The following is a 266,752-nucleotide window of genomic DNA, read 5'->3' on the forward strand; positions in this document are numbered from 1 at the left end:
ATCCTGTACGGAGCTGACAGCAGTCAGGCTGGGTGGTTCAACTCCACAGGGGAGCTGTGTACCTCCGTTCCTGCTCTCCAAAATTTCTAGTGGGTTTAAGTAATTAAGGTCAAGCATATGTGCACAAATAGCTTTTTCTTTCAATTAATCATCAGATAAATGTGCAGCTTCTGAGCCTTGATTGGTTGGTGAATCACTGGAGTGTACATGATGTTAGGTGGGTCATCACATCCCAGGTGTGCAGTATTTGTTTTCAATAAGCATCTCAACAAGAATGGCATCACCAAGTGTCTATTCTGTGGACATGTGCTTTGTACGTGCAACACACTGCAGCTCCCTAACCAATTTGCTGAGCTGTCCAAGTTGTGCCACAAATGGGCACTCAATGTTCACACTTGAATCTGGTGGAGATTGGTATCCAGGGTACCACACAGCCCAATTTCAAGATCTCAATATTTTCACTCCAACAATCAAATGATCCCAGATTTATCGAGTCCAGAACAAGGAGCATTTTCTTTAAAACAGAGGTTCCTCGCACAAAGGCAAGGTGGACATGAGAAACTCCCTCAACCCAAACTGCTGCCAAGGCTGAGATCAAGTGAGAACTTCACAACTTTGGTCATCCAAACTGGGTTCAGCGGAAAGGCGCAGGGGTTCCTCGAAAGAAAGAACTAAATCTAATTTTTTTAAAATTTAAATTACTTTTTTACCTTTGTGTTTAAATTGCTGTGTTTCTGTGACAGCAGCTGTCCAGGTGCTAATAAAATAAAATGGCATCTTGAGGTCTGACAGCAGCGCAGACATCAGGCCTCAAAATGTCATTTTCAACCAATGAGACTCGGATTTTTTTTGGCGTGAAGCTGGCCACATCTTAAAATTTAAACTGAAAGTATTTCCACATGCGCAGTACTGTATTAAGAACCATGGATCGTTGGCTTAAAAAGGAACATAGGAGACAGGATAATTCATCTGAAGCAAGTACTGAGGTGCCCATAATGCCTTTATCTGCAAAATCAAGTGTAAAGAAATGAAGGTATGACAAAAATTATTTGTCACTCAGATTCACCTCAGCTGGGAATAAAGAGGCACCAGATGCACAATGTGTTTTATGTGGTAAAATTCTGCCGAACATTTCTTTGGCCCCAACAAAATTAAAAAGACATCTGGAAACAAATCATCCCCAGCACAAAGATAAGGATGTGTCTTTCTTTAAAAGAAAACTAGATTCACTTAGAACCAGTAAAAGATTTGTGATGGAAACCATAAAGAGAGCAAAGACAGAGAATGAGAATGCGACTGAAGCTTTTTATAGGATAAGTTGTCGAATTGCCCTTTCTGGAGAGGCCCACGCTCCAGGAGAATCTATTATTAAGCCTGTACAAAGGACATAGTGAAGTGTATGTTCAATGAGCAGTTCAACAGGAAAATTGATGCAGTACAAATATCAAATAATAGTCCTGCAAGATATATTAATGATCTAGCTGAGGACGTAGAAGATGAATTAATAGGTCGTCTGCTGTTAAATGGTGCTTTTTCATTATAACTGGATGAGTCAACAGTGCTGCTGCTCTTCATTAGGTATGTGTACGAGAAGGATATTGAGGAAGATGTGCTTCTTTGTGAAACTTTGCAAGGGCATGCAACTGAGGAAGAAATTTTTAATTGGATCAATAACTATATGATGAAGAATGCCATTCCGTGGAAAAAGTATTTGCACATGTGCACAGATGGAGCCAAAGCTCTCACAGGGAAAGTTGCTGGAACCGTTTCCAGAATTAAGAGGGTTGCACCAAATTGCAGCAGTACTCACTGTTCCCTTCATAGACTTGTAGTGAAAAAAGTGCCCATGCCCCCGACAAAAATGCTAGATGAAGCAGTAAAAATTGTTAATTATATCAAAAGTCGACCCCTGCAGTCCCTTTTGTTTAAAACTCTCTGTAAAGTAATGGGAAGCCAATACACACAGTCTTACTACAGTACACAGAAGTGAGATGGTTATCCCGAGGAAAAGTATTGATAAGGATATTCAAACTGCGCAAAGTGTATTTGAGCGACGAAAAGTCTTCATTCTCAGAGTGTCCTGTTACATTGCAGCTGGTTAATGCATCTTGTGCTTCTTGCTGATACATTCACAAAACTGCTTTGAATGTGCCGGACAAAATTTCATCACTTTCTAGAAAAATTGGATTTCAATGGTGGAAGGAAAACACTTCTATTGTTTTTCCACGCTGCAAGTCTTTGTGATGGAGCATGATGTGAGAGCTAAAGAAGATTTTCTGGATGAAATGGTACACTTGATGAGTATTTTCCTGATGTTTCTAGTAAGAACAACAGGTGGGTGCAAAATCTTTTTGTTGTCATGTCCCAACCTGCTGATTTATCCGTGCAAGAATATAAAAATCTAATCGATGTGACACAGGACTTTCATTTGCAGCAAAGATTCAAATATTTTCTGCTGACTAATTTCTGGATTAGCCTGAGTGAAGAATGTCCATCCTTTGCAAATTCTGCTGTGCATTGCCCTATTACTATTTTCCACGACTTATATGTGCAAGGCTGGATTTTCGTATTATGAAGCAACGAAAGCAAAATGCAGAAACCGGCTTGATGCCGCTCCTGACAAAGATACAGCTATCTAATATTCTGCCCCATCATTAAGAGGATCTGTGAGGACAAGAAACAATTCCATTCATCCCATTAAATGTGAATTAGAGGCAACAAATGATTTCAACGTGGAGAATGGTGAGTTTCTTTACTTTTTTACTATACTTGTGTATATACCAGGTGTTTTAAACTGTAATTGACGATTGGGGTTCCATGATTTTCAAGTGCTCCCCAAAAGAGTTCAGCAAGCTAAAAGGTTTGGGAAGCCCTGATCTAATTCATACTATTGTTGTTGGTGTACCTGCGGGACCTGTTTGGATGTAGCAAGAAAGGATTTGGATGCATCTCTACTAACTAATAAACTCTCATCATCATTTGAGTTGATTCAAAGTATTGCCAATAAAAATGGAGTTTTGCAATCAACATTTGACAGTTGAGGGGGCAGGGTGATGTAGCACCATTCCTTTATGTTTAAGATGAGGATCACAGTGAGCAAACAGTTTTACTGTGACAGAGTATTATAGATATGTTTTTGGGAGATAAATTGGGAAAGGTTTGTTAGAGTAGGTCAGATAAAAACACTTTAAAACAGATCTTATTTAAAATACTGGAGCTATGCCCCATGGTAGTCATATCAGCTCCAGGGCTTTCACAAGAGCTTTTGAAGAGTGCTCAAGAGACTTTGCTAATGGATTGTTGTTTGCAAAAGGCAACAGATGAAAGAGCATGTCGGAGCTGATGCTGTCTGGAAGAGAGCTTGCAGTTGTAAGAGGCTCGTGTGGTTTTGCAAGCAGAGAGAGTCAAACAGGCTTTCTCTCAGAGAGGGAGAGAGAGAGACAGAGAGAGAGAGACAGAGATCATTTGTACCATGTTACAGCCAGCAGACAGCAGCTGGGACTGGAATAGGACAAGCTGGCAATCTTATGGAAAGCCCAGTTGTAAGATGGCCTGGTCAAAGCCCTTGTGGTTCATGCAAGAGGAGAGGACTGGCTGTCTAATGTTTCACTTGGAATAAGTGAAACAGAAAGGAACTCCGTGGTGATCTGAAAGAAAGAGGTTATCATCTGGAGAACCCCGAAGGGGCAGGTTTTGTCAGCATGACACTGAAGTGGCTGATTAAAAAGGAACAACTAATTTCTCTCTGATACCTGACAAGAACCTTCCTGAGTGGTATCCATTTACCTTTCAAACACCAAAGCCTAGTGAACTTTATAAATGTTAAATTCTGTGCACAGTATAAGAATTTCCTGCAACCAGTGAACTTGGAGGAATGAGAAGTGAGATTGGACTATGAACCAAAGAACTTTTCTGAACTTACACACACATTACATACATGTACGCTTAAAATTAGAAGGGGGTTAAGTTAATTAAGTAAGTCAATAGGGATAAGTTAAAGTTTGATTCTATTGTCATGTTTAAAGATAATTAAAAGCAACTTTTGTTTAAGTAACCATTAGTCTTGGTGAATATCTATTGCTGCTGGGTTTATGGGTCCACTTGACTCGTAACCTTACACTGTTATTACACAACCCTGGGCCCACAATAGATTGATGCATCTGGTTGTACAACATGGATCGGGACCTGACCTTCTCAAATCCCAATCTTTGTTCCACATAATTGTCTGTATTCCCCTTACCCCAAGTTATAGCAAATAGGATTAACCTGCTCACAATTTTCACTGCATACAATTAGCATCCTTGTGAACTGCACTCCATCCCATGATCTGCACAATGCCCACCCCAACAATACTAAAGTAAAACCCCTGGTATCCAGGGGATTGTGTGGACGGTTGCTCTTTTGATCTCTTCATCCAGGTCCAGGGTAGTGCTCTTTTCTTCAGCAAACGTACCATAAGGAATGAAGGACTTGGACACTTTAGTTTCCCGGGTAAAACATGAAAATCCGCAGACACCATGGTTAAAATAAAAACACAATGCTGGAGAAACTCAGCAGGTCAAATAGTGATCTTTATATAGCAAAGAGCCCTTCATCAAAATGTTGGTAATGTATTTTTAATCTTTGCTATATAAAGGACACTGCTTGATCTACTGAGTTTCTCCAGCATTGTGTTTTCACTTCGTTTCCTGGGTTCTCCTTGATTGCACACTAGCTTGGTAACCAGTCTGTCATCCTAGTTGAGGATCAAGGAGCTCCTCGGATATACAACTACAATAGTTTGTATACCCTGCCCCAATCTGACTTGACAATTCCAAGAAACAGTCTTCTCCCATGTGGCAAGCATTACCCTATCAGCATTAAGATACACACTATTCATCTGCAAATTGCATGGTTATGTGAACCTATCTCATAACCAGTTTCACCTTTCCTCAGGCATTGTTCTTACACATCACCTGAATGGGGAACCTCCAGGCTGGTGGTAATTTACCAGCTGGGCAGGGACTGCCCAGCAACACAGTTATGCCCCCCACTCCACCCCCCAACCCCCAATCTCTGAATATTTATAACCCTTGGCATTCTTTTGCAAAGTTGCAGGGCAGACTTTTACTTAATAATGCAGACCCTTACTTCAAAAGGCTGAACCTTACTTCCAGGATTGGTAGATGCTGGATAAGTGGATTTTCCAGTTGCTTGAGACTTACTCTTACAATGCCTAACTAATTAAGTGTTTTTTTTAATTCGGGTCCTGGTTCCAGAGGCATAAGTCTACAATCCCCAATGAAGCATTGAAGAGAGACTGCACCAATGGGTTAATACTGGGGAGTGCTGAACAATCTGAAGGGCAGCATTGAGGGGGTGGATGAGTTGTTGAAGAATAAACACTGATGGAGGATTGAGTGTTGAATGAGTGCTTCACTAATGGACAGTCCATGTGTTGGGGCAACACTGTTAAAGAGTGGAGTGCTGAAGATTTGTTGGATTGTTGGAAGGGCAGAACTGAATGAGAATTGCATCAATTTGGTGTTGAACTAAGTCCCACTTTCTGATACAGAAGATCGCGCGATATGACTTTATTCCCTTGTCAAACTAAGCAAATCACTCGACCATTTTGAGACTGTTTTGGGATCTAGTGTGCCATATTTCCTCCATTGCAACATAATCCAAATTTCAAAGACACTTCTTTGGCTGTAAAGCTCCTTGAAATGTCACAAGGATGCTACATAAGGTTTGAAATTGCAAGGTGTTTTCTTTCCTCAAGCGGTGCCTTCACAATTTGAAGCTCCCTGACCCAAGCACTGAACCTCGTGGCAGCAATTAATTCACCAGCTCAGCAGAAACCAGAGAAATCAACTCATCTTCCACCAGGAAGACAGTGTTGTCATGAATCAATTCCATTCCTGGTAAAACTCTTTGTTTTCACTTTGACTTCCACCTTAATCATCACAGATGTCCCTTTGTTACAAAATTAGTTAATGTGCGTAATTTAATATAATTTTCTCCACCAATGATATTTAATTCCCAAACAGTTAAAGGGATATGGTTTTAGTAATTCTATGGATTTTACTAAAATCCAGTGTGGAGATCGGATAGTGCGTAATTGTGTAAAAGTTAAGCCTTTATGGGAAAAGATTATAAATTTTTTGTGAGATTTACTCTAAACAGATTTATATGTGGATCCATATTGTGTCTACTAGATTATATGAATCCATTAACAGCACGTTTGGATAAACCTCAGATTGCATTTATTCGATTGAGTTTGGCAATGGCTTGGAAATGTATAGCAGTAACCTGGAAAAATTATGTGGAGTTAAATATACAAAGATGGCACAATGAAATTCAATCATGTTTACATTAAGAAAAAAGTCACATATAATTTGCAAAATAACGATTCTTTTTTTGAGAAAAATGTGGACTCCGTATTTGGAATATATGAATTTAGATGTTAAGTAATTTTTTATTTTTATTTTGATTGGTGAATTGATATCTTGCAACCTCATCTACTTTGTTTGTTTATAAATACTTTTTATGTGTAAGTTAAGCTTCAAAGGGGGGAGGGATAGTAAGGGGTGGGATAGTGGGGTGGAGGGTGGGGGGTGGGGGTATAGGGGGTAGACTTAGATGGGTTTGTTTCTCTTTGTATTTTGTATTTTACATTTGTATTTTGTAAAATTTTAAATAAACTTTTCAAAAAAATCCAGATGGCCCTTTGAATCCATTTCACGAATCAATGAGAAAATTCTGATTAAGTATCTTGTCTCCATCATACATTATCCTTTAAAACTCCTTGAGAACTCTTACGCTACTCATCCCCAGCCTCAAAACTAATTGCAAGAATTTGCTCCAGATTTTTACCACAGTGCGTGAAAGAAATACCTTCCTAACAAGTTGGTTTTAATTTTAAAAGATATTTACAAAATTCTCTTCATCCATCCTCTGCTCCTTTCATCATCTTCTGCCTCACAATTAGATCACCTCCTAATCTGTGAAACAAACCAAACTGTTACTGGTTGATTGAACCAGTGCTAGGCTGTCATGGAAAGTACAGCTGATTGAAACATCTTGTACTGCTGGGGACTCCAATTTGCAGTACATTATGCTTCTTTGCTGTATCATCACCTTTAACAGCTCCCATTAACCCATGTGACCCTTGTAACTCATCTCCATGCTAACCCTAGATTTATCTTTTATAGATATTCCCTTTGTCTTTTCGATCCCTCATTCCACCTTCTTTCCAATTTGCCTACTTTAAAAAAAATCTTTCTAATTTGTACCAAAAAGGATTTTTGTTGTCATGAAAGCCTCAAAGCCCTTTGTTTCTTCTTCAACAACAGGACCTCAAAGCCTTCGTTTCATCATCGATACCAGTCCCAGCCAGTCCTCCTCCACCACCATCCTCCTCCACTTGTCAGAGCTTGTCCTTGCCTCAACAACTTCTCCTTTGACTCATTCTGCTTTCTCCAGGTCAAAAGAGGTAGCCATGGGTACCTGCATGAACCTCAGCTATGCCTGCCTTTTTGTTAGCTATGTGGAGCAACCATGTTGCAAGTAAATACTTTATTGTCGTTGTGTAAGAAAAAAAAGATAATAAAAAGCACAACCGCAGTACTCACAATACAATATACAAGAGCATATAAAACAGTAAAAACAAGAAAGAAAAAAAGCAACATTAAAACAATACAAAATATAAATACATGAACTGGCAGAGTTCATTTCTCGAATCCTTAAGTCTGTTTATCCATGATTTACACAGGAAAGGCTCCTCAACTCTTCCTCTCCTACATTGATGACTACATTGGTGTTGCCCATCCACCTATGCTGAGCTTGTCAACTTCATCCACTTTTCTGCCAACTTTCACCCAACTTTAAATTCATTTGGTCCAACTCTAGCAACACTTCTCTATCTCTCTATCTCCATCTCAGTAGATAATAGGTGCAGTACCACCATTCACTGTGATCATGGGTGATCATCCACAATCAGTACCACATTCCTGCCTTCTCCCCAAATCCCTTAACTCTTTCTTGAAAGCATCCAGAGAATTGGCCTCCACTGCCTTCTCAGGCAGAGCATTGCACAGATCCACAACTCTCTGGGTGAAAAGGTTTTTCCTCAACTCCATTCTAAATGACCTACCCCTTATTTTTAAACTGTAGCCTCTGGTCTGGACTCCCCCAACATTGGGAACATGTTTCCTGCCTCTAGCGTGTCCAATCTCTTAATAATCAATAGATCCCCTCTCATCCTTCTAAGTTCCAGGGTATACAAGGCCAGTCATTCCAATCTTTCAGCATATGGCAGATTATGAGAGGGTCTCAGGATTTGTGAAATTATGCCTTTGGCTAAAAGGGATTACAAACCATATCAACAAGGAAGCCAATTTAAGTGCAAAAAGAAGGCATCAAATATTTAGGGTTAAGAGTAGAAAAAGATTTAAGCAATACACAAGTTTAATTACCTCCCTTTGTTCCAGAAGATAGAGGAGGACTTGACTAGATGGAGAGCTCTGCTCATATGATTACTGGCAGAGTAAATTGTTTCAAAATGAAGGTGATGCCAAGACTGCAATATCTTTTTCAAACACTGCCCATTCCATTGCCCCAATGCTTCTTCAAGATGCTCAATGAACATGTCAGAAACTTTTTGTGAAGTGGGAAGATGGCTAGAAGTCTAAAAGTGCCAGATTTCAAAAAATATTATTGGGTTTCCTAGCCGAGATTTATGGCCTCACTGTTTGAGGGAGGCGAGCCCCTTCCTGGGCACAAATTGGACAATACTTGATAGACGAAAAGACGGCAGGAGAATTTATATATAATTGGAACACCAAATTAATTTCCAAAAAGGCAAATAACCCCATATTAAAACATATATACCAAATATGGCAAAAAAAATGCATCAATGCTTTGGATTGAAGGTGGGGTTGTCTCCTAATATACCCTTGACCCAGAACAATTTAATACCCATGACGCTGGACAACAGGATCCTGGACACCTGGTGCCAGAAATGGATCCGGTGTATCAAGGACTGTTATGATCAAAGGCAACTAATGTCATTCAAGTAATTGAGGATTAAATTTTGATTATCTAATAGTACATTCTTCTGCTTCCTACAACTGAGATCTTTCCTAAGAGACAAATTAGGACCAACAATGACTCTGCCAGAGTGTAGCACCATGGTAATTCTAATTCGACAGGGGAATGTATTTAAATTTATTTCTAGAATGTATTTTGTAGTCCAAAGTGAGGGCCCAAAACCGGAATTACAGCAGTTGAGGGAGATGTGAGTCGGACTTGGGTACAACGATTAATGAAAATTGGTGGGAAGACATGTCTAACAGCATGACAGGGATTGTCAGTGCTAGATACATGCTGGTGCAGTATAATTACCTGCATCAGTTGTACTTCACACCACAAAAATTGCATAAATAAAAGTCAGAAATTTCGGATGTGTTTCAGAGGCGATGTTGACGTTGGAAACATTATCCACTCCACCTGGCTATGTACAAAGGTGAGATCCTTCTGAGTAGACCTGGGGGACATCTTAAATTATAAAAGTGGAGTTTCCACAAGACCCAGATTAGTTCTTTCTGGGAGATATTAGTGAAGTACAGTTTATTTTATCCAAAAACCAAATTCAATTTGTGAAGATCGCTTTGTCGGTAGCCAGGAAGTATATAGCAGTTGCATGGAAGTCCAACTCTCAACTTAGTATTACTCAATAGAATATGGAAATGCAAAGTTGTGTCCCCTGGAGAAGATCACTTATAACTTGAGAAGGAAGTAAGACACATTCATTGAAGCGTGGCAGCCGATCCCGAGGCACATAGGTGCACAGATACTTCTCCTCCCCACTTCAGGAGGAGTGAATCCAAGGAAAGCATCCAGTCTGGATGGAATAACCCAGTCGAATATTAAAACTCTGTGGTGGGCTATTTACAAATGTATTCACGGACATCTTCAACATCTCACTCGGGCAGTGCATGGTATCCATCTGTTTCAAACAGGTGTCAATCATGCCAGAGCCCAAGAGTGTAGTACCTACCTAAATGACTATCGACCAGTAACACTCACATCAACTGTGATGCAGTGTTTTGAAAGATTGATGTTGAAGCATAACAGCTCATGTCTGAGTGGTGACATGGATACTTTCAAATTCACCAATTGGAGCAACAGGTCTATGGTAGATGCCATCTCACTGGTTCTACACAAAGCCCTGGAACTTGAGGACAGAAAGGATGCATACATTAGGATGCTGTTTATTAACTATAGTTCAGCATTTAACACCATCATCCCCTTAAAACTGACCAGCAAACTCCAAGTCCTAGGACTCAACACTATGTAATTGTGTAACCCTGGATTTCCTCACCTACAGATGACAATCAGTGAGGACTGGTAAGAATATCTCCTCCATAATCTCCATTAGTACTGGAGCACCACAGGGCTGTGTTCTTAGCCCCCCCCCCACCCCCACCCCACCCCCCGCTCTATTCACTTTACACCTATGACTGTGTGGCTCAGTAATGAGAATAACACCATCTACTAATTCGTTAATGATTCCATGGTAGTGAGTGATGAGTCGGCATACAGGCGGAAGATTGAAAACTTGGCTGAATGATGTACCAACACTAAACTCACACTCAATGTCACCTAAATCAAGGAGCTGATTGTTGACTTCAGGAAGGGAAAACCAGAGGTATACAATCCACTGATCATTGGGGGATCAGATGTGGAGAGGGTGAGCAAATTTAAATTCTTGGGAGTCACTATCTCAGAGGATCTTTCTGGAGCCCACACACTAATGGCATCATGAAGAAAGCACGTCAGCATCTCTACTTCTGCAAGAGTTTGCAGAAGTTTGGTATGATATCAGAAACCCAAGCAAATTTCTACAGAGGTGTGGTGGAAAGTATGCTGACTGGCTGCATACAAGTCTGGTATGTGGACACCTATATCCTGAGCATAAAGCCCTGTCAAAGGGAGTGGACACAGTCCAGGTCATCTTAGGCAAACCCCTTCCCACCATCAAGAACATCTGCAGGGAATGCTACCATCAGAGGGCAGCAACAATTATCAAAGATCCACACCATCCAGAACACGCACTTTTCTCACTGCTACCATCAGGAAAGAGGTATAGGTGCCACAAGACAGACACCACCAGGTTCAGGAACAAGTACTACCCCACCTCCATCAGAATAATCAAAAACAAACTCAATCAGGAACTCATTTAAGGACACTTTTACACTTTATTGTCTGTTTCTTTTCCTCTCTGTATTGCAGTCAGTTGTTTACATTTGTTTACATGTGTACATTGTGTACAGTTCTTTTTGCACTACCAATAAGTGGTAATTTTGCCTTGCCTGCACAAGAAAGAATCTCGGGGTTGTATCTAATGTCATATATGTACTGACACTAAATCTGAAATCTGAAGGATATTGATTCACTTCGGGTGCTCGTCACGGTTCATCCCCAGCAGTAGACTGACAGAGAACTCTCTGATTTACTGGCTGTTTGGGGACACACACACAGACTGACATCCAGAACTGCTGGAAGATCACTTTGATCAACCTGCAACCTGTTGGTCTTTCAATGCACGGAGATGTTGGTGCAAAAATGCTGCTGACTGGCACATTCCAGGCTGCAGAAGGATGTGCTGAGGCTGGGTGTGGCCAATGCCAGTCTAGAGACATTCTATTACCTGCCATTGAGAGGCTGAAACCAAGGGGAAGTCCCTTAAATAACAGAAGGGGAGTAATGACAAGATGCCACAGTTTTCGCAATACTGCTAAATAGAAATTAATGTAACAGCCATGGAAATGTATGGATACAAAACTAAAGGTGGGAATAGACTTTGAACAGTTTTCCTTTTGTAATTAATTTATTGGGAATAAAGTCTATTCTTGGTCAAATAAAACATTGTTTGTATATCTTTGCCTCCTTGGGACGCTGTGGGACCTGATGAGTTTCTGCAGCACCTTTACTGCAATCATACCATCTGGAGACTTTCTTGTTTCACTCTGTTCTAAATGAAACATGTTTCTCTTTCCATAGATGCTGAATGACCTGCTGAGTTACGCATTTTCTGCTTTTATTTCTGTTAGCTTTTAAGTGTATTCTGCAATGACCCTTGTTGGTCCCACCACTTTTTCAATTTCAATTTTTTTTAATTCAAAATTCCAAGGTGCAAAGCGAATTGGGAGTGCAAGATATCCTACAGGTTGACCTCGAGGATGAGTTGGTGGTGAAGAGGCAAATGCAATGTGGATATTCATTTCTAGAGGAATAGCAGACAAGTGCAGGAATGTAATGCTGAGACTCTATAAAGCACTGGTGAGACCTCACTTAGAATACTGTGTACAGTTTGGGTGCCTTATTTGAGAAGAGATGTGCTGGCATTGAAGAGGGTTCAGAGAAGATTTATGAGACTGATACCAGGAATAAAAGGGTTAACATATGAGGAATGTTTGTTGGTCTTGGACTGTACTTGGAGTACGGAGGATGAGTAGGGACTTCATAGACATATTTTGAATGCTGAAAGGTATGGACAGAGTAGATGTGGCAAGGATGTTTCCCATGGTAGTGGATTCCAGGACAAGAGAGTGTAATTCAGGATAAAAGGTCATCAATTTAAAACAGAGATGTAGAAATAAAAAATTGACTGAAGATCATGAGTCTGTGGAACTTATTGCCACAGGCAGCAGTGGAAGCGAGGTTGTTGGGTGTGTTTATGGCAGAGATTGACAGATACGGGGAGAAAGCCAAGGGCTGAGTGCAGGATGGATCAGTTCATGATTCAAATGGCGGAGCAGACTTGATGGATCAATGAGGCTACTTCTACTCCTAATCCTTATGATCTTGAGATCTTGTGACCACATCTCTGCTCAATTTTCAGCCCTCACTATCCACAGACCTTGCTGTTAGGTTTGGGTGCACGACTGAAAGCAATACAATTAAAAAATGTTTCAACTCCATATCTAAAATGCTTATTATGCAAGTTGGCTGTTGAATTTCAACAACATGTGGATCTCCAGCTGGGGACTATGATGGTCTTCAAGCACTTGGAAGGGACTAGGGTCAGATGTCTTCACTTTCATTTCCATAATTGATTCAAGATGACAAAACATGAATACAGAATTATTTAAATGCCTTTGTACCCCATCATTATCGAGGAAGCAAATATATTATTTTTATTGTTATTTAACGTACTTTAGGATTTGAAGAGTTCAGGAAAGTAGTGGCTCTGGCCATTTATCTGTATTTGTCAGCCTGTGACTGGGTCAGCGCTTGTTTAGATGCTCACACAGAATGAAGCAGCATGAGGTCAGCTCACAGCTCGGAACCATGGTAGCTGAAAGCCATTCAACCCCCTCCCCAGTGAAGAGGCTAACCTTAGTCCTTTAGACTCTGTCCACTACCAGATCACAGAACAGACCAACAGTGAGTCTGCTAATACAGGGTTTCATTTGTCCCAAGGGACAAATGGAATGCAATGGGTAAGTCTATACCCCAAAACTACAAGATGGACCACAGAATTTCAGTTGAGCTCTGGACAAAATAGCAGAAAAATGATTCATTGTTGCAATTCGCAAAAATCAGTCTGTCTGACTTCTTGTAAACAGGAACAATTTAAATTGCACGTACTTAAAAAAAAAATTCAGTCAGCACATTGGCACACCTAGTAAAGCCTCTCTTTCCCAGTGCCAGGGATTTGGGTTCAATCCTGATCTCTAGTGCTGTCTGCGTGAAGCTTGCACATTTTCCCCGTGATCACGTGTCTTTCCTCCCACCTTCAAAAGATGTGGATTGTCACTCTTTATTTTGGGGGGGGGGAGGGTTGGACTAATTTTAAGTTAGATTACTAATATTGTGTTACAATTAACGGGGGGGGGTTATTTTGTGTAGTTTTCTGATGTAATATTGTAATCATACCATTTTAATTTTTTTTTATTTTTCTTTAAATGTAATTCTCTATTGTATTCATGTTATAAAATTTTAAATAAAGTCTTCAAAAAAAAAAGATGTAGATTGCAGGTTACTAGACCGTGGCGAATTAGCCCCACTTTGTGAGTCAGATCTGATGTGAGTGTGGGGAGGACAAAATTGGGATTCGTTTAGGATTCATGTGAATGAGTGGAAATGGCAAGGATAGACTCAACAATTCGGTGGTGAATTGCCCAATGATCCAAGGCCATCAAATGATGAGAGTTTTAGCTGGTCAACCACCAAGGATAAACAAAGGCATCACTTGCTTCATTGGAGTGATGTGTTCAGCTTGGTCTGCAGTAAGGAGAAGTGAATCTAGGGTGTAAGATTAGATGGGCATGCTACAAACCCTAATACATGTGGAGAAGGTGGTCAGGGACCTCGGAAGCCAAAATGGGCTAGACGACCTGGACCATTATAGCAGGGGCACGAAATGTTTCAGTACTACTGCAATTGAAGTAGAGCCTTACCATGATGTTCCAAAAAGGTTAACCATAGGACGGCACGGTTAGTCTCGTGGTTAGCACAATACCATTAAGTGCCTGCGGCCAGGATTTGAATCTGCCTCTGTCTGTAACAAGTTTGCACGTTCTCCCCATGACTGCATGGGTTTCCTCTGGGTGCTCCAGTTTCCTCCCACATTCCAAAGACCTACAGGACTAGTAGATTAATTGGTCATATAGGTGTATTTGGGTGCCGTCATGGACTAGAAGAGCCTCAAGTCCCAGAAATGACCAGTTCGCTTGAGGAATTATTTTCGTATAAATTAAATTTTAAATTAAATTTAGACCTACTGCATGGTAACAGACCATTTTGGCCCACGTGTCCGTGCTGCCCAAATTATGCCCAAGTAACTCCGCCCCAGTATGTTTCAAAAGGTGGGAGGAAACCAGAGTCCCCGGAGAAAATCCACGCAGCCACAAGCAGAGTCTACAAACTCCTTACAGACAGCACGGGATTCGAACCCCGGTCCCGATTGCTGGCACTGTAAATGCATTGCACTAACTGCTCCACCAACCATGCTGCCCATTAGAGGATATCAAGTTAGTTACTCCTTAGAAACCAATCCCACAGTACACCTACTATGCTCTAGGACATTATTCACAGCATGTCAATCCCATTACATACTTCGACCTATGGTGCATCCATCAATTTTACATTCAGCATCCTCACCAACTGCATGATTCGACATTCTTCAAATACTATGCTCTGGGTCAGAGTGCTGCGTAGGTCTGAGGGAGTTTCACAAGGTTAGAGATGCCATCCTTCAGGCAGTCTGCTAAATCCAGGCCTAATAGTATACCCAATCCCATTGTACAACCATTGTGCCATTTGTATCTGCTACACACACCGCCATTGAACATGCCCCATTATCTACCCACATGACGTACATTCTTTTTAATAAGGATTTTCTTTGGTAACTTGTTTATAACATTTCACATAGTTATACAACATGTCACGTTTAACAAAAATAATGCCAAGTATTTGTCCTGACTCTCAATACATGAATTAATATTGTAGCATCTGCAATACATTACCAGAAAGCTATGTCCAAGCATTTAGCCAGTAACTAATCTCAATACCTGTGGCATCATTTAGGAACATTACCAAGTGCTCTTTCTTTTCAGTCATTTATTTGGGGCTCCAGACTATTTTGAATTGATCAAGTTCCCACAATGATGAAGAGCTGAATGACGGGCAAATCTTTCCAAGGAAGACAATAATTTAAGATCAATAGCCTGAACTCGAAAAGAAAACTTGGCCATTTAATCAAATGGTTACAGGGAAAGGTTAAATAGGCCTGCATTTTTATTCCCTGGAGCATAGAAGAATGGGGGGAGATTTGATAGAGGTATCTAAAATTATAAGGGGATAGACAGAGTAAATGTAGATAGTTTTTTTTCCACTGAGGGTAGGTGAGATACAAACCAGAGAACTTGGGTTAAGAGTGAAAGGGGAAAAGTTTAGGGAGAACTTTTCACTCAGAGTGTGGTGGGAGGTTGGAATGAGCTGCCATCTGAGGTGGAGAATGTGAGCTTAATGTTAACATTGCGGAGGAATTTGGACAGGTACATGTATGGGAGAGGTTTGGAGGGCTATAGTCAGGGTGCAAGTCAGTGGGACAAGAGAGAATAATAGTCCAGAATGGACTAGAAAGACTGAAGGGCCTGCTTCTGTGCTGTAATGTTCTTTGGTTCCAAGAAGAAAAACCTGACCCTTTATTCCAAAATAGATACAGCTATATGGGATTCATTCTGGTTTTTGAGTCAAAGATAACCAGCAAGATCCTGAGCTGAACTGAAAGCAGTTATGATGCAATTCTCACCATTCAGAAACATTAAATTTGTGGCGGCACGCGACTAGGCAGGCGAACCGGCCCTGCTTGTAATCTACGTGGCGGGGCAGCCAGTCAAAATGGTGCTGTCAGGGGTTTCTCCTTCTTCTCAGCACCAGGCTCAGAAGCCCGCGCAGGGGTCCACGTGATGCCTGAGTGATGTCGGTGCCCCCCCCCCCCCCCAGCGCAGTTCTCAGCCAGGTCAGGGTTGGGAGTATAAGTCCAGCCTGGCAGCCAGCAATAAACCAGTTTTTCTGCTCACTGAGCTCAACCCGTCTGGTTGTGTGTTCTTTCAGTTGCAGTGTAGCTACTGCTACAAATTCATGTTAACTTCTAACCCAGTGTGAAATGCAGGCTCAGTTTTAACATTTAAGAAGAATTTGGACAGGTAGATGGATGGGAGAGGTATGGAGGGCTATGGACTGGGTGCAGATCAGTGGGACCAGGCACAAACATGGTTCGGCACAGACTTGAAGGACTGAAGGGGCCTGTTTCTGTGCTCTAGTGTTCTATGGTACCTATGGGTTTTCAATTCAGATCACCTGAAGGATGGCATCCCTGAGCATGAACACGCCTTCAATGCCACACATTATGAGCCAGAGTTATTGATCATTGTTGCATCCACTCATGTGATGCAGTTTGATGGCAGGTACCTTGAGAGTTTTATTTTAGACACACAGCACGATAATGGGCCCTTTTGGCCCACAAGCCGATGCCGTCCAATTACATCCAATTAACCTATATCCTTCGGTTCAATTTGAATGGTGGGAGGAAACTGAAGACCCTGGGGAAAATACACACAGATATGGGGAGAACGTACAAACTCCTTATAGACAGCAGTAAAGCAAGAAAGTCTGCAGACAACGTGGTTAAAGGAAAAACACAATGCTGGGGACAGTTATGTTATCTTTGCTGTAAAAAGGACACTGTTTGACCTGCTGAGTTTCCCCAGAATTGTGCTTTTACTTTTTCCTTATAGGTAGCACAGGATTCGAACTCCGATCCAATCGATGGTGCTGAAACAGTCTTGTGCTAACTACTACACTAATTGTGCCACCCCGCAAGATGGTTCACATGCAGGAACTCTCTGTACCCGATCTAAATGCTGCTGGTCGGATGCTCAACCCCCAGGTTCTCACTGGTCTCTCCCTCTTCCTCAGGACCACCAGTGGCCTCTGACCTTTTGAATCCACGACACCAAGCCAAATTCTGCACAGTGAGTAGTGGGTTAACCTCGGAATTGGCCCAGTGGAGTCTGTTCCATCTCTCTTTGCATTCACTCCATGCCAGCATCAACCCCCTGATGTGAGTCCATTTATAAAAATTAAAAACACATCTCCCTTGCTTATTGTTGAGAAGATGTTTTGAGTTGAGAGCTGCAGAGTGTGGAGAATGTAAAACATGGCCACGGCATAAATTCTAAGGAAATCATTGTTGAGACAGATGGAAGTAATTGGAATCTCTCTGATGTTCGTTTGGAAACTGAATGTACAAACGATATCAGCATTAACTCCATGCTTTTGCATGGGGAGAGACAGGCATTCAAAAGGGTGGGGGGGGGAGGAAAAAGCTGTGAAGTTAATTTTCAGAAAGGAGAGAAGCTTCCATTGAGGTCAGGATTATGAACACTAGCTGCTGAAATGTATCAATGAGTTGGGTACACTTGCAGAATTTCAAGATTTGCAGATGAAACAAGACTCAGGAACGTGATTAACTACAAGGCTAAAATTAACATTGGCAGGAGACATTGATGAATTAAATGAGCAGATTTGTTATAGTTCTAATCGATGCAGTGAAATAAAACACTGGAAATGTGCAGCTGTGAAAAGAGAAACAGTTCTAACACTCCTGGTTCCATAACTTTCAGTTCATGAGTTGACTTCAGCTCCATTTTGTTCTCCATGGCCTCCATAGTATTTACAGCAGGTTCTGTTTTGCTGCAGATTTTTTGGCATCTGCTGTATTTTGATTTGATATCAAGTGGTGCCTTTAAGTAGGAAGATGAACCAGAGACTAACAAGCTGTCAAGTTGAGAGCGCTTTTGGAAACACATGAAGTCCTTGGCTTTAAAATTACTTAAATGGAGAACATAAACAGAAACCTATAGTAAAACTTCATAGTACAAACTCGCAAGGGAGCATTGAGTTCATTTCTGGACACCACATTTTGGGAAGATGGAAAAGATGCTTCCCATGGCAATACCAGATACAAGAATTCACATAAGAGGAAATGGCTCCCTGCTCCTTAGAGTAATGAAGATTAAGAGGAGATATGAGAGAGGTGCTCAAGGTCACAATGAACAAATCAAAAGGAAAGGCTCATGAGGTCAGGGGAGATGGTGCATCAGGCTGTGTCAACCTGTAGACACAGAGTTACCTTGACTCACAAACAAGCCAGCAGGAGAAAAGGAACCATTGTAGGTAGCATACCATAGAGACCCGGAACATCTCAAACAAGGGGACAAGGACTCAGTCGTTTAAAACTGGGTACATTGAGTAGTGAATCTCTAGCATTCTGTGCCCCAGATGGTAGAGGAGGCTGCAAGTATTTACTGTAGAGGTAGATACATTTTTAAAAGATCAGGGGATTGAAGGCTGTGGGATTCTGGTGTCGATGATACATTGCGTCCACGGACACATGGGATAGCAGAGAGGTACTCTTGCTCTCATCTTCTTGTGTACTTGTGCAATGCACTGCCTGAAAGGGCAGGGAAGTGAGCTTCAGATATTTTTAAGGGTCTAAATATTTGGAGGAGTAAGACATGCAGGATTGTTGGGAAAATGTGGGTGCAAAAGACTGTCGAGACAGGTCTTTCAAAGAGCAGTCAAAACATGGAAATGCTGAAGGAACTCAGCGGGTCTCGTAGCATCCATAGGAGGTTCAGATATATTATCGACACTTCAGGCCTGAAGTGGCAGACAAAGTGGGCCATATAGCCACTTTCTAGGCTGCAAGATTTCATTACTATCTGTCCAAAACCCTCCGTAACCTTCAGTGCCAAAAACAAACTAATCCCTTGCACTGAAGATTGAATTCCATACTTCATCGTCACCCTCAATGTCCAGAGTTGAGAGAAGCAAAATTCACCCTCACCTGTGATGAGGGGTCAGGACTGGACTGGACTGAGTTATGATCACACCACTGTGGAGTAGCAGGTCTCACAGTACCAGAGTGCAGATCGTTTCAGGCCCTTAGGAATAAATACCTCCAATGACTTGACCTGGGGCAAGCTCATCACAACGATAATCAAGAAAGGTCAAGGAAATCAACCACATCTCCTTCGTCCCTCAATAACTTCTACAGTTGCACCATCATAAGCCGGCTTACTGGATGCATCACAGTGTAGTATGGGAACTGCCCTGTTCAAGATCGGAAGAAACAACAGAAAGTGATGAACGCAACTCAGAAGATAATAAAGTTGTCTCTTTCCTCCATGGATGCCATTCTACATCCTCGCTGCCTAGGGTTACGTTGCAAATTAGCAGCAATAGAAATTCACCAAGTAAGGTTATACTTGTCTTTTAAAGCGATTTTTATCAATAACTGCTAATAATATAAACGCATTAGTCAAATCGTGTTTCTGTGAATCTGTGTGTGTCTCTGCACGTGCATGTGTCTGCATCTGTATGTTACCCAAACCATACAGCTTAGATACAATTCTGGAAAGTCATTCCATAGTTCAATCTTACAAATCCCTTGTCGAAATGATTTAAACTGATGATCAGAAGTAATCACGAAGGAGATGGGAGAGGCTGGGAGACCAGACTGCTAAAAACTCACGAATCCTTGTCAAGTTTCTTTCAGGAAAAGATCCTTTTGTGCAAACAATTGTTGCAGCTCCCATTGCAGGAAACTAAATGAGTGACTTCCATGATGTGTCCAAAACCCAGGTACAGGTCAATGAAAGTGACCTTTCCTTTGGTCATAGTGGGGTTCAATAATTCCCCAGACAGGGAGAATCAGCCAAATTGTCCATTTCACACAGTCACTCCACCTCAGTGTTCCATGAGATGGCTGGTGGTCAATAATGTCCTGTTTCTTCAGTGTTTCACCCACATGATTCTCTCACCACCTGTGTCCTTGGAAAAAACAACAAATGTTCCTTCTCCTCTCCAAAGTAGTAAAATTGGGTCCATTCTGTGGCCACCAAGTCTCTCCGTAGCTGTGAAAGGTTGCAACTGATACTAGCCCTTAAAGGGATTCTCACACTAAATGAAATGGGAGCCCATAATGCTAAAAAAGGCAGCCAACATTCTAAAAGACCCATCACACCCTCGACCCACTTTATTTTTGCCTCCTCCCATTGGGGAGCCCCATCTGTGGGACTAGCACTTATTGTCCAACCCCAGAAATCCTGAGTAAGTGATGGGAGACATATTTTATCGCATTCAGCAGGTTTCCCAGGTGCAATGAGTGGCCCTTGAAGGATTATCCCTTTCACCCTGAACACAATTTGCAAAATCAGAAAGGTTTTATTGGTTTGGGCACTAGGAGCTTTGCCTAAAGAGATTACTGCCTGCTTGAAGTATGCCAAATAATGAAAGATTTAAGATCTTTGTTAGTTTCAATTCTGATAATGAGAGGTCTTGGGGAATGGCAGGTAAATGGAGTTTTTAAAATGTTCTGGATTTATTCAGCACCTTTCACCAATTCAATTAAGTCACAAAGCATTTGATTTAGCTGATGAGAGAATCAGTTGAGCATCAGGCCTAGTAATCCTGAAAGAACATTCTTTCACTCTGCCCAGATCACACCAGGCAGTCTCTTGGAGCCAGTTTCACAATGTGAGGCTGAAGTTCACATGACCCACTGTGGCAAGATGGTTGTTTCCCTGGCAACCCTCCAGCTCTCACAACACTCATCTGGACTCTGGAATAATTGGGTCTGATTCAAATCGATCAATGGCCAGATTTTGACATTTACTGCATGGTCCATGGGACTGTAAATTCATTAATTCCTTGTCTATTGTTGAACAGTTTCTCAGCCAATGTGCATGTCACTCAACATGCTTTGTACCAACAATGCAGAGTGAGGTGTGCCAGCTCATATCCACACATGTCCTCAATCCAACATTCCCGAGAGCTAGAAGCCTCAAAGATTATCGCTCTTTGATCCCCGAGAGGAAAAGAGGGGCCCTGAGGTGATCTCTCTCTGATCTCTGAGAGGAGAGAGATCTTGGGCTGGAGCCTCTCTTATTCCCATGAGGAGGAGCCACTGTGGTGATCCCTCTCTGATCCCCTAGAGGAGGAGAGAGGCCCTGAGATGATCCCTCTCTGATCTCAGAGAGAGAGGGACACTGATGTGATTACTCTGGTCTCTGAGAGGACCAAGTCCCTGAAATGATCCAGTCCCCGAGAGAGACCCTGAGTTGATCTTCCTCTGATCTCCAAAAGGGGGGTGAAGGAGAGGGAAAGAAACACCAATGGCATCGTGAAGACAGCATATCAGTCCCTCTACTTCCTCAGGATTTTGAGCAGATATGGTCTGACACCAGAAACCCTGGCAAATTCCCATAGAGGTGTGGTGGAAAGTGTGCTGACTGGCTGCTTCACAGTCTGGTTTGGGAACACCAATGCCTCTGAGCTTAAAGCCCTCCAAAAGGTAGTGGACACAGCCCAGGACATAACAGGCAAAAGCCTCCCCACAATGAGTACATCTACAGGAAAGCTTAAGTTGGAGAGCAGCAGCATCATCAAACACCCTCACCACCCAGCACACACTCTGTTCTCGCTGCTGCCGTCAGGAAAGGTGCCACAAGACTTGCACCACCAGATTCAGGAACAGCTGCTTCCTTACCACATCAGGCTCCTCAACGATAAACTCAATCAGAAGGCACTTTTATCGTGAGAAAATGAGCAAGTGTAAAGGCAGATATTCTCCACCGTTACATCGCTTAACTTACCTTCACAAAAGCTCAGAGTGCGGATTCAGCATGCGAATTCCAATCCATCCTGAGGAGTGCAGCTGCTCCACCTTCATCAAGCCAATGCCACTGCAAGCGGCTGTAAAGGGGCTGGATGATGACATCACGATGACGCCGTCAGCCCATGACCATCCATGGAGATTGGTGCTGGGGATGGCTGCAGCCTGGAGTGCTGCTGATTATGAAGGGGGCCAAGGGCCATCATGTGTGTGTCCCACTGTAGAGCTCAGCCTTAGTCCAATGTTAAAATGCCTAAGAGCACATTTAATATTACAAACAGCAGAAAATCAGATCAGTTACAAAAGTAAAATTACCTCAAATAACTCAAGCTGCCAGCTGGAAATGCCAGGCAGAAAAGTTGGAAGAAGGAACCTCAGGTTTTATAACGGGAACCTTTTTTTTTTGTTTTAATGTGGGATCAATGGTCATCTTCGTTAACCATAATCCCCAACACAGCTGAAGCTGCTCTGTGTTTCCCTGGTGCTCGCACTGACATAGTGGTCCCAGCTGCATGGTAGATTATGGGGCAACAAAGATGGCCATTGTTTGGTGCGTATGTTTGACATCATGGCTATGGATGGCATTACTGCACCACTTGTCCCACCTTCCTCAGTTCCAGAGGACAGCTCCCAACGCCGCTCTCCATAAAAGGTAAGCCCACCTTTATTTTTCCTCATTGAGCCAGCTTCAATGCAGCGTCGTTCCATAAAAAAGGCTTATAGACTCATTTAAGGACTCTTACTTATGCAGTTCATTGATTTTCTTTTAATCTCCCTGCATTGTAGTCAGTTTGTTTACATTCATTATCTGTTTACAGTTCTTTTATTTTTTACATGTTAGTAGTGCTGTGTAGTATATTTTTTGCACTACCAATTAGTGGTAATTCTGCAATGCCCGCAGAAAAAAAGGAATCTCAGGGTTGTATGTGATGTCATGTATGAACTCTGACAATAAATCTGAAAAAGGTGTTCCCTCTCTGATCTCAGAGCAGAAAGAGGGAGACCTTGAGATGATTGCTCTCCGATCTCTGAGAGTAAGAGAGATCCAACATATCTCACATGGACTGTAACCTTGAATCTGTATTCTGCCATATCACAGGAAGTTTCATTCTTGCAAAAGTATCAGTTGAGATCATGCCTGCACGCCTGGTATGAGACAGGAATAATCCGGCTGAATCATTCGCAAGACTGTGTCTTTCAATAAGATTGTTTTTTTGGCAATATCTTTATCTTGCAGTTTCCTCAGTTCCATGAGTAGAGTAATGCAGCATAAGCATAGATTGTACCTGTGCTCTGTTGTTGAAAAGAACAAGATCATTAATCATGTCTTCACTCACAGGTTCTTTGCACATTGGAAGCAGTCCTATTTCCAGGATTGAAGAACTGATGGAGTGCCACACTGTCAGATCGTCAGTACTGAGGGAGTTGTTGCCGTGACTATCTCTCATAGTTGAGGATGCTGGCCTTAGTTCTGTTGATCCATGTGTTTAATGTTATTTAACATGTACTTGCTGTTGCACTCCAAAAAGCTCCATGATACTTCATGAATCAACCAACCAATTCCAAAGGCATGAAAACTATGACAATTGGAGCTGATGGATTTGTTACAGCCTTCATCCGCCTTCACAGCCATTGAGTTCAGAGTAACTTCTTCCTCCTGTTCCACTGTTGAGGACTTGATTGGATTGATCTTTGTCAGGGACCTTACCCTCGACCTTACTGCCATGGCTGACCATACCAGGAGCATAGCTCCAGACGACATCACTCTTGGATCACAAGTCCACACAAGCTTCTCCACCATGACAAGATGACAATCCATAGAGAAGACTGTTGCATTGTCACAGTACTGAGAGTGTGGAGAGGACTGTGTGATATCTATCATCAATTATGAATTTATGGCTTTCAAAATTGATAAGTGCAAGTGCAGAGGTCACTGAAAAGTTTAGGAGTACATTCTCATTCTGGTGGTGGTTGTTTCTGGAGGAGGAAGGAAGATTTTACACTGCAAGGTCTTTGACTGTGCTCGAGTGCTGTGGGAACAGCAGTGGTTGGCAGATTACCAAAGCTGTTTCTGGACTTCAGTGGGAGTTGGGTCTGTGATAGTACAGATTTTATCACCAATGTGTATATGTACAGATTGTAGTGTAGGATGTCTGTGATTGGCTGAGAGTGTAGACACACCTACCGGCAGATCTTAAAGGATTGCTCCTAGCCAGACCAGGTCATTCTGGACTGGTCGACCTACTTGTGATATGTTCCAGTCTTTTAGTTAATAAAAGCCTTAGTTTGGATCAACAAGTCTTTGGTTCTTTCGACGCACTCTACAGGGTCATTATCATCGGAGAGCCCACTCCCAACTGTGGACTCACTCAGGACAACTGAGGAACAAAGATTATCGACAGGTCCTGGGACTTCTGAGGCCGGAGAAGAATCGGGCTGACCTGGAGGCAAACATTCTCCCTGTGCTTGGAAGAACAGTGTTGCAGATATCAGTGCACAGACATACCTGTGGAAACTCCTACCACACTCCCTTCCCTGCACTGCTCTTTGGGGAACTGCTTAATTGTGTGCTTTGCTGGTAAGGGGACGGTGTTCATATCAGCAGGTATGTGGGATTGCTGACTGCATGGGGCTTTCTTCATCATCTTTGAAAGCTCTACGATGGCGGTCCCTCGAACCTACGCAGCAGCTGCAGCTCCTGGAGGTGGGGCTCATGCAGAGGTGTCAGCCTTCAGATTGATGACTTTGGACAATGCCATAGAGTGCAGTATACCTCTGTCCATCGGACTGGAAAGCAGTTTGAAAAATCTGCCTCAGACCCTGGGTGGGAAGGAGGATATTACGGCAGTCGATAAAATTCATGGCAAGACTATGTTTTTCTTACGATCCACTAAAGAGGCATGCCTGGCCCTTAATAAGGGGCAGACAGTGGGAGGGGTCTTCATTCCGGTGGAGCCAGTGACGGCCCCCGTGCAGAAGGTGGTCCTGTCTGCCATGTATCCCCTTATTCCTGATGCAGCCCTTCTCCCTCACCTGCGATCTCTGGGGGAGGTTAAATCGGATATCACCCTGATGCTGTATAACCCTGCTGTACCTGGCTATAAATCATTGTATGCCTTTAAAAGACTTGTTGGCGTGAGGTGGGGATGCTGAGGGGCGTTTCCAGGTGAACGTAGAGGGGGATACTCATCCCATGTACTGCACCATGCGGCGTCCGAGGTGCCGAGAATGTAAGGGGTGTAGGCAGGATTGCCCTAACGGGCAGGCTGCTGACTCCACCTTGTCAAGGGTGTTGGGAGCCAAAGCTGGCCCTTCTTCTCTGGGAGGAAAAACTGGCCCTTATTCTACTGTCCCCCCCTCCAGCTGTTTCTTCCTGCAGGGTAGATGCCCCTGCTGAGGCGGGAGCGAAGGGTGCTGGGGGAGAGCATGGGACGGACGGTGGGGAAGGGTGGATTCCTGTTAAGGAGAGGAAAGCATGGAAAAAGACAAAACACCTCCAGATCCCTCCTATGGAGGAGCTGCACCCAACAGTTTCCTCCAGGCCTGATTCAGAGGACCTGATATTCCCTGGGGGTCTCTGGGGGCCTGAGGGAGTTGGGGAGAGTGATGGAGCACCAGATGGTGAGGATTTGGAAGTCTCTCTGCCTCAGAAAATAAGTGGGACAAAGTGCAGGAGGCACGTGTTCACGGAAGGGGGAAAGGGGGTACCTGAGGAAGAGGATTTACCTCCGGAAAAGGCCGCATGCATGGAGAGTGTCTTTCTGGAGCTAGAGAGTGGCGCTTTTGCCACAGGACCACGTGATCTGCCCTCCATCGGAACTGTACTTCTGGAGGAAACATATCCGGGGTTGGTGGGGGATTCATCTGAGTGGGAGGGAGGGGACCTCCCCTGGTGTGGCTATGCACTCAGAGTGTGAGCTGCCCAATGAGGTGGATAGCCCCAGAAGGCAGGCATTACCTGAGGGAGGAGGGTCACCTGGTGAGGTGGTTTCCCAGGTAGTGGCCTCTGTTGAGGCAAGGAGTCCTGTCAAGGGACAGATGGCCCCTGGATCACCAGCCCATTCTGTAATGGGTGACCAGGGTGTTGAGGAGGGCAGAACTCAGATGATGCGTGTCCTCCGTTCGGATTCCAGAAGGGTCTGTGAGTCACCTGTACTAGAAGTGGTGGTGTCGGGGGTGCAAACCCTGCCACACCTGAGGGCTTGGATCAAGGAGAATCAGGGTCTCCCTTGGTCCCTGCCAAGCAGACTGGGTTGGGCACATCAGCCAGAAGGGGGTGCCTTCCCAGAGGGAGATGGGGATATGGTGAGGAGGACTTCTTTGACACAGAGCTGACAGACCTTGTTGTTCCCAGTTCTGGGTCCACAGTTGTCATAGTGGCAAAAGTGAGGGAGTTCCTGAAGGACATTTGGGGGAGAATGAATAGGGCCCTATTGGCTGCTGCCCGTTGGACGGATCGCCCTGAGATTTGTCAGTCCCTCTATAACATCCTTAAAAGGTCAAGGAAGGAGTCAGTATTGACTAAGAGTGAGCGGCGCAATTTCAAGTCGTTCCTGCAGATACTGCTGCTGGCAGACCTGGTGAGTGGAGGCTCAGCAAGGAGCCCTCCTCCCTCCTCCCAGGGCTTTGGCTTCAGTGTCTCCAGTGACTTGGCATGAAGGTTACCATCGCCAGCCTGAACATCAGTGGCGGTAGGGGGCCTCTCTGCAGGTTTCACCATCTCTCAGACCTTAGGAATGGGAGATATGCGATGAGCTTCCTGCAGGAGACCTGCACCATTCCAGGAGACGAGTCCACCTGGCCCTTGGAGTTGCACGGGGGGTGGGTATACATGTGTCACGTAAGCTCCATTTCAAGCAGGGTGGCCCCGACTTTCCAACCCGAGATCCTAAAGGTTCAGGAGTTGGTTCCCGGCCATCTACTCCATCTGGCCATGCGCCAGGATGGTGAACCATTGCACCTTGTCAATGTTTACACCCCTGAGCCTGGCCTGATGCAGGCATGCCTGTTTCGGGCTGTACCTGCTACTGGCTTCTATTAGCCAGAGAAAATGTGTTAGCCTTGGGGGTGATTTACACTGCACCCTCGAGGACAGGGATCGTGCTGGGCTTCAGATTTTCCAAGCCTCAGTGAGGCTGCTGAGGGAGCAAGTGGGTTCATTTGACTTGGTCGATGTTTGCCGGAACCTTCACTGTGCTCCACTGGACTCCTGTGCTTACTCAAGGATGGTTGGAGAAGGGGGAGGCTCGTGGATCGACTGACTCTATAACTCCAGGACATGTCTCCTGGGTGTCGGCTGCCTCCATGCGGCCGGTGGCATTCTCGGACCACCATCTTGTCTGAGCAGTGTTCATTCCATCCTGCCCACAGGTGAGATCCGCATATTGACACTTTAACAACCAGCTGCTGGAAGATGACTGATTCCAGGATTCATACAGGGAGTTCTGGGCTACCTGGAGGGGGCAGCAGGAGGAATTCTGCTCCCTGCAGTTGTGATGGAATGTGGGCAAGTCCCACATTCGTCTGTTCTGTCAGGAGTATGCCAAGGGCTCGACCAAGGGTCAGAAGTTCGAGATCAGGCGGCTTGAGAGAAGTGCTTGATTTGAGTCTTGTTTCAGTCTGACCCCTGGGGACCCACTCGTGTGGCATGAGCACCAGAGGAAGAAGGACGCATTGAGGGACCTGCAGCTCAAGCAGTCCCAAGGTGCGTACATGAGGTCCCGGATCCAATTACTCCATGATTTGGACCACACCTCCCTTTTGTTCTTCTCATTGGAGAAGAGCTGGGGAATATGGAAGCAGATAGTGGAGTTGCTATCTGACAGCGGCTTCTCCCTCACAAATCTGGCAGAAATCCTCCTGGATGTTTGCTCTTTTTACAGAGACTTGTTCTTGCCGGACCAGTCAGATGAGAACACGTGCAAGATTCTGTGGGAGGGTCTGCCAAAGGTTAAACCGGAGGAAGTTGAACTGTTGGATGCTCCCCTGACACTGGGTGAGCTGTCCCTGGCCCTGTGCCAACTTAAGAGAGATGAGTCCTCTGGCTTGGATGGCCTGACTGCAGAGTTCCTCCAGGGTTTTTGGGATGTCCTGGGTGAGGACTATGCATGTGTCCTTGGTGAGACCCTGGCCACTGGAGAAATGCCCATTGAGGTGGAGAGTTGTCATGATCCTGCTGCCAAAGAGCAGTGGCTTCCATCTATTGAAGATCTGGTGGCCGATCTCTCTCCTTTGCTCAGACTACAAGGTTTTCGCCCAGATATTGGCAAACTGGATGCTGTGCTGGGGATGGTTGTCCACCCTGACCAGTCGTACACCATCCTGAATCAGTCCATTGAGGACAATATCCATCTGGTCCAGGACCTGATCCATCTATCCCTGGAGACTGGATCAGGAGAAAGCATTTGACAGGGTGGACCACAGCTACTTAGTGGGTACTCTACAGGCTTTTAGCTTTCAGCCAGACTTGGTAGGCCAGATTCAGCTCTTGTGCTCTGCTACAGAGTGCTGTATCAAAGTGAATGGGTCTTTGACATCCCCCATTCCCTTTGACAGGGAGTACGACAGGTATGCCCCATGTCCAGCCAGTTGTACACCATCTGCTTGGAGCCATTCCTGAGACTTTCAGAAGAGGAGGTTGAACGGGATGGTTCTATGAGCTGGACATGAAGGACATCCTCTCGGCCTACGCTGATGACGTGCACCTCACGGTGACGGACACCATAGACCTGCGGAGGACACGGGAATGCCAGCAGGTCTTCTCTATGACGTTCTCTGCCAGGTTCAATTGGACTAAAAGTATTGGTTTTTTGGTGAGTCAGTGGCAGGTTGACTCCCTGGTGGAGGAAATGAAACCCTACACATGGAGCACCATGGATCTCCTCTACTTGGAAGTCCACCTGAGTCCCACCACGGAGACCGGACTGGTGCACTGGGCGGATATGGAGGTGAAAATCATTGTCTGGCCAGGGTGCTGGTCTGGCCTCCTTGGGGCAGGGTGGTGGTCATCAATCAGCTGGTGGCCTCCATGTTATGGTAACGGTTGGCCACCTTGGTCCCACCTGCTGCCTTTGCCATGAGAATTCAGAGGAAATTGGTGGACTTCTTCTGGGGCAATAGGAAACACTGGGTCTCTGAGGCAATTCTGACTCTACCATTTGAAGAGGGCAGACAATCACTGGTGTGTGTGGGTACACAGTTGGTGGCCCTCCGCCTTAGGACACTGCAGAGATTCCTGTATGCTGAGGAGCCTCCAGGTGGCATGTGCTGGCCTCGTACTTTCTCTAACTTCATGAGGGCACATGGCTACTGCCGGTGGGAGTCAGCCGTGTTGCCCTGCAGAGGTTACCCAGTTATTTCTAGGACTTACTGAAAGACTGGAACATGGTTGCCTCTGGCCAAGACCACCCCCCACCAGCTGGGAGTGGTGACCCAGCTGTGACTTGTTCGTTGGACCCAGGCCCCGGCATCTCACCCGGGAAACTGCCCTGAACAATCTGAACTGTCTCTTGTCAACACCCACTGTGCCATTTTGAGCAGTGGGGAGGAAGTTCTTTTACAGGTACCTTCTACTTCTTTTCCCCAGTCCACCGCCCAGACATGCCCTGACGCTCGTTGTTGCCACCTGCCCATCAGGGGTGTCCCCTGTGGCAGTCGCTCTATGCAGGAATCCACCCTTTGTACATCGAGGACCTGGTGTGGAGACTATTACATAAGGCAGTGCCTTATTTGAGTTGGTACACAGATCTCCCAGCTGTTGCTACTTTTGCGGGCTGGAGGAGACTGTGTACCACATGTACATTGGGTGTGCAAGGTTGCAGCCCCTCCTTGCCTTTCTGAAGAGGCTGCTCCTCATATTCTGGTTGCACTTTAGTCCCACCCTCTTTATCTTTGGCCACCCAGTGAGGAAGGGGGTGGGAAGGGAGGGGGAAGTCCTGGTCACCTTACTCGTGGCCCTAGCCAAACTGTCCATCTGTGGCTCATGGAAGTGAGCAGCTCAGGCCTCCCCTAGCATTGAATCACTGGACATCTTCCGGGGGTACTTTCACGCCCAAGTATCATTGGAAAGGGAACACGCGCTGTCCACGGAAGCCATGGAGGGGTTTTGGGAGCGCTGGGCACAGTGAGATGTGTACGTCATCCTTACCAGGGATGGCAATATTTTAATATAACTGTATAGCTGTCTTGCGTTTCATGTCTTGTTTGATTATTTGTGAGATAATGATTTTGTGAAATAAAGTTTATGTAAAAAAAAAGGAGCAGTACTGAGGATGTCGTGCTGCTCACTCCAGGGCGGAGAACTGATTGCATCCTATACCCTCTGATGGGCAGAACTGAGGGAAGGGTGTATTGCCCAAAATGAGGAGCGATTGAGTGATGCAAAAAGTGGTTGTGCCCGCTGAAGAAGGAGGTAAAGGTGGAAGTAGTGAAAAGGTTTGTCTGAGTGTGGTGCAGATGGTGTAAGAATGTCGTACAGCTCTGAACAGGGTAGCAAATGCTGGGATGAAGCTTGCTCATAGTGATGGTTCACGTTGGTGAGTCTTCCACTCCCTCGCATTGATCCTCTTCATATGGTGAGGAAAGAAGTTCCAAAGAAATATGCTTCAAAAACTGAAGCCAGTGTTTGAAGAGAAAAATGACAATTTGAGAGTATGATTGTGTCTCTTTGCAGCTGAAGTGTGCACGATGGCTCCACTAATGCACACATTTTATGCCTGTATCTTTGCTTATGTGTGTGCATGTCAATCTGACGTGTGAATGTATGCTTTAACAAGGCAGGAAAGCTAGTCGGAAAGAGAGAGTAAGGCTAATTTGATATATGTGTAATCTCAGTGATGAGTCAGTGCAACATGACTTCGTGATGTGTCATTACTTGTAGTTCAAGTTTTGGAATGGAAAAAATCAGCCCATGTTCCTGCCTGTTCAGGTCAAAGTTCCTGTTCAAAGTGCTGCTTGCAGGCTAGACTGTAGCTGGCTGCAGAGCCAAGCAGCTCTGGGGGACATAAAGGAAAGTCTAGAACAGGGTTGGGAAAACGTTTTTTTAAACTTACATACCACTTTAAGTATTCCCTATGCCATAAGTGCTCTGGGATTAGTAAGGAATATGTGAGAGGAAAGAAAAAGGTTTGTAAACCACTGTTTTAATTGTACCTAATTGACTCGTGATGTGCACAGTTTCATAACTCCAAAGGAAATGGGCCAATTTTTATCAAGCAAAATATTTCAGCAACAATGGGTCGAGAGCAACGATTCTCAACCTTCCCTTCCCACTCACAGAGCACTTATGGCATAGAGATTACTTAAGGTGGAATGTGATTTTTTTTTAAAAGATTGCCCAACCTTTGGTCTAGAAGATGGTCTCTCTCCAATCTGATTCAGACAGCTGATCTTGCACAAAAACCCTCCTCTGTGCCCCAAACTTGACTCCTCGTGCTGGATTTGTATCTTGGGCCTGGACCAACCTTAACTAGAAAGCAGGAAAGTTCCACACATGTATGTGCAAGCTCTTTTACCTCAGTTTGTATTCATTGTTCCATTCAATCCTTAAAAGGTAAATATTCACACTTTCCATATATTTACCTTCATAGACTACAGCTCTGGATCACCTGGAATGCAGCAACACCTACATCAGGCTGCTCTTCATCGACTACAGTTCAGCTATCAATGCCATGATACACTCAGTGCTGGTCAACAAGCTCCAAACCCTCAGCCTCTGCACCCACCTCTACAACTGGATCTATGACTTTCTCATAGAAAGATGAAAGTCAATACAAATAGGAAGTGTTTCCTTCTCACTAACGATTAACACAGGCACACCTCAAAGATGCATGCTTAGCCCACTGCTCTACTCACTTCACGTCATGACTGCATGACCAGGCGCAACTCAAATGCTGTCTACAAATTTGCTGATGACACCACAGTCATCAGCAGAATCACAGACAACAATACAGGAGGGAGATAGATCAGCTCGTTGAGTGGTGCCACAACAACCTTACACTCAACATTAGCAAAACCAAAGAGCTGATTGTGGACTTCAGGAAGGGAAACCAGTCATCTTTGAGTGATCAGCAGTGGAAAAGTTTAAGAGTTTCAAGTTCCTGGGTGTTAACATCTCTGAGGATCTGTCTATATAACCATGTCTATATAACCATCTAACCGTTTACGGCGCGGAAACAGGCCATGTCGGCCCTTCGAGTCCGCACCAGTTCACTTGAACAACTCCACTAGCTCAACCCTCCCTCTCTCCACCCATAACCCTCCAACCCCTTCACCTCCATGTACACATCCAACCTTCTCTTAAATGACAGACGGAACCCTGGTGCAACTATCTCTTTTGGAAGATCATTCCATTCTGCCACCACTCATTGAGTGAAAAAGCATCCTCTAATATTTCTCCTAAAGTTTTGCTCCCTTACCCTTAACTCATGCCCTCTTGTTCCAACCTCCCCTTCCCTCAGGGGAAAGAGTCTGTTTATGTCTCATCTATCTATTCCTTTCAGAATTTTAAATACCTCTATCAAGTCCCCTCTCAGTTGTCTACATTCCAATGGATAAAGTCCCAGTCTCCTTAATCTTTCAATGTAATCCAGATGCTGTAAGCCAGGCAACATCCTTGTAAACCTTCTCTGCACCCTCTCCACTTTATCTATATCCTTTCTATAATTAGGAGACCATAACTGAGCACAGTACTCCAAACCTGGCCCCACCAATGCCTTAAACAGCTGCAGCATCACTTCCCAGCTCCTATACTCTATACTATGATTTATGAAGGCCAGCATACCATATGCCTTCTTAACCACCCTTTCTACATGGGAATCCACCTTCAGTGAACTCTATACCATAATCCCCAGGTCTCTCTACTCCTCTGTGTGCCTCAATGCTCTCCCCTTAATTGCATATGTCCTATCCTGGTTATTTTTACCAAAATGCAGCACCTCACACTTGTCTACATTGAATTCCATCTGCCATCTTTCAGCCCACTCTTCCAAACAAACCAAATCCTTCTGTAATCCAAGAAAACCTATCTCACTATCCATCACTCCCCCTACTTTCATATCATCTGCATTTTTACTTACCAAGTTGACCACACCCTCCTCTAAATCATTAATATAAATGATAACAACAAGAGACCCAGCACTGATCCCTGAGGCATCCCCCCTTGTCACAGGCTTCCAACCTGACATACAGTTGTCCACCATAACTCTCTGCTGTCTATCTCCCAGCCACCTCTGAACCCATGTCACAATCTCTCCACTAATTCCTAGTGACTGAACCTTCCTTATTAACCTTTCACGCGGAACCTTATCAAAAGCCTTACTAAAATCCAAATAGATCACATCCACTGCTCTACCTACATCCATTTTTTTTGTCACTTCCTCAAAAAACTCAACAAGGTTCATCAAACATAACTTTCATTATACAAACCCATGCTGGGTGCCCCTAATCAATCCCTGCTTATCCAGATATGCGTATATACTATCTCGAAGAATACCCTCCATAACCTTCCCCACCACCGAAGTCAAACTCACTGGCCGATAATTACTTGGGGTACATATCTGAAAAAACCCTTAGGATTCACCTTCACCTTATTAGCTATGGACACCTCATACCTTCTTTTTGCCTTTCTAATTTCCCTCTTAAGATTCTTCCTGCAATCTAAGTAACAATCATACATCTCCTCAATCCCCAATTTTTTTATGTTTAGTTTAGCCCTCCCTCTTGTCTTGAACCAACTTCTTAATTTTCCCAGAAAACCATGGCTCCCTTGAACCTTTGGTCTTCCCTTTCGGCCTGACTGGAACATAAAGATCCTGTACTCTCAAAATTTCACCCCTAAATGCCATCCAAATTTCCTCTACATCCTTTCTGGCAAAAAGATCAGCCCACACAACTCTCTGCAAATCCCTTCTCATTTCTCCAAATCTGGCCTTCCACCACTCGAAGACTTTCAACCTTGGACCCGACCTATCCCTTTCCATCATTAAGCTAATCATGAAGAAGGATGCTAATGGCTATACTTCATGAAGAGTTTGAGGAGATTTGATATGTCACCAAGTACTCTTGCAAATTTCTAAAGGTGTACCATGGAGGCCATACTGATCGTTGCATCACTGCCTGTATGAAGGTGTCAATGCACAGGACAGGATTAAACTCCAGAGTTGTGAACTTGGCCTGCACCAACACAGACACCAGTCTTCACTCCATCAAAGACATCTGGAACAGGCAGTGTCTCAAGAAAGTAGCCACGATCCTCAAGGACCATTCCCTCTTCACACTGCTACCATCAGAAAGGAGATAGAAGAGCTTGAATACATACACACAGTGGTAAAAAAACAACTTCTTCCCCTCTGCCATCAAGTTTCTGAATGGACAATAAACCACAGACACTACCTCAATTCCTCTTATTTTTGCACTATTTTTTTATGTAATTTTATAGCAATATTTGCACCTGTAGTGCACCCGCAAAACGATGAATTTCATGACATGTTCATGAGAATAAATTCTGATTCTGGGATAAGGGATAATGATTATAGGATAGGGAGGCAAACAGCTTTTGGGCAGAGGAGTGGATTGTTTCTGAAGAAGTTAATACTGTAGCAAATAGAGTGATACATGTGGGGAAGATGCTCATTGATGGCTTGTGTGTGTGCCAGAACTGTGTTTATCTCCACCAAAACAATTGGATAAACAAAGGGAGATAACATGGTAAAGATGCAGGAATTTTGAGCCCTGGACAAACTGCTTTCATAAACAGACATTCCTGACAGAATACCTCACTGAAACCAAGAGCCTGCAGACAGCCAACCCTTCAATTAACTAGGGACCGTCTAGCACAAATCGAACAAGCAGTGAAAAGGAATGTGCAGGGAGCAAGATTCCCAGAGGAAGTGGGAACGGATTTGTCATAAACAGAGTGGGCAAATTTGCATCATCTGCCCTTCAACAACCATAAGGCTTCCAGATGAAACATAGGACCCAGACCCCATCAAAGCCTCCCTCCCCCCAGCTACTCCCAAATGGAAATCCCGCACATATTTCAGGTGCAAGCTCTCATGGTAAGTGTCCAACTTAAATGATCTTTTGTAAGGCAATAGCTCTCCATTCATCCAAGAGAAATGATATAAATGCAGGCAAAACGCAGAGCAATGAAGAGTGCAGTGCAGGAGCAAGCCCTTTTCCCACATGTTGCCAATTTAAGCTGCACATCAGCTTGAGCGTAGTTGTGTTCCTCCACTCCTCCCTGTCGGTGCCCCTGCTGAAATACAGTAAAACCCTGGTTATCTGAATCCTAGCAGCCTTAAGCAACCAGCAAAAAAAAAATCACTGAAAATAAATAGATAAAAAATTGCCACCCTCTAGCAGTTAGTTCACCAATTATGCAACACGCATTTTCAAGCAACCAGAAAATTCACTTACCTGGCATCTACTGATCCCCATAGGTGCCGGAGAGCAGGAGTTTTTTACTGTACACCTTAAACATTACCATCATATCTGCTTCCACCACTTTTCCTGTCAGTGTGCTGGGAGTTCCAACTACTCTCTCTGTGAAATACTTGGTCCGCTATCTCCTTTACATCCCCTCTCATATTTGACAACTCCACCTTGGGAAAAAGATGGCATTGACCCAATCAATTTTATGCACTTCTGTCAGTGACCAACTCGCCAGAGAAAACAATGCAAGTTTGTCCCACATCAGTAAAATGTAGACAGCACCCTGGTGAACCTCTTCTGCACCCACCAAAACCTCTACATGCTTTCTGCAATGTGGCAACTAGAAAATGCACACAGTACTTCAAACTTGGCCCAATTAAAGTGTTGCACAGTTGCAACATGACTTCCCAACTTTTAGACTCAGTCCCTTGACCTCTGAAGCCATTTGGGCCACTTTACAACCTGATCTACTTATTTTGCCCCTTTCAGGGAGGTGTGAACTTGTAACCCAAGATCCCCTTGATATCTCTGCTCCCCCGACCATCCTGATATTTACTATATACTTGTATTTGACTTCCCAAAGTGAAACACTTTACACTTATCCATAAAAAACTCCATCTGCCTTTCTCTCCCTATATTTTCAAAATGCTCAATGCCTTGCTGCATCTTTTGACAACCTTCCTTGCTATCTGCAATCCTATCAATGTTTGCAAGAGACATTATATAAAATATGTAAATACATGTATATGTATAAACCCGTTTCCAGATATCCAAGCAGGACAACACCCTGCCACCAATGACCACTGTGCTGTTCTATCCACTCCACTCTGCTTTTGCCGTTTAGCATCCATGTACTTTGTGTTGCAGCCTTGTTAGGATGGAACTGTTTTCCTGCCCTCCTCAATGAACCAGGGTTGGTCCCATTTGACTGTAGTGCTGGGGATAAGCCAGGCCACAAGACTGTGGTGGATGTTAGGCCTGCTGCTATGGATGTTTAGGGTTGAACTTGCAGCTCTGTTATTATATTATGCCACTTAGCATGGTAGACGATGACCTCACCCAGAAAATGAAACTTTGCCTTCACAAAAACTATGCAGTGGTCGCCCTTACCTAGATACTGGTGAGGAGGTCAGATAGGTTTGTTTCCTGTGTGGGCTCATCTCCCACCTTTCCTCCAGGTCTCGGCCTGTGCTGATGGGTGTTGAGGTCAGCACCAATATCTTGATAACTTCCAATGCTTTATCCAAGTGCTGGGTAACATGGAGGAGCACCTCATTATTCAGATGCCTGTCTGCTTTTTGCTTATACCTTGAAAAGGGCTCAGGCCTGAAACATCGGTAATATATCTCTACCTTCTATGGACACTGCAAGACTGGCTGAGTTCCTCCAGCATTTACTGTGTGATTTTACCACAATCACAGCATCTGCAGACTTCTGTGTTTCACTCCAGAAGGGCTGATACACCAGTTGAGAGGAGGAAGAAAAGGAATCATTGGAAGGTTTTCTTGCCCCTGTATTAGCATCAAGTTAAACAAGGGATCGAGGACTTGAGATTTTCAGAGCTACTACTTCCTGCCTACACATCACTGTGTTACCATCTTCAACAACAGCTTGAAGAACAATCGAGTACCACCCTTTCCAATTGTAGCAGGCTGGTGCATTGTCATTGGGGGCGATGATGGGTAATGTGTGTCATTGATAGCACCACCACACATTGGTTACCCTCATTCTGATAATCCATCCATTGTCCCCTGAAGACGTGCACCACTCAACAGGTCAACAAAATGTTTAAAAAGGGCCCTCTTCAATGTTCCAGTAAGTTGGCGTACCAACGCACACATAGTGGCGATACCAACACCAAAAATACAACTGATGGATTGATATTCACATGGGTAGGACACCACCACAAAGCAACAGTGAATCTAAGCTGAGGTTTCCAGAGGTTGTTGCCAGTTTGTTGTCTTGTGACTCAGGTGTGGCTCAACAAGTTCCAATGCCAAGTCAAAAGTGTTTTGACACATACAAAAATGAATCCGCTACTCAGCTTCATCAATGTTGTTGAGGACATTAGACCAGAACACAGATCCCTGTGGTCTCTTTCTTTCTCCTCCACATTCTTCTATCCGAGACCAGCGAAAATTGACTCAGAAGAATGAAAAGTCTCTGACTATGACATTTAAGGTCCTCACAACTTTCTGCCTCAAACAGCTCCCTTCTTTGCTTCAGTTTCTCCTCCAATGTATTTCTGAACGCATAAACATGTTGCTTGCATGAGTCCATCATTGTACACATCAAAAAGTTGAATACGATGTGTAGCAAATTTGGTTGAGTTTGAAGACTGGCATAAATGTGCATGGCTAGCATGACCACATCAAGTTCAACCATCATTATTGTGTAGAAAGCAATGTCTGATGTGTATGTTATATGTCACTCTAGATGCCAACGCTATTGTGCTACACATCCAGCCTCTTCTTCTATCCCGGAATGCGGCTTGCTGTGTAAAATGACACACTGGCCCAGCATTATGATGCCGTTGTTTGGTTCAGTATAAATGAGCAAAGCCAGCTGAATGACAGGACTTCTTTATGGCAGTATTGATGGATTTCTGTATATAAAGGGCTATAGCATAGATTCTCAAGGTGGGGCAGTCAGACATGGGAATATTTTGGCATATAATTAAAAAGTTGGTTTGAAAAAAATAAACTCGTTATGTTGATGTGAAAGATATGACTTGGCAACACTGTCAGTTCAACACAATTGTGGTAACTTCCAAGTAAAATCACTTTGTTCTTTTTATTTTCATAACGTGTTTTTGCTCTTTCGATGTTTCTCTGTTGTTTCTCTTATTTTAACTGTTGTTAACCTTGGTTAACATCATAATTATATTTTTACTGACCTGTCTTATTATCATCCATTCCAAATTATCTTATTGGCAATGAGAATTTCAAAATATCACAACAATCATGTCTCCATCCATACCCCTTTACTTTTTACAATTCCGTAGTGAGTGAGACCTGTATCTGGATGTACCTTTGTGCACGTATTGATGGGGGGGGGGTCGCCCAGGGACCAGCCTGAGGAGGACATCAAAATTGGAAAAAAAATAGGGACCCCAGAGAGTAAATCACGAGGCTAGCGCAGTTTTGATATGCTCTCTGTGAGAAAAAAAAATGACCAAAACTGCGCTAGTATTTTTTTCTTATTTTTTTTTAGGGTCAAGTATTTTCCTTTGATTCAATCATTATTTTTATTACATTTCTAATTTCTAAGATATAATAAAATATTGATTAATCTGTTTCAGGGAGCTCGTACTGTTGTATATTCAAAATGAGCAGACCAAGTAAGCAAAAGGCTTGTCAATATTCAGTGGAGTTCTTGAAGTTTGGGTTTATATCTGATGTACACGAAGAACGTGCACTTTTTTTCCTATTATGCCAACATACTTGGACAAATGAATCAATGAAAGCAGGCTGTCTTGAAGCTCATTTGAGGGTAAAACATCCTAACCATGTCAATTTGAAAATGGAGTATTTTAAATCATTGAAAAAAGTTTGAAAATAAATCAAAAATTACTTCATTATTCGTTGTGCAATCTACAGCCCTGAATCGTATCCTTGAAGATAGCTGTGAAATTTCTCTGCTGATAGCAAACATGGGAAGAATCATACGATTGGGGAGAAACTGATTAATCCTGCAATATTATTGTTTCTCAAATAGTTCTGCAAAAGGATGACAAAGATGCCCACTGAGTAATAGTACTGTCTGCAACAGAATAGGTGACTTGGGTCAAGATGTTGAAAAACAGCTTATTGAGAAGTTAAAATCATGAAAGTTCTCAATACAACTGGATGAATCTACCGTACGGGACAGTGAGGCTCTGTTATTGGCATACGTGAGATAAATTGATCAGGAAGTGTTTCAAGAAGAGATGTTGTTTTGTGAATCATTGCGTTATCCACTGAGAAAACTTAGTTGCCAATAAAGTTTCCCTGTTCTACACGAGATATTACATTCTGTCATCAAGTGTATCAATGCTATCAAAAGCTAATGCCAAATGTGAACATCTGTTTAAACAGTTTTATGTTGATAAAAATGTAGAACATGTAAGATTATTGCTTCATACTAAAGTAAGGAGGTTGTCAAAGGGAAACTACTTCAAAAGATTTATGGAACTGTTTGATCTCCTAGTGAGTTTTTGAAGGACAAACCTGAAATGAAGCTCTTGCTAACAACAGATGACAAAGCTTATGTGAGTTACTTGATGGATATTTTTGAGAAACTAAGTACATTGAATAAGCAACTCCAAGTAAAAAATATGATGCTCATTGATGCAAAAACAAAGATACTTGGATTCATGACACTTCTAGAATTATGTCAAAGGAATATTCCTGCAAGAAATTTCAGTATATTCTATTGGTTGAATAAGTGTGAGATATCTAATGCTGCTACAAATGTCATTGTTGACCATTTGAAAATGTTGGTTACTGACTTCAGTGATAGAGAATGTGATTTAAAGGCAATGGATTTTCCCTCTTGGTTAACTCGGCCATTGCTGGCGGGACTTATCTGGAGTTCCAGTGCAATACCAAGAGGAGCTATCTGAGTTGCAAAATGATGAATCTGTGAAAACTCTGCTCAAAGTGAAAGGAACCATGATGTGGCTGTCTAATGAGATCAAAAAGAAATATCCAAACTTGACTACTTTAGCAACAGAACTATTGATACATTTTACATCATCTTATTTAGCAGAATGTGGCTTCGGTGCTGTTAGTGATTTGCTACAAGTTAAGACAAACAGAATGGAAATTACAAAACATGGAGATTTAAGGTTGAAACTAACAAAATTAATCCCTCGAATCAAAAAAAATCTGCAGCCAGCGACAGGGGCAAGCTTCCCAATGAATTGACAACAATTGTTGAATGTGTGCTTGAGATGGTGACATATTGAAGTAGTAGTTGAATAGGAAATATGTGTTCCAGTGTATTTCCAACCTTAATTGCATTGATATACACTTGCAGTAAATTATTTAATTAAAACTTCTTTTGAATATATAACTTTTCTCTATTAATAGTGGGGCGTACATTTTTTTGAAAAATTAAAGTGGGGCCTAGGGCAAAAAAGTTTGAGAACTATTGGGCTACTGGATAATAGATAACTGAACAAGGATTTTCAACATTATGAAAAATTTGACTGTGTAGATTGAGCAAAAACATTAAGCCCCCTCTAGGAAATGGGTCTACAAGTAATTGTCATATTTAATACCATTAGGGAATGTTCTAGAGCGGAACAAGGAAGGTCATTCAAAGTTATTGAAATGTGGAATCCTTCATTTGAAAAATTGCAATAGCTGATTCATAAAACCACAAAATATTACAGCACAGAAAACAGGACCTTTGGCCCTTCCATACCAAATTATTATTTTGCCTAGTGTCACTGACCTGCACTCAGTCCATAGCCCTCCACACCTCTTCCATGTACCTGTCCACATTTTTTTTTAATGTGAAAATTAAGCCACATTCACCACCTCAGCTGGCAGCTCATTTCATATTCTCACCACTCTCTGTATGAAGAAGTTCCACTGAAACCTTTCCCCTTTCACCCTTAACCCATGTCATTTGGTTTGCATGTCACCTACCCTCAGTGGAAAAGCCTACTCTATTTTTACGAGCCCAGAGGACCCCAAAACCCAGCAGCAATAGAAATTCACCAAGACAAGTGGTTACTTAAACAAAAGTTGCTTTTACTTTTCTTTAAAGATAAAAACAGGATCAAACTTTAACTTATTACCATTAACTTAACCCCCTTCTAATTCTAAGCGCACATGTTATGTAATGTGTATATGTTCAGGAAAGTTCTTTGATTCACGGTCCAATCATTCAATTCTCACTCCTCCAAGCCTCCAATAGTGGCACTGCCTCAGATGATCTGGTCACCTGGTCAATCAGTGTGAGGAGGTAGCGTGCACCTCTGGACACAGGTAGGGACCCCACAATGTCATCGTGCAAGTGGCTGAACCGGTGACATGCGGGCTCAGATGTCTGTGGGGGGCCTTTGTGTGGGTCTGAATTTTGGACGACTGGCAATAAGTACAAGTCCTGGCCCATAGCGCAACCTCTTTGCGGAGGCTGTGTCAGATGTACCTGCTTACCACCATCTTAACAGTAGTCTTGATGGCGGGATGAGCCAAGTTATGGACTGAGTCGAAAACTCGCTTCCTCCATGTGGCTCGAACAACAGGGCGAGGTTTACACATCGATGTGTCGCAGAGCAGAGTGTGATTGCCAGGGGCAATCTGGACGTCCTCCAGGTGTAAGACAGTGAGCACTGTCCAGTACACTGGAATGTCATGGTCTGCTTGCTGCACCTCTGCCAGGGCCATATAGTTGATGCCAGGGTTAGGGTCGTGTACCGCCGAGATAGCTGGCTGGGATAGGGCATTGGCCACCACGCTGGATTTACCAGCTATATGCTCAATGTCTGTAGTGAATTCAGAGATGTAGGACAGGTGCCACTCTTGCCTGGCTGACCACGGGATGGACACCTTTCAGAAAGTGAATGCAAGGGGTTTGTAGTCTATGTAAACTTTGAACTTCCTGCCCTCCAGGAAGTATTGAAAGTGCCAAATTGCCAGGTATAAGGCTAACAGTCCTCTGTCAAAGGCACTGTACTTGAGCTCTGGTGGCCTAAGGTGTTTACTGAAAAAAGCCAACAGTTGCCAGTGTTCATCAATGAGCTGCTCAAGTACACCCTGACCACTGTGGTGGAGGTGTCTGTGGTGAGGGCTGTTGGAGCATCTGTCCTGGGGTGTGTGAGGAAGACGGCATTGCCTAAGGTATTCTTAGTGGCCTGGAAGGCCTCAGTGGACTCTTGTGTCCATTGTAAGTTTTTATTGGGCCCTGCCATGAAGTGAAAGAGTGGGCTCATGATACATGCTGCTGCAGGTATGAACCAGTGATAGAAGTTGGCCATACCTGAAAACTCCTGCAGCCCTTTCACCGTTGAAGGTGTGAGGAAAGAACAGATAGCCTCCAACTTCACTGGCAATGGTCTGGCCCCATGACAATCGATTTGATGGCCCAGGAAGTCTATAGTCTCTTGGCCAAATTGGCACTTGGCTGGGTTGATAGTGAGGCCAAAATTTCTCAGCCTGGAGAACAGTTTCTGTAAGTGGGTGGCATGCTCAGTGCGGGTGTGGCTGACAATTAGAATGTCATTGAGATGGATGAATGCAAAGGGCAGATCCCGCATCCACCAACCTCTGGAAAGTCTGAACCAAGTTTTTTTTTTAACCCAAAGGGCATGCAGAGGCATTCAAACAATCCAAAGGGGGTTATGATAGCCATCTTTGGGATGTCATCTGAGTAAACCGGGATCTGGTGATAGCCCCTGATGTGGTCCATCTTTGAAAATATCCATTCGCAGTAAAGTTTTGAACATGGGGCACAAGATACCTGACTGGAAAGGTGACCTCATTGAAGAGGTGGTAGTCATCACACGACATCCAGCCACCCACTGACTTGGGGACCATGTGGAGGGGTGAGACCCAGGGGCTATCAGAGCGCCACACAATGCCCAGTTCCTCCATTTATAAAAAATTCATCCCTGGCCAAGTTAAGTTTTTCAGGGTGGATCACTTGTTGGTGATGTGAAAGATTATGTTATATTTTATGTTGTGTGTCGCGATCATTTAAAGGAGATAAATTGTGGCAGGTCTTTTTTTAAAGAGTTGGTCACATATAAACGCTTCAAAACAGATCTAATTTAAAATGCCAGAGATCTGCTCAAGCCAGACAGTCCAGACTCTGGGAGCCTTTGCAAAAACTTTGAAGAATGCCTATAAGGACTTCACAAGTAAGTGTTAATTGGACATGCTGTGGAGTAATGGATTACTGTCATGGAAAACAACTGATGAATGGACTCAGAAGATTAATTCCGGAGCCGTAGTCTGACTAAGTGCAGTTGGCTGTTCTAAGAGGGTCATGTGGTTTTCTCTGAGTGTGAGAGAGAGAGAGAGAGAGAGAGACAGAGAGAGAGAGAGAGAGAGAGAGAGAGAGAGAGAGAGAGAGAGAGAGAAAGAGAGAGAGAGAGAATTCAGTTCTGCAGTTCTACAGTCAGCAGCAGCAGCTGAGACTGGAACAGGACAAGTTGAGAAGCTTGTGAAAAAACCCCATTTTGAAAACAGGTTGTGAGTGCTTAGTTCAGCCTGGTCAAAGCCCTGTGGTCCATACAAGATGAGAAGATTGGCTGCATAATGTTTCACTTGGAATAAGAGAAACAAAAAGGAACTCGGTAGTGATCTGAAAGAAAGAGGTTATCATCTGGAAAACCCTGATGGGCCAAGTTTCTTCGGAAAGACACTGACATGACTAATCTAAAGGGATCAGTTGTGGATGTTCAACAAGCAACAAATCTCTCTCTGAAAACTGACAAGAACCTTCCTGAGTAGTAACTATTTACCTTTCAAGCACCAAAGCCTGGTGAAATTCATAAATGTTAAATTCTGTGCACAGAATAAGAATTGCCTGATACCAGTGAACTTGGAGGAGTGAGAAGTGAGATTTGAACTGTGAACCTAAAAACTTTTCTGAACTTACAAACACATTACAGATACATGTTCTTAGAGTAGAAGGTTGCTTTTAATTATCTTTAAACATGAAAACAGGATCAAACTTTAACTTATTACTATTAACTGAATTAAACCCAACATAACCCTCTTCTAATTCTAAGCTCACGTGTATGTGATGTGTGTGTAAATGTAAGAAAAGTTATTTGGCTCACAGTTCAATCTCACTTCTCATTCTTCCAAGTTCACTGGTTGCAGGCAATTCTTATACTGTGCACAGAATTTAATATGTATAAAGTTCACCAGCCTTTGGTCCTCGAAAGGTAAATGTTTACCACTCAGGAAGGTTCTCGTAGGGTTTGCAGAGAGAGATTTGTTGTTCCAGGATTTCCACAACTGAGGTATCACCATTAGTCACCTCAATGTCTTGCTGATGAAACTTGCTCCATCAGGGTTCTCCAGATGATAACCTCTTTCTTTCAGGCTATCACAAAGTTCCTTTCTGTTCCACTTATTCCAAGTTTACTTTGGATAATCTTGCAAACAATTTGTCCAATTCCCTCAGATATTCTTCCTATGTGTCACATTTTGTGACCAAGTAATCAATATAAGCATTTGTGTGTGTCAAACCTTGGATTATTGAATTTATCATCCTTTGGGATGTTGCAGGAGAATTTTTCATGCCAAAAGGTAGCACATTATATTCATATAAACCAGATGGTGCCACAAATGAAGAAATAATCCTTCTTCTATCTGTTAGTGGCACACACCAGTAACCCTTCAACAAATCCACCTTAGTAAGAAATGTAGCTTTCCCAATTTTATCAATACAATAATCAGTTCTAGAAATAGAATAAACATCTGTTTTAGTTACTGAATTAACCTTCCTGTAATCTGTACAGAACTTAAAAGTTCCATCTGTTTTAGGTACCAGAACAATTTGAGTTTGAAGGTCTAATAATATCATTTTTCAACATATATTCCACCTCCTGATCCATGATTTTACTCTTGTGAATGTTTATTCTATATGGGTGTTGTTTGATGGGATTTGCTTCTCTGACATCCACATCATGGTAAATCACTAACGTCCTTTTTGGCACATCAGGAAAAACAATTGCATATTTCAAAAGCAACTGCTTCAATTCTTGTGATTTAAGATGGCCTAATTTTTCCTTCAGATTTTCCAAAATTGTTGAGTTAGACAGGCACATAGGAATCATGGTTTCTTTAAGGTTTCTCTCACAAGATTCTGTTTCCAAAATTTTATAATTCATAAATTCTTCAATCCTGTCAACAACTAACACCTCTGATACAAACTGGTCTCCACTACCTTTTTCCTCATAATAAGCTTTCAACATATTTATACGACAAACCTGAGTTTTATTCCTATGATCTGGAGTGCTTATAGCATAGTTAACATAATTCAATTTTGATTGCATTTTGTATGGTCCAGAAAATTTCACTCAGAGGATTGTCATGTGTTGGGAACAAAATTAACACTTTATTTCCTGCTTAAAATTATTAACTTGAGCTTTCCTGTCAAATAAACGCTTCATTTCTAAATTCTCTTAAGCCAAAGTCCACACTTTTTTAACCAATCTTTAAATTTAAAAACATCATCCAGCAAGTCCTTACTAACCCATTGTTCTTTTAACAACATTAAAGGTCCTCTAACCTGATGTCCAAACACAATTTCAAAAGGGCTGAAATCTAATGACTCCTGCATAGCCTCTCTTGCTGCAAATAAAGTAAATTAATACCTTCATCCTAATCTTTCCTATTCTCCAGACAATAAATCCTCATCATATCTTTAAGAGTAGAATGAAATCTTTCCAAAGCTCCTTGAGTTTCAGGATGGTACGCAGATGAAGTGATCTGTTTAATTCCCAACTCATAAATCAACTGTTGGAAACAACCCAGACAAAGTTAGATCCTTGATCACTCTGGATCTCTTTAGGTCATCCAAACACTTTTTTTTTTGCTTTAATATTCCTTAATGATATAGCTTCTGGAAATCTGGATGCTATACATATAATTGTAAATAAGTAATGATTCCCAGCTTTTGTTTTAGGCAGGGGACCCACACAATCCACAATAACCCTAGTGAAAGGTTCCCCAACAACAGGAATAAATTGCAAGTGAGCTACTGGAAGACCCTGGTTAGGTTTCCCAACAACCTGACAAAGGTGACATGTCCGGCACCAATTTACAACATCCTTCCTCAAACCAGACCAGAAAAATTGTTTCAAAATTTTATTCATGGTTTTCTTTACACCAAGATGACCACCCAAAGATATACTATGAACTATGAACCAAATTTAAAAATGTAATTCTAGTAAATTCTAGGAATAACCACCTGATGAAAAGGCTTCCTATACTGAAATTTGTTTTTGTGAATCAGGGCATATTCATCTGCTAACCTCATCATTTGTTGCCACATTCCCATGTCTCTCTTATCCAGGTATAATTTAATCTAATTTGGAACACACCTTTAATATCAATTCTCTTAATCTGTCAAATCATTATTTATTCCTTTTGAGGTGCACCATCAGTCAAAACATTCAGATTTTCCTAGAGCAAAATCCATAGGATTGGTTCCATGTTTTCACCAAACTCCTAAATTTTTGTCTATATTCTTCTGGAAGCAACTCATAAGCTTTCAATACTACTTGTTTGACAGTATCATAATTTGCCACTTGCTCTGTAGTCAAACTAGCGTATGCAATTTGTGTTTTTCCCTTCAATACACTGTAGCATAAGAGGCCATTTTTCTTTTGGCCATCTTGAGCTCTCAGAAAACTTTTCAAAAAGCTGAAAATACGTATCCATATCTCCCTCATCAAAAGGAGAAACTAGATTTACCTCTCTACTAGCCAAAGACCTCTTCCAAAGAGTTACAGCCTCAATTCTCTTACCCCTCCATCTCAATTTTTAAATAGTTTAAATAGTTTCAATTTTCTCTAATTGAAACTATTTATCTCTTTCAATTTGTTCCAAGTCAATTTTTTTTGTCTTTCATCATCCTCCTTCCATTATTCAGCTATTTCTAGCTCGTATTCCTTACTTTTCGTTGGATAATCATGTTGAGGAACTTTTGGGGACAACTGCACGAAAACCAACAAGGTCGGGTCAGATACAGCAATGAGCTCTCTGAACCCTTCTCCATTAACAATGGCGTGAAGCAAGGCTGTGTTCTCGCACCAACCCTCTTTTCAATCTTCTTCAGCATGATGCTGAACCAAGCCATGAAAGACCCCAACAATGAAGACGCTGTTTACATCCGGTACCGCACGGATGGCAGTCTCTTCAATCTGAGGCGCCTGCAAGCTCACACCAAGACACAAGAGAAACTTGTCCGTGAACTACTCTTTGCAGATGATGCCGCTTTAGTTGCCCATTCAGAGCCAGCTCTTCAGCGCTTGACGTCCTGCTTTGCGGAAACTGCCAAAATGTTTGGCCTGGAAGTCAGCCTGAAGAAAACTGAGGTCCTCCATCAGCCAGCTCCCCACCATGACTACCAGCCCCCCCACATCTCCATCGGGCACACAAAACTCAAAACGGTCAACCAGTTTACCTATCTCGGCTGCACCATTTCATCAGATGCAAGGATCGACAATGAGATAGACAACAGACTCGCCAAGGCAAATAGCGCCTTTGGAAGACTACACAAAAGAGTCTGGAAAAACAACCAACTGAAAAACCTCACAAAGATAAGCGTATACAGAGCCGTTGTCATACCCACACTCCTGTTCGGCTCCGAATCATGGGTCCTCTACCGGCACCACCTACGGCTCCTAGAACGCTTCCACCAGCATTGTCTCCGCTCCATCCTCAACATCCGTTGGAGCGCTTACACCCCTAACGTCGAAGTACTCGAGATGGCAGAGGTCGACAGCATCGAGTCCACGCTGCTGAAGATCCAGCTGCGCTGGATGGGTCACGTCTCCAGAATGGAGGACCATCGCCTTCCCAAGATCGTGTTATATGGCGAGCTCTCCACTGGCCACCGTGACAGAGGTGCACCAAAGAAAAGGTACAAGGACTGCCTAAAGAAATCTCTTGGTGCCTGCCACATTGACCACCGCCAGTGGGCTGATAACGCCTCAAACCGTGCATCTTGGCGCCTCACAGTTTGGCGGGCAGCAACCTCCTTTGAAGAAGACCGCAGAGCCCACCTCACTGACAAAAGGCAAAGGAGGAAAAACCCAACACCCAACCCCAACCAACCAATTTTCCCTTGCAACCGCTGCAATCGTGTCTGCCTGTCCCGCATCGGACTTGTCAGCCACAAACGAGCCTGCAGCTGACGTGGACTTTTTACCCCCTCCATAAATCTTCGTCCGCGAAGCCAAGCCAAAGAAAAAAATTCCTTACTTTTCAGCTTCCCCTGTCTCATACATCCTGATTTTCATCCTCCCTCCATTTTTCAGAATTCTCTGCCTCATATTTTTGTTTCTGTGATTCAAACTCCTGCTTCTTTCTTTCTTCTTCCACCCTCAATTTCTCCTATTCCAATTGCAATTCAAAAGATCTATTGTCCAGATAATTTTCTTTTTCTCAACAAATCTTCCCTCACCTATATAATATTTCACTATAATCCTCTGTATTTGTATTCAGTCAGTTTTAATGTCTTAGAAATAATCATCAGTCCCTCTTTTCTCTTCCTCTGCAGCTCTGCAGGTGATGGTTGTGACAAAAATGTACTAACATTCATTGCTGCTGTTTTCCACACACACAAGCTTTAAATTAACTTGGGGAAAAAAAACAATTAACAAATAAATCACAAAAACTCCAAAAGTTGAAGATCCCAAAACTCCAAATTTTTCAATCTGAAAAGGATGATCCCCCACTTCGTTACGTGCCTAGAGGACACCAAAACCCACCAGCAATAAAAATTCACCAAGACAAGTGGTTACTAAAACAAAAGTTGCTTTTAATTTTCTTTAAACATAAAAACAGGATCAAACTTATTACTATTACCTTAACCTAACTTAACTCCCTTCTAATTCTAAGTGAAAACTTTCAGGAAAGTTATTTGATTCACAGTCCAATCTCACTTCTCACTCCTCCAAATTCACTGGTATCAGGCAATTCTTATACTGTGCACAGAATTTAACATTTATGTATCTCCACCAGGCTCTGGTGCTGAAAGGTAAATGGTTACCACTCAGAAAGGTTCTTGTTGGTTTCAGAAAAATAATTGTTGCTTGTTGGACACAAACTGATTCCCTCCGATCAGTCACTTCAGTGTCTTGCCAAAGAAATTGCCCCATTGTGGGTTTTTCAAATGATAATCTCTTCTTCCAGGTTACCTCAGAGTTCCTCTTGTTTACCTTATTTCAGGAGAAACAGTCTAGCCAGTCATTTCCTCTTATAAGGACTACAAGGGTTTTGAACAGGCTGAATTCAGAACTCACACTCCATCTTCAAAATGGGATTTTCAACAAGCCTGTCAGCGTGTCATGTTGCAACCTCAAAAAGCTACTGCAGAAAACAGATTCTCTCTCTCTCTCTACTTGTTAAAACCAGAACCCCGCCCAAGGTTCCAAATCCAATCCTTGAAAGATCTTTATCAGCACTTGAGCCCATAATTTGTTCCATTTGCACCTACTTCTGAAGTTCCTTCCAAAGCAGTTCCATTGTCTTTTGCAAAGTTACGGAGCCTGAATGTCTGACTTCAGCAAAGCTCTTGCATTTTAAATGAGATGCTAAGTGTAAGTATCTGTGAAGTGACCTACACTAAACCCCCCACAATCTATCTCTTTTAAATACATATTTATATTTAAAATATAATATAACTGAAGTCCTAGCAACATCTAGTAAATCTTTCAATTTTACTGATATCTTTCCTGTAGTTAGGTGATCAAAATTGCACACAATACTCCAAATTTGGCCTCACCAATGTCTTATACCTCTTTACCATAACATCCATACTTTGATTTATGAAGGCCAATATGCCAATAGCTCTCTTTACAACCCTATCTCCCTGTGACATGATTTTCGTGGAATTATGAATCCGTATTCCCTGTTGCATTAAATTCCATCTGCTATTTTTTCAGCTCATTTTTACAGCTGGTCCAGATCCCCCTGCCAGTTTTGAAAGACTTTTTTGCTGTTCAAGACACCTCCAATCTTTGTGTCATTTGCAAACTTGCAGAAACAATTTACTACATTATCATCCAGATCATTAATATAAATGATAATGGACTCTGCATCGATCCCACCACTAGTCACAGGCCTCCTGTCTGATAAGCAGTCATCCACAACCACTCTCTGGCTTTTCCCATCCAGCGTCATTGAATCCAGATTGCTACCTCATCATATCGAGCTTCTGAACCTTCCTGAACCTCCCATGTGGAACCTTGTCAAAAGCCTTATTAAAGTCCATGTAGACAACATCCACAGACTTTCCTTCATAGATGTTCCTATTAACCTCCTCTTTCTTCCCTCCTCTCCTCCCCCATCTTTTTATTCAGACACCTGTATGTTTTTTTGCTCAGGCCTGAAATGTTGGTTACCCTTTACTTCCTACCAATGCCGTATGACCTGCTGAGTTTCTCCAGCACTCTTGTGCATTGCAATACAATCATGGCATCTTCAGACTTCCCTTTTGAATACAATATTCGGGAACTGGGCAGGATGTAGAGCATTGTGGACAGCAGGACACAAGACCAAGCATCTTTCAAAAAGCCAGCACAGACAGAATTGGGTGAATGGCCTCTTGAGTAAGGTATCTAAGGGAGAGGTCAGCCTCACTATGTTGGTTTTCAAATATTCAAAGCATCCTTGTTTGCCTTGTTCCAATTAATCAGAGGAATGCAAGAGAGCTCAAAATAAATAGTCGGTAGTTGCAATCCCTTTGTCTTCTGAAAATGTCTTTATGCCAGATCTGGGGGGATGCGAGGGGAGGAGAGAGGGAGGGGGTGTATTGATGGGGAGGTCAGATGGGACAGACCAGAGGGTGCTACAATTCTTGGAGTATTTCAATATTGAATTCATTCACAAACTCTAAAACAGGTTTAGGAAACACCGAAGGAATGTGGCCTGAGTTATGGTCAAACAAGAGTTTGCCAACCCTGCCTTGGTGTTGTGTAGGTAAAGTCACTGTTCAGGGTGCCTCAGCATTTGAACACTGCAAACCCTGCAGACAATAAAAGCTTCCAGAATTCTTGTTAATTGGGCTCCTGCTCCTGGACTTAAATCACCAACCTGATGAGTGTTGTAATTGAAGAGGATGACAAAGCCTTGGAGACGGTGCACAGATTTAGCAGAAAAGGACCAGTTTGTAGTTACATAATTAGAGGAAAATGGGACTGCTTCCAAAGAGCAAAAAAAGGTTGCAAAACCACTTCATAGAAATGATCATAATTGCAAATTGATCTAATAGGGCAAGCTAATCCCAGTGGGAGGAGAGTGAGTAACTGAAGGATACAGATGTAGAGATCCAGATGTGAGATCAGATTAAATGTTTGAGCAGTTTCAACCTAGAATGTCTGCAAGGATCATGAAATAGATTTGTGCACTTTCAAAATGTAACTGGATACAGGGTAGCTCGGTTAGTGCAACACTGTTACAGCGCCAGCGACAGGGACCGGGATTCGAATCTAGCACTGTCAGGAGTTTGTATGTTCTCCCTGTGTCTGTGTGGGTTTCCTCTGCATGCTCAGGATTCCTCCCACCATTCAAAAACAAATATATCAAGGGTTGTAGATTAATTGGGGGAAATTGGACAGCACAGATGCATGGGCCAGAAGGACATTTTACCATGCTATATGTCTACATTTTAAAAAATTTAATTTCAATAAAATTAAAATCCTGGTATTCAGCAGCTATGGGGATTGGTAAATACTGGATAAATGAATTTTCTGGTAGCTTGAGATTGTGTGATGTGTGGATTGACAAATTAACAAACAGTGAGGCCACTCATTTTAAACTTCTATGTTTTTTACCTGTTTATATTCCACAATTTTTTTTTTGCCTGTTTCTTGAATTCCAGATGATAGGGATTTTACTGCACATACATTTTTTTTGGACGTACACTACATTTTCAGGCCCTTCCGGCCGATGATCTTGTGCTGCCAAAATACCCTAATTAATCTACAACCCCCATAAGTTTTGAAAGGTGGGAGGAAACCAGAGCTCACAGAGGAAATCCACGCAGATATGGGGAGAATGGACAAACTCCTTATAGATAGCATTGGAATCAAACCCAGTTCACTGGTGCTGAAATAGCAAAACAAAATGCAGTGCAATAGGAAAAGAATGGACCGATTGGATAATTGGAAGATAACAACTCTTCCCCGGCCCAAGGCTCTTCACGACTACAATGAGCCTGACTGAAGTGGCCGTTCACAGTTCAGAGCAGCAAGGAATTGGAAGATCCCAAAAATGATCCCCAGTAAGGTTTGAATGAGATTCAAACATGGTCAAAAACAAGAAAGGAAGCTCCTTCCAAAATTAAGCAACTTTGAAATCACTATTACACCAGCCAGAACAGCACCTTGAGAGGATTACAGAGAGATCAAACCTGGATCCAGAGGCAACAGTGTTCCCAGAAGGAAGGGGTTTAGATTTTGTCAATCTCATGCCAGAGTTTAATCTCATGAAAATAACTGTCAACTGAAACTCAGTCAGATTAAAATTCAGAAGACCATAAGACTTGGAAGCAGAATTAGGGCATTGGGCCAATTGAGTCCACTCCACCATTCAAATCATGGCTGATGTATTCGCAAAACTTACTAAAATTACCTTCCCTCCATTTTTGCAAATTTCTACAGGTATACCATAGAGTTGCATCACTGTCTGGTATGGAGGTGCCAATGCACAGGACAGGAACATCATGGGCATCAGTTTCCACCCCAATAAAGAAATACCTCCTCCAAAGAAAGCAGCTTCCATCATCCAAGGACCCTCCACCACCCTCTTCTCACTGTTACCATCAGATGGAAGTACAAGAGCCTGAAGACACACAACAAAAGTTACAAATACACCTTCTTCCCCTCCACCATCAAATTTCTGAATTGACCATGAATCTATGCACTACTACCTCTCGCTCTTTGCACAGTTATTTAATTTTTCAAAATCATAAACTTAGAAAATTTTAAGTTGTTGTGATTTTGGCCTTGTACAAAAACTGCTGCCGCAAAACATGTTCATGACAGCAAATCTGATTCTGATAAAATTCCTGACACTATAATACAATCACACAATGGGGGAAGTGTGGAGGAGAAAAGGCATGATATTTTGCCACAGAGTATCTATTCCCACAATTACAGCATTTCTGCTGGATAAAGTCAAAAGAATAGTGAAAATACAGCCCACCCATTCTCTCCACACTGTACCCCATCAATGTGAAACAGTTCTCTCTACTTTAGAATACATCACTGTGACATAGACTGTTCCCTCAACACTGTATCTTGTAATAGTCACACGGTTCCTTCGACACTGTACTCCGTTACTATGACATTGACTGTTCCCTTGAGACTGTACACCATCACTATAACACTTCCCTCAACACTGTACCCTCTGTTGCGGGCCAAGAGACGCACAGTTAGAAGAGCTAAATCGCTGCCCCGGTCATCCGACACAAGATGGCGCAGGTCCCTCCTTCCTTTCTGGGGAGAAGCTCGCAGTCGGAGACACGCATTGCCCAGGGGACAGTGCCGCTTCATTGTTGCGTGACGCTGGATGGGGAGTGCCGCTGCAATGTGCTGATGTCACTTCCTAAGGCCAGCACGCCCTCACAGGAAGTGGATGGTCACCTCGAGCAGCGCGAGGAATTCAAAATAAAGCTCAGTTACTGGTTCACCTCGTGCTGTGTGGACGTCTCTCATTTCAGTAGCACTGCCGTTAGCAGATGCTACAGTGGTGACCCCAGCGGTTCCAACATCTTTGGAACCCACCTCGAATGTGACAAGATGCAGGATGCTACTACCTCTACAATCGCAACGACTGTGACTAATGCTGTGGGCGTGCATTTGCCGCCCTTTTGGGGATTCAGCCCAGGAATTGGAGTCACAGTTCCACATCAGAGGAACTGTCTCAGAAGACACCAAGTACTGGCACATCATCAACGCCCTGGACGCTGAAACCCGCAGCAAATGTAAGCTCCTTCGTAGGATAGATTACGAATGATTCCGGCGTTTCCTCCTCGATTTCCTGGAACTCAACCGGCAGGAGCGCACTGACCACATCATAAATATTCAAGGCCTGGGTGATAGGAACCCCTCCGAGCTCATACACAAAATGGTGGCCTTGGCAGATGGACACACAAACTGTTTCTTATTCGAGACCCTGTTCCTCTCCAAGCTACTGGTGCATGTTTCCTTGGCAAAATCTGACATGGATTTTTGAGCACCCCACATCTGGTGGCAAAGAAGCAGGCAGACTTTTCTGTCCCCCACAACAGAGCTCCATAAATGTGCAACCAATCTACACTGCCTCCCATCAGTAGCCATGGCCCAGCTGGAACATAGCAAGTGCTCAGACAAACAGAGCAATTACTGTTTCTACCACCGCAGATGGGCCATAACGCCCGGCTTTGCGCCCCTCCATGTTTGTACCCAACGTCAAGTCAAGCGCGGCAGCGGGAAATGGACAGGCTGGCCGTTGATAGTGGCCTCGACGGTTGTCAGGCATAAAGTCCTACTCTACCACAGGGACCAGCGAACAAAGAGGGATTTCCTAGTCCACACGGCACAGAGATAAGCCTCATTCTGCCGACGAATTTCGAACTCAAATATAATCCCAAGGGCCTTCCCCTACAGTCAGCCAACATCTCCTCCATTCCGAATTTCAGCACCTATCTAGTCACAATCCACGCCGCAGATACTGTTTTCAATTGGAAGTGTACAATTGTGTCCGTGGGGAAGCCCTACTCGGGGAAAATATCCTGGTGGACATGAACAGATGCCGTTTGATCAATGCTACCATGTTCCAGTCATACCCCTCATTCTACAGCAATGCTTTCTGTTGTTAGGAATCCACGCTCTGGACTGTAACGAATATGCCCACCTACTGGCCAGGTACCCGTCACTGTTGGTGTACAACTTCCACAACGCTCAACCAGCACATGGCATGGAGCACCAGAGATCACCAGGCCCCCAGTGTATACACAGGCACAGCGCTTCCTGCAGGTCAAACTCCTGCAAACCAAGACCGAGTTCACTGCTGTGGAGGAGTTTGGTATTGTCCACCGCTCAATCAGCCCCTGGGCATCCCCACTGCACATGTTCCAGAAGAACTCCAGCGGTTGGCATTCGTGTCACAACTATAGATGACTCAATGACACCACCATCCCAGATAGATATCCCAGCCCATACATCCAGGATTTTGCCACAAGGCTCCAGGGTTGCTGGATTTTTTCCAAGGTGGACCTTGTCAAAGGGTACCTTCAGATTCCGGTGAATCCCAACGATGTTCCAAAAACAGCCATTATTACACCTTTCGGCCTTTTCGGGTTCCTTTGGATGCCTTTTGGGTTAAAGAACGCAACTCAGACATTTCAGCATCTCATGGACGTGGTTGGCAGGGACCTTGATTTCATCTTTGTCTATCTGGATGACAATCTCATTGCCAGCCCTGACACCAGCACACATAGGACACACCTGACTCACCTTTTCAACAGGTTGCAGGAGTTCAGATTCATGGTGAACCTGGCTAAATGCCAGTTCAGCCTGGAACCAATCGATTTCCTGGGACACTGCATCACCTGAGAGGGGGCCACACTGTGGCCAGATAAGGTGGAAGCCATCCAACGCTTCCCCAGGCCGAGCACAATCAAAGGCCCAGAGAAATTCCTAGGGATGGTGAACTTTTATCATCTTTCCTCCTGGGAGCAGATACCCTCATGCAACCCTTATTTGACCTCATCAAACTAGATAAGGCACTCCAGTGGACACATGAAACCATGGAAGCACTGGCAGAGGCCACATCTTTGGCCCATCCCGACTCTTCCTCCCCCAGATCCTTACAACAGACACATCGGACAGAGCAGTTGGCACGATGCTGGAGCAGTGGGTTGATGAACAGTGGCGCCCCCTGGCTTTCTTCATCAAACATCTCCAGACACCAGAACTCGAATACAACGTGTTTGACCGAGAGCTGTTGGCCCTGTACCTGGCAATACAACATTTCCAGTACATGTTAGAAGGAAGGGTTTTTGTCACCTACACAGACCACAAACCATTCACCCATGCACTCAGTAAGTCTTGGATCCAATGGTTGGTGAGGCAACAACGATACCTCTCCTACATTTCTGAGTATACAACAGACATTTGCCACATCTCAGGAAAATCCAACATGGTGGCCAATGCACTGTCCAGACTGGCCATCTCCACTACCTCAGGAGGGTTCGATGTTACTCATCTGGCCAAAGGCCAAGCTGAGGAAGCAGATGTCCAAGCCTACCGGACTGCCATCAGAGAAGGTTGGTGTCCTTCACCAGGGAGCCCAACTTTATTGTGTGGCATGTCCACAGGCTTCCCCAGACCCATCCTACCAATAGTTTGGACTGCCAACACACCAAAATGCACAGACACACCAAGGCCCCGCTCCAGAGCTTCGACCCGGCTCAGTGCCATTTTGACTATGTGGACATCATCGTCCCACTCCCCATGAGCCAAGGTATGCAGTATTTATTTACATTAATCGACCATTTTACCTGTTGGTCGTAAGCGATACCCTCACCCACATGTGACACAGAGACTTGCACCAGAGTTTTCTTGTCCACTTGGGTCGCATGCTTTAGAGTTCTGACCCACATCACCTCAGACGAGTTCACGTCCTCACTCTGGTCCTACCTAGCCAAGTTCTGCAGCAGCCAGTTATATCACACCTCAGCCTATCATCCTCAGGCAAAAGGCCTTGTCGAACATTTCCACCACCACCTGAAAGCAGCCCTGAAAACTCAACTACAAGGCCCGAATTGGATGTACAAACTCCCATGGATGCAGTTAGGAATTTGCACAGCCCTAAATGAAGACCTACCAGACTCGTCCGCCGAGTTGGTGTACGGCTCCCCTCTTACCATCCCAGGACACATTCACTTCAACCCTCCCAGCCTACAATCCAGTGCTCTAGATGTCCTCCAGTGATTGAGGGAACAAATAGGTAGACAGAAACCTCCGCCACCTTCCCAACAGGACTCTCCACCCTGCCACGTCCCAGCAAACCTGCAGACCACCAAATTTGTTTTCTTGCAGAGAGGACAGCAAAGGACACCCCTACAATGGCCCATTCAAGGTGTTGCAGCGCCACGGTGTCATTTTCACTTTGGACATTTGCGGGTGACAGGACAGGTTTACCTTTGACCACCTCAAAGCAGCTCATCTGGATTCAGACCAGCCTGCCCTAGATTCCCAGGTCAGACACAGAGGCCGCCCGCCCATAGACAGTACGGTAACTTGCTTAAAGGGTGGCAGGGTTTTGGGGTCAGTGGGGGGGGGTTGGTGTCGTGGTCCGAGCGACTGTGTATTTTGACAGGCCGAATCGCTGCATCAGACGTCCAACACAAGATGGCACCGGGGGCCCCTTTCCCTACCGAGGAGAAGCCCGCAGTTGATGACACGCATTGCCCAGGGGACAGCACCCTCTGTTTCGCATGCTACTGGATGGGAGTGTCGCCGCAACACGCTGATGTCACTTCCTAAGGCCAGCGCAACCCTCACAGGAAAGGGGTGGTCCCCTCGAGCAGCATGAGGAATTCAAAAGAAAGTTCCGACACTGGTTCACCTCTTGCTGTGTGGACGCCTCTCATTTTGGTAGCACTGACACTTCCCTCGACACTGTGTCCCATCACTGTGACCCTGATTGTTCCCTCAACACTGTATCCTGTCACTGTGATGCTGACTGTTCTCTCGACATTGTATACCGTCACCGTGACCCTGAATGTTCCCTCAACACTCTATACCATCACCGTGACCCTGACTGTTCGCTCGACACTCTGTACCGTCACCCTGACTGTTCGCTCGATACTCGATAACATCACCCTGACTGTTCCCTCGACACTCCATGCCATCACCCTGTCTGTTCCCTCAACACTCTATACCATCACCCTGACTGTTCCCTCGACACTCTATACCATCACCCTGTCTGTTCCCTCAACACTCTATACCATCACCCTGAATGTTCCCTCAACACTCTATACCGTCACCCTGACTGTTCCCTCAACACTCTATACCGTCACCCTGACTGTTCCCTCGACACTCTATACCATCACCCTGTCTGTTCCCTCGACACTCCATGCCATCACCCTGTCTGTTCCATCAACACTCTATACTATCACCCTGACTGTTCCCTCAACACTCTATACCATCACCCTGTCTGTTCCCGCTCTATACCATCACCCTGAATGTTCCCTCAACACTCTATACCGTCACCCTGACTGTTCCCTCAACACTCTATACCGTCACCTTAACTGTTCCCTCAACCCTCTATACCATCACCCTGACTGTTCCCTCGACACTCTATTACATCACCCTGTCTGTTCCCTCAACACTCTAGACCATCACCCTGAATGTTCCCTCAACACTCTATACCGTCACCCTGACTGTTCCCTCGACACTCTATACCATGACCCTGTCTGTTCCCTCAACACTCTATACCATCACCCTGACTGTTCCCTCAACACTCTATACCGTCACCCTGACTGTTCCCTGAACACTCTATACCATCACCCTGACTGTTCCCTCGACACTCCATACCATCACCCTGTCTGTTCCCTCGACACTCTATTACATCACCCTGTCTGTTCCCTCAACACTCTAGACCATCACCCTGAATGTTCCCTCAACACTCTATACCGTCACCCTGACTGTTCCCTCAACACTCTATACCGTCACCCTGACTGTTCCCTCGACACTCTATACCATCACCCTGTCTGTTCCCTCAACACTCTATACCATCACCCTGACTGTTCCCTCAACACTCTATACCGTCACCCTGACTGTTCCCTGAACACTCTATACCATCACCCTGACTGTTCCCTCGACACTCCATGCCATCACCCTGTCTGTTCCCTCAACACTCTATACCATCACCCTGACTGTTCCCTCGACACTCTATACCATCACCCTGTCTGTTCCCTCAACACTCTATACCATCACCCTGAATGTTCCCTCAACACTCTATACCGTCACCCTGACTGTTCCCTGGACACTCTATACCGTCACCCTGACTGTTCCCTCAACACTCTATACCATCACCCTGACTGTTCCCTGGACACTGCACACCATCACTGTGATACTGTTCCCTCGACACTGTACCCCATCACTGTGATTCTATTCCCTCGAAACTGTACCCCATCACTGTGATACTGTACATTCGACACTGCACCCCATCACTGTGATACTGTTCCCTCCACACTGTACCCCATCACTGTGATTCTATTCCCTCGACACTGTACCCCATCACTGTGATACTGTTCCCTCGACACTGTACCCCATCACTGTGATTCTATTCCCTCGACACTGTACCCCATCACTGTGATACTGTTCCCTCGACACTGTACCCCATCACTGTGATACTGTTCCCTCCACACTGCACCCAATCACTGTGATACAGTTCCCTCGACACTGTACCCCATCACTGTAATACCCCATTGCTGTGATTCTGTTCCCTCCACACTGTACCCCATCGCTGTGATACTGTTCCCTCGACACTGTACCCCATTGTTGTGATACTGCTCCCTCCACATTGTACCCCATCACTGTGACACTGTTCCATCGACACTGTACCCCATCGCTCTGATTGTGTTCCCTGACACTGCACCCCATTACTGTGACACTGTTCCGTCGACACTGTACCCCATCACTGTAATACCACATTGCTGTAATTCTGTTCCCTCCACACTGTACCCCATCACTGTGATTCTGTTCCCTCCACACTGTGCCCCATCGCTGCGATACTGTTCCCTCAACACTGACCGCATCACTGTGATACTGTTCCCTCGACACTGTACCCAATCACTGTGATACTGTTCCCTCCACACGGTACCCCGTCACTGTGATACTGTTCCGTTGACACTGTACCCCATCACTGTAATATTGTTCCCTTGACACTGTACCCCATCACTGTGATACTGCTCCCTCCACATTGTACCCCATCACTGTGATACTGTTCCCTCGACACTGTACCCACTCGCTGCGATACTGTTCCCTCAACATTGTACCCCATCGCTGTCATACTGTTCGCTCGACACTGTACCCCATCGCTGTGATTCTGTTCCCTCGACACTGTACCCCATCACTGTGATACTGTTCCCTCGACACTGTACCCCATCACTGTGATACTGTTCCCTCGACACTGTACCCCATCACGGTGATACAGTTCTCTCGACACTGTACCCCATCACTGTGATTGTGTTCCCTCGACACTGTACCGCATCGCTGCGATACTGTTCCCTCAACACTGTACCCCATCGCTGTCATACTGTTCCCTTGACACTGTACCCCATCACTGTAATACTGTTCCCTCGACACTGTACCCCATCACTGTGATACTGTTCTCTCAACACTGTACCCCATCACTGTGATTCTGTTCCCTCGACACTATACCCCATCACTGTGATACTTTCTCTCAACACTGTACCCCATCACTGCAATACTGTTCCCTCGACACTGTACCCCATCACTGTGATACTGCTCCCTCCACATTGTACCCCATCACTGTGATACTGTTCCCTCGACACTGCACCCCATCACTGTGATACTGTTCCCTCGACAGTACCCCATTACTGTGATACTGTTCCCTCGACACTGTACCCCATCACCGTGATACTGCTCCCTCCACATTGTACCCCATCACTGTGATACTGTTCCGTCGACACTGTACCCCATCACTGTGACACTGTTCCATCGACACTGTACCCCATCACTGTAATACCCCATTGCTGTGATTCTGTTCCCTCCACACTGTACCCCATAACTGTGATACTGTTCTCTCGACACTGTACCCCATCACTGTTATTCTGTTCCCTCGACACTGTACCCCATCACTGAGATTCTGTTTTCTCGACACTGTACCCCATCGCTGCGATACTGTTCCCTCAACACTGTACCCCATCACTGTGATACTGTTCCCTCCACACTGTACCCATCACTGTGATACTGTTCCCTCGACACTGTACCCCATCGCTGTGATACTGTTCCCTCGACACTGTACCCCATCGCTGTGATACTGTTCCCTCCACACTGTACCCCATTGATGTGATACTGCTCCCTCCACATTGTAGCCCATCACTGTGACACTGTTCCGTAGACATTGTACCCCATCACTGTGACACTGTTCCCTCAACACTGTACCCCATCACTGTGATACTGTTCCCTCGACACTGTACCCCAACACTGTGATACTGTTCCCTCCACACAGTACCCCATCGCTGTGATACTGTTCCCTCGACACTATACCCCATTGTTGTGATACTGCTCCCTCCACATTGTATCCCATCACTGTGACACTGTTCCTTCGACACTGTACCCCATCGCTCTGATTGTGTTCCCTTGACTCTGCACCCCATCTCTGTGACACTGTTCAGTCAACACTGTACCCCTTCACTGTAATACCCCATTGCTGTGATTCTGATCCCTCCACACTGTACCCCATCACTGTGATACTGTTCTCTCGACACTGTACCCCATCACTGTGACACTGTTCCGTCAACACTGTACCCCTTCACTGAAATACCCCATTGCTGTGATTCTGTTCCCTCCACAATGTACCCCATCGCTGCGATACTGTTCCCTCGACACTGTACCCCATCACTGTGATACTGCTCCCTCCACATTGTACCCCATCACTGTGATACGGTTCCCTCAACACTGTACCCCATCGCTGCGATACTGTTCCCTCGACACTGTACCCCATTGTTGTGATACTGCTCCCTCCACATTGTACCCCATCACTGTGACACTGTTCCATCGACACTGTACCCCATCGCTCTGATTGTGTTCCCTGACACTGCACCCCATTACTGTGACACTGTTCCGTCGACACTGTACCCCATCACTGTAATACCACATTGCTGTAATTCTGTTCCCTCCACACTGTACCCCATCACTGTGATTCTGTTCCCTCCACACTGTGCCCCATCGCTGCGATACTGTTCCCTCAACACTGACCGCATCACTGTGATACTGTTCCCTCGACACTGTACCCAATCACTGTGATACTGTTCCCTCCACACGGTACCCCGTCACTGTGATACTGTTCCGTTGACACTGTACCCCATCACTGTAATATTGTTCCCTTGACACTGTACCCCATCACTGTGATACTGCTCCCTCCACATTGTACCCCATCACTGTGATACTGTTCCCTCGACACTGTACCCACTCGCTGCGATACTGTTCCCTCAACATTGTACCCCATCGCTGTCATACTGTTCCCTCGACACTGTACCCCATCGCTGTGATTCTGTTCCCTCGACACTGTACCCCATCACTGTGATACTGTTCCCTCGACACTGTACCCCATCACTGTGATACTGTTCCCTCGACACTGTACCCCATCACGGTGATACAGTTCTCTCGACACTGTACCCCATCACTGTGATTGTGTTCCCTCGACACTGTACCGCATCGCTGCGATACTGTTCCCTCAACACTGTACCCCATCGCTGTCATACTGTTCCCTTGACACTGTACCCCATCACTGTAATACTGTTCCCTCGACACTGTACCCCATCACTGTGATACTGTTCTCTCAACACTGTACCCCATCACTGTGATTCTGTTCCCTCGACACTATACCCCATCACTGTAATACTGTTCCCTCGACACTGTACCCCATCACTGTGATACTGTTCTCTCAACACTGTACCCCATCGCTGTGATACTGTTCCCTCGACACTGTACCCCATTGTTGTGATACTGCTCCCTCCACATTGTACCCCATCACTGTGACACTGTTCCATCGACACTGTACCCCATCGCTCTGATTGTGTTCCCTGACACTGCACCCCATTACTGTGACACTGTTCCGTCGACACTGTACCCCATCACTGTAATACCACATTGCTGTAATTCTGTTCCCTCCACACTGTACCCCATCACTGTGATTCTGTTCCCTCCACACTGTGCCCCATCGCTGCGATACTGTTCCCTCAACACTGACCGCATCACTGTGATACTGTTCCCTCGACACTGTACCCAATCACTGTGATACTGTTCCCTCCACACGGTACCCCGTCACTGTGATACTGTTCCGTTGACACTGTACCCCATCACTGTAATATTGTTCCCTTGACACTGTACCCCATCACTGTGATACTGCTCCCTCCACATTGTACCCCATCACTGTGATACTGTTCCCTCGACACTGTACCCACTCGCTGCGATACTGTTCCCTCAACATTGTACCCCATCGCTGTCATACTGTTCCCTCGACACTGTACCCCATCGCTGTGATTCTGTTCCCTCGACACTGTACCCCATCACTGTGATACTGTTCCCTCGACACTGTACCCCATCACTGTGATACTGTTCCCTCGACACTGTACCCCATCACGGTGATACAGTTCTCTCGACACTGTACCCCATCACTGTGATTGTGTTCCCTCGACACTGTACCGCATCGCTGCGATACTGTTCCCTCAACACTGTACCCCATCGCTGTCATTCTGTTCCCTTGACACTGTACCCCATCACTGTAATACTGTTCCCTCGACACTGTACCCCATCACTGTGATACTGTTCTCTCAACACTGTACCCCATCACTGTGATTCTGTTCCCTCGACACTATACCCCATCACTGTGATACTTTCTCTCAACACTGTACCCCATCACTGCAATACTGTTCCCTCGACACTGTACCCCATCACTGTGATACTGCTCCCTCCACATTGTACCCCATCACTGTGATACAGTTCCCTCGACACTGCACCCCATCACTGTGATACTGTTCCCTCGACAGTACCCCATTACTGTGATACTGTTCCCTCGACACTGTACCCCATCACCGTGATACTGCTCCCTCCACATTGTAACCCATCACTGTGATACTGTTCCCTCGGCACTGCACCCCATCACTGTGATACTGTTCCCTCGACACTGTACCCCATCGCTACGATACTATTCCCTCTACACTGTACCCCATCACAGTGATACTGTTCCCTCGACACTGTACCCATCACTGTGATACTGTTCCCTCGACACTGTACCCCATCACTGTGATACTGTTCCCTCGACACTGTACCCCATCACTGTGATACTGTTCCCTCGACACTGTACCCCATCACTGTGATACTGGTCCCTCGCCACTGTACCCCATCGCTGCGATACTGTTCCCTCTACACTGAACCCCATCACTGTGATACTGTTCCCTCGACACTGTACCCCATCACTGTGATACTGATCCCTCGACACTGCACCCCATCAATGTGATACTGTTCCCTCGACACTGTACCCCATCGATGCGATACTGTTCCCTCGACACTGTACCTCATCACTGTGATACTGTTCCCTCGACACTGTACCCCATCACTGTGATACTGTTCCCTCGACACTGTACCCCATCACTGTGATACTGTTCCCTTGACACTGTACCCCATCACTGTGATACTGTTCCCTCGACACTGTACCCCATCACTGTGATACTGTTCCCTCGACACTGTACCCCATCACAGTGATACTGTTCCCTCGACACTGTACCCCATCACTGTGATACTGTTCCCTCCACACTGTACCCCATCACTGTGATACTATTCCCTCGACACTGTACCCCATCACTGTGATACTGTTCCATCGACACTGTACCCCATCGCTGTGATACTGTTCCCTCCACACTGTACCCCATTGATGTGATACTGCTCCCTCCACATTGTACCCCATCACTGTGACACTGTTCCGTCGACATTGTACCCCATCACTGTGACACTGTTCCATCAACACTGTACCCCATCACTGTGATACTGTTCCCTCGACACTGTACCCCATCACTGTGATACTGTTCCCTCGACACTGTACCCCAACACTGTGACACTGTTCCGTCGACATTGTACCCCATCGCTGTGACACTGTTCCCTTAACACTGTACCCCATCACTGTGATACTGTTCCGTCGACACTGTACCCCATCACTGTGACACTGTTCCATCGACACTGTACCCCATCACTGTAATACCCCATTGCTGTGATTCTGTTCCCTCCACACTGTACCCCATAACTGTGATACTGTTCTCTCGACACTGTACCCCATCACTGTTATTCTGTTCCCTCGACACTGTACCCCATCACTGAGATTCTGTTTTCTCGACACTGTACCCCATCGCTGCGATACTGTTCCCTCAACACTGTACCCCATCACTGTGATACTGTTCCCTCCACACTGTACCCATCACTGTGATACTGTTCCCTCGACACTGTACCCCATCGCTGTGATACTGTTCCCTCGACACTGTACCCCATCGCTGTGATACTGTTCCCTCCACACTGTACCCCATTGATGTGATACTGCTCCCTCCACATTGTAGCCCATCACTGTGACACTGTTCCGTAGACATTGTACCCCATCACTGTGACACTGTTCCCTCAACACTGTACCCCATCACTGTGATACTGTTCCCTCGACACTGTACCCCAACACTGTGATACTGTTCCCTCCACACAGTACCCCATCGCTGTGATACTGTTCCCTCGACACTATACCCCATTGTTGTGATACTGCTCCCTCCACATTGTATCCCATCACTGTGACACTGTTCCTTCGACACTGTACCCCATCGCTCTGATTGTGTTCCCTTGACTCTGCACCCCATCTCTGTGACACTGTTCAGTCAACACTGTACCCCTTCACTGTAATACCCCATTGCTGTGATTCTGATCCCTCCACACTGTACCCCATCACTGTGATACTGTTCTCTCGACACTGTACCCCATCACTGTGACACTGTTCCGTCAACACTGTACCCCTTCACTGAAATACCCCATTGCTGTGATTCTGTTCCCTCCACAATGTACCCCATCGCTGCGATACTGTTCCCTCGACACTGTACCCCATCACTGTGATACTGCTCCCTCCACATTGTACCCCATCACTGTGATACGGTTCCCTCAACACTGTACCCCATCGCTGCGATACTGTTCCCTCAACACTGTACCCCATCGCTGTCATACTGTTCCTTTGACACTGTACCCCATCACTGTGATTCTGTTCCCTCGACACTGTACCCCATCACTGTGATACTGTTCCCTCGACACTGAACCCCATCACTCTGATTGTGTTCCCTTGACACTGCACCCCATCACTGTGACACTGTTCCCTCGACACTGTACCCCATCACTGTGATACTGCTCCCTCCACATTGTACCCCATCACTGTGATACTGTTCCCTCAACACTGTAACCCATCGCTGCGATACTGTTCCCTCAAAACTGTACCCCATCGCTGTCATACTGTTCCTTTGACACTGTACCGCATCACTGTGATTCTGTTCCCTCGACACTGTACCCCATCACTGTGATACTGTTCCCTCGACACTGTACCCCATCAGTCTGATTGTGTTCCCTTGACACTGCACCCCATCACTGTGACACTGTTCCGTCGACACTGTACCCCATCACTGTAAAATCCCATTGCTGTGATTCTGTTCCCTCCACACTGTACCCCATCGCTGTGATACTGTTCCCTCGACACTGTACCCCATTGTTGTGATACTGCTCCCTCCACATTGTACCCCATCACTGTGACACTGTTCCGTCAACACTGTACCCCATCACTGTAATACCACATTGCTGTGATTCTGTTCCCTCCACACTGTACCCCATCACTGTGATTCTGTTCCCTCTACACTGTACCCCATCGCTGCGATACTGTTCCCTCAACACTGTACCGCATCACTGTGATACTGTTCCCTCGACACTGTACCCCATCGCTGCGATACTGTTCCCTTGACACTGTACCCCATCGCTGTCATACTGATCCCTCCACATTGTACCCCATCACTGTGATACTGTTCCCACGTCACTGTACCCCATCGCTGTGATACTGTTCCCTCGACACTGTACCCCATTGTTGTGATACGGCTCCCTCCACATTGTACCCGATCACTGTGACACTGTTCCGTCAACACTGTACCACATCACTGTAATACCACATTGCTGTGATTCTGTTCCCTCCAAACTGTACCCCATCACTGTGATTCTGTTCCCTCAACACTGTACCCCATCGCTGCGATACTGTTCCCTCAACACTGTACCACATCACTGTGATACTGTTCCCTCGACACTGTACCCCATCGCTGCGATACTGTTCCCTCGACACTGTACCCCATCGCTGTGATACTGCTCCCTCCACATTGTACCCCATCACTGTGATACTGTTCCCTCGTCACTGTACCCCATCGCTGCGATACTGTTCCCTAACACTGTAACCCATCACTGTGATACAGTTCCCTCGACACTGTACCCCATCACTGTGATACTGTTCCCTCGACACTGTACCCCATCACTGTGATACTGTTCCCTCGACACTGTACCCCATCACTGTGATACTGTTCTCTCAACACTGTACCCCATCACTGTGATACTATTCCCTCGACACTGTACCCCATCACTGTGATACTGTTCCCTCGACACTGTACCCCATCACTGTGATACTGTTCCCTCAACACTGTACCCCATCGCTGTCATACTGTTCCCTTGACACTGTACCCCATCACTGTGATTCTGTTCCCTCGACACTGTACCCCATCACTGTGATACTGTTCCCTCGACAGTGTATCTCATCACTGTGATACTGTTCCCTCGACACTGTACCCCATCACTGTGATACTGTTCCCTCGACACTGTACCCCATCACTGTGATACTGTTCTCTCAACACTGTACCCTATCACTGTGATACTGTTCCCTCAACACTGTACCCCATCGCTGCGATACTGTTCCCTCAACACTCTACCCCATCGCTGTCATACAGTTCCCTTGACATTGTACCCCATCACTGTAATACTGTTCCCTCGACACTGTACCCCATCACTGTGATACTGTTCTCTCAACACTGTACCCCATCACTGTGATTCTGTTCCCTCGACACTGTACCCCATCACTGTGATACTGTTCTCTCAACACTGTACCCCATCACTGTGATTCTGTTCCCTCGACACTGTACCCCATCACTGCGATTCTGTTCCCTCGACACTGTACCCCATCGCTGCGATACTGTTCCCTCAACATTGTACACAATCACTATCATACTGTTCCCTCAACACTGTACCCCATCACTGTCATACTGTTCCGTCGACACTGTACCCCATCACTGTAATACCCCATTGCTGTGATTCTGTTCCCTCCACAATGTACCCCATCACTGTGATACTGTTCTCTCGACACTGTACCCCATCACTCTGATTCTGTTCCCTTGACACTGTACCCCATCGCTGCGATACTGTTCCCTCAACACAGTACCCCATCGCTGTCATACTGTTCCCATGACACTGTACCCCATCGCTGTAATACTGTTCCCTCGACACTGTACACCATCGCTGTAATACTGTTCCCTCGACACTGTACCCCATCACTGTAATACTGTTCCCTCGACACTGTACCCCATCACTGTGACACTGTTCCGTCGACACTGTACCCCATCACTGTAAAATCCCATTGCTGTGATTCTGTTCCCTCCACACTGTACCCCATCGCTGTGATACTGTTCCCTCGACACTGTACCCCATTGTTGTGATACTGCTCCCTCCACATTGTACCCCATCACTGTGAAACTGTTCCCTCGACACTGTACCCCATCACTGTGATACTGTTCCCTCGACACTGTACCCCATCACAGTGATACTGTTCCCTCGACACTGTACCCCATCACTGTGATACTGTTCCCTCCACACTGTACCCCATCACTGTGATACTATTCCCTCGACACTGTACCCCATCACTGTGATACTGTTCCATCGACACTGTACCCCATCGCTGTGATACTGTTCCCTCCACACTGTACCCCATTGATGTGATACTGCTCCCTCCACATTGTACCCCATCACTGTGACACTGTTCCGTCGACATTGTACCCCATCACTGTGACACTGTTCCATCAACACTGTACCCCATCACTGTGATACTGTTCCCTCGACACTGTACCCCATCACTGTGATACTGTTCCCTTGACACTGTACCCCAACACTGTGACACTGTTCCGTCGATATTGTACCCCATCGCTGTGACACTGTTCCCTCAACACTGTACCCCATCACTGTGATACTGTTCCGTCGACACTGTACCCCATCACTGTGACACTGTTCCATCGACACTGTACCCCATCACTGTAATACCCCATTGCTGTGATTCTGTTCCCTCCACACTGTACCCCATAACTGTGATACTGTTCTCTCGACACTGTACCCCATCACTGTTATTCTGTTCCCTCGACACTGTACCCCATCACTGAGATTCTGTTTTCTCGACACTGTACCCCATCGCTGCGATACTGTTCCCTCAACACTGTACCCCATCACTGTGATACTGTTCCCTCCACACTGTACCCATCACTGTGATACTGTTCCCTCGACACTGTACCCCATCGCTGTGATACTGTTCCCTCGACACTGTACCCCATCGCTGTGATACTGTTCCCTCCACACTGTACCCCATTGATGTGATACTGCTCCCTCCACATTGTAGCCCATCACTGTGACACTGTTCCGTAGACATTGTACCCCATCACTGTGACACTGTTCCCTCAACACTGTACCCCATCACTGTGATACTGTTCCCTCGACACTGTACCCCAACACTGTGATACTGTTCCCTCCACACAGTACCCCATCGCTGTGATACTGTTCCCTCGACACTATACCCCATTGTTGTGATACTGCTCCCTCCACATTGTATCCCATCACTGTGACACTGTTCCTTCGACACTGTATCCCATCGCTCTGATTGTGTTCCCTTGACTCTGCACCCCATCTCTGTGACACTGTTCAGTCAACACTGTACCCCTTCACTGTAATACCCCATTGCTGTGATTCTGTTCCCTCCACACTGTACCCCATCACTGTGATACTGTTCTCTCGACACTGTACCCCATCACTGTGACACTGTTCCGTCAACACTGTAGCCCTTCACTGAAATACCCCATTGCTGTGATTCTGTTCCCTCCACAATGTACCCCATCGCTGCGATACTGTTTCCTCGACACTGTTCCCCATCACTGTGATACTGCTCCCTCCACATTGTACCCCATCACTGTGATACGGTTCCCTCAACACTGTACCCCATCGCTGCTATACTGTTCCCTCAACACTGTACCCCATCGCTGTCATACTGTTCCTTTGACACTGTACCCCATCACTGTGATTCTGTTCCCTCGACACTGTACCCCATCACTGTGATACTGTTCCCTCGACACTGAACCCCATCACTCTGATTGTGTTCCCTTGACACTGCACCCCATCACTGTGACACTGTTCCCTCGACACTGTACCCCATCACTGTGATACTGCTCCCTCCACATTGTACCCCATCACTGTGATACTGTTCCCTCAACACTGTAACCCATCGCTGCGATACTGTTCCCTCAAAACTGTACCCCATCGCTGTCATACTGTTCCTTTGACACTGTACCGCATCACTGTGATTCTGTTCCCTCGACACTGTACCCCATCACTGTGATACTGTTCCCTCGACACTGTACCCCATCAGTCTGATTGTGTTCCCTTGACACTGCACCCCATCACTGAGACACTGTTCCGTCGACACTGTACCCCATCACTGTAAAATCCCATTGCTGTGATTCTGTTCCCTCCACACTGTACCCCATCGCTGTGATACTGTTCCCTCGACACTGTACCCCATTGTTGTGATACTGCTCCCTCCACATTGTACCCCATCACTGTGACACTGTTCCGTCAACACTGTACCCCATCACTGTAATACCACATTGCTGTGATTCTGTTCCCTCCACACTGTACCCCATCACTGTGATTCTGTTCCCTCTACACTGTACCCCATCGCTGCGATACTGTTCCCTCAACACTGTACCGCATCACTGTGATACTGTTCCCTCGACACTGTACCCCATCGCTGCGATACTGTTCCCTTGACACTGTACCCCATCGCTGTCATACTGATCCCTCCACATTGTACCCCATCACTGTGATACTGTTCCCACGTCACTGTACCCCATCGCTGTGATACTGTTCCCTCGACACTGTACCCCATTGTTGTGATACGGCTCCCTCCACATTGTACCCGATCACTGTGACACTGTTCCGTCAACACTGTACCACATCACTGTAATACCACATTGCTGTGATTCTGTTCCCTCCAAACTGTACCCCATCACTGTGATTCTGTTCCCTCAACACTGTACCCCATCGCTGCGATACTGTTCCCTCAACACTGTACCACATCACTGTGATACTGTTCCCTCGACACTGTACCCCATCGCTGCGATACTGTTCCCTCGACACTGTACCCCATCGCTGTGATACTGCTCCCTCCACATTGTACCCCATCACTGTGATACTGTTCCCTCGTCACTGTACCCCATCGCTGCGATACTGTTCCCTAACACTGTAACCCATCACTGTGATACAGTTCCCTCGACACTGTACCCCATCACTGTGATACTGTTCCCTCGACACTGTACCCCATCACTGTGATACTGTTCCCTCGACACTGTACCCCATCACTGTGATACTGTTCTCTCAACACTGTACCCCATCACTGTGATACTGTTCCCTCGACACTGTACCCCATCACTGTGATACTGTTCCCTCGACACTGTACCCCATCACTGTGATACTGTTCCCTCAACACTGTACCCCATCGCTGTCATACTGTTCCCTTGACACTGTACCCCATCACTGTGATTCTGTTCCCTCGACACTGTACCCCATCACTGTGATACTGTTCCCTCGACAGTGTATCTCATCACTGTGATACTGTTCCCTCGACACTGTACCCCATCACTGTGATACTGTTCCCTCGACACTGTACCCCATCACTGTGATACTGTTCTCTCAACACTGTACCCTATCACTGTGATACTGTTCCCTCAACACTGTACCCCATCGCTGCGATACTGTTCCCTCAACACTCTACCCCATCGCTGTCATACAGTTCCCTTGACATTGTACCCCATCACTGTAATACTGTTCCCTCGACACTGTACCCCATCACTGTGATACTGTTCTCTCAACACTGTACCCCATCACTGTGATTCTGTTCCCTCGACACTGTACCCCATCACTGTGATACTGTTCTCTCAACACTGTACCCCATCACTGTGATTCTGTTCCCTCGACACTGTACCCCATCACTGAGATTCTGTTTTCTCGACACTGTACCCCATCGCTGCGATACTGTTCCCTCAACACTGTACCCCATCACTGTGATACTGTTCCCTCCACACTGTACCCATCACTGTGATACTGTTCCCTCGACACTGTACCCCATCGCTGTGATACTGTTCCCTCGACACTGTACCCCATCGCTGTGATACTGTTCCCTCCACACTGTACCCCATTGATGTGATACTGCTCCCTCCACATTGTAGCCCATCACTGTGACACTGTTCCGTAGACATTGTACCCCATCACTGTGACACTGTTCCCTCAACACTGTACCCCATCACTGTGATACTGTTCCCTCGACACTGTACCCCAACACTGTGATACTGTTCCCTCCACACAGTACCCCATCGCTGTGATACTGTTCCCTCGACACTATACCCCATTGTTGTGATACTGCTCCCTCCACATTGTATCCCATCACTGTGACACTGTTCCTTCGACACTGTACCCCATCGCTCTGATTGTGTTCCCTTGACTCTGCACCCCATCTCTGTGACACTGTTCAGTCAACACTGTACCCCTTCACTGTAATACCCCATTGCTGTGATTCTGTTCCCTCCACACTGTACCCCATCACTGTGATACTGTTCTCTCGACACTGTACCCCATCACTGTGACACTGTTCCGTCAACACTGTACCCCTTCACTGAAATACCCCATTGCTGTGATTCTGTTCCCTCCACAATGTACCCCATCGCTGCGATACTGTTCCCTCGACACTGTACCCCATCACTGTGATACTGCTCCCTCCACATTGTACCCCATCACTGTGATACGGTTCCCTCAACACTGTACCCCATCGCTGCGATACTGTTCCCTCAACACTGTACCCCATCGCTGTCATACTGTTCCTTTGACACTGTACCCCATCACTGTGATTCTGTTCCCTCGAAACTGTACCCCATCACTGTGATACTGTTCCCTCGACACTGAACCCCATCACTCTGATTGTGTTCCCTTGACACTGCACCCCATCACTGTGACACTGTTCCCTCGACACTGTACCCCATCACTGTGATACTGCTCCCTCCACATTGTACCCCATCACTGTGATACTGTTCCCTCAACACTGTAACCCATCGCTGCGATACTGTTCCCTCAAAACTGTACCCCATCGCTGTCATACTGTTCCTTTGACACTGTACCGCATCACTGTGATTCTGTTCCCTCGACACTGTACCCCATCACTGTGATACTGTTCCCTCGACACTGTACCCCATCAGTCTGATTGTGTTCCCTTGACACTGCACCCCATCACTGAGACACTGTTCCGTCGACACTGTACCCCATCACTGTAAAATCCCATTGCTGTGATTCTGTTCCCTCCACACTGTACCCCATCGCTGTGATACTGTTCCCTCGACACTGTACCCCATTGTTGTGATACTGCTCCCTCCACATTGTACCCCATCACTGTGACACTGTTCCGTCAACACTGTACCCCATCACTGTAATACCACATTGCTGTGATTCTGTTCCCTCCACACTGTACCCCATCACTGTGATTCTGTTCCCTCTACACTGTACCCCATCGCTGCGATACTGTTCCCTCAACACTGTACCGCATCACTGTGATACTGTTCCCTCGACACTGTACCCCATCGCTGCGATACTGTTCCCTTGACACTGTACCCCATCGCTGTCATACTGATCCCTCCACATTGTACCCCATCACTGTGATACTGTTCCCACGTCACTGTACCCCATCGCTGTGATACTGTTCCCTCGACACTGTACCCCATTGTTGTGATACGGCTCCCTCCACATTGTACCCGATCACTGTGACACTGTTCCGTCAACACTGTACCACATCACTGTAATACCACATTGCTGTGATTCTGTTCCCTCCAAACTGTACCCCATCACTGTGATTCTGTTCCCTCAACACTGTACCCCATCGCTGCGATACTGTTCCCTCAACACTGTACCACATCACTGTGATACTGTTCCCTCGACACTGTACCCCATCGCTGCGATACTGTTCCCTCGACACTGTACCCCATCGCTGTGATACTGCTCCCTCCACATTGTACCCCATCACTGTGATACTGTTCCCTCGTCACTGTACCCCATCGCTGCGATACTGTTCCCTAACACTGTAACCCATCACTGTGATACAGTTCCCTCGACACTGTACCCCATCACTGTGATACTGTTCCCTCGACACTGTACCCCATCACTGTGATACTGTTCCCTCGACACTGTACCCCATCACTGTGATACTGTTCTCTCAACACTGTACCCCATCACTGTGATACTGTTCCCTCGACACTGTACCCCATCACTGTGATACTGTTCCCTCGACACTGTACCCCATCACTGTGATACTGTTCCCTCAACACTGTACCCCATCGCTGTCATACTGTTCCCTTGACACTGTACCCCATCACTGTGATTCTGTTCCCTCGACACTGTACCCCATCACTGTGATACTGTTCCCTCGACAGTGTATCTCATCACTGTGATACTGTTCCCTCGACACTGTACCCCATCACTGTGATACTGTTCCCTCGACACTGTACCCCATCACTGTGATACTGTTCTCTCAACACTGTACCCTATCACTGTGATACTGTTCCCTCAACACTGTACCCCATCGCTGCGATACTGTTCCCTCAACACTCTACCCCATCGCTGTCATACAGTTCCCTTGACATTGTACCCCATCACTGTAATACTGTTCCCTCGACACTGTACCCCATCACTGTGATACTGTTCTCTCAACACTGTACCCCATCACTGTGATTCTGTTCCCTCGACACTGTACCCCATCACTGTGATACTGTTCTCTCAACACTGTACCCCATCACTGTGATTCTGTTCCCTCGACACTGTACCCCATTACTGCGATTCTGTTCCCTCGACACTGTACCCCATCGCTGCGATACTGTTCCCTCAACATTGTACACAATCACTATCATACTGTTCCCTCAACACTGTACCCCATCACTGTCATACTGTTCCGTCGACACTGTACCCCATCACTGTAATACCCCATTGCTGTGATTCTGTTCCCTCCACAATGTACCCCATCACTGTGATACTGTTCTCTCGACACTGTACCCCATCACTCTGATTCTGTTCCCTTGACACTGTACCCCATCGCTGCGATACTGTTCCCTCAACACAGTACCCCATCGCTGTCATACTGTTCCCATGACACTGTACCCCATCGCTGTAATACTGTTCCCTCGACACTGTACACCATCGCTGTAATACTGTTCCCTCGATACTGTACCCCATCACTGTAATACTGTTCCCTCGACACTGTACCCCATCACTGTGACACTGTTCCGTCGACACTGTACCCCATCACTGTAAAATCCCATTGCTGTGATTCTGTTCCCTCCACACTGTACCCCATCGCTGTGATACTGTTCCCTCGACACTGTACCCCATTGTTGTGATACTGCTCCCTCCACATTGTACCCCATCACTGTGAAACTGTTCCCTCGACACTGTACCCCATCACTGTGATACTGTTCCCTCGACACTGTACCCCATCACAGTGATACTGTTCCCTCGACACTGTACCCCATCACTGTGATACTGTTCCCTCCACACTGTACCCCATCACTGTGATACTATTCCCTCGACACTGTACCCCATCACTGTGATACTGTTCCATCGACACTGTACCCCATCGCTGTGATACTGTTCCCTCCACACTGTACCCCATTGATGTGATACTGCTCCCTCCACATTGTACCCCATCACTGTGACACTGTTCCGTCGACATTGTACCCCATCACTGTGACACTGTTCCATCAACACTGTACCCCATCACTGTGATACTGTTCCCTCGACACTGTACCCCATCACTGTGATACTGTTCCCTCGACACTGTACCCCAACACTGTGACACTGTTCCGTCGACATTGTACCCCATCGCTGTGACACTGTTCCCTCAACACTGTACCCCATCACTGTGATACTGTTCCGTCGACACTGTACCCCATCACTGTGACACTGTTCCATCGACACTGTACCCCATCACTGTAATACCCCATTGCTGTGATTCTGTTCCCTCCACACTGTACCCCATAACTGTGATACTGTTCTCTCGACACTGTACCCCATCACTGTTATTCTGTTCCCTCGACACTGTACCCCATCACTGAGATTCTGTTTTCTCGACACTGTACCCCATCGCTGCGATACTGTTCCCTCAACACTGTACCCCATCACTGTGATACTGTTCCCTCCACACTGTACCCATCACTGTGATACTGTTCCCTCGACACTGTACCCCATCGCTGTGATACTGTTCCCTCGACACTGTACCCCATCGCTGTGATACTGTTCCCTCCACACTGTACCCCATTGATGTGATACTGCTCCCTCCACATTGTAGCCCATCACTGTGACACTGTTCCGTAGACATTGTACCCCATCACTGTGACACTGTTCCCTCAACACTGTACCCCATCACTGTGATACTGTTCCCTCGACACTGTACCCCAACACTGTGATACTGTTCCCTCCACACAGTACCCCATCGCTGTGATACTGTTCCCTCGACACTATACCCCATTGTTGTGATACTGCTCCCTCCACATTGTATCCCATCACTGTGACACTGTTCCTTCGACACTGTACCCCATCGCTCTGATTGTGTTCCCTTGACTCTGCACCCCATCTCTGTGACACTGTTCAGTCAACACTGTACCCCTTCACTGTAATACCCCATTGCTGTGATTCTGTTCCCTCCACACTGTACCCCATCACTGTGATACTGTTCTCTCGACACTGTACCCCATCACTGTGACACTGTTCCGTCAACACTGTACCCCTTCACTGAAATACCCCATTGCTGTGATTCTGTTCCCTCCACAATGTACCCCATCGCTGCGATACTGTTCCCTCGACACTGTACCCCATCACTGTGATACTGCTCCCTCCACATTGTACCCCATCACTGTGATACGGTTCCCTCAACACTGTACCGCATCGCTGCGATACTGTTCCCTCAACACTGTACCCCATCGCTGTCATACTGTTCCTTTGACACTGTACCCCATCACTGTGATTCTGTTCCCTCGACACTGTACCCCATCACTGTGATACTGTTCCCTCGACACTGAACCCCATCACTCTGATTGTGTTCCCTTGACACTGCACCCCATCACTGTGACACTGTTCCCTCGACACTGTACCCCATCACTGTGATACTGCTCCCTCCACATTGTACCCCATCACTGTGATACTGTTCCCTCAACACTGTAACCCATCGCTGCGATACTGTTCCCTCAAAACTGTACCCCATCGCTGTCATACTGTTCCTTTGACACTGTACCGCATCACTGTGATTCTGTTCCCTCGACACTGTACCCCATCACTGTGATACTGTTCCCTCGACACTGTACCCCATCAGTCTGATTGTGTTCCCTTGACACTGCACCCCATCACTGTGACACTGTTCCGTCGACACTGTACCCCATCACTGTAAAATCCCATTGCTGTGATTCTGTTCCCTCCACACTGTACCCCATCGCTGTGATACTGTTCCCTCGACACTGTACCCCATTGTTGTGATACTGCTCCCTCCACATTGTACCCCATCACTGTGACACTGTTCCGTCAACACTGTACCCCATCACTGTAATACCACATTGCTGTGATTCTGTTCCCTCCACACTGTACCCCATCACTGTGATTCTGTTCCCTCTACACTATACCCCATCGCTGCGATACTGTTCCCTCAACACTGTACCGCATCACTGTGATACTGTTCCCTCGACACTGTACCCCATCGCTGCGATTCTGTTCCCTTGACACTGTACCCCATCGCTGTCATACTGATCCCTCCACATTGTACCCCATCACTGTGATACTGTTCCCACGTCACTGTACCCCATCGCTGTGATACTGTTCCCTCGACACTGTACCCCATTGTTGTGATACGGCTCCCTCCACATTGTACCCGATCACTGTGACACTGTTCCGTCAACACTGTACCACATCACTGTAATACCACATTGCTGTGATTCTGTTCCCTCCAAACTGTACCCCATCACTGTGATTCTGTTCCCTCAACACTGTACCCCATCGCTGCGATACTGTTCCCTCAACACTGTACCACATCACTGTGATACTGTTCCCTCGACACTGTACCCCATCGCTGCGATACTGTTCCCTCGACACTGTACCCCATCGCTGTGATACTGCTCCCTCCACATTGTACCCCATCACTGTGATACTGTTCCCTCGTCACTGTACCCCATCGCTGCGATACTGTTCCCTAACACTGTAACCCATCACTGTGATACAGTTCCCTCGACACTGTACCCCATCACTGTGATACTGTTCCCTCGACACTGTACCCCATCACTGTGATACTGTTCCCTCGACACTGTACCCCATCACTGTGATACTGTTCTCTCAACACTGTACCCCATCACTGTGATACTGTTCCCTCGACACTGTACCCCATCACTGTGATACTGTTCCCTCGACACTGTACCTCATCACTGTGATACTGTTCCCTCAACACTGTACCCCATCACTGTGATACTGTTCCCTCGACAGTGTATCTCATCACTGTGATACTGTTCCCTCGACACTGTACCCCATCACTGTGATACTGTTCCCTCGACACTGTACCCCATCACTGTGATACTGTTCTCTCAACACTGTACCCTATCACTGTGATACTGTTCCTTCAACACTGTACCCCATCGCTGCGATACTGTTCCCTCAACACTCTACCCCATCGCTGTCATACAGTTCCCTTGACATTGTACCCCATCACTGTAATACTGTTCCCTCGACACTGTACCCCATCACTGTGATACTGTTCTCTCAACAATGTACCCCATCACTGTGATTCTGTTCCCTCGACACTGTACCCCATCACTGTGATACTGTTCTCTCAACACTGTACCCCATCACTGTGATTCTGTTCCCTCGACACTGTACCCCATCACTGCGATTCTGTTCCCTCGACACTGTACCCCATCGCTGCGATACTGTTCCCTCAACATTGTACACAATCACTATCATACTGTTCCCTCAACACTGTACCCCATCACTGTCATACTGTTCCGTCGACACTGTACCCCATCACTGTAATACCCCATTGCTGTGATTCTGTTCCCTCCACAATGTACCCCATCACTGTGATACTGTTCTCTCGACACTGTACCCCATCACTCTGATTCTGTTCCCTTGACACTGTACCCCATCGCTGCGATACTGTTCCCTCAACACAGTACCCCATCGCTGTCATACTGTTCCCATGACACTGTACCCCATCACTGTAATACTGTTCCCTCGACACTGTACACCATCGCTGTAATACTGTTCCCTCGACACTGTACCCCATCACTGTAATACTGTTCCCTCGACACTGTACCCCATCACTGTGACACTGTTCCGTCGACACTGTACCCCATCACTGTAAAATCCCATTGCTGTGATTCTGTTCCCTCCACACTGTACCCCATCGCTGTGATACTGTTCCCTCGACACTGTACCCCATTGTTGTGATACTGCTCCCTCCACATTGTACCCCATCACTGTGAAACTGTTCCGTCAACACTGTACCCCATCACTGTAATACCACATTGCTGTGATTCTGTTCCCTCCACACTGTACCCCATCACTGTGATTCTGTTCCCTCTACACTGTACCCCATCGCTGCGATACAGTTCCCTCAACACTGTACCGCATCACTGTGATACTGTTCCCTCGACACTGTACCCCTTCGCTGCGATACTGTTCCCTTGACACTGTACGCCATCGCTGTCATACTGCTCCCTCCACATTGTACCCCATCACTGTGATATTGTTCCCTCGTCACTGTACCCCATCGCTGCGATACTGTTCGCTCACACTGTACCCCATCGCTTTCATACTGTTCCCTTGACACTGTACCCCGTCACTGTGATTCTGTTCCCTCGACACTGTAACCCATCACTGTGATACTGTTCCCTCGACACTGTACCCCATCACTGTGATACTGTTCCCTCGACACTGTACCCCATCACTGTGATACTGTTCCCTCGACACTGTACCGCATCACTGTGATACTGTTCTCTCAACACTGTACCCCATCACTGTGATACTGTTCCCTCGACACTGTACCCCATCACTGTGATACTGTTCCCTCGACACTGTACCCCATCACTGTGATACTGTTCCCTCCACACTGTACCCCATCACTGTGATACTGTTCCCTCCACACTGTACCCCATCACTGTGATACTGTTCCCTCCACACTGTACCCCATCACTGTGATACTGTTCCCTCGACACTGTACCCCATCGCTGTGATACTGTTCCCTCCACACTGTACCCCATTGATGTGATACTGCTCCCTCCACATTGTACCCCATCACTGTGACACTGTTCCGTCGACACTGTACCCCATCGCTGCGATACTGTTCCGTTAACACTGTACCCCATCGCTGTCATACTGTTCCCTTGACACTGTACCCCATCACTGTAATACTGCTCCCTCCACATTGTACCCCATCACTGTGATACTGCTCCCTCCACATTATACCCCATCACTGTGATACTGTTCCCTCGACACGGTAGCCCATCGCTGCGATACTGTTCCCTCAACACTGTACCCCATCGCTGTCATACTGTTCCCTTGACACTGTACCCCATCACTGTGATTCTATTCCCTCGACACTGTACACCATCACTGTGATACTGTTCCCTCGACACTGTACCTCATCACTGTGATACTGTTCCCTCGACACTGTACCCCATCACTGTGATACTGTTCCCTCGACACTCTACCCCATCACTGTGATACTGTTCTCTCGACACTGTACCCTATCACTGTGATACTGTTCCCTCAACACTGTACCCCATCGCTGCGATACTGTTCCCTCAACACTCTACCCCATCGCTGTCATACAGTTCCCTTGACATTGTACCCCATCACTGTAATACTGTTCCCTCAACACTCTACCCCATCGCTGCGATACTGTTCCCTTGACACTGTACCCCATCGCTGTCATACTGCTCCCTCCACATTGTACCCCATCACTGTGATACTGTTCCCTCGTCACTGTACCCCATCGCTGTGATACTCTTCCCTCGACACTGTACCCCATTGTTGTGATACTGTTCTCTCAACACTGTACCCCATCACTGTGATTCTGTTCCCTCGACACTGTACCCCATCACCGTGATACTGCTCCCTCCACATAGTACCCCATCACTGTGATACTGTTCCCTCGGCACTGCACCCCATCACTGTGATACTGTTGCCTCGACCCTGTACCCCATCACTGTGATACTGTTCCCTCGACACTGTACCCCATCACGGTGATACTGTTCCCTCGACACTGTACCCCATCACTGTAATACTGTTCCCTCGACACTGTACCCCATCGCTGCGATACTGTTCCCTCTACACTGTACCCCATCGCTGTGATACTGTTCCCTCGACTCTGTACCCCATCACTGTGATACTGTTCCCTCGACACTGTACCCCATCACTTTGATACTGTTCGCACGGCACTGTACCCCATCGCTGCGATACTGTTCCCTCTACACTGTACCCCATCACTGTGATACTGTTCCCTCGACACTGTACCCCATCACTGTGATACTGTTCCCTCGACACTGTACCCCATCACTGTGATACTGTTCCCTCGACACTGTACCCCATCACTGTGATACTGTTCCCTCGACACTGTACCCCATCGCTGCGATACTGTTCCCTCTACACTGTACCCCATCACTGTGATACTGTTCCCTCGACACTGCACCCCATTACTGTAATACTGTTCCCTCGACACTGTACCCCATCAACATGATACTGCTCCCTCCACATTGTACCCCATCACTGTGATACTGTTCCCTCGGTACTGCACCCCATCACTGTGATACTGTTCCCTCGAACCTGTACCCCATCACTGTGATACTGTTCCCTCGACACTGTACCCCATCACTGTGATAATGTTCCCTTGACACTGTACCCCATCACTGTGATACTGTTCCCTCGACACTGTACCCCATCACTGTGATACTGTTCTCCCAACACTGTACCCCATCACTGTGATTCTGTTCCCTCGACACTGTACCCCATCGCTGCGATACTGTTCCCTCAACATTTTACCCAATCAATGTCATACTGTTCCCTCAACACTGTACCCCATCACTGTCATACTGTTCCGTCGACACTGTACCCCATCACTGTAATACCCCATTGCTGTGATTCTGTTCCCTCCACAATGTACCCCATCACTGTGATACTGTTCTCTCGACACTGTACCCCATCACTGTGATTCTGTTCCCTTGACACTGTACCCCATCGCTGCGACACTGTTCCCTCAACACAGTACCCCATCGCTGTCATACTGTTCCCTTGACACTGTACCCCATCGCTGTAATACTGTTCCCTCGACACTGTACACCATCGCTGTAATACTGTTCCCTCGACACTGTACCCCATCACTGTGATACTGTTCTCTCAACACTGTACCCCATCACTGTGATTCTGTTCCCTCGACACTGTACCCCATCACTGCGATTCTGTTCCCTCGACACTGTACCCCATCGCTGCGATACTGTTCCCTCAACATTGTACACAATCACTATCATACTGTTCCCTCAACACTGTACCCCATCACTGTCATACTGTTCCGTCGACACTGTACCCCATCACTGTAATACCCCATTGCTGTGATTCTGTTCCCTCCACAATGTACCCCATCACTGTGATACTGTTCTCTCGACACTGTACCCCATCACTCTGATTCTGTTCCCTTGACACTGTACCCCATCGCTGCGATACTGTTCCCTCAACACAGTACCCCATCGCTGTCATACTGTTCCCATGACACTGTACCCCATCGCTGTAATACTGTTCCCTCGACACTGTACACCATCGCTGTAATACTGTTCCCTCGACACTGTACCCCATCACTGTAATACTGTTCCCTCGACACTGTACCCCATCACTGTGACACTGTTCCGTCGACACTGTACCCCATCACTGTAAAATCCCATTGCTGTGATTCTGTTCCCTCCACACTGTACCCCATCACTGTGATACTGTTCCCTCGACACTGTACCCCATCGCTGTGATACTGTTCCCTCCACACTGTACCCCATTGATGTGATACTGCTCCCTCCACATTGTACCCCATCACTGTGACACTGTTCCGTCGACACTGTACCCCATCGCTGCGATACTGTTCCGTTAACACTGTACCCCATCGCTGTCATACTGTTCCCTTGACACTGTACCCCATCACTGTAATACTGCTCCCTCCACATTGTACCCCATCACTGTGATACTGCTCCCTCCACATTATACCCCATCACTGTGATACTGTTCCCTCGACACGGTAGCCCATCGCTGCGATACTGTTCCCTCAACACTGTACCCCATCGCTGTCATACTGTTCCCTTGACACTGTACCCCATCACTGTGATTCTATTCCCTCGACACTGTACCCCATCACTGTGATACTGTTCCCTCGACACTGTACCTCATCACTGTGATACTGTTCCCTCGACACTGTACCCCATCACTGTGATACTGTTCCCTCGACACTGTACCCCATCACTGTGATACTGTTCTCTCGACACTGTACCCTATCACTGTGATACTGTTCCCTCAACACTGTACCCCATCGCTGCGATACTGTTCCCTCAACACTCTACCCCATCGCTGTCATACAGTTCCCTTGACATTGTACCCCATCACTGTAATACTGTTCCCTCAACACTCTACCCCATCGCTGCGATACTGTTCCCTTGACACTGTACCCCATCGCTGTCATACTGCTCCCTCCACATTGTACCCCATCACTGTGATACTGTTCCCTCGTCACTGTACCCCATCGCTGTGATACTCTTCCCTCGACACTGTACCCCATTGTTGTGATACTGTTCTCTCAACACTGTACCCCATCACTGTGATTCTGTTCCCTCGACACTGTACCCCATCACCGTGATACTGCTCCCTCCACATAGTACCCCATCACTGTGATACTGTTCCCTCGGCACTGCACCCCATCACTGTGATACTGTTGCCTCGACCCTGTACCCCATCACTGTGATACTGTTCCCTCGACACTGTACCCCATCACGGTGATACTGTTCCCTCGACACTGTACCCCATCACTGTAATACTGTTCCCTCGACACTGTACCCCATCGCTGCGATACTGTTCCCTCTACACTGTACCCCATCGCTGTGATACTGTTCCCTCGACTCTGTACCCCATCACTGTGATACTGTTCCCTCGACACTGTACCCCATCACTTTGATACTGTTCGCACGGCACTGTACCCCATCGCTGCGATACTGTTCCCTCTACACTGTACCCCATCACTGTGATACTGTTCCCTCGACACTGTACCCCATCACTGTGATACTGTTCCCTCGACACTGTACCCCATCACTGTGATACTGTTCCCTCGACACTGTACCCCATCACTGTGATACTGTTCCCTCGACACTGTACCCCATCGCTGCGATACTGTTCCCTCTACACTGTACCCCATCACTGTGATACTGTTCCCTCGACACTGCACCCCATTACTGTAATACTGTTCCCTCGACACTGTACCCCATCAACGTGATACTGCTCCCTCCACATTGTACCCCATCACTGTGATACTGTTCCCTCGGTACTGCACCCCATCACTGTGATACTGTTCCCTCGAACCTGTACCCCATCACTGTGATACTGTTCCCTCGACACTGTACCCCATCACTGTGATAATGTTCCCTTGACACTGTACCCCATCACTGTGATACTGTTCCCTCGACACTGTACCCCATCACTGTGATACTGTTCTCCCAACACTGTACCCCATCACTGTGATTCTGTTCCCTCGACACTGTACCCCATCGCTGCGATACTGTTCCCTCAACATTTTACCCAATCAATGTCATACTGTTCCCTCAACACTGTACCCCATCACTGTCATACTGTTCCGTCGACACTGTACCCCATCACTGTAATACCCCATTGCTGTGATTCTGTTCCCTCCACAATGTACCCCATCACTGTGATACTGTTCTCTCGACACTGTACCCCATCACTGTGATTCTGTTCCCTTGACACTGTACCCCATCGCTGCGACACTGTTCCCTCAACACAGTACCCCATCGCTGTCATACTGTTCCCTTGACACTGTACCCCATCGCTGTAATACTGTTCCCTCGACACTGTACACCATCGCTGTAATACTGTTCCCTCGACACTGTACCCCATCACTGTAATACTGTTCCCTCGACACTGTACCCCATCACTGTGATACTGCTCCCTCCACATTGTACCCCATCACTGTGATACTGTTCCCTCGACACTGTACCCCATCGCTGCGATACTGTTCCCTCAACACTGTACCCCATCGCTGTCATACTGTTCCCTCGACACTGTACCCCATCACTGTGAATCTGTTCCCTCGACACTGTACCGCATCACTGAGATACTGTTCCCTCTACACTGTACCCCATCACTGTGATACTGTTCCCTCGACACTGTACCCCATCACAGTGATACAGTTCTCTCGACACTGTACCCCTTCACTGTGATTCTGTTCCCTCGACACTGTACCCCATCGCTGCGATACTGTTCCCTCGACACTGTACCCCATCGCTGCGATACTGTTCCCTCAACACTGTACCCCATCGCTGTCATACTGTTCCCTTGACACTGTACCCCATCACTGTAATACTGTTCCCTTGACACTGTACCCCATCGCTGTCATACTGCTCCCTCCACATTGTACCCCATCACTGTGATACTGTTCCCTCGTCACTGTACCCCATCGCTGTGATACTCTTCCCTCGACACTGTACCCCATTGTTGTGATACTGTTCTCTCAACACTGTACCCCATCACTGTGATTCTGTTCCCTCGACACTGTACCCCATCACCGTGATACTGCTCCCTCCACATAGTACCCCATCACTGTGATACTGTTCCCTCGGCACTGCACCCCATCACTGTGATACTGTTGCCTCGACCCTGTACCCCATCACTGTGATACTGTTCCCTCGACACTGTACCCCATCACGGTGATACTGTTCCCTCGACACTGTACCCCATCACTGTAATACTGTTCCCTCGACACTGTACCCCATCGCTGCGATACTGTTCCCTCTACACTGTACCCCATCGCTGTGATACTGTTCCCTCGACTCTGTACCCCATCACTGTGATACTGTTCCCTCGACACTGTACCCCATCACTTTGATACTGTTCGCACGGCACTGTACCCCATCGCTGCGATACTGTTCCCTCTACACTGTACCCCATCACTGTGATACTGTTCCCTCGACACTGTACCCCATCACTGTGATACTGTTCCCTCGACACTGTACCCCATCACTGTGATACTGTTCCCTCGACACTGTACCCCATCACTGTGATACTGTTCCCTCGACACTGTACCCCATCGCTGCGATACTGTTCCCTCTACACTGTACCCCATCACTGTGATACTGTTCCCTCGACACTGCACCCCATTACTGTAATACTGTTCCCTCGACACTGTACCCCATCAACGTGATACTGCTCCCTCCACATTGTACCCCATCACTGTGATACTGTTCCCTCGGTACTGCACCCCATCACTGTGATACTGTTCCCTCGAACCTGTACCCCATCACTGTGATACTGTTCCCTCGACACTGTACCCCATCACTGTGATAATGTTCCCTTGACACTGTACCCCATCACTGTGATACTGTTCCCTCGACACTGTACCCCATCACTGTGATACTGTTCTCCCAACACTGTACCCCATCACTGTGATTCTGTTCCCTCGACACTGTACCCCATCGCTGCGATACTGTTCCCTCAACATTTTACCCAATCAATGTCATACTGTTCCCTCAACACTGTACCCCATCACTGTCATACTGTTCCGTCGACACTGTACCCCATCACTGTAATACCCCATTGCTGTGATTCTGTTCCCTCCACAATGTACCCCATCACTGTGATACTGTTCTCTCGACACTGTACCCCATCACTGCGATTCTGTTCCCTTAACACTGTACCCCATCGCTGCGACACTGTTCCCTCAACACAGTACCCCATTGCTGTCATACTGTTCCCTTGACACTGTACCCCATCGCTGTAATACTGTTCCCTCGACACTGTACACCATCGCTGTAATACTGTTCCCTCGACACTGTACCCCATCACTGTAATACTGTTCCCTCGACACTGTACCCCATCACTGTGATACTGCTCCCTCCACATTGTACCCCATCACTGTGATACTGTTCCCTCGACACTGTACCCCATCGCTGCGATACTGTTCCCTCAACACTGTACCCCATCGCTGTCATACTGTTCCCTCGACACTGTACCCCATCACTGTGAATCTGTTCCCTCGACACTGTACCGCATCACTGAGATACTGTTCCCTCTACACTGTACCCCAACACTGTGATACTGTTCCCTCGACACTGTACCACATCACAGTGATACAGTTCTCTCGACACTGTACCCCTTCACTGTGATTCTGTTCCCTCGACACTGTACCCCATCGCTGCGATACTGTTCCCTCGACACTGTACCCCATCGCTGCGATACTGTTCCCTCAACACTGTACCCCATCGCTGTCATACTGTTCCCTTGACACTGTACCCCATCACTGTAATACTGTTCCCTCGACACTGTACCCCATCACTATGATACTGTTCTCTCAACACTGTACCCCATCACTGTGATTCTGTTCCCTCGACACTGTACCCCATCACTATGATACTGCTCCCTCCACATTGTACCCCATCACTGTGATACTGTTCCCTCCACACTGCACCCCATCACTGTGATACTGTTCCCTCGACACTGCACCCCATTACTGTAATACAGTTCCCTCGACACTGTACCCCATCACCGTGATACTTCTCCCTCCACATTGTACCCCATCACTGTGATACTGTTCCCTCGGCACTGCACCCCATCACTGTGATACTGTTCCCTCGACCCTGTACCCCATCACTGTGATACTGTTCCCTCGACACTGTACCCCATCACGGTGATACTGTTCCCTCGACACTGTACCCCATCACTGTAATACTGTTCCCTCGACACTGTACCCCATCGCTGCGATACTGTTCCCTCTACACTGTACCCCATCGCTGTGATACTGTTCCCTCGACACTGTACCCCATCGCTGCGATACTGTTCCCTCGACACTGTACCCCATCACTGTGATACTGTTCGCATGGCACTGTACCCCATCGCTGCGATTCTGTTCCCTCTACACTGTACCCCATCTCTGTGATACTGTTCCCTCGACACTGTACCCCATCACTGTGATACTGTTCCCTCGACACCGTACCCCATCACTGTGATACTGTTCCCTCGACACTGTACCCCATCTCTGCAATACTGTTCCCTCGACACTGTACCCCATCGCTGCGATACTGTTCCCTCTACACCGTACCCCATCGCTGTGATACTGTTCCCTCGACACTGTACCCCATCACTGTGATACTGTTCCCTCGACACTGTACCCCATCACTGTGATACTGTTCCCTCGACACTGTACCCCATCGCTGCGATACTGTTCCCTCTACACTGTACCCCATCACTGTGATACTGTTCCCTCGACACTGTACCCCATCACTGTGATACTGTTCCCTCGACACTGTCCCCCATCACTGTGATACTGTTCCCTCGACACTGTACCCCATCGCTGCGATACTGTTCCCTCGACACTATACCCCATTGTTGTGATACTGCTCCCTCCACACTGTATCCCATCACTGTGATACTGTTCCCTCGACACTGTACCCCATCACTGTGATACTGTTCCATCGACACTGTACCCCATCGCTGTGATACTGTTCCCTCCACACTGTACCCCATTGATGTGATACTGCTCCCTCCACATTGTATCCCATCACTGCGACACTGTTCCGTCGACATTGTACCCCATCACTGTGACACTGTTCCCTCAACACTGTACCCCATCACTGTGATACTGTTCCATCGACACTGTACCCCATCACTGTGATACTGTTCCCTCGACACTGTACCCCAACACTGTGACACTGTTCCGTCGACATTGTACCCAATCACTGTGACACTGTTCCCTCAACACTGTACCCCATCACTGTGATACTGTTCCCTCGACATTGTACCCCAACACTGTGATACTGCTCCCTCCACACTATACCCCATCGCTGTGATACTGTTCCCTCGACACTATACCCCATTGTTGTGATACTGCTCCCTCCACATTGTACCCCATCACTGTGACACTGTTCCTTCGACACTGTACCCCATCGCTCTGATTGTGTTCCCTTGACACTGCACCCCATCACTGTGACACTGTTCCGTCAACACTGTACCCCATCACTGTAATACCTCATTGCTGTGATTCTGTTCCCTCTACACTGTACCCCATCACTGTGATACTGTTCCCTCGACACTGCACCCCATTACTGTAATACTGTTCCCTCGACACTGTATGCCATCACCGTGATACTGCTCCCTCCACATTGTACCCCATCACTGTGATACTGTTCCCTCGGCACTGCACCCCATCACTGTGATACTGTTCCCTCGAACCTGTACCCCATCACTGTGATACTGTTCCCTCGACACTGTACCCCATCACTGTGATACTGTTCCCTCCACACTGTACCCCATCACTGTGATACTGTTCCCTCGACACTGTACCCCAACACTGTGATACTGCTCCCTCCACACTATACCCCATCGCTGTGATACTGTTCCCTCGACACTATACCCCATTGTTGTGATACTGCTCCCTCCACATTGTACCCCATCACTGTGACACTGCTCCTTCGACACTGTACCCCATCGCTCTGATTGTGTTCCCTTGACACTGCACCCCATCACTGTGACACTGTTCCGTCAGCACTGTACCCCATCACTGTAATACCTCATTGCTGTGATTCTGTTCCCTCCACATTGTACCCCATCACTGTGATACTGTTCTCTCGACACTGTACCCCATCACTGGGATTCTGTTCCCTCGACACTGTACCCCATTGCTGCGATACTGTTCCCTCAACACTGTGCCCCATCGATGTCATACTGTTCCCTTGACACTGTACCCCATCACTGTAATACTGTTCCCTCGACACTGTACCCCATCACTGTAATACTGTTCCCTCGACACTGTACCCCATCACTGTGATATTGCTCCCTCCACATTGTACCCCATCACTGTGATACTGTTCCCTCAACACTGTACCCCATCGCTGCGATACTGTTCCCTCAACACTGTACCCCATCGCTGCGATACTGTTCCCTCAACACTGTACCCCATCGCTGTCATACTGTTCCTTTGACACTGTACCGCATCACTGTGATTCTGTTCCCTCGACACTGTACCCCATCACTGTGATACTGTTCCCTCGACACTGTACCCCATCAGTCTGATTGTGTTCCCTTGACACTGCACCCCATCACTGTGACACTGTTCCGTCGACACTGTACCCCATCACTGTGAAACCCCATCGCTGTAATACTGTTCCCTCGACACTGTACCCCATCGCTGTAATACTGTTCCCTCGACACTGTACCCCATCACTGTAATACTGTTCCCTCGACACTGTACCCCATTGCTGCGATACTGTTCCCTCTACACTGTACCCCATCACTGTGATACTGTTCCCTCGACACTGTACCCCATCACTGTGATACAGTTTCTCAACACTGTATCCCATCAGTCTGACAATGATTGCTCGAAACTCTATCCTGTCACTGTGATACAGTTCCTTTAACTCTGTTCTGTGTCACTATGACACTGACTGTTCCTTCAACACTGTATCCTGTCACTATGACACTGTGCCGGTCTGCACACTTGCCATCATTCATCTGTAGAAATCTGCCAAGGTTTCTCGTATCATATCAAACCTCCACAAACTCCTGAGGAAATAGAGACACTGGCATGCTTTGTTTGACAATGCCATTGTGTGTTAGGTCCAGGAAAGATCCTCTGAGATTGTGACTCCTGAGAACCTAAATTTGCTTACCTTCTCCACATCTGATTCCCCAAAATGATCACTGGATTTCCTTTCCTGAACTCAACAATATGGGGCATGGATAGCATAGCGTTAGCACAATGCTGTTAAAGTGCCAGCGATCAGGAATAGGGTTCAAATCCCATGCTCTCTGTTAAGAGCTTGTATGTTCTCTCCGTGTCTGCATGTTTGCATGTGTTTCCTCTGGGAGGCCCTTCCTCCCACCATTCAAAATGTACCAGGAGCTGTAGGTTAATTGGGTATAATTTGGCAGCAGGGGGTCATTGGCCGAAATGTCCTGTTACTGTACTTAAGGTCTAAATATAAATTTTTTAAAATAAATTTTTCAAAAATCATCTCCTTAGTTTTGGTGACATTAAGTGCAAGGTTGTTGTTGGTGCACCATTCCGCCAAGTTTCCAATCTCCCTCCTGTATACGCTGACTCATCCCCTTCCTTTATACAACCCACGACTGTGGTATCGTCGGCAAATTTGTAGATGGTGTTATTGTCCTTCACAAACAGACATTCATATGGACATGCATCCACAAACTTACATCTGTACACATGGATGCTCTTTCACATTAAATAAAAACCAAGAATGTTGAAAACACTCAGCAGTTCAGGCAGCCTCTGTGGAAGAAACATTTCTTCCACACAAACCTAGATGGAGAACAGACATTTTGGACCTGAGCCCTTCTGGTTGATGGTAGAAGCAAAAGGAAGGCAGGCATCTGAATTAAAGACTGGGGAGATAAAGGGGGAGGAGTCCAGGCCAACCAACAAACGGTGTTAATTGGATATGACAAGAGGAAAGGTGAGAATTGATTATGGCTCTGTGAAAGGAGACAGAGGGAAAAGTGAAGGGAGTGAGAGAGACAGGACTGGAGGAAAGTGACAGGGAGAAAAGGGAGGTTTAACGGAAACTGAAGAGGTTAATGTTAATGCCATCTAGTTGGAGAGATCCCAGAATGAAGATAAGATATTGTTCCTCCTCTTTGCAGGTAGTCTCAGTCTGGCAGTGCATGAGACCATGGTGAAATCAGAATTAATATTAGCTTCCAAGGTCAAAATTAAAAACTCAGTGGAATAAATTGCATTCGTTCAGGGAATTGGAGAAGTAATTGGCTAACTGTCTCAAAGGACCAGCACAGACATGATGGACAGAATGGTTTAGGATTCTTTGATCTCCTTCAGTTATCTTCTGCTCTCCATTTTCGGTGGTTCTTCTGCATGTGCACTGATACCCTGGTGCACCGTACAATGGTGATAGGCTCAGGATATCACACTTCTTGGAACAAAGGTTCGCATTAGTCATTGAATCCCCAGCAGGTCATTGACACAGTCAGGTGGTGCGACAGCTCCCCCTGGTGATAGCCCATTTGGTGTCACTTCAAACAGAGCAGGATTCAGGAGCCAGAACCAGATGTGGAGTTGCTGCTGTTTGCTCCAGCTACTCTCAACAGATTTGTTATCTTCTTCTTGGGCAACCTGAAGATGATTTGCTTCCATCTCTTTTGTTTCTGGGAGGATGTCGAACACAGGGTCAATGGAGGGGAATTTGTTGATGAAGTGTATTTAGCCAAGAGGACAGATAAAAGGTTAGTGCTTGTGCCGAGAGCTCGTGTTGTTGGAGGAAGTGTGTCAGTGTGGATTGAAAACCAGTTGTCAGAGAAAACAGAGATTTGGATTTGGTGGGCCTTGTGCAGCCTGGGAGAATGTGGCTTGTGGAATACTCTAGAGATCAGTTCTTGGCCCTCAGTTATTCACTCTTTATGTCAATAAGTCCTTTCAGACAGGCATGTAAATTGGGTTAACTGGAAAATTTGCCTGGTTCGCGTCCCAGTTAGAAAGGGTCCGACTCGGACAACCTGTCGGAACCCAATCGGGTCCCTGACCTACTTCAGAGGTCACATCCACGGGAGATTTGAACAGGAAAATGGCCAACCTGCTTATTCTGGTGTCAGTGCTTGTGTGTGTGTGTCACCGGGTAGCCTGAACATCCAACAGTACTTCTGGTGTGTGCATGACATGTCATTGTGGGGGTGGGATCCCCCTTAAATTGCCGGGTTGGCGATAGGATGTTGAACGACTGGAAAAGTGGGTGAAAACTTGGCAAATAAAGTTGCATTTGGTAAAGTGTGGCATCATGCACTTTGGTAAAAGGAGTAAAAAGGCATGTTAACTAAATGGAGCAAGAGAGCAGACAAGTATGGATTGTCTTACATCTGAACCACGTGAGCCGGCAAGTGCAACAAGTTGTTACCAACGATAATGGCATATTGGTTTTATTGCAAAATTATTAGTGTTTAGAAATAGGTTTTTTTTGTTCTAGATTTACAGGGTGCTGGCAATGCCACGTCTGGAGCACTGCACATATTTTAATCCCTTTACTTAGGCAAACATTCCAAGAAGTTCAAAAGAGATTCACCTCTGTAATTCTCGGGTTGAGATGGCTGTCCTATCAAGAGAGCCGAAACAGATGGAATGTGTTCTCTGGAGTTCAGAAGGACATGGTGTGATCTGATTAAAACAAGGAAGCTTGTAAGGGACATTACATGGTAGATGTGGAGATGCTCATTAGAACTATCTCAGTTATTCACAGCAGAACCTGTTAGATTCTACAGAATACAAACCTGAAGTATGACCCTTTGAGATCACAGATGTACCCACACCACTTATTGCAGTACTGATATCACATTCATTTCTCCCAGTCTCACCTCAATATACCCATGGGTCTCAATTTAACATCTCTCACAGCTTCATTCTGATATACTCCACATGCCTCATTTGAAAACCCCTTGCTGTTAACTCCAACACACTGATACGCCCAGACCCATCACTCCAAAGTACCTGGTGCCAAGATGACAACCTCCATCTCAACATTAACAAGACGAAGGACATGATCACTGACTTCAGGAGAGGTGGCAGAGGCCACACCCCTCGCCACATCGGTGGAACTGAAGTGGGAATACCAGACAACTTCCAATTCTTAGAAACAAACATCTCCGATGACCTGGCCTGGTACAAGCAATGGTGAAAACCCAACAACACCTCGATTTTCTTCGAAGACTCAGGACGCTTGACAGGTCAACAACTTTTAAAGGTGGACCATTGAAGATCGACCTGCTAGGTGCATCACAGTGTGGTATGGAAGCTGCTCTGCACAAGATTGGAAGAAATTGCTGAAGGTTGTGAATGCAGTTCAGAGTATAATGAAAATATCCTTCCCCTCACTCTATCTATACCTGCCTAGAGTCAAAAAGCAAAGTCTGCAGATTCTGGGATTGCAATGCAATGCACAAATGTGGAAGAAAAGCTCAGCAGGTCACACAGTATCTATAGCAGTGGTTTTCAAGCTGCCCCCCTAAACTCACATCCCACCTCAAGCAATCCCTAGACTATAAGTGTTCTGTGATCAGTAAGGGATTGTGTAAGGTGGGACGTGAGTGGGAAGGGAAGGTTGAGAATCACTGGGGGCTGGAAAAGACACGAGACTGTGTATACAGTTAATAATGAGAATACGAGTTGTCATTGATGGCACTAACAATGTATATGCCTGTGCAAGCTTCTGTGAAAATATAAATAAAATATTTTTTAAAAGGTTGAGAATCACTGCTCTAGACCCAATTGTTTCTGAAACATTTTGCTTGAGAAAAATTGTCATTGGCCCATTTCTTACGGAGTTATGAAACCATCCACATACGAGTCAATTAGGTAAGATTAAAACAGTGTTTTTTTTCTTTCCACTCACATGCCACCTGTTCAACAGTTACTGTGGACACTTTCTCCTCAAAGACTTCTTGTCTTGTGTGTTGGAACACTTGGCACCCTGCTTATTGTTGAAGACTGCTCTCAGCTCGCATCAGTAGTTTTAAATTCAGCTCCAATCTGTGGATGGTCTGGGTGGGAGAGAGGTTGGAGGAACACCACTTTATTTTCCATTTAGTCAGCCTGATAGCATTAACAGTGACTTTTCTGCTTTCTTCTAAACCTGCTCACCTTTTCTACCCCCTCCCCTTTCCTGTCCTTCCAGTTCTCCACTCCCTTTCCCTTTACACACCCAGCCATCCCTCCTTCCCCTCATTGCTGCTGTCCTCTCCCTCCATTCTTCACCTATCATCTCCTGCCTTTGCCACACCTCCCCCTCACTCTTTTGTTCAGACGCCTGCCAGCATTTTCTCATACCTTGATGAAGGGCTCAAGCCCAAAACTTCGGATATGTATTTTTACCTTTGCTACATAAAGAACACTGATGGACCAGCTGACGGGACCAATGCCTGAAGAGGGCGCACAAAATCAGTGAACCGGTGCGGACTCGAAAGGCCAACATGGCCTGTTTCCGCTCCGTAAATGGTTATATGATTATATATGAGCTTCTCCAGCATTTTGTGTTTTTTTCTCAATGTACTGGGTATAATGTGACAAATAAACTTAAAGCACAAGAAGACCTACACCCATCACTCCAACCCATCGATATTCCTTGGGGTAGAAAGAGTTTGCATTGCCTAGTGCAAGATGGGATACTTGACTTTTACAAGCAAGCTGAATTTAAAACTACTGATGCGAGCTGAGAGCAGCTTTCAGTGATCAGCCGGGTGCCAAATGTTCCAATACACAAGACAAGAAGTCTTTGAGGAGGAAGCATCCACAGTAACTGTTAAATAGGTTAAACGACTGGTTGATCCTGGGTCCTGAGAAAACTGATTGGGTTCAGATTGTTAAAACACTTGGCATTTTTACACAGAAACTTTGGAATTATTCCAAAAAAATAATTAGCATACTTACCTCTGGTGTGTCCCAATGTGGTTGTTTACGCAGGGGCATTTTTACACAGACATCCTGTGTTGTGGAGTTTGTCAGAGGGGGAATGTCGTATTCATTAGGCCTGTTTCTTATGGAGTGGCTGCAGTCAGTTTACACTGCAGCTGTTCCGTAAAATTGTGTTGGGGTACAAGTGGGAAAATTACAGGATGGAATTTGCATTAAAAATTCCGTCCCGACATTTTCACACTGCCGCTGGAGCAGAAATATTCCAATGTTCAATAGCTGCGTAAAAATGCCTACGGTTAAGTATGTAAAAGACTGATATGGGCTACTGAAAAATTGATCAGACACCTCCTATTGAAAGATTTATTGGACATTTAACGAGAAATGTAAAAATTATAAGCCTGTCTGCTTTCTACTGAACAAATATAACTCTAAATTTCAGCAGTTATAAGTTTACGATGGTGGTTTAGGCTACTACACCTTCTCCATGATCTCCTGCTCATAAACTCTTGGAGCAAACCTTGAAAGTCTCAATCAGTGACTTAATTTCTGCGACATCCCTCTCACTTTAATATAGCCACATACCAACACTCTCCCTTCAACACAGAATATATCCCAAAGTCTTCACTTGAACACACCAAAAACCTCCCCCCCCCCCCCACCCCACCTAACACTGATGGTCCCCACACTTATCATGGTGCATGATCCCAGGCCTCACACTGGCATCCTGTTTGTGCTTCACATCCTCATTGTAAATCACCAAAACTCCTCGTTGTAATGTTTCAAACTACCCCAGGTATATATAAATAATGCTAAACCCATACTCTCAATAAAATGCTGCAATATCCCCTCCCTATGTTGTTTTAAATCCTCTAACAGAACCCAGTTGAACATGGAATGTTTGTGGTTCGTTGCTCCTGACTTAGATTACAAATTATGTATTCAACAATTGCCATTTGCTGGATTTTTCTTGAAAAATATTTTCTAATGGAAACCATCTGTGCTCGGCAAGGGAGGCCACCACACAGGGTAGAGACAGTTCCATTGGAGTACAAGGCCCTCTGGGGCCTGTAAGGAGTTACAAGCAGAATGTTTCAGTGCAGAACCTGGGATCAGGGAATGGCCACTTGCCCCGAAAGGTTCTCTCCCAACACAACCAGGGTTTAAAAGATTCACTGGTTTTCAGTAGACAGGACCCTTACTAAGACGTGGCCAAAATTCACATCCCACCAGCAAGAGCCAGGCATCAGGCCAAGAAATGGAGGATGAAGTCAGTGGAATTGGGAATTAGGTCTGTGTAAATCATAATTACAGAGTGGAGAAATGTGGCTCTCAAAGCATTTTTGAATTTTCCACAGTGGAGAGAATTGGTCAGGCATGAAGCGGATGGGAGATGGAGGATCGAGGATGGGGACAGGACACTGGAAGAAGAGGCAGTGTCAAACTCACCATTTCTTTGGATCAGGGGTCAAGATGCTGGCATTTTTACACTGCCGCTGGAGCAGTAGAAAGCAGACAGGCCGGCCTTATTATTTTTACATTTCTCAGAGTAGGAGTAGGACTGGCCAAGGCATGGACTCAGGGAAATAGACACCTCATTAGTGCCAAGCTGGTGATTGTCATCAATGGTTGCTGGATCTCGGCCTTTTGAAAAGAGATATTTGCCCTCTTCACCCAGTCTGGCCCCAATCTTTCTCCAATATGGTGGACTTTACTCCACTCTCTCGTTATATGGCAAACTCTGTGTGGTACTGGACATCAGGACGTCCACCACCACCATCCCAGGACAGTCAGGAAGAAGAAATATAGCCCATCCAAAATTCTGACCCAAAGAATGGGTTGAGAACCATACTTCTGCTCATTGTGAAGACAATCAGAAGAATCCTGGCAAGATGTTCAAAGCAACCCCAGGGTCACACTCCTCACTGTGCTCTCTCAATGACCTCCATTGGAATAGATGAGACCCCTCCTGGCAATATTCCTTCTTCTAAAAAGGCAATCTTTTGCCCAGTAATGTTCCACTTAACATGCACCCCGAGATGCTCAAAGCTTAGAAATCTGTAACCCCAAGGAAAAGCAACTTGTATTAATGATGAAGGGTTTGGCCTGAACTATTGACTACCTACTACTTTTCCATTGATGCAGTGTGACCTGCTGAGATCCCCTGGCACTTTTTGCCCACTGAAATTTGCATTACTAGCAATTAAAGGCTCAAAATCCTTCAGAGGCGGCTCAATTGGCACAATGATACAACAGCACCAGTAACTCGGGTTCGAATCTGACACTCTCTGTTAGGACTTTGTACACTCTCCCCATGTCCATGTGGGATCACTCCAGTTTCCTTCCACCCGCCAAAAACTTACGGGGGTTGTAGGTCAAATGGTGCATTTTTTAGAGCGCAGGTTCACGTGCCGGCCGGACCTGTTGCTGTGCTGCAGGTCTAAAATTTTTTTTTAATTTAAATGTAAAATTATAATGACATGGAAGGTTTGATTAAAAAGGTGGGAGCTTCCTGATGGAGGAATGAAAGGAGAGTGAAAATTAGGGAATGAACTCCAGATTCAACAACTGAAGGCTCACAATCGCAGAGAATGAAAACTGGGGATGTGCAAGTGGCCAGTATACAGGAACAATGCAGAGTCTCAGAGGATGCTGGAGCCAAGGGCGGTAACAGATATGATCAAATGGATACATTACGATGAAGTATTGGGAGACCAAGGACCTTTCTGAGACCAGACTTGCTGGGCTGTTAAAGCAATGGTGAACTGATGATTCACAGGAGAGATTCTTCGGAGGCCAATGGGAGATGGCCCAGCAATATACTGGAATTGGGTCTGAAATGGAAACAGGAAGAGTTAAATTTGGGTGGTTGAAACCTGCAAACTTCTGAGTCACTACAAGTTGGGAGATTCGTTATAATTTTCTTCAAAAATTTTGGTACCAAACTGTTCTCCAGCCTGGAGTGATCACAATTTTAATGACGAAAGTGAAGTTGGGACAAAGAAGTCATTAAAATTCAGAGAGTACTTCAGTAACCCTATTAATCTGTCACAGATTGGAGAGATTGACTCTTTGCTTGCAGCATAATCTTCATTCTCCCCCTGACCAAGTACAGATACTCCGAGGTGAAAGGCAGACCAACTGTCTTGGGGAAAAGCTGCCCAGCTCCAGATTGACCCAGAGGACTGACCATGTAGCATTCAAAGGGGCTTGCCAAAGGTATGGAGACCCTCAGGGAGGCAGCAAACCATGTGTGGACTTGGTCACACACTGATCTTCACTGGGATATGGGTCCCACACACACTGATCGTCACTGTGGTATAAGTTCCACACACACTGAACCTCACAGGGGTACATGTTCCACATACATTGACCCTCACTGAGTATTTGTCTGGGGGTTCGGTGCCAAATGTCAACACGGAACACCATGTGTATGGAACCCATACTACAGTGAGGGTCAGTGCATGTGGAACCTGTACCCCAATGAAGGTCAGTGTGTGTGTGGAACCTGAACCCCACTGAGGGTCAATGTGTGTGTGGAACCTGTACCCCAGTGAGGGTCAATGTGTGTGTGTGTGGAACCTGTACCCCAGCGAGGGTCAATGTGTGTGTGTGTGGAACCTGTACCCCAGCGAGGGTCAGAGTGTGTAGAACCTGTACCGCAGTGAGGGTCAATGTGTGTGTGTGGAACCTGTACCCCAGTGAGGGTCAATGTGTGTGTGTGGAACCTGTACCCCAGTGAGGGTCAGAGTGTGTGGAACCTGAACCCCAGTGAGGGTCAATGTGTGTGTGTGTGTGGAACTTGTACCCCAGTGAGGGTCAGTGTGTGTGTGGAACTTGAACCCCAGAGAGGGTCAATGTGTGTGTGTGGAATCTGTACCCCAGTGAGGGTCAGAGTGTGTGGAACCCGTACCCTAATGAGGATCAGTGCCTCAAGAAGATAAATTTATGATTGTTGTTTTGTTTTAAACATTTGAATTTCATGAGGCAGCTTTGTCTTCCTGCCAAATGGTTTCCCAGTCTATCCCTGTGTGGGATGGTGATTTCTGGGATTAGGTTCACTTGTCGATGAAACTGATGGCTGAGTATGTTGTTCCTGGGAGTCAGGATCATTGTCACATGGTCTCTAAGCAACTGGAAGAGCAGCCTGCCCTCTGAACCCTGCACCCGCTCATCTCCAAATGCATCTTTCTCTCAACAACCTTACTCTGCACTAACATTCTGTCATTTCAAGGCTCTTTGTCAGCCTAACATCAGGAAGGTCTGATCCTGAGATGAAGGTCACCTGTCTGATCTGTGGTTACAGGGGTTCAATGATATGATGGAGAATAGTGGAGTAAACTGGTCAGATATTTTGGGAGAGAATTCAGCAACTCAGAACTTTGGCATCCAAAGTCATAATGAAGCATGGAAATCATGAGACAAATAAGTGGTTGGAAATGGAGGAACATCGACATCACATAAACCGTGGAGTTTGGAGGAGCTTCCCACAACAGGGAAGGACGAGGCCATGGAGGGAACTTGGAATAAGACTTTTAAACCACTAGTCATTGATGGTCAGGAATGCAGATGTGATTGATGAATGGCAGTTGGCCAAGATATACAGAGTTGTAAGATAACTCTACGATCATGACTTGTGGGAGGCGTAATCCACCAGACACAAGTGTGTCTACAAAATCTACACAGTATACACGTTTTCAAACTTAAAATTTATATGAAGGAATGATTCAATGTGTTTTTTTTTAAATGTCTGATGTGTGACTTGGTGTTTGTAAAACTGTGGCTCCCTATTCACTCTGGCACAGCAACAAAATGTGGGATGCTTTGGAACAAAGCTTGGGAGTGGCTGGGCTCAACTTAATTACTTTTAAACTACTTTCAGAAAGTGAGAATTGGCTGAGTGCAACTCAGAGAAAGAAGGGTTGGATGTGTGTGGTTGGATTGGTTCCTGCATAATATGAGGGAGAAGGGAACAACAAAATGAAAGGGGGAGGGGAAGAGGGAGACAGATCGACTCAGAAGCTGATAAACAGAAAGGCGCACACACAAGCACGTACAGGCACACACACGCCACGCACTGCCACGTGCCAAGCACCGCCACGCACAGCTAGACAGAGAAAGGCGCACACGGACATACATAGCTAGCTGGAAGGAGAAAGGAAGATCAAGTCAGTGAGTGTGAATCACAGAAAGAAAGAGATAGACCTAAACAGATGGCAACAAATGAAAAGGCAGAAACCAAGAGAGGGACATGGGTGGCACAGTGAGCGTAGCAGTTAGCAGTACCAGCCACCCAGGTTCAAATCAGGCACTCTGTAAAGAGTTTGTACATGCTCCCCATGTCTGCGTGGGTTTCTTCTGGGTGCTCCACCTTCCTCCCACCATTCAAAACATAGCGGGAGTTTTACGTCAATTGGGGCATTTGGATGGCACCGGCTCGTAGACCAGAAGGGCCTGTCATTGTGCTTTATGTCTAATTTTTTTAAAAATTAAATTAAGACAATGAAAACAAATGACATAAAAGCTGAGGGGACCAGGTGTAAGAAATACACAAAAAGAAAATGTGGGGAAATGCAAGAGAGACAAGAGAGGAAAGGGTGGAGACTCCAAAGGGCAAAGTAACAGAAGTGAGTAAGAAGAGGTTAACAGTAACTGAAGGTTGATGGAGGAATAACCCTAAGTGAGGGATCAAAGTCAGAGAGAGAATGGGAGGGGAAGAAATCAGAAAAGTAGAGCTGGAAAACCTGAGAGAAACAATTGAAAGAGAACAGAGAGAAGGAGAGAAGGAGTAATATAGAATTGGAGAGATACAAAATGAAAGGAAGGAGCCAGGAGCAGGGGGTGAAAAGCAAGCAGCATGTAATTCAATCTTGTGGGAGAAGTGATATAGTCATGTCACCATAGCATGGAGCAAAGGCAGGGCAAAACCAAAATTGGAGCACAATGTCTCAGTGAGTAGCTCCTACTCCATGTAGAATCAGTAGAAAGCATGGCCTCACTCCATCTTGACATCGTTCAGACAGTTTTGGATCTGCACAGACCTGAGAGGCTTTCACCTCCATCACTTACAGAACTGAAATGAAACCACAGTATACTAGCTCCCAATGTCTTACTTGACCAAACCCTAGATCTCTTTCTGCCCAAAAACCTAGAACAATAAACAGGCCAATTCCTAACATTGGGATCAAGTTCCTGTGGGTGGGATCCAGTTTCCTCTCAATACAAATCCTCAGTAGTTGCTCAGTTTCCAGCCTCTGATCACCTCTTTGAGCATATGGAATAGAACCAGTCGACCTCTTGGTACCTTGTGCCTGACCCCTAACTCAATAGGAGGATCATGGCTGATCTTTTACTCAGCGTCACTTTCCTACACTGACCTCATATCCTTGATTTCCTTTATATCTAAAAATGTTTTAATTTCTGCCTTGAATGCCCTTTTGGTCAGAAACATTCCATACTGGTAAAGACATTTCTTCTTATCTTTGCACTGGCACCTTGAGTATTGACTCTATGATTCCTGGTTCTACACACACCCTAGGCAGGGATACTTCCTGCACCAACCCCATGAACTCCTTCAAAAATGTTGCCTGTTTCAGTCAGATACTCTCATTCTTCCAAACTAAAATGGATCAGCCCAGTCTGCTTGATTCCTCCTTGCACATAAACCTAAACATCTCAGGAATCATTCGGTGATTTATTTTTTTGGTTGCACTCTGTTTTGCAAATACACCTTCTCTTGGGTTAGGAGAACAGACCTGTGCACAATGAGGTTTCACCAGAACTCCATTTTGTTCAGAAAGTCTTGAGGCATGTGAACAATGGAATTTTGAATGTGTAGATTTACAATTGGTTTGCCTGTAGAAAGCAGAGAGTAGTAGTGGATAGAAAGAATTCTCTCTGGGGGTCAGTAACTAGTGGAGTTCTACAAGGATCGGTTTTGGGACCGCTGCTTTTGTGATCTTTATAAATGACCTGGATAAAGTAGCAAAGGATGGGTCAGTACGTTTTCAGATGTTATGACGATTGGAGAAGTTGTGGATAGTGTTGAAGGTTGTCGGTAACAACAGGATATAGAAAGAATGCAGAGTTGGGCAGAAAAGTGGCAAATGGAGTTCAATCCATAAGAGTGAGGAGATGCTTTTTGGAAGATCAAACCTGAAGGTGGAGTACAGGGTTAATGGTCAGATACTTAACAGTGTGGAAGAACAGAGGGACCTTAGGTTCAGAAAGCCATTCTTCTCTCAAGGAAGCCATGTAGGTTGTTAAGATCATTAAGAAAGTCTATGGGATGCTGGGCTTCATTAGTTGAGGGATTGAGTTCAAGAGTCAAGAGGTCATGTTGCAACTCTGCAAATCTCTGGTGAGACCATACTTGGAATATTGTGTTCAGTTCCGTTCATCGCATTTCAGGAAGAATGTGGAAGCTATGGAGAAGGTGCAGAGGAGATTTATCAGAATGTTGCCTGGATTGGAAAACAAGTCTTATGAGGCAAGGTTAGTAGAGCTGGGACTTTTCTCTTTGGAGCAAAGAAGGATAAGAGGTGACATAATAGAGGTCGACAAGATTTTGAGAGGCATAGATTAGGTAGACCGCCAGCACTATTTTTTCCCAGAGCAGGAGAAGCAAACACCAAAGGACATCTGAACAAAGTGAAGGGAAGACTGTTTAGGGGAGACATCAGGTCTAAGATTTTTTTGACATAGAGGGCTGTGGGTGTTTTTAATGCCTTGATAGAAGTGGTGGTGGAGGTTGGAACACTAGGGGCATTTCAGAGTCTTAGACAAGCACATGGGTGATAGAAATATATAGGGTTATGGGGTAGAAGGGCACAGCATTGAGGACTTAAGGGGTTGTATTGTGCTATTATATTGGTTTACGTTTCACATTCTAACACTACCAAGACTCTGCTTTCATTTCCAGATCCTCCTGGGGAATTGAAAATATTCCAATAACCTTCCTAATAGCCCTACCTATATGTAGATTTTCAGTTATTCATATAAAAGAACATTCAGATCACATCGAACACCAAACCTTTCAATCTCTCATGTCCCTTCTCCCTGAATCGCAACGCAGGTCAATCGGAGTCAGCCTTTTGTTAAAACTATCTACTGAGTCCCATTCGCCTGCTCTTTCCCCAGGGCCCTGCATCAATTTGGTTCTCTGGTATTTATCCCTCCCTTTTGAAAGTGACTCCTGAATCATAACTCAGATTATGACAAACTTCAATTTTAAAAAGATATTTAACGCACCTCCTTGATCCTTTAACGAATAGCATCAAACCTGCTATGCAAAGATTCTCAACTAACCTTTCTGGCCACTTAGCATCTGTTTACTCCTTCCTTTCACCTTCCACTACACATCAATAACTCTGTAGTAGAGAGCACGAAGTTCCTCAGGGACCTGCCATGGGCACAAAACATCTCCTCACTTGTCAGGAAGATGCAATAGCAACTACATTTCCTGAGAAGACTGAAGTTGGCAAGGCTACTGACAACCATCCTGTCAATTTTCTACCAGGAGCTCTAGCGAGAGTATCCCGGCCGACTGCATCACAGTGTGGTACAGTTGCTGTAGAGCATTGATTTGGAAGTCAATCCACAGGAGCAGAAGAGCAGCAGAGAGGATCACTGGGATCTCTTTCCCCCACCAATGATGTGATCGATGAGGATCGCTGTCTGAAGAGGGCTCACAAAATCATTAAGGACTTTTATCACCCTGCACACAGCATCTTCAAGGTACTCCCATCGGGAAAGGGATACAGAAGTATCAGAGCCAGAACCACCAGGCTGAGAAACAGTTTTTGTCCAATAAACTATTCACGTAAAGCCAAGAATTCCAAATGCCCTTAAACAGCCTTGGCTTCAAAGTTTTGAATCTCCTGGTTCAGGGACATGGTTTCAAAGCTTCCTGAGTTAGGATCACCTTTTTTTAAAAAATCCCAAGTCACAGGCTAAGGAATTTAGGAGATTCGAGGAAAAATTCTTTCAGTGGGGGGTGAACCTGGGGAATCCTACAGCAAAGGAAATAGTGGCCAAATTGGTCAATGTATTTAGGAAAGGAGACGGATTTCTAGATGCAAAAGGGCTTGGATCACAATGTTGAGATGGAGGATAAACCATGAGGGATTGAATGGTGGAAGAACTAAAGGACTAATTAGTCTTCTCCTGTTCCAGCAGGTGTGCATTTCTGGCAAGGCCAACATTAATTGTCAACCATGAACACCCTTCAGGAGGTCACAGCTAACTACTTCTTTGAGCCAGTGTCATCCATTTGGGCAAGATTTTCCCTTGATGCCACTTAGAACTTAGAAGATGAAAGAATGTCTGTGTATTTCAATTAGAGGGGTACTTGTAAACTCTCCCTGTCCTCCTTCGTGCCAGAAGCAGAAGATTTGGGAGGAACTATTGTGAATTGCACTCTCATTGGCTGTACACTAGCCTTGATGATGTCTGGTTTGTGGACTGTGGTTGGGTGTTGAATCCACCCAGAAGGAATTCTCTCATTTCTGGCTGGCAGCATGCCAGATGGAGCAAAGGCATTGGGAAATGAGGTGGTTGGCTGGTTTCTCCCAACTGAATATCTAGCTTCTGACCTGATAGAATTGGAATCTTCTTGTCTGGGATCTTGCTAGGCCAGTGTTTCTGTGCATCAGCAGAACTTTGCTTTGGCCTGCAGCTATGTAACGAGTAGGTCATCGCTACTGACAAATCACTCTCTGGCTGACTCTTTCCAAATTTTCCTACAATAATAGTGGCCATTGGACCCATCCAATCCTTGCTGCCTCATAAACCAGTCGCATTCTCTCACAAATCTTTCTGACCTACTCACCCTACAATCCCATCAGTTCCCCCTAGGTTCTACCCCTCAATTGTGCACAAGAGGCAATTTACCTCCTGTCATAAGGGGAGAGAGGAAAGCAGTGCACCTGGTGGGGGTGTGGGGAGGAGGAAACCTACAGTATGTGGTTACACAGAGGGTGAGTGAGGCAAAACTGAAGTTTGGGGTTGAACCAGGGTCACTGGAGCTGAGAGGTAATGACTCCACCAGAAGTGCCACTCAATCATCCAGGTTTTCCCCTCTGCTGAGCCCTGTTCTTCCTCCTCATATCTGCCTGGATTTGCCTTTCTCTCAATCGTGCATACTCTTCCCTTCTCCTTGAGCGAGTCAAGCAGCATCAATCAACAAGTGTTCAACAGCAGGAGGATTGTCACACACTTCTCCCTTACAGAGAGCAGTGGGGTGGAGGAGAGGGTGCTGTCTGACCCAGTAGAAACCTTTTCCCTAAATCTACCCTGTGCTGACTTCCCCTGGGACTACTGATGCAATTTTTAGTGGTGATTTCACAAGCTGGTATTCACATCTGAGTAGAGACAATGGCTCACAGTCACACAGACACAGTGCTAAACTCTCTGACACAGAAGAAACAATGCAATCCATCACGGTCCCATTACAACAAGTACAGACCCAACACAGGCACCAGAGACCTGGGACTGTGTGCAAATGGAACTGGGAAGGCAATGACTGACTGAAGACAAGCATTTGAAGAATGAGATCGGAATATGAGCAGTATGAGAATATGTCTGTTTAAAGGTTTTGGGGTCCCTGACTGCCATCTGGTGGCAAGGACCAGATAGACAAAGACACCTATAAATCTCAAACCCTTACTCACATGTTTGCAGAAACATCATCATGGACCCAATTTCTAGGGCTGAAACATGAAAGTCCGTAGACACTGTGATTGTAGTAAAAACACAGAAATGCTGGAGGAACAGCTGGTCTCGCAGCGTCCATAGGAGGTAGATATATTACCGACGTTTCAAGATGCAAGTAAAAACCAGGCTGGCATCTGAAATAGAGAATGGGGAGAGAAAGGGGGAAGAATGGGGCAGGAAGTGGGGGGGGGGAAGAGTCCAGACCAACAAAACAAAAGGTATTAATTGGGTTAATTGGATATGATAAAGAGGAAAGGTGAGAATTGATTTTTGGCTCTGTGAAAGGATACAGATGGAAAAGGGGAGAAAAGAGAATGAGAGAGAGATACATGCATACACACACATGCATGTATCTATCTACGGGAGTGGTTTTCAAACTTTCTTTCCAGTCACATATCACCTTAAGTAATCCCTTAAGTTGAGAACCACTGCTCTAGTCCCAATTGTTACTGAAATATTTTGCTTGAGAAAAATTCCCATTGGCCCATTTCCTTTAGAGTTATGAAACCGTGCACGAGTCAATTAGGTATGATTAAAACAGTGGTTTTCAAACTTTTTCTTTGCACTCACATACCACCTTAAGCAATCCTTCTGGCATAGGGAAGGATTGCATCTTCGTACCCATCTCCTTTCCTCTAGATCTCTCTCTCCCTTTTCTTTACCCTCTGTCTCCTTTCAGAGTCAAAATCAATCTCACCTTTCCTCATCATATCCAATTAACACCTTTTGTCTGTTGGTCTGGACTCTTCCTCGTCTGAGTCTTTAATTCAGATGACTTTCTGCTTTTTGATTATACCTTGTAGGAGGGCTCAGGCCTGAAATGTCAGTAAAATATCTTCATCTCCTATGGAGGCTGTGAGACTGTCTGAGTTCCTCCAGCATTTCTGTGTTTTTATTAACTTTAGAGCTTCTGCCCTCAACCCTACAAATCTCAACATATTCCCAAGAAGTTGAGGTGGTTCCAATTCTAGCCCTAGGTTAGCCTTGGACCCAGTCATTCATTCTTCACATTCCCAGAGTGCGGTATCATCTCCTGAACAGGGTACACAAGGATGAGGGTTCAAAGGGCAGAGAGACGATTACTGTGCCCAAGGGGTGGGAAGGAGGGGGTGAGGAGCTCACCTGGGTCCATAAAATTTTTTTAACCTGATAGTAAGACACAACCTAGAGCAACCCCACTACGACCAACTAAGTTCTAGCCCAAGCCAGTGACAACCAATAGAGGCCCAGTGCAGGCCCGTGGCCAACAACACAGGCCCAGCGTAGGCCCGTGGCCACCAGCACAGGCCCAGTGCAGCCTTGCGGCAACCAGCACAGACGCAGCACAGGCCTGTAAAATTCAGTTAAAAATCAGCACAGGTCCATCATCCCGTGCACAATCATTCAACCAAAGCCTAGCACATGCACAGTAATACCGAGAACAGACCCAGTATTGATCCATCACAACCAGACCATTGTAACCCAACCGGCTCTGGGACAACTTATCTGGTACTGATCCTCAATTGGCACCGCACGAGATTTCAGCAGCCACTTCATGTTACTGCCCTATGGCGCTGACTTCCACCATCATGAAATGTTTCAAGCATCTGGGAATTAAGCACATTAAAGCAAAGCTCCCAGAGATGCTGGGCCCATTTCAATTCACCTACAGAATAAACCATTCCACAGACAAATGCTACCGCCTTGCCCCTTCTCTCCGTCCTGACCCACCTGGAGAACAACACCTTATATGCTAGACTGCTGCTCACTGATTTCAGCCGAGCACATGATCAATCCCCAGAGGCTGTCCTCGCTAGGACTCAACACCCCTCTCTGCAACTGCATTCTGGACTTCCTAATGGAAAGACCAGTCTGTCTGGGTTGGTAGTAGGATGTTGAGCACCATCACACTGAGCAAGGGCACACCTCAGGTCATGCTCAGCCTGCTCTTGTTCATGTTACAACTGCATTGCCAGATCCAGCTCCAACAGAGTCATCAAGTTTGCAAATGACACAACCGGAATCAGCCTCATCAGCAACAACAATGAGTTGCACTACAGAAAAGAGGTGGAAAATCTCATGAAATGTTGCGAGACAACGGCCTGAGTCTAAACTTGGACAAGATAAAAGAGATGATTGTGGACTTCAGGAAGACCAGGAACAACCACCCCCTACTACACATCAACAACTCTGTAGTGGAGACAGCATAGAGTGCCAAACTCCTCGGAGTTCACTAAATTAGTGACCTATCATGGACACACATCTCTTCACTTGCCAGGAAGGCACAACAGTGAATGAGAAGTCTGAAGCAGGCAAGACTACCGGCCACCATTATGTCAACCTTCTACAAGAGCTCTATTGAGTGTCCTGCCCAGCTGCATCATAGTGTGGTACAGTTGTTGCAGAGAAGTGGATCAGAGGCCAATTCACAGGACCTAAAGAGTGGCAGAGAGGATCAATGGAGCCTCCCTCCCCCCCACCTTCCCCTTCTCCCATTCAAAGTGATCAATCGGAATCGTTGTCTGAAGAGGACGCACAAAATCAAGGACCCCTTCTACCCTTCACACAGCATCTTCCAGCAGCTCCCATCTGAAAGAGATACAGGAGTAACAGAGGATCATTGGGCTGAGGAATAGGTTTTTTCCCATGAACACTGAGAATGCTAAATGACCAAAGGAACTGTTCACGCTAACCATCTGAGAATCATTCATGAAACAATATTTATTTATTTAGATCAATTCTTATCCTGCATATGTATTGTTTGTCTGTGTATTATGTCTGGTTGTGTGTCAACATCATTTACTCTGAAAACTGGAGAATGGTGTTTCATCAGGTTGTATTTGTACAATCAGATGACAATAAACTTGACTTAAATTTCTTCCACTGTTCAATTGGATGTTGGTACAAGAATGATCAAGCACCAACTACTTAGTGGCAAAGAAGAATTACTTCCTGCATCTTATCTGAGCCTCTCTCCATCTTCAGCTCCCCCAAACTCTGTTCTCCAGAGGATCAGAACTCTCCCCAACCAGACTCCCAGCTATGTAATCTCTTCCAGCTCCACACCTCACAAGATGTAGACAAGAAGATTACACTTTTATCTCGTCAAGCTCTAAAGTCTGAAATTCTTTCCTTAAAGCTCCCACTCCTCAGCTCAGAAGCTGCTTAAAACTTCCATTTTTCTCCAAACTTGCCTGCCTTAACATTTTTGCTGGCTTCCTGACAAGGTTTATTAAACAATTGCATCTGTGAAGTGGCTTGGGACACTTTAAAGCATTAAAATTTCTATTTAATACAAAATATTTTTTCAGGGATAACATTAATATTAAAATTCTTTGGGACACTTTAAAACATTAAAATTTCTATTTAATACAAAATATTTTTTCAGGGATAACATTAATCTTAAATTCCTTGGGACACTTTAAAGCATTAAAATTTCTATTTAATACAAAATATTTTTTCAGGGATAACATTAATCTTAAAATTCCTTAGGACACTTTAAAGCATTAAAATTTCTATTTAATACAAAATATTTTTCCAGGGATAACATTAATCTTAAAATTCCTTGGGACACTTTAAAGCATTAAAATTTCTATTTAATACAAAATATTTTTTCAGGGATAACATTAATATTAAAATTCCTTAACTACTTTCTCTCCCATTTCAACTCCTGGTGCCAAAGCCATCACTGGGCTATAAATTCTTGGGAAGTGGCCATCTTTTGAAATTTCAGCAAAGAATAAAAGTTCAGCCACTCATGATTAGACTTGCCACACAAAACACGGAGCAAGGGTGCAAAAGTTTGTCGTCCCTTTACTGCCTAGGCTGAGATCCACTAACTCACCACAAACCAAGGGTGTTCTGGACTATGTGGCTCCGTGCCAACACATGTAAAACAGCCTATTAGAGGAGACAAAGGTGTTTTTAAACTTCTGCATCCATGGGGTCTGTGCCCAAGATGGCAGTGACTGTGCTTGGCAATGGCCACAGGGGTCAAAGATCCCAGGGAGCAGCAATCTGGAGCAGAGCACCAGAAACAGGGAGAAAAATCCCCACTGAGCAGGAGAAGCGGAGGAGATGACCCAACAGGACTGTGACCACAGTGGCAGACCAGGGGCTTAGCAGCTAAGGGACCAGCAAAGGCTGCTGCTCCAGGACATCGGATACTGAAGGATTCCTGATCGTGTTGGAGATTTGGACCTGGAGCTTGGGGTGTCAATGGCTGCAGAGGCTGTGGGATCACTGGAAGCAAATCCACAGGCACTTAGTGACTGATGGGACTCGCGTTTGCTTTTATTTTTTCCCTTATTTTAAGGGGCACCCGGCAACACTAATGGTAACTTTGCCTGCTTTATGGTAAGCAGAAGGCAATTTTGAGTAATATTACATATTCTGCATTATTACATAACAAAAAGGAATCTTGAATGTTATGTTAGACAGACCAAAACATCCATCCTTAAACATGTTACACAAACATCACAGAACAGTATGAACAGCAACTTGGCTTTCAATGCTTCAGATAAATTATAGGGAGCTTTATTTAAAACTTCAATCAATCATTTCCTTGTAATACAATCAATATTTGACATATAAAGTTCTGCATAACACAAGTGCTATTGTTCACCAGGTGGCAGTACTGTACTGTTACACTATACAAGATTTCGGGTCAGTTCAGCTTGCATTGGGAGCTTGTTTTTATTAATCATTCTTGGGATAGAGGGATTGTGAAAGTTGGCATTCGTTCTACATACTTAATTTACCTCCGAATCACAATATGGTTAGAGTACAGGAATCCATTTACCTCGGACTTAGTATGGCTCTGTACAAAAGTTTGCCCCAATCCTTGCTCATTCCATACATCCCTGACAAATCATTCCTTCCAAAATCTTGTCTCAGTCCATTTTGAATGCTACCATAAAATTTGCCACACCTCTCCTTGGCAGTGGATTCCAGACTTTAATGACTCACTGAAGGACAACAAAAAATTCACAATAATTTTGGTTATTTTGGCTCTATCACTCTGTGCTTCCTTGCCCTCTCTCAGCCCTTCGAGACACTGGAGTACTCTATCCAATTCTACATTTCATGATTTTAACTAAAGTGATCAGGTTTTGTCACAGCAAGGTAGAAGTTTCATCTTCTATCCTTGTAAATCCCTATAGCCCCCATTCCAAAGGTGCACCACCTACTCCAAATGTGGCCATTTATTTTTAATGAAGATTCATTAAGACTTCCGTGCTGTCTATTCTATGTCTCGATAAATGCACAATCCTACACATTTTTTAAAAAAACCTTTTTAACATCTTGTATATCTCCCAAATTATAGTTGGCCTTTTTAGAATTGCACTCTCAGCTTGTCTCGATTCTGCTCATTTTCCTAAACAAAACGTTTCATTTCCCGTCCCCCAGCTTTAGATTTCATTTGCCACATACCTGCCCATGCAGAAGCTTGCACCTCTGAAGTCCACAAGCACCCCCTGTACCATTCTGTGGCCTAATGCTTTCAATGACATCTGTAAATGTGGGAACTGTGTCCTGTATACCCAAGTGGAAGTTATTAACTGCATGAGATGAAGAAGTAGGGAACATCATTGTGGGGTCTGAAAACCTATCTTTCATCTTATTTTCTGCTAGTTGGACAGTTTGCTATCAATGCTGTTTCAGACTCATGAACTATGTGTCCTTCCACTCATCACATGATACCTCATCAAATGAGTTTGAAATTCTGCCGAACACAACAAGGCCCACAATTCCAAAGCACTGAATCGGCAGTAAACTACTTTGATACATCCTGAGGTCAATGAAATCAAAATAAATATGTTACACCCTTCACTCTGCTCTGGGGTCATCTCCTTGAATACAGTGCCCTCCATAAGGTTTGGGACAAAGACTTTTTTTTCCTTGCTTTGCTCTGGTGCTCCAGTTTTAAATTTGTAATCAAACAATTAATGTGATTGAAGTGTACATTTCAGATTGTATTCAAGGTTATCTGTAATCATGCAGAAATTACAGCACTTTTTAAACACAGTCCCATCATTTCAGGGTATCATTATATATGGGACACATAGCAATGGTATGTCTATTAAAGAAGTCATGTTTATTACTTTTACTGCATAATCCTTACCCAAACTTTAGGATGACCAAAATCAACTGTTTGGAACATCATCAAGAAGAAAGAGCATATGGGTGAGCTCAGTAATCACAAAGGGACTGGTAAGGAAGCCAAGGAATACGCCCACTGCTGACGACAGAATTTTCAACATAATGAAGAAAAATATCCAAACACTCTCTAACAGAGACAAGCCCCTGAAACAAACAGATGCTGAAGCCTGGCAGAGGATCACCAGAGAAGATACTCTGTACCTGGTGAAATCTATGCTTGAAGTCTTTAATTCAGTCATTAATTGCAATAGATATGCAACAAAGTACTAAACATGACTACTTTAATACCATTTCTATGTCCCAAATATTATGGTGCCCTGAAATGATGGGACTATGCACAAAAAGTGCTGTAATTTCTATATGGTCAAACCAAATTATATACAAATAACTTTTAATAAAATCTGGACACGCACTTTACTCACAAATTGTTTGATTGCAAATTTAAAACTATGGAGCAGTGGCAAATAAATGAAAAATATCCCAAACATTATCGAGGGCACTCTTCATTTCCTTCATCAATCCGGAGTACCTCCAGATTTTTATTTCAGATTTTTAGTAGCTAATTATTTTGCTTTTATCAACATATACTTCAAAATACTCTATTGTTTGTTATATTCAGTTTTCCTTTACAAACCTCCACAAGTTTACTCCAATCAATCCATATTGTCCGGATTTTGCCACACATAGCGAAAGATTTCTTCATTACTCAGAGATCCAAACACCACCAGCAAGCAAATATCAAGCAAACTGCATTCCAAATCTGATGGAGAATTCTTGATTCAGTTGTTGGTTGATTCAAGGACATGATCCCATGCCCTGGGGGACAAGTACAGCCATCCTCTGTGGCATGAACGCATCACTGGCCAGTTGAAGGCTTGTCCATGATGATCACCTGCAGCCCCTTGCTTCCATTGGACCCTCTGGAATTCAGAGCATCTGACTGGAGTCCCCTTGGAACCCAAATTGAGTGCCAGTCAGCTAGCAGTGGGTGACTGACACTTGATAACCTTACTCCACTGGCATCAGACTATTGAGTGGACCTACCTGTAGTGAAATTATGCTGCCTTGGTAGCTTTTAATCTACTTGGTTTCATCCGCACCACTATACTTTGCATCTTTGTTTTATTTCACCTTCTTGTTACTTGAGAATGGGTTGACTTGCCCAGATGGCATGCAAAATAAAGTTTTCCCCATTGTACCTCAGTGTACATGACATTAAACAATTCAACACCAACTCCTTTCCCCATGGACAGGATAGAACTTGCTGTGTCAATTCCAGACAAGCGAAAAGCTTTCCAAGAAAACAGGAGCAAGAAAAGGCAGGGGAGTACCTAAGTGAGGCAGTTCAAGGAATGAAGCCCAGGGGAGGAAGAAGTTGTTAACTGGCACTTTGTACTCAGTGAACACAGATTCATCTTCCAAAACCAAGGGAACAAGCTGAATTTCAATAAATTAGGCAGGCCTGAAGGAGAAAGAACTAGGCCAAGAACACAGGCATTTTTTGTGAGGGGACCACTGATGTTGACCAGTGGCCAATCACTTACCAAATCTATCATGTAAATCCACAGAATCACAGCAGCTGAGGAGACTGATCAACTTTGTTCCTCCTGGCTCTTGCATAAAGCTGCTGAAGTGATTCCTCATCTTTACTGCACAAGTTACCAATCTCCATTGAAAACCTACTGCTGAATCTGGTTTTGACAAGCCCCAAAGAGCAGAAGAAATAGCCCATCATCCTTTGATGACCTCCTACCTGATGGTTAGGTTCAAAAACAATTCCTTGTCCCCATTCCCTCCTCCCTCCATCTGTTAGAATCTGAAAGCCTCTCCATCTAAGCCGTGAACATGTTCAATGTTCAAGTAGCCCAATATAGAGTTCAAAATAAAATTGTCATAAAGACATTTGCCTTTGCTCTCTGCCACAAGAGAGATGAAGACCGTTCATTCTGGACTCCGCAGTTGAAGGGAACAGCCTCCTCCCAGAATCGTGTGTATGTGTCAATGAGAGCATTTCTCATTCTTTCAGACTTCAGTACATGCTGCCAGACCCAAACCAGAGGTTAAAATCATGACAAGGGCTGACACAATGCAAGGGTACAGGGAACATTTTATTACATTGAACACAAACAAATTCAAATTGAAATGGTTGTATCACAGGGTGCCCCACTCAGTGGAAGGGTCAGAGAGACCCTGCCCCATAAAATGCTGTCTCTCTGGGTCAGGGCAGGAGAAGACCTGCACCGTTTACCCGACACCTCCGGGCACCAATCTGAAAACCCCCCAGAGTTTCTCCTCTCAGCAAGAAAAGACCAGAGGCTCAGAGCAGAATCTCCTGGGAAATCAGACGTCAGTCAGTAACCAGAATTAATTCGATTGTGGTTGAATGCTCAGACCAGCATTCAGACAATATTGGAACACGATGGATATTAAGATGCCACTGATTGAAAATTAAAAGCTAATATCAAATTACACGGAACAATTCAGCTCAAAGTCCCGAATGGTCCCAGGAACACTTGCTTCCACCCTGCAGACTATTAAAGTATCAACATTTACAATATTCAGTGAAATTCAATCTAACAAAAGGGATAAAGATTCATTTATACAAAAATAGATTTCTGTAGACATTTTTCTTCTCTTTTTTTGTTTTTCAGCAAGTGTTTGTAGTGTCAACACAGATTGATCACCATCAGTCTCAAACCTGACTGACCACAAGAATGGCCATGCTCTTCTGCACTACTCCAGCCACCAGGTAGGGGAAGAGGGCTGAGAAAACAAATGGGATAGACAAGTATTATGAGGGCGAAAAAGAGATGAGTATAGACATGCACGGGTAGACAGAAAGGGGAAACAATAAATGAGACACATCAACAAGAGAAACAATGAGATACACACAAAGGGGCTGAGAAACAGAGGGAGTGAGAAATACAGTTAGAAGTCTAAAGGACGACAATGAGATAGAGGGAAGAACTGTGAAGATGAGTACAGCATTCAATATGATTAACAGAAAAGTGAGATTAAAGAATGTAACACACACCGAACATAGTGAGGTGGCTGAGGAGAATGTCTGTGTCCTGAGTGAATCTCCAGGAACAGTGATTTATTCTTTCCACTGTGCTCCTGCCCTGTGAGTTGTGTCAAGAGAGTGGTCTGGTGTGAGCTCCTCCATTTATTGAATAACTTTCTCTGCTTTCAACAGCTTAAAAATGCAATTTTTACTTACTTTTTATACAAAATTGCTGTACTTAAAATATTTATATTTCAGGTTAAAATTCAGATTTGAAATAAAATAAAGAACATAAAGACCAAGTTAGGACAGCGCTGGAGAGAAGCCGTGTACAACAATAAGGATCACAACCCAGCAGGAGGATGTGCAGCTGAAGATGGACAAGCATCTGATTTTGGAAACAAAGACCAGAGTTGTTCCAAGTCTGCAAGGATCTCTGATGGTTAGAACTCCACCAACCCAAGGGTCTAAGTTGAAGGGGGGGGCACTTTGCAGGAAAGTTGGGGGGGGGGAGGGAGCTTCAGAGGGCAGGGGTGAGGTGCGGCGGGAGTTTGGGGAGGCACAGGAAGTTGGGGAGGTGCAGGGTGGAGAGTTGAGGAGACAGAACAGAGGTAGTGGATTAGGGGGAAGAACAGCGGTGGGGAGGGAATAGCAGAGTAGGGGAATGGGGCAGAGAGTGGAGAACTCCAGAGTAAGCAGATGAGGAGGGAGGCAAGGTGAGGAAGAGTCGGGAAGACGGAGAAGATGGGTTAGAAGCATATGCTTGGGAAGAGGCACCAAAGATGTTGAGTGCAGATTGAACATACAAGCTGTAATTTTTAAAACCAAACACACGTCATCTGACCTTTACTCATTGAATATTTCCCTTAGCAGCAAAGAATCTTCAGGATACAAGCTCCAACCCTGCCCAGTATTCACAGACCGGGACAGATTGGAAAGGTCCTCAAGACACCCCAAATGTACCAAGCACAGAATTTTGTACTGGACCTCATCCCCCTGCCACAAGGCCGAGATATCAATGGAGCAAGGTTGTTTTGTTCTGACTGATCAAAAATTTGACTAACAACCATAAAGTGTTCCATGAAACATTCCATTGGCAGAGCAAATGTGATATTGATTACTGATCTGGGTTTGACATGGGTTGGGAAGATGTAAACATGCTTTATTAGCCGCATCTCTCCAGCCAGTTCAGTGGGGCATTTTTTAAAAAAAAGCACAGAACAGGGAAACAATCAGTGTCCAGCTTGTGAGAGCACAGCTGGGCGAATCTCCAACCAACAGAGTGAGAGGGTAGTCAGAGGAGTCTAAATTTCATCTTGTTTCACACCTCCACCAGGCAACTTCACCATGAGATTGGAGGCCACCCAGAGTTCCTTGCGAAGTCCTTTTTCCAGTGCTGACAAATCTGTCTAGATGTCGACAAGACCAACCTCTCAAGACTGCTCCGCAAGCCAACACAAAACAGGAACGTGATCCAAGATAAATAATGCTTCTCCTGCTCTTGGAAAAAGGTTGGGCTGCGTGCAGACACATGCACACACAGCTACTGTAGATCAGCTCAACAAGCAATTTGCCACAGACCCAGATATTGATGCAGAGTGTATATAAAAAGAAAATTATTCCTTTGTCATCTCATTAATGAGGAATTAGAGTTGAGGGTTGGATGCAGCGGGGGAGGTTCAGGGCTGTAAATGCAGAGGAGAGGCCAAGGATTTTTGCACCAAGCCTGTACAAAGAGGATGGCAAATCTGTTTTGGGGCTGCTATTCTCTCAATGCCTGCAGCCCACTTAGGGCATCTGATGAGGAGCTTCCAGCATCTCCATGAGGAAAGTGTCAATGGGCGTGTCACCAATCAGCTTGAAGAAGAAAAGGTGCTCCAGGCATTTCAGTCCAATAGAACGCAGAGCCGGTAATCGCAGAAGCAACTTGGCAAACCTGTCCAGCAACAAAGAATGATTTCAAAAATGTGTAAAAAGGCAGGACCAAGCGCAAGACACCCACTGCAGGACAGGTGCTGGCAGGGTCAGCTTAGCCTCAATTTCTCAGTAATGAAGTGTTCGAACTCAGAACTGTACAAGACTATTATCCTGAAATTCACCACCACCACCCCCCCTACCCCCCCACACCAGCCAAAGAATACTTACGGTCAGCTTCAATGTCTGTGGGCAGGAGCTTGGAAGGTTACAATTGTAAGCATGGAACCCGTACCACAGAGAGGGTCAGCATGTGTCGAACCCGTACCACAGAGGGTCAGCATGTGTCGAATCCGTACCCCAGTGAGGGTCAGCACATGTCAAAACTGTACCCCAGAGAGGGTCAGAACGTGTGGAACCTGTACCCCAGCTAGGGTGTCCCCGGCATTCTCCACCCATTGAACCTATCCCTAACCCCATCCTGGTCTTCACCATCCCCTCTGACCTTCGCCTCTAAGAGACTGAATGCTCTATCCTCAGTAGAGGCTTCACCTTTGTCTCCCTTCCCCCACACCTCAACAAGTTCCACACATACCATGATGCCAAACTTATTCTGATGGCTCCATCTCCTTGCTTACAACCACAATTTTCCACCCCCATAACAGATCCCTTCTCTCACTTTCAACCTTCCTCCTCCTCCTGGACACCTCATTCTGGTCTTAAAGCTGCTCTGGACCTTTATTTCCAACTGCCACTGTGACATCAACCATATCCACTTCACTGCTCCCCTTACTCAATCCAATCTCACCCCCTCAAAACCCTGGCCCTCCACTCTCTCCACATCAAACCTCACCATCAAGCCCACAGACAAGGGTAGCACTATTGTGGTCTGGCGCACTGACCTCTATCAGACCAAAGCCTGACAACAACTCTCAGACTCCTCCTCTTACTTACTCCTCCAACAGTACCCCAGCAAAATGCATCAAACCACTGTATCACACACCATCTCTGAACTCATCATTTCCTTTCACCTCCAATCTCACTGTTTACCCAACCCCACACCACCTGTTTCTACCTCCTACCCAAGATCCACAAACCCAATAGTCACAGCAGACCCATCATGCCTGTGTGTTCCTGCCTCACCAAATTGGTCTTGGTTTACCTCAACCCTGTTTTGTCGTGTCCCCCCACCCCCCCCACCCCGGTCCAATCCCTACCCACCTACATCTGAACATTTCAGACATTCTCTATCACTTCAACAATTTCCAGTTCCCTGAACTTGATCACCTCATGTTTCCTATATACCTCCATCCCCATATTGAAAGCCTCAAAGCCCTTTGTTTTCCATTCTGGACAACAGAACCAACCAGTGCCCCTCCTCCACCACCACCCTCCTCCGGCTGGCAGAACTTGTCCTCACTCTCAATTTTTCCTTTGACTCATCCCACTTTCTCCAGGTCAAAGGGGTAGCCATGGGTACCCACATGGGCTCCAGCTATGCCTACCTTTTTGTTGGTTATGTGGAACAATCCATGCAACAAGCCTAAACAGGGAAAGCCCCTCAATTCTTCCTCCACTACATCGATGACTACTTTATTGCTGCCTCATGTACCCACAGTGAGTTCATTGACTTCATCCACTTTGCTGCTAACTTCCACTCCGACTTCAAATTTACTTGGTCAATTTCTAGCAACACTCTCCCTTTCCTCGATCTTTCTGTATCCATCTCAGGAGGCAAACTCTCGACAGACATCTTATACAAGACCACCCATTCCCATACCTAACTCAACTATACTTCTTCCCACCCTGTCCCCTGTAAGGATTCCATTCCATTAACTCAATTCATCTGTCTCCATCGCATCTGCACCCAGGACAAGTACTTCCATGCCAGATCATCAGCGCTGTCCTCCTTCTTCAAACAACATGGCTTTCCCTCTACTGCTATTAACTTGGCACTCACCCACATATCCTCCATTACCCAGACATCTGCTCTGGCCCCTCTGTCCCCACACTCAACATTAAGCTCTTAAGCTCACCTACCACCGTGTGTGCATGTAACCTGCACTTCAGTGTGTGTGCTAGGGGAACGTGTGTACTGGGGGGTGGGGGGGGGGGGGAGAATGTGAGTGCTGGGGGGGGGGGGGGGTGGTTGCAAGAGAGAGAGAGGAAAGTGTGCGAGGGAGGCATCTGTAGTCCAGTGAGCGTGTCAGTGTGTAAGTGATTGAGTGTGAGTGTGTGAATATAAAATTAATACAGTGTACCGTCAAGACTTGACACAATTCATATCAGCGTGACTGAATGGACCACATCATATTTACCTGCCAGGCTGCTCTGGGTATTTCTGTTTGCAGTATCCTTCCAGGGATGCATACACCTTTTCACGTAGGGCCTCCACTTCTCCAGGATTGGACAGTCCTTTGGCATCTACAAAAAATGAGGCAACATTAATTACCCCCAAATACATTCCCATAGATTGCTAGAGGGAAATGAAATGATGAACATAAATGAGGTTTGTGTCATGGGGAGCGGGTGTGGGGGGGGGGGGGGGGGGTGGGGTGGGGGAGAAACAGCGGAGGGCAGAGGGAGCTTTTGGAGGTGGTAGGAAATTAGAACCATCTGCAGAAATCAGGTTGACACAGGCAGAATAGGGAAACACCACAGAGGCAGACAGCATCTTATTTTTATTTTAATGTTCTCTCCGCGTCACACTGAAGAGTTTCAATCTGGGTTTGGCTCAGTTTTGAGTTGGGCATAATTTAGTCTTCTGAATGAAGCAAGAGGCATGGTTGAATATTCTTGAAAGAGTGTAAGACAAAGGAATTCAAATTCACAATTGTCTGACAAAGTAAAATTAATTTAAATTTAGAATATCGTAAAGTGGAAATGTGTCACATAAAATGATGATAAGACTACAATTCAAGGCTGTTCAGGAGGTCCATTGCAGAGAGGAGGTTAAATCCAGAAAGAGAGCAGACTGAATAGATACCCCCAAAGTGCGTTATGGCAGTTGTTTAGTTTTGACTCCTACCTGGGTTAAAGAGCACAATGGCTCGCAGACAGCCCAGTTCCGTCTTGTCCATCTGCATGTCTCGCATTTTCGAAACAAGCTCTGTCAGAACCCTGAAAAAAGGCATGGGAGGCTAGATATAAAACACAGTGGGCTCTATCCAAAATCATTTCAACACTGTTCCAAGAAATCCAATTCCTTGAGATTCTCAAAAACAGAAAAAATAACTTTCAGATGGTACAATGGAATATTACAGACACATTCTGATAATCCATCTCCCACTCTTTCCCTAAATCCCTCCTCCTGCCAAATGCCCACTCTTCTGCCCTGTAAACTGCAGGTGATATTGAAAACCTTTCCCTGCACAGAGAGCCTATTCCGACCCTACAAGGCTGTGATAGCCAACACTATCCAAGCACAGGTGAATAAAGTGCTCACCTGTCAAAGATGGCTCCTACTCCTGCACTGTGTGCACTATTCCGATGGACATGGAGACCAGTCGCCAGCAGAATCCCATCTTTTACAGCTATGGAACGATGTGAGAAGGAAGCAATGAGCAGTTCATTCCAGCCTGTTGATATAATATCAGGAATCCATTAAATTTCAAGGCACAGTGCATACAGATTTTGTAAAAACTCAACTGGATAAGAAGGTAGAGTCCAGGTATCCTGAACTGAGCAACTCCCAAAGATTTTCCACCAGTTCCATGGCACAACCGTGCATGGCACAGCTAGCATAGCAGTTAGCACAATGCTGTGCTAGCAGTTAGCACAGAACCAGCGACTGGGGTTCGAATCTGCCAACCTCTGTAAGGACTTTGCATGTTCTCCCCATATCTGCGTGGGTTTCCTCTGGGTGCTTTGGTTTCCTCCCACCATTCAAAATGTACTGGTGTTGGATGTAATTGAATGGCATGGGATCATGGGTCAAAACAGCCTGTTACATGCTGAATATCCAATTAAAATTGAATTAAAGTCAAGAGCATAATGAAACAGTTATAACTTTTCTAGGTGAGTATTATTTCAAATATCTTTGGAATTCTTTTCCTTTTTCCATTGAAGTTAGGTGAAACACAAACCAGAGGACATGGGTTAATTTAGACATACTTTTTTTTTTTAAAAAGACATACAGCACGGTAACAGGCTATTTCGGCCCATCAGTCTGTGCCACCCAATTTACAACCCATTAACCTACAACCCCATTCATTTTGAAAGGTGGGAGGAAACAGAAGCACTAGGAGGAAACCTCACGCAGGCACATACAAACTCACTACAGATAGCATGGGATTCAAACCCCAGTCCCAATCACTGGGGCTGCAAAGTCATTGCGCTAACCACTACACCGACCGTGCAGCCTAAAGGGGAAAGATTTAAGGGAACATTAGAGGGAGTGAGAGAACAGTGGGAGCGTGGATCAAGCTGCCAGCTGCAGTGGTGAATGTGGGCTCAGTTTTAACATTCAAGAAAAATGGTACATGGGTGGGAAAGGGTATGGAGGGATATGGGCTGGATGCAGGTCAGTGGGAATAGGCAGAATAGCTGCTTGGCACAGAGTAGAAGGGACAAAGAAGGGACACTAGAAGCCTGTTTCTATGCTGTAGCATTCTATGGCAATTGAAGCATATTGCCTGAATTAAGGCAAAGGGAGAGAAATGTTTGATAAGTAGGTAGGGGGGGGGTGAAAGAATACTATAGGTCAAAGGAAAAAGAGATACGAGGTTACTGCCAGATTAGCCATTATTAAATGGCAGAACAGGCTTACTCATGCTCCTGATTCATACACTCATATACTTGTGACACTTGCAATCTTACTGGAAGGTATATATGAAGTATTAATCTTTGTATTTATTAGGGATACATGGCAAGTGTGTAGGGAAGATGGCACACTTGGATTGACTAGTGCAATCGGTGGGATAACATCATTGTCCAAAGAAAGAAATCCTCATTACCTGCCCTCAAAAGGATAACTTGATCATCCAAAGGGAGCTCCGAGAAATGAGGAATCCGCTTGGCCCACTCAACCAGCGTGAAAAGCTGCTTGTCTGCTGCTTGACAGATGTTGGTAACTGGGTCATTCGGCTGGCCAGGAAAGAGAGAAGATTATGATAACACACAAGCTTTGGTTAGAGTTTCAAAAAGTGCAGGAGCCAAGATGTCATTCAACAAAATAGTCTAAAGGAGAAAGTTGTATTTTGGTATTGCCTTTCACCTTCCAGATTGGAAATAAAGTCCTTCACCGTCTCCAACTTGTTCTGACTTTTAACCAATACATGACTAATCTATATTTTAACTCAAGTTTGTCCTAAAATCCTCAATAATTTGATTCAAAATCTGTCAAAGTCACGAAGTGAGCATTACAACCCCAAGAATCTTTAAGCTTCAGCAGGAAGAGTTCCAGGTTTTGACTTCCTTTTGCGCAAGAGCTTCCTGATTTCATCACTGAATAAAACAGGGCTTTTATTTTAGTATCCGCCCTTTTATTCTGGATCCTCTTCCTAGAAGAAATAGTTTCTCCTAATCAAACCTCATCTAACTCACTTATCATTTTGAACATATTATGAAGGAGAGGGTGTAGAAAGTTACATTTATCAATTTAGACAAGGAAAGACAGGAGAAGCTGAAGTTCAGTTCGAAGACCAAATTCATTGATATACATACAGTAACACCCCTGTTATCCAGAATTCAAGCTACTAGTAACCTCAAAAATAAATCAGTAAAAAAGATACGGAAGTTTAAAATTGGCGTGTGTCACCCTTGGTACACACAATCTCAAGCAACTGTAAAATTCACTTATCCATCATCTACCAAATCCCATTAGATGCTGGATGCCAGGGGTTTTACTGTATTATGTAAGCAATAGTGATTATCTATAGAAGAACAGCTGAGGTTGGCACAGTGCTTGGATGAGTGCAACTCAATGCCATCCAAGGTAATAAAAACAGAAAATGCTGCAAATATTCAAAAACACATCACATCTGTGGAAAGAGAAACGGAGTTAACAAGAGCTGAGAACTCTTGCTCTTGATCACCTATTGCAGGACGTTTATGGCACAAAACTGCTCGATGTCAGCATTCACGATACTGCATTTGATGGTGGGTTTTCCCCGTTTCTCTTTCCACTGATGCTGACCATTTTGGTGTAGATCAACATTTTCTGTTATTATTTCACATTTCCAGCAGATATAGATTTATGATTTTTATTTACTGTCCAGCACCTCTTGACTGGCACTTTATTCACCAACGTACACATTCATTCTCATCACAAATGGTGCTTTATGGCTAGAGGGCAATGAAAAATATGGAGAGGAAAGCCATCTGACCCATTTACAGTTAGATCAGCTCAGCTTTCTAATCAATGTATGAGAGAACCAGAGCCAATTTGTGTACAGGCAGGTTTTATGAATAGCATTGACCAGCAGTAATCTATTTTAGCTCTGTTGATTGAGGGACATAAGAACATTGCTGCTTCTCTCAGAACAATGCTTGGAATGTTTAATTTCCTCCCAAGAGGGCAGATGGAGCTCTAGTTTAATGGTTCATCTTGTACAACACCACAAATTCAGTGGCAGCATTGATAGAATGCTGGTCACTAGTATGTCAGGGGCTGAGGCACCAGGATTTATTTCCTTGCGGCTAAAGCATTGGAACTTGTCATGCTTTGTGTAAAGTAGGCACTGGAATTTATAGTGTTCAGCAGTGTAGAGGCTGGAACATGAACCAAAAAAGCTGATGAAACTCTGATGCTTCTTGTTGGTTATTTGTGGGGGATTGGGGGGGGGGGGGGGGGTAAATGGGAGGAACTGTCGACTTTTTACATCGATTCCCTGAATCATGACTCTTCATTGCTGCTGCTCCCAACGAGATCCTCCAGCAGTTTAACTTTTGTTCCACATTCTAACATCTGCAGACTCTCAAGAGGAACTCCAAGGACTAAAATTTATTGTTGTGACAATAGAATTTATTTCTTTTAGATGGAGGAACTAGAATTTATTAGCATACCATCCCTGCATTGGGATTACTATTGTGTGTAAACCCTAGGATTTACTCCACATCACAGGAGGAGACCACTGAGTCCATGCTATGCCCAGATTATGTAGCATTGGAACTGTTCTAATGCTTTGCCCAGAGAACCAGGGTGACGTGAGGTACAGTGTGATGCAAGCACTATGATTTATTGATGTCCTGTGCCATGCAGTGTATGTACTCACTGAGCTGCTGCCCATTCCAAGGTTGGAATCGATGTAAGTCTCAGTCTTGGGCTCAACAGCCAGCTCCGCCTCCACTATCTTCTCCACTGGCATGTCCTCATTGGCACTGCTTGTTGATTCCACCTCATTCTCATTTCTGTCCTTACCCCGCTGTCTCTCCTCTTGTACAGCTGCAGGCAAGAATGGGGATAACTGTTGAGGGCCAAAATCAACATCACTCAACAGAACTCCTGACTGAGAAAACAACTTGCATGTTGTAATGATGTTCCAGAAACACCTTCTTCATTCACCTGCCCTAGACCCCAAGTTATTGCTTGTTGCTTTTAAAGCAATTTTCCACTTATTTTGACCAAGTACAGCAGAGGCACACTGACAAAAACAAGTTAGCATTGAATGAAAGTTAGCAATATTCTGAGAGCCAACATAGGCTCAATAGGCCATGTGGCCTCCTTCTGTGCCATAAGGAAACGAGAGATATTTGATCAGATAATTGCTGATGAATGAACAACATTCACTTCCATTCAAACTTCTCAACAAATGAGGCAACCTGACACAACATTCAGGCACAGGCAAGGGGCAAGTTATATTTGCACCAGGCAAATGACTATCTCACATAACAGGGAGTCTAACTACCCATCTTTGACATTTAAAAGCATTACCATCGCCGTGTTCACCACTATCCATATCCCTGGAGGTCACCATCACCAGAAACTCAATTGCACCTGCCACATGAATATCACAGCTAGCAAGAGTAAGCCAGAGGCTGGTTAGTTCCATGGTAAGTAACTTATCTTTTGATATCCTATTGCCTTTTTACCATCTACATGCAAGGTACAAGCGAGGAACATGATGGCCTTGTCTGAATTTGTCCATGCCAACAATTCTGAAGCAACCAAGACAAAGTGCCCCCCCTTGCTTGGTATCATCTCCCACCAAAAACATTCATTCAACCAAATGTGCACAGTGGCAACCATGTGTGCCAACTACAAAAAGCACCAAGCAAAAGGCACACAAGTCCATCACATTGGCATTGCCCTTACCCATAACTTCTAATGTCAAGGAACCCAAGGGTTGTCACCTCAGGGAAAACGACCACCTGAAAGTTCAGTTCCATATTGCCTCAGAACCCAACTTGGAATTTTATGATTGATTCTTCTTCATTCCTGGGTCAATATCCTGGAACTTCCCAAACAAAAGTAGGAATAACTTCCAGGTTGGCAATTCCCACCATTGTGCGATGTTGGCCTTGCCAGCAAATCCCAGAACTCAAAAATGAAAACAATTTAAAAAATGTGGTGTTTCTCCCACTCATCCTGTTGAGGGCTTAAATTAGATGGACCTGACCCTCATCTGGGACTAGAAAAGGAAGAGCCATTGCAAATTCTGCTGATAGGAAATGTCATGTTAAAATGTACATTTCATCAATGGCGACCATCCCAGATATGTAATTTAATTTCAAAAAGGGGTGTGAAAACATGAAACCCTGGGAATCACAAAATCAAAATTCATAAGTTGAGAAAGCTGTTAAGAAAAGAAGGAATCTAGAAAGAGACAAGATACAAAAGCAAAATTGCTATGTCCAATCCTCAAATTTCTGGTTAGGCCTGTTAAGAGTATATTATCTGATTCTGAATTCCACACTTTGGGAAGGGTGACACCATCTCGGAAACTGCACACAAGATTTGCTGTAATATAACCAGAGATGAGAGATTTCAAACATGTACATAAATGGAAGATTAGACTAGAAAATGGTGAAATTTAATGGCATGATCACAGTTTAGACATACAGCACAGTAACAGGCCTTTCAGCCCCCAAGCCCATGCCTCCCAATTATACTATAACCCGGTACATTTTGAAGGGTGGGAGGAAACAGAGCACGTGGAGGAAACACAGACACAGGGAGAATGTACAAACTCCTTACAGACAGCACCAGATTCCAATCCGGGTTGCTGATACTGTAGTAGCGTTGCACTATCCACTATGCTAACCATGGCACCCCACGGTAACTGGGCCACCCCAGAGTAAATAAACTACACAAACCAAAGGAGAAAGATTTGTCTTCACTGATAAAAAGAGGTCAAAGGCAGAATAAGTGCTGTCTTTCAAGCAGTGGGTTACAATTTGGAATGTGTTTCTCAAAAAGGCAGGGGAAGCAGTCAGTGCCAATTTTTAAAATGAAAATGGAAAATACTCTTAAGGAAAAATGTGAAGGGCGAGAGCAAGAGAGCTGGTAAGCAGAGCTAATTACATGACCGATCACATGGCCTCATTCTATGCAATCAGATCCAAAAGCACAATCATTGGGCATCTGGATTTTTATGCAAAGCTGACAAATTTCCAAAACAATTTCCAAGTAGATTTATAAGCAGAAGCTGCAGGATACAGGCATTTCACTGGGGGAAAGGAGGGGATTGTACTGGATGTGATATTCAGATTATCTCAGAAATGATTATTCATAATTCAATTACACAATTACCTCTGCTTTTTTATCTGCAAAATTGCATACGCAGTTAAGCGGGGAAAAGCACATCTCCTCCCAATTCATGCCAGGAACACTGCCCCAAACAGCTCCAAGACTGCATCCACTGTTTTACAGGCTTTCAATCTGTAACTATCAGTACTGCACTCCATGTTACCTGGCACCAGATCCATAAGCAACATTACAATTTTGCATTGTTATAGAGAAATGGTTTGGACCCCAACAGGATTTACCTATCATGAATTTACCTCAATCTTTTAGTCAGCCTGCACAAACCAATCTTAAAATAAGTTTGTGGGTGGCTCACCAAAAGGCAGGCGAATTAGCCCTGCTTGTAAGCCACGTGGGGGGGCTGCCGGCCAAATCCTGACACCAGCGTGCTGCTCGGGTGCTGCACCTCGACACCCTGGAGGACAGGTCCCCGATGGACGAGATACTCGTGCTCATGGGTGAGCACACCAACTGCCCATTCTTTGAGCGCATCTTCCTCGAAAATATGCCCGGGGACATCCAGCCGCTGCTGGACCAAGAGAGCTTCACCGAACCAAGGAAGGTCACTCAGAAGGCCCAAGAGCTATGGCTCTCATGATTCTCGGAAGGCTCAGTGGTCCAGCAGGTCACAAGGCACAGGCATAAACATGCCAAGCCCACCCCTAGCGCTGCAGTAGAGCACCTGGCTCCTGCAGGAGCCCCCAAGAGCATAACCAAGGCCATAGCATCCACTTCAGGCCTCTGCTTCTACCACCAGCACTGGGGAGCCAAGGCTCGGAAGTGTCATCAGCCCTGGTCGTTCCAGGGAAACAACCAGGCTGGCCGCTGTTAATGGCTGCGGCAGATGGCCAAGGACACAGCCTTCTCTATCTACGGGACTCAGTCAGTGGTCCCTCGTTGACACTGGAGCCCAGATTAGCATCATCCCGGCCATGGCCATCGAATCCAGGAATGGACCTCGTGCACCTACCCTCCATGAGGCCAACACAACAGCAATCCAGACTTATGGAGACAAGACAGTCCACTTCCAGATCAGCCAACGGAATTTCGCATGGAGGTTCACCGTCTCGCGCTCCTGACTGCCATCCTGGGTGCAGACTTCCTCCTTGCACACGGGCTTCTGGTGGACATTCGAGGTAGGTGCCTGGTGGACGCCCATACCTTCCAGACCATTCGCCTCGATGCCTTCCGCTCAGAGCAGCTAAACTGCAGATGGCCACAATCAGAATGCCCAGAGACAAGTTCCAACGGATCCTGGACGAGTTCCCGAAACTCCTCAAGCCACAGTTCTCCGCTGCCTCGCCGCGCCACAGGGTGTTCCACCACATCCCCACCCAGGACCCCCCAGTTCACGCCAAGGCACGCCGGCTCCTGCCTGACAAGCTCCAGGTAGCGAAGGAGGAGTTTTGCACCTGTTGGGACCGGGGATCATTCAGTGGTCTGACAGCCCAGGTGCTTCGCCACTCCACCTAGTCCCGAAAACCTCCGGCGGCTGGCGTCCCTGCGGAGACTATCGACGGCTCAACGAGGCAACCGTTCTTGACCGCTACCCCATCCCTCACATCCAGGACTTTACGCCCAACCTGCACGGTGCGAGGATCTTCTCCAAGGTTGACCTGGTGCGCGGATATCACCAGATCCTGGTGCACCCTGAGGTCATACCCAAGACGGCCATCGTCACCCCCTTTGGCTTGTTTGAATTCCTGCGCATGCAGTTCGGGCTCAAGAACACTGCTCAGACCTTCCAGCGCCTCATGGACTCTGTGGGCAGGAACTTGGATTTCTTCTTTATTTATTTGGACGACATCATCGTCGCCAGCAAGGACCAGGTGCAACACAAGGCCTACCTACGTGCCCTTTTCTCCCCGCTGGCCAACTTCGGCCTTACCTTCCACCCTGCCAAGGGCCAGTTCGGGAAAGAGTCCATGCAGTTCCTGGGCCATACCATCACAGCCGAAGGAGCCATACCCTCTGCTGCAAAGGTAACCGCTATCAGGGAGTTGCCACGCCCGGAAAGCCTCAAGGGGCTGCAGGATTTCGCGGGTATGGTCAACTTTTACAACTGCTTCATCCCGGGTGCTGCGCGCACCATGCACCCGCTGTTCGCCCTCATAGCAGCCAAGCTCAAGACGTTCGCTTGGAACCCAGAAGCCTGCACCGCATTCGAGGCCACCAAGTATGCCCTCGCGAAGGCCGCCATGCTCGCTCACCCGCACACCGAGCTGCACATGGCACTCTCTGTCGAAGCCTCTGCCACAGCCATCGTTGCGTCCTGGAGCAGCAGTTGAATGGATATTGGAAGCCACTGGCATTCTTCAGCTGCCTGCTCCGCCCGCCGGAACGCAAGTATAGTACCTTCAACCGCGAGTTACTGGGCACGTACCTAGCGGTGCGGCATTTCCACTAATTTTTGAAGGGGAGGACTTTTACCATTTTCACCAACCTCAAACCCCTCACCCTGGCGCTCGTGATGGCAAAGGATCCCTGGTCGGCCCGCCAGCAGCATCATCTCTCCTTCGTGTCGGAGTTTACCACCGACATTTGGCACAAGGCGGGGAAGGACAATGTGGTTGCCGATGCTCTCTCGCGACCGGCCATCTGCGCGCTGATGCCCAGCCTCTACTTCAACCAGCTCGCCCGGGACCAGGAAGCTGATGAGATGAGGGCCTTCTAGACTGCCATCAGCGGCCTGCGGTTCCGAGACCTCCCGACTCCGAGCGGCGAAGGCACCATCCTGTGCGTTACCTCCTTGGGCACCCCGCAGCCAGTGGTTTCCCCAGCAGTGGTGCCCCCAGCAGTGGTGCAAGCAGGTCTTCCGTCACATCCACGACCTTTCACATCCGTCCATCAGGTCCATGGTCCGGATGGTGGCAGAACAGTTCGTATGGCATGGTCTGCAGAAGCAGATCGTGGGCTTGGCCAGAATATGTACCCATTGCCAGATGTCCAAGGTGCACAGGCACACCGGGGCACCCGTACAGGAACAGTTCAGCCACAATCACGTGGACATCGTTGGGCCCTTACCCGTTTCCCGAGGCAACTGTTACCTGTTTACAGGTGATCCAGATGCTAGACACCTCCCCTGACTCCTGCTCCTGAGCACTGTTGCATGGTTTGGTCGCCCGGTTCGGCGTCCCGACTCACCTCACCAGCGATTGGGGCGCCCAGTTCACATCTGCGCTCTGGGCACAACTCGCCAACAGGTTGGGGATCCAGCTACACCTCACCACAGCCTATCATCCGCAGGCCAAAGGACTGGCCAAACGTCTGCACCGCCACCTTAAGTCAACGCTCATGTCTTGCCTCATTGGTCCCGAATGGGCGGACGAACTGCCTTGCGTACTCCTGGGCATCCGTTCAACTCCAAAGGAAGATCTGCAGGCGTCATCAGCTGAGCTGGTCTACGTTGCGCCACTGGCACTACCTGGTGAGTTCATCAACACACCTCACAATCCCCAGTGGTCGCCGCACGAACTACTTCCTCACCTCAGGGCACTCTTGGACTCCTTCGAACCCCCACCGCCACCCAGGCATGGTACCTGCCCGTCTCACGTTCCCGGCGAACTGCTTTCCGCAGAGTACGTTTTCGTTCGGAGGGGCCCAACCACAGCAACTCTGCACCGACCTTACGAGGGGCCAGACAGGGTTGTACAGCATTCTGGCTCGATGTTCACGCTGGACATGGCAGCGGGTGGGAGCTGTTTACCATGGACAGGCTGAAGCCAGCGCACCTCGAACCCACCGAGCCTGTGGTCATTGGTCAGCCCAAGAAGCGAGGCCGCCCAGAAAAAAAGGACATTGGCGCCGGTTCTGGGGGGGGGGGGTGCTGTGTGCCGGCTCACCATAAGGCACGCGAACCGGCCCCGCTAGTAAGCCATCTGGCAGGGCAGCCAGCCAAAATGGCGCCTTCCTTCCAGCACAGGGCTCAGAAACTCGCGCTGGGGTCCACGTGATGCCTAGGTGATGTCAGTGCCCTCCAGCGTGGTTCTCAGCCAAGTCCGGCCTGGGATTATAAGTTCAGCCCAGCAGCCTGCAATAAACTAGTCTGCTCACTGAGCTCAACCTGTCTGGTTGTGTGTGTTATTGCAGGAGCAGTGTAGCCGCCGCTACATTTGTTTATTTAATGTCCCCTGTAGGTTTTCTGTAGAGTAGCATGAACTAATGATTCCAATAAAATTGACTCAGATCCTCTTCTTGTTGAACATCTGTTGACACACATTTAGGTGAATTACCAGACTGCAGACAAGAAATGTGGAACTGCAACATGGTAAAGATCTGTTCCTGCAGGAGAACTTTCTCAAACACCAACTTAAAAATGGGAAGTGAAGATTAAGGAAGGGAAGTTCTGCGCTTGGAACCTAGGAAGCTGATTGCACCAATGGTAGAGTAACAAGAGTCCAGAAACAAAGAATGTAGAAATCTCTGAGTGGTGCAGAAGAGATGAAAAGTGATCACAGAAAAGGAACAGTGAATACCATTTAAAATCGAAGTGAAAACTCCCAAGAGGAAATTGAATAAGAGTTTGAAAAATAAAATTGTGGAGGAAAAGAGCAAGGAATTGGTTTTAATTGGATACCTGTGACTGAAAGTCTGTGTGGGTACAATGGAGTGATTGGCCTTCAAGTGTCCTTTGAGATGCTATGAATTTTACACACCACACCCAAGCTTCCTAGGTCTACTAAATTAGAGAGTGTCTATGTATTTGGTCAAGGGAGAATGGGGCCCACCGAAAGGAAGGTTCTAACTTTTAAAAAGTGACATCTATTAAAGTGCATTCATTCAGTCAAACAGAAATTACATGTACCCAAAATCTGCCAGCACAGATGTGGGAATAGAAAGTCCCCACAAACCTCTAATGAAATAGACAAGTTCCTGTTCCTCTTTTTAAACAGATCCCTGGTTATAAATAAAACTAAATAGGAGTCTCTTAACAATAACTAAACCATCTTCTCGTCCAGATCTAATCTATCACTTTCCATTACCCTGCATCAATCTCCAGTATCCCCTGGCATTTCTTTGATCACCACATAAATTCATCACTGCTGTGATTGCATTCTCTTGATAGGGAGAAGCTAACCTCGTTACCAGGTTACTCACAATAATGACTCAGCATATTTAAACTTTTTTTTAAATGTACAGTAAAAAACTATCCCAAGACATGTCAAAGGGAGGTTACCCAACAAAATCTGACACACGCCCAGATGACTAAAAACTTAATCAAAGGTGAGTTAAGTACAACTTTAAAGGAAGTGGAATATAATGAAAGAATTTTAGAAATGTTGTGAGGCAGCTAAAGGTACAACAGTCATTAAGGAAACAATTAAAAGTGTTATGGGCAAGGGCCCAGACTTAAAATTTATTGATGATTTTTTTTTGGGTTGGAGGAGTCTACATGAGAGGCGAGGTCATGCAGAGATTTGAAAATTTTTTAAAAAGAATTTAAAATTAAAATATGGCAGGCCAGGGAAATGTATAGGCAACTAGCAGAATAGCTCATTTATGTGCTTAATTGGTGAGTGGAGCCTGATAAATTAGGGCTGTGGTTCTCAACCTTTTTCTTTCCACTCACATATCACTTTCCTTATGACATAGATGCTCTGTGGTTAGTAAAGGATTGCTTAAGGTGGTATGTGAGTGGAAATAAAAAGGTTAAGAACCACTGAATTCGGGGAAAACATGCTTTTAACCCTTTGAACTCTGGTCATTTTTAACCTTTCATAATATAATTTCCAGACTGTGTCCATGGATAAACTACAGAAAAAACACCAGTGCAAACCAGCTGGTAGATTGGAATAAAACCAGTCCTGGAAAACAGGGACTCGAAGTATACATGTTTGTTGGTAGTCCCTGAAAACCGGGATACAGAGTAATGCATTTGTTGGTAGTCCCAGGAACAGAGTCCAAAGGGCTAAAGAATTGGAACAAGAGAACCCTAGAATAATCAAATTTAACAAATGTGAATGTTAACCAAATAAAAAATTAACACCTCATGAATAATACACCCTTCTCCCATCACTCCACTCATCAATACCTTCCCATTACTGCCATACTTCCCCCAATCACTGCAGATGCCTCCAAATTGTTGCCAACAATGTCAATATTGGCAGATTTCTCCCTTCCTGATTATTCCTACTAGCTTTATCCCCTCCCACCAATATCTCCCGAGCCTTTCTCCCTTTCTATCAATGCACAGTATTCAGTTCATATAATGCTCCAAAGACTTTAAAAAGCTGTCCATTGTCCTCCTTCCCATTCAGACCATTATTCTCCCTGTCAATACAATTCTCTCCTACCTACTCCCCTCATCTGCTTCCCAAACAACGATGAGCTGCCTGAGGTATTACTCTTCAGTAAACTCATAAGCCAGAGACTCCTCTCTGTTCCTGTAACTAAGAACAACATTATGATATTTGAATGGCCGGAGAGCATCCTGGCCAATACACCACCCACTAAAATAACACTGGAACTGATTCAGATATCTGTACTTAAAATAGCTGCTGGATTTCCTTACCTCACTGTCTCTGTATTAATTAACTCTGCCTGAAGTATTTTGAAACAGAGAAGGCAAGATGCATTTGTAAGCACTGTCAGATGATCAGGAGTGACAAAGCAGATGCCACATACAAAGCCTTCCTGTGTTACAACCCACTTGCTATCCCCATTTCGATCTTCGGGCTTTCTGCCAAAAGCCTCCCTTTGCAGCAGCAATTCTGGTCCCTCTGTTGGGGATTCCTCATTGACTGCCATGACTCCCCTGTACTTGCTGCATTCTAGTTTCCTGTGTTGATTGCTGGTACGTGCTGGTTGGCACAAGGCAGTCTGATACAGGAAGCTGCTTCTGGCGTTGGCGTCAGCCGACTACTCTCTCACCAGACTGCAAGCAAGTGGCAGGAACAAACATCTCCAATGCAGCTTGCTAATCTTTCATCAATGTCTGACGATACTGCCCGACAAGAGTAAAACATGAAAGTCTGCAGACACTGTGATTGAAGTAAAGCCCACACTCTCCCTTACCACCATTCAGGGCTCAAAACAGTCCTTCCAAGCGTGTATCTGTGGGAGTCATCTACTGCATCCAGTACTCCCTTTGTGGCCTTCTCTACATCAGAAAGACTGGATGCCTATCAGGAGATTGCTTCACTAAGCACCTTCACTCTGTTCACATCAGTGTCAGGGATCTCCTTGTGGCAACCATTTCAATTCTGCACCCCATTCCCGTGCTGACATGTCTGCCCATGGCTCATGTTCTGTCAAACCAAGACCACTCAAATTGAAGGAATAACATCTAATATTCTGTCTGGGCACTCTTCAACCCGATGGCATTAACATCAACTTCTCCAGTTTCTGCTAGCCGACTCCCTGTTCTCCCTTTCTTCCCCGACCCTCTTTCTGTCTCTTTCCTCCAGCTCTCCACCCCTTTTCCCTCTCCATTCACAGAACCATCCCCTTCCCCATCACCTCCTGCCAGTGGGACTGTGCTTCTCCCCCACCATTCTGTTCAGGCACCTGCCTACATTTTGCTCATACCTTGATGAAGGACTCAAGCCTGAAACATTGGTTATGTATCATTATCTTAGTATATAAAGTACACTTTATAAAGTCGGCATTTTGACCCCCAATACCACTGCCACCAACTGTGAAACATGCTTCAGATTTTGGACCCTTGGCTCCACACCAGCAAGTTCTGCCTTTCATTAAACAACAAGTACAAATTGTTTGAATTAAACTCCAACTAACTTCCTTTGGCATGTCACAATTTGATTTTGAATGATTGTATTTCCTCTATCAATCTATTCTGCAAATTAATCTCAATTAGAACATTCAAAGCTTTTTCATCATTTGCTTGACCTGCTGAGTTTCTCCAACATTGCATTAATACTGTCCCACAGGTCACGTAACGAGCTGCAGCCTTCCAATAAGGCATTCCAGCTACGCTGGCCTGCACATAATCTGGCACCACTGATGAGCATCATGCTTCTAGACCATACATGCTTCTGCTCCATTTCCAAGTCAATGCTCTGAGCCCCAATCCAACTATCACCAACTGTGAACATGCTTCAGATTTTGGACCCATGGCTCCAGGCCAGCAAGTTCCGCCTTTCATTAAATAACAGGTATAAATTGTTTGAATGAAACTCTAACCGACTTCCTTTAGCATGTCACAATTTGATTAGAAACAATTGTACAGTACAACTCCAATTATCCAAAATCCTCATTTATCCGAAATTTCTCCGCCTCCAAAATATTTTGTATAAATATCCTCATTTAATCAGAAATCCTCAGTTATCTGAAATTTTTTCGGAGCAGAACTGACCCCACAGGTTGAAAAAAAAACCCAACAGGAAATTAAAATGATGATTGTCCTTATTTCAGGTAACTCTCTTCTCTCCCTCTTTAAATTTTTTATTTACCTACCCCTATTGACTTTCCTCTCCAACTCTCCCTCTCAAACTGCATACCATTGTCTCCCAGCCGCAAGCAGCCGAAAGAATCCCTTGGCCTGACATCATCAAGCAGGATGGCCTCTTGGGCAGGAGCAGGACAGGCATTCACGTTTCCCGCCAATGGCAAAGCTGTTCCAAGTGCATGGAGGATTACGGGTACCAAAGATAGCCACATTGAGCCACCGCGGCCCTGAGTAGGCCCCTGAGGTGCCTGATGAGGTCCTGGAGTGGCAGACATGAAGTTGGACCAGCCCCTGCCAGAACGAGCCCAAGGGGAGACAGGAGCCCACCAACTCACCAGTGAGTGTTCCACCAACCCAGGAAGCCTCCCCGGGATGGCAGCAGCAGTAAGGACGTTTCGGGGGATTAGCGGTGGCAGTTGGGAGGTCTCAGTGATCAACAGCTGCTTTGGGGACGTGTTAAGGATCAGCAGTAGCCAGCATTGTTTTTTGTGAGAATTAAACATTATTTTAATGTTTAAAAAGTCTTCCCTTGTTGTTTGTTGTAGTTTAAACATTGATACTGGGCTGATTTTTAAAAATGACCAGTTATCCAAAAAATTCAGTCATCCAAAATAGGGCCAGTCATGACCATTTTGGATAATTAAAGTTGTACTGTATTCAACCCATTCTGAAATTAATCTCAATTAGAGCATTCAAAGCTTTTTCATTATTTGCTTACAGCCTTGACATCATTCTCCCCTCTGCACTATTCAGTACAACTTTATCAATCCTAATCTGCTGGTACAACCACAATGGTTACAATTCCCCCATTATCACACCACTGTCAGCACAAAGTTTAATTCAAGTTGGACACATGAAGACGAACTATTTAAAGTTGTACGATTGTTTAAATATGGAAGCCATCATATCTTCAAAATTTGTGGTTGATGGATCTATCACACCAAAATATCAACAATTGCCACACTGAAGAAGAGTGTAAAACTGTACAGTTGTGCTAACAGGGTAAAATTGACAGAACTTTAGAAATGACCAGTTAGGTCTCAGTTCTGAGGACCCGACTTAAGGATTGCAAAGAATTAGAGAGGATGCAGAGGAGGAAGAGAAGCAGCATTGATGAGGGTCATTGGCGACCTGATGAAATTAGAGTTGCTGGAACTTTTTTTTTAAATAAGAGCACAGAAGGTTAATGGAAACAAATTAGTAGTATTCAAAATTATAAGCACTTTGCTCTGTCTGGAGAAAGAATCAGTCACCAAAAATTGTAAGCAAAAAAAAACTAGGGGCAATACGAGAAGTTACTTCTGTTAGGATTGGAAATGGACCACATGAAAGATGGGATCAGATCAAAGAGGAACATTCAAAGAGAACTAATCTACAAGAACATTAATCTCAATAGCTCTTTTAAAACATCAACACATCCACATTGGCCAAAGATCCTCCCACGTGTTGTATCACTCCTTATCTCTGAACAGGAGGATAAATAACCAGATTGTACAAATTGAAAGAAATTGGCAAAAGCTCCAGAGCTAAGGTGAAGAAAGTTAACTTTTTATACAAGATTTTTTTTGAACTGGAATCCATGATATGAAAGGGTAAAGGAAGATTTGTTAGCAACTTTCAGAAGGAAATTTGAAAGAAATTGGCAAAAGCTCCAGAGCCAAGGTGAAGAAAGTTAACTTTTTATACAAGATTTGTTTTGAACTGGAATCCATGATATGAAAGGAGAAAGGAAGATTTGTTAGCAACTTTCAGAAAGAAATTAGATAAAGGCTTGACAAATTTCAGGAGCTTTTGCAAAAATCTAGGGGATAGATCTAAAGGGTCAGCTCTTCAAAGAACCAGCACAAGCATGTCAGGCCAAGTGGCCTCCTCTTGTGCCTCAAAATTAAGTTAATCACATTTTTTTTGGTTAAATTACTTTCCAGTCACCTGACAAGGTTCATTGCTAGAACAACTTGTGCTGTCTACAGTGATGTTATATAGTTAAGACATGCTACTGAAAGCTTTCTCCTTAGAGTCACTTGTCATGCTTCACGTATCCAGCAGTCGGAGACAAGCACAGAAAATGACATTTCTGCACTTCTGGAATAGACCAGTAGCTAATGTGAAACCTGAAAATCTGTTGTAAGCATGTTACCAGACATCAAGGGGTTAACAATCAATTAAATCAGACCTTCAAGGCATATAGTGTGAAAGTCAATACCTTCAACCACTGAAAGAGAGCTAGAATAGATTATGATTACAGAGTCTCAATATTCACCTTTGACAGTGATATCTCCATAACTTGGTACCGGAGCCTGTCTGTGCATCAGCAATGGGAACAGCAGCTGGATTACTGAATGTGTTCACTGTCAGTAAACCACACAAGGGGCACCAACAGAGTGCCAGTGATACCTCCTTTCAAAGCCCCTTCTCAAAACAGTGAGAGATTTTGCACTAATCTTCTGACTATTCAGTAATATTAGACTCATGATATTTGAGGATTTTTTTTAAGATAGAATTCAGAATTATTTCTGCATTGATTAAAGGCATTCTCCATTCTTTAAGCATGTATACTGTCCAAAGAAGAGACCCTCATTCTGGAGCTGGGCAGGCAAGGACAACCCTCACATGGCATAGAGCCGGCAGCCAAGAAATGATTGACTGGAACAAGAGGATGAGAACAAATCCTCACATTAGTCAGAATTAGGCCAGGGCCCTTTATGCAACAGAAAGAAAAACTAATTTAAGAGAACAAAGAAAGCATGTAAATAATTAGTTGGGTCAATGTAGAGATTGAGACCTCCACACACAGAAAATTACTATTCTTAACCAATTTCAACCAATGAGGATTTAGCTGATCCCAGTCAAGGCAATATTGGCAATGTCAGAACAGACACTTCTGGTTGATTATTCCTCTCATTCTCGGACAAAAGCACTTCGAATATTGCCTTGATTGAGCCCAAAGCTAGAGAGTGGGAATCAGCCGCTGATCACAAATCTGTGATTCTTGCTGCAATTTGGGCGAAGACAAGATCAAGCTAAATTTTGGGATCAACCTCCCACCCATATTACAATTTAAATGCAAACCCTTACTGACATCAAGACATCATTGATCTTGTTTCCATTTTTTAAAGTCACATTCTACCCCCAGCGCAAGCCAGAGCGAGGGTCTCATAATGGGCATAGAGGGGAATGATAGAACAAATCTGCACAACAGAGAGCTGTAGGGGTGGTTTCAGTGTTGATTATTCTGCAATAAAGCTGCACGTCACCAAGAGCCTCCGCAGAGCGAGCCCTGCACACATCCTTTAACCTAACTAGACACACCTCTGAAGTCTGCGCCCATACCTTCCCGCTTCATCCCCATGGCAAGACACTTCTGGTAGCGGCAGTACTGGCACCGGTTTCGCTGACGCTTGTCAATTATACAGTCCTTGTTATCACGGCAATTGTAGGTAAGGTCTTTGCGCACTGTGCGTTTGAAGAATCCTTTGCAACCTTCACAACTGTAAACGCCGTAATGCTTGCCTGAAAGAATGAGGGGAATATTGTTAAAACGGAGTATGAAACAACGCAAGTCAAATGCAGCATCCATTACTTCAATCCACAGAGAGGCAATGCTTTTTATCAAAAGTGATTAATAACCTTGGCATTCCACACCAGAAATTGGATAAATACTTGAATATAAAATTTGCAGGTTTAAAAAGAAAACATCAGGCAAATAGCTCTTTCAAAGATGATAGTCTCAGTAATTTGCCTTCTTCTGTGGCTTATTCCTCTATGGGGAGTTCTATCTGCTCTCTAGAGTATGTCATAGAGTTTTACAGCACAGAAACAGTCCCTTGGCCAAACATGGCCAACCATTTTCCCTGGGTTCAGCTCATTCCCTCTCAATCTTTCCTGTCCACATATCTGTCTTGTGTCTTCTAAATGCTATGAATGGATCCACCTCAACCCCTTTCTCTCCAAGCTCGTTCAAAATAGCCACTGAATGGAAAAAGGTGCCATCAGATACCTTTAAAATCTTTACCCACTCACCATAAATCTATGCCCCTATGTTTTAAACCATAAGACCTAGGAGGAGAAATTGGCTATTTAGCTCAGAGCCTGCCCCACTATTCAATAATGAGCTGATCTATTTTACCACTCAGCACCACTACCCAGCTTTCTCCTCATAATCTTTGATGCCCTGACTTACCAAGAATCTATCTCTCCCTTAAATACACCCAATAATGTAGCCTCCACAACTGCTGGTGGCAACAAATTCCACTTCTACCCTGGGCAAAGGACAATGGCCATTTATCTTATCCATGCCACTCAAGATTTTGCAAATGCGCTCATGCAAATTGAGGTTTACCAAGCAGAGGGTTTCTCTGATTAAATGATGAGTGCTTCTGTTGCAAGATAGCACAATGAAACATGCCTCCATTTAACACTGGGTATTCTCAGGACGTATCCCGTGAACCAGCACAAATCAATTTGCGAACATATTTATGTACACTTTTAATCTCATTCTATGTCACCCCAATCCCGATGAAAAACATAACAGCCTAAATGAATACTGACAGATGGCTTTGATTTCCATGATCATGAGGCCCTCTGAAAGGCTGTTCATGGCTCACATCAACTCTTGCCTACCAACCAGCTAAACAGATCCACATCTCCATAACTCCCCACTCAGTCCAAGAACACCTGTCCCAACTCCGATGTTCAAATTTGCTGTTGAAAAAGCAGTAGTGGACCAGGAATAACAATGAGATAACAACAAGAAAATGACTGACAGTCAAGTGCCACGATCGTACAGATACACGGTCCTTTATCCGGACAGCTCCAAAATCCTGAGAGAGACCGGCAGCATGAGTCGGGCGGTCATGGGTGGTGGTGCAGGTGGGGGGGGGGGGGGGGGAGACTGGCAGCGCGAGTCGGGTTGTCATGGTTGGGGGGGAGGGGGGTGGAGAGAGAGGGAGACCAGCAGTGCAAGTCAGGTGAAAGGGGGGGGAGGGGGGCTGGCAGCGCAAGTCGGGCCGCCAAGAGGGATGGAAGAAACTGGCAGCATGAGTCGGGCAGGCGATGGGGGTGGAAGAAACTGGCAGCGCGAGTCGGGCAGGCGAGGGGGGAGAGACCGACAGTGCGAGTCGGGCAGGTGAGGGGGAAGAGACTGGCAGCGTGAGTCGGGGGGGGGGGGGGGGGGGGGGGAAGAGACCGGCAGCGCGAGTCGGGGGGGGGGGAAAGAACGGCAGCACGAGTCGGGGGGAAAGACCGACAGCGTGAGTCGGGGGGGAAGAGACCGGCAGTGCGAGTCGGGGGGGAAGAGACCGGCAGCGCGAGTCGGGGGGGAAGAGACCGGCAGCGCGAGTCGGGGGGGAAGAGACCGGCAGCGCGAGTCGGGGGGGAAGAGACCGGCAGCGCGAGTCGGGGGGGAAGAGACCGGCAGCGCGAGTCGGGGGGGAAGAGACCGGCAGCGCGAGTCGGGGGGGTAGAGACCAGCAGTGCGAGTCGGGCAGGCGAGGGGGAAGAGACTGGCAGCGTGAGTCGGGGGGGGGGGGGGGGGGGAAGAGACCGGCAGCGCGAGTCGGGGGGGGAAAGACCGGCAGCGCGAGTCGGGGGGGGAAAGACCGGCAGCGCGAGTCGGGGGGGGAAAGACCGGCAGCGCGAGTCGGGGGGGGAAAGACCGGCAGCGCGAGTCGGGGGGGGAAAGACCGGCAGCGCGAGTCGGGGGGGGAAAGACCGGCAGCGCGAGTCGGGGGGGGAAAGACCGGCAGCGCGAGTCGGGGGGGGGGAAAGACCGGCAGCGCGAGTCAGGGGGGAGAGACCGGCAGCGCGAGTCAGGGGGGGGTGGGGAAGACCGGCAACGCAATTAGAAGGGGGTGGGAGTGGATACAGCGGAACAATTCAGAACACACAGTCCCCCACAGGTTCCGGATAAAGGATTGTGTATCTGTAGTATAGATTGTGGAGGGTCATGTGGCATCTCCATCTGGAAACTGCTGGGAGTGTGGATTGTTGAGGGAAATGTGGCCTCTCTGTCTGGAATCTGGTGGGAATGTGGATTGCAGAGGGTCATATGATCTCTCTTGTTGGAGCCTAGTTGGATATCACCTCACATGCCAAACAAGGGTTAGATCTGCCCAACTGTGAGACTGATGGATGATTGGCCCTGTGATTTGTCCTCCACATCGCAATCTGCACACAGGTGAGGCTGACATACCTTTGGTCCTCACAGGTCACATGGATGGGTCACGCAATGAAAAAGCCAAGTATGTGCAGTCTGTGTGTGTGTGTGTGTGTGTGTGTGTGTGTGTGTGTGTGTGTGTGTGTGTGTGTGTGTGTGTGTGTGTGTGTGTGTGTGTGTGTCTCTCTCTCTCTATTCTGGCTGCTGCATGGAGACCATCACTGAAATTCAGGCTGCTGCCCACAAGTAGCTCCAGAGGGTCAAATGCAATGGTCCTGACCCTAATCCCACGCTGTGGGCAATGCTGGAGACCAGGTTCATTTGATATTTTATATAAATTAATTGTAATTAATTTACTGTTTGTTAGTGTGCTATGCCTGCCAGAGATAGAGAGGTTTACCAATCGGGAGTTGAGGATGTTTAGCAGTGAGTTATTCGCACCTAATGTGCAGTTATTTATTTTCATCCGATGTGCAGTTATTATTGCTGTGTACATGTTCGTCGGTTGTGACTATTGCTAAATTCTACGGTGCGAGCCACGAGCAGCCCCGGGGAGTCAACAGCATCCCGAATCCCGAGCACTGGTGACAATGGAGATCAGGTTCACATATATGTACTCATTTAGTTACACGGTATAATGTGCCTGTGGGTGCTGTACAAGTTAAACCCACGATTCTCATCATACCGTGCCCGTGGGTGGTGGGTACTGAATAAGTTAAACCCTTTTTTTGGTATACCATGCAATGGGTAGTAGGTACTAAACAAGTTAAACCCTCATTTCTCAGTATACCATGCCTGTGGACTGTGCATATTAATCCGTCAGTGTGTGCCCTTTTCGTAAAATACCTGTGTGTAAATATAAATCATTGTTCATAACACGTGCCGAGCTTTCATTCTTTTTGAATCTGAGAAACCCATTCTGAACACAACAATGATGCCAAGATAACCACCTCTCTCTCAATATTATTAAGATGAAGGAAATTATTATCGACTTCCCAAGAGCGGGAAAGAGTACACATCGCTGTTAACATTGGTGTCAATAAAGTCAAGTAGACAGCCTCAAGATCTTCGAATGAACATCTCCAATAACTTAGTGTATCCAAGCTTGCTGATGACACTAAATTTAGTGGAAAAGCAAATTGTGCAGAGGATACACAATCTACTATCTGCTCGGAGGCAAAGTTGGCTCTTTATTGTGACACATTCAAATGAAATTCACAATGAAGCCCAGATGCGTTTTAAACTGTTAATTAGTGAACACAACTAAACTTTAGTTTAGCTTTAGTTGCCCATTCTGAGCCAGCTCTTCAGCGCTTGACGTCCTGTTTTGCGGAAACTGCCAAAATGTTTGGCCTGGAAGTCAGCCTGAAGAAAACTGAGGTCCTCCATCAGCCAGCTCCCCACCATGACTACCAGCCCCCCCACATCTCCATCGGGCACACAAAACTCAAAACGGTCAACCAGTTTACCTATCTTGGCTGCACCATTTCATCGGATGCAAGGATCGACAACGAGATAGACAACAGACTCTCCAAGGCAAATAGCGCCTTTGGAAGACTACACAAGAGAGTCTGGAAAAACAACCAACTGAAAAACCTCACAAAGATTAGCGTATACAGGCCAGTTGTCATACTCACACTCCTGTTTGGCTCCGAATCATGGGTCCTCTACCGGCATCACCTACGCCTCCTAGAACGCTTCCACCAGCGTTGTCTCTGCTCCATCCTCAACATTCATTGGAGCGACTTCATCTCCAACATCGAAGTACTCGAGATGGCAGAGGCCGACAGCATCGAATCCACGCTGCTGAAGATCAAACTGCGCTGGGTAGGTCACGTCTCCAGAATGGAGGACCATCGCCTTCCCAAGATCGTGTTATATGGCAAGCTCTCCACTGGCCACCGAGACAGAGGTGCACCAAAGAAGAGGTAGAAGGACTGCCTAAAGAAATCTCTTGGTGCCTGCCACATTGACCACTGCCAGTGGGCTATCGCCTCAAAGCGTGCATCTTGGCACCTCACAGTTCGGCGGGCAGCAACCTCCTTTGAAGAAGACCGCAGAGCCCGCCTGACAAAAGAAAAAGGAGGAAAAACCCAACACCCAACCCCAACCAACCAATTTTCCCTCGCAACCGCTGCAACCGTGTCTGCCTGTCCCGCATCGGACTTGTCAGCCACAAACGAGCCTGCAGCTGACGTGGACATTACTCCTCCATAAATCTTCGTCCGCGAAGCCAAGCCAAAGAAAAAAGTGAACACAAAAGGATTCAAAGTGGTAACGATCACATCCTTGCTACCATGACTAACGATCAACGGAAAATGTCGGAGCCCCTCTCACCTATCGTCTATCCCGCCATACCTGCTAACTAAAATTTAACCACCGCCAAACCCGTGCACATGCACCAACCATTCTCAGTGAACACCGGCAAAGACAGGTTCCACGCAGCCTCCAGATTGCCACTGATGCCAGCACCCAAACCATCGATTACTAACAATGCACTTTCGGCTTCTACGATACCAGTCCCTAATTATGTCGTCTCAAATAATAATTACACAATTATAAGTAACAATCAAGTATAGTACATTCCAAAATCATGTAGATCTTCTTTCTTCATGCTACACAAGGGCAAAGGTTGCTAGCACATAGTCTTGAAAAAGAGTGATCTTTACCACCACTCTGAACCAGTAAAGTCTGTACTCTTGTGTAGTGGGCATGAGGCAAGGTCCAAAAAAACAACAAAATAAAGTCAGTTTTGGGCTCATTAAAGTACCTCTGTCTCCTCCTATAGATGCCAGACTTTGTTGATGGATCTGTTCAGAAAGTTAGTTTTGGTCTTGATTCGAACATGATGTAGAAGTCCCTTTTAGTTCAGAATTGTTTCAACAATTTTTCCAGTTAACCAGGAGTTTTGAGGTGCTGAATCATCCATGATGATCATGAGGTTTTCTCGTGTGAAGTTGCATCTGATGTTAAACCATTTCTGTCATTCCTGCAGTTGGGGAAGATATTCTTTAATCCCTTTTCCAGAATAAGTCCGACCTATACTGACCTTGCCTCCACCTGCAACAAGCATTTATGTCTTCCTTTTGAAACTACCTTGGTGGCACAGTCTAAGTGCTTCAAGGTCATCTGGATCTGTAGAAGCCTTAGTGATTGGATGACTTGTAGATAGCCTCAGCTTCAGCCTCCTTGTCAAGACTGCACATTTAGGGTGGAATTGAGAACTTTTCACACTGATCTAATTAATCTTTCCCATACACGACCATGGTGTGAGCCAGCAGGGGGATGGAAGATTCAATCATTTCTTTCTTGAGCAGTGATTATGGATCTGATCCTGATTCCAGCTTTCCATTGCCTCCCTCAACTCGTGTTGAGCTCCCACAAAGTTGGTGCCATTATCAGATCGCAGTTCTTTCACTTAACCACGTCTGGCTGTAAAACACCAAAGGGCACTGTTGAAAGAGTCTGTGTCAAGTGATGATGCCACTTCAATGTCAATTTCTCTTACAGCTAGACATGCAAAAATAAAGCCATAGCACTTCACAACACTCCTTCCACGCTTCACTCCAAAGGGCCCAAAATAATAGACTCCAACATACATGAAGGCAGGTTCATCAGGGAGCAACTCTGTCCAGGGGCAAATCTGCCATCTGCTGTTGTCCAGGAGTAGCATTTATACGCTGACAAACAACACATTTTGACACAATTTTTCTGATTGACGCAGTAGCACCAGAAATCCAATATTTTTTGCATAGTCTGGATTACATGGTAGTAACCACCATGACCCACCTCTTCATGAACATGTCAAAGAATTAGATCAGAAATGTGAAAATTCTTGGTTTGTATGACAGGATGTTTAATCTCTTCTGGCATTGCTGCTCTGATAAGTCGCCGACCAACTCTTAATACACCATTCTCCAGAATGGGATTGAGTTTACGAACGTGGCTCGTCCTCTTGACATTCATTCCTTTTCTCAGACTTGAGATTTTGTCTGCAAATCTCTTCTGGCAAAAGCAGATGATCTCCATTTCAGCATTAGGCAGTTCTTCAACTGTGAGACTACTGTTTTCCTGAGTCTCAAGATTTCCTGTCTCCCTTTGTAGCAGATCTCACTAATGGATGTTATCTGGATGAAGCTGAGCAAGAACAATGCTTGCTTGTTTCCTCTTTCTGCTACGATACAGAAGCAGTCCTTTAAGTTTGAGCATCCACGCAACTGCTCTTTTCAAATGAGTCCAGGATGAAAGATTAAGCAAGTTATTGGATCCACATCTTCAGACGTTATCTAAGCAGCATTTACAGTTCTGCTCCTGCTTTAAGAGTCCTTTGGTGAGATTTCTTCCATTCGATCAGGATTTTGAGGCCACTCTTCCTGAGGCTTCCTTGGGAAGCCATGTCTGTTGGATTATTAACTATGTGCATGCGAGACTTTGTCAATTTCAGCAACTCTGTTGGCCACTAAGGTTCAGAACCCTGTGGTCTTTTTGTTGATGTATTTAAGCACAGAGGTGCTATTGGTCCAAAACATGGACTCTGCTAATTTCATCTGCAACTCTTTACTCCACACCATTTCTGCTCACCATAATGACAGCAGTCAACTCCATTTGAAGGATAATGGCTGGCTTTAATGGAGCCACTCTTGCTTTTCCCATCACAAACCCACAATGTACCTGACCATTGAGTAATAGGTAATAACAGTTCCATAACCATCCTCACAAACATCAGCAAAATGATGCAGTTAAGCAAACCCAATGAATGGGTTTGAAGCATCTGTCAACCTTAAGGACTTCCAGGTTATGACAATCCTGAATCCAACACATCCATTCCTGTACAATGGAGTCTGGTATCGTGTCGTCCCAACCAATCCTTTTCCTAAAAAAATCTCACAGGATCTTCTTGGCAGTCAGGACTACTGGTGCCAATATTCCTGGGGGATCATATACTGAACTGACTGTTGAAAGGATTCCCCCTTCTTGTGAAGGGTCAGTCTTTCAAGATCATTTTGAACTTCAAAACATCAGACTGAACGCACCATTGTATACCTAACACCTCTCCACAGGAAGGTTGTCATGATCCAAGTCCAGATTCTTCATTTCTTTTGCTCTCTCTGTTTCAGGTATGGCAGCCAACACGTGACAACCATTTCTTATCCACTTGTTAAGTAGAAAGCCTCCCTTGAAACAATTCACTCATAGCTGAAGATAAAGAGCTATTGCATTTTCTTCTGAGGCTGATGAAGTGAGGCGATCATCCACATAGAAGTTGTTCATGATGGTGTTTACAGCCTGAGGACTAAACTGTTTCACATTGTCCTCAGCACATTTCCTCAGGGAAAGGTTCACACAACTTGGAGATAAAGTTGCTCCAAATAGATGCACTGTCATTCTGTATTCCACCATGTTCTGGCTGTAATCTCCATCAGGCCACCAGAGGAACTGTAACAAGTCATGGTCTTCATTTGGTACCTTCTCCTGGTGGAATATTGCTTCAATATCTGCAGTGATGACAACAGGTTCTTTACAGAATCTAGCCAAGATTCCTATCAATGTACTGGTCAGGTCTGGCCCCTGTAAGAGCTGAGAATTTATTGAAACACCCTGCAATGTCACTCCACAGTCAAACACCAGTCAAAGCTTTTTTTACTTTTGTGGATGCAAAACCCCATGGTGTGGTAGATACCTTTTTTTTTTGCCATCACTACATTCCAAAACACCATTTGGTACTTTCTCTGCATAATCTTTGGATATCATGTCAGACATGAATTTGGTGTAGTCCAAATGAAAAGAAGAATCCATCTTGAATTTTCTCTTGAGGTTCAGTGTACGTGGTTCAGCAATACTTCTATCATCAAGCATGCATATTTCTCTTTCCTTTAAAGGAGTTCCAATGCAATAATAGTTATCGACTAGATTGGCAGATTTTGAGACTAAATCCAAGAACTGCTAGTCTTCTCTTGAAGGTTATTGGTCGCCACTGAGGCACTCGGGAAAGTCAGTCCTGATTTGCTGTTCCTACAGCTCATCAAGTTTCACAACTAACATCCTGTTGACACTTGTCACTGACTGCTTCTGAGAACTATCATCTTTTCTTCCTAATGGTCCATTAGTCGTCCAACCAAGCATGGTTTTGACAGCACAAAGTCCGTAGCCCACTCTCCATATTACTCCAGAGCCTTTGATACATTTGAGCCAATCAACAACTCTATCTCATATCCAATTTCAGGAATATGAACATTCCTTAGATGAGACCACCAATCAATATCATTTTGATGTGAGAGGTTTCCTTTGTTCACAGGCATAGTCTTCTGAGTGTATATGCCTGGGACATCTCAAAACTCCCTGCTGTCCAGTCCAAAGACCTCTAAGCCTGAAACAACTCTGTTTTCAACAACATTCCTTTGACCCATAGTTCTCAAAAGAATATTTGACTTTCTTCCCTGAAGATTAAGCTTATGCATTAGCCCCACTGTTCAAAATGATGCAATGCTACCTGGGTCAAGAAATGCATAAGTATGTACTGTTACACCACCCTTCCTGGCCTTGACTTGTACAGGCACAATTGACAGTTTGCAGATATCTTGATCAGCCCCAGTAAGATCACCTGTCTGAACAGAGGCTACAGCACTGTTCTTGGTTGCTTCCTTTCTTTCTGCTTGCTCCTTTTCCATTTCCTTCTTCCCTTGGTGAATATGGAGCATTCTGGGATGCTTTAAACCACATATGTGGCAGCTGAGTCACTTCCTGCAGTTTTTGCTGACATGTCCTTTACACAAACAGCCAAAACATACTTCCTTTTCTTTTAGGAATGCAATTTTCTCCCTATTTTCCCTCTTTTCCAACTGTGGATACATGTTCAAAGCATGTCCACCTCCACAGAACAAACAGCTCTTCACAGCAGGCAAACTCTCCTTTTCCTTAGTTCTTTTAACATTTTCCTTATCTGCAACTATCACAGTGGTGGCAAAGAAGCCTCCTTTTATTCTTGGTCCTCCTTACATCTTTGCTCATCAATAGAGTGTCATTGATATCTCCAAATACTGGATCTGTTCCAATCTTCACTTGCCTTTCAAGGAAGTCCACCATATCCTTAAAGGTAGCTTTTTCTGGAAATCACAGATCACAGTTCTCCATATATCCCTCAGCCGGTACAGCAATTTCCTTAAGATGACTAGCATATTCGCAGGCATGTCACGCTCATGAATGTAGTTGATATCTTCCATGGCATTATAACATCCTCATGGAAAAAAGGAGTATGCCTATAGAGCTTTTTTGTCATCCGGAATTGACAGCCATGAAAAAACCTTCCCCATATAAGCTGTAGCAATTTTATGCTCATTGCCAAAATGTTCCTGTTGTAAAGACTTTGCCTTCCCGAATCCTCTGTCTGAGGCCTTATGTAGGCAACTCCTTACGTTCCGTTGGCTGTCCTGTTGTGTACTGTTCCAGATAATAAAGGCAATCTCTGTAGTTTTTGTTCTTGCTTTCAATATTGTGTTCAGAGGATTCAATGAATGCTTGGTACTGAAGTGGGTCACCATCAAAAACTTTAATCTCCTTCTTAGGCATGAAAGAGAGACACTGTAGCTAGATTAATGGTGCAGTGATTTCATTTTGCCTTTCCATGGCTGAGAATGTGTTGCTCTGTTCACTATTGCTTGAGGCAGGTAACGTAGCAGACATGTCATATGTGCATGTTCACCCAGATTTCTGATGCTTGACTGGTGTCAAGGGAGCTGTGGTGAGAGACTGGACTTGAGCTACAGCTCTGTCTGCAGTTCCTATTATTGGTGTTTGTGGATTGATAACACCGTGCTTTGAGACAATTTGTCCATGTGTATGCATGTCTTGTAACAGAGGTACAAAAGCATCAATCTTAATAATGTGTTTTCTTTTCCTGTTGTCCTTTCTCAAAATCTGACTCCATACTATCAGAAATTTCAAATAAGTTGCTTTGAACACTGGATCTCTTTGAGGTTCCTAGTATCTTCGCTTTGGCCATAATATCAGCAAAGTTTGCTTCCAGCTCCATCTGCTCTTTTTTCCTCCTTAGCTGCTTCTCCTTCTCCTGTTCTTCTGAGGCATATTTGTCCATAAGTGATTTTTGTTGTACAAGACTAGCCACTTCAGCCTCAGCCTTTACACGTGCAGTACTGGAAACTCTGGAGCTAAATCCAGAAAAACCTTGTTTGCTTTCCCTGCTTCCAACATTCGACACCCTGTCACCTGGTTGTACTTCATCCTGCATGTCAGATGTTGCCTTAATATTTGACTTTTTCTCCAGTTTGAATTGCATATCCTTTGCATCTTCATCACCATTTTGTGACACAAATTCAGCCATTTCAAAGTTGTTGGCTTTAAACTCAGTTGATATCTTCTGCAGTGGTTTTAATCGCACCTCAGTGGCGATGATGGCGGCAGTGGCCATTTTACACATCTCCATCCAACTGTCGGCCAAGCTCGAGCACCAAGCACGCACAACTCAAGCCCAATATCAACAGTCCCCAATGGACAAGCGTCATCACATCCATATTGTGTTCACACTAAATAAATACCCAGAAGGAATCCACAAATATAATCCTAGCACTTCTGATGGCTATGAATCGTTGGTGTCAACAAGCAAGTTTCCATCACGGCAGTAGTCAATTATATCGTTGTGATTCTCGGCAAAAAACTCTGCCAGTGTGCAGATAGGACATTTTGCTCTAGGATTAGAAGCCCTGGATTGCTCTGTGACTGAATCTCAGACCAATGGAGACAGATGTCTGTGCTTGGCATTTCTAACATGTTTTCAGTATCAATCCAAACTGAAGAGAGGAAATGTCTATTCAGTGCTATCGTAGATGCGGCTAATTTCTGTTGACTAAAATTCCTGCCTATTTTCTGTTCACTAAAATGTAGCGACTACTGACCATAAAAAAAGTCAATTGGAGGCTACGTGGGCTACTGTGACACATTTGAATCAATCCATAATGAAATCCAAATGCGTTTTAAACTGTTTTATTAGTGAACACAAAAGGACTCAATGTGGTAATGATCACATCCTTGCAAACGTTACTAACAGTCAACAGAAAATATCAGAGCCCTACTTACCCACCGTCTATCCTGCTATAACAGTCAACGCGGGCTAACTAAAATTCAACCCCCACAAAACTCGCATGCATGCGCCAACCATCCACAGTGAACAGCGTGTGCTCACTGGTAGCAACAGAATGCACGCAGCTTCCGGACCTCGGAACACTGCCGACACCCACAGCTAAAACATCGACCACAAACAACGCACTTTTGGCTACAGTCAGATTATCATTTGGCAAGCGATTGCAGCAGGCAATAAGATAATTGTAAGTATAGTTTGGATACGATTCTATATTATATTGTACTATATACAAAACTATAAATAAAATTTAAAAAAGAAGGCAAATAGAATGTTAGCCCTCATTGCAAGAGGGATGGAATTTAAGAGCAGGAAAATTATGCTGCAACTGTACATGATACTGCATCTGGAGTACTGTGTGCAATTCTGGTCTCCTTACTTGAGGAAGAATGTACTGGCTTTAGAGGTGGTGCAGAGGAGGTTCACCAGATTAATTCCAGAGATGAAGGGGTTAGCTTATGAGGAGATTGAGTCACCTGGAAACACACTTGTTGACATTTAGAAGAATGAGAGGGGATCTTGTAAAGAAATATAACATTGTTGAAGGCATAGATAGGAAAGAGATAGGCATAGATAGGCAAGTGGTTTCCATTGGTGGGGGAGACTAGAACTAGGAGACATAGCCTCAAGATTCAGGGTAGTAGATTTAGAACAGAGATGAGGAAGAACTGCTTTTCCCATAGGGTGGTGATTCTGTGGAATTCACTGTCCATTGAAACAGTGGAGGTTACGTCAGAAAATATATTTTAAGACAAGGTTGGATATATTTTTTTTTACATAGAAGGGGAATTAAGGGATATGGGGAAAGGCAAGTAGAGCCGAGCCTATCATCAAATCAGCCGTGATCTCATGGAATGGCAGAGCAGGTTCGACAGGCCGACACTTGCTCCTATTTCTTATGACCCAGGACAAACACATGGAAGCAATGGTTAAGAAACCAACTCCAACGCACCTACTTTCTTAGAAGATGAAGGATGTTTGGCGCAGTCCTCCATCCCTCAACAATTTACACATGTGCACCGTTGAAAGAATTTTTGCTGGATGCACCACAGCGTGGTGTAGGAAAAGTTCTACCCAATTTCAGAAAAGGCAGCGAAAGGCAGTGAATGCAGCTCATAATGAAAACCTCCCTCCCTTCCATGGACCACTTTTACATCTCCTGTTGTATTAGAAAGGCAGCTAAGATACTGAAAGATCCATCACACCCAGACCCACTATTTTCACCCTTCTCCAATCAGAGAGAAGGCTTAAGAGTGTGAAAGCATCCACCAACAGGCTTAAAGACAGTTTCTTCCCTACAACCATTAGCTTCTCGAATGAACCCGTAACAGTACTCATGTTGTCCTTGGTTGGTGCTAATTGATCTTTCTTTTCAGCATTATCATGCACTCTGTAAACTGTGGTCCATGCACGCCTGTATGTAATTCTAGAGATAGCCTGTTGGTCTGTTCACAGAAGAACTCTTCGCATTGTACAAGGTATTTTGTGACAAACGTACAAACTTAACCTAGTACTGGTGCATAAGATAGATTGAGATTCTAAATCTCTTTAAGGGTACTCATGTGAAAAAGGAAATGGTGAACTTGGGAGGTGGTCTCACCATGGTCATTCTGGCTACATTCCAGTAATGGACTCTTTATGGAAGCAGGTGGCAAAATGCCAACACTTGGGACTTTATATGCAGTTCAATTAAATTTTGACAGAGTGGATTGGTTCTGTGGGGGGGAAAGTTTCACATTTTGAACCAAGTTAATCTATTTGTACTGAATTGTTAAGTACCTTATCTGAGCACATCCATTGAGGCAGAGTGGACCAAACCATTCCACAGCCTGTACATTGTGAATCACTGTAACTCATGTATGAGCAGCAACTTTCTGATATCAAGAACTTTTAAGATGTTGGACAGAAAGATTAGGATTAAAATGGTGGAAGCAACATAGGATGCTACAAGTAACAGGACAAAGACCTCTGTATTTTCACAGAACTCTAAGGCAAGCCACTTTGAAGAAGTGAAGGAAAGTTCAAAATGAGGACAGCAAACCTGCCAATTGGTAATGAATGAATGAACGAACATGGTGTTGATACAGAGCAATGGTATTCTCGAGTGGCTCAAAACATGCACGCACCTGAAGACCTGTCCCCACAAATGGCACAGATGTGTTTGGTGAGCAAAACTGGACAGCTTGAAGAGTGAGATGGTATCTTAAGCACGCCATTGATTCCTAAAGGTGGCTTCACATCCTCTGTGCTGCTTACCGAATTCATAGGTGAGTTTACCTGCAACACAAGAGTAACATCTGAAATTGAAAGTTTTCTGTACAGACAAAAAAAACCCCAATCTAACCACATTATACCATCCAATCCCTGTGAAGAAGACACATGTGGAAACTAGCTAATAAAGGAAATATTAAGCATTCATACAGAGTTAACAGCAGCATTCTTTCCTCAATACACAAGGAAAAGGATCAGCATTTTAGAATAGCATTGACATTCCTTAGAAATTCTATTACTTTCACAATGCTATCACATTACACTAAGTTAATTTCTTCTATTGCTCCTCAAGTACAGGACCTCAGGGAATCAAATTAGATTGGGGCTCATGAACTTGGGAGGCTACCTCTGTGAAGACCCTTACACGGGGGTAGAACCCAGGGATCATCAAGTTGGGAACTTCAGACTCAGAACTCCTCTCGGGTAAGTTTTAAATTTAAATTTTTATTTACAGCATGGTAGAAGCCGATTCTGGCCATTTAAACCCATGCTGCCCAATTATACCCAAATTATTCAACCACCCTGTATGTTTTGAAGGGTGGGAGGAAACCAGAGCAAACCCATGCAAACACAAGAACATACAAACTCATTACAGACAGTGCCAGATTCGAACCTGGGTTACTGGCGCTGTAAAAGTATTGTGCTAACTAACAGCTACGCTAACTGTGCTGCCCGTTTTGACCCGTGAAATTTATTTTAGTGCGGAAATGGGGCCCAAGTAAACCTAGGAATGCAGGAGCCCAAACAAACCTTACGGACATGGATCTTGGAGACAGGTATCTGTCAGTTCACCAAAAGCTTTTCATGCATAAACTGGAATACAATTCTACCAATCCCATCACACAGTTTAAACAGGGATTACTGCCCCACTGTCAACGCAGATCCCTTGTGTAACAAGGAGCAGGGAATGCAGAATTTTCTTGCTGTGTCCAAATCTCAGACCAGGTCAGCAATTAAAGTTCAAACAATATTACTACGAAGAAAACCACAGCACAAGCTTTCATCAGCACCTTCCAAGGGAATATGTGATGCGCATCATTGATTGCAAAGTGTTAATGGTTATCAGTGGTGTTAAACCATTGTGTTGTGTACTTCCAGAAGGAGCTTGAGAGTACAAAGGGCTTGTACACTACTTACAATTCTGGAATTTTGAGTTACCAATCTATCACGAATGAAAAAAAGCCAATTCAAGCTCAAACTATACAAAATATTTCACAAATACAATGAATCTCAACTCAACATAAAGGTAATTTTACAAAGATTAAGAGATATTTGAAGAGAGAGTCTTTGCACATTCCACTCCAACAACCACCTGTAAGCATCTTCATTGGGAGAATTTGATGGCAGCACATAGAGATAGCTCTTCCTGTATCCAATTACTTTTTAAAAATCCTCATTATCCCTTGCATTTGTTCTCATTTTTTTTTTTAATTTTTTTTTCCCATCAAGCTCCTGCTCCTGCAGTGGTATTGAAACAACCCCTTATTAAGATGATACATTAAATCCTGTGTCTTTAACCACTGGACTTTTGTCCCTCCAATCTTCTCTTCAGATTCTGGATGATGACAACACTAGTCAGTCCATATTGAATAATATAAAATCATATTATTTTTCCTTGATTCTTTCTTAAATGCTCACCTGAGGTTAACAGGATGTTTATTTCCCTGAACAATCAAAAGCACTGTAGATTCTGCAAATCTTACAAAGGATCTCAGCCCAAAACATTAATTATGTTTCACTTCCAGCAGATGTCTACCAACATGCGACTGTTCCCAGCACTTTTGTCTTCTGTTCGTTATTACTGTGGATTTGTATATGTTCTCTGATTTTACCCTACAGATTTGTGGGTGCCTATGTATTCTTATTCACATAATATCCATCAAACCGCAGAACATTGCAGCATAGGAAACAGACCCTTTAGCCCTTCTAGTCTGTGCCTTATCCTTATTATTCTGTCTTCCCACTGACAGGCACCCATTCTATACCCCTCCCAAACATGTACCTGTCCAGATTTTTCTTAAATGTTAAATTGAGCCCTCATTCACCACTTCAGCTGGCAGCTCGCATCATCCTCCCACTACTCTCTGTGTGAAGAAATTTCCCCCAATGTTCCCCTATACTTCTTAACTTTCACCCTTAACCATGTCTTCTGGTTTTATCTTATCCAACCTCAATGGAAAAAACCTACTTTCATTTACTCTATCATAATCTTGTAAACCTACATCAAATCTCCCTCCCTTCTTCTTAGCTCCAAGGAATAAAGTCCTAACCTGTTTAACCTTTCCCTGCTACTCAGTTCAAGTCCCAGCAACATCCTAGTAAATCTTCTCTGCACTCTTTCAATTTTATTGATAATCTTGCCTGTAGTTAGGTGACCAAAACTGTACACAATATTCCAAATTTGGCCTCAACTTTACCACAACATCCCAACTTCTATACTCAATACTTTGATTTATGAAGGCCAATGTGCCAAAAGCTTTCTTTACAACCCTATCTTCCTGTGAGACCACTTCCGTGTATCTGAATTATGAATCTGTACTCCCAGATCCGCCTGTTCTACCGCACATTTAACTTCTATGACCTATCTTGGTTTGTCCTTCCAAAATGCAACACCTCACACATGTCTGCATTAAACTTGTCAGCATTGTCATTTCAGGACGACTGCTGAAAGAGGAGCGAGGTATTTGGGAGAACTGTGAATATCGGGAACCAGCTGGAGGTGAGTAGAGTTCCAAGGGAGCAGAGAGAAAGTTAAGCATTAAATAGAACGGTGATTGGTGGAAGGAGTAATAAAGATAAGGGGCAGTGACAAATAAAAAGAGGGTAGCTCAAGTGGAGCAGCCAGTGGAAAGCGGCCAAGGTGTGAGTGGCCCTGTGTAGGAGTGGGACTTAGAGGCTTTGGCTTTTAGAGGCTGAGAACAAGCTTGATTCCAGTGAGTTAAGGACAAGATATTTGTATTTAAATTAGGAAGAGTTAATGGAGACAGCTAGGGCACTGGAATGCTCCAATTGCAGGATATGGGAAATCTGGGACAGCACAATTGTCCCTGATGACTATACCTGAATCAGAAGCCATGGATGATTGTGGTTGTGCACGTGCTGCTCAAGAACCAAGATGCTGCCTTCAGAATGACAAGGTAGTCCTAGCTATTGCAAGATGTCTACGGCCATCAGGGAAGCAAAGCGAGCATATCCCCAGTGCATTCAGTCACTTTCTGGACAGCAAGGATATGCACGGCTGTGGAAAGGCATTCATTACCAACCACAAGACTACACCATCTGCCTGTACTGGTGATGCCTCCCTCCCAGATGCACTGAACAACTCTATGCATGTTTTGAGGTGAAAAGATGACATGGCAGCAAAGACGACCTCCTCTCTGATCTTTTAACATCTTCTCATCGAGATCTTTTAATATCTCTCTGAGGAGCAACGTGGTCCCAATGTACTTCAAATCTGCTACCATTGTCCCCATACCAACGAAGTCCTGCCTCAATGATTACCGCCCTGTCACACTTACATCCATCATCATGAAGTGCATCGAGAGGCTCATCATGGGGCACATCAAGCTCCTGCTGCCCCCATCACTAGACCCCATCCAGTTTGCATACAGTCCTAACCACTCTACGGATGATGCCATCGCACTGCCCTCCATCTAGCCCTCACCCACCTGGAAAACAAGAACTCTAATGTTTGAATGCTGTTTATTGACTTCAGCTCGGAATTCAACACAATTATACCACAGTATGATAAGGAAGTTGAGCCTGCTGGGTCTAAACACCTCACTCTGCAAAATTGATTCTCAACTTCTTATCGGGGAGACCCCAGGCAGACAGATTGGAAACAGCACCTCCAAGACCATCACACTGAGCATGGGAGCTCCCCAGGGCTACGTGCTTAAAACACTGCTGTTCACTCTTCTGAGCCACAACTGTGCAGCATCAAGTTCACTGATGACATGACCTTGGTAGGCCTGATTAGTAAGAATGAGTAGTCAGCACACAGAGATAAGTCACTGGTGCAGTGCCAAGAACCTGTATCTAAACATTAAAAAAACCAAAAGAGATGGATGTCAACTTCAGGAGGGCCGAGGTGGGGGGAGGGGTGGAAACCACATTCCACCAACCAGTGACGGCTCCACCGTTGAGGTCGTCAAGCTCCTTGGAGTGCACTAGGTGGAGAAATTTACCTGGTCCCTTAACACCAGCTCCATAGCCAAGAAACCAAAGCAGCGCCTCACCTTCCTGCAAGTGTGAGGCAAATTCATCTCCCACCCTCCATCCTCACTACATTCTACAGAGAATGTATCAAGAGCATCTTGTGCAACTGCATCACCGCCTGGTTTGGAAGCTGTACCTCCTCTGATCACAGCTGTACCTCCTCTGACCCTGCATAGGATAATGAAGTCAGCAGAAAAGATCATTGGGGGTTCTCTTCCTACCACGAAGGGCATCTACAACACTCAATGCAACACATCCCTCTCATAAACTGTTCTCCCTCCTGCCATCTGGTAGGAGGCATCGTAGCACTTGGAACCTTACATCCAGATTGACCAACAGTTTTTCCTCCCCACCAAGCCATCAGGCTCCTGAATTCACAAAATGTATGTGGATAGTGTTCTGTGGATATCTTAATATTTTAAACTGTTTAATATATTCTAACTTATAATTATGTAAATATGCTCTGAGGTCATGGAGAAACACTATCTCATCCTTACTGTGCGAGCATGGTATAAACAATATGACTTGATATAGATGGTAAACAAAAAATGGACCCAGCTACGATCCTTGAGGCACACAACTCCAGACAATCATCCACTATCCTTCTGGATTCTCCCATAAAGCCAACGACAAATCCAGTTCACTACCTCATCATCTATAACAGAGAGTTATAACCAAACTGTAGCCGTAGTGACCTCACTACAGTGGTGACTCCGACTGGTCCAAATGGCATTTTGGACCATTGAAGCTTCTGGACGTTGCAACCACGGGTGTAGTTCCAGCAAGCTGAGGCGCAGTTTGCCATTCGATGGATCTCTGCCAACAACACGCACTATTACCACGTGGTCAACGCCCTCAATCAGGACACTGCAGCCCACATCATCAACTTCCTCCAGCAGTCCCTGGAACAAGGAAGGTATGTGGCCACGAAAGAGGTGTTAATCTGCACTTTCAGGCTCTCAAAGCGCAAGCGCGCTGCCCGACTGTGGCATATCGACATTTTGGGGAACAGAGCCCCTTCTGCTCTCAACAATGGTCACTCCTCCTGCCCACTGTTCCAGCAGATCTCCCTGTTGAGGCTGCCTGAGAACATTCAGCTGCTCATCGTGAAGGAAGACTTCAATGACCCCAGGAAGGTAGCTGTCTGAGCAAACCTGCTATGGGCGGTAAAAAGGGACGCCTGCACTTCACTCGAACAGGTGACAGCACCGCGACATCAGCGCCCGGTCAGGAACACCGCGCCCCACTGGTGAGCAGTACTGATCCTATTATCGATGGTGGGATTCAGAGGCCCGTCAATGCCGCTTCCCCTGCACATTCCAGGAGGCCAGGCCGGCCGTCATTAATTGCTGCGACGACTGGCCAACTGCAAAGCCTGTTACACATTCAAGGCTCTGTTGGGCCAACGTTTCTTAGTGGACACTAGGGCACAATACATCAATCCCCCGACCAGCCCGGAAGCCTGCTGCGGCAAAGTTGGCCAAAATTCCTAGTGGCAAACGACTCCAACATCCAAACATTCGGTACCAGCACCATTCCTCTACACTTCAGGGACAGATAATTCACTTGGAAGTTTACGGTGGCAGCCATGCAACAACCATTACTGGGTGCAAATTTCCTGCAGGCCAACTCACCCCTAGTGGATATCAAGGGGCGCCAGCTGGTGCACGCCCAGACATTTCAGTCATTCTCGCTCATGGGCACTCAACTCACCACCCCTGACCTGCACTTAGAGAGTACTGCTGACAACAGATTCGCTCGGGTCCTAGCAGAATTCCCCTCCATCACCACACCTCACTTCCATTCGGAGGAACCCAAACATGGGATGAGGCACCAAATCATTACAGAGGGCCCTCCCCTCTATGCTAGGGCGTGGCATCTCCCTCCCTCCCCCCACCCCAAGAAACTCAACCTAGCCAGGGACGAATTCAAAAAGATGGAGAAACTTGGCATTGTGTGGTGCCGAGAGTCCTTGGGCCTCCCCTTTCCACATGGTCCCCAAAGCAGAGGATGGTTGGAGGCCATGCAGAGACTACTGCCGCCTCAACGAGGACACCATACCGAACAGATATCCCGTGCCCCATATCCAAGACTTCACCACGAACCTGCAAGGGGCACAGATATTCTCAAAGGTGAACTTCATCAGGGTTATCACAAGATCCCGGTACACCCCAAAGACATCCCAAAAACCACTATCATAACCCCCTTTGAATTGTTTGAATCTCTATGCATGCTCTTCAGGTTAAAAATCACAGCTCAGACTTTCCAGATGCTGATGGATGCAGTGGGCCTGGATCTACATTTTGTCTTCATCTACCTCAACAACATTTTAAATTGCTAGCCACAACCACACATAGCACGCCGCCCACTTGAACAATTATTCTCCAAGCTGAACGATTTCGGCCTAACCATCAACCTGGCCAAGTGCCAATTTGGCTGAGAGACTATTGACTTCCTGGGCCATCGTATTGACCAGCATGGAGCCAGACAGTTACTCACTAACGTGGATGCTATTTGCTCTTTCCCCATGCCATCGACAATGAATGGACTACAAGAGTTTGCAGGTATAGTTAACTTTTATCGTCACTTCATACCTGCAGCGGCCTGCATCATGAGCCCAGACTTCCCCCTCATGGTAGGACCCAGAAGGCAACAGAGGCCTTCCAGGCCACCAAAAACGCCCTAGCCATGCCACCCTTCTCAGGTGCCCAAATGCCCTCAGGACAGATGCCTCCAGCACAGCAGTCGGGGGTGGACTTGAGCAACTGGTCAATGGACAATGGCAACTGCTGGCCTTTTTTAGTAAACACCTCAGGCCACCTGATCTCAAGTACAGTGCCTGTGTTAGAAAAATGTTAGACTTATACCTGGCAATTCGGCAGTTTCATTACTTCCTGGAAGGCAAAAAGTTCAAAATATACATGGACCATAAACCCCTTACCTTCGCCTTCAGTAAGGTGTCAGATCCATGGTCAGCCAGGCAACAGCGGTACCTGTCCTACATTTCCAAATTTACAACAGATATTGAACACATAGCCAGCAAATCCAACTTGGTGACCGACACCCTATCCCATCCAGCTACCCCTGGTATCGACTATGTGGCCCTGGCTGATACGCAGCAAGCAGACCCTGACATTCCGGCATACCGGACGGACCGCGCTCACCAGCTTACAACTAGAGAACATCCAGATCGCCCCCGGCAATCACATGCTACTCTGCGACACCTCTATGGGTAAACCTCGTCCTGTCATTCTGGCTGCATGGAAGAGGTGGGTTTTCGAATATGTCCACAGCTTGACTCACCCCGCCATCAGGACTACAGTCAAAATGGTGGCAAACAGGTAAGTCTGCCATGGCATCCACAAAGAGGTCGCCGTGTAGACCAGGATTTGTACTCAGTGCCAGTCATCCAAAATCTAGACTCGTATCAAAGCTCCACCATGGACACAAGCCAGCACATTGCCGCTTCAGCCACATGCACATTTACATTGTAGGGCCCCTACTCGTATCCAGAGGCGCACGTTACCTTCTCACAATGGTCGACCAGATGACCAGAGGCGGTGCCACTATCAGAGGCTTCCACAGAAGCATGCGCAAGGGCTTTACTCAACATTTGGGTAGCAAATTTTGGGTCCCTGAACACCTTACATCAGACAGGAGGGCCCAATTCACTTCCAGTCTGTGGACTGCCTTAGCCCACGTCCTGGGGACCCAACTCCACCACACCATGGCATATCACCCACAGGCCAACGGGTTGGTGGAGAGGTTCCAGAGGCACTTTAAGGCAGCCTTAAAGGCACGGCTTACCAGACCTAACTGGGTCAATGAACTTCCTTGGGTCTATTAGGCATTCGCACCGCACCCAAGGAGGACCTCGAGGCGTCCTCTGCTGAGTTATTCTATATCACACCTTTAGTAAAACTGGGCAAATTCATGACGGCCCGAGAACAGGGGAGTCCTCAGTGACCACAATGTCCCGACTACGCAAGTGCCTAGGCAACCTGGCCCCTGCTAAACCTAGACCCCACAGCCAACCCTGCACTTGCGTCCTGAAGAACTTTAGTGACTGTAAATACATGTTTGTTTGGCACAAGGCTTACCAGTCACCTCTACAGTGGCCTTACGAGGGAGAAACAACAGCTCCACCTGTGTTTTGAACATTGATGGCAAGGAAGAGACTTTCACACTCGACCAGTTAAAATTGGCCTGCTTGGACTTTGACCAGCCCATCACCCGACCCCACAGTGCAGGAGTCAGCCTCCTAAAAACTGTGCCCTGATGGTTGGTTCTTTGGGGGTGGGGAGTGCAGCAGCCTGCACCTCGGGCAATCACAGGAAATGGCCGTCAAACGTGGCAACCAGCAAGGCATAGTGTGGTCTGAAACGCCCGATCCATAGGCCACTGGCAGAGCGGTGAAACCGGCCAATCACTATCAGTGGATCGCAGGGGACTCAATCAGGTCCTGGGCATCCAAGGTAACCAATCAGCAGCCAGTGTGCTCAAGCCATGCTCCGGTAGTGACATGGCCAAGATTACTATAAAAGGCAGAGCTACCATTGAATAAACTCACTGTCAAATAAACTCTACTGGTCTGTGTCTTTTTCTTCTCCTGCTGATTCAAGCTACAGCCTTAGGGCTACAACTGAGAGTTTTAACCTAGCTGTAGCCATAGCAATCTCACTACAAGCCTTTCCTTGATTATCAACTTTCCTGGTAACTTCCTCGAAAAATTCTTAAGATTTGTTAAACACAACTACCATGCGCAAAGGTATGTAGACCATCACTAATCAGTCCCTGGCTATCCAAGCTTTATGACACCTTCCAATACGTTACCTGCTACTGACGTCAGCCACACAGACCTATAATTACCTGGGTTATCATTGGAGTCTTTTTTTTAAACAGTACGAGATACCCTTCAAACCTCTGACTCCTCAACCGTGCTTAAGGACATTTTAAATGAATCTGCCAGGCCCCTTGCAATTTCTGCACTAGTTTCTCTCAAGGACTGAGGGAATACCTTGTCAGGCTCTGGGGATTTATCCACATTATTCACTTTAAGATAGCAAGCACCTCTTCTTCTTCAATTTATACAGGTTCCATGACCTTACTGTTTGTTTGGCTCACTTCCCTGGACTCAGTGACAGTTTCCTGAGTAAATACAGATGCAAAACAAAAACCTGAGATCTCCCCCATCTCTTCTGGCTCCATACATCGCCGACCACTCTGATCTTCAAGAGGACCAATTTTGTCCTTTACTATTCTTTTGCTCTTAATTATACTTGTAGAAGCCCTTGGGATTTTCCTTCACCTTTTATCTGCCAAAGAAACCTCATCATTCTTTTAACCCTGCTGATTTCCATCTTTGCTTTTTTTCTGTACTTTTTTAAAAAATACTCCACAAGTACCTCATTTGCTCCTTGTTATACACTGCTATTCACCTCTTTCTTCTTAACTAGTTCCCTAATATCTCTCCTTATAACTGTTAACTTTGCCTTTAATCCTTATAGGAACATAAACTCTGTACACTCAAAATTTCACCTTTGAAGGCCTTCCACTTACCAAGTGCATCCTTGCCAGAAAACAACTTACCTGAATCCACGCATTCTAGATCCTTTCTCATTTCCTCAAAGATGGCCTTTGTCTAATTGAAGATCTCAACCTGAGGACTAGACCAATCCTCCATAATTTACTTGAAACTAATGATAATCACTGGACTCAAAATGTTCCAGTACACATGCTTCTGTCACCTGTCCTGTCTCATTCCCTAATAAGAGATCCAGTATTGCACTTTCAATTATTACAGTACTTACCCAGCAAGTGACTCTAGTCTCCATACCCCTGAATTATATACACCAAAAAGAACAACTCTGTATATTTTTGGGTAGTGTTATATGAACAACCAAGGGGTTATCCAGACCTAGATTACATATCTTGGGGCCATTCAAGGTCACACTGCAATGCAGCAACTAAAACTGCTACCTCAAGTTCAAATTTTAGTAACCCATGTTCAATCCTGACATCTGGTGCCGCCTGTGCAAAGTTTGCACATTCTCCCTGTGACCATATGGGTTTCCACTGGGGTGTTCTAGTTTCTTCCCACGGTCCCAAATGAAACAAGTTAATTGTCCACTGTAAATTGGCCTAATGTGTAGAAAAGCAGTAGAATCTGGGTGATGTTGAGGGTAGTTGATGTGAATGAACAAAAAATAATTGAGTTTGGATAGGATTAGTGTAAAAATAGGTGCATGATGTTTGAAATAAAATAGAAAGAAATGCTGGAGGAACTCAGCCAATCTCGCAGTATCCAACGGAGGTTAAGATATATTACCGAAGTTTTGGGCTTGAGCCCTTCCTCAAGGTTTCTGCATGCTGTTAGAGTTTAGTAGGTTGGCCAAGGGGCCTGTTCTTATGCTGCACCTCTCCATGAATCATTTCTCAATTAGAATACAGTCCTAATCCCAGGTCCTACCATGGTAAAAAGCAAACAATTCAGTGAAAGTCTGTGCCCAGAGGTGACAAGAGCCTTGTGAGTAAGCTGAAATCTCACAATACATTAAAGTAAGAACTGGTGCAGTCATACCTTGCGGCTTCTCATTAAATTAAAATTAATCAAACTGAATTATCCACCTGTACCTCTAATTTACACTTTCACATATACTCTGATAGATGAAATTCAGAATCTATGTTTGTAATTAGATTATTTTTATTAAATTTTAAACATCAAGTATCGTGCCCCTCTGAATGATTCTAAATCTTGAACCTTAGAGCCAGTTTGGTCAGACCCACAATGAATAGACAAGGAAATTACTGCAGTCGTTGGAAAGCTGAAATTAAAAACAAGAAATATTTTAACTAATCAGTACATCAGGCAGATTTTCAGACTGCTGACCTTTCATTTGAACCATTCTGGTGACTTCAAACATTAACCCTTTCTTCTCTTCCATTTTGCTGCCTTACTTGCCACATATTTGCAAACCTTTTCTGGTTTGTTTCAGATCAGTTAGCACCCTGATCACTGCACTTCGTCAGACTCAAAAAGAACAAGATAAACTAATGATCTGTCATTTTTGCTTGAAGGTGACTAAAAATGCTTCAGCCTGTTTCTAAAGGAATTGGACATTAATCAAGAGCAGGAACAACTTCCCATCTCGGACTTGGAAGGGAAAAAAACATTGGATAGTGATTACGAACAGAAACCTAATCCAACATCTCCAAGTCAGGGGTTCACTGGCTAGTCATTAGGAGCAGGAACCTTTGCAGGCTTTCCTTCCAATCCCAGAATTGCTGCACATTTACAGGAGAATTCACTGTTGACTAACCTGGATGGTTACTATACAATGGTCAACTGCAAGGTCATGAGCTTCATCCCATTCTAGTACAGGAGAAACCAGTCTTCATCTGCAAGGACTTTACCTATTTGTTCGCTAGCTACATTATATTAAAAAAGTTGCCACAACTTCTGCAACATCTTTTCTGAAAGATGGTGCCCAGACATTCCTATGTTTCATATTCTCTTACAACAGAGGTGCTTATCAAGTTTATTCTGGTTTTCAGTCCCATTCTTGAATTTATTTCCCTGTAGCCCATTCTCTCTCATTATAGCCATCAATTCCATTCAGATTCTCTTCCTACCCACCTATACTGGGTAATTTACAGTTCACCAAACCACCAATAGGAATACCTTTGGAAAGAAATCAGAGCACCTGGGGAAGCGATGTGATCACAGGAAGAATGTACAACCTCCACATGGAAGTACAGGCAAGGACTGGACCTGGGTAACTGAACTGCGAGGCAGCAGCACTAATTGTTGTGCCATCATGCCACTATTCACAGTATTCGATTCAAAGACCAAACAATCATTTATTAAGTTTGAGCAAGATTTCATTTGTATTAAATTTCATGCTTTTGTTTTTGCATGCAAGCCACATGCCTTTTGAAACCACTTTATCAGCATGTCCTTTCACCAGTCAGGATTTATTTTCCCAAGTCTATTAGGTCATTAAATGTTTCAAAATGGTGCCATTTATTGAAAGATACAAATGTAGAAGAATCTCAGATCTAACCAAGGTCCAAAGCAAAGTAACATGGTTTTGTACCCAGAAACAGAAGGCAAACAACTCATCCCAAAATGATCAAATTCTTGATGGAATGAAATGGTTCAGAAATGAATTCTACACAATAACCGAACTGCAGCATTTGAAGCTGTCAATTCTGCAAAGGGCTTCAGTGATTCAGTAAGAAGAAATCAACTTCTAACTCAGCCGAGGAGGGGGCTGTTAAAACTAATGCAGGAGTGAATCAATCTGGGTATAATAGGTGGAGATGGAGGGATGAGTGTTTGGGGGGTGGGTGAGAGGAGGGGGTAGAGGGGTGTGGAAGGGATGACAATCGTAACAATGCAGAAAGAAAGGGAAATCGCCAGGGAAGAAAGCACAGGCAAGACAAATAGCTATCAGTGGAGAACAGGAGGGAGCCATGTGCATTTTTTTTAGCTATTCCTAGTGTATGGGAGACATTCACAATGGGAAGAAGGCTCATTCTGCACGGAGTGAAGTGGTACTGCATCTGTGTTCTTCCTTCATTTGATTCAATTCTATAACTGAAGTTGAATAATGAGAACCATAAAATTGGAAAAAAGGAGGAAGGAGCCAAACTGAAATTGACCAGAGAGGACAGAGGAGACAAATGAGTGTGATTAAATTTGAAGACGAAGGCCCTAATCACGTTAGTACTGCAATGGATTAACAGCTTGAAATTTCACCCACTTCATGTCAAAAATGAGATCTGCTGAGAAATGCACCAAAAAATGTGATGTACGATTTCAGGTAATGTGCAAAACTATAACCAATTGAAAAGTGAAAAAAAATAAGCAGGTGTAATATTGGATGATTTAATTACAGCTATGCTTCTGCCTAAGCATTCATGTCTAGGCTTGACATAACTTGCTTAATTCTCTGTGACACTGAAATTAGGCAAGGCAAAGATAAAGAAACAAGCTTGTCTATTCATTTAAGCTGTGCAATATGGGAAAGTGTTGTGTTGTTTAATTCAGACTGACCTGTTTAAAATGTATAACATTTCACAGGTAAAAAGTAAAACACCAAAATCTGTAGACACTGTGCTTGAAATAAAAACACAATGCTGGAGAAACTCAGCTGGTCAAACAGTGTCCTTTATAGAACAAAGATAAAGATACAAAACCAACATTTTGGGCTTGAGACCTTCATCGAGGTATGAACCAAATGTAGCCAGGCGGCCAAACAGAATTCTGTTCCAAATACCCAATGGCTCAAATGTTCTGCTTCTATATTGTAAATTCTGTATGATTTTCTGGAAATCAACACTGTGTGTTCAGATGTAATTTTCAAGGCTTTATCACTAAGCTTATGAAGATCAACTACTTCGGCTCAGTCAGAAGATAAAAGCTTGTCCATCTGGGGGTTTCAGTTGACAAGAACAGTGGCAATGACTATCCGAATTACAGGGGAAACGTCTCCGTTCACAATCCACCTTCAAACTCTCCCTCTTCCATATTGTTATTTCCTTATCTGTAAAAAAAAACTTGGCGGGGTGGGGGGGGGGAGTAATAAAGCAATTGTCTTGCTTGCCACATAATCCTAAACAAGTTTTTTTTTAAAAAGGAGGATGAGGGCCATCAATGGCAAAGCAGCATCAACACCCTAAATGACAAAGTAATCTTGATCTGGTGAAGGACAAAACACGCTGATTCAGCAAGCCTTCCCAACACACAGAAATATAGTTTAAAAAACCCTGTTATCTGGAACTCAAGCAACCAACAGCCTCAAGCATCTAGCAGAAAAAAAATTGTAGAAAATAAATAAGCAAAAAAAATATAGAAGTTCAAAATTAGCACACCTTGCCATTAGTTTGCCAATCACACAATTTGAATCTCAAGCAACTGGAAAATTCACTTACCTGGCACCTACTAATCCCCATAAGTGCCAGATATAGAGGGTTTCACTGTAGTAGGAATTAGATACAGACGACTAAGGCTTCTAAATTAACCTTCAAACAAACTCAGGGAATTACACTTCTAGTATTCCCTCTGCAATGTTTTGGGGAGAGGAAAATAGAACATAAAAACAAAATAAACATTACAAGATCCTGTATGTACACATCCACACATGCACTTCAGCTTGCTCCCTGGTTGGGCTAGTCAAATTGCACACATTGCAAGAGATACAAAAATATCATAGGACACCCAGTGTTTCAGAGCCTGCACCAGGAAGTCACCACTCTCGTTCTCTCTGAACTTCAGCAGCTCCCAGTCAAAGAAATCATTATCATCCTGATTTTTAAATCCCTATATGACCTCAGTCCTTACAATCTTTGCCTATCCTGAAGATGAACATCAAAACATACCATTTCAACCAGGTTTATATCCTAATGTGACTCATTATTACATTTTGTGTGAGGTCATTCCCAAGAATTCCTTGGGAAATCTTATTATTTTAAAATTGCTCCACAAATTCAAGTCAATATGGATCTGGCCAACTGAGTGGGCAAAAATCCAGTATATATAATGCGGCATGGTTAAGGTATTGGTTAGCACAATGCTGTTACAGAACCAGCAACTCGGCCTCAAATCTGGTGCTGTCATTTGTACTTTCCCCCCCATATCTGCATAGATGCTCCAGTTTCCTCCCACTCTTCAAAACATACGGGGATTATAGGTCAATTGGGTGTATTACGAGCTCCCGTTTCATTTAGTATATCACTTTAAGGAGAGCTTTGGAGAGACTGGGTGGCAACAGCTAGTACAGGCTGTACCCAAATTCGCTACTTTGGAGAGGAGAAAGGACATTTGTTGTTTTTTTCCAGGGACACAGGTGATGGGGATGTCATGTGTGTGGAACACTAAAGAAACAGCACAATGACCAGCAGCTATCTCATCGTACACAAAGCAGGAATGACTGTGTAATTAGACAATTCACCTGATTCTCCCTGTCAGGGGAATTATTGAACCACACCTTGACCCAAGGAAAGGTCATTTCAATTGACTCATACCTGGGTTTTGGAACCATCGTGGAAGTCACGCGTTTCGTTTCCCCTACACAAGGAAAAGGGGAGTTTTGACTATCGTTGGTACAAAGGATATTTCTCCAGAAGAAACTCGACGAGGATTCGTGTATTTTCACCAGTCTGGTCACTCAGTTTCTCCCATCTCCTTCATGATTACTTCTGTGTATCAGTTTAAAAGTCTGCGTTTCGACAATGGATTTCTAAGACTGAACTTTGGAATAACTTTCCAGAATTGTGCCTAAGCTGTAATGGTCTGGGTATCTCACACACACACACTCACTTGCAGATAATTGGTTTTCGATTTGCTTAATATGTTATATTATAGCAATTATTAATAAATAGTGTTTTAAAAGAAAAACAGTAACACTGCCTTGGTGAATTTCCAATGCTGCTGGCCTGCAATATAACACATTGAAGGCTCATCCAAAATCTAACCAAAATTGGAGTTTATTGATCAATTGATTTTCAATTTGATTAAATCCATTTTTGAAAGCCAATTAAAAAGGTTGAGAGTGTGTGTGGGAAAACAGTAGCAATGGATATTGATGAGTTTTTAAAATCATCATCCTCTGAGGGTTTGCAGAGGGCGAAAAAGGATGAACTGGTGGTTATTTCCCAAAAGTTGGGACTTGTTGCGATAAAACTGTCTATGAAAAAAGGGGGCGATCCAGAGATTATAGTTAAAATTTATGTTACAGCCAGGAAGTTTGGAGAGGAGGAGTTGGAAGAGTTTCCAGGGAGTAAACCCCATGAGCAGTGATTACCATTGGAACAGCTTGAGTTAGAAAAACATAGATTTGAGACAGAGGGGCAAAGGCAGTTTGAGCTACATGTTTTTGAGGTAGAGTTTTCCTGATGGTAGCAGAATAAAGAGGAATGGCTTGGGTGGTGGGGGTCCTTGAAGATAGAGGATGATTTCTGAAGTCATCACCTCTTATAGATGTTCTCGATGGAGTCAAGTCTGGAGCCCGTGATGTTGCAGGCTGAGGTAATAACCCTCTCCAGTTTTTTCTTGCCCTGGATGTTGGCAGCTCAATACCAGACAGTGATGCAACCAGTAGGAATACTCTCCACAGTACATCTGTGGAGGCTTGACTCTTCTATGATGCACTTAATTTCTTCAAACTCCTCATAAGGTATAGCCACTGGTAAGCCTTCTTCGTGCTTGCATCAACACTGAGGCTCCAGGAGAGATCCTTGGAGATGTTGACATCCGGGAATTTGAAGTTCTTGACCATCTCCACTACTGCGCCTTCAATGAGCGCTGGATCAGGTTGTCCTGACATCCACAGGCATCTCCTAGGTTTTGCTAATGTTGAGTGCAAGCTTGTTGTTGTGACACCACTCAACTTGCTGATCTGTCTCCTGTACGCTTCCTCATTGCCACTTGTGATTCTACTGATAACTGTGGTGTCATTCACATGTTTGTAATGTCACAGATTACAGATACATTGTTGGGAGATAAATTGGGGGTGGATTTTTTAGTATAGGTCACATACAAACTCTTTAAAACAGATTTCATTTAAAATACTGGAGCTAGCTAATGCTAGAAAGGCCAGCTCCAAGAGCCTTTGCAAAAGCTTTGGAGAGTGCCCAAGAGATTTCACTAATGGATTGTTGTTTACAAAAAGGCAACAGATGAAAGAACTCATTGGAGCCACAGGCTGTCTGGAGTGGAACTTGCTGTTCTAAGAGGGTCATGTGGTTTTGCGAGCAAAGAGAGAAAAACAGGCTTTTCCTCAGAGAGAGAGAGAGAGAGAGAAAGAGAGGATTCAGTTCTGTAGTACTACAGTCAGCTGCAGCAGCTGGGACTGGAACAGGACAAGCTGGAAAGCTTGTGGGGAAAAAAAACCTATTTGGAAGACAGGTTGTGAGTGCTTAGTTCAGCCTGATCAAAACTCCTGTGGTTCATACAAGAGGAGAGGATTGGCTGCCTAAGGTTTCACTTGAAATAAGAGAAACAAAGGAACTCTGTGGTGATCTGAAAGAAAGAGGTTATCATCTGGAATACCCTGATGGGGCAAGTTTCTTTGGCAAGACACTGAAGTGGCTGGTTACAAGGAATCAGTTGTGGGTGGGTTCAGCGAACAACAAATCTCTCTGAGAACCTTTCTGAGCGGTAACCATTTACCTTTCAAACACCAAAGCCTGGTTAACTTCATAAATGTTAAATTCTATGCACAGTATAAGAATTGCCTGCAGCCAGTGAACTTGGGAGGAATGAGAAGTGAGATTGGACTGTGAACCAAAGAACTTTTCTAAACTTACACACACATTACATTCATGTGCACTTAGAAGGGGGGGTTAAGTTATGTTAGTTAAGTTAATAGTTAACAAGTTAAAGTTTGATCCTGTTTTCATGTTTAAAGATCATTAAAAGCAACTTTTGTTTAAGTAACCATTTGTCTTGGTGAATATCTATTGCTGCTGGGTTTTGGGGTCCTCTGGACTCATAATAGTAGATAGCATTGGAATTGTGCCTGGCCACACAGTCATAGGTATATAGTGAATACAGCAGTGGGCTAAGCATGCATCCTTGAGGTGCACCTTCGTTGATCATCAGTTAGGACAAGACACTTACAATTTGTACTGACTGGTCTTCAAAGAAGGAAGTCAAGATTACTGTTGCGGGGGGGGGGGGGGGGGGGGTGCAGAGGTCCAGGATTTGGAGCTTGTTGACCAGCACTAAGGCAATAATGGTCTTGATAGGTGAGCTGCAGTCGATGAAGAGCAGCCATTTGTATGAGTTGCTGTTGTCTCAGTGATCCAGAGCTGTTTGGAGAGCCAGTGATATTGTATCTGCTGTGAAGCAATTGTGATGATGGGCAAATCGCAGTGGGTCCAGTCCTCTGCATAGATACGTGTTAATTCTGGCCATGACCAACCTATCAAAACATTTAATCACAGAAAAGTTAGTGCGACTGGGTGATAGTCATTGTAGCAGCTCACACTAGTTTTCTTGTGTACCTAGATGATTGATGGCCTTTTGAACCAGGTGGAAATCTCTGACTACAACAACAAGAGATTGGAAATGTTCGTGAACACTTGGGCTAGTTGGCTAGTACAGATTTTCAGAATCTTGCCCCAGGTATGCCGTCAGGGCCTGATGCTCTTTTGAATGATGCTCTGATGTCAACTTCAGAGATATATATCACGGTCCTCAGCCTTTGCAGGGATTTTCGTAGGTACTATTGAGTTCTCCTTCTCAAAGTGAGCATAGAAGGTGTTCAGCTCATCAGGTAATGAAGCATCGCAGCCATCTATGGTGTTTGCTTTCACTTTATTGGCTGCAATGGCTTGGACTCCCTGTATCTTTCTCTAGCTTCCTCTGATATTCCCATTTTGTTGCCGACATAGTCATACACAAGTCGTACCTGGAATTCATGTAGAGATCTACAACCCCAGCCTTAAACGCCCTTGATCTTGCCCTCAGCGGGATGCAAATCCTCTGATTCATCGAAGGCTTCTGGTTGGGGAACTCCCGGTACGCGTGCGTGTTGGCACACACTTCCCCACACAGGTCTCGATAAAGTCTGTGACACATGTTGCATATTCATTCAAGTCTAAGGATGAGTAAAGTATTGCTGTACGAGAAGAAATTGAGTAGGGCAAACACTCAAAAACAGTGGCCTAGAAGAGAGGTGCTCACTGAAATTTAAGGCTCAACTGAGTGGCAACAGAAAGATGATTTCTGCTAGCGAATGACTCCTGAATCAGGAATCACATTCTCAGAATAAGGAACAGATCATTTAAGAGAGATGAAAATAAATTTCTTCATTTTGGAATTCTCTTTCCCAGAAAGCCTCTGAAGCTTAATCATTGAGTCCACTCTAAACACAAATCAATAGATTTTTGGATACTAGGAGAATCAAGTGATATGGAGAAAATGTAAGAAACTTATGCCAAGGTAGATCAGTCATGAGCTTGATGAACTGTATCAAGACGTGAAAGAGTAGATGGTTTATTCTTGCTCAAAATGCTTACGCTGAGCACTGGCGCACCTCAGGGGCTGCGTGCTCAGCCTGCTCCTGTTCACACCACTGATCCACGTCTGCATGGCCAGATCCATCTCAGTGTCATCAAGTTTGCAGATGACACAACAGCAGTCGACCTCATCAGTAGGATTGATGAGTTGCACTACAGAGGTGGAAAAATCTCATGATGTGGTGCGGAAATACAACCAGAGTCCAACGTGGACAAGACAAAGGATATGATCATAAACTTCAGGAGGATCAAAAAGACCATTCTCCACTGCACATCAATAATTCTCTAGTGAAGAGAACCAAGCTCCTTGGAACTATTGACCTATCGTATATACATATCATCTCCTCACTTGTCAGGAAGGTTCAACAGCGACTGCACTTCCTGAGAAGACTAAAATGGGCAAGGTTACCAGCACCGTCATGTCAACCTTCTATCGGAGTTAAATCAAAAGCATCCTGGCCAACTTCATCAACATGGTATGGTTGCTGTAGAGAAATGGTCAATTCGCAAGACCATAAGAGCGTAGGAGAGGATCACCGAAGTCTTCTTCTCGGCACAATGACATGATCTACCAGGATAGTAGTTTGAAGAGGGCCTGGATTACTTTTGTGTCCCGAGGTCACAGAATCATTGAGGATCCCTTCCACCCACACACAGCATCTTTCAACTGCTCCTGTTGGGAAAGAGATTCAGGAGTATCAGACCCAGCACTCCAGGATGAGAAATAGCTTCTTCCCACAGCAGTGAGAATGCTAATCAAAGGAACTGCTCATACTAACTATCTGAGACTCTCATATTTGCGAAACAATATTTATTTGTTTGAATACTTGTCCTGCATACATATTGTTTCTGTCCATGTGTTATGTCTGGCTGTGTGTCTGCATGCTTTGCACTGAGCACCGGAGAACGCTGTTTCATCAGGTTGCACTTGTGCAATCAGAGGACTATAAACTTATTAAGTACCACTTCATTTTCCTGTAGCCAGATTAAATAAAACACCTACCAAGAGACAGTGATGTCCCAGAGATACAGTGTAGTCAAGTTCCTGTAGAGAGCTGGATTGATTGTTCATGCATGTGTGATAGATTATGTTGTATTTTATATAGATATGTTTTAAAGGAGAAATTGTGGCAGATTTTTTCGTATAGGTCACATACAAACACCTTCAAAACAGATCTCATTTAAAATACTGGAGCTCTGCTCAAGTCAAGACAGGCTAGCTTGGAGTGCCTTTGCAGTGGAGCTCAGGAGCCCAGGTTTCTTCTCATTGCATTTAAATGGACAAAATTTAGAATTGCTTACAGTTCAGAGAGGGAACAGAGTTGAAAATATTTACAGTTGAGAACTTCACAACTAAAATCAACAGCTCATGGCTTACAATGAAGTTAATCAAGCATGATTAATTTATTGGTGCCATTCAAATTCTCAGATTATGCAATTAGTCAATCATGCTTGAGGGTAGACTGGAGAAAAAAGATAGTAAATCATAAAGAAAACTACTGAAAATTTTCCTGAAAATAATACAAACTGTCTGCTTTTGTGAGGATTGTGAGCACTCTAAAAAATTCAGACACTAATAAAAGAGGGAGACAGCAGAGGGGGGGGGGCTGAGATTATGAGTCGAGGAGCATGAGCAACACCTGCAGGCAATAAACAGAGAGAAACAGGAAGCCCAGGCCAGACCTGCCTGGGAGGAGGCGCTGGTGACGCCAACCAATTCATCTTTCTAGTGATTAGCAGGAGGCCTTCGTTGGGACAGGCTCCTACCTCGCAGGCATACAGGAAGACAGCTAATGAAATCCATAAGGGAGCTGTCTGAATCAGCCATGGAGAATGGTATTCTTGGCACAGGCATTGCTCTGTGTTTATCCTTCTGACCTCATGCAAACTTCCATACACAGTCTTATGACTCTATCATTTTGAATGCAACAGTTCAAGAGTGCCAGGGGATCGAGGCCATAACAGGGGTGGAGGAAGGACAAAATTCTTGGCAATTTTTTACCCAGCCTCCAGCTTCTGGAGTTCCTTAATGCCTTGCTTGTGTACGAGTACTAATGTGGAGATGGGTGCAGATTCAGAAAGATCACCTTGAGAAAGATCACCTTCTGTACAACACCTCAATTTAGCAATCCAAGACTCACTTAATCTAAGGAACAATACAGAAATCCAAGGAAAATTTCATCCTACATGTAGATTATCTTACAAACTTGGGACACTTTACTCCAACACGGAGTCAGCAATAGTGATATAGGCAGGTCCTTAGCCTATTTCAGGAAAGGTTAAGATATAGGGAACCCAATTGCCTCAGCTCATGGTAGAAACTGAAGGACACCATAATCCAACACAATTTATCCCAGGAAACTGTAACTCCAGTTCAGGTGAGGAACAAGGTCCCCTATGACCTCAGGACACAAAAGTAACCCAGGCCCACCTCACCTAACAGGGACATTGTAGGAGCATATGTTACAAGCCCAGAGCACCCCAAAACCCAGCAGCAATAGATATTCACCAAGACAATTGGTTACTTAAACAAAAGTTGCTTTTAATTATCTTTAAACATGAAAATAGGAGCAAACTCTAATTTATTACTATTAACTTACTTAACCTAACCCCTTTCTAATTCTAAGCGCACGTGTGTGTGTGTGTGTGTGTGTGTGTGTGTGTGTGTGTGTGTGTGTGTGTGTGTGTGTGTGTGTGTGTAAGATTAGAAAAGTTCTTTCATTCACAGTCCAATCTCACTTCTCATTCCTCCAAGTACACTGGTTGCAGGCAATTCTTACTCTGTACACAGAATTTAACATTCATAAAGTTCACTAGCCTTTGGTGCTTGAAAGGTAAATGGTTACCACTCAGGAAGGTACTTGTCAGTTTTCAGAGAGATTTGTTGTTCGCTGGACACAAACTGATTCCTTTTAATGAGCCACGTCAGTGTCTTGCCGAAGAAACTTGCCCCATCAGGGTTTTCCAGATTATAACCTCTTTCTTTTTGGTCACCAGAGTTCATTTTTGTTTCTCTTATTTCAAGTGAAACCTTAGGCAGCCAGTGCTCTCCTATTGTATGGACCATAAAGGCTTTGAACAGGCTGAACTAAGAATTCACAACCCATCTTTAAAATGGGGTTTTTCCACAAACTTGCCAGGTTGACCTGATCCAGTCCCGGGTGCTGCTGCTAAACTCTAGAACTGAATTCTCTCTCTCTCTGACTGTTTAACTCCCTCTGTTTGCAACAGCACATGACCCTCTTAGAACAGTAAACTGCACTCAACACAGCCTGCGGCTTCAGACCCAATCCTCCAACTTCTTTCTTCTGTTGCTTTTCAGAACAACAATCCATTAGTGAAGTCTCTATATGCACTTCCCAAAGCTTTTGCAAAGGCACTCAGAGCCAGCCTGTCTTGGCTTGAGCAGAGCTCCAGTATTTTAAATGAGATCGGTTTTGAAGGTATTTGCATGTGACCTACACGAAAAAACCTGCCACAATTTTTCCTTTAAAACATATCTATATACAATATAAAATACAACATAATCGGTCACACAATCCAGCTCTCTACAGGAACTTGACCACACTGTATCCCTGGGACATTAGTGGAGCTCAGGAGCCCAGGTTTCTCCTCACTGCATGAGCCTAACTCACAAAAGAATCTCAGGTAGCCCTCTCCCCAGATCAGTGAATGAACTCTGGAACCCATCTCCCAACATAATGCATGAACCCTCTCACCAGCTCAATGAACCATCCCAACTGCCCCTCTCCGCGCAGCTCACTGTTGCATCTGGATAACACTCTCCCAAGCTCAATGTAGGAAGGCAAGCTAACTTCTTCCCATTTCAATGGGAAAACCCAAGCAGTCATTTATCCTCGTCTCACTGGGGACCCTATGCACAGTTCAATGCAGGATATCATTCAGCTCTCTCCCTAGCCCTCTGCAGGAACCTGAGTCCTGCTGTATTCCTGTCCCGAACTCACTATTTGGGCATCCCTCTGCCAAGACCAATGCAGGAATCCAGTCTCACCTCTCCTCAGCTCACTAAAACAGCCAGCTACCTATCCTGCAACAAAAAAAAATTGCAACAATCTGGTAATCCCTCCCAGATCACTGCAGGATCATTCATAATCATTCCATTCCCCAGCCCTGCTCATTTCAACAACACTAAGTTTCATAAAGGAGTTTGTCACTATCCAGCATTCATGCACAAGCTTGATTTTGTAGAGTTGTCAGGTCCAGAATGAAGTGTCTCCAAGTTAGGGGACACAAAATGCTGTATGCAGAGTCTTCAACTTTGAGTTTGCCCATCAAGTACATCTACATTAAAATTTAAAAATGATCTAGCCTCCAAACCGCTCAGAGAATGACAGAGATTCATCATCTTTGACAAGAAATTCCTACAAACTTGTTTTAAATGGCTGTCCTCTTATCTTGTAACCTGGTCCTTTTCTGATTCTTTTAATCGTTTTGTCAGTGTTGGTGCTGCACAATTGCTCAGCAAAAGGAGGTGCAAGGCACTCCATCCGTCCGATAGCCTTCAGATCGTCCTTGGGCAAGGTGTACGATCTGTTTAGCCTCCCTATAAGGATCACATGAAGCCATGGATTGTAGATGGTGGATGGCTTTTACAAGCAGATTTACAATTTGGAATTTATGATTGTAAAACTAAAAATTCTGGGCAGATGAATCTGCTGATCAATGGCCAGTACAGACACTGCAACTGAAGGCGGCAAAGGTACCAGTATTCTTCCCTTGTATAATTATTGAAAGAGCTAGCAAGCAACCAAATTAGAAAGCAGAATCACAAAAGACAACAAATACTAATTCCTTACAGCGCAGTACAAATTGGAATCAGGTTCATCAGAGGGGGGCTCTAAAAAGTTGGGTAGGGAAAAGGGATGACAATTATGGAGCAGAGTTACTGGGGAGAGGAACATATTCTGTTACAATGGGCTTCATTTAAATTGGACAATTGGAGAACAGTTACAACTGGGAACAGAGACAAGGCTTGACATAAGATAGTGGAGTAGGAAGAATGAGAAAGGAGATGCAAGGGGTGAGTTTTTCCCACATAGACAGTGGTGAATATTTGGAACAAGTTGCCAGAGGGGGTTGTGGAAGTTTATACTTTTACAACATTTAAGAGGTATTCGGACAAAGACCTGGATAGGAAAGGTAAAGGGAAACAGGCCCATTGCAGGCAAATTGGATTTCCATAGACAGGCAAAGTGAGCTGTAAAGAATTAGGCGGATCTCACCAATACCTACCAAACATTAAAAGGCCTAGACAGAGAGGACATCAAGAGGATTGTTCCAGTAATGGTAGAGTCTAACACTAGAGGGAACAGCCGCAGAATAAAAGAATGCCCCTTTGGAACACAATGAGGAGAAATTTCTTTAGCCAGAAAGTGGTGAATCTGTGGAATTTGTTTCTGCAGATGGCTGAGGTAGCCAGGTCATTGGGAATATTTAAAGCAGATGTTGATGGATTCTTGTCTGGTAAGGGTGTCAAAGATTATTGGGAGAAAAAATAGGGTTGAGGAAAAAAAATGTATCAATCATGATTCAAATGATGGGTTGAATGGCCTCATTCTGTTCCTGTGCTATACATTTCTATGACTACAAGATCAAATGAGACAATTAAAAAGCAATGGTAGGTTATATCACAAGGTATGAATACTGGTAATTTATGAGAAGAGCAACATCAATGGATAGAGTTCAAGGAATAAAACGCCAGGAAAAAGGGTCAAATTTGGGAAAAATTGTCAGTCAAAACTATCTGAATGCAAGAAAAACACAAGATAAATGAATGCAATAATCTAACAGCCATTACAGAAGTAATTGCAATGTGGTACAAATGGAAACTGAATGTTCCAAAGGATTTCCTATTTTGGAATTATAGGTAGAATGGTAAGTTAAAGTAACTGTAACAAAAGATGATGTGGGAAACATGGAGCAGCAAAATTAACATAGCAGTTAACACCACGTTATTACACTGCCAGTGACCTGGGTTTGAATTCAGCGCTGAATCTAAGGAGTTTGTATATTGTCCCGTAAATGTGTGGGTTTCCTCCAGGTGCTCCAGTTTCCTCCCACCCTCCAAAAACGTGTGGGAGTTGTGGGTTATTGGGGTATTTGAGTGATACTGGCTCATGGTCCAGAAGGGCTTGCTACACTGCTGTATGTCTGTTTAAATTTAATGCACATCACCTACCCTCTTTTTAAAAATCCTTTTGCCACTTACCACTGAAGACAATTTACAGCAGCTTATTTAGCCTATTGACATGCATTAGGATTGAGGGAGTAAACCATTACAGGGACAACATTCAAACTCCAATCAGGATCAAACCTGGTACCAGAATTTGAGGCAAGAGTGCCAATTGATGGGCTACCATGGCACTCTCAGCCATAAATAGGACTAAATGTTCACCTATCCCCCAAATCTAGTGGCCTGCCCCTAGGTTTCGGAATGAATTGGTGCAGATATAGAGAATGCAATGGTTGTGATCTTTCAAAATCTCCAATGTGCTGGAGGTTCTCAGCAAAGTGTAACATTACAAATGTAAAACCATAATACAAGAGAGTGAAAGTAAAAACAAAGAACTATAGGCCTTTTAGAAAAACATCTGTCATGAGGGAGGATAACAAAGACATCCATCATTAGGAAAATAACTCCTTGAAAAAACTCAATACAAATGAAGGAAAATTAAGTTTTATGAATGGAAAAGCATATTTGACTAGCTTCATTTGAATTTGAAGGAGGATGTCATGACAGGATAGATAAAGAGGGACTAATAGTATCTGAATTTCCAAAAGCTTTGGGAAAGCGCAAGCAAATGGAGAATTGTGAAGTGCTCCATTTCAGTTGCAAGAACATATGAGCAGAATAAATAGTTGGAAACTAATGAAGACTAGATTTCAGTGAAATCTGATTGCCCTCATTGAGTTTGGATGTAAATACAATTGTTGAAGGGAAAACTGTCAGGATGGCCATTACTGCAGAAGTATAGAAATGGGCAAGTTTAAGCCTAAAGTGATAAATATAGTTTTAATCTTCTCAGTTATTCTTGTTTTTGGAGCAGGCAGAAAAAGTTCACTGGATTGATTCTCAAGATGAAAGTGTTGGGGTTTTTTTTAAAATCCCAATCTTGTTTGCAATTGAGAAAAATCAGAATTTATTTATTGTCATGAACATGTCTCAAAATATGTTGTCTTGCAGCAGTATCAGAGGTTTCAATTAAATTTAAAAATAAATAAATTAGTGCAAAAGTAAGAGAAAGTGAGGTCGTGTCTGAGGTTCATTGACAATTCATAAAACTGATGGCAGAGAAGCAGAAGCTGTTTTTTTTTTTGCTGCCAGGTCTTCTTCTTAAGGCTCCTACACCATCTTCCCTATGCCAGCAGTGTGAAGAGGGCATGGCCTGGGTGGTGGGGATCTTTGAGGACTGAGACGCTTTTTTAAAACACCACCTCTTATCGATGTCCTCAAGGGAAGACCGACGTCCATGATGGCAATGGCCAAGTTCACAACTCTTTTCCTGTCCTGTGCATTGGCACCTACATACCACACAATGATGTAACCGATCAGAATGCTCTCCACAATACACCACTAAAAATTTCCAAGTCTTCAAAGGAATACTAAATCTCCTCAAACTCCACATTAAGTATAGCTGCTGGTGAGCCTTCTTCATGATTGCATAGACATGGAGGCCCCAGGACAGATCATCAGAGATGTTGGTACCTAAGAATTTTAAGTTCTTCACCCTTTCCACTGCTGACCCCTCGATGTGGACCGGTTTGTGTTTCCCTGATTTCCCTCTCCTGAAGTCCACAACCAGCTCCTTAGTTTCTATGACATGAGCTCCTTCGGTTCTTGGCATGAAAGTTAAGTGCACATAATTCTAAGAGAAGACTTTCCCAGGTGGAGGAATTTGGAACATGATCTCATGATAAAAGGGTTAGTGGGTTTATTGTCATTCTTTGGCTTGCCTTCGCGGACGAAGATTTATGGAGGAGTATGTCCACATCTGCTGCAGGCTCGTTGGTGGCTGACAAGTCCGATGCGGGACAGGCAGGCACGGTTGCAGCGGTTGCAAGGGAAAATTGGTTGGTTGGGGTTGGGTGTTGGGTTTTTCCCTCCTTTGTCTTTTGTTAGTGAGGTGGGCTCTGTGGTCTTCTTCAAAGGAGGTTGCTGCCCGCCGAACTGTGAGGCGCCAAGATGATATTGACATATATCTTGTACAAATGCACAGAGAGAAATTTCTTCCCCCAGGAATTGTGAAACTTTGCAAGTCTCTACTCCAGAGTCCTGTATTATATGCATTCAAGACAGGCGTAGACATTTAGATTTCAGAGGAATCAATGACAAAGAGAATCAGATAGGAAAATGTCAACACCAATAATCTTCCATGATGTCAATGAATGGCAAAGTAGACTCAAAGGACCACATAACCACCTCTTGTTACAAGCCTAATAGTCAAAAATGGAGAACTGCTTGCTCCAATTCACTGCAGGAACATGGGCATCTCTTAGTGTCATAAATTGTGATTAGAGAAGGATTAGATAAAACCCTGAGCAATATGCCATACATAGGGTATACCAGTCTTGTTTAAACATGTTAAGACACAATTAAATTATATCTCATTGAAATGTTTGCTGTCTGAAGCCATCCCGCTGAACTCTGCAGTTTGTTTTATGTTGAGTTTAATGCCCTTTCACCTCCCAAGCAAAAGCTTTCTTAAAACACAACTAAATGAAAAGAGATTATTTAGTTCACAAGAATATATAAAACAAAAGAATCTTGCAGCAGGGGAATGTCAAATAGAAGGCAGCAAAATATTCACAGAAGAGGAAATCAAAAAGTTTATCTCGAAATTAGGGGTTAAGAAGCTAAAACGAAAATCATTTGAACAATTGAAGAGGATTCATTGTTGTTCCAAAGGCCAGAGAGGACATTATACTTATGTCCAGTTTTTATAAGTTTACTACTAAGCCAAGTTCGACAAAATTTTGCTTTTTTTTTCCTTTTTATTTATTAACATCATCATTAACAACTCTTTAAGACAAAGTACTCTAGAACGTTACAGCTTACTTGGTAGATATGAAAGATTTCCTTTACATGGGCTGGTGCCAATTAACCCAAATCCCCTGGTCACTGACTCTTCTGACACTGGAAAAGAAATAGCCACTGACATTTATTCAGTTTTCCTCACTGCTGTATAGTCAATCACTATAGAAAACCCACTGCATTGTGAAAGGAAAATTACTGAGGTGCAAAATGCCACAAGACAAACCTAGGATGAGACATTAAACTAAGGCCACAGTTTCCCATTCAAAGTTGATGCAATAGATTCCACATTCTTAAGGATTTAGAAAATAAAATTCTGGCTTTCTAGATATTATTTATCCATCACTTAAAAAATAAACCATATGATCTTAATCAGATTGCTAGTGGCAGTCCAGTTGGTTGCCATATTTTTCATGTTTTATTTAAAAATAACATTAGCTCCAAAGTATGTTGGGATATTAAGAGGCCATAACACTAGTTATACAATAGTTGCTTGTGTTTTATTTTTAATGTGCACAGGAGGACGAGATAATGGAGATTTCCATGGTTTATTTATGGGGGGATCTGCTTACTGCCCATGATATGGGACTCGAATGGATCAATGACAATCAAAGCTCCTATGAGGGAGGGTACCCAAGTATTACTGCATTCATGTGACCTACAACAGAATCCATTCTAACACCATAAGCAAAGAAAATTTGGCCAAAACAGATCAACCCTCCCAGAATAAAGCACCTTGTGTCACAACTGGGTTATTCAGGCTCTGGACTTGCTTTACTTTGAGCTGAGTCAAATGTAATAGTAGGGCACACACAAAATCCATTAGGTCCAACACAATCAGAATCAAAATCAAGACCACTCACCAGATTCAGAGTGAAAAGAGATATTGAGTCAATGTACATGTTAAAACTTGCCACATCGTATGCTGCAGTTATAGGTTAGTACTCACTGCACCTGATCTAATGACAGGTCTGTACACTTACATGCAAATACATTGCCAGGGCTCAATTCATATGTGTTATAGATGCCAGCAGCTACCCACCAGTAGCAGTCAGCAGCATTCTACAGTTAAAATGTTTTGGAAGAAATTAATCAAAATTTAATCAAAGTTTTATGCTCTGTTCAAAAAGACACATTGAACATTTGAGACTTCTGTCATACTGCACTGAAATGCCAACCACAGAACCATCTAGAGGAGAAGGTCAGTCCTACAACTCAGAAGGCGGATGCTCCCAAGACAGGAAGTGGCTCTTGCCAAGTATTTCCTGCATGTGCAGGAAGTGCTGCTAGTCTAACGTCCCCTGCACTTTTGGGTCAGGAAATTACACACATAGCTGAACAGCAGGAGAATAGGTCACGATTAATCTTTGACAGTCTCATACTCAAGAAAGGAAGCTTTTTCAATGAGAACACCCTATTCACTGTTGTTTCATTAGTTCACATGGCATCTTTAAAACTTGATAAGTTAATTTTCTTTTTGAAATAGTTTTCTTCACAAAAAAGACTTTCTCCAATTCCCAGTTTCTAAAAAGCTGATTCAGAGCAACTGAGGCATTTCACCTAAAGCATTGGACAAATCCACACTGTTATCTGATTGGATCCAGGGCAAGGAGGGAGTGAATTGCCCGCCCATGTTCTATGGTCTATCTCCTGATAGGTGCATTGTATAGTTGAAGTGCTTACAGTCCAAGGCACACATACCTTGGTGCATGGATGTCCCCAAACCTCAGTACCCACACTCAAGTGACTCTGATCATTATGCCCATCAACTAGAGATCATGAACCACTTTGAAATAAGTATTTCATTACTTTCTGTAGGTGCCAACATCCTTTCAAGTAAGGAATTTTGGATCACTGCAAACCGCTGCAACTCTCCAGCTTGTTTTTGTTTTTCTGTTTTTCTGTCCGAGTCAGCACTTGTAGATTCATTTCCCTTCATCTCCACTGCCTGCTGCCTATTTATAGACGTACCTGTGGACTGTGTCCTCCATATCCCATGCTGTGAGATGACGGGATGGATAGTGTATGTGGACCCAGTGGCGAGTTGATAACTGAGAAGGGAGAGCCCAGTCCATTCATTGGAGAGTTCAAAGTGCTAATGGGTGAATGAAGCTGCCCTGGGGAGCTGATTGAGGGGCTGACCCCAGACCCCATTATCTGAGGGTGCAGAGAAGGTGCATTCATGGCTGTTCCAGAAGAATTGCAATTCATGGACACATTCACTTCTGCTGAAGAGTCTGTAAGGAAAATAAATAATTTTAAATGCTGAAATGTTTTTAAAAAAACTACTTTCACTATACAACAGCTATACATTCCTCAACATCCCATAACAAATGAAGAAGTGCACACAATAGGACTGAGCCATGATGCTTGCTTCTGCACTCCTTAGCATAAGGGGATCCTTTTGCTGCTGAACCAATTTGTCAGATTTGAAGTATAATTGCCAGAAACAGTTCAATCCACCCCATGATCCTAAAGGAGTTGACCATCTTAACAAGCCTATTAAAAGGTTGTTAATTATTTTCTACCATGCAAGTTAATATGGGTATCTTAAGCATTTTATATTAACCCAAGTGGGCCATCTTGCACCAGAATAATCGATATGAAAGGCACAATAAACGAAAATATTAAAAAGTCTTGATGAAGGTTCAGATGTAAAAAAATTGACCATTTCTATCCATGAGAGCTACATGACCCACCCACAAGAGCAAGCCCACGAGAACAAGTGCCCACCTGTGTGAGCACGCATAATGTGAGAGAACATGAAATGGCAGGGAACAGTGAATCAATCAAAGCCAGGCAATTAGGTTGTTTATAATGTTTTTCATATCCTCTAATTATTCCGAAGTGCTTCACGGGCAATTAACTTCTGCAATTATTGTTATGTGACTATATGCACACGAGGCAATTAGATGTGTGTTTATGGAACACTAGTTTATCGAGGAATATTGTCCAAGATGCCAAGAAAACTCCCTTGCTCTTCTCTGAATAGAGACTGTTAAATCATCCTGGACAAACAAATGTAAAACACGAAAGTCTGCAAAAAAAAAAAAAAATTCTGGACAAACAAATAATTCCTCATAAAATAGTTTAATATTTTGTCATAAGGATGCCATTTATTGAAGCCTTCGCCTCCAAAAATTCCCCCTTCTCCTAGTACAACAATATGCCACTCCCAATGTACTGTTTTACAATATTTGTTCCTTTAGTGATCAATAAATTTTGGTAAATACTCTTTGGTATTTCCCATATATTCACTCACCGTTTCATTTCAGACACAAGTTGTGGCTGCAATTCAAAAGTACTTAATTGCCTCTCAGAGCTTTACCATATAGATAAATAACTGTACAGGACTCAGAATGTAGCTATCTAGTTGATTTTAGCAAGTCACACTACAGCAACACCAGATGCAGAACGTTGCTGGCACACTACAAACTGTCATGCTGAATTCTCTCACCACTCCCCAAAATAGTGTTATTTCCATCAGCTGGGAAGGTGTGACTGAGTAACACTAGTGAACAATGAAAGGGAGACTTCGCTCCCACAGCTGATGCAATGGGGTCAGGCAAGACTTCAAGTCCAAAGGAACTGCATATTTATAGCAGATGTCCGGAAAACAAGTAGAAAAAAAGCAAACTTTTCAACAATCTTCATTCAAAATAGGAGACCTAACCATACACTAGAATGTCATAATTCATAATGGATGCCTGCCCTAATTACTAATTTTCTTTGTGAGAGCCAGCATGGGTCAATACCAAACGCTACCAGGCCAGGTATAGTTTGGGTTAGAGAGACAAATTCCTTCATGAAATTAGAAATCTACTAAAAAAAAGGGATGGAAAGGCCAAGATCAGACGATGATGAAAACAAATATACCAGTGAACCTACCTGGTACGGACCTTTGGTTAGATCTGTTTCAATGAAGAGTTCACAGCTGAATACCTCCACAGATGTTGTTTGAACCAAGTTTCTGTAACCATAGCAAAAGGATTTAATTACTTCTGCTTACCTGCTCTTGCCACAATCTTCACTGCTCTACACTCATGCCAAGCACCAGATCAACCAGGAACTTGGTGCCAAATTCATACTTTTTCTGTGCCAGCGACTTCAGAATCGTGTTAATTCAATAATGCCTCTCTCCTTTTCTCTCACACACCATCTTGGTTCTTTCTCAAGCTATATTGTCCCATTCTTTCACTGCAATTTCTAGCATTCTCTCCTCTGACTCATTTCATTTACAAAAGCAAAATATTATGGATACTGATAAAAAGCAGATATTGGAAATACTCATCAGGTTAAACAGCATCTGTTGAGGGAGAAACAGTTAACATTTCCGGTCAATGAAGAAACAATATATCAGTTTCCCTTTCCACAAATGATGCCTGATTTGCTGAGTATTTTCTAATTTTACTTCCATTTTATCATTTGTGTATGATCATCAGTTTCATTCCCTTTGACTGCAATACTCCTTACCATGTAACCTGTTCAATAACTAATTAACTTTAGCAATAATACTTATTCCAACAAACAACATCATGATGTATTGTTTCATCAGATATTAAAACAAGGAATACATGACTTTATGTTCCTTCTTTCCATCCATTGCATTAAAATGCATACGAAACTATGTATGTGAAATTCTAGTTGCAGGAGGAATGCAGTTACTGGTCATCAAAATCAAACAAGAGACAGAAAACTCTATCTGGTCAAGATCAGAATTAGAGTAGAGGGAATTCCCAGATTTCTGTTCAACCTTTCTCATAGTTAATACCCCATTTTCATTTGTCTGTGGGAAAACATTGATGTGATAAAAAGCAAAATGTATTAAAATTAATTTACATGGAAAAAGAAAGTGAAGTCAAAATGAAACAAGGGTTTGGGAATGAGAATTTCCAGTGAGAAAACTGGACATCCCCTTCCCTCAGACTAGCAGAACAAAACTAGAGGATTTTTAACTTTACATTGTTGCCTGTAATTTGACTAGCACAAATCAGGCAGGCAAGGAATTCCATATACTGTAGCCAGGGCCGCATTAGCCAATAAAATTTTTCTAGCTTTTTTCATGTACCCCACAGAACAATTCATTTGAAGGGATTATCATCACCTCCAGCATTGAGGCTAAGAATATTGGATTACAGAACTCCAGGCAGACTCCCAAACCTCCCAGCATAGAGAGGAATTGTTGACGAGAATGTGGCAGAACCGGCAACTCCAATACCACTGAAAACTGTAGGGAGATGTTTGGAGGGGGAGCAGTCATCGAACTGTGAAGATGCATTGCACCACTCCAACACACAGAAAGCAGCCTCGTGATTTAAACAGAAAATTCCCATCCAATCCTAATCCATTTTGAGACAGAGACAAGAGAGGCTTTATAAAAATCAGACTTTTGCAGCAAAGTGCGGCTGCAACTAACAAGGAGATTAGTGTTGAAGGCAGCCAACAATTCAGGTCCTGATGAGTTTGATAGAGGCTTTAACAAGCCTTCAGGGATCTTCTTAAACCTTACTTTACCCAAGTCATCTCAGAGTCAAACTGAGACTGTTTTTTGCAAAGTAGCAGTCATCAAAACTGCATTTAATAATTGACATGGGTTTTCACTATTAGATTAACTGTTAATAAGCATCAGATCTCAAGAAAGTGAGAGCAATATACCAAGATGTACAGAACATCCATGCAATATGAGGTAATAAATATAAGATTAAATATCTTCAATGTCACTTAGTATCATTGTGACTTTCAAACGATTCACCTTCATATAACCCTGCTCAGAGAACTTTCTGTATGAAGTACTGAGTACAAATCGAACATTAACTATATAACCGTTTACAGCACGGAAACAGGCCATGCCGGCCCTTCAAGTCCGTACCGGTTCACTTGAACAGCTCCACTAGCTCCTCCGCAAACCCCTGAGGAAGTAGAGGCTTTCTTCATTTCTTTATTTCCACATCTCTATTCTGAAGTCACCCAAAGGTACAAATGAGAAAGCCACCACACTTACATGCCTCATAATTCACCATGGTAATCCCAAACAGTTCACAAGTTGCTCCATCATAGCTTGCATAAGAACCATACACAAAAATCCATTAAAATTCTGCATTTACTTCACAACTTTAAAGCAGTGGGCATTTAAAAGGTGCTTCATAGCAGGATAGTTCTCAACAAAATACAAGGATGTTGCCTGGATTAAAGAACATGTATTTTGAGGAAAGCTTGATTCAACCTGGGCTTTCTCTGAAGAGATAGAGGATGAGGTGACTTAAAAGAAGTGTATAAGACTACAAGGGGAATCAACAGAGTGGACAGCGACCACCTTTTTCTCGGGGCAACAATGTCCAAGACTATAGGACCTCCGTTTAAAGTAGTTTTCTCCTTTCTTTTCTTTACACACAGAGAAAGTTGCAGGTACTGAGATTGCACTGCTGAGTCATGGTTAAGGCTGATTCAAAAGGGACATTTAAAAGACTCTTACATTGGTACGTGGATGTTAAAAAAGAGAGTTATGGAAAGTGAGGGAGGAAAGGGTTAGACTTGCTCATGGAGTAGGTTTATATGGGTCGACATAGTGAGCTAAAGGGTCTGTACTGTGCTATGTTCAAATCAAAACTTAGTCAAAGAGGAAGTTTTAGAGAGGTAACCTTAGACCTTTAGGCTTTGCAGATGACACACAACTAGCAATGCAAAGCAATAGAAATTAGCACTTATATTGATCATACCTGTGAAGTATCTCAGAATAGTTCACATCATTGAAGATCCAGTGTAATCCAAGTTATTATACTAAGGACAAGACCTCAGATTCTGCTCCAGTTAATCAATTCCCATATCTTAGCCAAATTTATCAATCTTCCTTCCTGCTGACAGTTAAACTGGAAGGCCAAGAGCAAGCTCGGAACATGGCAGATGCTAACCAGACTATGCTGTCAAATCCCTTTCCTGAGGTTGAGTACTGAATATGCCAACTCAGAAGTTCCCCCCCCCCACCCCAAGATTTGCTTGTTCCCCAATAGATGGCATAGTGCAAACATGACAGTTCCTTCAAAACAAAATAAGTGTGTACTCCACGTGTGGTGTCTAATTCAGTCAACTCCTTCAGAACCCATCAACCTGATGTGCTTGGGAATCTCTTTCGACTTGCAACAAATAATTAACAGAATTACGATTGGTAAATATCACCACATAACTATCAAATAGCTCAGTGAAAAAAAAATTGTAGCGTAATTTTATTTTGAATATTTGTCCTATTACTTTAGTTACGAAATTCAAAACTTTTCCCAATCACTAGAGAAGGGAAATTATTTTATTTCCAAAAAACAAGCTGATCTTTGAGAAGGTTCAGCAGCTGCCAACCATTCTGAACTTTCCATACACAAAGGGCTTGTGAAAACTCAGGCTCAGTGAAGCTGAGATCCAGAGTAATGAAAGATGTCTGTGGAATCTGTCCCCTCTGGCAAAATACAACAGCCAATGGGCTCCTCTTTCCTTCTTCTCCCATATGTCCCTGCTCTGAAGCACCAAGTGTTAGGCACGTATACTAAGAAGAGTCCATGTGTAACAGGATATTGGTTGGAAATTTTAAAAAACAGACCATAAGTTAGGCAGGGGAGGTGAGGGAGGATTGGAGGGAAGAGCAAGGGAGGAGGAGGCTGGATGTGGTGAAGAAATTGGGTGGGTGGGGGGTTGGTGGGGAGGGAAAGAAAGGAAAATACCACTAAAATAAGTTTTAAGATTTTACAGACATCTATTATTAAACATCTGTTTCTTTTTCTTTGGCTTGGCTTCGCGGACGAAGATTTATGGAGGGGGTAAAAAGTCCACGTCAGCTGCAGGCTCGTTTGTGGCTGACCAGTCCGATGCGGGACAGGCAGACACGATTGCAGCGGTTGCATCTGTTTAATACTAGAGAAATTGACACTAAACACTGCTGTACTAACTCAAAAGTATTCTCCTATACCACACATTTCCCTCAGTGGAGCATTCGACACACTTCTCGCTGTTGTCTCCCCCCCAGTTATGCAATGTGTTCATAGTACTGCTTCTGACTGTCCTATACTACAAATGTCAGCCTTGCATGGGATCAAGGTGTAGAATTGTGCTATTAACCCAGATGTTTTGACACAGTTGAATATTCTTCATACTCAACCTAAAACATCTCATTTTGAACCCAAGTCTTTCAATCCATCATGTGGTGGGTTTACATTATGGGCTCTGCTCCAGATCTTTGGAGATACTATTACTGCCTTGGAAGACAGTGAGCTGGTCTGTAAACAACTCAAGAAAAGCTCCAACAATAGTCATAGCTTGTGGCTGCTGACTCCAGGAATATCACACCCAACCACAACATGTAATGTAACCATATTTGCTATGCTCAAGGGGCCCAGGCCAGGAGGTCAAAACTCAAGTTCAGCAAGCTAAAGGTTTCCTGATTCCCAAAGTCCCAGAGCACCATGGTGCAAAGTAACCTCTTTCCTCCTTCCAGACTGCAAGTAGAAACAATTACTTCTGTTTCCAAGCACCTTTCATCACCTCAGGGCACCTCAAAGCATTTTACAGCCAACTAAGTACTATTTGATCTCAAAACAAACATAGGAGCACACACCAAGGTTTTAAAAAAATGGTCAGAATCCCCTGATCTGCTTCCAAGTGGCACAAGGGGAATTTTAATGTCCACTTCAGTCTGCTGAAAATAGTTTAATACAAATGATACTTTATTCAAACATTTGCTTTCTTGCAAATAAGTCCCACTGATAACTTGGCCCAAAACACCGTCACAATACTAGGCTGCACATAGGCAGATAATAGAATCCATAAATGGATGACAAAATTATAGGAACAATTGTCTACTATATTGCACATAAAACATCTTGTTTTTCCCTCTTTTAATATTTAATCGAAATAACGGTTCAATGTTTATCTGCTACAAAATCTTCAAGATTCTGGAGTCAATGGACCCTAACCTTTTCTTTCATTTTTATTCTGATTGAAGGGTTGTACATCTGAAACCTTTAGCTATTTCTCTTTCCAAAATGCTGCATGTTTTCAGCTTTTGCTCTTTTTATTTCTGTTTTATTTTCAAACTGGGCGATATAGTTAGCGCCACACTGTTACTGCTCCAGCAACTTGGGTTTGAATCCAGCACTGTCTATAGGAGTTTGTACATTCTCCCCGCATCTGTATTCTGGGTGCTCAGGTTTCCTCCCACCCTTCAAAATGTATCGGGGTTGAAGGTTAATTGGGTATTTGTTTGGCATGGGCTCATGGGCCAGAAGGGCCTATTCCGGTGCTGTATGTCTATATTTAAAATTTAAATACAATTTTTTTTTAATTTAAATTACAGCATGGTAACAGCCCCTTTCAGCCCATGAGCCCATGCCACCAAATTACACTCATTTGACCTACAACCCCCACGCCAGTACTTTTTGAATGGTGGGAGGAAATCAGAGCACCTGGAGGAGACCCACACAGACACAGGGAGACATACAACCTCCTTGCACTAACCACTATCCTGTGTCGTAATTTAAATTTTTTTTTTTTTTAATTTCCAGCAACTAGAGTTTCTGGATTTTCAGATACTTATTCGGCAAAGATAACCACCTCCATTTCCAGATGCAAGGACTAAACTTATTGGTGTCATGAAATCGCTTGATAATAATTATCTTTGGGTGCCCAGTTCAACTCTCATCAACCTCCAGCCATCTCTTTCTATGCTGCCAAATTTCTTGCTTCAGGGATCACATCATATAAACTTGCATTCTCCTCTTCAACAATGGTTGTAAGATTGGAGTACGACTTGCTTTGCTGACCACCTCAAATTCATCCTTGCCATTTTGTTTCCTGAAATATGGTTGGTTTAGCAGGTGGGATACATTTGTGTCTTTGTCCAATCAGTACAAAATCTTTATAGCTGAAGTGATTGCTTGGATCAAATCAATCTTCATGAGCTTGTCACGGTACATTTTCATTAGACCCATCTCTTTATATTGTGTGTCATCAAGCTAGAGGTGTCATCTTTCATGATTAAATGCACATCATTATTCAATCATTTCATTTACCACCATTAGGGAGCACTTCCCAAATAGCTGCAATGTACATTGTACATTAACAGCTCACCTTTCTGGTTTTAGTTGATAATTTGCTTCAGAGGGACATGATGTGTTGCTCTGGAATCTAGTTAAAATGTCACAGGATTCCCTTGCACCTTTTCCACAGAATGAACCTGACTTGGCACTAAGAACGTTGTTTTTAACTGGCTCGCTGAATCTGGCCTGTATAGCTCTGAAAGACCCTGATGTGAATTTTATACATCCTCCCCATTTTGTATTATGGAAATTATACTTAAATGAACACTTACTTTCCCAAATGCAGAAACATTCCCTCCCCCCACCCCCCCCCCAAATGCTCATGTTGCAGTTTATTTCAAGGTACACTCATATTCCCTGATCCATCTTTTGTCTTGACCTTTGCTATATATCATTTTTTCTATTGGCCACCCAATGTTTCTTGTCCATCTCTGGCTAGCTCCACAACTCCAGTATAGGTAGTCACGGGGGTGAAGGTCTTTTGGCATTAAATTGAGATTTATTTTATTTTTTAATTAAATTTAGACATACAGCATGGTATCATGCCATTTTAGCCCACAAGCCTGTGTCACCCAAACTCTCCAATTAACCTACAACCACCATACATTTTGAAGGGTGGGAGGAAACCAGAATACCCAGAGGAAATCCATGCAGACACAGGGAGAACATACTGACAGTGCCAGATTTGAACCTGGGTCACTGGTGCTGTAATAGTTTTGCTAACCACTATATTAACCATTACTCCCCTGGCATGTTTGCCTTCAACAGTCAAGTGTCTGGGCATCATAATAGGGTTGTACAAAACAATGGTAAGCCCACAGTTCTGGTCACCTTGATATTGGAAAGCCGTCATTAAATTGGAAAAGGTGCAAAAACAATTCACAAGGATGTTACTAATTCTGAAGTGTGTTAGCTACTAGTGGAGACTGAATAGACAAGGATTTTTCCCTGGAGTATTGGAGGCTGAAGGGTAACCTTATGGAGGTGATAAACACTATGAGGGGGATAGATAAGGAACTTTTTTTTTCACACATCAGGTAAAGTGAACATAAAATGAGGTGCAAGAGGCAGTGCTATAGGTAGGTACAATTATGACATTTTACAAGACATTTGGATGTGTACATGGATAGGAAAGGTTTAGAGAGATATGGGCCAAGTTCACGTAATTGGGTTAAGCTCAGATGGGCAACTTAGTCTGAAGAAATAAGATGATCTGAAATGCCTGTTTCTGAGCTGCATGCGCTCAATGACTCCAAATGCACATTTATAGGACAAAGCAGAATGGCAAAATAGATACTGACAACCAAAATGTATCAGAGAAAGGCAGGTCACACAAATAGAAGAAAATAGTTCAGAGTCAAAGCAGTACTAAAATGGTATTGAGACTATCTCTGAATGCCAAGGCTTAGAAGGCTCTAGAGCAAGTAGCTTTCATAGAATACAAAACCAAAGAAAGTAGCCCTTTCAAGTTCATTATCATCATTTATACACAACAATACACAACAATATCATTTAAAATATATATATATATATTCTTGGATGATTTATTCAGTGACAGGATACTGTTATTAAATCTCCAGTCTGCGGGAAGAAGCTATTTCCCAACCTAGCAGTCCTGATTTTGATGCTCCTGTACCTCCCTCTCGATGGTAGTGGGTCAAAGTGTGCAGGAAAGAAAGGGTCTTCTATGATTCTTAGAGCCCTATTTAAGCAACACTTTCAGTAAATGTCATCAATAGAGGAAGTAAAACTCCAGTGATTTTCTCGGGCCATTTAGACGATCCTCTTTATTGACTTCGGGTCCAATGCTTTGCAGTTACCATATCATGCAATGATGCAGCAAGATGGGACACCCTCAATTGCGCTCTTGTAAAATTTTGTGTTGCCCTCCTCAACCTCCTTAGGTGGTGCTGAGCCTTCCTAATCGGGTTTTGTCGATCCAGGATAGATTGTCCTTTATATACACACATCAAGGAATTTGGTGCCCTCCACTCTCTCTCCATGATGGAACCATTGATTTGTAATGGAGAACCTTCATCCTCCTGAAATCTACCACCATCTCCTTGTCCATATTGAGACTCAGATTTCTGGTTTTCCTTCCATTTTACAAGCCGCCCCATCTCTTTTCAATGTTACTGATGAGGCCAACTGCTATTTTATCACCCATAAACTTGATGATCCTGTTTGAACTGAATCTAGCAGTGCACTTGTGAGTCAGCATTTTGAATAGTAGTGAGCTAAGCACATAGCTTCAAAGTGCAACAGTGCTTAGTGTGATGGCATTTGAGACCTTGCTATCAACCCAGGCTGACTGTGGTCTTTCAGTCAAAGTCCAGAATCTAGTTGCGGAGAGGGGTGTCGAGCCCCAGCAAGGGCAGTTTATCCACCAGCCTCTGAGGTGTGATCGTGATGAATGCTGAGCTATGATTGTGTTGAATGCTGAGCTGAAGTCAACGAACAACAGCCTGGCATATGAGGCATTGTTCACTGGGGGAGCTCAGGATGGCACAGAGGGTCAAAGCCATACCATCATCTGTGGACCGGTTTGAATATAGGCAAATTGGAATGGGTCCAATGTTACTGGACGGTGCGATTTGATGTGTACCATTACCAGTCACTCAAGGCACTTCATGATATTAGAGGTCAGTCCCACTGGGAGGTCATCATTTAATCCAGTTACCATCACTATGGTGATGCCTTGAATTCTGTGGGCACACCATACACATAAAGAACCTAGCTGCTCTCGTCCCAATTATAAGCACTTGGTCCATAGCCTGCTACGCCTTAAGTGTTTCAAAGACTTGATGAGATAAAACATGCCCACCACTCAGTTAATGCTTACTAGATTTCAACCTTTTACTGGTGAACAAGTTCTTTTTCTATAAATCCTGACCCTAAACTCGTGCCCTAGAGCTTTAGGTACTTTTGCTATGGTCAATATGTTCCTACTACATGCTATTTCTATGCCAATCATAACTTGGTTTGGTTAAAGGGAAAGCATTCCCATCCTATCTCATCTCTCCTCATTAGTGAAATGCTCCTTAGAAGGAATTGTTTACAATACTCCAACCTGGGCCTAACCAATGTTTTATAAAGTTGTACCATAGCTTTCCTGCTCTTTAATTCTATATTCAAGCTTATGAAGGAGCATGTCCCTTATGCCTTCTCCACCTGTGCTGCCACCTTCAGGAATCCTTATACTTGTATACTGAAGGTTATGTTCCCCAATAGTCTCTTAACCCCCTACATTCACTCTATAGGTCCTCTTCCCTGTAGTCTTTTCAGCTTACATCACCCTGCAATTATTGGGATTAAATTCCATCTGACCCCTTTCCGTTCTTTGTTCCCCTTCCAAGCAACCCATCCATTCTCATCTCCCCTCCTCTTTGGTTCTTTCTCTCTCTCCCCCCCCCCCCCACCCCACCAAATCCCCTTCTCCCCACTGGACTCTCTCCTCTTCCCACTCCCCCCTTGGATCCATCTTCTCTCTCTTTATATAACCATTCTCTACACTGATAGCTTTCGTCTTTTCATCACCCACTCTGCCCTGTATGCTTTATCTTTCTCCACCTGACCTATTTATTTCTCTTGCCTCACTCTCCCTTTGACTGGTACCTGTCACTCTTTTGCCTCTGCCCATCATATACCATTCTCTGTCTGGTTGGCCAAAGCCTACCGGGCTTGTGTCTCGCACCACACACCTCATCCCCACCCTGTATTCTTCACAATGCTCCTGTAAAAAAAATAATAATTTAGGCATACAGCTCAGTAACAGGCCCTTTCAGCCCACGTCACCCAATTACACCCAATTAACCTACAACCCCCAGTACATTTTGAAAGGTTGGAGGAAACCAGAGCCCCCAGGGTAAACCCACGCAGACACAGGGACACCATGCAAATTCCTTTCAGGACAGCGTGGGATTCAAACCCCGGTCCTGTAACAGCAATGCACTAATCACTCTACAAACAGTGCCACCCCTCCGTCCTGATGAAGAATTTCAGTTTGAAACAGCATCCCTTTTTTTGACTGTTAAGTTCCTCCTGCAGATTGCATTTGGCTTGTGCCCATCTTGTCATCTGATCAATATCACCATGGAGCCTATAAATATCCTATCAACTATAATTTTCACATCAACTGCAACTTACTAATCAAACTTTCTACATTCAATATTAGGAAGGGGAAGAGGGCTGTCTGTGTGCCGTGTGTGCGCGCGCAAGGAGATTCTCAAAAAAAATTGCTCTCTACCACCATTATCTGTCTTTAATTACCAAGCCAGTAAGGACCCAATCTTCCAATTCCCCATGGGTCCCACAAGCACCAAACTATTGAAACAGACGCCCTTAAAGCTTGTCAAAGTCCAGACTGAAACCCACATTGACTGCATCAACTACATTATTCTCATCAATGTAGTAAAAAAAATTCTCATCAATAAATTCAATGAAATTAATCAAACTGGTTATCGGCTGAACAAAATCCTGCTAAAACCATCTTTGATTAATTAATTTCTTTCAAAGTGCAGATTAATCCTGTTCCTCAGAATTTTTGCAGCAACTTCCCTTCCACTGATGTTAAATTGTCAGGCCTGAAATTTCCTGGTTTACTCCTTCTGCCCTTCAAATAGAGCTCATGGTTTATTAGACAATGCAGTGATGTGATTGCAAAGAGGATTAAATAAAAAGGCAAAGGTAAAATTATTGTCACATAATACTATATTTAGTATGTAACATACATGAAATTCTTTAACTTTGTCTACCGTAAGACAGAAAGTTGTCACTTTGTCCAGTGCCACTTACAGAAACGAAGCTCCAGTGAGGAATGAACTCCTGAACACTGGTTTACAAGACCAGTGCTCGAACCATTGAGCTATCAGAGAATACCAGCAGACTTAACATTTAGAACAGACAAGCAAAATAAAAGGAACAGAAGTTAGGATATTGAAAGATGGGATACAAACAGAATGACTCATAAGACCAAAGAATCATTTTGAGTGAAGACAAAATAAAAGATTGGGGGCAGAAAATAGGGGTGAAATTTGTCCAAAGAGCTCTCAAACAGGAGTTCTAATGTATGGTATAAATTAGGAAATTAGTGGTGCTGTCTGGAAAGCTAACACAATGATCATGGGACATTAATCTATGTATAAACTGGAGAAACCAAATTAACAGTAATTATGTGAAAGAATTCATCAAGTTGTGCTCCACACAGCTAATGCTAGTTTGACTTTCTATATTTGAGTATTCTGGAGCCACAAAAAATTATCTGTTTTAAATTTAATTTTCTGCATGGTAAAAGGATAAATGAATAATCTTGTGGCTAAGGAGAATTGTGAAATTGTCCATTTTGAGAGGGAAAATACAGTGTATTATCTGAACATTAAAGTTTGCAAAGATTTTAATTTTCCATATTGAGTATAACAAATAATTAAGAAAAGCTATAAAATGTTATCATTTATTACCAGGGAAATTGAATACAAAAGGAGGTTAAATTATACAGAGTATCAGAGAGACCACTTTGGAGAACAGTGTGTAGAGCATTGGTCTCCTTATTTAAGGAAGAATGCTAATGCATTGGAAGCAGTTCAAAGAATGTTTACTGTCTAGTACCCAAATGGATTACAAGGAAAGACTTGTGGTACTGGATTCTAGGAGAAGAGTCTGCATTGAGAGAATACCACCTTCTGGAACAATCAGAGCTGTTTAAGAATCAGAGATTGTCAATTTAAGACCATGATGAAATAAAATATTTCTGAGGATCATGTGCCTTAGAATTCTCCCTCTCAAACGGCAATAAAAGTGTTTGAATATTTTAAGGCAGAGGGAGATTTTTGACAAAGGGGTGAGTGTTACAACAGATAATTAGGAATACAAAATTGAGATTACAATCAGATCAGGATGAACTGGCTCTAGTAATAACCTACTCCTGCTCTTAATGTAGATGCACATGATAGCTTTTTTTAAAAAAAAACAAGGAAATTCAAAGTGATTTAAATCAATCCAAAACAATAGTCTTAATCTAAACAAAGTAAATCACAAATACGTGAGGTATATGATGCAGAAGACTGGGAAAATACAGGTACATTAAAAATATACAACAGAGGGCAAGCAAGTGCGAAAAGTCAATGAATAAACAAATATTAATGGGCAAAATCACAACAGGAAAATTGATCAAACCATCGCTAACAAGACGTTCATGACAGCGTACTACTAAAATAATGGCACATTTATATTCTTTGCTTCTCTTTCTGACAGCACTAGCTCATTTGATGTCACAGATATTTTGGTCCACATTCCACTTGGGTGTTTTCAACAAGATTTTTTTTAATTGCTCTTGAGCATCAAAGATCACAAATTACAACAATACTGGAATAACTCTCCATAAAATCTTTCTCCAATTTCACTTTCCTGTGACTCCTCCTCTGCCCCATTTTACCCATTGTGGTGCTTCATGCTCTGATCCTGAACAATCAGCCCTCAGACAGCAGCTCAGTTTCATTCCCCGATATCCCCATCCTCAGATCCAACCAGAGCATCATGTTGAACTCTTCTTCTGTCTCTTCCATTTCATTTGCAGATTGCAGGCTCTCTTCCCCATTTCTGATGAAGTCATCTGCCTTGAACATTAAACTGCGGCCGTCTCCAAAGATGCTGCCTACCATGTTGGACATTTCAAGCATTTTTTGCTGTTTTCTCCCAAAACAAGGGGATGACTATTTAGAACATGCACAAGAAAAAAAATGACCACACTGGTAGTGAATCTTTGGCATTCCCTACCCAAGAGTGTTGCCGAAATTCAGTTGCTGTGTACAAGATCAAATATCATAAAGGGATAATATTTTTCCTGGCTAGAATTTCTGGAACTACAGACTCACAGTCTTAAAATAAAGGATCTGCCATTTCGAACAGAAGTGTGAAGAAATTTCTTCGGTGAAATCGCAGTGAATCTTAGAAATTCTCTACCTAAGAAGTGCTCATTCTATTTGGGGCACAGTTCTACAGATTTTCAAATATTAAGGGAATCAAGAGGCAGAGAGAAGGAAAGTGGCAAAATGGAACAGCAGGCTCAGGCAGTCAAATGCAATTTCTTTTGTTTGTACATTAACTCCACACAAGCTGGGTGGAAGTGCATGGGTCTGGGCTGAATCTCGTTAGGCCACCAACATTTTCAAACTCAAGCCTTTACTATGTCCTTCAACTGAGTGATTTGCTTCACACTAATTTTTAAACAGGTTGATATTAGCTTGTCACAATACTTGATATAGGATAGCAGATTTCCTTCAATATATTAGTCTGTGAATCTGCTCAACTCTTCTAAACATTTGAGAGCTCTGTATTCATTCCCACTATTTCTTTTTAAAATTCCATAAATGTAAAATTAAGTCCAAACTCAAATTCTCTCACTTGGACTCTCATTTCCTGGATTATAGTCCAGGTATCCAACAGTGTTTGTCAGAATCAGGTTAATTCAGTTCTCAAAAATAATTCTCCAATCCTCAAATTGGGGTTGGTCAACTATCTATAACTTCATAAATACCATACTATGCAACAAGGGTGACTACCTACAAATTATCAGCACAGATGGCTCAGGAAGCACTCAGTAAGGTGCTACACAAGACAAACCAAATTACATAGCACAGCATTGGAAGCAAGGCAGAGAATGAGATCCTTCCACCCCACTAGGGGTGTCAACTAGGATGCCAATTTAAACTAATCCCATCTGCCTTCACATGATCTATAACTCTTCATTTTCCTCTTGTTCATATCTGTCTACATGCCACTTAAGAATTGCCATTTCATCTGTTTCATTGGTTGGACATTCTAAGCAGCTACCACCTTCTATATAAAAAAGACTTGCCTTATGAATCTCCTTTAAGCATTTCCTCTCTCACTTTAAACTTATGCTCTTCAGTGGTTGACATTTGCAAGCTGGGAATGAAAAAACTCCTGTCTGACAACTCTTAACTATGCCTCTCAGAATTGCATATACTTCTATAAGGTGGTTCCTCAGCCTCCAATGGAAAACAATCCAAGTTTTCCTCATACGTAATGCACTTCAAACCCAGTTTACATCCTGCACTCTCCTCAAAGCCTCCTCGTTCTTGCTGTAACGCGGGTTCCAGAAATGCATGCAAAATACTGTGTGGATTGATAACACATTGGCAAAATAAAGTAACAATAAACTGTTCACAATATACATAAACAATCTAGAAGAGGGGACAGAGTAGTGTATCCAAGTTTGCTGATGACACTAAATTGAGTTGCAAAGCAAATTGTGCAGAAGATATGGAAAGTTTGTAGAGCAGTGGTTCTCAACCTTTTTGTTTTCACTCACATACCACTTTAAGTAATCCCTATGCCATAGGGGCTCTGTGATTAGTCAGGGATTGCTTAAGGTGGTATTTGAGTGGGAAGGGAAGGCTGAGATTCACTGCTCTAGACCCAACTGTTACTGAACTATTTTGCTTGAGAAAAATTGTCATTGGCCCATTTCCTTTGGAGTTATGAAACTGCGCACATAATGAGTCAATTAGGTACGATTAAAACAGTGGTTTCAAGCTTTTTCTTTCCACCCACATTCCACCTTAAGTAATCCCTGGACTAATCACAGAGCACCTGTCCAGAAGAACGTGGGAGTGCTTGAGCATGAATTGCAAAAGGTTGGCTTGCAGGTGCAGCAGATTATCAAGAAAGCAAATGGAATGTTGCCTTCATTGCAAGAGGTACTGGTGAGGCCACACCTGGAGTACTGCATGCAGTTCTGGTCTCCTTACCCAAGGAAGGACGTTCTGACTTTGGAAACAGTGCAAAGGAGACTCACCAGGTTGATTCCAGAGATGAAGGGGTTAGCCTAGAAGGAGAGAGCGAGTCATCTGGGACTGTTCTTGCTGAATTTTAGAATGAGAGGGGATATTATAGAAACATACAAAATTATTAAAGGCATTAATAAGATAGAGGTTGTTTCCATTGGTGGGGGAGACTAGAACTAGGGGACATAGCCTCAAGATTCAGAGTAGTAGATTTACGAGGGATGAGGAGGAACTGCTTTCCCCAAAGGATGGTGAATCTGTGCATTTTGCTGCCCATTGATGCAGTGGAGGAGACTTCAGTAAATATATTTAAGACAAGGATAGATAGATTTTTAAATTGTAAGGGAATATGGGAAAAAGGCAGGTAGGTGGAGATGAGCTGATCGGATCAGCCATGATCTCAGTGAATAGCAGAGCAGGCTTGACGGGCTTGATAGCCTTCTCCTGTTCCTATTTCTTATGTTCTTAAATCGACGATTTGTGGATTGGCAGGCTGTAATGAGTGGAGGTCCAGAAGCACACAGCCAATATTAAATGTTTTGGAGGAGGGGCTCAAGTGTAATCCATACAAAATTAATGATGATAAAAGCTGGGTCAAAGAGCACAGAATAGACTGTAGGGATGATGAACAGGTTTCAGTGGAATGTAGAAAGGATAAATGAATTGATAAGGACATGGCAAATAAAATAAATTATGGAAAATGTGAGGTCATCTGCTTTGGTAAATAAAGCAGTAATGGAAGATTTTTTTAATATAATGACAAGACCCCAAAAGGCATTGATGTTCGGGGGCATGCAGACTTTCCGTATACAAATTATTGCATTAACTGCCAGTAGTTAGGAAAATCTTCAAGAGAAAAAACACCTTATTGGAATGACGTAGGACCCTTATAAAGAACCAAATATTGTGGACAGATCTGTTTTTGTTATCCAAGAAATAAAATAATTGTGATAGAGCATGTGCAGCAAAGATTTACCATGAATGATGTAGCTGGCTTGTCATAGAAGAAAAGATAGTTCCCTCTCAAAACTGAATTCATGGGGTGTGGTCTTGTCAAAATACAGAAAATTCTTACGGGATTTGGCAAGACACATGTGGCTGGAGTGCCTGAAACTAGGCTACAGAGTCTCAAAATAAGGGGTCAACCATTCACAACAGAAATGAAAATAAAATTATTTACTCACAGCAGTGAATCTAAGGTATTCTCTATCCGAGGGCTGTGAGCACTTCGTCAACACGAGACAAAAAGTGATAGATATTTAAGTCTTAAGATAATCAAGTCACGTAGTTAGAGCAGAAAAATGACAATGAGGTGAAAGATGTGCCATGATCTGACTGAAAGGGGAAGTGGGGAAAATGGTCTACATCTGTTTTTATTTCCTACCTTACTATTACATTTCATAATATATGTGGCTACAATGTCTTCCCATAGACAGTTCGTATGATGTATTATTCTGTGGCCTAATAAAGCCAACAAGGGACACTCCATGCCGAATCAGGAGATGCTGGACAGATAATTTTGGAGATGCTAGGCCTCTGTGCACTCCCAACTCAAACTCAATGCCACTGCAAATGCTCAAGTTTATCATCTGATTGCACAAGTACAACCCAACGAAACACACTCTCTGGACCTCGGTGCAAAAGATGCAGACACACAACCAGACATAACACACACAGATAAAATACATATGCAGAACAACTATTCAGATATACAATAAAGTTTCATAATAAGAGACTCAAATAGTTAGTGCAAGCAGTTCCTTTGGTCATTCAGCATTCCCACTGCCCATGGGAAGAAGTTGTTCCTCAGCCTGATAGTGCTAGCTCTGATACTCCTGTATCTCTTTCTCTATGGGAGCAGCTAAAAGATGCTGTGAACGTGGTGGAATGGGTCCTCAACAATTCAGCGCACCCTCATCAGACAATGATCTGGTAAATCACATCGAGGCTGGACCAGAGTTATGCAGCCAGCCAGGACGCTTTTGATAGAGCTCCTACAGAAGATTGGCATGGTGGTGGCCTGTAGCCTTGCCCACTTCAGTCTTCTCAGGAAGTGCCACTGCTATTTCACCTTTCTGACAAGTGAGGAGATGTTGAGTCCATGATAGGTCGCTAGTCAAGCACTGCAGAGTTATTGATATGTTGTGGTGGCTCCTTTTCCAGCTTGACCACCTTAAGCAATCCCTTACTAATCTCAAAGCACCTAAGGCATAGGGATTACTTAAAAGTAGTATTGAGTGAGAACCACGGAATTAAAATTTCTGAAATAAATGTGCCAGAAGAGTTGGGAAGAGTGGGAGGTGCTGATTGCTGCAGGATTGTATTGGGGAAGGGTTGTGGCTATCATGTGACAGTACTGTGGCCCTACCTAGTCAGAGGACACACCAGCTACCAATTAAGGTTTGGTTCCACCCTACCTATTAATGCACATCTTGATGTTGGACCGATGTAAATTACCAGGACTGGACTCTCCAGCCTGTCTGTACTTGGCCTTGGGCCATCGGCTGTTGTAATTGGATTAACCCTCCTGGCATCAAGCCATTTAACTCCGCTAGTGACCTGGGCTGGGCTCTCCAGCTCTATAAAGGTGCCATGTGTTCTTTGTTTTCTCTCTGCCAGCTTGGAACCACCCTGCTTCATCCCAGGCTTAGAAATGTGGAAGGGTGCTGGAGAAACTGTTGGTAAGATACGTACTGTTAAAAGGATTGGAAACATTTGACTAGTGTCCTTTGTAGCATAGAGCCATGTCTCCACTAAGTTGAGGGGTGGCGGGGCATCGTAATGATTTTTCCTTGATCAATGTATGTACCAGTTCATTATCTGCATCTTGTTCCCATGCTATTTTTCACATGTTGGTTATTAATTGTCCATTTATTACTTTCCTACAGCTGCTGTAAACTGTGTGTGCTGCATCTGTTACCATTTCCCACACTTTCCTTCTATAAATAAAATCCTTCACTACAAAAAAACTGTGTCCAGAGTCCTTGCCTTTGAGACCTACCAAACCTGTTTCCTCACTCACGAAAGGGATTATGTGTTTTTGTGACCTTGGTCACAACCCGTAAAATGGAGAGAGGTATTATTGTATATATATCAACAACACTTATAGGGAGGGTTTTCTTTTATATAAATATAGTTATAATTGGGGAATTATGTATTTTCTGAATTTTTATGCTTTTTTCTTCTTCTTCAATTGGATTGCTGGAGCTACATACTGACACATAGGATATTGAACAATGGAAGTAGGAGATTTGTGGGGGAGTTAACGGAAAGGGGATTGATTATATTTTATCAAGATGAGTAAGGTAATGAAGGTGTAAATGTGAATGGGTTAAATGTAAAAGGAAGAGAGTGTTAACATACATTGAGAAAATGGAAATTCATGTAGCTTTTCTTCAAGAAACATATTTGACTGAAAAAGAACATGAAGTGAAAAAAGGATTGGGTTTGATATGTAGTATCTTCCTCATTTAATTTTAAGGCAAGAGATGTGGCAATTTTGATTTAAAAAAAGAATTTTCCAGTTAAAATTCAAAATGTTGTGTAAAGGTGCATTGTCAAATGTATTCTGAATTGTGGACTTTTAAATTTGTATGCTCCAATATTGATGATAAGAGATTTATTCAAGAAGCACTTCTTAATTTGGCAGAGCCAAATGATAATATTTTAAAAGGAGGGGATTTCAATTTTTGTTTAGATCCATTGTTAGACCTATTCGAGTAGCGACAAGAACAAAAACAGTAAAAGCTACATTGGTTTTAATGAGAGATTTAAATTTAATAGACATATGAAGGAGGATTCATCCTAGAGAGATAGATTATTCTTTTTATTCGAGTAGGTATGATTCTTATTCTAGAATTGGTTTATTTTTAAATCTCAGTTCAAATGCACACTAGGATTCTTGAAGCTGATTATAAAGCGAGGATTTTATCTGATCATTCACCTTTACTAATAATTATTGAAATGCCTGATAAGGAGCAAACAATTTATAAATGGAGATTGAATTCTTTATTATTGAAAAGAAAAGATTTTTGTAAGTTTGTTAGAATGCAAATTCAAACATTTTGTGATATAAATTTGAACTCTGTAATTGATACGTTCATTTACGTTTATTATATGGGATGCTATGGAAATGTATTTAACAGGTCTAATTATAAGCTTCACTAAAATTAAAAAGGATTATATGAAAGAATGGTCAATTAGAAAGAGAAATAACAGTTTTGGAAAAGGCCTTCAAAAACAGCGCTCTGAAGATGAGCAGAGGCAATTAATTAATAAAAGACTTCCATATAACACATTACAAACTTATAGAACAAAGAAAGCCATTACAAGAACAAAAGAAAGATATGAATGAGAGATCGCAAAGTACTTGCTTGGCAATTAAAAGAAGAGGTCTCAAGAAAAATTAATACAATTAAAAAGGATGGTAATGTTTTTAACTTATAAGCCTCAAGAAATAAATGAATCATTTAAGAATTTTTATTCCAAATTATATACTGGTAATCCTTGACTTCCAATGTACGCGAGTTCCATCAACATGCAACATACGACCAAAATTATTTTTAAAATCTTTATTAAAACTATTGTACAAGTTTGTATTTTGTACTACAAGTTCCCCGTCACCATTCCCCAACTTATAATCAAACCTGAGTTACAACCAATCCTTCTGTTCCCCATTACAGTGGTAAGTTGGGGACTACCCTGTAGCTCCGAATCTTTAAAAATGAAAATAGATAGATATTTATCACAAATAATTTTCTTTGGATTAAGTTTGAAAGAGTGAACTGAACTGAACTACCTAGCTAGAGGTGAGGGAAGCTATGAGCTCATTACAGAGTAATAAGTCTCCAGGAGGGGATGGATTCCCAACTAAATTCTACAAAGAATTTTTTTTTTTTAAATTTAAAATTCATGAATTCCTATTTTTATGGAATTATTAGATCAAGCTTCAGAAACCCATACTCTCCCAGAATCATTTTCAATGGCAATAATTACAATGATTCCTAATGATTTCATTATTAAATGCGGATTATCAAATTGATGCAAAAATTTTGGCAAACAGAATAAATAAACTGTTGCCTAAATTAATAAATATGGATCAGATAGGTTTTGTAAAAAAAGACAGTCATCTGAAAATGTAGCCAGTTTACTTAGTATAATTCACTTAGCGCAAAAGAGAGGAGAATTGAATGTGACAGTGGCTCTAGATGCAGAAAACGTTTTTGATAGATAGGAATGGGATCTTTTTTTGTTTAAGGTATTGGAAAAATTTGGATTGACTTTTGTAAACTGGATTAGGGCATTGCATAATAATCCTAAAGCTAAAGTAGTGACTAATGGAGAAATACCTAGTTGGCTAGGTCAAGTCGACAAGGATGTCCTTTATCTCCATCTTTATTTTAACTTCAAACCACTTGTTGAAATAATTTGATGTGGAAATTAAGGAACTTATGGTAGATCAATAAGACCATAAAATTAATTTATTTGCAGGTGATGTTTTAATATATTTAACTGAGCCCAAGACATCTTTATGAAAATTACACGTTAAATTGGAAGAATATGGAACATTTTTGGGTTATAAGTTAAATTGGGATAAAAGTGAAATTTTGCCATTAACAGCAGGTGATTATACTCAATGTCAGAGATATGCAGTTTAAATGGCAAAAAGAGGGTATTTAATATTTACGCATTCGCACAGTTAACAATTTGAAAAATGTATATATTAATTATTTATCATTACTTAAAAAGATTGAGTAGGATTTTTTTTAATATATTAATTTACCTATAACTTTAGTGGGAAGAGTTGATTGTATTAAGATGAATATATTCTCAAGATTATAATATCTTTTCCAAACATTATTTATTTTAATACCCTCATTTTTTTTCAAGAATTGAATAAATATGTAAGGAAATTCCTCTGGAAAGGTAAAATGTCAAGAGTTTCTATGTAGAAGTTAACTTGGAAATATGAATTGGGAGGCTTACAGCTTCCTAATTTCAAAAACTATTTTCGAGCGGCACTACGAAATTTATTTCTTTTTTTGAAAGAGAAGAAAAGCCAGCCTGGGTTAAAATAGAATTGAATAAAGTAGGAGAGAGAAAAGCAAAATAATTTATATATAAATGGGATGCAAACTTGATGGTTGGTAATGAAGAAATACCATGGTTGAAGCATTTGATTAAATATTTGGAATAAAATAAATTATGAAATTGATATAAGAGAACATGTATTGTCCAAAATGCCTTTGATTCAAAAGTCTCCTAACTTTTTCAAAAGATCATCAATTTTTTTTCATATGGGGATTATAAATGTTGAAAATTGTTATGAAAAGGGCCAATTAATGTCATTTGAACAATTGATAAATAAATATGGAATAATTAAAAACACTTTTTTTGTTTTCAATTAAAAGCATATTTGAGGGATAAGTTAGGTCCAACCATGTTGTTGCCTAGTGTAATGAAGTAGGACTTTTTATTCGGAAAGGAATTGTTAATAAATTTACATCTATGATATATTCTTTACCGCAAGTAGGAACTTCATCAATCCATACAGAGGTGGGAATTAGATTTGAACATTGTAATTGATAAACAAAGATGGGCAGATCTATGTAGGGATTGTATAATTGATACTATTAATGTAAGGAACAGATTAGTTCAATATTATTTCTTTTACATCAGTTATATCTTACACCACAGAAAATGAATAGATTGAAATCAGATGCATCAGACCAATGTTTTCGGTGTGGTGAAGATGTAGGAACTTTTTTGCATTCAACATGGTCTTGCATTAAAATAAGACCTTTTTGGATGGATTAAGGTGATTTTTGGAACAAGTTACAGGAGTTTTATTTCTGCAAATTCCATTTTTATTTCTATTAGGAAAAATTTAAGGAACAAGACCTAAATTAAAACTAATCAATTGGAATTTGTTAAAACTGCATTAGCGATGCAAAGGGAATGTATTGCCTTTACTTGGAAATCAGATGTGTGTTTGAGAATGCAAAGACGGCATGATGAAATTCAAAGCTGTAATCCTTTGGAAAAAAATTCCATAGTTTTAGAAATAAATATGCAAATTTGGCACTGATATACCCAAATATTATGTTTAAATTTGTCCTTTCTTTGTCTCTGGACTTGCGAGAATCTCCTCTCAATTGTATTAATGAATTTTCTAAATGTGTGTTAGACAACATCCCTTTGTGCAATCCTGAAAGTTTATTTTTCTTCTTTTATTTTATATAACTATATTGTACTTTTTACATTGATTATTTTGAGGGAGGGAATTTTGGGGGGGTTTGATGGGGGGGTAAATACCTTCATATGTGTAATTTCTAGTTTTTTTGGAACGTATTATAATATTAATTCTTGATTATTACATGTATGGAAAAACATTAAATATTTCACTCTGGAATCCATTCCAAACCAGCTACTGGCTCAACACCCATTTTTAGTAAATGCATTTGTAATGATGGTAATCCTGCTGGAATATTACAGCCTTGAGCCTAGATTCAAAGACTTGAATGATGAATAACAGGGACAGTGATGCATAGAAGGGACATAGCAAAGGTCAGAGATGGCAAGGAAAGAGTGTGAAGGGAGGGGGTCAGCCTTTGAAGGGTGAGGACAAAGGCAGTTTGGGATATCCTCAATTCCAATTATCTGTTTCCTGAAGCAAACATAAGAATTCAGTCCCTTCAGATGGCGGCGCCTCAATGCCCTGTGCCTCTATCCTGTCCGAATTTCCTTAGCTGTGGAATGAGGAAAACAATCTCTTGCATGCAAGGTCACAAAATCACTGCAATTCGAGATCGAGCAACTAAACAAGGCTCAATTCAAAAGCAGCTGCTGCTAGTCGCACATTGAATAACATTGATTCCTACAGTATAACTTGTGATTCACTCTATGTACCATACAATACTTTGCAACAAAACTTACAATCCATACTTGGCCTCTCAAATTAATCATGATGTTCCAAAAAACACAAAAATAATCTGATCATTTGTATATTGTTGGTCCAGGATGTTGTCATGCACAAACTGACTACAGTACCGTGCTTCCAACATTTCACTGATTACTGTTTCAAAGGGTGTTATTATAGAAAAACATTGCAGAAACATGCATCGTCCTTTACATTTCTTCTTTAATGCAGCAAACCAGAAGCAAATATCTATGAAACATTGATGTGAATCCAAGCAATCAGATTCATTGTCCAATTGGGTGCAGTCAGTCACCAGAGAAGCCACAGAACTCCAAGTACACTTTCACTCACCCAAATCAAGCTGTCCCTCGAAACTAAAGCTTTACTGCACCAACTTTTCCTCCATGCCAACAGGAAACAGGTCACACATCCTGTGCTCAGATTTTGCCACTGTCACCGTGTGTAATTTGAGACGCAGATGAGCGAAGCGCGTCGACTTGCACAGACGCAACCTGCAAACAGCTGATTGAAAAATTCAAAATTCTTATTGCACAAGGCTATTATGAGCTAACGCAAATAGACAGAGTCAAGTTACACGTAACCCATAATTAAATGGCAGTAAAAGGTTAAGACATTGACTTGCTTCCCACTGTTCCAGAGTAACATGCTCTCAACTGATCTCCACCTATTACAGACAATTCAATTAGGATGAATAAGCCACTCAATCCTTCTTTCCAGCTCTACCCTTCATTAAGATAGCTGATGTGAATGCAATTCAACATCACATTCCCATCAGCATCCCTAACTTTCACCTTGTTTATCAAGAAGATATCATTCATGGCCTTAGGAATACATAAGACTATTTGAAAAACAGTTTCCAAATCAACTGTCTTACTTCTAGTATTCAATAGTGGCAACTCTGCAAGATAAATCATCCTCTCCATTTTCACTTTCAGCATCTAATGCCACCTGAAAATCTCAGATAAAAAGTTCAAAAGGCAGATTGTATCTCTTGTGTTCAAAGAAACAAATGTCCTCTTTTCCTTCTGCAACAGCAGAATGCCCTCCTTCTCCAATGCTTCTCCAATGCTCACTCAGGTCACACCATGGATTTCTCTAACTGCTTAGTTGCAAAACAAGAGATCTTTTTGCCCCAGATGTAGGAAGTAATACTATAAGGGCCTACCATCTACAACTGTCAAACTACAATGTAATCTTCAACAAAATCCAGTTCCCCAAAGCCAAATGAATGCTAACCTCTGCATCTGACAAACACCCCATCACTCAAGACTCAGGTGCAAATTAGATCCCCAAAGGACAAAACAGCAAACACAGACATCATTCCTGACATTTATGTGAACTGAATTTCTCAAAAGAAAGAAAACTATTCATTCACTGGCCAGTGTCCACGATGGAACCAAAGGAAGATGTTTATGGATGCTGCATTCATCTTAACCACTGGAATTCCAACCAGAAGGCACTGATGGGGCTTTCTCAGCAGTCTCATCAATGAGACATCTCCTCAATCAGCCAGAAGTGATGTTTGCCGCTGATTCCACAATGTCAAAATTTGAAGTAGCATAGCAATATTTAAACATAAAAGACGAATCATATTTCTGTCACACATTCCAAATGAAAACATCAACAATAGAGCACTTCACTACTCAATGATCAGTGCTTTAAAATCATCAGACTCTCCAATATTCGTCCACCTAGGATCACAACTGGTGAGAAACCCAACTGAGCCAGCTGCATGAATACCACGCATGTGGGTTAGACTGCAGTTGTCAGTCAGACCCTTGATATTGTGTGGCAAGTGACTTGTTACATGAGTCTCCAAAACACATGTCTCTTACAAGACAAAGAAAAAAAATCAGGAGTGCAATGGAACACAATTCATTTCCATGGATGAGTGAAACTCTCATGTCATTCAAGAAACTTGATATAACACGAAGGACACTGCAGCTTGGCATCTAATCCTCCATCCAAAAATTCCACTCTCTCTACCACAAAGACTGGCCAAGGCTTCCTCCCCCCCACCTCTCTCTCTCTCTCTCCTTTAAAATAGCACATACATGAAAATGCCATTGTGTTCAAGTTTCCTGCCAAATGAAACACCCTTGTGACGTAATTATAATCACAGTTCCTTCATCATCACTGGATGTAAATCCTAAAATTCCCTACTCAACAAGCACAGCAATTCATGACCTCATTGTTCTGGAATACCAGCACAACCATGAGCTGAATGGCCACTCTTTGTGAATGTTATGTGATTCTCCAAAGAGGTCCTTGCCAGTACACAATCAAATCTCATAACTGAAAAATAAAAGTAGCATCACTTGTGTCAATGCCACTCTCGGAAATAACAGTCCAATTTATGACCCATTACACAGCCAAGCCCCTTAACTCTGCAAACTACCACACCTAAAATAAAAATTCAATTACCTTCTGAAATTTTCCAAGGAATCCGATTACACCAGCTTTCTCAGCAGTGTGTTCCAGATCTTAACTGTCTGTCTCAATCACTCCATGGATATTTTGCCCATTAGATTAAAAGTGCAACTGTTGGTTTAAGGCAAATTTGCCACAGGATGCAACTTCTAGTTTAATCAAAACCTCAGATTTGAAGTCTCTTCTTAACCTACTTTTGAGGGATTTCTGCAGAATGCCTCATCAGACAGTTGCAGCATGGCACAGTGGCAGGTTAGACGGTGCTCAACACACAAATCAAAAGGCAGGCAGGCTGAAAGCGAGGGTGTCACTGATTCTCACAGGCAGCAAGCACAAGGAACCGATTACCTCAAACCCACATGAATGAAAGCAGACACTTGGCAGCAACACAGACCAGCTCTGTGGTTCCAATGAAAGCTGCTGCTCCAACAAAAAGTTCTTTCTGCAGCTCCTGGCTCAACAGCCAATTGCCTTGATGTGATCTGCCATGTGCTAGTACACAGCAATATCAATCATAGGCAACTAGGGTGTGAGAGAAACATACTAAAAACAGAGAAGGGGCAGGTAAAAGGGTAGATGTGACTAACAGAAGGAATGTGGGTGCAGGTCAGAACAAAATTGGCAGTGGCAAATGTAAGCAAACATAGAACAGCAAAGGAGGAGGACCAGGGCAAGTGGGGAAGAAGGGAAAGGGAGGAGGTGGTGAGTCAACCAGGAGCAGGACGGAAAGTATCACTTCCTCAACCATTGATATAATACACCATAAAAGAATTGCAATCATAACGAGAAATGCAAATATGACTAATTACCCAAAATAATCATTTCATAAGGTTTGAGTCAACCACCACAGGAGATTTATCAGATGTCAGCAAACTGATATCGAGCTACAGTGTAAATTATTAGAACAAGTTACCCAAAACCCAGTCATGGAGGGAGAGATGTAATCAACACCACTCTGAGCATCTGCTTGAGGAGGGCAGAGGTTTCAGGATTGCTTTCGATAGGTCTGGACCTAACAAAACAATTGGATGCCTAATTGACGAACCAAAGGGGAAGCTGAAGAGATCATAAAAATATTTGTAAAATTTAAGATATTGCTAGATCAAAGCCAAGCAAGTCAGTGAGCAAAGTAGGAAGATGCACATTAGGGCACAGGTAGAGTTTGACTAAATACAGACTGGGAGACTTGACAGGAATGAATTGGTAATAATAGTTGGTCATAACAGTTCGATGCAAAAATGGAAATTAACACAGGTGGACATCTTGCAAAACAAAAATAAACACAAAGGCTAAAGGTATGGACAGAACCCCTTTGTAGCTCTGATGACCTGTATCTGGTTCACAGTTAGAATCATTCAGATCGCTTTAGTTTAAAATCGCTGAGCTGGAAGATTCCAATGAATGTCAACAGCCTGGACTAATCATAATCCGTGTCTGAAACTGGATAAAAATAGCACAATCACTTATAGCTGCTTATGAGGGACTGCTCAGATTTTTCAAGAGGGATTTCCTGTGTATGCGTCTAGTAGGACATTGAAGGTCTCCCACAGGATGCATATTCTTTATTAATGTAACCTCAATGATGCAGTCTTTCACCAACATCAGAGAAATAGCCTTGTCTGACTCCAAGGGTTAAGGGGAGGGGGGGTGCGAAAGAAAGGTTAAACAACACATCTTTCAGCTTCAGTTGAAGCACTCTCTAGAATGAGACCCACACACAGCAGCAATGAGAATTATCCAGATCAAAACCACTCTTCCCACAAGATGCAACTCTCGTTCCCGACCTCGCCTTGCTGGTTTGATTTACGATCATTGCCTGAAATTCTGTGTACCCCCAAAATACATACTTTTATAAGAGAGACCCGGGTGCTGCGCTAATCCTATCTGAAACATTTCGGTCACTCAATGCCTCCTTCCATTGAACACATAATAATTGCGCCCGTTACGGGAGTCTTCATTGCCCTTCGAACTCGTTCCAGAGCTCAACTATCCACCGGATGAACAAGTTGCTCGGACTCCCTATCGGGCTCCAAATGCTTCCCGGTTAACCCCGGGATCAGTTCCGTGGCCTGCGGACGCGGCGACCGTCTGTCCGCGGGCTCTCGTGCCCAGGTGGAGCCCAGGCGGGGGCCGACCGCCACGTCAGAACTCCGCACTCACCATCGATCAGCGAGTTCGTGCTCCATGTCGAGCCGGGCTCTTCACCATTCCGGCAAGCGCAGCAGGCCAAAGCCACACGGCCAACTACTCCGAGGCCTCGCCTCGCTCCGTCAGTCAGTCAGTCAGTGCCCTCGGCACTAGCTCCACCCCACCGCAGCCCCGCCCGCGGGCAAACCGCGGCCGCCACGCATGCGCTTCCCTGCTCCCAGCCTCCGGGCAAACATCGACTTTACGCATGCACGTCCCTGGTCCAAGCCCCGCCCCTCCATGCCCCTTGGCCCCGCCCCTCCGCATCTCTCCTCCCTTTCACCCCTCAAATCCAGTGCCTCATCAACCACTGAGCTTTTACACACTGCTCTCATACTTCTCAGGCTATTCAACCAGGCAGATTCAGCTCCCTCTAAGGTCACCCTGATCTAATGCAGTGGTCATTCTTCACTTTATGGTTTCTATCACCATGATATAATGTGGTCTCTAGCAGCGAATCCAGCAAAAAGAGACAAATGTGATACCTGAATGATCATCACAGCATTAACCTTGCTCCTCAACCTTCTCTTTCATCTGGACATCTTCCATTAATTTTGACACCCAGTTTCTGTTAATGCCCCCCCCTTTCCCCATCTTCTTTCCTCTCATTCATTCTCTCTCTCTCTTCTCCCTCCCCACCCCTACTTTTCCTTGTCTCCTTTCACAGAGCCAAAATCAATGCTCACCTTTCCTCTTATCAAATCCAATTTACACTTTTTGTCTATTGGTCTGGACTTTTCCCCCCTCCCATTCTTCCCCCTTTCACTCCCTGGTCTTTATTCAGGCACCTACCTGCTTATATTTTGAAGAAAGGCTCAGGACTGAAACATCAGTAATATATCTTTACCTCCTATGGATGCCGCAAGACCAGCTGAGTTCCTCCAGCAGTTGTGTGTTTTTCCTCAATATCCCTACCCAACCTTCTGTTGCTCCACTAGATTACTAGTCTTGATCTTAATGATCAGGAACATTCAGGGGGAAGAAATCAGATCTCCCACAGGATTTGATCATTTACAGAGCAACTGTTCTGTCTGTTCCACTTCACCTTCTCTTTAGATATGAAATGCATATACCCTGCTTGGACCCAGATCCTAATCCCTCAATTATCTGAAAATTTTAACCATTTGATGCTGTGATTATATTTTTACAATGGTTGCATCACATTCCTTGTCTGAGGGAAGGTCTGGTTGTTGAAATGCCAGGGTGGAATGTGACCAGTCAGGATCACATGATGAGACACCTGTGTGATGACTCATCTTCCATTGTCAAACTGTCACATAGGCTGTAACCATGTCTGAAAGCACTTCTTGAAAAATGTATTACAACATCATCTGGCAGTTTGAGAGTTGTGTGTGTAAAATTTGAAAAGTACTGTAACTTTGAGCTCTGTCCTGTGACCACATTTGTTCTCAGCATACAGCGAAGTTTTGAGATTTGGTTGGGGAGCAAAAATCTCAACATCTGTCAATCATATAAAAACAAATGCCTTGGAAAATGCTGTAAGAGGGAGTAGGAAGTTATAACCAAGTTATGAGATGGATGACTAGATTCAAGAACACATTCTATTTATTGGATGTTTCTAAAGCTACAGTTAATATACGAAGGCTGAAATGTCACAAATTACATAACCAAACCTGCACTTAGAATTCAAAATGACAAGGATATCTCTAACCATTATGAAAGGTGTGGCCATTGATAGCAGGTTACCACTGATCCACTGAATTATTGTATGCTCAATCAGATTTAAGAATTAAAGGACATTTGATACTTCTTTGTAAAAAGATACATTTTGCCTCTTCCTGGATCAGGGCAGAGCAGGTTTCAAGGTACTCTGCCATAAAATACACTGGACAACAATTTTTTTTCCCCCAAAAAGGTTTGCTTCCTGGAAAAAAAAATGGGAATTATGATAGGCAACTTCAAACTGAAATCAAGAGATTTACTGCATCATGTAGAAAGTTGGAGAAACATTAAATTAACTTTTATTGAATTTAGCATGTTTAATCACATAATGATGCTGAGCCAAGCTCTCAAGTTGACTGCACATATTCCTTAACAAATGTGAGGAGCCCAGGGTATGACTTGGTCACCAATTTTACCAGCTCATAGGCTTTCTTATTAAGTGCAGTCATGCTGTGTCTTAGAGCCTAAGTGTATACTCGCCACAAATGTAAGAGTGCATCACAGCTGTTGAGACGTTGATGAGAGATTTCTGCTGTATTGAATCTTCCTGAAGACAATAAACGTAATTGTTAAGTACAATCACTATATTATTGCCTGAAGAATGCATGCATCAACATGCATTCAACCTATACATGCTATTCAACACAGCAACTACATAAAAGGTGCTTTTATAGCCTGTCCGCATCTATCCTCACTAAGCATGCCGAAGTCTAAGACAACTTTTGCATAGCACCTGAACTGAGTGCATTTTCAGGCATTCTTGGACTGACCAAAACAACTTGCTTTATAAGCAATATACTCATAGATTTAAAATATGACAGAAAATCACAAAAAAATAAGTTATCTAAAAACAATGGTACATGATACAAACAAATATTAAGAGCATATTCATGATCAGCAGCACAAAATCCATAAAATACACCCTAAAGTGCTCAGAAAGCAAAATCTTCAGTGTCCAGTGATATTTCTTCTTTAGAAATAAACCAAGTCTCAGCAAATACCGTGATTGAAGTAAAACCACAATGAACAAATTTGTTCACACTTTGAGCCCTTATATCTTGATACCTTGATGAAGTGCTGAAACCCAAAACATTGGTTATGTATCTTTATCTTTCCTTTACACTGTTCGACCTGCTGAGTTTCTCCATCATTTTTTTAAAACTTTTATTAGTTCTATACATTGATTGGGCAGTTACAGCCTAGTTTGTTTATTTATATACATCGTGGCATGTTAAAGTCCCCAATTTCTGGGCATTCTGTACTAACAAGAGCAAGTTCGCACCATCTGAAATGAAAGCCAGAAGCAGCTGGTCTATAAAACACAAAAAAACAAAGCCCTAGATCTCTTGGAAGGGCGTTTTGAATTGTAATTATTCTGTGTACAACTCCAATGATACTGGAAATACTCAGCAAATAAAGCACAATCCATGGTCACAGTGCATTTCTCTACACACATGACACCATCTGCACTCCAATCATCTTATTCCCAGCCTCGTGTGCTATTCAAATGAAGCTCAGAGAATGATACCTCATCCCTAAATTAGGAATTTGACTTTGGATTCACTAATTTCAGATGGTGATTCTCCTCCTCTGATTTCTACCTCCTCTGTGGCCTATTAAAAGAAATGCTTTATAACTGTTTTGAGTAGTGAATTGCAAACAAAAAAAATGCAGGCAATACTTGGCGCTTCAGACAGTATCTATGGAAGCTAGAACTAGACTTAATATTTAAAGTGAATGGCTTCTCATCAAAAACTGAATGAATAAACAGGTTTTAAGATGTACAGAAAAATGGGAATGGAGGACAGAACCATTTATTTTCTTTTATAGTGGAAGGCAGGGAAGATTAAACAATGAAAAGGGCAACAGTATGATAAGTAAAAATGAAGAGATGAAAATGTTGAACAAAATCCTGAAATCCTGTGGTAGGAATGCTGAAAATCTGGAACAAGTGATTGATCACCACTCTGATTGATGAGTACAAAAGGTTCTATCACAAGGCTGGAGAAACTCAGCAGGTCAAACAGTGTACTTTATACAGTGTAGCATAGTGTTTTTACTTCAATCACAGTGTCTGCAGACTTTTAATACACAAGGTTCAAAACTGGTCAAAAGTTGAGGTGTTGTTCCTTGAACTTACTTTGAATTTCACTAGAGCGATGTCGGAAGTCAAAGACAGAGGTCAGAGCAGAAGTGAGATGAAGAATTAATTTCTCATGACCGAGGGTTGTCACTCCGCATTCAGTCCATCATTTATAGGGCAGAACATTCCCAACAGTTCTATTCCCCTACCTGATTTGAGCTTCTACTGCATGTCACTTTAATTCGACACCCTGTACTGACTAGTTCAATAAACAGAAGGAACAGTACTTAATCTTCCAACAGTGAATTAAAAAATTCAACAACATCTATCATTCAATTTTTTTCCCCCATTCTTTTTAAGGTAATTTCAAATTTCATTTGTCTTCTGTTTATACATCCCTCCAGACGTCCTTTACCTTTCAGCTGCCACGACCACCACTTGCATCACATAATCTCTCCTCATCTCCATCCTATCAAACTTTGCCTTTGGTTCTCTCTGCCCTGCCCATGTAATTTTGCAACTAAAAACTTGTTTCACTTCCAACTTCTCCCAGTTCTACTGAAAGGTCATTGACCTGAAACATCAAATCATTTTTTCTCTTCACAGATGGGCCAAAAACTACATCGCCTCTTTATGGGTCACAAGGCCTCCCTTATCCATTTTTCCAGTACACCGATGATTACGTCAATGTCACTTCCTCCTTTTACCACTGCTAATTTCTACCTGATCACATCTTTCCATCTCTCACTTTTTCTTCCTTGATTTCGCTCCCTTCATTTCAGAGGATAGCTTACCGACCAGTTTCCATCAAAAGACCCTTAACTCCACAGCTGCACTATCCCCAGTCCTGCAACTCCATTCAATTCTCCCAGTCCTTCCAGTATTCCTTTGGTGATTTCAAATAAGCCTCCTGCATTTTCAGTTCTATGCTTGCACTTCAGTCCTTTTTAGAACAATAAACATAGAACATTTCAGCACAGTACAGGCCCTTTCGCCCTCTATGTTGTGCTGACCTATATATTCCTTAAAAAAATACTAAGCCATCCCTACCCCATAACCTTATTTTTCTTCCATCCATGTACCTGTCTTTCTTCTTTGGGTTGGCTTCGCGGACGAAGATTTATGGTGGGGTAATGTCCATGTCAGCTGCAGGCTCGTTTGTGGCTGACAAGTCCGATGCGGGACAGGCAAACATGGTTGCAGCGGTTGCAAGGGAAAATTGGTTGGTTGGGGATGGGTTTTTCCTCCTTTGTCTTTTGACAGTGAGGTGGGCTCTGCGGTCTTCTTCAAAGGAGGTTGCTTCCCGCCGAACTGTGAGGCGTCAAGATGCACGGTTTGAGGCGATATCAGCCCACTGGCGGTGGTCAATGTGGCAAGCACCAAGAGATTTCTTTAGGCAGTCCTTGTACCTCTTCTTTGGTGCACCTCTGTCTCGGTGGCCAGTGGTGAGCTCACCATATAACACAATCTTGGGAAGGCAATGGTCCTCCATTCTGGAGACGTGACCTACCCAATGCAGTCTGATCTTCAGCAGCGTGGATTCGATGCTGTCGGCCTCTGCCATCTCGAGTACTTCGATGTTGGAGATGAAGTCCTCCAATGAATGTTGAGGATGGAGCGGAGACAATGCTGGTGGAAGCATTCTAGGAGCTGTCTAAGAGCCTCTTAAATGCCCCTAATGTTTCAACTTCCACTACCATCCCTGCCAAGGCATTCCAGGCACCCACAAGTCTCTGTGTTTAAAAAAAAAACTTACCCCTGTTGCCTCTCCTAAGCTTCCCTCCCTTCACTTTGTACACATATCCTCTGGTGTTTCCCATTCCATTTTTGTCATTTGATTTCTCCTGTTTTGCAACCGATCAAATACCTTCTAATGTGTGAGTACGGATAGATGATTGGTTAATCAATAGAAAGCAGAGAGTTTGGATACAGGGCTGTTTTTTTTTTCTGGATGGCAATCAGTGGTGAGTGGAATGCTGCAAGAATCAGTGCTGGGCCCACAAGTGTTCATGACATTAATAATCTGGAAGAATGCACAGAGTTTAATGTATCTAAGTTTGCTGATGTCATTAAATTGAATGGCAAAGAAAATAGTGCAGAGGAAACAGAATCTGCAAGTGAGTGGGCAAGAGTCTGGCAGATGGAGTGCAATGTTGGTAAAGAGGTTATCCACTTTGGAAGGAAAAATGGAAGATTAGATTATTATTTAAATGGTGAGTGATTGCAGCATGCTGCTGTGCAGAAGGACATGGGAGTGCTTGTGCATGAATCACAAAAGATTGGTTTGCAGATGCAGCAGGCTATCAAGAAGGCAAATGGAATGTTGGCCTTCACTACTAGAGGGATCGACTTTTAGAGCAGGGAGGTTATAGTGCATCTGTACACCAAGGTACTGGTGAGGCTGCATCTGAAGTGCTGTGTGCAGTTCTGGTCTCCCTACTTGAGGAAGGATATACTGTCTTTGGAGGCAGTGCAGGGGAGGTTCACCAGGTTGATTCCAGAGATGAGTGGGTTAGTCTATAAGGAGAGATTGGACTGTATTTGCTGGAGAAGAATGAGAGGGGATCTTGTAAAAACATAAAATTATGAAAGGCATAGACATGGTGGAGGTAGACAAGTTGTTCCCATTGGTGGGGGAAATTAGAATTAGGGGACATACCCTCAAGATTCAAGAGTAGTAGATTTTGGATGAAGGAGGAGGAACTGCTTTTCCAGAGAATAGGGAGTCTATGGAATTCTCTACCTATGGAAGCAGTGGAAGCAACCTCAGTAAATATATTTAAGACAAAGTTGGATAGATTTATACATAGTAGGTGAATTAAAGGATATGGGGCAAAGGCGAGTAGGTGGAGATGAGCCTATCATCAGATCAGCCATGATCTCATTGAATGGTGGAGCAGGCTCAATGGGTCATTTGGCCTAATCCTGCTCCGATTTCTTATGCTCTTACATTCTTATATTCTTCTGTTATTTTCTTTTTTCGATCTTACTCTGCTTCTTAAAACTAGGTTCTCTCGAAAAGTCCCTGGAACATCAACTCCACTCCTTTACACAGATGCTGACTATTTTCAGCACCTTTGCCAATTTAATGTTTCCTGTCCTTAATTAGCAACATCCCTTCTGAGATTGTGTACTTTTTCCTTCCACTGTAGTCACAGACTTTCTCTTTCATTCTTTCCTTCCTCCTCCTCATCATCATTATCCTAAACTTTCTCCTGCTCTAATGAAAGTTCACTGACCTGAAAGGTTAAACTATTTTCTATGAATGCAGTCTAACAAGAATTTCAAGCATTATCTAGTTTATTTCAGATTTTCAGCATCCATAGTACAGTAAACTCTCCATTAACCAGAATTCAAACAACCAACAGCCTCAAGCAATCGGCAAAAAAAGAAAAATAAATAGCTAATAAATACGGTACCCCCTAGCAGTTAGTTCACCAATCCTACAAACAAATGGAAAAATAACCAGTCTCTACCAATTCCCATAAAAGCCTGAAACTGGGGAGGGGGCTTTAACCATATTATTTTTTCCCTACCTTCACCCTCAATTTGACAAGGATTATCCAGTCACCCTTTAATGTGGTGAGAAACCAAAGAGTTCCTTCCATGCTAGAACCAATATTTCACTCATCAATGGTTAGCTTGCATTTTTCCAGAACCAAGTAGTTCCAGACTTCCATCATAAGTCTAAGATGGATATTGTCATAAGAAACAAATGCATGAAAATCCAAGAAAGTAGACTTGCTGTCAACTCAGCATAATGCCAAAGATTCCTGGAGTAAATAAGATCATTGAGAATCTGTGTCACATCTGACACACCTGGTTGTGTTGCCCAAGGTCAATCAGAAAAGCCCAAGGACATCACCTAAAGACAATATACTTGATCCAATCATGCTCAACCTTCTTTCCATTGCAGAGAAAAGAAATGTTCAATAATAATTCTCCAGTGCTAACACCACTCCATCGAAAATCCAAGCACAATCACAAAAATAAATGATTTAATCATGAATAATTGCTGGTTCTAGATCCCATTCTCCAGTCTACTTTGGTTTCTTCACAAGTCACTACATTTCAAAAATACAGGCAGACGCTGCAAGAGGAAAGGAGCTTGCATTCTTATAAAATATTGCAAATCACAATTTTCCTCAATGGAAAGTTGTGTCATTTGAGAAGCATAAAGAAACACAATTTTTTTTTAATGCATAATACAGGTCAAGTACCCCTTTTCCAAAAGGCATGGGACCAGAAGTGTTTCAGATTTTGGACCATTTTTTAAAAATGCATTCATTCACTCAGACTTAAAGATACTTGCATTCACATTAGGACTTTATTCATTGAAATGTAGACAGATGAGAGGGGATTTGATAGAGGTGTTTAAAATTATGAAGGGAATAGATAGACTAGACACAAGACTTTTTCGCCTGAGAGCAGGGGAGGTTGAAACAAGAGGACACAAGTTGAAGGTAAGGAGGCAAAATTTTAGGAGAAACATTAGAGGATGCTTCTTCATTCAGAGAGTGGTGTCTGAATGGAATAATGAAATAGTTTTTTTTGAATACTGAAATTGTTGAGGCAGAATCAATTCTTTCATTTAAGAGGAGACTGGATATATACATGGATAGGAGGGGGTTGGAGAGTTATGGGCGGAGAATAGGCGGGGGAATCTAGAGGAGTTGTTGGATTGAACCAGCGTGGACTAGAGAGGGCCGAGATGGCCTGTTTCCATGCCATAAACTGTTATATGGTTATATAAATATTTACATATGCGCAAATTAACTGAAATAGACACATTTTGAAATATCTACACTCAATAATGCACTACTTATGACCAATATGTCCTGTTTTCCGATCAAGATTTCTGAACACTATTACATATTACATTTAACCTTATGGGATCATAGGCGGAAAAAGTTTCAGATTTTGGATCATTTCGGATATCGGGTATTCAGATAAGGGGTACTTAACATGTATTGACAAATTTACCTTATCCCTACAAAAATTCTATAAGAGCATTTTTTTTTATTTCTGAATCTCAAAATTTTCATAAGTGTTGTGTGAGTTCTGTAAATGCAAATATTCATTAGCCAAATGTGTATAACGTGGGCATCGCCTGAACTAAAAATAGTGGTAAAAGCACAATGGACGCTTCAAGTCATGGAAGGTGCAATAACATGGAAAATTGTTTATTTTACTTCATACCCAGTAATGAAGTATTTCATGCAAACCAATATGTCCTGGAAAATATCGGTGTTTTGTCCATTCCAAGATTAACCATTGAAGATGCGTTACTGCACAGTCTAAGAACTTTGTCTGCCACGATAGCATAATGGGTGGCACAGTTAGTATAGTGGTTAGGGCAACGCCTTTACAGCACCATCAATCGGGACAGAATCCCAATTCAAATCTCGTGCTGTCTGTAAGGAGTTTGTATGTTCTCCTTGTGTCTGCATGGGCTAATAGGGTATAAATTGGGCACACAGACTTGTGGGCTGAAATGGCCTGTTACCGTGCTCTGTGTCTACTGAAATTCTCCAAAATATCCACTTTATCAGAAAGCTTTTCATTTACTGTAATTAAACCAGTAGCTGTATTTTCCACATTGGACACCCTGTCTTCAGCATGCTGTACATCATCCTGCACTCTAGTAATTTTCTCCTTTTTTCTAATTTCTTCTTTTTATTCACAACTTCCAGTACCTTATCAGTTTCTTTTATCTCTTTAATTTCAACCTTAACCTCCTTTAATTCTTCTCTCATTTACCCCTTCATTCCTTTAATCTGTTTATCATTTCAGATAACTCCTCTGCCTTGATCTGAGGATTAAATTTAATTTCTTGCATTACCTCCTCTTCTTCTCCTTCCTCTTCTTCAACTGATGAACCTCCTCCTGACCCCAATTCTTCCTCCTCCAGTGCCGATGTCAAGGTCCCCAACTTTTCTGTAAGGGGTTGTTGCATTCCCAGTCATGCTTTGAGCTTCTTTCTACCGTGCTAGCGCAACTTCTTGCTCATGCGTGATTCACTTGCAGGTTCCCCATCGATGCTATCTCTCCACATGAGCGGCAGAGAGGCACCACCAGAAGTACCCTCTGAGAGCTCACCACATCGGGAGTCCAGTGCCCTGCTTCATCGTCAAGGTAGGCTTCGATTCTTTTTCTTTCTTATCTTCCTGTTGGGTTCCAAAGGCCATTGCTACTTTTGGAGACATCATGAAAGTAAGGTAGGAGGATTTAAATACACTAAAAATGTTTATAAACTTTAAACAATGCTTGTTTAAAACATTTTTAACTAATTTCCCAAGGGAGTCAGGAGCCTGTGTGTCGATCCTACGGCATCACGTGATGTCCCCTGGCAACCATTTCAATTCTCTTCCCATTCCCTTACTGACATGTCTGTTCCTGGTCTCATGCACAGCCAGACTGAGACCACTCACAAATTGGAGGAACAAAAACCTCATCTTCGGACTGGGCACCCTCCAACGGATGGCATTAATATCAACTTCTCTGCCTTTTGTTAAACCACCCCCCCCCCCCCAATCTTCCTCTAGCTCGGCTTGGACTCTCCTTTCGCACAAACATGATAAATTCTTACCTTGTCCCTGATCATATCCAATTAACACCTTTTGCTGGTCTGGATTCCTCCCCAGCCAGCATTGTCTGAATTCTGAGACTTTCTGAGATTTCCTGCTTCTGACTTATTCTGCTTATACCTTGAAGGCTCGTGCCTGAAACTTCGGCAATATATCTTTGTCTCCTAAGGACGCTGAAAAGACCGAATGAGATTCTCCAGCATTTCGATGCGTTTTACTACAATCACAATGTCCACAGACTTTCGTGTTTTATTCAGCCAAAGAAAAAAATGCAGATCCAATTTTAAGTGATCATAAGACATAGGAACAGAAATAAGTAATTCAGCCCATCGAGTCTGTCCCACCATTTAATCATGAGCTGATCCATTTTCCCACTCAGCCTCACTGCCCAGCCTTCTCCCCATAACCTTTAATGCCCTGGCTAATCAAGAACCCTTCCCTGGCTAATCAAGAACCTATCAATTTCTGCCTTAAATACACCCATTGACCTGGCCTCCACAACAGCATGTGGCAACACATTCCACAGATTTACTACCCCCTGGCTAAAGAAATTGCTGAATATCTCTGTTCTAAGTGAACGCCATTCAATCCTAAAATCTCTTCCTGGACTCTTCTTTCTACCTTGGGAAACAACCTTTCTACATCTACTCTGTGTATGCCTTTCAACATTCAAAATATTTCAATGAGATCCCCTCATTCTCCTAAATTCCAATGAAATCCCCCTCATTCTCCTAAATTCCAACAAATGCAGGCCAAGAGCTGTCACACGCTCCTCATATGTTAACCCTTTAATTCCCAAAATCATTCTTGTGAAACTCCTCTGAACCCTCTCCAACAGGAGCATATCCTTTCTTAAATAAGGAACTCAAAAATGTTCACAATAGTGAGGTCTCACCAGTGCCTTATAAAGCCTTAACATCACATCCATGCTCTCATACAGTATTCTATTTCATTTCCCTTCTTCACCACTGACTCAACATGCAAGTTTATTTACCTTCAGACAATCCTGCAAGAGGATTCCCTTTACATCTGAGTATTTTCAATTTTCTCTCCATTTTAAAAAAAAGTCGGCCTGCTTATTTTTTTTTCCACTATAGTGCATAATCTTACACTTTCCGACTCTGGATTTCATTCCCCTAATCTGTCTTAAGTGTTTCCGTATTTAATATGCCATTTCTCTTCCCATACTCCTAATCTATGTCCTTCTGCAGCCTCCCTGTTTCTTCAACACCGATTGCTCTTCAAACTAACTTTGTATTATCTGCAAACTTGGCCACAAAGCCATTCATTCCATGTCTAAATCATCAATATACAACATAAAAAGCGGTCTTCAACATCGAACCTGTGAAGCCCCTCTAGCAACAGAATATAAATCAATCCCCTTACCACTCAGAGCATCAAGAGCTCCATCATCTACTTCTCAAAATAGTGACCATTAACCAGAAGCACAATGGCCTAATATATACGATCTTCAAGGTGAACTGCAACAACTAATTTTAACCTAACCTCCCTCCCTAGTAAATCACCATGAATGACAAGGATAGCAATGCTCTGGCATCATCCAATTATCACAACTTGGGGAACATACACACTCTGTTCCATTCTCAATGCGGAGTCAAAATTGTGTAATCTCCTCCCTTCCAACATTGGGAAACAGCTTGGATGCGAGAACTCCAGGCCCAGACAAGAGGACCCCTGATCATCCCCATCTCAAGGAAACCAAGGATGGATAGGAAGTGCTTACAGCTGAGGGAAGAATAAAAAGAGCTGACCAAATTAACAGAGCGTCATCAAATGTGAAGGAAGGAAAGAAAAAATGAGAGAAAGTCTGCAGATAAAGCAGCTACACAGATGGAATGACTAGAGACCAAGCAGCAGTTGTGAAACAGAACTCAACAGCAAAGGGTGAAGGTTGTACAGTAAAACCCTGATATCCAGAATACAAGCAACCAACAAAAAAAATGAGGAAAATAATTTTTTTAAAAATTAAAATAAATAAGAATAAAATAGGAGGTCAAAATAAAATGGGTGTTTAAAATTGTAACGTAAACCTTTGGTGAAGATGAGTGCAAATATTCAGCCAGCAGAATGCCTTGGTCTTGATTTATTTATAGTCTTTTTCTTTCTTTCTTTGGCTTGGCTTCGCGGACGAAGATTTATGGAGGGGTATGTCCACGTCTGCTGCAGGCTCATTAGTGGCTGACAAGTCCGACGCGGGACAGGCAGGCACGGTTGCAGCGGTTGCAGGGGAAAATTGGTTGGGTGTTGGGTTTTTCCTCCTTTGTCTTTTTTAATTTGTCTTGATAGTAGTGGTTTGAATAAAACTGTGTTTGAATAAAATGGCATCGCCCATGATGAAGAGCAGGTTGATGCCACTCGCCTTTGGGATGACTCTCTTAAAGAATCTCCTTATCCTTGCTTAGTAAGAGTCACCCCGGTCAGATGTTTCATCTGTAATCTTCAGGGAGGGGTGGGGGGGGTTAATTATCTATATATGGTTCTTTTTTTGGGCAGCTCCATGAAGGGGGCGGAATCTGCAGATGCTGTGGCAGTTAAATGTTTTAAAAGAATGTTACTGAAAATAAAGTAAATGCTTTGTTTATATATTCATGCAAGTGAAGTTTGTTCAGTGTAAGTACAGTATAGTCTTTTAAACTGTTTATTTTTAATGCAGATGTATCATTGTAAAAGTCTCAACCAACTGTAAAATATACTTATCCAGCATCTACCAATTCCCATAGGTGCAGGATACGAAGGGTTATATTGTAGAAATGTAAATGTATAAAGATCAAACAGGGACAAAGGAATGAGAAGAGTGGGAACAAAGAGAAAGAGTTTTTTAAAAAAATGGCAGTGAGCCAGTTTGCTGCAGTATGCCCAATAGTGGAGGTGTCATGGTAGAGTTGTGAAAAATTTGTATTTCATGTTGACAGGAGGTCAAAGAACGATTTTTTAAAATTGGAAAAGTCGCGCAGGGAAGGAAGTATTGACCCAATGTTGAAGCTGCAATCAATGGACATCGATTGAGAGTCAGAACACTGCTTGATTTCCCTGTGTCTCTCACAGAGTTGATGGATAGTCATCAGTTTTGGAGTCCACTCGCTCTTTAGAATCACTGAACATCCATCAACATTACAGGTCAAATGTCAATGAGAATTTTTTTTGTTCCTCTCTCCACATATGCTGCCTGACCTCCAAGGTATTCCAACATTCATTTTTATTCCAGAAACCATGAATTCCATATTTGTAAGTATTAATATTCATCTCCTCTTTCTTCATCAACCTCCTATTTCTATCTTTTTCAGATAGACCAGTTTTGATTATATAAGTTGTCACTTTCGTCTCTCAGCCAACAGGACTACCATTTGTGTCAATCTCTCTGTCTGTAACCCATCACTGAATATCTTTGTCCTTTTCATCTGTCCACCCTCTCTGCTATTTATGCTTGCTTGATTCTCAGAGTTTCGGTGAAAAGGTCAACCACCTAAAAGATTAATTTTGCTTGTTTCCATGGATGGTGGAGCCCTCACAGGCTTCTGGAGACTGTGGTCAAAGGACCCACACCAGGCTGTGGACTGCTGGAGAATGGTTCGAAACTGGGTAAAGGGGTACCGGGTATTAGAACTGTGACACAAAAGGGTGCCGAGGGCTCTGAAGGGTTCATAATCATATCAGAGGTTTATATTTCGAGCTCAGCCTACCCCTATGGTTTGGGCTGGACTCTGTGGGGGGTGAGGCAGCACTGGAGGCAATTCCACAAACACTCAGTAACTCTGGAGGGAACTTTCTTTTGCTTTTTTTAAACTCTGTAAGAGGCGCTTCAAGCAATTTCTGCTGATGGTAAATCAGTCTGCCTTATAGCAGACAAAAGCAATTTTGTGTAATATACTATTTTTAATACATGACAATAAATTAAATCTTGAATCTTGGTGGTTGATCTGTTGAACATTTCCAGCATTTTCTATTTCAGATTTATAGCTTGTTTTTTTTTGCCTTTAGGTGCAAGACAACCATCAATAGGTGTAATATTGCCCTATCTTCCTTCACTCTTCACTGGTTCACCATCCCCTAATGGTCCTTGCCTCACTCTTCCCACCCTCTCCTCTTTATACTGGCTTCTCTCCAAATCAGTGTTGTTGAAGTTTTATGACCCGAAACATTGCCAGTTCCTTTTCTCCTAACTGATCTTGCTCAACACACCAAGTTCCTCCATGGGTTGTTTTTTTTTTTAAAAAGCATATGGAGTCTCTTGTGTTTCTTGCCCTACTTCCCCATTGTCTTCCATTCTCACTGGATTTTGGCAATGCAGACATCAGTGCAGCACTGCACAACTACTTGCAGAGGAACCATGGGAGGATGGGATCAAGGAGATCTCATGAGATGACATGGGGATTTGTGCTATATTCTACCCCCATTGATCTCTAACACACCCCCCTCCTCCAATCAATATTTTCAGTTTTGAACCCAAATCTCTTCAAGTAATGTGGCCTTAGGTTTTACCTGACCCCCACATCCAAATCATCCACATTATCAATGCCCTCAAATTCAGGGAATACAGATGTGAAAGGCAATAGACTTAATCGCAAATGTCAGCCATAATAGGGTTGGATTGTGCTCTATTCATGCTTCAGCACATAACTAATGAGTGAGGTCCTCTATGCATGACACCTGGGGGTTGCACTTTTTCTGTTTTGCTTTACTTCCAGGACATTAGAGATGAAAAGGATCCAATTAAATTGTGGATGAAGCTTTTAACTCACTCACTTAACAAGCTGAGAGGTGCAAGCTTCTCCAACAGTCTGATACAAATGCTGCCCAACAATGAGCAAACACACACTCCTCTCACATGCCACAGTTACTGAGCTCAGAATTTTACTGAAGGATCAGATATTACAAGTTCAAATTTCTATATTTGTACAAATCAAAACACCAGCAAAATAATTAGCTTTTAATGAAGGTCTAATTACACAAATTGTGTAATAATTTTTAAAAAAAGCAAAAACTGTGGATGCTAAAAATTTGGTACAAAAATCAGAAATTGCTGAAAATGTTCAGCAACTCATGCTGCATCAAAAGGAGAAACCAGACCCAACCTTCCATAAGACAGGAGCAGAAATAGGCTATTCAGCCCATTGAGTCTGCTCTGCTCATGAGATGATCCATTTTCCCATTTAGCCCCACTGCTTGGCCTAATCAATCTCTGCCTTTAATACATTCAATTACTTGGTCTCCACAACCACCAATTGGAACAAATTTCACAGATTTACCATTCTCTGGCTGAAGAAATTCCTCTAATCTAAGCAGACACCCTTCAATCCTAAAAATGTGCCCTCTTGTCTTTGGCTCTCCCACCATGGAAAGCAGGCTTTCAACATCTACTCTGTCCATGCCTTTAAACATTCGAAATGCTTCAATGAGATACCCCCTCATTCTCCTAAATTCCATCATGTACAGGCCAAGATCTGTCAAACTCTTCTCATGAGATAATCCTTTCATTTCCAGAATCATCCTTGAGCACCTCCCGTGAACCCTCTCTAACGTCAGCACATCCTTCCTTAACTGAGCCAAAACTGTTCAAAATAGTCCGTGAGATAACACCAATGCCTTATAAAGCCTCAACATAACATCCCTGCCCTTTTATTCTATTTCTCTTTAAATTAATGCCAGTATTGCACTTGCCTTCTTCACCACCCACTCAACATGCAAGTTTACATTCAGACTATCCTGCACAAGGACTCCCAGATCCTTTCACATCAGGGCATTTTCAATTTTCTCCCCACTGCATCATTGTGTGGTGTGGCAGCTGCAAAGCATCGGACTGGAAAACCACTATCAACAAGGAGGTACAGGAGCATCAAAAAAAAAGGACTTCCAGGCTGGGAAATAGCTACTTCCCGAAGTCTGTGAGATTGATGAATAATATCCTGTAATTGAGTAAATCATTCCAAAATATTTATTTTAAATTATATCTTTATGTAAATATGTGATTATTATGTACTGTGTGTGCATGTGTGAACACTGTTATGGAGAAATGTGTTTTGTTGAGTTATATGTACAGTCAGATAATAATAAACTTGATCTTGAATAGTCATGATCTCATTGAATGGTGGAGATGTTCTTTTGTTCTTAAAATTGTTATGCCCTGAAAAACAAGTATACCATTTTGGATACTGTTGAGGGGGATACCCTACCAGGTACAAGCCATGGCAATCAGGTCTCTGGCACAGAGTCTGGTCCTGTGGTGAAGAAAGGAAGGGGGAAAAAAAGAGGCAAGCTATAGTGATAGGGGATTCCATAACTAGGAAGACAGAGGAGAGGCTCTGTAGAGGAAAATGTGAATCCTGGATGGTATGTTGACAGGGCAACATGTCAGGGCATGGGATATCTCAGATTGAATTCACAATATTCTTTAGTGGGAGGATGATCAGCCAAATTTGTGTTCCACGAAGGGACCAAGGCTCGAAGGTACATAGGTAGGAAGGGTAAGAAGGTCCTGCAAGGAAAATACAAGCAGTTAGGTGCTAGGTTGAAGAAGAGGACCTCCATGGTAGTGGTCTCAAGACTGCTTCCTGTGCCACGAGCTGGAAAGGATAGAAATAGGAGAAGAAGGAAGCTTAACACGTGGCTGGGGTCATGGTGCAGTCGAAAAGACTTCAGGTTTCTAGATCACTGAGCTTTGTTCCAGGGAAGGTGGGATCTGTACAGACGGGAAGAATTGCATCTGAACTGGAAGGGGATTAATATCCTTGCGGGTAGGTTTGTTAGTCTTGTCCCAATGAGTTATAACTAGATTTGCAGGGGGGAGGGAAACCAGAATGTTAGAGCAGTTAGTGAGAAGGAGGAAAATAAAGGTCGTGCAAGGACTGCATGTATAGACAGAAATCAAAGGTTTGTATGTGATAGAAATTTTCTCAGGTGCATTTATATTAATGCAAGGAGTATTGTAAAAAAGGCTAATGAGTTTAGGGCATGGATTGACACTTGGGATTGTGATTTTGTTGCTATTAGTGAGACTTAGTTACAGGATGGGCAACTTAATGTTCTGGGGTTCCATTGCTTCAGATGTGGTAGAGGGGGAGGCGTGGCATTGCTAGTTAGGGAAAATCTCTCAGCTGTACGAAGCCAGAACAGCCAAAAGGGTTTGTCTACAGAGGCCATTTGGGTGGAATTGAGGAACAGCAAAGGTGTTGCCACACTGATTGGGTTGTATTATAGACCATCCAATAGAGAGAATTGGAGGAGCAAACCTGTAGATGGATAGCAGACTGATGTAAGAAGCAGAACGTTGTGATAGTAGGAGATTTTTAATTTCCAAATATTGACTGGGACTCCCATACTGTAAAAGGGCTTGGAGTTTGTGAAATGTGTTCAGGAAAGTTTTCTAAATAAATACATAGAGGTACCAACAGAGAGGGGAGACAGAACGTGATCTATTAGGGAACCAGACTGGTATGTGTAGATGAACATTTTGGATCCAGTGACCATAACGTCATTAGCTTCAAGTTAATTATGGAAAAGGATAAATCTGGTCCTGGTGTTGGGATTCTAAATTGGAGGAAGGAAAATTTTGTGGAAATGAGAAAGGATCTAGGAAGAGTGGATTGGGATATGTTGTTCTATGGCAAGGGTGTGTTAGGTAAGTGAATGGGCTTCAAAGGCGAAACCTTGAAAGTGCAGAGTTTGTATGTTCTTGTTAGGATTAAAGGTAAAGTTAACAGGCATATGTTAACTGGTTTTCAAGGGATATTGGCGATCTGGTTAAGAGGGAGATGTATTGCAAGTATAGGCAACAAGGAGCTAATGAGGTTCTTGAAGAGGACATAAAATGCATAAAATACTCAAGAAGAAAATCAAGAAGGCAAAAGACATGAGGTTGCTTTGGCAGATAATGTAAAGGCAAACCCTAAGGGTTTCTACAAGTATATTAAGAGTAAAAGGATAGTAAGGGACAAAATTGGTTCCCTAGAGGATTTGAGTGGTCAACTATGAGTGGAGCCTCACACAATGGAGAAGATCTTAAACAGTATTTTTTGCATCAGTATGTACTCAGGAAACTGGCATAGTGCACAAGGAAGGAAGAGAAACAAACAGAAGTGTTGTGAAATATATGGAGATTAAAGAGGAGGAAGTTCTTGCTGCCTTACAGCAAATAAAGGTAGATAAATCCCCTGGGCTGGATATGATATTCCCTCAGACCTTGAGGGAGACGAGTGTTGAAATTGCAGGGGCACTGGCAGATGTATTCAAAATGTCCTCAGCCACAGGTGAGATGCCAGAGGATTGTTCCATTGTTTAAAAAAGGCTAAAAAAAGGTAATTATAGACCCGTGAACCTGACGTCAGTAGTAGGTACATTATTGGATGGAGTTCGGAGAGAAAGGATATACAAATATTTGACAGCCATGGGCTGATTAACAACAGTCAGCATGGCTTTATGCATGGAAGGTCATGTTTACCGAGCCTTGTAGCGTTTTCGAGGATGTTACCAAGAAGAAAGATGAAGGAAAGACTGTGAATGTTGTCTACATGGACTTTAGTAAAAGCTCACAGAGAGATCTGGACCAACTGGGAGAATGTGATAGAAAATGGCAGATGGAGTTTAATGCAGACAATTGTGAGGTAATGTATTTTGAAAGAGAAAATCAAGGAAGGATGTACACTGTAAATGGGAGTGCAGAGGAGCAAAGAGATCTGCGAATACAGATTCCCTGAAGGTAGCATCGAAGGTGGACAGGGATGTAAAGAAAACTTTTGACATCTTAGACTTTATAAATCAAAGTATTGAGTATAGGAGTTGGGATGTTATGTTGAAGTTGTTTAAGACATTGGTGAGGCTAAATTTGAAATATTGTGTGCAGTTCTGATTGCCTAACTACATGAAGCATATCAATAAGATTGAAAGAGTGCAAAGAAGATTTACTAGGATGTTGCCAGGTCCTCAGGAGTTGAGTTATAGGGAAAGATTAAACAGGTTAGGACTTTATTCCTTGGAGCTAAGAAGAAGGGAGGGAGATTTGATGTAGGTTTACAAGATTATTAGAGGTACAGATAGAGTGGATGAGAGTAGAATTTTTCCACTTAGATTGGGGGAGATAAATACAAGAGGTCTTAGTTTTAAGATGAAAGGGAAAGGTTTAGGGAGAATATTAGGGAAAAGTTCTTCACTCAGAGAGTGGGAGTATGGAATGAGCTGCTATCTGATGTGGTGAATGTGGATTTAATCTTGAGTTTTAGGAACATATTGGATAGATGCATGGATGGGAGAGGTCTGGAGGGTTATGGAATGGGAGTAGGTCAATGGGATTAGCGGAGTGGTGGTCGGCAGACTAGAAGGGCCGAATGGCCTGTTTTCTGTGGAGTTGCGTTCTATAGTTCTTCACAATCCAGAAATGTTAAGAGGAAGGTGTTCATGCAGATTGTCATCTGTGAATTTAAATTAAATTATACATACAGCACTGTATAATTCAATTCAACCCTATGAGTCAATGATGTCCATTTTACACCCAATTTACCTACACCCTTGTACGTTTTTGAAGGGAGGGAAGAAACCAGAAAAGCGAAAGGATGCAGTGTGTGGGTGAAAGTTCTTGGCCAAACAAGTTGCCATGGAGAGAAAGGCAATAGAAGAGGAACTCAACACAAGGACAGACCTCATAGACTATTGAGAGTACTTTTGAACAGAATGAATAATATTAGGCAATTTTGTCCTCTATTGATGACATTTACCAGGTGTGTTGCTTAAATAGGGGTCAAATAATTATAGAAAATTCTTTCCCATCAGCACACAGTATCTTTGACCCACTACCATCAAGGAGGTGGTATAGGAGCATCAAAATCAAGACTGCCAGGCTGGGAAATAACTTCTTCCTGCAGGCTATGAGATTGCTGGTGGAACCATGCCAGATGATCCATGGTATTTCACACTAAGTGCTTTGTTGAAGGCCTTGACACCACTTGGAACAGGCCACAAGATTTGGAATGCTTCAGGGAGATTGTCCTCTGCATCCCAATCATGCAAATACAGGCACTGGGACACTCGAGACAATGCCATGCTGCTTCGGGAAGGTGGGGAAGAGAGGATCTGGTCTTCCTCAAAATTCACTGAGGTGGCAACATGAGAAGGACTCTACTTAAGATCTTAGTAACATCTCCTACCTGAAATGCTGACTCAGTTCCACTCTCTGGAGTTCTCGAATATTTTGTTTTTAATAATCATATTTTGAACAAAATAGAGTAGGCCTTAAAAAGAGTGACAAGGATGCATTGAAACATTGGCCATCTCCACTTGCAGATAGGGCCAGGAGATCTGGTCAGGATGAGTCAGACTGGGCTGTGGACAGAGACTGGCATGGGGACAGAGACAGAGAAAAGTCTAGTTTCATGGGCAGTGGACAGGTATGAAGACAGGGGCAGGATCCATTAGCAGGCACAGGGATGAACTATCTAGCTGTAGGACATGCCATGTACTAAATTCTACTTCCTACACTCACTTTTTGCCTTTATCCAGTAAATCAGCATTCTTAACACACATGACCCAAGCCCATGCCTCTCAGTTCAGAAGTATCTTGTAATCATTTCAGTTCAGAAAGTACAAGGTGGAGCATATTTGCACAACACCTGGAGATCCCAATGCTTAGGTTCCTGAACACACCTATTAGTTCCTAGGGAGTAACTCTTTGGCCTTTGTATCTTCTGATGTCACTGTAAACTGTGGAGGCTGAAATCACTGGTTTGCGTTTGATGATGGCGAGTAACCAGATGTTCAGCACCCTTCATTCCCTTTACACATCCAGCCTTGGATCATTATGTGGGAACTGTAAGACCACTGGTGTAGGCAGGATTTGAACAAACAGAGCAATGAATCTGAAAAATTGACTAATTGTCCCAGGTACACTGGGAGTAGACTAGTGAGGCAGACAAGTTCCTCTTTCTGGGGTGACCAACTGAATTCAACCATGCTGCCAAAACTTTCCACCCCTCCAGGCTACTTCCCTCTCAGGGAGACGCACTGTCTGCGAAGTACAGTATTTCAGCAAGAAGCTCCACCCCAGCCTTGTGACTGCCTTCACACTGCTTTGGCAAGTTCCAAGTTCGTTGAAGAGCAGAGTCAAAAGGCAACCACGGGACCAGGGGATTGCAGAGAGTTTACAGTCAGGACAAAAAACTCACAGTGAAAGTATCCACAGCACAGCCCTTTGCCTCCACTTAATGATGAACATTCCTCCCATGTACAATTTAACCTGGCAAACATGCTCATTGAGGTCTCTACATACTGAAGTTAAAGCATTTACAATCCAGTAGAAAATGATTGTGAACAAATACACACAAAACACACCATACGCGCGTACGCGCACACACGCCAAATTCTTCATTAAATATCGCACACATCAAACAAATTATCTCACCTCCTGAACTGAATTAGTATTCTGGTTAGTATTAAGACTGATTCAATGTCTAAACATATTAAAACAGAGGGAATGTACTCAATGGGCACTAGAAGCCACAGAAGTATGATAATGGGGTGCAGAGGCTGTTCATAAAATACTGGCCCAAATCCCTGGGACACAGAACCGTATGGGTCTGAGGAGAAAGAGAAATGCTGCCTAAAAGACAACAAATGAATGAATAATGAATTTGATAGCTTATTTGGTCACATTGTAGCAAATGTGAAGAGATAAAACTGGGATTCCATCCTGGTAGACATGTCACCAAATAATTGCAAGGTATTGATCTCTCACTGTACAGTAATGGAGTGACACATCATTATTGTACAAGTGGCCTACACTCTGTAAGAGATAAACTTCAATTACTTCATCCAAATAAATGGGGAGAAGATTTTAATCAAAAATGAAAGGTAAATTATAATTTTTGTCAATATATTCATTTAGAAAACCTTATTCTTCATACATTATCATCTATAATACAATTTAATACAGACTTCTGGGAATGGAGAAAAAAATCTCAACTGATTTTTTTAAAAATCTGTCCTGCTTAATCCAGTCCAAAGCATGAGGGAAAACCATTTGCTACTCTGAAATTCACAAGGTGAAGAATTCAGAGCTGATCTTCTGGGATTCCCTTACCCAATCAATGTTCAAGGTGCAAATTAGGCACAGTGCAAAAAAGGATCAGTCAAGGTATCATATGTGGAGAAAGCCTAGTCTACACTCTCAAAGCACAGCACTCCCTCGGCACCCTGGAACTCCACTGGTATTTTACTGAGCGTTAAGCCAGATGAGATCTTGGACAGGGTCTGACTGAATCTTCAGAACTGTGTGTTACCAACTGAGCACAATGTGGAATTAGAGTTGGATAAATTTCTTCAGGGACTATCAAAATACATAAAGAAATTAAAGATATTCATGGGATAAGAGGGCAGAAATTGCATACAGACAATTTTTGGTATGTTATCATATATAATTTGTCAGATATAATATGGTCTTCTTTCAATATTTTTTTGACAAGAGAGGAAAGCCTAATTTGTCAAAAATGAGTCCTCTTAACCTGGAAACGAAATCCATAAATACTTATTTGCAAACCTCAATTTTCATCAATAAAGGATGATTCAGAAGCAATTGTGCCAGGTGTCTGGTCCATTCTCATATGTATCTTTTGTGGCCTTTAAAGAAACAACTGTTCTCAGCTGTAGAATAACATGGCACTATAATACCATTCCTGCCATTGCCAAACTGATGCAAGATTTCCACTCATCATACAAATGAGAGGGGAGAAATCTATTTATTATTGAATGAGTTGTGTCACCTGAAAAAAATTTTTGTGTGCAAAAACAGACAAAAAAAAATCACGCCCAGCTATTATTCCATGTAGTATAAATGGAGCTGAGAATCTACACTCTGCAGTACTTCATTCACACAAAATATATAGTATATAACAATTACAATAACTGTAACAACACTATACCATGGAGCCTCAGACAAAATTTAACATCAAGCCACATAAAACTAGCTCTGTGAATAATTTATGGTTAATTAAGAGATGAATAGAGGTAGGTTCAGAGAAGGAACTACAGAGAATGATGAAAAGATTTAAATTGAGGAATGAGTAGGAGCACAGCTTTTAGAGACATTGTGCTGCAGCAGATGACAGAAAGAGCAAGGGGTTAAACGACAGGAACCATTAGGAAAACAACTATGTGAGTTTTAAATACAATGTGTTTCCTGATTGGAATCCAGCCTAGGTCAGTGAGCACAGAGGTGATGAGGATGTGGGTTATGTTGGGAATGAGGATACAGGCAACCTAGGTTTGGATGAGCTAGTTAACAAAGCATGGAAAGTGGCCAGTGCAGTATAATTGTCAAAGTGACAGTTCCACCAGCAGTCTGGCTGAGGCAGAGGTAGAGATGGGCTATGTTCCAGGTAAAATTTGACAGCTTCATTGATGAAGTGGTTGTGTGTGGTCACAGGCTCACCTCAGGGTCAAACAGAATACCACAGTTGTGCCGATGTAGTCTAAGATGGCTGTGAATGGAAAGCAATTAGGTGCAAGTACAATGAGCAGTCTTTGTCCTTATAAAGCAGAATGACGCAGGGCAAGAGGGAATCAAAAACCACAGTAAATTCCAGATCTCTACCATTTAATCCAAATACTGGAAACTTTCTGATAAAACAGCAACAAACATATCTAATATGAATAGCTTTCCAAACATGTCAGGTTTTAAACAACACCTATTATTGTAGCAATTAGTGCAACACTGTTAAAGCAACAGCGACCTGGGTTGGGATCCCGCGCTGTCTGTAAGGAGATTTATACAATCTCCACATGACTAAGTGGGTTTCCTCTGGCTGCTCCGGTTTCCTCCCACCATTCAAAAACATATTGGGGTTGTCGGTCAATTGGGTGTTATTGGGCAGCATGGGCTCATCACTGTGCTGTATATCCACATTTAAATTTAAACCCGGAAGAATAAGAAAGAGATAAAAGGCAGTTAGATTTCAATGAATCCTGCAAAAGCTTTTGCAGATTCTCTGACTGAAGCACATTCCACGATTATAGAGTAAATGAATATCTGGGTCAGCTAATCAGCCCCATGTGACAGTGCAGGCGTGGCTGCAGATCTCATTGTAGGTTTATTGAAAACAAGATCAGGCTGCTGTGATGTGGTTTTATGTCGGAGGCCAAGTTTTTCTTCAGCTTTGCGTCACCTCCTATACTGTGTGCTTCATACATGCTCTACTTTCATTATTCCTTTGCTGAAAGTACCTGCTCTTTACTGGCAGCAGGTTTCACTGATTGATGCCCACTGGGGTGTGGACACCACAGGCGCCAACACCCACCCGGGTATAGGCACACCTCCTCACTTGTCAGCAAGGCGCAACAGCGACTGCACTTCCTGAGAAGAATGAAGTGAGCAAGGCTACCGGCCACCATTATGTTCACCTTCTCCAGGGGCTGTCATGAGGGCATCCTGGCCGGCTGCATCACAGGGTGGTACAGTTGCTGCAAAGAAATGGTTCGGAGGTAAACCCACAGGACCATAAGAGTGCCAGAGAGGATCACTGGAGTCTCTCCCCCCCACCATCTACTGGGATCATTGTTTGAAGAGGGTGCGTAAAATTCCTTCCTCCTCACACAAAGCATCTTTCAGCTGCTCTCATTGGAAAGAGATGCAAGAGTATGCGGGACAAGGCCACCAGGTTGAGGAACAGCTTCTTCCCACAGGCAGTGAGAATGTTGAATGACTAAAGTAACTGCGCACTCTAACCATCTGAGACTCTCATATTCATGAAACAATATTTATTTATTTGTATAGATGAATACTTGTCCTTCATATGTATTGTTTTTATATGTGCTATGTCTGGTTGTGTATCTGCGTGTTTTTCACCAAGGACCGGCAAAAGCTGTTTCGTCGGGTTGTACTTGTGCAATCAGATGACAATAAACTTGACTCACTGAAAGACCTGCACCAATTCAAGGTGGCAACTCACCATTACTGGAACATGGGCCATGGGCGAATCCCACATGTTGATAAATAATGCTCAACAATTCATTCCCAGTGGAGCACCAATTCCTCAGACATTGATTCGGACTTGGTTATGGATTCAAGGACACTTGCTCTCACTGGAGTATTAGCAGAAGCTGCCATGCTACAATTGACTCATTTGAAACTCAATGAAAGAAATTAAGGGGAGATGCATAAGGGGAAACTGGTTTTAATGCTGCTGATTTTAGAATAAAACGATGACCCTGTGAAGACAGGTAACCTTAACATTGTCATCGCAGAAGTGACTGTCACCATCTGAGATCACACATGATGAATGGTATTTGGTCTGAATATCCACTTGTGCCCACAGAATGATCACACATAACAGCCTGCAGATGCTGGAGTCTGGAGCAATCCCAATCTACTGGAAGCACGTGACAGATTGCGCAGAATCATTGTGAGAAAAAAAAATCTCCTTCATCAATAAAATGAAGATTATTACTGACTTCAGTAGAGGGGGCAAAGTCCACACTTCTGTCCACATTGATGACACTGAAGTTGAAAGCTTTGAGGAATAATATTTCCATATACCTGAACTGAGACAAGCACTTTGACATGATGATCAAAAAAGTGCACCAACACCTCCACTTTGTTAGAAGTCTAAGGAAAATTGCATGTTCCCTTGCCTAGCAACAACTTCCTCACATCCACCTTCAAAAACATACTTGGTAGATGCATCATAGCATGGTATAGTAGCTGCACTACTCAAGAATAAAACACAAATTTCCCTCCCTTCCACGGACATAATCGACATCTCCAACTACCTATGAAGGGCAGCCCATGTACTGAAGGACCCATCACACCCCATAGACACACCCTTCTTCCACTGGGAAGAAGGCTTTGGAGGATGAAAACATGCACCAACAGGCTTAAAAACAGATTCAGCTTTGTTGTCATCAGGCTCCTGAATGAACCCCTAACAGTGCTCTCGTGTTGCCTTTGTTTGGTGTGAATTAATTTTCCTTTTCATTGAAATCCTACACTTGGTAAATGATGCTCATTGCCGTATGAATGTTAGACACAACCCATGAGTCTGTACACCGAACTATTTTCACTGTAAGGTATTTTTGAGACATATAAACAGAAACTTCCACTTAGACAACATTTATACTTCCAAAATATTTCACAAGCCCATTAATAGACCCTGTTAATGCATGAGCAGATGTTAGTGAGAGGCAACACTAATAAAAGAAAAAAATGCTGGAAACACTAGGCAGTTCAGTAGTGTGAGGAAAGAGGTGCAAAGTTAATGTTCATCCAATTGTGATGAAAAGTCATCAACCTGAAATATGAACCTTGTTCTTTCTACGTGGTCTACCTGAGTATTTCAAAGATTTGATAATGAGTTTAGTTTACAATGTACGTATGCACTGAAATTCTTACTTGCTGCAGCTTAATAAGGGGGGAAAAATCAATAGTTTGCATTAGATTAAAAAGAGATAATAAATACGAAGGATGGAATGTCAGATTATAAATGTTCACAGTTACCATCATGTTATTATCTATCTCTAATATTTATTGTCTCTTTTTAAGTATACAATTGAAGTTTTTTTTTTAAAAATATGGTACTTTGGCTGCAATAATTAAGAACTAAAGAAACAGAACTAGGCCATCCGGCCTGTCGAGCCGGCTTCACCATTCAATGTGATCATGGCTGATCTGATGATAGACTCATCTCCATCTACCTGCCTTTTCCCCATACCCCTCAACTTCCCTATTTGGCAAGATTAAAAAAAAAAAAAAAACCGGAGCATATGTGCATTCATTGTACAATGTATCTGGCAATAAACTCGTTATCATAGGGTAACAAAAATGGCATTCCAATAGTGGGGACAGTTGTTTTTGTGGCGTTCGAGCCACAAATGGATTTAGTGTTTTGTAAACCAGGTGTACAATATTAGCAGATTGTTTTTTTTTCTGCTTTGAGTTTGGTTAAAGAAGTGGGTTTTAAAGATAAAGGAATGTCTTAACAAACTATTAGATGAGATAGTGCAGAAGCCAGCAGCGACGTTACTGTGGTTCCGCTGACTGTTCACGAACACAAGACTGGAAAATGCATCACGATGTCACAATCCAGCACGAAAAGGCCACTCGGAGATCTGTCTGTCCTCGGCGCGCTTTCCTTCAACTGCTCACCAAGTTTTCCCACTGAACGTCTGCGGGACGGGAGTCCAAGGGATGGTTCTTCTGGTGGGACAATCGAAAACCAGAAGTCACTGTTGCAAAAATGGGGATGCCCATTGAAGGAGAATATGCAATTCCGCCACACCCACCTCCACCTCCAGAGTTACCATTCTTTTGCACTCTCTTCCTCAGAGGGCGGTGAAAGTAAAGTTTTTGAATATTTTTTTTAAAAATCAGCGAGCAAATGCATTCTTGGGAAGGAGTTGAAAGGTTACTGGGGGCGGGAATGGGAATGTGAAAGAGGAGGATCTGATTTTAATAATGACAGGCAGTCTCCGAAGGGCTGAGTGCCTACCTTCGGTTTCCAATTCGTGTGCTTAAAGAAGACCGTGAAATGAACGGACTCAGTTTATAAAAGTAAAAGACAAAAATTTCTTGTTTATTTTTATTAAGTGACGACATTGTTTAACGGGTTTAATGTATCTTATAGATTGAATAAATGGGAAGGGGGGCGAGGGAGGGAGGGAAGGGAGGGGGAAAAGGGGAGAAAATGACACTATATATTCAAGAGAAAAATGTCTGTATGTATTTTGGTCAGTATGGTTTATAGTGTGAAATTTTTTTTTAAAAAAGGGGCTATGGAATAAAAACAATGAACATTTCGAAATCATCCCGATCGGTTTACATTAAATCAGGCCTGGAGCGGATGTTACAGATCCATCGGTAGATAAGAGAAATTCCCCGTAACCTCTTCCACTCGTCAATTCGAGTGGCAGATGGGTTATTCATTGCCAGGGTCTTGCTCTGTATTAAACTATTTTGCTGTCAATAACTGCGAGGGGCGGCAACTCAGTTTCATTTGTTCTGAACTGTAACTGGTCTTTTGACCAAATATTGTATTTGCACTGAAAACTGGTGTTTCCGCGCAAATTCAACTTTGCTGTTAGGAACGTGATGAACTAAAACCTTCGTCCTGCCAGTTTCATAACTGCAAAAAAAAAACTTTTCTCCCCAAAGTTTAATAATTGTCAACGCTGCCGGACAAAGGGACAAGGTTCAGGCTGTAAAGGGTTAACGTCGACAGGATGGCGCTCTCTCGTTTTAAAAATCTCCCATTTCAAAGATCTCTCTCTCTCTCTATGCAACTCGCCCACAAAGTAGAAAAATCACTGAGAACACCCTCCCCTCTTTAAAAAAAAACTTTCAAGAGTCAGGGGCTATTTTTACATCCATTAAACTCAGGAGTCCGACAATCCAAAGGGTCTCTCACTCTCTCTGCAAACGTGTTAAAAGACTAAAAGTTCAGACTGTGTGTGTGGTGCTGAGAGGAGCCCATCCTCCCTCCCCCCTCTCTCCAGGACAGCTGGAAGTTTCTGCTTGCTCAGCCTTTCACGTCCAGGTCTCGATTGTGCAATCGCTACGAACAGTGTGACCAAATAAAACTTGCAGAACATTCAGTGTTGCAAAAGAGGACAAGCCAAACAAACACAAAGCCCACCCCACTGCATCTGAACAGTGGAACAGAGGCACCGAGGGGAAATTTTCCGCAGCCGAGACTCCCTTCGAAAAGAAAGCACTGGAGAATGGGACACCCTTCTGCCCACCTCGCAGACAGCAGACGTACCTGAGAATTCATTCTGTAATCTTTGTCCCTGCAGTAGAACTAACTCCTGGTCCTCTCCCAGCGAGCACAGTCTCCAGCAGCTCTGCTGCCTCACGCTCCCCGAGGCTGCAGCGAAGTCACAGCTACGAAAAAAAATCCCAACAGGCATCAGCAATCACAGTGATTGACTGGAATGAGAGGAGTTACTTAACTCGCGGAGGGCAAGTGGGTAGCGTGTGCTTTTGTCGATTATTGACAATAACTTCTCCCACCGCAGGGCGAATGCTTCTGAACCGGGGAAGACCACACGCCAAACCCTCCAATCCAGGCAACAGAATAACCCTCCAATCCAGGCAACAGAATAACCCTCCAACTGTAGCCACCAGCAGGACCCATCTCAAACCCTCTCAATACAGACACCAGCAGAACATATTTCAGACTCTCTTAATATAGGCACCAACAGGACATGCCGTAGCCAATACACGCACCAGCAGGCACTCTCACATTTTCCTGAAATAGGCACCAGCTCACTCAGCTCAGGCAGCCCAGCACAGACACCAGCAAAACGCAGCATACATCCTCCTCATACAGAGATCAACAGAACTCACCTTCAGCCCTCCAAAAAGCAGCCAACAAAACACGGCTAGTCACAGCCTGTCAACCTGAGAAAGACCAGTGTGTGTTAGCCAATTCTCAGTCCACGTCAGTATATTACCCCCAGATTCATATGCTCTGACCTTTTAAATCAACATCCTCTTTGCGACTTTATCAAAACCTTCTGCTTTACGAGGTACATAGAACATTAGATCATTACTGCATAGAAACAGGCCCCTTTGGCCCTTCTAGTCTGTGCTCAAAGTATTTGAATAGACTTGACGATACAAGCATGATTTCCCTTTAATACATACATGCTCACTTTGTTTAATCATATTATCCTTTTCTAGGTGTTCTGTTATTGCACCCTAGAATCTAAGTCCTAATTTATTGAGCCCAGGCTCCTTTTCCCATTTACTAGGTCCCTGAATCTAGTTCCCAGACCCCAGAGGCTCACAAGACCAGCCCAGATAAATCTGCTATGGGGGACAAGGGAGAACATTGCCATATCCCTGACTGAGATACTTAAATCTTCACTGGCAAAAGGTCAGGTGCCGAAGGACAGCAAATCTGGCACCTTTATTCAAGAAGGGCAGCAGGAAGAAATAGGGTACTAAATCAAGCCATGTAGTGACTGGGAAATTATTGGGGAAAATTTTCAAGGGTACAAGATTAGTGACCACTTGAAAAAGTGGAGATTGATTAGGGATAGTCCACATGGATTCTTTGGTGGGAGACCCTGTTGTTCTAATTTAAGTTTTTGGTGAGTAGCGTCATCATGGCTATCCCTCATAGTCAAGGATGAAGGCCTTCGTTCTGTTGATCCACAGATCGAAAACGTCTGTGCATGTATTTGCTTAATGTGTACTTAATGTTGCACTCCAAGAAGCACACGATACTTCACAAATCAACCAACTAATCCAAATGGCATGGAAACCACAACAATTGGAGCTGATGGATTTGTTGTAGCCTTCGTCTGCCTTCACAGCCATTGGGTTCAGAGTAACTTCAACCGCCCACTCCACCATCAAGGACTTGGTTGGATTGTTCTTGGTCAGGGACCTCACCCTTGACCTTAGTGCCACGGGTGACCCTACTAGGAGCATAGTTCCAGATGGCATCACTCTCGGGATCACAGGACCACACAGTTTCTCCTCCACAACAAGGTGATAATCCATGTAGAAGCTTGTGTGGTCCAGTGATCCTAAGAGTGATGCCATCTGGAACTATGCTTCTGGTAAGGTATAAGTGTAGCACATTAATGTAGTTGTTATGGACTTCAGTATGGCCCAATGAGGAAGGTTATTTGGAAACTGGATGGGATGGTGAAAATGAGATGGAAGATGTTTGCCTTCATTCATTGGACATGGCATATAAAATTGGAGTACAGTAAAATCCCTGTTATCTGGAATTCAAACAACCAGCAACCTCAAGCACTGGGAAAAGAAAATCACAGAAAATAAATACAGAAGTTTAAAAGTGGACAACCTCACTGTTTGTTCTCCATTCATGCAACATGCAGTCTCAAGCAACCATGAAATTGCTTATCTGGCATTTAATAATTCCTGTAGGTGTCGGATGCCAGGGGATTTACTGTATTTTATAAAACATTGATGAGGCCATATTTGAAATACTGTGTACAGTTCTGATCACCACACCATAGCAAGGAAGTGATTACCCTGGAGTAGGTAGAGATGGGATTCACTGGGATGTTACCTGGATCAGAGAATTTCATTTACAAGGAGAAATTGAATAGGCTGGGTTTGTTTTACTGGGAGCAAGGGAAACTGAACGGGAACCTGATAGAGGTGCAGACAGAATAGATGGCAATAATTTTTTCCCTGTAGTAGATGTTTTTAAGACTGAAGAGCATAGGTTTAAACTTTAAGGTGAGGAGAAAGAGTTTTGAGGGGGCCCAAGGAAGAATTTGTTTTACCTTGAGAGTAGTTGAAGAGAAGGCGGTGGATGGAGGCACTCTCATGTAATATAAGAAACATCTGGAAAAGCATTTGAATGCTAAACCATAGAAGGCCACGGATAAATGGGATTAATATAAATGAGCACAATGATTGGCATGGACATGGTATGCTGAATGACTCAAGAACTTTGGATCATCCAGGGGTAGGATTAAGTGACAAGAGGAACAGCGCTTGGTCTCATGGCCCTTGGGTGAGGGAGGAAGAATACAGCAGCTTTGCTTCTCTAGATCCTATCCGGTAACACTTGATGTGTGTTTCCAACGAATGAGGACTAGATCACGTTCTGTTTAAATAAGCCCTTCTGCAGAATACCAGCATTTCCACTGAAACATGTGAGGTTTGACAGGGTAAATTCCGGATGATTATTTCATCAAGGTGGAGAATTTATAATCCAGACACATTCTTTGGGAAATGAGTCAGCCATTTAACACTGAAAGGAGGAGAAATATCTTTACTTGCAGACTTGTATATCAATGAAATTTTCTATTTCAGAACGTTGAATACTCAGTAATTATATATTTACATCTATATTTGGAATCCAAGGAAACCAAGAGTTATGGTTTGAGTATCAAACAGGAAAGTGGACCAAAGGTAGATCATTCACAACATCAAATATAGGTGCAGATTGAAAGGGCTACATAGCTGTGAAATGGGATTGCTTCTTTTCTTTAAAAAAAAATCTTTCCTTCACTATACAGACTCACTCACCGACAATAGGCCATTGAGGAGGTACCAGGAGACAATGACCACAGGTAACCCAAAGGAACAGATCAAGCAGCATCCATGGAGAGAAATGGACGGTCAACATTTTGGGTCAGGGTCTTCTCTTGAGACTAAGGTGGAAAGCAGAGATATCAAGATGGGTGGAGGGGCAGTTGGAGATGAAGAGCTCAGGAGGGGCCAAGAGGTAAGAGGATACTGGATAAATGTAGGTGGGAGAGGTGGAGAGATATATAGGGTTAGAAAGCACTTGGGGAGCGGGGCTGGAATGATTGCGAGAAAAGCAAGTATGGGAGCAGGGATAGTACAAGGAAACAATGGATCTGGATAGTGGAAGTGAACTGAAATTGGAAAATTCAATGTTTTAGGCAGTTGACTTGAACCCAAACATAACAAAACTGCCTGCTTGCTTCCTCATCCCAAACGTAACTCAGCCCTGAAATCCTGAACTCTGATCCTAGCACTTTTGTACCTTAGAATTTGGATAACCTTTATTCATTATAACAATGACCTTAACCTTCTCAATCTATTGGTCTGGTATAGTTTTGCTGGCCAAGTCAAGTTACCTTTATTTATTGTTAATACCATGCTCGCACAATAAAGATGAAATAGTGTTTCTCCGACCATGGTGCATAGTTACATAAATAGAAGTTAGAATAGAAGTTAAACACATAAAATATTAAGACGTATAGAGTAAAAAGTCCATGGCACACTATCCACAAATGTTCTAGGAATTCAGGAGTCTGATGGCCAATCTGAATGTAAGGGCCCAAATATCTCCTACTAGATGACAGAGGGGAGAACAGATTACATGAGAGGTGTGTGGAGTCTTTCACAATGTTTATTGCATTTTGCCTACATTGAGTGTAGTAGATGTCTATCATGGTAGGAAAAGAGCCCCAGTGATCTTTTCTATTCTCTGCAGGATCTTGCAGTCCAGAGTGGTGTATCTTCCAAACCAGGTAGTGATGCAGTTGCACAGGATGTTCTCAATACATCCTCTGTAGAATGTAGTGAGGATGGAGGGTGGGAGATGAACTTTCCTCAGCCTTCACAGGAAGTAGAGATGCTGCTGGGCTTTCTTGGCTATGGAGCTGGTATTAAGGGACCAGGTGAGATTCTCCACCAAGTGCACTTCAAGGAACTTGATACTCTTGACGACCTCAACAGTGGTGCCGTCAATGGTCAGTGAAGTATGGTTCCCCCTGGGCCCTCCTGAAGTCAATAACCATCTCCTTTGTTTTATTAAAATTGGCTCTGCACCAGTCCATTAGCAACTGCCCCTCATCTCTGTGTGCTGACTCCCCATCTTTACTAATAAGGCCCACTGCAATTGTGTTGTCAATGAACTTGATGATGTGGTTCAAGCTGTGTTTAGCTGCACAGTCATGGGTCAGCAGAGTGAACAGCAGTGGAATAAACACACAGCCGTAGGGTGCCCCCATGCTCAGTGTGATGGTCTTGGAAGAACTATTACCGATCCAAACTGCTCGAGATCTCCCCAGCAGGAAGTCAAGAATTGCAGAAGGAGGTGTTTAGACCAAGCAGGCTCAACTTCCTTATCAGGTACTGTGGTATAATTGTGTGCAGGTTAGCAGAATGGAAAGAATGAGCTTCAACCAAACTTCTAACCCCACATATCCAAAACAGGCATGACTTTATGGGCCCAGTTCTTCTCCCTTCACCTTTATCCCTATCCCACATATCTCATCCCTTAAAAGGTATTTGGATGGGAAAGGCAGTGAAAGATGTGGGCCAAATGCAAATAAGTGTGATTAGCGCAGGTAAGCATCATGGACAGCAAAGGTGACGTGGGCCAAAGGGACCTATTTCTCAGCTGCACCATTTGATACATAGGGCTGGCATTGAAGGGTGAAGTGATCTTGATGGGCCAATGAACAGTTTCAAAGGCCTGTGAGCCACTCAAATGCCTGATCAACACAGTGGCAAGTAATCCAGCTGTCTCAAAGATCCAACAATCCAGTTGTGATTCTGACCATTGTCTTTGTGGAATTTGTATGTTCTCTATCTCAATGAGTGAGCTCCCCCACCCCCCACATGCTCTAGTTTCTTCCCACATCCCAGTGAAGTGGTGACTGTCAGATGAATCAGCTCATGTAAAGGCTGGTGGGAACATAAGAGCATATGAGAGACAATTACTAACAGGAAAATAAGATGTGGGTTAAGATTACTCTATTAATTGGCACAGTTTTGATGGGCTAAATAGCCTCTTTCTGCATCATAAATAATATATAATCAGCCCTCATTCAAATCCAGAAAAGTGAATCCATCTCCTTGACATTCATATAACCCTGGTTGTGACAGATATTGCACATGTTAGCTCCCATCTCCTAGATCACAACAAGGTCCACAATTCCAAAGCATTACATTGGCAGTAAACTATTTTGGTACATCCTGAAGTCATTGAATTTAAAATAGAAATGTTATGCCTTTCATTCAAATCTTGGGGTCATCTCCCTTAATACAGAGCCCTCCATTATATTTGGGAAAGACACTTTTTTCCTTTATTTTCCCCTATGCTCCACAGTTTTAAATTTGTAATCAAACAATTCACTTGTAATTAAATTGCACATTCCAGATCTTATTCAAGGTATTTGTATACATTTTGTTTTGACCTTGTAGAGATTACAGCACTTTTTATACATAGCCCCCCTCATTTAAGGGCACTATAATGTTTGGGACATTTGGCTTCACAGGCGTTCGTGATTATTCAAGTATGTTTAATTGCTTCATTGGTGTAGGTGTAAGAGAGCTAGGCTTGCTTCTTCACCTTTGAAGTCTGTTATTGGCATTTTTCAATATGAGGACCTGAGTTGTTCAAGGAGGTCATTATGAGACTGAAATACAAGAATAAAACAGTAAGAGACGTTGACCAAAGTTTAGGATGACCAAAATCAACTGTTTGGAACATCATCAAGAAGAAAGAGCATATGGAAGCCAAGGAAGACACCCACTGCCGATGACAGAAGAATTCTCATCATAATGAAGAAAAATACCAAACACTGTCTAACAGAGATTTCATGAACAGAAATACAGAGGTTACACTACAAGATGCAAACCACTAGTTAGCTACAGAAAAAGATGGCCAGATTACAGTTTGCCAAGAAGTATTTAAAAGATCCTGCAAAATTCTGGAAAAAGGTCTTGTGGACAAGTGAGACCCAGATTAACCCTGTATCAGAGTGACGGCAAGAGTAAAGTGTGGAGGTGTAAAGGAATTTACACCTTTGCCATGGTTTGTATCTTGCAGAGTAGCCTCTGTCTTTCTTTTTATGAACTCTTCTGTGGACAGTAGTCAGAGACATATCCAGACTTGCCTCCTGAAGAGTGTTTCTGATCTGTCGGTCATACATTTGGGGATTCTTCTTCATCATGATGAGAATCATTCTGTCATCAGCAGTGGAGATCTTCCTTGGAATGTCAATTCCTTTGCAATTACTGAGCTCACCAGGATACTTCATACTGATGTTCCAAATAGTTAATTTTGGTAATCTTAAGGTTTGGATAATGTCTCTTACTGTTTTATTCTTGTTTTTCAGCCTCATATTGGCTAATTTGACTTACATTGGCACAACTTTGGTCCTTCCATTGAACGATGACTTTAAAAGTGATCAAAAGCTTAGAAACGAGCCTAGCTCCCTTATACCTGCACCAATTAAGCAATTAAACATATCTGAGTACTCACAAACACCTGTGAAGCCAAATGTCTCAAACATTAAGGAGCCCTGAAATGAGGGGAGCACAGTTATAAATTTTAAAAAAGTGTCTTTGCCCAAACATTATGGAGGGCACTATATCTCTTCAAGTGCTTCAATGCTCAATGTTGTACCTTGATGGTCCTGTGAAACCACTTGGGATGTTTCATGGTATGCAAGGTTTGTACGAATGCAAGATAGTGCTGGAGAAACAGCTTGTGGCGGAGCAGCTGAATGTGGAACAACACCCCAAAAAGTGTTTAGATTAGAATGATTATTCTGAGCAAAAGCTGTGGTGTTTGTGTGAGCTGTGGGTTGAATTCCATTCAGCGGCTCCCTGCTGCTCTGCCATCTCCTTTTAACAAGGGATAAGTGACCCATTAATCTCCTCGCTGACCCAAGGGACCAACACACTGACGAACAAACAATCCCTCAACTCAAAAAAAGCTCCCAGTTTTGTTTTTAATTTCACATGTATTGAGAAACAATGATAGGTTTTGCATTGTAAAGTTTATCATTGACTTGTTTTTCTTTTCATCCTCTGACAAGCAGTGGTTAAGGATTTCAGACCAATTCCTACTTTGTGCATCATTTCACTGTATCATTAATATTCATGATTTAATTTCCCTACAACCCCTCCTTACATTCTCCTCATTGACAGGTTGCTGACATGACACAGCCAGCTATTTATCTCCCTGATTTACTGTTAACCTATCGCACCAAAGAAAGTAAATCTGATTCTCACTTGGCTGACAGGACGAGGCTTGTCCACTGATCTTTGATTGACAGCATCACCCAGAGTGCTGCTGCAGTCCACTTGAGTTCTGGGCTTTACAACGTCATTTCATGGTGGATCATAGGGAGATTATTTCTTTTGCCCATGACTCGAGAGCAACACTGCCACTTCAGAGTCAGTAGGTTGCAGGTGCACTTTGCAGATGAGAGGTTTGAGCATTTAATCTGGATAGACCTTCCAAATCCCACGCCTAGGGAGTGTCGTGTTGTCAGAGAGGCATGACTGAGGGTATGTTAGTGAAGGAGGTTTGAAAGAATCTGCACTGTCAGAGGGACAGAACAGAGGGAGTGTGTGCTTTTGCAGAATCAGTCCATGCAGAATACTGGAGCTATTGAAGGGATAATAGGAATCCTGAACTGAAGGAGAGGAATAGCTGAAGGAGGGATGCATTGTCGCCGAAGCAGAACTGAAGAAGGGTCGGTTTTAATTATTTATCCAGTTACTTCTGAGTTAAAAAGAAACAAACTCAGCTAGGAATACTGCAGCTGATTATAGTTAAGGACTAGTTACTGTAATAGTACGTGTGTGGATGCCAGAATATTCAGACCCAGGATTCTACATGTGGATAGTTGGAACCCATGAAATCCCAGGCAAGTTGGACCCAAAACTGATGGTGCCTCAGAAGCAAAGGCGGATGGTGGAGGGTTGTTCTTGTAATTAGAAGTCGGAGCCCTTACTCTCTGTTATGTACATTAACAACCTGGCTTGAGTTGGACAGCACGGAAAGAGGCACAATAGACCACGTCACCTATGATACCTATTTATGCCAATACCATTTGCCAGCTTTATACCTGCATCCCTCTACTCCTTTAATATCCAAATTTTATGTCAAGCACCATCCCGCTGAGCACTGGCGCACCTCAGGGCTATGTGCTCAGCCCACTCCTGCTCACGCAATGGACCCTACGGCTACATCGCCATATCCAGTTCCAATAGTGTCATCAAGTTTGCAGGTGACACAACAGTAGTTGGCCTCATCAGCAACAATGATGAGTAGCAACCTGAGTCTCAACGATGACAAGATGAAGGAGATGATCATGAACTTCAGGAGGTCCAGAAATGACCACCCTCCAACTTTGTAGTAGAGAGAGTGGAGAGCACCAAGTTTCTTGGAGTTCACTTAACTAGTGACTCATCATGGACACACAACATTTCCTCACTTGTCAGGAAGGCACAACAGTAAATGCACTTCCGAGAAGACTGAAGCGAACAAGGCTACTACCCACCATTATGTCAACCTTCTACAGGAGCTCTATAGAGAGCATCCTGGCCGGTTGCATCACAGTGTGGTATGGTTGCTGCAGAGAAATGGATCAGAGGTCAATTCACAGGACCAGAAGAGTGACAGAGAGGATCAAGGGAGTCTCCTTCCCCCACCTATCGGCATCATCTACTAGGATCGTTGTCTGAAGAGGGCGCACAAAGTCATTGAGGACCCCTTCCACCCACACACTATATTGTTCAGCTGCTCCCAGTGGGAAGGGATACAGGTGTATCAGAGCAGCGCCATCAAGCTGAGGAACAGCTTCTTCCCAGTAGGAACGTTGAATAACCAAAGGAATTGCTCAAACTAACCATCCGAGACTCTCATATTTATGAAACAATATTTAGTTATTTATTTGTATATATGAATACTTGTCCTGTGCATCAACGAGTGAGATAGAAGTGAAAGGCTGGAGTTATTTAATACTGTTTGTCTGTATGTCTGTTACGTCTGGTCATGTGTGAGGAGGTTAGTTGCGTGTCATGGGATACGCAGCCTCTAAACTGCTCTTGAAGTCACAGTATTTCTGTGGATGTTTAGTCAATGGTGTTCCTCAGGATATTTATAGTGGAGACTCAATGGGAATTCCATTGAATATAGCAGCTCATTCCATTTAACCACCTTCCTCTGTGTGAAAAACTGCCCCTCAGATCTCCTTTCATTCTTTACCTCTTATCTTAAACCTATACGCTTTAGTTTTACAATCCACCACATTAGGAAAAATATTCTGATTATCTGCCCCTCAAAATTTTACAAGGTCATCCCTCTGCCTCTTATATTTCAGTGAGAATAAAACCAGCTAATCCAATCGCACCTTATAAGTAAAGCCCATTCTAGACAACATCCCAATTTATTCTGGATTTCTACCGCCATCCTGGCAACCACATCTGTGCACCATCTGCCAAGTGAAGCCTGACCTGTGATTTGTGCAGCTTGACGTCTCAACTCTCAAAGCCTCAGCTTATGAAGGCACGTTTACTGAATGCTTTCTTCACTACCCTATTCACCTGTGTCACCATTTTCAGAGTTCTATGAACTTGCACCTCAAGTTCCCTCTCAATCCTGCTCCTGAGATGCCTGACATTTACTGCACATAAAAACACACAGAAATGCTGGAGGAACTCACCCAGTTTTGCAGTGTCCCAAAGGGGCCCATATGGAAGGTGTGTTCCTCAGATTTGCGGATGGTCTCAGTCTGACAGTGCATGAGAAAATGGACAGACATGGTAGCAAGGGAATGGGTCGGGAAGTTGAAATTGGTGGCCACTGGGAGATCCACGCTATTGTGGTGGACTGAGCTGAGGTGTTCAATAAAACAATCTCCCAGTCTGCATCCAGTCTCTCTGATGTAGAAGAGACCACAACGGGAGCACTGGATGCAGTAGATGGCCCCTGCAGAATCACAACTGAAGTGTTGCTTCACTTGAAGGACTGTTTGAGGATCCGAATGGTGATGAGAGAGAAGGTGTGGGCACAAGTGGAGAATCTCTTGCAATCACAGGGGTAGGTGCCAAAAGGATGATTAATAGGGAGAGAGAAGTAGACAAGGGAGTCACGGAGGGAGCGGTGCCTGTGGAAGGTGGAGTGGGAGGGAGGGAATATTTGTCTGGGGGTGGGATTCACTCCATTTATTGCACCTTCTTATATGAATCACCAAATGCATTACCATAGACTTGTCTGGATTTAATTTCATCTACCACTGCCCCACCCAACTTTCCAATTGATCCATGTCCCTCTATCCTTTCACAACCCACTCACTCCAGTAATTTTGTTCCATCAGCAAATTTACTAATCAATCCCACCTACATTCTCATCCAAAATATTTACATAAACAATAGTGTCAGCATAGATTGCTGCAGTACTCCACTCGATACAGAGTTTGAGATAGAAAAATCACCCCCTGGCCACTGCCCTTTGTCTCCTATCACTAAGGATTCAGTTTGCCAACACACCCTGAATCCTATATGAATGAACCTCTGAACCAATCTCTGATGCAGGATTTTGTCAAAAGAATCTTGATCAGTCCATGTAATAAAAACACAATGCTGGAAAAACTCAGCAGGTCAGACACTGTTCTTTATATAGGAAATATAAAGATACAAAACCATTGTTTTGGGCTTGACCCCCTTCATCAAGGTATGAGCAAAATGTAGGCAGGCACCTGAACAAAATGGGGGGGGAGGGGCAGGAGCACAGTCTGGAGGCAGGAGGTAATAGGTGGATAAGGAAGGGAGGACACACCAGCAAACAGGGGGTATAAGGATGGCTCTGTAAATGGAGAAGGAAGGGGATGGAGAGCTGGAGGAAAGAAGACAGACGGATGAGGAAAAGAGGGAGAATGTGGAGTGGGCCAGTGGAAAACAGAGAAATCAATGTTAATGACATCTAGTTGGAGAGTGTCTAGATAGAATATTAGGTGTTGCATCTCCAATTTATGGATGGCCTTGGTTTGACAATACATACGACCATGGACAGACATGTCAGCATGGGAGTGGGACACAGAATTGAAATAGTTGGCCACTGGGAGATCCCTGTCATTGAAGCAGACAGAGTGAAAGTGTTCAACCAAACGATTTTCCAGTCTGCGTCTAGTCTCTCCAATGTAGAGGAGGCCACAACGGGAGAATCAGATGTAGTAGGTGACTTCTGCAGATTCACCATGTAAACAATGTATGCCTCATAAATTTTCTTAGATACCTCTTCAAAAAACTCAATCAGATTGATGAGACAGGATCTCCCTTGCATTAAACCAGTCCCTGCCTTGTGAAGTGAACATAAATCCTTCCCCTTATAATTGTTTCCAATAATTTCCCCATTATTGATCTCAGGCTCACCAACTTATAGGTTCCTGGTTTATTCTTTCTACCTTTTTGACTGCAAAAATTTCAGTTAGATCCTCAGCAATGTCCTCCCTTGCTTCATATATTGATCCGGAAAGGCACTGGAGATTTATCCGCCGTAATGTGAGCCCATGTCTCCAACACTTCCTCCTTAATAACACTGGCATGTTTTAGAAATCAGCCTACCCCTCCTACTCTCCATCTTTCACATCCTCTCTCAGGTAAATATCAAGGAGACCAAGGATAAGTATTCATTGGGATCCAGTTCATATCCCCTGGCTCCACACTATATTTTCCTTTTGGTTGTTGATGCAACATATTCCTTCTCGAACCACGCCCTTGTTTTAAATATGAAAGGTTTTGCAATTCTCATTCATCATGTTTCCTAAGGCCATTTCAGATCCTCTTCATTTCATTCCTAAGTTCTCTCCAACATCCATTATAAACCTCAAAGAACTCACTTGGTGCCAACTGCCTATATCTGACATAGGCTTCCTTCTTCTTTCTGATCACACCAATCTCCTTTAATTAAGACTCCTTATTCTTACTGTTTGTTTCTTCCTCTTACAGGGAATGGTGACTCTGAACTCTTACTAGGAATACAAAATGGGCTGGTGGTAGGAGTCAGAGAGTGGTAGAGGAGGGTTGTTCTTTTTCAGATTGGGTGCCTTAGAGCAGTGCTGTTCCAGTCACTTGGGTTCTGGAATCCCTGTTGTTGGTCATCTATATTAACACTTTGGATTAGAATGTAGGTGGCATAATTAGTAAGTATGTTGATGACCCCAACGTTGATGGACAGTTAAGAAAGTTGTCCACAGAGAAAGTAAGCAAGGGAATGGGAGGTGGAATTTAACTAAAACTAGCACAGTGATGCATTTTGGGGAAGTTAAACAAGGTTTGGCTGTACCCAATGAATGACAAAGCCCTGAGGAGTGTTGTTACATAGAAACATAGAAACATAGGAACATAGAAGATAGGAGCAGGAGTAGGTCATTCGACCCTTCGAGCCTGCTCCGCCATTCAACGAGATCATGGCTGATCTTAAAGTTCAGTACCCCGTCCCCGCCTTCTCTCCGTAACCTTTAATACCCTTATACTGAAGAAATAGATCTAATTCCCTCTTAAATATATTTAATGAACCTGCCTCCACTGCCCTCTGTGGCAATGAATTCCACAGATTCACCACCCTCTGGGTATAGAAATTCCTCCTCATCTCGGTCCTAAATGGTTTGCCTATTATCCTCAAACCATGGCCCCGGGTTCTGGATTTTCCCATCATTGGAAACATCCCATCTGCATCCACTCTGTCCAGTCCAGCCAGAATTTTATATGTCTCTATGAGATCCCCTCTCAATCTTCTAAACTCCAGGGAGTACAATCCCAATTTGCGCAATTTTTCCTCATAAGTCATTCCTGCCATTCCAGGTATCAGCCTGGTGAATCACCTCTGCACTCCCTCCATTGCAAGAACATCCTTCCTTAGATAAGGTGACCAAAACTGCACACAATACTCCAGGTGGGGTCTCACCAAGGCCCTGTACAGCTGCAGTAAAGTATCCTTGTTCCTATACTCAAACCCTCTTGATATGAAGGCCAACATACCATTTGCCTTTTTAACCACCTGCTGTACCTGCATGCTTGCCTTCAGAGACTGATGTACAAGTACCCCTAGGTCTCTCTGCACTTTCCCATCTCTTAATCTATTGCCATTCAAATAGTAATCTGCCCTCCGGTTTGTATTACCAAAGTGGATAACCTCACATTTATCCACATTGTAGTGCATTTGCCATGTATCTGCCCAGTCCCTCAATTTATCCAAATCACACTGGAGCTTCCTGACCCCCTCTTCCGTGCACACAACCCCTCCTCAACAGAGAAACCTTTGAGTGAAATACGTGTTCTCTGAAAGTAGCAATTCAGAGTGGACAGAGAACATATGTGTGTATTCCACATATCCCACACCAGGACAATGGCTCAACCAGCAATCAATCTGTACTCACCGAAGCCCAGAAACTAGAAACTAATATTATGTCAAGTAATCTGTTTTTTGCGATACTATTGATGGAGAAATATTGCTCAGCACATCAAATGAACCCCTTTGCTCTTGTTTGAGATAAAAACAAGGGCAAATTTATGTACACCTGATGCATGAATGTGACATTAACTTAACATCCCTCCTGAAAGATGGCACCCTCAACAATGCAGCAGACCCTCAGTACTGCATTTGGGAACGTCAGCCAGGAATATGCTCACTAACTCTGGAGTGCAATTAACCCACAACCTCTGACACACAGATCAGACTGCTACCCTCCCAATTTCTGCACCACTCCTACTCACATTTTTAAAAAATTAGACATACAGCACAGTAACAGGGCCTTCCGGCCCATGACCCTGTGCTGCCCGATTACACTCAATTCACCTATAACCCTCATATGTTTTGAAGGGTGGGAGGAAACCGGAGCACCTGGGGAAAATCCACACAGACACAGGGAGAATGTACAAACTCCTTACAGGCAGCACCGGATTCGAACCTGGCTCGCTGGTGCTGTGATATCGTTGCACTAACTGCTACAGTAACGGTGCCGCCCTTTGTCAGTTGTCATTTTCTGCACAACAGATGGAGAGATTCCACTCCGACCCCACACCTGACTGATCTGATTCACACAGCAACTGATCACAAAGATATTTTCTCTCTCAGTGAACTTTCTTTTCTTGTGGTCGGAGGATGCTCTGAGAGCTGTTCTGAAACAGGAAAATTTTAACAGGAAACTAGCAGCAACAATTTTCTCTGTTCAGTGAATTTCTCAATGTATCCACGTGCAGTCAGCGGGCAGACTGTGCCACAAGTTGTAGTAACCACTGTTATACTATGATTGGCTACTGCCGGCTGGAGATTCCTCCCAAGACTGATCCTACCCATTATCCCTTGCATGCTCCCCAGTCTTCCTGCTATGATCAGTCGATGAGGTTGGTGATGCTCCAGTCTATAGTCAATAAAAGCTTGTCAGTTTCATACCCTCAGTCTTTTGTGATAATTGATGGTGCATCATTTTTATCGACTATAATTTTTCAAAGAAATATGTGTATACATTTGCTTCATTTTTTTCTCTCTCTCACAATACCTGAAACCAGAAAGGCTCGCATAGACCCTCAATCCTCTGACGCCCCAAACACAATTGAACTCTGACTACCTTGCTTTGAGAACTTTCTGATGGTGACTACGAACAACAGACTCTGGTCTTCCCAATGATCAACAATGTCAAATCCTGTGCAGAGGCCATGAGTACACTGAAGGTCCAGTATTGCAGAAGGGTGAATGAGATCTATGCAAGGCATCTCCTGGCCACCAGGAAGCAGCGACCCAATGAGTCAAGCACCTAATACCTACGGGCCCTCCAAACCCTCTGAGGGTGTGCAGCTGTAAAGCTGTGATGGCCGCCCAGAATGCAGAGAACCTCATCTGGGATGTCTATGTGGCTGACGTCTGGTCCAGATACATAAGACAGCGACTCTTGGAGCAGAAGGTATTTGACCTGCAAAGGGTGGTTGAGTTACCAGAGATGCTGGAGGAGGCCCTCAAAAACTTGAACAACTACTCGACTGCTTCTTGGCTGCCGCAAGCTCCGCAATCTTGGGACAGGGGACTGTCTCGTGCTGTGAGCAAATGGTCGCAGGCATCATCGCACTCCTTTAGTGACCTGACCTCGGCAACTATGGTGGATAATTGCCCCAAATGCTACTTCTGTGGGCAGGGTAAGCACCTGAGGAAACACTGCCCTGCCAAGGAGGCCACACCAGACAGTGCGATCAGCACCATCCACTCTGTGGACCAGCGACACCATATGTGAGTCACAGGGGCTGCCATCTTGGACTGCTCAGCCAGCACCATCTTCTTGGGCCTACAGCACCATGAGGGAACATTGAAGGCAGCCATCTTGGGAACTTGGGTTCTCATTGGACTTGGACAGTGAGTCCATATTGGCCTCCATGACCCTGAACCAAGAGAGACCACAAGAACTCACCAGGTCCATGATGGATGGCCTGGTAAATGGGCAAAGTGTTTGTTTGATAGCAGGAGTACAGAAAGCTTTATCCACTCCGATATCACTAAGCACCTATTCCTTGAAGTGCAGCCAGTCAGCCATAAGTTATCACTTGCGTCCAAATCCCACACAGCAGATGTCCATGGGTCCTGTATGGTGATCCTAACCATTGGAGGCATAGCTTACAAACATTTCAGGCTCCTCGTCATGTCACTGCTTTGCACTCCCTTGCTACAGGCACTGGACTTCTAGTGCCACCTTAAGAGCATTACATTGAGTTCGATGGGCCCCCCCCCCCTCACCATTTGCAATGAACATTTCCTAGATAGTCCTCTGCACACAACCTGTGGGGTCTCTACTCTTAAGGTCACCCCACCACCGCTGTTCATGAACTTTATCCCCAACTGCAAGCGGGAGGCCACCAGGAGTAGGCAATACTGTGCTACAGACAGAGCAGTCATCAAGTCAGAGATGCAGCATTTGTTGGGTGAAAGCGTCATCAAAGCTCTCCACAATATAGTCACGCTCTTTGGGTATCCCTACTTCATCCACAGTGACCAGGGGACCTCATTCATGAGCGATGAGCTGCAGCAGTACCTGCTGGCCAGGGGCATCACCATGAGCAGGACCACCAGCTAAAATCCCAGAGGAAATGGATAGGTGGAAAGGGAGAATGCCACAGTCTGGAAAACCATCCTCCTGGCCCTGATGTTACGGGGCCTCCCCGTCTCTCTCTGGGAGGTCCTCCCAGATGCACTCCACTCCATATGGTTTCTCTTATGTATGGCCACTAACAATACACCTCATGAACATATGCTTGTCTTCCCTAGGAAGCTAACGTCAGGGACTACACTGTTTACCTGGCTGATCTCCCCAGGACTGGCCCTGCTTCGGAAGCATGCCAGGCAATCTAAGACTGACCCACTGGTCAAAAGGGTTCGCCTCCTCCACACAAATCCCCAGTTTGCCTACATAGCCTTCCCCGATGGACATGAGGATACAGCTTCCATCTGGGATTTGGCACCATTGGGCACCCCTAAAACTGTGTTCGTCCACCAGTAGACACTCTCCCCCACTGCCATCTTAGGGGTCCCTGAACCTGCTGCTGACCACACTCCACCCCTGGCAATTGTTGTCACTGTTACGAGCCCAGAGGACCCAGTGCCAATACCCAGCAGCAATAGATATTCACCAAGACAAATGGTTACTTAAACAAAAGTGCTTTTAATTATATTTATACATGAAAACTGAATCACACTTTTACTTATCACTATTACCTTAACTAAACTAACTTAATCCCCTTCTAAATCTAAGAACATGTGTATGTAATGCTTGTGCAAGTTCAGAAAAGTTATTTGGTTCACAGTCCAATCTCACTTCTCATTCCTCCAAGTTCACTGGTTGCAGGCAATTCTGATATTGTGCACAGAATTTAACATTTATAAAGTTCATCAGGCTTTGGTGCTTGAAAGGTAAATGGTTACCGCTCATGAAGGTTCTTGTCAGTTTTCAGAGAGAGATATGTTGTACGCTGAACACCCACTACTGATTCCTCTTTAATCAGCTACTTCAGTGTCTTGCCGAAGAAACTTGCCCCCTCAGGGTTCTCCAGATGATAAACTCTTTCTTTCAGGTCACCACAGAGTTCCTTTTTGTTTTGCTTATTTCAAATGAAACATAAGATAGCCAGTCTTCTCATCTTGCATGAACCTAAGGCTGAACTAAGTACTCACAACCCATCTTCCAAATGGGGGTTTCCACAAGCTTGTCAGCTTGTCCTGTTCCAGTCCCAGCGACTGCTGCTGTCTGTAAAACTGTAGAATTGATCTCTGTGTGTCTCTCTCTCACTCACAGAGAAAACTTCTTTGACTCTCTCTGCTTCCAAAACCACATGACCCTCCTTGAACGGTAAGTTCCACTCCAGACAGAATGCGACTCCGAAAAGTTCTTTCATCTGTTGCTTTTTTGTAAACAACAATCCATCAGTGAAGTCTTTTGGACATTCTACAAAGTTTTTGCAAGGTCTCTGGGGCTGATATGTCTAGCATTAGCAGAGCTCCAGTATTTTAAATAAGATCTGTTTTAAAGTGTTTGTATGTGGCCTACACTAACAAACCTGCCCCAATTTATCTCCAAAATCTTATCTCTATTCTGTTACATCACCCATGATGCACCACACTCTATCCTCCCTTCACCTGTCCTTTCCCTCCGGCGAACTGTAACCAGTGACGAGAGACCAACCACACAAGCTGCCCAGGGCACCATGGCGGCACCCCAACCATTACCATGGTGGCAGAGGAGACCCCCTGACAGTCTACCCATTACCATTTGCATGCTCCCCAGTCTTCCTGCCATGATCAGTCAATGAGGTTGGTTGGTGCTCCAGTCTATAGTCAATAAAAGCCTGTCAGTTTCTATGGTGCGCTGATAGACAGAATCAGACACACACAAGGTAAAGACTGAACAACAGGCTTTAATCCACAAAAACCTCCATAGAGCCAGGCTGGCTGTGGCTGCAGCAACTCAGTGTGAGGCCTCAGGAGGATGGCACAGGCTTATATCCCAGAGGGTGATTGACACCCGACTGGGTTGGGCTTGATTCATTCAAGCTGACTGATTGGCAGCCGGCCAGGTGTTGTCCTGTCCCCTTACACTCCTGCAGGTACAGAGGTTGCCCCCTGCAGTAGGCTGGTGGTGTACCACCACAGTTTCACACCCTCAGTCTTTTGTGGTAATTGATAATGCATCACCGGTCTTATGCCAACACAGTGTAGTGTGAATAAAAGCTTTCACGAATGGAGAGAGAATAAATGCTTTTATTAACTTATAACTATAGGTAGGGTTTCACAATAGTCTTCAGAAGGGTTCTGGGTTTAGACAGGAAACCAGGGTTATATGTGAGTAGATGGGGGAAGAGCCGGGAGGCGGGGCCACTCATCAGCCCAACACGCTACCAGTGAATCCCAGTTCACTGCACACAGGCTCTGTGCCACTGACCAGAAATAGAATCACTCACCAATGGAAAATAGTTATGGTTCTGTAGGGCCCTGTATGTACCTGTATTGGTTCCGCTACATGCATAACAAAGTAGATAAAAGGAACCAAACTTCAATAATGCAAACATCCAATGATTTTTCATTATGTTGGAAGCAGTACATGTAATAATGTACTCCCTTAAATAAAGCAAAGTCTCCTGAGGCTCTTCAAAAGGCATCACCATATAAAAATTTGCCAAGAAGCTGTGTAATGGGTGAAGTTCCTACCCCTCAAAAGCTTGGTCAAAAAGGAGCGGAGAGAAATAGCAAGGCCAAAAGGTTAAGGGGAGGAAGCGGGTGAGCTAAGGCATTGAAACTGAAGGCACATCCACAAATGTTGTGGTAATGAAAATTAGGGGCCTGTACTGGAGGAGTTCAGGGATCTCAGGGAGCCAGGGGGAATGAATGTCACAGAAATCTGGGGAGGCTATGTCACAAAAGAACTGAACAGCAGGGTGAGAATTTTTAAATCCAGACATTGCCTGGTTGATTCTGGAGTCACAAACACCTGAGACCTCTGCTTTCTTTGCTGTCTTTGATAATATTCCAAAGTGATATTTCCCTCCCCAGCTAATGATCTGCCATTTCTGTCACTGGATAAAGTCACAGAGTGGGAGGGTCATAGCCGGTCAAAGCTCCTAAAGGACCTCTCTCTTTGTGCAGAGAATGTTTGTGTTGTGGGCATTGAGGGCAGTTCTTTTAAATGGCCTGCATTTCCCATACTCACTATGTCATCAAATGTTGACTAATGGATTGCCCCTGACAAGGATGGATGGCTGTCTTTACACCGACCTCTCCCACTCTCCCCTTCCCCAAGGTTAATAATCACATTCTCCCTCTTCCCATAGTGTTTCCAGAGTCAGGCAACAGAGGCCCCATCCATCTTAAGCTCCCTTTACACAGGAGGGGACCCTCCTCAACACTAGGTGGGCTTTGTGCTGTCTGCCCCTTGTGACAGACAGAAACAAAGGGCAAGTGAGAGTAGCGGCAAAAGATGGGAACTAAACATTAACACCAAAAGCTGCACCTGCTCAGGGTCCAGGGACCGTGACAAGAATATCTGTCAGCTTCCTCCCTCCCCGATCTCCATAGTTGGTGAAGTTGTAAGTGTAAAGCAGAAACATAGTACAGGGACAGGTCATTCGGCCCAGCTAGCCTTTGCTGGTGTTGTGTCTCATACAAATCTCTTAATTCATCTCAGCCCATCAACAGATGTTAATACTCCTTTCTCCTTCCTGAGTGTGATAGTACAGATCTTATCACCAATGTGTATATGTACATATGTACAGATGGTAGTGTTGGATGACTGTGATTGGCTGAGTGTGTAGCCACACCTACTGGCAGGTCTTAAAGGGTTGCTCCTAGCCCGACCAGGTCATTCTGGACTGGTCGACCTACTTGTGATATGCTCCAGTCTTTTAGTTAATAAAAGCCTTGGTTTGGATCAACAAGTCTTTGGTTCTTTTGACGCGCACTACACTGAGTTTACATGACTCTTTCTTAAACACGCGAGATGGAGCTGTATAGGCTATCATTCTGTGAAAATAAGTTTTTCCAGATTTTTTTGAGAGATTTTTAATAATATAGTAATGGATTTGATTATTCTCAAATCACACTGAAGAGTAAGCATCTTTCCAATGTTTCCACTATAAAATCCATAATCTTTAAGACCACCAGATCTCTTAACACCTATTTTACGAAAGCATTTTCTTTCTGATTGTTAAACTTTTTAGTTATGCTATCATTCTTCTGAATCTTTTATTTTGCTTTGTTTGTCATCTCATTGGATTTTTATAAAAATGAAGTTTGAACTGTTCAATATGGTCCACATCCAGTACAAAGCAATGTTTGCTGCCAGTTTAGCACAACTTCTTTGCTTATCATGAACTCTTTTGTAGATGACTGTTTTTAGAGAACCTGATCCTGCTGTTGCCTCCCAAAGGACAGTAACTGTCTCCTGCCTCTGGCTGTGGCCGCTCCAAGTGAAACTCCACAATCCTCCGGGGAAAAGGCAGTGCTAGTTGGCCGGCCCAAGGAATTTTTTAAACAAAATCAAAACAAAAGCCAGGAACACAAGAATCTGATGTAAAAACAAACATGTGCCAGAAAGAAGTGTCAGGTTGGTCAAAAGCTGGGAGACAAGATGGTGTGTGATCAGACTCAGGAGGACATTCTTTCTCTTTAAACTGTGATGTGTTTTCAGCATTTCAACATTTTCCACCTGCTTCACCAACCTCCAACACTAGGGTCTTCACAAACTGATAGGTCAGGGGAAGAGGCAGTCAATTAAAAAGTTTTGATATGATCAGCACAAAGCAATCTTTAGTCGTGTAAGATAAACTGTCCTGAATTGGGATTCAGCCATCAGGAACCAAGCCTATATCCTGTCACCTGCCAACTTGATGAAAATGATTCTCACTCTCTGTTTCTGTCTCCCTCTCTCGCTTTTCTCTTCTCCTTTGCCCTCTCTCAGTTTCTTTTTTCCTTTAATCCTTTTTCTCTCTCTCACACACACACACACACGCACACACACACCCACCTCCCTTTCTCTTTTCATCTCTGTTTCTCACAGTCTCATTATCTCCCTCTCTCTTTCAGTCCCTCTATCTGACCACCTCTATATCTTTCTCTCTCAGACTCAACTATCTCTCTTTTTGGCTCTGTATCATCTCTCCATTTCTCTCCCTCTCTGTTTCTGTCCCTCTCTCTTTGTCTCATTGCTTTAAAATGTCTCTCTCACGGTCTTTCTCTGTCCAGTAGCCTTTGTCTTTTGACCATTGTGTGAGCATGCTTCATCTCTTCTCTTTCACATTCCCTGTCTCTGTTTCTTCCTCTTGTTCACTGTCTATTGTCCAGTGTGGTCTTTCTGATTGAGATGTCAATGCCAGGGCTCATTCCCAAGGACCTGAATGTGGTACTTGAAGTTTAAAAATCCAAACATATTGCTATAATTAGTGAATGCGTCTTGAAATCGGACATTCTAGCAATGACAGTACCAGCCTTAAACACTGCTCAACTCATCAAACCCTTATCAGCAATCTGGTTCAGTGCCCACACCTAAACCTTATGTAGTTCACTTCATACTCGTCCACTTAGCACTGTGGCAAGCTTCAAATTCATACCTTAAAGCTCACTCATGTCAACTGCACACAGGTAGCCCCTTTTGACAAAGGTTCCTTTACCTTAAAAATTAACTCTCTCTTTGCACAGATACTGCCTGGCCTGCTGAGTTGTTTCCAGCATTTTCTATCTTTATTTCAGATTTCTGCAGTTTCGTTATTTGCTTGAGCTGAGATGATTTTGTTGGAAGGGTGATTGCCATCACCGTCAATAGGAATGAAGACACTGAGGATGAGATGTTTCTCTGTCTCACACCTGGCATCCCCCTAACTTCCTTCTGACTTACTGCAAATAGTGAAAGTATTGTCTGTCCTCCTCGATTTTGGACACGTTTAGAACTTTAAGTGGAACAAGTGAATGGGACACTGGTACTCACTAATGTAGGTCATTTGAGGTGGACCTGATGTGGGACTGAATACATGCTGCCTGATGAGTGCCGCCCCTCTCCTCTCCTCTCAGAACTTGCCTTCTGTGATCTCTGCTCATTTTGCCAGCCATGTTCCTTGCCAAGAGAACATCTTACCAGGCCACCTATGCCTGAAAGCAAGCGTTTGTGCATGACTTTTCAATCACCAAGAAAGTATTTCAACATGAGCCAGGCCACTCCCTGCTGACAAGTGAAACTTGTAGCACATCCAAAAATGAATCCAAAACACACAAAACCATAACACCCACAAGTCACCTAATAATCTTCAGATGGAGGAAGACCTGCTTTTTGAGAGCACCTTTCTCCACATCCCAAAGTAATTTGAAGTGTTATCATCATTGTAAAGTTGGGCACAGCTCAGCCAACTTGTGCAGAAATCTGTTTCAGGAATGTTTGAAGAGTACATATTGAAGCAGGACCTGAGAATAACTCTCCTGCTCTACTTCACCTGAGAGAGAGCAGGGAAATGTCTCAGCTTTTAATGTTTCTCCTGAAATGCCAGTTCTCCACTGGAGAGTTAACCCAGATGGAAGAGCTCATTGATGGAATGAGGTCTAAACTTACAACCTTCAAACTCAGAGACAACTGAGTCACAATTGACATCATATCTCTTCATCTTTTTAGATACCACTGAGGCAGGCTCCTTCAAGCCAGATAATAGATTTGGAGCTGTGTGAGGTTAAAAATGGTCTCTGGCAAATGGGTGAAGCTCCAAAATGGCAGTACAGATAACGTGTGCAGTCATGTCCGACTTGTGTGTCAATGCTCGATGTTATGTACCCATGACACTGGGAGTGTGCATCAGGACCTCATGAGTGCCATTTTGATATTTAAGAAGGCTCACAGCAGAGCTCAGCTAATGTCCAGAGCAGAGGAAGAAGAAGCTTAGCAGCAGTGGAGCTGGCTTGTGGTGTGAAATCGACAGATTGGCTGTTACAGCAGCAGATCGTGACAATGGCAGCTTGTCCCCGAGATCAATGATGTCAGCTGATACCTGCCTTTGATGAGTTGAGTGCTGACAGTGGGAGTCTGGGTTACTTCGGGAAATCCTTGTTACCATCACTCACAGTTCCTGTTGAGACCCTGAGGTGTTCTGGATAGGGAGATAGCTGCAATGCCACACACCCTCAGATCCATTAACTCCTCGGCGACAGATTTTCTCTTCATAGACCAATTTATCTTCAAAACTTAAATACCAAGTTTGAGGACCACATCTTTCTTCAAGAAATCCTATTTCAATACAGCTTGTCTTGCTCAAAATCAGTTGCAGGAGGATCCGTAGGTATTGATGAGGGGGAAGGGCTTACTAAATTTCCACGAATGTCTGCAGATTCTGAGTATTGAACATCGATCCCTGGAGTGCCTTTGTGAGGAGAATGTTGAGAGGGGTGGGGTGATGAGAAATGGTCTTAAATGAAGAGGTGCAGGCTGCATTCCCTGTGTGCCATGCTAATGGCAAATGTGTGTTATAATTCTCAAGAGGGTGTTGTGCTGCTTCCTCCCCACTCCACCCTTCCCACCCCCATCAACGTGATCTACCTGTCTGAAGAGGGTGTGCAGAATCATTGAGGACCCCTTCTACCCCACATACATCATCTTTCAGCTGCTCCTGTCAGAAAAGAGATACAGAAGCATCAGAGCCAACACCACCAGGCTGAGAAACCAATCTTCAGAATCAGAATCAGAATTTATTGTCATGAACAAATCACAAAATTTGATATTTTGTGGCA

General features: G+C 43.8%; 1 protein-coding gene and 1 pseudogene across 10 annotated transcripts; one reads left to right on the plus strand and one right to left on the minus strand.

The window, feature by feature from the left end:
- The first annotated feature begins 923 nt into the window (after nt 1-923).
- On the plus strand, nt 924-2,146 carry LOC138742616 (zinc finger BED domain-containing protein 5-like; annotated as a pseudogene).
- A 113,032-nt stretch (nt 2,147-115,178) lies between these two features.
- LOC138760765 (retinoic acid receptor RXR-alpha-A) lies at nt 115,179-243,200 on the minus strand. 10 transcript variants are annotated; one of them, XM_069931857.1, is made up of 13 exons: nt 243,097-243,200; nt 242,510-242,631; nt 209,121-209,291; nt 185,860-185,941; nt 183,943-184,208; nt 153,530-153,680; nt 139,408-139,608; nt 125,221-125,390; nt 122,962-123,091; nt 121,452-121,584; nt 121,035-121,126; nt 120,325-120,430; nt 116,908-118,028 (listed from the first exon to the last, which is right to left on the minus strand). In XM_069931857.1, exons 5-13 carry the CDS (start codon nt 184,180-184,182, stop codon nt 117,881-117,883), a joined length of 1,371 nt encoding a protein of 456 aa, XP_069787958.1. In that variant the 5' UTR covers nt 184,183-184,208; nt 185,860-185,941; nt 209,121-209,291; nt 242,510-242,631; nt 243,097-243,200; the 3' UTR covers nt 116,908-117,880. The 10 variants fall into 10 exon arrangements, with proteins under 10 accessions (XP_069787935.1, XP_069787958.1, XP_069787952.1 ...); XM_069931851.1 differs by lacking the exon at nt 209,121-209,291; XM_069931877.1 differs by lacking the exons at nt 242,510-242,631; nt 243,097-243,200 and adding an exon at nt 213,381-213,524.
- Between the last annotated feature and the right edge of the window lie 23,552 nt (nt 243,201-266,752).

The sequence above is a fragment of the Narcine bancroftii genome, chromosome 1, assembly GCF_036971445.1.
Source record: "Narcine bancroftii isolate sNarBan1 chromosome 1, sNarBan1.hap1, whole genome shotgun sequence".
In the NCBI taxonomy this organism is placed as follows: domain Eukaryota; kingdom Metazoa; phylum Chordata; class Chondrichthyes; order Torpediniformes; family Narcinidae; genus Narcine; species Narcine bancroftii.

Excerpts from the sequence above, each read along its gene's own strand:
- LOC138760765 (XM_069931814.1), bottom strand. The coding sequence starts at position 243,062 with ATGCTGCGTTTTGCTGGTGTCTGTGCTGGGCTGCCTGAGCTGAGTGAG. Across the intron at positions 125,391-139,407 it reads TATGGGCGCAGACTTCAGAG|CTGTACAAGAGGAGAGACAG; the intron begins GTGTGTCTAGTT and ends TCTTGCCTGCAG. Across the intron at positions 121,585-122,961 it reads AGTTATCCTTTTGAGGGCAG|GCTGGAATGAACTGCTCATT; the intron begins GTAATGAGGATT and ends TTATATCAACAG.